The 288,358-nt window shown below is 40.8% G+C and overlaps 10 protein-coding genes, 1 long non-coding RNA gene and 2 other non-coding genes across 22 annotated transcripts; 7 read left to right on the plus strand and 6 right to left on the minus strand.

Moving 5' to 3' along the window:
- The first annotated feature begins 6,123 nt into the window (after nucleotides 1-6,123).
- On the plus strand, nucleotides 6,124-26,563 carry adgrg4a (adhesion G protein-coupled receptor G4a). Of its 2 annotated transcripts, XM_072663622.1 has the most exons (27): nucleotides 6,124-6,213; nucleotides 6,686-6,803; nucleotides 7,035-7,658; nucleotides 8,810-8,907; nucleotides 9,006-9,064; nucleotides 9,233-9,287; nucleotides 9,392-9,423; nucleotides 9,547-9,698; nucleotides 11,777-11,815; nucleotides 11,916-12,001; nucleotides 12,112-12,179; nucleotides 13,069-13,092; nucleotides 13,205-13,353; nucleotides 14,031-14,157; nucleotides 14,756-14,865; nucleotides 17,908-18,112; nucleotides 18,328-18,493; nucleotides 19,371-19,523; nucleotides 19,632-19,751; nucleotides 20,025-20,070; nucleotides 20,163-20,266; nucleotides 21,410-21,531; nucleotides 22,110-22,378; nucleotides 23,933-24,029; nucleotides 24,131-24,411; nucleotides 25,380-25,481; nucleotides 25,641-26,563. In XM_072663622.1, exons 2-27 carry the CDS (start codon nucleotides 6,731-6,733, stop codon nucleotides 25,790-25,792), a joined length of 3,513 nt encoding a protein of 1,170 aa, XP_072519723.1. In that variant the 5' UTR covers nucleotides 6,124-6,213; nucleotides 6,686-6,730; the 3' UTR covers nucleotides 25,793-26,563. The 2 variants fall into 2 exon arrangements, with proteins under 2 accessions (XP_072519723.1, XP_072519724.1); XM_072663623.1 differs by lacking the exons at nucleotides 6,124-6,213; nucleotides 6,686-6,803; nucleotides 7,035-7,658; nucleotides 8,810-8,907; nucleotides 9,392-9,423 and having other exon boundaries at nucleotides 9,007-9,064.
- A 2,954-nt stretch (nucleotides 26,564-29,517) lies between these two features.
- Nucleotides 29,518-32,022, plus strand: LOC140540525 (uncharacterized). Its single transcript, XM_072662851.1, has 3 exons — nucleotides 29,518-29,707; nucleotides 29,865-30,263; nucleotides 31,982-32,022. The coding sequence occupies exons 1-3, from the start codon at nucleotides 29,518-29,520 to the stop codon at nucleotides 32,020-32,022; spliced, it is 630 nt and encodes a 209-aa protein (XP_072518952.1).
- Nucleotides 32,023-43,187: 11,165 nt separating this feature from the next.
- On the plus strand, nucleotides 43,188-55,951 carry tmtops3a (teleost multiple tissue opsin 3a). The gene is made up of 4 exons (XM_072663146.1): nucleotides 43,188-43,653; nucleotides 48,750-49,078; nucleotides 52,685-52,918; nucleotides 54,949-55,951. The coding sequence occupies exons 1-4, from the start codon at nucleotides 43,203-43,205 to the stop codon at nucleotides 55,162-55,164; spliced, it is 1,230 nt and encodes a 409-aa protein (XP_072519247.1). The 5' UTR covers nucleotides 43,188-43,202; the 3' UTR covers nucleotides 55,165-55,951.
- Nucleotides 55,952-60,398: 4,447 nt separating this feature from the next.
- On the plus strand, nucleotides 60,399-63,914 carry cd40lg (CD40 ligand). The gene is made up of 4 exons (XM_072663697.1): nucleotides 60,399-60,660; nucleotides 62,025-62,160; nucleotides 62,289-62,369; nucleotides 62,759-63,914. Exons 1-4 carry the CDS (start codon nucleotides 60,484-60,486, stop codon nucleotides 63,139-63,141), a joined length of 777 nt encoding a protein of 258 aa, XP_072519798.1. The 5' UTR covers nucleotides 60,399-60,483; the 3' UTR covers nucleotides 63,142-63,914.
- A 5,966-nt stretch (nucleotides 63,915-69,880) lies between these two features.
- On the minus strand, nucleotides 69,881-110,068 carry arhgef6 (Rac/Cdc42 guanine nucleotide exchange factor (GEF) 6). Of its 3 annotated transcripts, XM_072662935.1 has the most exons (22): nucleotides 109,694-110,068; nucleotides 108,299-108,382; nucleotides 102,521-102,605; nucleotides 92,745-92,857; nucleotides 90,736-90,940; nucleotides 90,565-90,635; nucleotides 90,352-90,446; nucleotides 90,160-90,255; nucleotides 89,123-89,245; nucleotides 85,468-85,606; nucleotides 85,330-85,389; nucleotides 82,646-82,792; nucleotides 80,349-80,435; nucleotides 77,887-77,968; nucleotides 77,260-77,369; nucleotides 75,511-75,693; nucleotides 74,892-74,912; nucleotides 72,991-73,084; nucleotides 72,686-72,772; nucleotides 72,459-72,558; nucleotides 70,968-71,022; nucleotides 69,881-70,877 (listed from the first exon to the last, which is right to left on the minus strand). In XM_072662935.1, the coding sequence occupies exons 1-22, from the start codon at nucleotides 109,856-109,858 to the stop codon at nucleotides 70,755-70,757; spliced, it is 2,325 nt and encodes a 774-aa protein (XP_072519036.1). In that variant the 5' UTR covers nucleotides 109,859-110,068; the 3' UTR covers nucleotides 69,881-70,754. The 3 variants fall into 3 exon arrangements, with proteins under 3 accessions (XP_072519036.1, XP_072519037.1, XP_072519038.1); XM_072662936.1 differs by lacking the exon at nucleotides 74,892-74,912; XM_072662937.1 differs by lacking the exons at nucleotides 102,521-102,605; nucleotides 108,299-108,382; nucleotides 109,694-110,068 and adding an exon at nucleotides 93,789-93,870.
- A 210-nt stretch (nucleotides 110,069-110,278) lies between these two features.
- On the minus strand, nucleotides 110,279-116,720 carry rbmx (RNA binding motif protein X-linked). Of its 3 annotated transcripts, none has more exons than XM_072663863.1 (10): nucleotides 116,657-116,720; nucleotides 114,742-114,861; nucleotides 114,385-114,491; nucleotides 114,027-114,189; nucleotides 113,778-113,894; nucleotides 113,588-113,699; nucleotides 113,374-113,505; nucleotides 112,815-112,906; nucleotides 110,529-112,262; nucleotides 110,279-110,423 (listed from the first exon to the last, which is right to left on the minus strand). In XM_072663863.1, exons 2-9 carry the CDS (start codon nucleotides 114,848-114,850, stop codon nucleotides 111,946-111,948), a joined length of 1,149 nt encoding a protein of 382 aa, XP_072519964.1. In that variant the 5' UTR covers nucleotides 114,851-114,861; nucleotides 116,657-116,720; the 3' UTR covers nucleotides 110,279-110,423; nucleotides 110,529-111,945. The 3 variants fall into 3 exon arrangements, with proteins under 3 accessions (XP_072519964.1, XP_072519965.1, XP_072519963.1); XM_072663864.1 differs by having other exon boundaries at nucleotides 110,529-110,626; nucleotides 113,778-113,921; XM_072663862.1 differs by having other exon boundaries at nucleotides 113,778-113,921.
- Nucleotides 114,276-114,349, minus strand: LOC140541618 (small nucleolar RNA SNORD61). Its single transcript, XR_011977945.1, has one exon. It is a non-coding gene; the product is annotated as a small nucleolar RNA SNORD61 (small nucleolar RNA).
- On the minus strand, nucleotides 114,589-114,662 carry LOC140541619 (small nucleolar RNA SNORD61). Its single transcript, XR_011977946.1, has one exon. It is a non-coding gene; the product is annotated as a small nucleolar RNA SNORD61 (small nucleolar RNA).
- Nucleotides 116,721-119,531: 2,811 nt separating the features above from the next.
- On the plus strand, nucleotides 119,532-134,447 carry tm9sf5 (transmembrane 9 superfamily protein member 5). 2 transcript variants are annotated; one of them, XM_072663858.1, is made up of 18 exons: nucleotides 119,532-119,844; nucleotides 120,313-120,380; nucleotides 121,073-121,166; nucleotides 122,759-122,886; nucleotides 122,989-123,118; nucleotides 123,305-123,432; nucleotides 123,643-123,754; nucleotides 123,839-123,918; nucleotides 124,660-124,765; nucleotides 125,258-125,299; nucleotides 126,185-126,317; nucleotides 126,469-126,588; nucleotides 127,506-127,563; nucleotides 127,657-127,816; nucleotides 128,304-128,455; nucleotides 128,595-128,706; nucleotides 129,077-129,248; nucleotides 133,556-134,447. In XM_072663858.1, exons 1-18 carry the CDS (start codon nucleotides 119,713-119,715, stop codon nucleotides 133,621-133,623), a joined length of 1,995 nt encoding a protein of 664 aa, XP_072519959.1. In that variant the 5' UTR covers nucleotides 119,532-119,712; the 3' UTR covers nucleotides 133,624-134,447. The 2 variants fall into 2 exon arrangements, with proteins under 2 accessions (XP_072519959.1, XP_072519958.1); XM_072663857.1 differs by lacking the exon at nucleotides 125,258-125,299.
- A 6,382-nt stretch (nucleotides 134,448-140,829) lies between these two features.
- On the minus strand, nucleotides 140,830-146,581 carry gpr101 (G protein-coupled receptor 101). 3 transcript variants are annotated; one of them, XM_072663861.1, is made up of 3 exons: nucleotides 146,185-146,581; nucleotides 143,496-144,284; nucleotides 140,830-143,318 (listed from the first exon to the last, which is right to left on the minus strand). In XM_072663861.1, the coding sequence occupies exons 2-3, from the start codon at nucleotides 144,189-144,191 to the stop codon at nucleotides 142,722-142,724; spliced, it is 1,293 nt and encodes a 430-aa protein (XP_072519962.1). In that variant the 5' UTR covers nucleotides 144,192-144,284; nucleotides 146,185-146,581; the 3' UTR covers nucleotides 140,830-142,721. The 3 variants fall into 3 exon arrangements, with proteins under 3 accessions (XP_072519962.1, XP_072519961.1, XP_072519960.1); XM_072663860.1 differs by lacking the exon at nucleotides 146,185-146,581 and adding an exon at nucleotides 145,902-146,146; XM_072663859.1 differs by lacking the exon at nucleotides 146,185-146,581 and adding an exon at nucleotides 145,821-145,896.
- Nucleotides 146,582-178,439: 31,858 nt separating this feature from the next.
- On the plus strand, nucleotides 178,440-249,023 carry LOC140540677 (uncharacterized). 2 transcript variants are annotated; one of them, XR_011977888.1, is made up of 5 exons: nucleotides 178,440-178,692; nucleotides 186,066-186,124; nucleotides 194,969-195,046; nucleotides 231,966-232,013; nucleotides 248,463-249,023. It is a non-coding gene; the product is annotated as an uncharacterized lncRNA (long non-coding RNA). The 2 variants fall into 2 exon arrangements; XR_011977889.1 differs by lacking the exon at nucleotides 231,966-232,013.
- Nucleotides 239,261-244,527, minus strand: zic3 (zic family member 3 heterotaxy 1 (odd-paired homolog, Drosophila)). Its single transcript, XM_072663072.1, has 3 exons — nucleotides 243,104-244,527; nucleotides 242,076-242,239; nucleotides 239,261-241,721 (listed from the first exon to the last, which is right to left on the minus strand). Exons 1-3 carry the CDS (start codon nucleotides 244,137-244,139, stop codon nucleotides 241,536-241,538), a joined length of 1,386 nt encoding a protein of 461 aa, XP_072519173.1. The 5' UTR covers nucleotides 244,140-244,527; the 3' UTR covers nucleotides 239,261-241,535.
- Nucleotides 249,024-250,820: 1,797 nt separating the features above from the next.
- zic6 (zic family member 6) lies at nucleotides 250,821-254,485 on the plus strand. The gene is made up of 2 exons (XM_072663506.1): nucleotides 250,821-252,058; nucleotides 253,865-254,485. Exons 1-2 carry the CDS (start codon nucleotides 251,086-251,088, stop codon nucleotides 254,461-254,463), a joined length of 1,572 nt encoding a protein of 523 aa, XP_072519607.1. The 5' UTR covers nucleotides 250,821-251,085; the 3' UTR covers nucleotides 254,464-254,485.
- The last annotated feature ends 33,873 nt before the right edge of the window (nucleotides 254,486-288,358 follow it).

The following is a 288,358-nucleotide window of genomic DNA, read 5'->3' on the forward strand; positions in this document are numbered from 1 at the left end:
TTTCTCTATCTGTACTTTAAAACTATATGTCCAGATGTTTGTGGACACCCCTTCTATTGAATGCATTCAGCTACTTTAAGGTGCACCCATTGCTGACACAGATGTGCACAGAAAGCACACACATACATAGCTAGTCTAGTGGAGTACTATTACCAATAGAATAGGACTCTCTGAAGCAGATAAACATGAACCTACTGCCACCATGCCTAATGTTGGGGACGAGGTAGCAGTCGTGATCGTCCAACGTCCTGACCTCACTAACGCTCTGAAGGCGATCAGATCTTCACAGCAATGCTTCAAAGTCTTGTAAAGTCTTCCCTGCACAGTAGAGACTTCAGCATTACTTCAACATAAGCAGCAAATGAGCAGGTGTCCCAATACTTTTGTCTATATAGCTAATTAGCTAGCTATCCAGCCATCAATCAATTCAACCAGGTAGATGTAGATGTCAGATAGATGTAAAGAACTGCCAGATTCAAATTATATTGTAAAAAAATGGAGATATAAGGTTTTTGCATGACAGCAATAACATATGTATCTCATGCTTATATGATTGGCAAATCATTTCTTTAGCCACTGTGTGGAGTTTTTCCCTTCCACCAGCCTACCTTTACTAAAGGACTGGTGTTGGATGGGAACTGTAACCACAGGCCTTTCTCCTGGAGAGCTGGTTAAGCTGAATCATTCACTCACATAATCAAATCACATGGTACTCTTTATGTATATTTCTTCTTAAAAATAATAACCTTTATAAGAATGGTAATAATGATTTCCTCAGGTACCTTTTTGCGCAGTGTTTTAATTTGTGTGTCCAAGCATTATGCATTATGGACACATGATCTGATGCACTGTAATACAGTCCCTCTGCAGGGCACACAAGGGCATTATCTATTTCATCTACTCAGTGTGAAACCCTGCTCCAGCCTTTCGCTGGTATGTCCTGTATACCGTTTTCAGCTGCCTCTGGCCAGAGAACAGCTTCTGACTAGCGCTCTTATTTTGTGTCTTTTTTAGAGCCGTGTGTCTGTGGCTAATAAATTCTTGCACCATGTCCTTTCCAGTCACTTCCCCTGTGTCTGCTTTTGATAGATAAGTACATTAGTGGTGAAAGTTGAGGCAAACAGAAGAAGGCATGCCTGTAATAGAGCTAAAAGATTCAATGAAAAGAGATCACAACACAAAGTCTAGAGTATCAGATACCAGCAGGGCTCTCTTCCCCTAACCCTGCTGTTTATACACCCTGCAGCGGAGTCAGGTCACCTGTAATTACAGCCGGACATCTGACGAATAGCGTAGGAGGCGTAGAAGAAGGAGCAGGCACACTCTCTTTATATAAATTTAGATAGTAAATCTGGTAAATCTGGTAGTGCACAAGTGTACCCCTGTTTATTGTAATAAATACTAATACTAGAACTGGACATTATGACGATATTTTATCATATTGTGATAAATATTGTTATTGTGCTAACAATATGCTTTTTGAAGCATATTAAAGATACTGTTAGTGCGTAATAAATACTGGTCAGCTGCAGGTTTCATTACTAACAGTGTAGTTTATACATAGTAGTTTATAACAATCTGTCGCTACTGATGTATTTACTCTGTGATTACATTTATTGTGATAAATATTGCGTATCGTGCAAAAAAGTCTTTAAATATCATGATATAGTATTTTTTATCATATCGCCCAGCCCTAATGAATACCTTTAAAATGTGTAGTAGGTCCTTTTCTGGTCCTTCTGACTGCCTGAACCCACTGTGTCATATTTTATATGTTTTCTTTAAATGATCTAAAGAAGCTGATTCCCACATGTTCTTCATTGTTGTCTACAGACCTCCTATAGCGGTTGGATGTTTCCTCTCCACACATTTCCCAACATCACAAGTTCTCAGTGGTGTTTAAATCTGCTGATTGGGTTGACCATGACTTCAGCTGCCTCTTTCCTCAGCCCACTCTGTCACTTGATGAGTGGTGTGGCCTCCTGAAGGAAAAAGACGGAGATCCCTTGGAACGCACCCAAAAGCTGATAAACATCAGTGTATGACACTGTATATGCATTATACCAGAATGTGTGAGTTAAAGGAGATTTCCACTGAATTGGCAGTATTATTAGTATATAAAGCAATTCAGAATGGTTCTACTGTGCAATATGTATTTCAAGAGCAATTTACAGTCAGGATGGAAACCAGACATCTGAAGAATTTACGCCTCTTAAACCTTCTTGACTAATAACAGTGGAACTTCTTATTACTATAAATCACACTTTTTAAAAGATTCTATAAAGAACCACATTAGCCATCTCTAAAGAGCCATTCGACCAGGCAGAAGCTTTTAAACATTAAACAGTTCTTTTATTTAGGGGCTATTAACACCATGCCAAATTTATCTCTCCACCCTGAACGTATTATTAAAAATGCAGGGTCTCAGGAATCAGCTTTCTTTAAAAGGGTGGTTCTTCAGGGGTTCTGTAGTATATGCAATGGTTCTGTGTAGAATAATAATGAAAACTTAAACTCTTTACACTTATAGATGCTATTACACCATTATTATTACATATACAAATCCAAAGACACATGTAGGTGTACTGGTGGAGTTTGGATAGTATACAAAATTTCCATATTTGTGTTGTTCTCATTGTGGTTCCTAATACTTGCAAACAGCATTATGTGAAAATCTGCTATTTCTACAGTTGGGAAGTGGACCTCTCCCTTCTAGCCACTGTACTGTTGAAATACATATAGCATGGGTGGCAAAGCCAGCACTAAATCAGAAAAAAGAAAGCAGAAATGGTCCTGGAGATGTCTTCAGGCAAGGAATGAGAACACAGGACTGAATGCATGAAAGAAATGCATAAATGTGACGGAAAATTAGTATTAATGTAATAGTATAGTATAAAAGGAGGCAAGGAAAGAGGAACACAAACACTGCCAGCACCTTATGCTTGTTTCTTCCTGTATCTGAAGCGTCTCTTTGTGTAGTTCAGATTTGCTCATGCCTCATGGCCTCATGTGGCCTCTCTCATGTGCCTTTCTGATCTGAAGAGCCACTCTGTGTGTGTCCGCTCCAGCTGAGGTAGAGCTAACCTTGAGCTGATGAGCCTGATTAATCAGAGCGCTGCCTCTGATTAGCCTCACCAGAAAAGCAGAGACTGTACCACTGCAGGGAAATGCCCAGTGCATAGGCCTCAACGTAGTTCCTCTTACAGTGAATGCTTGTTGGGTAAAAAAGGTTAACTGTTCTTTTTGAGTGTAGATCTAATCTCTCCATCTTCCACTCGTTTACCCTTTTATGAGGTTACCTTATCATATAGGTTCACTATATAGATGTACAATTACGGAGCCCATCTGTTCTGACGCACAGTGGTGGTGGTGTGGTAGGGGTCATACATGATTTTATTGGTTAGGTGCTATTTTTCCCCACCTGTTTCATGATGAGTCAAAAAGTAGAAGATGTTTAATAAGGAATATTAAGGGAAACCACCATTGTCATTTAAATGAAATGCTAGAATGGATTTATTTTTAAAGTTAACTTTGAAAAAGTCTTGTTGCTGGCTAGAAAGTGGTACATCATTCAGAAATATCCAACTATGGTTGGATTTTTGAAAACATTGATTATCAGAATCACAGATATCAGAAATACTTTATTGATCCCAGGAGGAATTGTAGTTGTTACAGGTGCAACCATTTATAAAATGAAATATAAAACAAAAAGAGAAAAAAATTAAATATGTGCATGTATATAAATGATAAAGTATGTGTATATAATAAAGTGTCAAAGTGCCAGTAATTGTGATAATAAATATGGAACATATTGTATACAGCAGTTCAAATGATTTAATCTCTTAGTTATTGCACCTATGAACAGTATAATTTGAGTTACAACTAGAGAATGGCTGACACAAACTCTAACTGCACACCAAAAAGGTGACTTTACAGGTAGGTGTTTCTAATAAAGCGGCCTGTGTGAGCATTAATGTGTTTACATATTTTGGAGAGCATATGGTGCAGTTTGCACTCCTGCTGAAGACAAATTGTGCCATCTATTGGTAGATCAGTGGGAAACTGTGTGTATTACTGTATGTGAGGAGTACAGTAGTTTTCCAGTACTCTTCTAGCACTGCATGTGACAGATTACGATTAGCCTACTTGTAGAGACAGCCCTGTGCAGTATCATGACCATGTGTGAAAAAATCATGACCCCTTTGCACCCTTTTGTGCATTTCCGTACAGCTTACCAATACTCTACAGGTAAACTCCTCTATAAAAGCACACCGGGAACTGGAAGTCTGGCAGGTATCTTCAACGAAGGCCTATTACTCCTGCATCATGATGCTCAAACACAAGGGCACGGCTTGGTCAGGGCTGCAGGGAAATCTAATTAGGTTTGTTTGAGAAAAGCCCCGTCTCTCTCTTGCTCAGATCTGAACCCTTTGGCAGGAACTTTACTCATACTGTTTACAGAACATCTAAGGAAACATCCGGCTGTGCAGCCGTATACACAAATCCTGCAGCAATGCTTATTCTAGGGAGGTAGTAAAACTGCTATCTAACTGCTAACAACCCTCTTCCCCCACTTCAGAGCTGGATCTTACACTTTCGCAGCAATTACTTTTTTAATAGACGTTTATTAGTGTGTGATAAACCATTCAGCCATAATACAATGGGCTTACACTGTGCTACTGAGTCACGAGTCTTTCTAAAAATACCAAAGGCAGACTTTTCATTTGTTCAGGTGGGCAAATTATTGAGTGTGTTTATTTCTTTGTAGGTTTCTACCTAGTCTTTATTGCATACTGTCTCTAGCCTGGACCACCATACAACAGTGTATTTTTGAGTATGTACAGTCAAGGCCGAAAGTGTTGGCACCCCTGAAATCTTTCTGAAAAGTATTTCTCAGAGAACGTTGCAATTACACGTTTTCTGTAAATGATAAAAGTCCAAAAATGGGCTGGACAAAATTATTGGCACACTTAACCCTTAACTTAACAATATTTGGTTGCACACCCACTGGAAAATAAAACAGAAATCAATCGCTTCCTATAACCCTCAACAAGCTTTTTACACCTCTCAACTGGAATATGGACCTCTCTTCTTTTGCAAACTGCTCCAGGTCTCTTATTTGAAGGGTGTCTTCTCCCAACAGCAATTTAAGATCTCTCCAGGTGTTTAATGGGATTTAGATCCAGACTCATTGCTGGCTACTTCATGACTCTCCAGCGCTTTGTTTCCATCCATTTCTGGGTGCTTTATGTTTGTTTGTTTCTGCTTTCTGAAACTGGGCCCTACATTGCGACCCAAAATTCTTTGGAAATCTTCAGATTTTATGATTCCTTGCAACATAACAACCCCAAAACATCTTTGAACCTCCACCATATCTGACTGTAGGTGCTGTGTTCTTTCCTTTGTAGGCCTCATTCTGTTTTCGGTATACAGTAGAATGATGTGCTTTACCAAAACGTTCTATCTTGGTCTCATCTGTCCACAAGACGTTTTCCTAGGATTCTGGTTTACTTATGTACATTCCTTAAGGATTTTGGCTTACTTATGTACATTTTAGAACTACGGGGTGCTCCTAAATGGTAAATAGAGCAGGTAAAACTGACAGTGAGTGTAGAAACAAAAAGGTGGTTTTAATAAACAGTCTGTGTATATTTTATTCAAATGTTTTTACTATGTTCAAGACTAAATAACACTTTTTCACTGTACTGCATGTGCACTACAATGTTTTACAACTGTAGCTTTTTCAGTCACTTATCTATTATCCCAACCTTTGTTCAGACAAGGTGCGTCTTGCCACACATGAGTTGTTGTAGATGACAACCCACAGTATACATGGCTGATTTCTCAACTATTCAAATTCTAATTGTAAATATTAAGAATGTGGCCTACAATCATAATGACTCAATGATAAACATCTTATTTAATCCTTTTTTTTTATATTTAACATTTATTACAGAAATCCAGAAATCACTCAATTGATACTGGTTATTAAGTTTATTGCTTTTGCTGTTTAATGAATAGCTAGAACAAAGTGGGAGTGCCTTTTAGCTGCTGTGAGTAAAGGTCCAGCACTTACACTGACTTACACTGCCCTGACTTATGGCTTTGACCACATGGATTTTTAGGCTGAGCTGGATGGATGTTGTTGGATTTCGCTTGCTGATTCTGTTCACATAAAGTCACTGTACCAATACCCAGGGATGGCAGAACTCTGTAAGTAACATCAGTATCCTAGAACTGTGATAATTCTCATCAAGAAAATGACATGTAGTGTAAAGAACGATGGTGGTCTTAGTGTCATATTATTATTATACATATCTAATTTTTGATCAGAATATGTTAATGCCATTTTTAATAGAAATTACATTAATTAATCACCATCACTGAACAGCTGTGTATGTTATTAGAATAAAATTAAGGAAACACTAAAATAATAATAATTAACCATAAATAACAGCATATATACATTTTGAAATTATGCATAAATGTGTTATACTTTACTACAAAGTTATAAGCAATTTAAGCAATTTTTTGATGTAGCAAAGTGTAGATATATTTGGGAATTAAATGGCTAATTTATTTTATTTTTCAATGTTTAAAGTTTTTACAGTGTCTTTGATGGTTGGTGATTCCGTGTAGTTGACAATTTAACGTACATTGTACATGCATTGGTTTTCTTTCACAGTGTAGTGAAAAATATCCAGTCTGATTCTAATTAAAGACTATAGCAATGGGCAAAGTTCGGAAAGGTCTGTCAGTCTTTGTGCAAGTATGGATATTTGGGAGCTGTCTCTTGTGTTTGGGTAAGTTAATTCATGTACACCTAGAGTTCCTGTACTAGCAGTATTTATTTTTGTCATTCCTTCAGTAAATTGTGAGATGATTGCTGCGTTTATATACAATAAAATAATAACAAATATTTCAGTACTGTTTTTCAACTGTTTTGAACTTTTTCCATATTCAAATATCATGCTATCTAGGATAATAATGCAATTCAATGAGCTTCCTCTTATCTTTTCTATTACATCCTGCAGCTTCCACCAATCCAAGCCTCTGGGGGCAGAAGGTGGCCTTCGTGGGCCATTCGTGTTACTGGCAGCTCAGCAAAACTCGTACTGTGCCATCTTTAGAAGAACTAAGCGTGTGTGTTGACGTCTGGCGACAGATTGTCACCTCCTGGACTGCTTTTGTATACAAGAAGCCTAGAGAGCTCAGCATTGAGCTGGGCTTGGCCGGAAAGGGGGGCAACTTGAAGGCCTGGCTTTTTGGACATGAATGGACCGTTGCATATGACCTGCCCCTTCAACAGTGGCACACTGTTTGCCTGACATGGTCAAACCGCTCCAGACAGTTCCAGCTGATTGTCAATGGGACTGCGAGCCTAAGAGCTAATGTGAACGACTCAGCACCCAGTAGCCTGGCCCCAAATGGCACACTCACTTTGGGGGTGTCCCACAGTTTGGTCGGTGGAATTGTGGACATCGAAACAGGGACAAACTTCATAGGAGAAATGACATTGTTCCGCATGTGGCAACATGAACTGAGCCCCGAGCAGCTCGTACACTTGAAGTGTGTGAGTGGAAACGTTGTGACCTGGAGTATGAATGACTGGGAGTTCCTAGGCTGCCCTCCCATAACTGACCACAAGCTTAAGTGTGGTGAGACAAGGCTTTACATCTGTTGAAAGGAAATGTTCCTCAATGATAGGAAAATGCTTGAATAGTGAAGAGTTTCTGACCTGCAGATTTGATCTGCAATTCTATAATATGTTATAAACAACAGATAGGTAACCCACTCCACACCAGACCCTGACTTTGAGGTTCCAAACTCTGCTCACTTGTGTGTGTATGTGTTGTTGTGTCCAAATCCTTTACTCATCCGTTCATATCTGCTTTAAATGATTCTGCCTGATATGTAACTTATGGCCCTAGTGAATACGCTGGTAGAACTAAGAACTGTTGTTAGGTGAGATTGTTTCAGTAAAGTATTTGGACACTGCAGGTCACCAATGGTTTGCTTCAAGAGCCTGACCTAAACACCTACATCTTGCTGAGCTTCATTATTAAGCCATATTTCTATACAAACAGAGCCATGAATACAAAAAACCCCAAAAAATTGGCCTGAAAATGCCTTTATTCACATATTTATTCACCAAAATACGATGTCAGTTTAACATTTATTTTTAAACACTGTCTGTCACTGCCCAGCAGAGCCACTGCTACATTCAGTTCACACAGGCTACACTGGATACAAGGCAGCAAATCTAAAATAATTAATAAATAAAAAAATAAATAATCTTACAGAGATACTTGGGCAGCTCTGGTCAAATGATACATTTTGTTAATGAAGTGTAAACAAACTAAATATAAAAACTTTCTGGACATTTCAGAGCAAAATATGTTCTGAATATAACATGTTGGGGAAACTGCATAACATATTGAATGTGCCCTATTTAATGTTTTTAATTTTAATGATCCATATGTTGCAATACATAAACAGACATATACATAGACAGATATAGGCATTGTGTTATATCCCTATTAAATTCACTGCAAAAGCAGAATACAGGACAGTAACGACCCACATTTTGAACATGCAGCAAAAGCAAAGTGAACCACACTTTATGCTGCATTATGCCACTATTTTTAAACCTATAAATAAATAAAATAAAATGATATATATTTTCTTAAATAGCCAATTATCATTATTAGCATTGAGACTGATGTCAGTTTGGTTTGCATTTTTTCTTCACTATTGCTCTGTTATGACACCTCTGTTAGACTGACTGATCATCTGCATCTCATTTCAGAATGGTCAAAGTATAAAATAAATATGAAGCTGTCTATCACACAAAAGATCAGTGGTGACCAGAATGGGGATGAGTCCAAGGCGATTGTGTTAAAATGGGTGAGAGAAATGAGATCACATTTTTTTCCTTCTCATAACAGCATATCCAACGTAATGGATTTTGTAAACGTTGGCATCTTCCTTTCCTTTCGTTTCAGCTGGAGAGCATTTTACCTCAGGACGTATTTGTGAAGTCTGTGTTCCTGTCACGTCTAAGGTAATTTCAGTTCTACCATCACATCTAAAATGTTCTTATGCGTATTCTTTACATCTAAACAACCTTGTTGTTAATATTTAAAGAATATTTAAAGATCATTAACTGATCACTGGCGATTTGATTGTGATATTTTTGACATCTTTGCTCCTTATTTGTGATTACAACTAGCCAGACGTACAACACAGACTGTATCCTGTGTGAGGCTAACGATGCAGAAGTTATGGTATGATGACACGAATTAATAGATATATCATTTCACATTGAGTGCAAACTGGGATCTTGCCCAAATGTGAGCTATGCTAACCCAACATTGTGCTATTTTTGTAGGAGACCAGAAATGTATCATCCAAAAAAGAATGGTAAAAAAAAAGGTTGATGAGCTACATGCTCTACATACACTGTAAAAGTATGGCACAATGACTGGCTAAATCAGTCACCTGCTATTGGTCCTCTTTCAGATTTCCTTCCTTTATTTTTTTTAGGTTTAGCTGCCAGGTGTACCTGATGGTGAGCCCTCAGGCTGCTGTAGATGAGACTCAGAAGAAGCTGTGGACACTGTTAATACTCACCTACAACTACAGTGACCTCACCATCCTACAGACAGATCCAGCTTCCCTCGACATCCTTCCAGTGGGTAGGTGTGTGTTTGTGTGTGTCTAGAGAGGTAGCGTGAGAAAGAAATCAAGACCACCGGCTCAAACTGGTGTGATGGGATGTCTATGCTGCCTGGATCTCCTACCCTCTTTAAGAATGGGGTTCTACAATGGCCCTACTAAAAGGCCCTACTAAAAACAATGGTTTTATGACAACTCAAAGAACCCTTTGGATGCTTAAATGGTTTCCAGCACTCTCCATAACTTTAATGTTGAGGCTGCTGCAGACTGAACAGGCACATATATACAGCTCCGGAACAAATCGAGACCACCCTACATTATAATACATTTATGGGTAATGTGTTTAGGGAAATTAACATTTACACTGTATTTCATAAACTATGGACATTTCCCCTACATTTCAAATAAAAAATGCTGTTTAGCTGTTTAGTGTCTATTTGCACAAAAACAACTGCTCAAATAATGCAAAGGAATTATTGTAATAATTATAATGCAAAGAAGTTATTATTCAAATGTAAACAACACTGTACTAATATTTCACATTTGAGAGCATTCAGAAATCACTATGGTGAAATAACCTTGACTGCCAATTACAGCTTTCCTGTCTTGGCAGACTCTCCACTAGCCTTTCACATTGCTGTTGGGTGACTTTATGCCATTTAACACAGGCAAATTTGCTGTGTAGTGTCTTGGACTAGGAAGTGAGTGATTGGCTTTTTGAATAATTGCTAAGTAACTCGATTGCGATGCTTCAGTGGCAATGATTACTGTATTGGGAACGAGCTTGCTAAATAATATTAAACACACACATCTTTTCTGCTTTCAGTTTAACTGTTAAAACACATACGTGGGTTTTTACAGGGCATGCTTTTGGTTAATGAACCAGAGAGATGCCTCTCTTTTAGTTGTTCCTCAAAGCAGGACAAAAGGTGATGCTGCTTTCAGCAATTACGCTCCAAGCCACTGGAACAGCCTTCCAGTAGAGCTGGAAGCTCTAAAGCTGATATTTTTACCAGTCCGGCTTTTGTTTTGACTTTGTTGTCAGTAATTTTTACTGATTATTTTATTCTATTTTTGTTTTCATTACTGATCAGTTTTACTTTTCATTGTGTTGTATTTGAGTTGTACTTTTTTTTTTTTTTACATTATTTAATGGATTATTTTATTATCCATTGTAGTCTTCTTGGTTGGAAATTCCTGTTTTGAAACCTACTTTAAGGCTTTATCAGTTGTTTCTAAAGCATTCTGAATTTAGGTCTGATTTAGTGGAAAAGTGCTGTATGAATAAAGGTAGACTGATCGAGCGATCAAACTCATTAGACTACGATAGAGGAAAGTTCTCACCATTTCTGCTGGGTGGTGTGACCAACCGCCATAGGCAAATTCTCAGCATTTTGCGTACCTTAAGTGTTCAGATGTTTCTGAGTTGTAAAATGGTTCTCCCATATATCACATTGTATCAGAAAGAAACCTCAGTTCCAGAAAACACCTGTTTTTTATTTTTAAAGTAACATGGGAACATTCTTAAGTAACGTGAACTTGAGCAGGTGGAAACTTACTGCTCAGTGTTGCAGTGTGACATGTCTCCATCAGGGGGCTTTTGTGTGCGTAGTTTAAAAACGAGTAAACAGGGGGGGTAGAGAGAAGATTAGACACTTACCTTGTTCAGAAGATGAGTGCCAACACACCAGTTGGAAGGTGAGTTTAGTGCTTGGAGTCATTTGGCCAGTTTGTACTGAACACTCCTCACCGTATTAGTACTTCATATCAGTAACTCCTGGTAAGCGTTCATGAATTAAAACCCCATTGCTGCCTTCATTTTCCATCATTCTCCATCATTTAAAATTGTACAGACGGTAAGCAAATTTACCATCCAAATTTCCATTATTTTATTGCCTGTTATAGACAATGTAAATGTATATATACAAATCAAATGAATATTATCATGATAATTATTATTATTATTATTAATAATAATAATAATAATAATAATAATAAACACAAATTTCATGAACAAGAAATGAAATGAAAATGGCACTTGCCGTTTTCTGCTCAGATTTTTCACAACATAAACCTTATGTCCTACTTCTTGTTGCAGCAATAATTCCTGAAAACCTTCTGAACTCTACAACCTCAGGCTAGTGTGAACCTTTTTCATTCCTCCATTTCTAGAGGAAAAGTTTCACGTGTGAAATCACTGCAGGGCAGCTGCTTAACTGTGCTTTTTTCCCCTTCAGATTTTGAAGACACCTTTTATAGAGTTTATATGAACCTCACAATGAACGGCTCTGCGGACAATGCAGCACAGACTCTGCAGCACTGGGTGACTGGACGTTCACATACACTCACACACACACACACGCACTTGAAGAACACGCTGCGGCGGGTCTCAGGATGACTCTTCTCACTGTACTTCTTGCTCTTGTCCTGTAGCTTCAGCAGACATTAGGTGGAAATCACAGGATGATTGTTCTGAATTTTGAGCTTACAACACCTGCAAGGTAAGTGCCCTCTAAACTGTGAAGACTTGCATTTCAAAGTGTCTGCATTAAAATAACTAAACATAACTGTTGATGTAAACAAAGTCAATAAGAGGGTTTTGGTGGGAAACACTCTGTTCTAGCTAAACTTACTGACTCACATTTTTTCACCTGTGGCTTTTATTTACTGTACAAAACTATCAGTGGATCTAGGGGTGGGCAACATGGCACAGATATTGTATCATGATACGTAAATATGGTCTCACAAAGACATTTTGATGATACACAATATATATCACAATATTCAAACACAGACAAAATACACTAGTGATGCCAGATTTTGAAAAACAAAATCTTAATACAGTGCTTTTTTCATCATTTTCTGCACATTTAACCATGACTATTCTATTTGTAATGAAACTGTAATAAACAGTTGTTCAGTATTTGCTTAGTACTCAAGGTTCACAACATGCTCAGAAAAGCAGGTAGTTTATCAAAATAAAGACAGTTACAATACTAAAATATTGCTCATATCTTCTTCCACTGATGCATATTGTGATAAAAACTGTGTCTTAATATCTTTCCATATCCTTACATATTATTTGACAATTTTGCCCCATTTTATTAATAATAATAAAATAGCTGTAAATGTAAAAAAATGTTGCCACTTTGAATGAATTTGTTTACTTCTTATAGTACAAAAGTACAAATACATTACAAAATATAAATGAAATTTATATTTTATACTGCATTTTAAAAGGTAAATTCAGTGCAGGTTTATTTAAGTTACATAGCTATTCTAGTCTCTGACAGAAATTGATTTGGAGCGACATTATTCATGAGCACTGTCACTACACCAGATTGGTTTACGGTCTTCTCTGTTTTGGTTTCCTTGGGGACATAATGACAGACGCAGACCTTTGCCAGACTCCAGGTACGTTATTTTAAGATTGTGAAGGCTGAGCTACATTATTGTGTGGATAATCCAGGCTATTTTACCAGTGAAGTGAAAGCTGAGAGATGTTCCTGTGTGTTATATGTGGCAGGTTTGGCTGCACCTTCCATGTCCAGGCCTTGGCTCCAGTGAATGTCACTGAAACAGGGAGGCTCATTTTTGAGCTCTTAACCAAAGGACTTTCCAATGGTTCCATCACAATTACTGTCGCACATGATCAAATCAACATCGTTCACATAGGTATGAATCATATACTCTATCTAAAAATAATACCTGAATTTACACACACCTTTTATGTCATTCGTTACACTTACCGTTCATCAGTGGTCTCTTTGTGAGCTCCACGTACATGGAACTTCTTTATACAATTACAGACTGTAGCCTCTGTCTGTTGTAATGAAGTCACCCTGTAATCTATTGACCATTGGCCAGTTTTAGACCACAGGATGACTGTGCTCATTATGCCACCCAAAAATATCCAGCAGTTCGGCAGTCAGAAAAACCACTGATAAAGTATGGGATGGCCAGAATTAGAATATGAATATAAAGCAACAGATGGACCAAAGTCTCTATACATGTTGACAAATATGTGTCATGCATTTGTCTTTATTTCCAATATAGGGCAGAGTATGGCCCAATATAACATAAGGTAAAATGGTACAGATTATTTATACAAGATGCAAGGGTGTTGTAGAGGGGATGGATATGGGTGTGTAGAAGAGATGCTTAATACTTCTTTCTCAGAAAAACAGAGAACTTAGGTTGTGCTCTATTCTTCTTCTACTTTCAATTCTAATTCGTGATGAAGATGTAGTTCCCCTCTCTACAGCAGTGTATCGAGAGCTAACAGTAAGTTATTTGATGTTGTAAAAGCCAGCTGTTCATGCAGATTTTAAACATGCTGTTTATTTGTACAGAGCCTGGGCACTGTCCGGAGGATACCACTCAAAGTGTTTATGGCCTGTACATATGGCCTTCCATACCAGCCCAAGACACAAATGAGATGAAATGTGAGAAAGGCCACAACTCTGCTAAAAGACACTGGTAAGTAGTTCACACACACTTTTTATTATGCACTTGGTGGTGCAGAAATATTCTGTGGGTCCACAGAGACACTGAAACTGAGAGTGACAGGTCTTTGGTTAGCAGTCCCCTTTTCCATGCACCACTGCATCACATAGAAAACACTCCATATGCACAGTTTTCAGCTTGCTGGATCAATTGATAAGTCTTTTCATATGATTATGGCAAGCAATATCCCCAACTGAACATAAGCCTTGGAAAGAATGCCTCAATTCAGCCTGGTATCTCTGATATTAATCATCAGACAGCTGATAACAATGCAAATTTAATAACTCAGATAGAGGCAATTTATTTTATGGCGCTTCAGCGTTTGTACATCGTAGGGCAATGACTCTTTTCTAACGTAAGCTGCAGCTTTGGGTGTGTTTGCTCTCGGTATACTGTAAATGCTGAGAAGGATTTCTTTTTTTGGCTCTATTTTATCTTTTTCATAAGCAAACGCAGGTTGACAGATGGAATTAAATTAGAAATATATTTGGGAAGCTTGTTATTATGAGTGTGCTATTATACCATTAATATGTTGATAATAAAATCATTTGAACCCTTTTTGTTCATTTAGTAAATTGGACAGTAATACTGATGGAGTGATCTGGGATCCCCCAGATATGTCCAGGTGTGAGAAGGTCATGACTGACATTGATGATCTGGAAGACATCACAGTTACTCCAAGTAAGTTCTGTAAATCAGTTGTTTATGTGGCGACCTCCATAATCACTGTGTTCAACATATAGTGTGTCACTTCCGGTGGACAAATTTGAAGCAATAGTGAGTTAATTATGCAGATACATTTACTGGATTGTTTAGAAATTGTTGGAAAGCCTTTCTAGATGGTCCTACATGAAACCTCAATATAGCATTTATAGGGATCAATATAGCAGCAGAAGGGTTCCAAGGTATCATTAAGAGTCAGATACCACTTTGCCTTACTATATAATGTACTATATTACTGCCCTTTTGTTTAGAATGTAGAAAGTTATTTTGTGAAACTATATGTCATTTTTTGTAAATTACATTAAAATTGTAATGATTCCTCATAACCAAAGAAAAAAAATTTGTTCAATTGTTAAAGCAACATTATGTAGTATTTTTCATATGAGTCATATTAGTGTAAGATCTGATAATATTAATCCACTGCCATCGTCCACATGCTACTTTTACTTTAGATGCCGGTTCTGTATCTCTCAGGGTGTTGACAAATTCTGTGTAGCGTGTGTACTTTTAGGGGTGTCTCAAAGTGTAAATTATACTTCTTGACTGGCAGGGAAGTTTTTTCGCATAATGCTGCTTTAATTTAAATTATATTACCCAAAAAGGTAAAGTTAAAACATCACTAAAACAAGCATTACACTATAATAACACTATTTAAGCAATAACACTATTTAATGATTTCATGAACATATTACACAGTTTTGAACTCAAAACCCAAAGATACCTAGTAAACCTGAAGAAAAAGACAATTTTTAAATCTAAATCATCAGTGTTGCAAAGGCTCAGGGTGTTAATAAGATACTGTTACCAAGTGCCCAAACCTTCTCACAGGCCACACTGGTCATTTTAATATTGTGATTTATGTTTGATTAGCTACAGAGACTGTGTTTACTATTTCTCAATATAAACAATATTAATACAACATATTCATTATTAGGGGTGTAATTTTATATGTACTCACACATGTATATATGAACGTCACACTACAAGGTACATGGTGGGGTGCACACACTTGCACAGAGAACTGTACTGAACTGTAGTGGTTTAGGAGTATTGCTATAATTACTGTAGTCTTGTTTGCCCCTCTACCCCGGTCCACCCACACAGCTCAGTCCTCTTCTCCCTCCTTCTCGCTGCCATGTGTAGAGAGAGACTTACACGCTCTGCCTTTACTCTCTTTCTTCTCTAGCTTCTGTTTTAAACTAAAACAACTGAAATTAAACAGGTATTTCAGTGACATTCTGACATTTTAATATTTTATTTTAGCTCATGAAATCAAGATGAATGACAGTGACAAAGACGATGTGTCTTTTCTGTTGGTGTTGCATGCTAACATTTACACTTTACTGCTTAATTAACACACTACAGCCTGTATTAACTACGGCGGGGGCATTATACTGCATTAGATGGAATAAAAAAGGAGCCTGGGTTGGTATTATGCTTTGTTTTCCCACTGTACCGAACTCATACTGAACTGTGTGATCTAAACAGCGGTGTGAACCAAACTGTGACTTTGTGTACCATTACACCACAATTCATTATAAATAGACCCTTCTAGAACAATGTAAAGATATTTTGCAACTATAATTTATTTTGGAAACTTTGTACATGTACTTTGTACATACAGATTTAGATTAGACTAGATTTACCTTTGTCATTATTGAGAAAGTACAGGTACAAGCCAGTGAAATACATGTCACCTTAAAGGACTAAATGAAGCGATAATGACTCTCATCAGCTGTCATATTGTTAGAACTACACTCATCGTAGTGAAACAGTATCAGACGCAGATTAGTCATTATGCAGCTATTATTCCAATTAATATCAGCAGCTGATGCACATTCTGACCTTTAAAGGGATGCTATTTATGTGATATTCTTTCCAAGTATGGAATTACAATAAACAAGAGTATTAAGGCTTCAGACTTCGATTGAACAAACCCCAAATCAACCAAACTCTTCTTTCTTATCCCCTCCACCCTTCCCCTAACAATGGTACCTCCTAAACTCACCACAATGTTTTCACGTACAAAACATAAAGCTGCAATAATTACTAGAAATAGGTTATCAACACATATGTCATATGTCATAAACACATACACAAATCCTCCAATCACTGAATATAGGTGAGATCGTGGGGTGACTGCCAGTGTAGAGCTGACATTTTCTTTGCTGCAGTTAGACCAACAAACAGGATGTGATTTTGCTGGTTCGATAGTGGCAAGGATGAGTCATCATTTCAAAGCAGCAGCAGATATGGTATGTCCGTATTAGGCAGTCAGCATTCAGCAGAGTGTATTGGGTCATTTGCTGAAAAATCTTTAATAAATGACTGCAGAATTAATTTTTCTATTTAAATTTAGACAAATATAAATAAACTCCTTCTCAAGAAACGTCAATATTTGTATTTTCAAAGAATGTATCATTTTCATTTGATTCATTTTGGACCAAATCATTGAACCACAGAACCACTTTTGGCAAGGCCAGCATTTCTCATCCCTGGTCCTGGAGGCAGGATCAGGGATGAGAAACGCTGGCCTTGCCAAAAGTGGTTCTGTGGCCAGAACATCTGACCATCGATGACAGACAAGAGGCTAGGTAAATCAGACTGTGCAAAGCAACACATGAGCTATATAAGTGTACATCAGCAATGTAAACTTGAGTGGTTGATATGATGTTCAATGATTTGGTCCAAACAGAATCAAATGAAAATGATACATTTTTGAAAATACAAATACTATAGTTTCTTGAGAAACACTGTGTTAGACATTGTTTGGGTGGTGGGCCACCCTCAATCTAATAGTAAAAAAAACAGCTAATAAAGTGGCATTAACAGTTTGTGCACGCCTGGTCAAATTAATATTAGGTTGGGATCCTGCCTAACAGTCTGAAAAGTGAAATACGAAATAACTGATCCCACATACACACTACCATGTCCTTGTCATATCAGCATCACAAACAGCAGAAGAGCTCTGACAATGCCTCTGTGCTTTCTCTTTCTCAGACAATTCTGCAGATGTTGTGGACATGATTGAGAACCTGCTACGTAATGAGACAGACCTGAGTTCGTCCCAGCTGAACACTGTGCTGCAGAAACTGTCTGAGGTCACTGACGTGGGCATCATGACCACTCAGCTGGCTGACAGCATCATTAGTGTGGTTTCGAGTGTCTTTGATTCCACATCCTCTCTCGCCCAAGCCACCAACCAGTGAGTAGAGCTGCAGCTAGAGGTATTCTGTGTAATGAACCAGTAAACCTGAATGACAGTATCAACAGTTTCTTAGCAGTGAGTTTAAAAGGCAACTATAAAGCGAGTTACTAACTAGTGCATGGTATATCATAAAGCATCAAAAATGTGCAGCACCCTTACATTGCTTGTGACCCTGTTGTCTTTTCTCTACACTCTCCTTTTGTATGTTTCAGAATTCTCTCTATCACAGACCAGGTGGGAAACAGGATGGACTTTTCAGGATTTTGTCATAGCACCACAGTGCCATCACTGGCACTGCAGCTAATCAATCTGGAGCCTGAGGAGTTCCAGGGCCTTACGTTTGGAGTGTCTTCTTTCCAGACAGGCCTAACTCCTGAGGTGAGACACCCTCAAATCACCACTGATCAAACACTGTAGATTACCAAGAACATTATATATTAGTGGTGGAAAAGAATGCTAAATGCAGAGTGTCCAGGATGCTGAAAGCAGAGCGTCCCAAATGCTGAATGCAGAGTGTCCCGGATGCTGAATGCGGAGCATCCCGGATGCTGAAAGCAGAGAGTCCCAAATGCTGAATGCAGAATGTCCCGGATGCTGAAAGCAGAGCCTCCTGGATGCTGAAAGCAGAGCATCCAGGATGCTGAAAGCAGAGCGTCCAGGATGCTGAAAGCAGAGCGTCCAGAATGCTGAAAGCAGAGTGTCCCAAATGCTAAATGCAGAGTGTCCCGGATGCTAAAAGCAGAGCCTCCTGGATGCTGAAAGCAGAGCGTCCCAAATGCTGAATGCAGAGTGTTAAAATGCCCAGTATTTGAAATGTGGAGCTGAAATCTTAAGAAGAAATTGCAGACGTGCACAGACAGTATGCCATACACTGATGTTTAGCAGCTGTTTTTGATGTGTTTGTGCTGTCTGTTCACTTAAAGAAGGAAACTAATTATTCAAAACAAATTACAGACATTCCAACAAGATAATGCCGCACAATGTCGCACAGTTCATTAAGTTTATGTTGGTCTCTGGACAGCAGTGAAGGATCATTTGAAGATCCCAGAAGATCTCAATGTTTGGCATGATGCGTGATTGACTGTAATACCCATTATTTGTTGTGGATTTCCTGCTTTAAGTAAACAACCAGTATTGCATGCATCTAAAAGTCCAGTTTATCCCCTTCCCATTCACTCTACACTGCATAAACGGACAGCTCAGAATAGAGTACTCTCACACTGTTAAATGAAGGCCAATCTTCTCTCTATTACAGATATTTCTTGACCAGACCTTTGAGGAGTCATCTCCCAGTGGCTCTGTGGCATCTATATCCTTGCCCATCATTCTGGAGAGCTTCTTCCCTCCAAACAGTATAAACAGAAGTCGCGTGCAGTTTCATTTCTACGGCACAGAAAGGCTCTTCGAGGTACTGTAACCGCCTTCCACCTCCATAGTCCTTGTTTGGTCTTGAAATGTGTTATGTATGAAACACTGTGCTAATTTTAACAATCAGCCTTGAATATTCTATTTCTAGGACCCTAACAGCAGCCTGACACTGAATTCCTATGTGGTGTCTGCCAGCGTAACCAATGCTACTGTGAATGAATTGAATGATCCAGTGGTTGTCACTCTCCTCCATCTTCAGCCCAAGGAGGTGTGTAACAGCATGGATCTTCTCATTTACACCCAAACAAGCTAATAAACTAAGAAACATCAACTAGTATTAGGGGGAAATGTCCTAAGAAATGCGGCCACCAGGTGGCAGTGACCTTGTTGGATGAGCAGCAAGGAGTCTCTGCCTCTAGGGCTCATAAAAAGTGATTTCTGTCAGCCAAATGCTGTCTTACATCAATGCAACTGTTTGATCAGTTGGTTCATCATCATAGCCATATAAGAAGAATGATTTACTGCGTGTTCTCTCCTGCAGGACTACAGCAAAGTCCAATGTGTTTACTGGGACTTCGAGAAGAACAGTAAGATTAATTTGACTGTGTTCTATAAAAGGGTGACATCTGTGAGCGCAGTGTATTTCACTGTCAATGTTTATGCTTTGTCTGTGTGACAGGTGGAAAAGGTGGATGGGATGATAACGGATGCCAAATTAAACACACTAATGCCACTCATACGACCTGCCTTTGCTCTCACCTTACACATTTTGGAGTGCTGCTGGTGAGCAAACAATATGAATACTCTAATACAGGGGTTTTCAAATGCTTTGCCACTATGAACCTCATCCTGTGGGGGAAAATATTCCATGGCCCTAAACAGGATTGTTTCATGAGTACAGTAACTGTTCAGATGTTCACAAAGCACATTATGGCCAGTATGTACCATCATACGTATTTGATAGAAGCACTAGCTCCTGTCCAGTGATATGTGTCTTTTGGCTTTTGGTGGTCCACTGAGTTTTTATTGTATTTTCTGAAGATTAACTTAACTTTATACCAAGATATAACTTGGTTTATTCAGGGTGCTTTGTGAACAAATGTAGCTGGGCTAGCTTTATGGCCTTGTTTGCCAGATTGCCACATTGTATTCTGCTCTACTATCACTGTTCTCACGGTTCTCACTAAAACAAGACTACATTATCGGCACTGAACTCTAAATGTACTTGATTTGAGTTATACGTGTTGTGACATTTGGGCATATTTCATAAAAGGTTTATTTTGGCATGTGTCAAAGTTTATATCGACTTAGAAAAAATAAATAAAATCGCGGATCCCCTGGCTATATGTCATAGGCCTTGCATATACTGTCATTGTCATATTAAATCCATCAATTAATATCTTTAAGAAGCAGCATTGTTATATTGTGGGAATATTTAAAGGATAAGAATGGACTAGAAGTGGCAAAATACTGATACTTAAATGATTAATATTGGACAACACATATCCAGTATTTTTCCCACTACTAAGCTTTAAAATGATTCTCATTTGTTTATTTGCAGTACTTCTCTACTGGGACAAGTAGACAAGCTAAGGGGTTTTGCAATAGGTCAGCAATGGGTGCATCTTAAACCAGCTGAATACATTTTGTGGAAGGGATGTCCACAAACATTTGGACATGTAGCATATTTCAGACTAGATTTGAACTCTTCACTGTCTGACCCAGCATTGGTACAGAAAGTCCACTGATGCTGAAGTACTAGCAAGGACCAATAGGATTTTTATGGCACTGAGGTTGAGAACATTTGTCCTTGTACTGTAACGTTACCATTTAATGACACAGTGTTTACTTATGTGACAATATATTGAATATCACAGCAAATAGTATTTGATACTGTTTACATAATCCCTGAATCCTGTCTTTTAGGATATCTCCAAAACTCCAATAAACCCTAAAGATGACATGATCCTAACAGTCATCACATACCTGGGCTGTGGGGTGTCCTCTGTCTTTTTAGGCATCACCTTGCTAACATACCTGGCTTTTGGGTGAGTTCACACTGCTGGTATATTGAGGGTACTTTGTAACTTTGTACTTTGAAACATTAAAATCTATTTTGCTTTACTGTCACTGTTCCCACTAAAACCAGACTACATAGTCGTTACTAAACTAAATTTACTTGATTTTACTGATACATGTTGTGACGTTTGGGCATATTTCACATTAGGTTTCTTTAGGCTCATGTCAAAGTGTATATCAGCTCCAAGAAAAATAATAAGATGGCAAATACTCTGGCTGTTATGTAATAGGCCTTTTGTATAATGTCATTGTCATATTAAAATCTTGCTAACATACCTGGCTTTTAGGTGAGTTTACACTGCACCACATTATCACTGCACATTGACAGAGACTAAATAATGTATAATGAATCACTATATTTTGCTGCTTACCATATCACAAAATTGGCATTGGTGAAACTGCCATAAGGCTGAGATGCATATTTGCCATTAGTAAAAAAAAACAATTTAGTCCAATTTAGTCTCAATACTAGTATTTTCCAAATTTCCAGTACAGTTTGTTGCACCCTCCATAATCCAATGCGATCTGTCCTGTTCTCCTGTTACAGAAAGCTGCGTCGTGATTACCCATCTAAAATCCTCATTAATCTATCAGGGGCTTTGCTGGGTTTGAACATGTGCTTCCTGGTAAACTCTTGGCTTGCTGGATTCAACAATTATGGCCTATGTATTGCTACAGCCACCATTCTCCACTACTTCTTATTGGCCACGTTCACCTGGATGGGACTAGAGGCGATAAACATGTACCTGGCCTTTGTCAAAGTCTTTAATGTCTACGTGCCTTCATACATCCTCAAATTCTGCATTCTTGGATGGGGTGAGATATAGATTATGTGTATAGCACATTATTGATGAGCATTCAGTTATTAACCTTCAGGGGTATTATGCAAGAACTACTCCGAATAACTAAAGAAATAAATTATATAGCTATGGGCCACATTAGGGCAGTTCATGGGCTAAAGCAGTCCCATGTGCAATATACCATTTGGTGCTTATCCTGCTCTAAAATGTCATCTAATCAATAATTAAAAATCCAATAATTAACTTAAAAGTAGTAAACATGAGCTGGGCAATTTCTTCTTCCTTTCTAATATTAGTTATTATATTTAGTTATAATAATACCAATATTAATCCAGTCAGGCAAGGTTTACACCAGTATCTTGTGTGTATTCTAAGAACAGTGTGTACATTTCAATTCATGTTGACCTATTTTAGCCTATTTTAACCTGTTGAGAACTGAGAGCAGGGTCTTCTGAGTTTGCTGGCCGGTTAAAGTGTTTTATGAACCAGTCACACATATTTTAAAAACTCACACATAGATTTAAATAAGTCCCACAGATTTGAAACTATTGACCCTACAGGTGACATTTAGAAATGTGAGGGTTTCAGTGTTGTGTATTCCTGGACATTTTTGTTCAAAGGGCCTAAAATGCTGAGAAATACAAAATAGGATGCAGGAAGACTAGAGCTAAAAATGTAAAAAGAATCGTCAGAAAAAAAGAAGCATCAATTTATTAGAGCCATACATGCTTTACATTTTTTCAACCAAACCAGAAGATACAGACATACATATTTGTGGTTTTATGCCATGCTGAAAACGTAGTAACACTCCAGTATTTCCAGACACACTGTAGGTCAACATTCCAGTAGGTCTGCATGTGTAAATATATAGTTTACATCCTTAGTTTATATCAATGAACTAGCATCAGTAGTCAGTCATATCAGTGGTATCAGTATATTTTCTTAAGGTTAGACAAGGCAGGGTACACCAGCATAAAAACAGTGCTACTGGGATCCGAGCAATCAACACCATTAACAGAAACTAGAAATTAAGGACATAAACCATAACATAAATAAATCATTTAAAGCAGCAATTTAAGAGTGTGAGGAATTAAAGAAATTGGTTCTGCTCATGTGTACTGCATACCCCTGGTGCTGACGAAGTGAGTAAGTGGATGCAGTTGAAAACCTAAATCAAATGTTTTTTAAATATTAAAACCTCTAAATGGTTTAGAATTAGTCTTTATATATATATATATATATATATAAACATCCAAAGAAAACAAAGCCAAACCAAAATGAAAGCTACTTATACAAAACACAAGGCTAAAGCACTTGGGAAAGGAGGTATGACAAACTATTCAGGGGTAAAACAAATGCTAATGATAACGTGGAACGGGGAGGAGATGAGGGAGTAGACGAGTAAGGGTGGAGCCAGAAACAGGAAACTATGATGTCACTTTAAATTAGGGGCTGTGACATTTGAATTTTGTTATTTAATAAATAACATACAGAGTAATTTGTAGTAAAATGTTAGTGAAGGTCATTGCTGTGTGTTGCTAATCTCTGACTTCTCTGACATTCTTTCCAGGTTTACCTCTGATAATTGTTAGCATAGTGCTTGCTGCAGATAAAGACTGCTATGGCAGTGCGATGTCCATTACACCTGTTGAGAGTTCTGCACCCTTGTAAGTGTCAGTTTCACACGCATGCATCCTTATGCTGAAACACTTGTATCAGAGTTGGATCACTAAACCAGAGCCGCCTTCTCTTCCTGTGCTTTCTGCAGTTGCTGGGTGCAGAATGACGTAGCGTTCTTTGTGACCGTGCTGGGGTTTGTGGTGCTGATCCTGCTCTGCAACATCAGCGTGTTCATCATGGTTCTGGCTCAGATCCGTGGGTTGCAGCTTAACAAAGGAGTAGGCAGGAATGGCAGAGCACTACATGACCTGCGCGTGGTGGCCAGCCTCACTTTCCTGCTGGGCCTCACCTGGATTTTGGTCTTCTTTGCCTGGGGTCCGGTCCGAGTGCCGCTCCTCTACTTATTCGCTGTCCTCAACAGTCTGCAGGGTAAGAGAACTGGAGGGCTGGTTAAGCTAAAACCATCCTCGGATGGTCCTGAAGTATCTAGACACCACTTCCTCCAATGTTTCTTATGGGTATTGGGAGGTTGTCTGCTCTTTTCTGCACGGATAGTCTCTGGTCTTTTTGGAAAGCTTTCAAGTAGATGTTGGAATGTTGTTGCTGGGATTGGATCCATGCAGCCATGAGAACATTACTGAGGTCAGGAACTAATGCTGGCATATAAGATCTGAACTGGGAATGACTACCCAACTCACCATCCCAATGGTGTTTACTGCAATGATCCTTTTACACCTCAGAAGAGCATAGAGTCAAACTTAAAAATCCCTAACTGACCAGCTCAGATCTTTCACAAATCACATATTATTTAAAAAAGGAATGTATCTTTCTACATTTCTAGACTATAAAGATTACCTTCATTTTGTCTTGGCAAATGGTGTAATGTCTTGCACTACTGCTGCTGGATGCATGAAATATTCAAATATTCAAGGTGTTTAACTAACAGATGCCAGAATATTAGCACCACTGACAGCAAGTAAACACCCAGAGCTAGATCCAGGTTAGAGCATCTCCAAAACATGAGGCCTTTTGGGATGTATTCCCGGTATGCAATGGTCAGTATCTACCAAAAGTGGTCCAGCTGGTCCAATCAAAAGTGGACAACCGGTATACTGGCAACAGAGTCGTGGGCAGCTAATGCTCATTGATGTGATCCACGGATTTAAAGGATCTGCTGCTAACGTCTTGGTTTCACCGGACGCCTTCAGAGATCTTACAAAGGCCATGCCTTAAATGGTCAGATCTGTTGTGGCAACACAAGGGGGAGCAACTCAGTGTTAGGGAGGTGGAGTTAATATTGTTGCTCAGTGAGAGAACCTTCAATACAGTGATGTATGTGTATGTAGTTTATGACTTATGCATAATTTATTATGACTAACTGAACGTTTGTGTTTCAGGATTCTTCATCTTTGTGTTTCACTGCCTGATGAAGGAGAATGTGCGCAAGCAGTGGAGACTTCACCTCTGCTGTGGAAAACTCAAATCCACTAGATACTCAGGTCGGGGTTTAAGCTCAAGAGCCCTTTGATATGATCCTTTTCGACAAGCGTGTGTCAAATTACATAAGCTCAATTACACTGCACAGACAAATATCATAACCATTTACCATGAGAATGGGATGAATTAATGAAAATTGCTGTGTGACTTTTGACACTCAGATTGGAGCAGATCAGCGACGGCGGGGGGCAGAGATAGAAGTGGGAAACTGGTTCTCACACCGTCAGAAACCACGAGTGAACGGAAGATCTCAGACTCCTCCAGGACTGGAGAAGACAAAACACAGGACAGAGGAGACAGTGGCACCAGCTGACCGGCCTAGTGCTCTTCAAAACTTTGAGGAACTCCATATAAAGGAATGTTTCCTCAAAATTATAAAAAAAATCTTTTACAAAAAAACAAAAACAAAACAAGAAACATATGAACAAAATTCAAACATCAGGTTACGAGTATTGCTTGTATTTGTTCACTGTACAGTGAAAGTGTTGACTCGATGTGGTTTAAGACAAGTGTGTAAAGATTTAGGCATGCAGTTTTTATAAACATGATCCTGGATAATGTACATCTGATTTTTTCACTGAAATACTGCTTTCATTTGTTTACAGTGAAGCAGTCTACTCACCTAAAACAAGAGAAATGAGCTGAAAATTTTGATTATCGTGGCCTTTCTTTACCATCGATTTGTCTTTACTGTAACCCTAAACCTGTACTTACAGAGAGCACTGTGCGTCATGTAGCATTTGGAGACAACTCCAGCAGCTTGTGAAGGGCCTTCCATATATTGAGGAGTGAAGTGAAGAAATCCTGTCAGTTTGTACATGAAGAACTCTCACGGCTGTTAACTTGTTACTTGTTCTTACAAATTCCAGTGATCAGAGTGAGATAACACATGATCACACATGTGTATACAATAAAGAATTTCGTTTTCAGTAGATAAACACTAAATGCTGTGTGCGTATGACTGGCTGAAACGCCTGAAATCTGATTTTGCATTGACCTAAAATTGACCTTAAGTGACCCTCAATGTGATGCTGAAATGTCAGGGAAACATCCATGTACAGCACATAGAGTGGCATCCAACGATCTGAGACCATTTAAAAAATCTTTTTCATTTTAACTCTGAAATAAATAACAGTTTTTGAGAAAAAGTACACTTTCTGTGTGTGTGACATGGATCATGTTCAGGCCTTTTGTACAAAAATCTGATCGCTTCTGTTAAAGCAACATAATGTATTATGTGCTTCATATGGTTTATTGAGCCATTTTTGGTTCTATAAAGAACCAATATGTGTGAGAAATTGCAATGCAAAAAAAACAACAACATTTACATTAAATGAAGGTTCTTTAAAGGTTCTTTAAAAGATGATTTAGACCTTTTTCTTTATGGGACCAGAAGTGGTTCTTCTACCTCTGACTAAAAGAACCACTTGAATCAGCTTTATTATTAAGAGTGCAGGGACAATAGTGTCTCTGTCATCGCCACTCTGGGCCCAGAACGTCTACTGCTGCATTATGATAGTTAACTTGTATAATTTGTATTTCGCTGCTGTCCAATGAAAACCATGTATCTCTATTTTTGTCCGTTTTTAGTTTTCTTCATCAGTCAAACCCTGTAGCTGCTCTGTAAACTGCGTAAATAACTCCGGATGAACAGACCAATAGAAATGCTCTAAAACTGCCTGTAGAAACTCTTCTATACCAATTGACATCTGACATAATGCTGCCTTAAAGCTTGTGGATTTCTCATCAGAAATCTCATCAGAGACTTTTACACAAATCTTTGGAGTCTTTGCAGCTGATGTTCATGTTGTTATTAAAGCAAAAGGGGAACGCCACCAAATACTGATACATTCTAAAAGTCTCAAACATTTTAAGGATCAAATGTTTTATGTTGATAATTTAATTATTAATATTTTAATGGAACACTTGTTTTTTTGAACCCACAGTACACATATAGCACACACATATATACAGTGTGACTGTGCATTGCAGGAAAATATCAAATTGTGATCATATAATACAATCGTAGTGTTAAAGAAAAACTAACTACTGTGAAAATCTTTAGTAATTTAGTACATTCTTTAGTTTACACTATACAGATATTTCTCTCTACAGAAATGTTGGAATTGACTATGTACAATGAAACCGCCAGTTAAGTGCTTCTTTAGTAGACAGGAAAAGAGTGAATATTAAAATGAGCTCAACTGTCATGTAATGAATATGTAATAATTATAGATATTAAAATTACCCTCATTTTAAATAGTAGGTCACTTAAAAGCAATGACAACAGCAATAAGAAATCCTACATGATCAGGACAGTGGCAGTCATGCAGAACTTGCAATGATTTCCCAAGAAGAAAAAAGAAGAACAAGCTTGCATCTGTCATGGTGGCAGAAGTGTGGACAGACTAGTTGAGGCACATTCTGTTCATTCTGGTTCAGAGAGAACACGCCCGGCTCATCAGAGTGAAGGCACAGGTTCCTCACCAGCACACACTCCACATCCACAGCTACCAGGATCTCGCCAAGCTTTTCAGGTGCCCAGCAAAAAAGTTCCTGCAGCCTGACTGAGAGACCCAGCTGCAGAGTTTGAACAGGCCGATCGTCATTTAGGGTTTGCGCACGTGAAACACCTTCTTCAGGTAAGAAGAACACACTGCTGGATTTGCTCTGCTGGGGTGAGATCACACAGTGCAAACACAATCAGTGCACCTGTGCTAGTTTAGAAACGTCGGATGTTGAAGGTTGTGTTGTAGGTGAACATCAGCTTCTATTACAAGCAACAAAGTAAAGACTACAGACCTATATATACATGTGTCCACAGTCAACAAAGTGAAGTATGTTAATTGTGTTTCTTTGGGTTTTTTTGCGATAAACATGCTTCTACATTTGAATATATCCATTGTAAATCTTAAAATTAAATGTTTATTATTACCAAATAATAAATGTTTTTTTTTCTCTCTGTAACAACAGTAAACTGTAATAAAAAATGGTTATTGATTGATTGTGTCATTTATATTTGGAGGGTGTAGTTTACATTCTCTTCATTTTGAAGAATGTCTCTTCTTCTATGCACTCTTACAAAAATGCTGTAATAGTCAATCATATAATCACAATCATGTAATAATCAAAAATCTAAATCAAAAATCACCTTTAAGTTCAACATTTTAATTGTTTAAATTTTACATAAAAATTGAGCTTACATTTCTTTTTCTTTATAAGGATTAGATAGTTGTACTAGACCCATTACACAAATGTTCTTTTCAGAGCCTGTTTAAAAACATTTTACCTACAGAATAACAGAAATCCAAATAGCGGCTATATATACTGTGTGTGTGTGTGTATATATATATATAGTATTTTTTTTTAAACATTTTTTACAAGGAGAATTACACTGATTTTTCTTTTTTTATGTATAACCAAATGATTAAGATATAAACAAAGCTGTTCAGTGTTGTTTGGGTTGAAATGATCCATTCTAGAGAAACTTGCCAAGTCACAGTTGTTCACACTAGTGAACTTAATGCTTTAAAAGCTACATCACATAAAAGCATTACATTAAATGGTTCCAAATATGTTGCCTAAAGCCTGACACACTGATTTACAATAGTTTTCCAAAGAATTTTCAAAATCCATTCATGGTGGAGATGCAAAATAGTCCCGAGAGGGGGCTGAACACTATTTTACCATTACCAACTTTACATATAAAAAAAAATAAAAATGACAAATACACCAACTTTCCTCTGTGTTGTGACACTGCGACCCCTGCTGAATGAACCATTTCACACCAGATTATTCAGAGAGATGCTGTTTTCAGCTTAGCCACAAAATGTTTATGAAATTTGACAAAACAAAATGTGGATTTCCTCTTGAAGTGTGGCAGCACGTGAGACTAGCTTATTTAATTGCAACCTAAAGCTCTACTTAACTGATTAGATTCTAGAAAGTAAGGTGATAACTTGAATAGCACTGAAAAGACCAAAAGGGATTATAAATGTTCACTGATTAAATTTTTTTTGTTGTTGCACAGTCTCAGAAATGGAGCAGGAAGGAGAAAGCCCGGTGGCTGGGAAGGCTGAACAGCAGTCCGGCAGTCTCTTGTACACCTACTTCCAGGGAGACATTAACAGCATGGTGGATGCACATTTCTCCAGAGCCTTGAGCAAAGTTACTAAACCGAAAGGGGATATAAGTAAAAGCAAGAGAATCCGCAAGTCAGCCAAAACCGGTAACTTCCCTCTAAATATCCTAACAAAACAATACAAGCGTCAGTGTTTATGGACGGCATCACCGTAACTCTAGAGAATGGGCTATAGTAAATGTGATCTGAAGTTCAGAATGATTAAATGCAAGTTGTGAAGAAACTCTCCTCCACTGTGTTGCAGAGCAGCCAGCCTCCAGCAACTGGGACGTGCAGTCACCTCCACACTTCGGACACGCGTACGCTCCAGGACGGATCCAGTTTGGCAGACGTGAGAAGCCACAGATGAACCCTCATCTGCCACCAATCCCTCCCGCAGAGAGCTCCACCATATGGCCTGGTGGTCCCCGGCAGGGTGCAAGCTTGGTGCTGCCTCCCATGGTGTACCCCTCTGCTGCGTCTGCCAAGGGGTTGGTGGTGCCTGATCAACAGTACAGTAATTCCCTAATAAGCCTGCTCCACAGCGACCGCCCTGATCTGGGCACCGTCATGGTATCGTCCCCCAAACAGGAGTTCATTCCAGGCTGGACGAGGCATCCAGGATTTGGAGATCAGATGACGCCCCATCACAGCCTTGACTCCGGTACAGGAATTCATATTTCATACATAGCTTCTCGGGTCTTGTGCTGTCCACTGTAAAATGTACTGCACTGGAGTGCGTTCAGCTATCATAGAGCTTCACTAACACTTTTATAGCACTTAACACCTTAAATAACTCAAAAACAAAAATGCTCTTTGGGGCAGTGCCATCAAAGAACCACTCTGGGTTCCCTTTCACTTCAAATTTTCAAACAGCTGGCAACTGAAAGAAAACCAAGAGTTTTAGGAAGTATAACGGCCTACACTTCTTTTTGCTCACTTTCATTAACATATAACTTGCACATCATGGTCAGTATATATGGCCGTGGGAAACATCCAGGACTTTTTAGGCCAATAAAAAATATATAAATAGTTTTTTTAATAGAATATTTGAGCTTGTTGTCTCTGAAACTGGTTGAATACAGTAACTTATGTTATCTAGTTTGGGCTAAAAACTTAACAGTTAACATCTTTGAAGGTCCAACAGAAAAAAATCCAACCAGTTTTAAACAGGGAGATACAGCCAACGAGTTCTCCTGTGCTTAGAAGTTTGAGTGCTAGACTAAAAGGCCTTACATCTTACAAAACACATCACTCTAGGCCTTGTAGGAGTCTTAGACATGTCACTGACTGTGAATACAACCGGTAGTCTAACCAGATTTCACATTTATCATAGTCAACTGATATTCTAATTAGGCCTTGATCATTATTTATCCAGAAGCTGATAATGTCTAATCTGCAGTTTTCTTGGAGTGGGTTAGATTCATATATTTTATCAGGCTGTCAGTTAAGCTTTGTTCATTTACATGCAGTTTAGCTTTAAGTACCACAGTGATTGAAACTTTAATCTGCATATTCTTGCACAGTCATCACATTATCACATTGTCATCTGCGGCTGCACACACACAGGATTAAAATAGAGCAGCTACTAAAATGGTGTTCATTAACACATAGTAGAGTAACTGTATGTAAAATAGTTATTATCAATGAAATACAGACCTAAAATGACTTAGGATTTATTTATTTACTTTTTGTGTGTTTGAACAACTTCATGTTCATGTGTGACCAAACACCAGCATGATGCATGTCAAACCAGCATGACTGGGCAAGTAATCTGAACCTATATGTAAATGTTATTTTTACTTCAGGGAGAAAATGACTGAAGCAGCAAAAACCTAAGTAAGGGTTCAAAAGTGATCGGTCAAAAAACGACTTGAACTTTGTAGTACATGTGGCATCAGCATAGGAAGTGAAGTGAAGGCACTGTTCTTTTCTCTTTTTTTAAGGTTTTTGTTGTAATAGTTCAATTTAATAATGCTGAATATCCTTAAGGGAAATACAAAACCAATACAAATCCATTAAAACTGCACTTATGTAGACCTACATCCAAATAAGTGACCAGATACTACCCACATTTAAGTTTAGTCTCCAAAACACATGCTCAAATTTCCATTTTATACACCCTTAAACAAAAGGGATCTTTAAAGGTTCTTTATAAAAGCATTAACACTTAAAATAAACATTTAAATACATTGTTTAATTCATTTTTTCCTGTGATGGAAAACCTGTTGTACGTGGTTTGTTAGAGGTAGATGGTTCTACATAGTACCACACTTTTGCTTTTGTTATAGAACCTTTTTTAAAGATTATACTCTTGAATTTATAGGCTTAAATTCTGTCACAAGCTCATTTCTCACAGCATTTGTCTGGTCTCTCTTGCAGGAATGCAAATGATAGACAAGAAGGATTTGTACTGGTATTAACGGAGGTCTCAGAGCGTGCTGTTGAAAAGACACTGCCTCCCACGAACAAGGAAATGCCACCTCTCTTTTAGCTTTTTACCCATTTAATGAGCTCAGAGGCTTGAACTGAGAGCTCCTACGCTGGTTGAGAAAGGTACATGTCTAGACTAACCTGTTCAGGAACTGGCTCTTCATGTAGTGCTACAGTACCGAAAGTAGTAAAGGACACCCCTCAGGCAACGTGGGGGAAACTGCAGGACTGTGTGTGGCTCCTCGGGCATGAATGAAGGCAGAACATTTCAAAAGACTTTTTCAAAACAACAGCAAGCAGCCCTGAAGGTGCAACACAGTTCATGGAACCAATCTTGAAGATGTTATGAGCCGTTTGGTTAGTATATAAAGCTCCAGTCACACTGCAAAAAAAATTATATCCTAAATGAAAGCAGCTTAAACTAATACAACTGAAGTTCTAACTTTTCCAACCAATTCCCAATTATTTCCCTTTTTTCAAATTTATTTTAAGCAATTTTATCATGAGAAATGATCATTGGCAGATTAATTTTGGTTTAAAAAATATGTGTTTAAAAAGTGAAATTATATGCAAGTGCAATAAAACTGTCTCACTTTAAATGACTAAAAATAGGTTGAATCATTCCGTAAAAACAGTCCTAAATTATATATTGAGGTATATTATTATACCTACATTAAAGATGCTTTCCTTTGCCAATATACCTATTTTTCCATTGTTTTCTATTATTTAGCAATAAATTGCATATAGTAACTATTATATTCAACATAGTATCTACATTCAACAATTAGCATCAATTTCATAGGCCCCACAATAGAACCCTGTGGGACTCCACAAGAAATGATAAACTAAAGGGTTATTAAATGATTCATAACAGTTTCTGCATTATGGTTAATAGCTGAATAATAAACCAAGCGGTTAAGGAACTTGCTATTCTACAATGACTAACTTATGACAGTATAACCACACCCACTCAAAAAAAAAACTACAAAATCGATGATTACATTTATTAGGATTTAATATGATTGGTGTATTTAATACATCAATAATTTAACAGGTGCCTGTTTGATGCTACTATATTTTTTGCAGTTCCCTTTTTTGCAAAAGTGTAAATCTTATGGGTGTTGTGAAAATGAAAGTAAGGCTCACAAACCTTTCGTACGCACGTAAAATTCTAAGACTGGATTGTATATTCTGCCAAAAGAGCATTAGAGCACATGTTAAGCACTACACTATGCTTGCTGTATAATGTATAAAATGATGCGGAAGATAATATGGTTATGGGGTAAAAATTAGAAGTGTATAGTTTCTGTCTGTAGAAATTATGTGTATGAGAAATGTCTGCATTGTTCTCTTATACCTACCTTTAATCCAAAATACTACCTTTGATGCTGTGTAATAATATGTAATAATATGTTGTTTTGTAGTATGCTGTATATGATGTAAACTGATATTAATGATTCTATCTTAATGTAAGACATACTCAGTAACACTGTAGAGGCTTTGCAGAGACTTACTTTGTCTTATTTTGTCTTTAACTAGTTACCTGAACTTTTCAGCTAATTATTGTAATTTGTTTTTTCAACTAATTTATTCATTTTTCTACTAATTTTAATATTCTAATTTTAAACCCAACCTCAATTCAATATGTAATAACCCAGACCCTATCAATTACCTCAACCCAAAACTTAAACTTCACCATAATCCTATCTCTGGCCTCAACTTCAGTTTAAAACCTAAACCTCACCTTAAACCTGACCCTAACCTTAACCAAGGCCAAGACCCCAATCCAATACCTAACCCCACCCTAAACTTAATTTAACTGCAACCCAACATCTTAACGTCACCATAACCCTAACCTTGAGCCAACACCTAAAAATCACCCTAATCCTAACCCTGACCATAACTCCAACCCAATACTTAACCTCAACCCAACACCAAAACTTTATCCTAACACCAACCCTTAAATCAACACAACACCTAAACCTCACCCTTACCCTACCACTGACCTTAACCTCAATCCAACACCTAAAAATCACCCTAATCCCAAACCCTGACCATAACTCCAACCCAATACTTAACCTCAACCCAACACCAAAACCTTATCCTAACACCAACCCTTAAATCAACACAACACCTAAACCTTACCCTTACCCTACCACTGACCCTAACCTCAATCCAACACCTAAAAATCACCCTAATCCCAAACCCTGACCACAACTCCAACCCAATACTTAACCTCAACCCAACACCAAAACCTTATCCTAACACCAACCCTTAAATCAACACAACACCTAAACCTTACCCTTACCCTACCACTGACCCTAACCTCAATCCAACACCTAAAAATCACCCTAATCCCAAACCCTGACCACAACTCCAACCCAATACTTAACCTCAACCCAACACCAAAACCTTATCCTAACACCAACTCTTAAATCTACCCAACACCTAAACCTTACCCTTACCCTACCACTGACCCTAACCTCAATCCAACACCTAAAAATCACCCTAATCCCAAACCCTGACCATAACTCCAACCCAATACTTAACCTCAACCCAACACCAAAACCTTATCCTAACACCAACTCTCAAATCTACCCAACACTTAAACCTCACCCTTACCCTAACACTAACCCTAATCTCAACCCAACACCTAAACCTCACCCTAATCTTAACTATGACGTCAACCAGAAACCTGAATCCTAAACTAGATCTTACCAGACCCCAATGCTGTTGAGCATCTGTAGATCGTCTTTAGAGTACTATACAAAAAAAAACAAAAACATCCTAAGCCTCTCAGGTAGAGTTCTGTGTAGTGTGTGAATGGCACGTGAAGTTGTTACAACATTGCCATCTAGTGACTGAAAGGCAGTGTGCATTCACTGTAATGTCAGTAAACTAAACTAAAAAAGCTGTAAAATCAAAGTGAGAAATCTTTTTTTGACACAGCAAGATAAACAAATGACCACAGAAAGAAATTTCAACAATAAACTCTGATACTCCCTCTGTTTCTCAATTAGGAACACCTAGGTCACAAACTGCATAAAGCTTGAGCAGAACGAGAGGTTAAAAGAAGTAGAATGAATGACAGTGAGATTTATAAAAGGTCACAGTGCTTTCAGATAGAGGTGCCTCTTTGTAAGGTTTGGTAAGAAGTTGGATGGTTGGATATGAATTCTGCATTAGAGCTGACGTCTTACTTCAAGCTAATTGTTATCTCTGCCATGCCATTTTCCACACCCCAGCATGAATCCAATTCAGAGCCACAGATGGAGGGACAGTCGCAGCCATACGTCTATGGATTATTGACATCCCTTGTGCTAATTTTAGCATTTCTCCCATCTGGTGTCATTCTATTCAAGCTCCTTTCCAAATAACAAAAAAAAAATTGATCCCCATGCTTACAACAAATGCACACACATGATTTCATATGCCCGTCTGCTCAGCATTTGTCATTGTTGTCAGTCTAATGAAAAAAAAAAAAACTGGGGTAATAATTTGCATAGAAATGTCTGTATTAGTTGCACATGCAGTGACTCACTGCTAAAAATAAAGTTGGACAACTAAATTGGATTGGTGTTGATTTCGGCTTTTTATTTTAAGGTAACAGGAACCGTTTAGTGGTCAGAGTTTAGAACCTCAGATCAGAAATTCAGATCAGCTAGTGCAATAAGCCAATAACCCCTCAAACAGCTTATTGCCCGCTGGTAGGATGAAAGTGTTATTTCTAACTTCTATTACCAGAGAATAGCCCCACCGGTTTGTACAGAAGTCCCTGTAGTTACTGAGTAATACACCTTAGTCTGTAATAAACCTTTCTGCCTTAAGGGGTTAATAAAGGTTCATCCCTTTATCGCAAAAAACACACCAGCAAGGAAGCCACATTTACTGATCCTCTGCTATACATTACAACAGAATAGTTCAAGGCTTATAATGCAGTGGTCAGTGCCCACGTGCCCACCTTTAATATGACGATACGGCCTGAACTGGACACTTTGAACACAAAATACAAATAAAATATATTCTGATTTCACCTCCAGTATGAGAAAATAGTTAAACCCAAACCCAGGAAAGCTTCTTTGCAGAGAAATGATGAAAAACAAGGCCTCAGCCGAGATCAACACATCCTGTAGGAATGCTGGGAAACACGGCTAATGTGGCTACACTGGTTTGAACTTAATTAAATCTAGTTCAACTAACTGAATTTAACGTGTAGTTCACAGAGCTTAGGAATATGAGCTTTTTGAAAAGACGTTGCATTGAGAAATGTAGAACAGTAAGTACATTTCTTATACACAATCATAATTTGATATATATATATATATATATATATATATATATATATATATATATATAATTATTTACTTATTTTACCATATATTTTCAAGTGTTTTTGACCACTGTTTACTTTGGCCTAGTAACATTTTTTTGAGTGTGGTTTATTAGTAATATTAGGTCACATGCTTGTAAATTCAGGCTAACAAGATATCAATGGTGTCAGTTTCACTCTCATCAGACCTTACAGATTATGAATGAAGGGGATCTCTTGTGATGGATTGTCTTATAGTTATATTAAGCTATGAGCTCACCGAAATAACTTAGTGGTGGGGCAAGAAGTCTTATAGAATATGCAGTACAACCAGTGTATCATGTGTGCTTAATATGTGTATACATTTCTAAATGGTTGTTTAATATTTGTTTATTTATTTGCAGAGTAACTAAACATTACCCAAGACAAGTAAACAGGATAAGGGTGAAGTTGAGAAGGACGAGAGAGAAATAGAGAACAAAAAACAAACAAACAAACACAAATTGTATAATTATTTACACAGTATTTGCTTTTATTAGCATATAACAACACAATATCAAAATGTGAAACATATTTAATATTTTTTCTTTTTGATGTTTTGGGGGTTTTTTTGCTGTGAAAATGTACATATGAACACGAAAACAGACACAGACATGCAGACACAAGCATACCTACACAGATAGCCCCATACACAGCACCGATGGGCAAGAAGACACCGGAGACAATGAGCCTGTACAGGTTCTTCAATCTTTTTAAAGGTTTGTCATAAGAGGTCCCTTGTAAACTGAAACTTAAACGAGCTCGATAAACTTTTTTGTTGACTCCTTCCCTGCCCCAGCGCAGCAGGTCGAACCCTCAAACTTCGATTCAGCACAGTCAGATATACAATTAATTTGATTACCTCAGAAAATATTTTAATGTATTAAAAAAGATACTAAACTGCTTCTGTAATCGAACTGGCTGTGGGATGCTGTTGTAAAAAAAAATACTTAAATACACACACATGACCACACAGATCTGTATTAAACCTAAATCTGTATTAAAGCGGTTATATGCAAAAACTGACATTCCTCTTACAGTTGGGGAGTGCAATTCACCTTTACACCACTGTCATCAAGACAAGTCGCATGTTGAACTCCCTCTTATGGCACATTTGGTGCATTTGAGAGACAAGTTGAGAGATACAGAACCAGCATCTGAAGTGAAAGAATTATGTGGACTGAAGCGGTAGAGTAATATTACATGATTTTACATGAATATGCAGCTCTGAATAAGCAGTTTTGAGACACTATTCTCTCTACTAAGAGTCTGTTTGCCATTATAATGATTTTGAGAGTGTATACTTATGCTACATTATGTTGCTTTAATGTCAAAATGTTGTAGTTTATGAGTAATAATTTAATTTTGATCATAAAAATGATATTCATTATTATTATAACTATATTATAACAGACCCATTCCCCCCAGAATTGGCAGACCCAGTCTTTAAGGTGCTGACCAAAACTAAGACCTGGGTGTGGTTTGAGCAGTCTGAAACAGCTTATATGTACAGAAAAGGTTGGGTGACTAGGCCCTGTTTATAAGCCCTGTAGTTCCAGTGTGCAACTACATGAGCAACATTTGGACACTAAACCATTCTTGGCTGATCAAATACATTAGGGGCAAGTGTAAAACTGTGTGAATTAGATTTATTTTGTGTAATTGTTTAAATTAAACCATTCCTGTGACTGTAACTCATTAGTAGAGTCTGAGGCCAGAAAGATGACACAGGTTTTGCTCTTGCTGTATGTGAAAGCAGACAGAAAGTGTATCATGACTCCTCTGGCATTTAAGTGGCCTAATAGATTCAACACCATCTGCTGCGCTCTCCCTCGCCCTGTCCAACTGAGCTTCCAGGCCCTCTTTATCCATAATACATCTCATTCAGGAACTGTCCTCAGAGCAGCCTCCAAGAACGCAGACCACAAAACTCAATTAGTCTCCTAGCCTATAGGAATGCCGTTCTTAAATGAGAAACGCTTCGTTTTTGTGACATTATGAAAGAATATTTCATAATAACCTTTAATGCCTGATGTCAGCCTGATGTCAGACAGAAAACTGTCCAATCAGTATTTTGATTCTCATTGTCTCTTTGGAAGATACAGCCAAGCAAGCTCTCCCATTGCCTAGACCTTCAGGAGTTGTACTACAGGCCATCCCTTATAATAACTGGCAGCATAATTAGAGAATGGTGGAGCAGCGGAATCAACTAATTTAGCTTATCAAATGTGCAAAAGATCAATCTTGGCCATTTCAGCTGGGGATTAGGACATTTCTCAAGCAGAAACCAATGCAAATTCAGTCACAGAACTGTCTCAAATCACTAATCCGGTAAATTAGTTTACTGCCATGCACAAACAAATATTTTTGCGCTTGGTCACTGTTTATATTTCCATGGTGGGTAAAATGTATTTAATGTGCCGTATTTGTGACTATTGAAGTAAGCTAGTAAAGTAAGCAGAGCACTGTCAAAACACAAAAGTTGTTAGTTCAGGGCTTAGTCAGCCTGTCTATTGTTTCACTATCACACTTTGGTCAAACTTTTTATGTAATTCTTCATCAGCAAGCCATGAATTCCATGTTGTAAGCATGTCTTTGTCTGAAGAAGACAACACAGACTTGAGCGAAATCTTCACACCCATTGTTACTGCCTGTAAGTAGCAGAATTTAGTCACTGGTTAGAAATGGAGAACGGCAGCGGCAACTCTGAGCTGAGGGGGAAAACCTAGAGCTTTTATCTTTTCTGATCTTAAACTTTCACTTTAAGATGAAGTAAGACATGGCGTTTCACTTCTTACTTCAGTGTTGCCATAGTGGAAACCTCTGGAGTCAACCTAAAATAAAACATCCTCCTACACCTAGACTTAACAAGCAACGGTGCTTATCCCCTGAAAGGTAGTCATTTCTGGTAAGAGAACATTTAGGCCTGTCTGAATGCTTCATTTGACAGATACTGTAACATGTTTTTAAGTGCAACCATGATCACACTGGTTCCACAATGCCTGAATACTGATTGTAGCTACAGAAAAAAACAATGGCAATCTATACAGCAGTTTAAAATTAGGCTTTTAGAAAATAAAACCTTTTAAATACATGTACATACATTTCCCAACAATCAAAAACAAACAAACACACATATTATTTTATTATATATGGTTCCCAATGATTTTAAAATGGATTACATATGTTTAAAAAATGTTTAGGAACTTTAAAACTGGAAAGTCATCATTAAATAATACCCATTAAATAAATTAAATGAAACAAATAAAAGAATGCACTGTCACTGGGTTTTAATATTTGGCTTATATGGTCACATGTTACTTGCTTGATTTAACAAGTTCCAATGAGGGGGACAAATAAAACAAATTATGTCAGCATACAGCATCGCAAATTACTTTGAAGGGTTTAAGTGGTTAGATGTTGTGGGTGTGGGTCCTGACAGATAGATAACAGTAATTGAACCCTCAGTGACTCAAGCATCAATTTTGCGAGGATGTCAATAAACACACTTTTGCTGAAATTTGTTGTTGTGATTTTTATTATTATTATTATTTCATGAATATGTATGCTGATACCATTACAATCAAGGACACCCAAACTAAAGATAAACTACAAATTAGGATTATCGTTTTGTGATGCAATGGTAAGGAAGGTAGGAAACAGTAAATCTGAGTAAACTGTCTCATTTCGGTTTGGCCTACACAGTCTACGCATCCTTCAAAGGATGTAGATGAATTGGGACACACCTAGCAAGTTCTTGGTAATTACTTGATGAGCTGAATCAGGTGTGCTGGGGTTGGAACTGGAGTAGGACCCATTGAGTGTAATGGAGTAAACAGGGCATAGCACAGAGCAAGGGTGTCAACAGGAGAGCACTGCTGTTTGACTTTGGGATACTATGAGGAATATTTCATTTGCTCACCACAAATGATGCTAGGATGTTTGATTTGGTCCACCAGTCATCCTAATTCCAGCCCCTCACCCAATGACAAAATACACACATCTTATACTACATATAAAATTGCACATAAAAGCTTCCTATAATTATGTTATAGTTATGTATAATTAGGTTTTTTTGTACATAATGGAGTTTTATGAAGGGCAGACTGGAAAACACAATCTGAAACCTACATACTTTCTTTAGCTGTAAACTGTTTTGTCTTTTTGGCCCTGGGCCCACCACAAACATTGCCTTTTGGCCCCCCAAAACAACAAGTTTGGGTATCACTGGTTTCGAGAGTTTTGGATTGTTGGATATGTAGGCCTAAATAGAGCATCATGCAAGTTTATAACACATGGTCTTTGAGGGATGAAAGAGATAATAGATAATGTTTAGGTTTATTTTGGTGCAACACAAAGTAATAAAAGAATTAGGGAGAAGGAAATTAGATTCATTTAGCCACACTGCGAGGACAGAGGTAAAAATGGACAAGCAGAATTTGGCTGCAGCTATGTATGAAGTTGCCTAGAAGCCAAATTTTAAGTAATATATTTTCTGTTCACAGGGAGTATTAACAACCCTTTAATAGACAGGTCATTAATAAATACCTAACCAGGTTCACAGGAATCAATTCATCTGCATGGCTGCACAGTTTAGTGTCTTACCAGCTGTAATAGCATGCTTGATTAAACTCATAATGATCAACTTCATCAAATTAATCAGGTAATGGCAGGGGAAACAGAAACTATGTAAGTACCCCTGCACAAAATAACAAAATAATTACAAGTTCATATTACTATTGGAGCTGCTTATTAGGAACTTGACTTCTGATTCATTTTATTATTCATGTAACTATAAGAGCTAACATATAGGTAATCAGATATCCACAGACAAGGAAAAAATACTACGGCCGTTCACCTCACATCAGCTTAAATAGTTAACATCTACCTAACTTCAGTAGAGTAGTTAATATTCACCTCACATCTGCTAAAGAAGTTAACATCTACCTAACTTTAGTAAGAGAAGTTAACATTTACCTAACTTCACCTAATGTAGTTAACATCTTCCTAACTTCAGTGGAGTAGTTAACATCCATCTCACATTCACTAGAGAGGTTAACGTCTATCTAACTTTAGCAAGAGAAGTTAACATCTACCTAACATAATCTAGAGAAGTTAACATCTATCTAACTTTAGCAAGAGAGGTAAACATCTACCTATCTTCAGCAAGAGAAGTTAACATCTACATAACTTCAGCTATAATCCTTAACATCTACCTAACATTAGGTAAAGTATTCGTACATATCAGCAATAATGGAAAAGGCTTTGATCTGTATTTGTTCTATATATAATATCAGATTGTGTTCCTAAGTAAATTACCAAGTAAATCCAGCACAGTATACTGCATATTCTTGTCTGTGTGCTGCTACTGCAGCATGTTACACCACCAGTAGTTGGAAATCAGTAAATCACAGTACCTTGTCACTCACTAAATAGAGAGTTGAGGAAAACTATGGATGAACAAAGGATACAAAGCCTACAGCCCAATCAGAGGCCTAAGCTATTCTTAGAATGCCATCAGTGTCTAGAGTTTGACGAATGACAGCTCAGTGTGTCCCCCAGACCCCTAATGATGCTCTCAAAAGATAGCTGCACAGCTACTGAGAGGAGATGTGGCAGTGGCCTTTGTTCTATAAATCTATATCACAGTCAGTACATCATCAAATACGTTTTATTTCCTTAAAACGCTCTGTTTTGTTTTTCTGATCTCTTGTCAATTAACGCACCTTAGGAACATTTACTTCTAACTGAAATGAATGTGCACTAACCGCAGGGGGCTGACATGTAGGGGAGAGTCAGAGCCCATCTATTGATGCCTGTATCATTTGCTGATTCTTAATGACAGCCTTGATCATACCGCAGCAAAAGTGCAGAACGCTCAGCTCTATATGAATGAAATACTGTGTAATGTGCTCTACCTGTCAAACGTTTGAGAACCCCCCCATCTTTTTCAGTAGTCTGCTGGTAGTGTTGCATGGCCCAGAGAGGCCTGCTTTTCTTATTCTGCCATCTCAGCATCACGTCCTGTCAAAGCTGCAGCTCCAAGTCAAGCCATGTGAGTTTGCGTATCACAAACTCAGAAACATGTCTACTGATGGTGTTGTGGATTTGGGTCAGCCAGACCTCGTCCGGTCGGTTTTCTCCAGTTTCCAACAGTTGTTTGAGGGTGTGGGACACTGTACTTATAAAATCTCTAAAGGAAAGTGGTAGTTGTAATGGTCCATATGTCTTCCTTTCTTAACTGCCTTTTTTCTAGTCATTATAACAGCTATCCAGACGTGGGATGCTGTCTATATACTGTAGTGCATTTAGTATTTCACTATTAATTTCGAAAATACCTATAGCTAGTCTGTATAGGCAGTAGAGAGAGCAGTAACACAGTCTGTTCCATCACTGCTTTTATAAAGACAATGGGTTTCTAGTCAGCAAAAGTTTGGACATCTGAAAAGCATGAATTTGCATACAACTGCATTATCACTCGGTCTTTTTTTTTTTTTACTGTAGTATTATTTCAGTATTGAGCACAGAGTGTCTAAATCTAGAATTGAACTAGCTGTGTTCTGATGACTCCTGGTCACCTAAATCCACACTTCCACTCCAAGCACAGTAAGTAGGCTCACCTTGAAGGGCAAGGGATGGGTTGGAAGGGGGCGTGTGTCTTTGCCATGGAGGCTCACTAATTCCACTAATAAAAACCCTGCTGTCGGGGGGGGGGTTAAATCGAAAGACCCTGTCTGTGTCTCTGTTCCTGATCCACACAGATTAAAAAAAGCAAGACGTAAAAAGGTGTGTGTGTGTGTGTGCCAACGGGGAGAGCAGCATATGAGTCCTAACGGTCCTCCTCAGCAGGGAAATCCAGTGTGTGCCCCACACACTCACACTCCTGACTGCGTCGGTGTGGCTATGGTCGCCCACAGTTGGAGCGGGAACAGCAGCAGCTCAGCGTTCCCTCACGGCGCGAACGGCAGTGTCGGAGACCCCCTGGCGCCCCCGGGCTCCTCCGGCCTGAGCAGGACGGGTCACACGGTGGTGGCGGTGTGCCTCGGCTTCATCCTCTTCTTCGGATGCTTCAACAACCTGCTGGTGCTGCTGGTGTTCGCCAGGTTCCGCTCGCTGTGGACGCCCATCAACGTGGTGCTGCTCAACATCAGCGCGAGCGACATGCTGGTGTGTGTGTTCGGGACTCCCTTCAGCTTCGCCTCCAGTCTGTACGGGAGGTGGCTGCTGGGACAGCACGGCTGCGAGTGGTACGGCTTCGCCAACTCGCTGTTCGGTAAGCCGGGTTTTGTACTGTAAGCTGCCCTTACAGCGCGCTACGTGTGCTGCTACTGCTACTGCCGTTAGCCGAGCCGGAGCTAAGCCTGAGAGAAAAAACACAACTTAATTGAAAAAGTTTCTGCACGTGTTTATCTCACGATTAAAACATCTTCTCTGACTTAGAAAAAGCGAATTATTTAAAAATAATAAATGTAGAAATGAATTCGTTAGTTTAAACCGGTTTGTCGTGTTGAAATGCGTCCAAATGAGTAAAACTGAGTCAGCTAGCTGTATTAAAGTGGGTTGCCAGGTTTGCGTAGAAGTGTTTTAATAGGTCAGTACGAGCTTGTTGGTTAAACTCAAGCATTTTTCCCACTGGCTCTGGACATATCTGGCAACCCTACATTTCCATATAGTTGTACTTGTTTTACTCACCATCTTGGAGCATCTTATCTTATTGTGTGCGAATTTTCATGGACTAGGTGATAGTGAGGGGTGTTACCTCAGATTTTCTTTCTGATACATTGCTAATTTATACCATGGTAATTTTAAAACCATTTTAAAAAAGCATTTTGAGCATAAAAAAGAGAAGAAAAAGAAAAAAAATAAACACATACAAAATTTTAATATTAATAAAATACATTAATAAAATGCGTCGCTGCTGTTCATCTCCATCTTTGTCTGTTTTTAATTTTCTCCATCATTTGAACCCCATAGCTGCTCTGTACCCTGTGTAAATAATTCCAGATGAATGGACCAATAGAAATGCTCTAAATGACCTGGATTAAGCTCTTATTTTCCTTGACTTCCATTCAGAGTTAAGGACATTTTTACCTCCTCCTGTACCAAAGTCACCATACTGGAGAGACATTTTTCATTGGTTTTTCATTGGACAGTGATATACACATTAGCATGCACTATCCATACTATAGCACTGATCAAATATACAAGCTATTAAAATAAGTTTTGAATATACAGATGTTATACATTACTACATACCTGTAGACACTTATATTGGAGTGGGAGAGTTTTTGGTGTGCAGTGTGACTGAGCTGCAAGCGAGTGTATGTGGGTGAAGGTGTGTGTGCTTTGTCCATAGAGTTCAATAGTAGTGCTGATTGAGGCTTGATGTCCTGGAGGAAGAAAATGTCTCCGAATGGAAGAGGCGCTGCTGTGCCTTTGTGGCCACCTGTGTGGTGTGTTCTTCTGTGATGTGAACTAAAAGAAACTTGAGGCTGCTGAGTCTTAAAGTAGTTCCCACCCTACACATTTATTTACTGATAGGGTTTCGATTTTTACAATGAACACACTCAAATACTCAGTACTGCTGTAACAGGTTTTCTTGCGGTATGGCTCCATTGAAGATGGAAGGTGGCTGGGTCTTACAGCATGACAATGATCCCAAACACACCGGGCAATGAAGGAGTGGTTGGGCTGTGTTGCCCAACGACTGCCCCAAAACATCACTGCTCTAGAGGAGATCTGCATGGATGAATTGGCCAAAATACCAGCTATAGTGTGTGCAAACCTGGTGAAGACTTACAGGAAACATTTGACCTCTGTCATTGCCAACAAAGGTTATGTTACAAAGTATTGAGTTGAACTTTTATTATTATTATGTTGCCTCAACATGGTGTTTTGTGTCTGTCTGTGAGGAAACTCCACAGTAAGTTACAATGCGGCCTAAATGAATCATTCTTTAAATCCATCGACAGATTTAAAAAAGGAAGTCCATCTCACATTTACAGTCAGTTCTTTACAGACGGCTGGCACTCTTTGTCATAAGAGCGCACACACCAGACAGTTAGACAAAGACAGGGCATTATTGGTATCCTCAGTATAACAACAAATCTCAGGAGAATCAGTGCAATCCTGTTGTCTTGAGACACTAAGCAAAGGTGGAGTTGAATATGTTGCACCTCTCAGGTTTGTGGTTGGGGGGGCAGTATGTGCTAAGGAAAACACAGACATCATTTACTGTATACACTAAAGAGGGTGCTGAAGGTAGGCGTAATTGAACGACTCAATCCTATGAACTGACAGCTAACCTAAATTTGTGAAGTGAGTGCTTTGAGGTTCTCGATTTAAGGGAATTTGGCAGCTTATCCTTAAGTATGCATTTTATTACTTTTTCTCATAGCTTTCTCATTGGCTGCAGCCTGAATCACTAAGCGTCTTATACTAGAGGAACCTTTATTGTATCAGAGGGCGGAAAATATGTCTAAAAACTAAAGCTGAAGTGTCACACAGCTGAAAGAATTCTGCATGGAGGAGTGGGAAAAAACTTTCTCCCTGTTGATGTCAGAGACTGGTAGATCATTATAGGAAATGTCTAACTGAATTTATGTCAGCCAAGGGAGAAATACCAGCTGTTAGGGAATAGGGTGCCCTAATTACTTATTCCAAATGATTCTAAACACATTGTGTGTTTAGTTATATTATGTTTAAATATATGAAACATTATATCATTTCATGAGGTGTCCAAACCTTTTCACAGACTGTATGTATATTTATAAATATATAGATTTATACCATATAAATATGTATTTATATAATTAAACTCATGACTGGCACCCTGTTCAGGGGGATATTCTTGCCTTGCGCTCACTGATTCCAGGTAGACTTTGGACCTATCCTGACCAGGAAGAAGCAGATAAAGAGGAGTGGATAATTAAACTGATTAACATAGTCAACATAATTTTTATCAGGATATAAAAGCTTGATGTTGCTGAACACTAGGGATTCTAGTGAAGTACTTTAGGTATGGTTTGGTCACTGTTTACAAAAAGTTTACCTACATTATCCAAATTAACCCCAAGCTGTTTGTAGACCTCATTTAAGAAATGTCCTTCAAGTCCCCATTAAGTTCTGACATTTGATTATATAATTAATTTAGGGCTCCATAATTGCTCTGGTGGGACCGCCCTGTCTCTCTACTTTCTCGCCTTGACTCGATTTTTACAGGAAATGCAGGAGTACACACTACACACTAGTCTCTTTCAGTCCAACCCAGACTGCTGAAATGTCGCAAAGGTCTCGATAGGGTTCGGGCCAAGCCAAACGCATTACAGTAATGAAATGTTATTAGGCCTCAGTATGTCTCTTAAGGCTGTGCAGTTCCATTGAAGCCTATAGATGTTTGGAGTTTGACTGAAAAGAAGAAAACTTTTGCGAAGGTCACGATGTACCATGTCTATACCACAAATCTGTTCTCATGGTTCTAATGTGTTTCTAAAGGTTGCTAGCTCCACATACACTACCGCTCAAAAGTTTAGGATCACTTGCAAATTTCCCTCTTTTACATTTTCATGCAATTCAAAAACAATATTGTCCATTTCACAATTAATTTAAGCGTATCAGATGTTTTTTAAAGAATAAAAAGTTTGTATTAAAGCCTATTTTTGTATAGAGGCTTATTTTGCATACAGTCCTATTGTCAGCAATTCTCACAAACTGGAACCAATGGAACCCGTCAAACACCAGTGTCAGAATCAATGCTCAAGAGGCGACTTCGGGATTGCTGGACTTCATGGCAGAATTGCCAAGAAAGAGCCATACCTTACACTGGCCAATAAAAAGAAAAGACTGCGATGGGCCAAAGGGAAAAGACATTGGACAGATGAGTCCAAGTGTGAAGTCTTTGGATCAAACAGAAGAACATTTGTGAGGCGCTGGACTAATGAAAAGATGCATGACCAATGCTTAATGCCATCTGTCAAGCATGGTGGCAGCATGGTGGTCTGGGGGTGCTTTGGAGGTGGTAAAACAGGAGATTTATACAGAGTTGAAGGGATCTTAAAGAAAGAAGGCTACCCCAAGATTTTGCAACGCCATGCCATACCCTGTGGACAGCGCTTGATTGGGGCCAGTTATATCCTACAACAGGATAATGACCCCAAACACACCTCCAAATTGTGTCGGCAATATTTAAGAAATAAGGAGTCAGACGGAATTCTGCAAAATTTGAAGTACACAGTCATCTTTGTCATTAAAATCAATATTTCTTACTCTGACAATGTCTACATGTCCTGGTTATTTGCTTTATTTCATAATATTAAGTGTGTTTCCATTGAAAACAAGAAAATTTCACTGTGATCCCAAACTTTTGAGCGGTAGTGTAGCATTTGATCATTGTGTAATTAGCAGTTTTGTAAGTACACTGTACAGTGACAAATACGTGCACCTTTACTTTTTACAAGTATCCCTTTGTTTCAGCCTTCCCTTGTCTGGTCTTGTGCATGTTCACATATATTTGTTTTCGTGGCGATTTGCGGTATGCTGGCTCGGCCTGTTTGTTCAGTTTCTGTTTGCTTTATTTGTTAGTCCTAGTACTCGGTATGTTTGTTTGGTCTGTTGGTTCTGTTTCTGTCCGTTTCCTTTGTTAGTTTCAGTATTTTGGTTTATTCCCCAGTTTGTATGTCTTTGGGTTCTGTTTGATTTAGTTACATTTTTATTAAATTCCTGCACTAATGGCCGCCTCCGCCTCCAAGCTCCACACACCGTAACAGTCAGAATTTGTAAAGATCTTTGATGACAGTTCTTAATTACAGTTGGTTACTTTTCTCAGTCTTGCTCATCAATGCCTAAGAAAAATTATTACATTATTACAAAAGTGAACATTTGTGCAGAGGCCACACTGATGATTCAGATTTTTTTTAAGATAATGGTTTATGTGTTAGGATTTTAATAAAATACTGAAATACTAAAAAAATTAAATATGTAAAATATTAAAATACTGATTTTGAAATGCTAAATAAAATGTTGAAAAACTGAATATATTGAAATACTAAACGAAGTACTGAAATATGGATTCCAAAATTTTGTAATACTAAATAAAAATGTTAAAATACTGAATATATTGATGTACTAAACAAAATACTAAAATATGGATTAAAAAATTTCAAAATGCTAAAATACAAAAAATATTTTCAATGAAAAAGGCTAAAGGTTATACGATATGTGTATGAGCATCTAAGCAAATACTGTATTTTTGGCTTGGTATTAGCTCTGGCTTGGTATGGCCCCGATAGAGTGACGGCCATATTTACACAATATTTAGCTTTTTTGCATTTTTTGTTTATTTAATTTGAACTACTTTCCTCTGCTCCTCAGGGATTGTATCCCTAGTCTCGCTTTCTGTCCTGTCATACGAACGCTATGTGGCCGTGCTGCAAGCCACCCAGCCCGACACCTCGAATTTTCGCAAAGCTTGGTGCAGTGTGGCAGGTTCCTGGCTCTACTCGCTAGTGTGGACACTGCCTCCATTCTTAGGCTGGAGCAGCTATGGACCTGAAGGTCCAGGGACCACCTGCTCCGTGCAGTGGCACCAGAGGTCCACCAGCAACGTCTCATACGTGGTGTGCCTGTTCATCTTCTGCCTCCTCCTGCCGCTGCTCCTCATGGTGTACTGCTATGGCAAGATCCTGCTCATCATTAAAGGGGTAAGTGAAAGTGGGGAAGGGTTCATAGCTCAGGTTTGATATGTAGTGATTTTTGATTGCAGTGCTTGTTAACACACAGTAAAAGGTTATTCAGAGTTGCCTGAAGTGTACAGGCAAGAAAAGTGCACGAGACAAAATATTGTAAATACTCCAACATTCAGTAAAAAAAGTTGATACCAAACAAAAGAAATCAGTTGTGTCTCAGTGTAGAAACTGATCACTGAAAATAAAGTGAAATATGAAGATCCGCTCAGCCAGCAGGTACTGTTGTTAGGAAATGAACAATTTGTAGATTTTGTAGGAATACCACATACAAACCTACATTTTGCTAAAACTATTTAACAAAAAAGGCAATATCAACTGTTAAAGGCACAATACAAATGAATTAAAATGAAAATATGACAATATTTGTTTTTAATTGTTAAAATTGATCACAATTGTTATTTTTGTAAAAGATTAGCCCCTAATAGTACAAACCACTTTAACCCCTTAAAATACCTCTGGTCCGCCAGGTGGCCGGAAGTGTGATTACAAACTTCTGTCATTAGAGAATGGTAGGTACTGTAGTTACTTAATAATGGAGTAATTACAGAAGTGTGTAAAAAAAAAGCTTTATGCGTTAAGGGGTTAAAACTACCTGTTGAGTTGGTGTGAAATACCCCAGTACTGTTTACTTCTAAAATGAAACTTCTAAAAAGCCTGATGTTTTATTTCAGGTGTATCATTTGGATAAGAGTAGATTATTGCCTGAAGATGTGCAGTGACTGTGATGACTATGAAAGAATATTGATCTGATATGTGAAAAAAGATCAACAGCAACAGCCTTTACTTTAAACACTAAGCCATGAGACATCATATGTATAGGCATGTATGCAATGGAGTTCCACTGTACCAGCTTTATTCAGAGATGGAGCCTCTCTCTAGTGAGAGACTTTCTCTTCTAGCATACATGCCTCTTTGACTTAAGGTGCGTTCTATTCTCTCTCTCTCTCCCCATTTGTGTCACTTTTCCCTGTGTGCAAGTGAGTGGTCCTAACCCAGAGAACCTGCACCCAGGTGTTCCAGTAGAGTGCCAATTAGTATTCTATCTATGTGTTTTCCTAGCTATAAAAAGAGCACTGCAGGTCCTATTTAAAATATATGGACTAGTTGACTGCTGATTCCCCACCTATAGGACTTAGGAAGAAAGCACTGAGAGGATAGTGGGTGTTCAAGGTCCACCAACCCTCGGAGTTCTGTGAATCATCTCTGCCTTAGGGGCCTTACATAAACAAAAAACTTAACTGAAGAAATATGTAATTAGGCTCCCAGATCGATGGCGAGCCGGCGAGGCTCACGGCTCTGGGGTTATTCTATGAATGAATCACCCAGTGGTGGTATTTTTAGAAAGTGAGGACTGACCTGTTACTATGGGTAACGAGGCATTATATAACATATTTATGTCCCCCCGGATTCGCTGTGCGTGGCCACCAGAGCCGCGCTGTGTTCCCGATTAATGCGGAGAGCCTCATCCATTGTCAGTACTAGTGGGTCGCTGACCTCGGCCCTGGGGCTTTTCTTGGAAACACAGAACACAGGCTACCGCTGCAAGCTGCAGGGTGATTTACAGGGGGACAGAACTGAGCCAGTCAGTGCGGTGACACATCTGAGAAAGTAATTACTTTCATAAAGGCAAGGAAACCAGTGTTTTTTTTTGCTTTGCTTCATTTCGCTGTCATTTAGAAACCTGGTTAAACTTGGTTGAGTAGCAGAAGGAAAAGTTATGAGAAAAGATCGGACTCACATAGATAAAGAAACAGCAGACAGAAAGCATGCCTGTGAGAAAGCCCAGCACGTTCCTGTGAAAGGGTCCCTGCTTTTCAAGCGCTGCAATCAAGTGGTTCCAAGGTGTCAAAATCTTAAAAGCCTCCTTTTGGCCAGAGGTTTCTCTATAGGCACAGTCATTACATGGATCAGAGAGCCCTCATTCAGCGTGATTTCAGGCATCAAGACATGCGATAATGGAGCATGTAAGAAGGGGAGAGTGATGACTGAACCAGGACCAGCTCTCATTACAGCTGATTGGAAGCTCACAGTCTGTGGCACACTGGCTAAAATAGAAATCGGGAAGTGTGTGACCTAAAGTCAGGAAGTGCAAGAACGGCTCAACATCAGGAAATAAATACAAGGGGAGGGCAGTCACAACACTGACATGTGCTGTAAAAACCACTGGCTTTCTAATTCCACCTTCACACCTGCTGACCTGTCAAGCAAAAGGTGTAATCTGCCTGCTCCAGAGGGAGATGGCAGATTTAGTGTGACATCAGATCTGTGGACAGAAATGCTAAAGGCTTTGCCAGTAACTAAGTCTTCCTTCCTCGGCCTTCCTCTGCCTTCCTCAGCACTGTATAGGTTAGAAATCTGCAAGACTGGAGAACCCTTTTTTAAAACGTCTTTTATTAGTGTGAAGAACTAAGCGATTAGGTGACCTGACTTCCTAAATGGTTTAAAGATGAAAAGAAACATATTTTTGATATTTCTAAGGAAGATATGATGAAGATTACAGTAAACCAAAATAAAAAGAGAAAAGAGCTTGAGGCAAATGTTTTGGCACCCTGCATGATCAGAACTTGATAATAAGACCCTCTTTGTCAACTCTCACAGCTTGTAAACACATTTTATGGAGTCTTTTGGTTCTTGTTTGGTGGATGTTTGCCCATTCTTCCTTGCGAAAACCTTCTAGTTCTGTGTAATTCCTGTGCCGCCTTTTTTACAAACGATGTGCAATGTGGATCGATCCACCCCTATTTTTTCTAACCTTACCTTTTTCCCTTTGCAGCCACAAATTTATTTTCTTTTTATTACATACATCACAAATTTCTATTTTAACTTAATCGGTCCAAAGTGTCCAAAATGAAGGTCTTTTGCAATGTTTGAGCAGTTCTAGAAACTTTTTTGGTCTTTCAGACCTAAACATGACCTTCCCTGTTCCTGTTAACGGCCATTTCTTAATGACATTACAAACGGAGGAAACCGCAACTCGAAAACACTCTTTTTCTTATAAGATTTCTTATAGTCTCCTTCTGCTTAGTGGACATTCAATATTTTAATTTCTTAAAGTGCTACACAGCTGCTTGGAGAAGCCCATGGCTGCTGATTGTTGAGACATGTGGCTGTTGATTGTTTTAAGGAATTGTGTTAAGAGTATTTATGAAGTTTGAAAAACAAGTCATATCCCTAGAACAAGCTAATAAAGGTCTGGTACTTTGGTATAAGTTACCAAGGAGTGTTCAAACTTTTGCATGGTACTCTTTTCCTTTCGTCCACTATTCTTGCTTAAATTGTTGTAATATATTATAATAATATAATAATATTTTTTGGGCCAAAATAACATGTTCATCTTACAGTAAAAATAAAAACCTTTGTGTATTGTTGTTTTGTCCGTTGTAATGTTGTAATGTTCCACTACTGTATTATTTTATTTGCCTCTTCATTCAAATAAATCTGAATAGTGTCAAAATAATCAAACTTATTTCAACTGGACTGGAAAAACTGGAGTCTTTTTTTAAGAAATCATAATTGAATCAAGCCATTATGACCTATAAATGTATTCCTGTTCCTGCACAGGTGACTAAGATCAATTTGTTGTCAGCGCAAAGACGGGAAAACCACATTCTGCTGATGGTCCTCACAATGGTGTCCTGCTACCTGCTGTGCTGGATGCCCTATGGCGTGGTTTCCCTGATGGCCACCTTCGGCAGACAGGGACTGGTCACGCCTGTAGCCAGTGTGGTGCCCTCTGTGTTGGCCAAGAGCAGCACAGTGATCAACCCTGTCATATACGTGCTCTTCAACAACCAGGCAAGTGGTGAATGAATTTCACCTGCATTGGTGGCCAATCTGGTCCTGGAGATCTTTCACACTGTAGCATTCAGATCATACACTCCTGGCTCTTATTTTTAAATACCTCTAAAGACCTTCATTACCAGAGTTAGGGGTATATGTGTATATACACAAGTATATTTAAATGTTTAGTTCCTAGAACTGTGCATTCAGGCCAAGGAACAACACATTATGTAGAGCATCCAAAACTCAGCAAGCATTATCATCTTATTTCAGATCTATCAACACAACACAACTCTAACAAACCTGTACATCAGGGTGATCAAACAACTACTTACATCTTGCATGCAGACTGAATCTAGCCCATGGATCCAGCCTAATCTAATTCAAACATCACCCCCTTGTCTTTTAGATGCAGGTAAACATTACATTACATCTCTTGAGAGAATTTGTCCATTTTAGCTCATTTTTCCAACCCCTTTGTTTTTCATGCCCGAGCAGAACACTGCACTGGCACTCCCCTATTCCAGGACGACAGCTGTAGGGTGCATAGGTCCAAATCCCAAGTGCCTCATGATGGAACACTGGGACACTTCGGCCAGCCACATCTCTTCTCAATTGTCAGTCTGAAACAGTGGGTGAAATGCTGAAATAGGTGCTCACATAAAGTCTACCTGAAATGTGCACCCAGTCAGTGGAAGAGTGGGCTAAAAAGCACAGGATCTCAAGATCTCTCATAATTAGCTGATGGGATTGATGCTGTTTTTTTTAAATAGGGGGTCGCATAACTAATTATTAGCCAACCAATGATGCTTGTGACCAATCTTATCTTACTACGCAGAACTCTAAGAAGCTATTCTGAAACTAAAGTATGGTTATCTTTATCAGGTATTTAATATTAATATATTACTATATCACAATATTATGACCATTCCTGGTTTGGACTAAATTTGGCCCATTATACCAGCTCCACTGACCATATAGCAGCACTTTGTAGCTTTCTATAATTAGAGGCTGTGGTCCTTATGTTTCTCTGCATACTTTGTTAGCCACCTTTCACCCTGTTTCTAAATGCTCAGACCCCCACAAGACAACCACAGAGTAGGTCATACATTATTTGGGTGGTGGGTCATTCTCAGCCCTGTAGTGTCACAGACATGGTGGAGGCGTGTTAGTGTGTGTTAGTGTGCTGGTACGAGTGGATCAGACACAGCAGTGCTGCTGGAGTTTTTAAACATCGTCTCCACTCATTGTCCACTCTACTAGACACGCCTACCTAGTCGATCCACCTTGTAGATGTAAAGTCAGAGACAGAAGCTTGTCTGTTTCTGCATAGTTTATGTTGGTCATCCTCTAATCTTTCATCTGTGGTCACAAAACACTGTCAACAGGATGCTGTTGGCTGGATATTTCTGATTGGTGGATTCTTAATTTATTTTTCTAAGATTAGATAAGACTAATGTGTACCAGGACAACTTTCCCACTGCCATCACAGGCCTGAATTGGTGACACCAAACCGGATGGGCTCATGTTACTTGCCCTAAATGCTGATCCTTTCCTAAGCCAATGCTCCTGTTTCCAAATTGTCAGATAAGTAGCATGTTCTGGGATGACACTTTGCCCACCAACGTTGATTTATTTTCAGTGATTATTTGCTTGAATAATGCTTGTTCACAAACTGTGTTTACCCACATGATCACTAGGTGATGAAACCCTTGAAATTGTTTTCTATTAATAGTCCAAGACGACAGCCATTGAGAAAATGTTAGTATTGGCATGCGTAGCACCAACAATGATGGCCCATTTCAATACACTGAGAATACTAAATCTGCTAAAAATGCTGGCCAGCGTTTCAGCACACTGCATACACATGACATCTGACTTGTTGAAATGTACAATTTATCTAATGTCTGACAGTGCAGGCATTGCCATGACATTTACTCTACTAAAAAAGTCTTCCTGGGCGATGAGAGTTAATAGATTAGCATATACGTACCACTTGCTATTTTAATCATTAACCAACCAATGTGTGTGTGTGTGTATGTCAGTTCTACAGGTGCTTTATAGCCTTTGTGAGATGTGGAGCAGAGCCATCTATCCAAACCCTAAACCCCCAGCACATCAGCAAGGAGGAAGTGCCCATATCCAGCCTGTGCAGGCCCTGTGCTGGGTCTGCATGGCCACTCAGCCTCAGGGGCCACAGTAAGCTGTCTCCAGAGAGAGAGTGTCGCACTCTGTCCCTCGTGGTTCACTACACACCCTGATGTACAGAATGACACTGTACTCATCTCAAATAATCCGGTACTCCTCATACACCCCCCTACAATGGGACATCCATCCATGACGGGCAAAGAGTGTTGACCTCGTATGACCTCGCTCACTAACCAGAGGCAGAATGGTAGAATTATGTCAGGTCTTGAAGGATGATGGGCAGATCACATGATCTCTGTTTTGTTTAGTTTTTTCTTTCTCAGTGAAGCAGTTCACAAAAAAAGTGCTGTGTTTTGATCAATGGAGAGAATTAGGAACACGAGTAGCATGGTGTCCTATTGATGACTCACAAGATGTTCAGTTTAATTATGGCATCCACCCACTCAAGAAAGTGCAGAACGCAGCAACATCATTATGTAAAACTTCATAATGAGCTTCCACATGGATGCGTCTATGAAGCTTGGACTCAGTAGCTACACAGAACAGCTTATTAGGCGAGATAACTTTACTAGTTGGCCATTAAAGTGGTTCTTTTCTCTACTTCACTGCTCATGAGTGCAATATGCTGTGGAGCTAGAGTTCAGCACACTGAATACAGTAGAATACCATACACAGTCTAAATCGCTGCAAATGCTGTTTTTTTTCTTATATATTTTTTATTATAAAGTATTAAGAACAAATATGGATCAAAGTGGGGGAGGTGTGCTTAAAAATATTGCTTGTAATATATATAGTACTGTACAGATATACCATACACAGTCTAAATCGCTGCAAATGCTGTTTTTTTTCTTATATATTTTTTATTATAAAGTATTAAGAACAAATATGGATCAAAGTGGGGGAGGGGGGTGCTTAAAAATATTGCTTGTAATATATATAGTACTGTACAGATATTTTAGGCACCTGTGCATATCATTAAAAACCATTTATCTCATCAATAAAAGTGTTTTGCTTGCTAAAACATCAGATCACATTAGAACAGAGACAAGCAAACAAAAGTACAGTAAAATGGAACAAGAATTTATCATTTTGAGAAAAGTGGTTAAGAACTGGTCTGTAGAACAAAGCTTGGTTCCAGGTTTCTCCTGGACGACTCCGGCCAGCACAACGTGGATTTGCTTAACCAGATCACCTGATTTAACATCATTAAGCTCTGAATTTGCCAAACCAGGTGTTGGATGGTAACCACAAATAATACAAGACTCCAAAGAGGAGAGCTATAGAAATGTTTTAATGAACACATGACAAATATAAACCACAACGTTCTCATTTTTATTGTTCTTATATTCTGGTTTCACTGAGCTTTTAAACACTTGCTGTGCAGATGAGGAGCTTTTTAATCCCAATTGTCACAGGTGCCTAAAACCTTTGCAATTTGTATTCACCTTATTTTTTATCAAACAATTTGGGGGCATATATGTTTATTTTGTATAGAACGCCTGGTGTGAAAGTGGATCCTAAACATAAACCACCACCTTCTAAATGGACCAGAACATCCTTACCCAGAGAAACAGCCCAGAAGCTCGTGTCGGGGGCTAGTGAGGCTCTTACGTTAGCTCTTAGGCTAATGTTTTACCTGACAGCGTCACAGGCACCCAATGTGTCCACTTTACTGGACCCCCGGTAAATGGTAAAAGCAGACATATGGATGTTTGGGTGGATGTTTTGCATTTTCTCCAGGTACTCCTTCCACCTCCCACACGATAGGTGAACTGGCTATGTTAAATTGCCCCTAGATATGAGTGTGTGAGTTTGTGAAATGGACTGGCACCCTGTCCATGGAGTATCTCTGTCTTCTGCCTTTTGATTCTGGGTAGGCTGAGGAACCACTCTGACCTGGATGAAGATGGATGGATAATGCCATTATGCTGCTTTTACCTAAAGTATACACAGCTCACCTCTGCCGTCCTGTACAGAGGACTGATATTTTCTGCTTTACTTATAATTACTGAAAGCCATGCCAGCAATGTTTTGTGTGGGTCAGCCATTACTGAGAGTGTAGAGCAAACCAGAGGTAGAGTGCAGTGATTCTCTCCACCAGTAGTAGGAGCTACTGCATACATCAGCGAGAGCTATTCAGTTACTGTAGCTCTTCTGATGCCAGTCTCTGCATACAGGCTCAGACTTACAGCATCTGGCCAGGAGAAATGCAGGAAATTGCTAAATGTCTAGGGTTCACCTCACATCGCTGTTCAAAAGTTTGGAGTCACTGAAGATGAAGACGTGTAAAATGGTACCCAGGTGAATGACAAGTGATTCCCAATGCTAAATGGTTAGTGTGCATTTACAATAGAAAAAGGCGTCCGAGTGTGAGGTATTAACCCATAGCTTCTGTTCATAGCCAGAGGATCAAATTGATTGTATACAACTTGGAGGGCTGTCTTTTCGTGCCTTGTCAATTTACAGTGTTGAGTGCTATCGGCTGATGTGTTGTAAAAGTTATAGAAATGTACATAACTGTGTTGTATATATGTAAATAAGATGCAATTATACATCAGCACTATCATGCAAAAACCTCATATCTCTAAAATGTCAGCTTTACAGGAAGCAAAAAAACAAACAAAACATATAAGTAAAAAAATAAACTTTCTTTTTTCAGGGGTGTGGAGTGTGGGGTGGTGGGTGTCATAAGGCCAGCAGAAATGGTCAGAAAGTACTTTGATTCATGCTTAATAATAATTTGTGTTTTCCTGTATAGTTAACATTTCAGAGATACTATAATCCTACCATGATCATATAATAATCCTCATCTAGAGGACTGTAGCTCTAACAGAAGAAATAAAGGGGCTTATTTTGTCACAGATTTGTATACATTCAAAATGAATAAAAAATGTCAGTTATTATTATGTATTATATGTAATATGTATAATATTATATTATTATATTATTATATTTTGGAATGATGGTAATTGCAGTATCTACAGGTTTTTGAGGTTTGATGAAGTCTACGTACTGTTCTTTCCCATATTGCGTATGTATACATAGACCACTCTCCACCTTTTTAAAAAGAGGTCTTTTTGATATTCACCCAGAAAACATTCTGTATTGTTGATATAAATGGTCTCTGGTATCACACAAAGAACATCCTTATAGTCTGAGTAGCTTTAACTGAGGAATGTGATGTCAGTGCTATGTTTAGAGCACTTCTAATTACATAGACTTTACTCTTGGGGTGCACACACATACACGTACACACACACGTTGCACTGACATTTGTTATGTCTTTTCTCTTAGTAAAGGCCACAAGGAGATTTGCTGACTCATTCTCCCAGCTCTCTATTTCCAAGACACCTGTCAACTTCATTAAAGTCACAGAGTTCTGGCTGTGGAATACGTTTTGCATTCTGATTGGAAACTATTGCTTTCAAGTTTCTTCTCCCATTCACAAGTGTCTTTCTCACTACTTCAGCCCTCACGTCATGATGCTTCAAGAAAGCCTAACCTAGTTAGCGGGGGTGGAACTGAGGATAGCATCTGTAATTCTCGCAAAAGCAGATGTACTGTTTACAGTAGCGGAATGAAGCTGGCACTGACTAATGCGCAGTTTCTGACCACTGCCCTGGCTGAATTGGCAATTAGGTGAGTACTGTGAGGTGTCATTTACAGAAAGTGGGGTCAAAAAGTCATTCAGAAACTCATTGGAGTGACAACAAGCCTTGGTATGTCACCATTCTCTGCAGCTGCAGTAAGAGACAGTACAGATACAGACGTTACACATGAGCCTGAGCCTAAGGTTAGCATGCCCAAATACCAAGTGTAGGCTGGAGAGTGGTATTAAGCTACTCAGCATTGAGCTGCGGGGAAGTGAAACTGCAATTCTTACCATCTAATATCTTGAGTTACCTTGAGGGATGAGTTAGAGTGGCGTTTGTGATCTAGAACTAATCCAACATTGTTATCTGACCTCACTAATGCAATCAAATCCACACCACCCCGGCATTTAGTGTAAAACCTTTCCAGAAAACTAGGCTTGACTTGCACCCCACACAGCCATTAACATGTGTGACTTACTGTAGTTCCAACACAGGATTCAGACCAATATTGAGAGAGAGAGAGAGAGAGAGATCAGTGTATCAAAGACCACCACAGAGTGGTTAAAATGAGGTTACAGATTGGTACTCTGTCACCATGTCTCATCTCTTTGTTGGGTTTGGAGCCTTCATAATTAGGCCAGACAACAAGGAAGGGCAGGCTTTCATGTGTTTCTGTCATGTTTTGGTTTTCAGGGAACACGTTTGACTGACAGGGTGAGATTGCAAGTGATTTAGACTCATTTATCAGCAACATGAACCATGTTTCTAAATCAATGTGTGAGTATGGAGGATTTGGTAAAGGCCCTTTACATCAAGTGAAGGTTCTTCACACTCCCAACATCTCCTTTACAAACATGGTTCTTTACGGAAAGCAAAAGTGCACCTTCTCTATTTGTAGAACCTTCATTTTTACGACAATACATGTAGTCAAACTGCACATTCATTCATTTACCGACAGTAGGAGAGGGAACTGGATGAGTGGCGCTACTCAGACTATAGTACAACATGTTTCTCGATTTGCATTTCGCCTCAGAGAGGACACACACACATGCTTGTATGGAAACGTGTGGATGTCCATGTGTCAATATGATATATTTTATTGGTGTAAAGAAGCCTTGAACAGAAAACAAGCTTTAGCTGAGCCCAGTTTCTGGATATGTGCTGAATTGAACAGGTAAAAAAAGATTTATAGATACCAAATTTCAAGGCCTAATTTTCCATAAGGTGTTAAATCAATCAAATGTGCATTAAGCAGTGTTGAGAAGTATAGGGAAGGTGTAACTTATGTTCACCTGGAAAAAATCACCAGCTCATCCTCATCCGAGAGCTACACAGATAAAAAAAAAAAACAGAGATAGAATGACCCAATGATGATGACGCCGTGGTCTTTGTATAGCAATAGGTGATTCTTAATGCAGCTCTGCATGCATCATTCTAGCCCACATGCCTTTTTTAAAATCGGCACATCCGCAGTATGTGTGGCTAGGCTTTTTGTGGCTTGCTGTCCAGCATGAAAGCTCACAAAAATACAAAAAGTGTACTGTGTTTTTTCTTAAGACTTTTCTTAGACTGTTTTGGGTCAGTCTATACATCAGATTTCCAATACAGAGCTTTCAAGGTTCGGGTAAGAGTTTGCAAATGGAATGATGCCCCAAAATCATTCCACAAACCAAGCTTTTAGATAACGACAGAAAGGGAAGACTTGTGTCATACATACAAGCTTCCAGGAAGTCGCTCTCAAACGAACACTCTTGCTGCTGGAGGCAACTCTTCAGACCTGTATGGGTGGAGGTGTTGTTCACGTCTCTGCTCATTCTGCCGCCGACTCTGTCCATCATCATGATAAACACCTTTCACAGCAGCTCCTATCCTCCGCCGGTGCCTCCACGGCAGGGACACAGAGGGCCCATGATACCGGGCAACACCCCACTAGTCAAGTTCTTGTCTGTGATGATGCTTCTGCTAATGATACTGACCTTCGGAGGGTTCTTCTACCTGTTCCACGTACTCAACGGGGTAAGAACTCGTAACTTGGCGGTTACATTGAAGGAAAAAAGAAGAAGCAGAATATCATAATGGTAGATAATAATATAAGGCTTTCGCAAAAGAAACCTACTAATATTTAGCTGTTTTCAGAAATTGCAAACAAGCTCACGTTCAAGGCACTTTTGGGAGCCTTATGACTCATTTGATATTATTTTTTAAACATGGGCACATTACATTTTATGGTAATTAGAAATTAGAGACTGTATCTCAAATGAAAGATGGAAATTACATTACTTAGCTCGGATTTTTGATATCCTTTGATTTCCTTGCAGAGGAAGAGCCTAAAAATGTATACATATGAAAATTATGAGGAGTAAATTTTACTACAAAGTTTACATTATTTTTTAATAAACTTAATTTTCTCAGTCAAAGTTTTCAGGCAACTTAATTAAAAAACAATTACTAACAAATATGACTTTTGCTCTCGAACTTCAGAGATTATTAACTGCCTTAAATAAGAATGAAAAATTAACTAAACTTGAAAATAAGGAAAATAATTTACCTAGAAAATTTCATTAATTAAACATAAAGCAATGGTGCATAATATACCCTCCATTAGACCAAATACATCATAAAGCATCTTACTACGAATTTTTAAAACATGCTAGACTCATCGTGGCAAAGAGGAAATGTAACCGAAACTGTATTTTCCTGTCATACAATAGAGTATTGTGCATTATCCATCATACAAACTGCTGTAGATCGTCAACATAACTATATACTGAAGAAGCTGGACATCACTGTAACAGAAGTAAAATTCAGTTTAGGAAAAGAACAGAAAAAAGGTTTATTGGCTGCTCTCTGGCCTGTGCGGTTTTAATGAGCTAGTAAGCGAGCGCAACATCAAAGGATCAAAACCCCAGACGAGGAGCTATTCATTGAGTAGCAGGAACGGAGCCTTTTTCAGAAGTGCAACGTCTTAAACTATTTCCAAGAATAAACCATTGCCAGTGCAGTAGCGAATACTCCTGTTTAACTGACAGTTGATGTACTGAGCTTTCACTGAGGATATTAATGGAAAGTCATCTCCATATTCCACTAATTTGGACTTTAATGGTTCTTATAAATAGTTCCTTAAATAACTTTATAAACAGGTTTATTTAGATATTTCTAATTCCACCAACATCAATTTTGTATCCATATAGATTAAAGGGGAAGACTCTAGGTAGTAAAAAGGTTGAAAAACCTAAAGACCCATCCTCACTGATTCCAACCAGCTAAAGATTCTTAATGAATTTGCTTTGTAGCATTGTCGCATGAGCGCTGTCAGTCTGAAAACAGAGAAGCAAGTTGACACTTTGTTCACAAGAGCGTTTTCCTGTGTTAATTAACAGATGCAGTACAGATACAGTGACACAAACCTCCTACTACAGCTGCAGCAGTGTAAGCCAGACAGCCTCACACCTGAACAAAGAGAGTACTGCAAGAAACTGATGGACTCCAACAATGGCTTAGGAAAAGATGGAAGAGGTAGGTGTTTGTAGTGTTTGTGTACGTGTGGAGCTTTGGATGTCTAGTTTGCCCAAGGTCTGAAATCACCCCGGCCATTAGGTGAGTCTGAACTGACCACTACCTTGTTCTTTGTTCCTGTCTTTCAGTGGCCTTCTTATCTGGAAGAGGACTCTCCACCTCACCAGTAGCACAGCTGTTTCTTAAACGGGAAACTCCAAACCTAAAAGGTAAGACCAAGCACTCTCCCATTTATCATTAATCTTAAAATAAAGTAAATACAGTTGCAAAAAAAAAAAAAGTCATGCTGAAGAACAGTGGTTCTCAAAGTGGTCCTCAGAGACCACCAGGGGTTCTTGTTTTTGCTCCAACCCAACTTCAACATTTTAAAATACAGCAAAAATCAAGGCCATCAGAGGGTTCTGAGGACCATTTTGGTAATCACTGCCCTAGAAGAACCACTTTTCAGCCACAAAAGAACATTTCAATGGATAACATTTGTAAACTAGTTGCTCCAGAGTGGAGAACATTGGCAAAGCTTAAATAACTCCCTAGGACTGTATATTAATGTATAGGAACATTAAACCACGTATCAATGCTGTGACCACTTTCTCCACAGGGAAAGACCAGCTGAACACCCTCTACTGGGACCAAGAGCACTCTCTGATGAAGGAGATATACCTTAACAGCAATGGGGTCGTAACCATTGATCAGCCTGGATACTATTTCCTCTACTCCCAAGTCTCTTTTTCCAAAGGACACCCAAAGATCCCCCTTACGCAAGTCTTATGGACCCGGAAATCACAAGAAGACAATTGGGAAAAACTGCTTATATCCTATTGCAGTTTGTCTCAGATCAATTCTGTGCCTACTATATGCACTGCCTCACAGGCTGGCATGTTCGAACTTCAGAAGAGTCAGCAGCTCCGTGTCAATGTAACTAGCAGGGACTTGGTGAATGCAGAGTCCAGCACTTTTGGATTGTTTAAACTACAGGACTAAGCTCTCTCGAGTAGACTTAACTACTGTCCATAAATGGATCGGTTTCACAGGGTATACATGGATAACCGCCCGCTGATGCAGTGATCTAAATCTTTGAGAAGAAGGATGGAACTTCCCCAACAATAAATACAAGAATAAAAAAAAAGCTTCCTCCGACACTCCTTTGACACAGCTCGGCCCAGCCTCAAAGAAAAAAAGAGATGCCCTTAACTGTTGGATTTTACAGGGAAAACGGAGAAATGATGGCAGTCAGGAACTTTTTTCTTCCATGTGAGAAATGAGTCAACGGTTCTAAACATGAGAATTAGCACAAATGTAACCACGCTTGGAGGTTCTCCATGTATATTATTGTTCTTTATAATTTATTAATGTTTGACTGTTATATACTGTAATACAGTAGTGTCTATATTTATTAAGGGAAAGTCTTGCCCGAGTGATGTAGGCTAGACTAGTCTCTAGACTCTAGACTAGTCCTTTCTGTGTCAGTTCAAACCATAAGGATTAAGCTGTTCTTGAAAAGGGAAGTGACACTACATTTGATGGAAGCCTGGTTTCCACTGAACAATTCAAGACTATGTTTACACTTGCCAGACAACATAGTTTCACCAGACAAAAACAACTGCTTTCACCAGGTTGTGTCACGAGTAAACCTTCATAAGAATTAGACAATAGGAATAGGAAATATGATGCAGGAATCTAATGAAGATCTTTCCTTTGGAATTTCCCTCTCTCTGTAAATCTGTATTTATATTATTTGTATTAAAAGAAATGTCACTGTGCAACTCTATTTAGTCATTCTCTATGTACCTCGACTCTGCGTGTTCTATTATTAGCAACCTGTGGGAAATCTGAGGAGGCATGCATTTCATTAATCTACAAACTGAACAGTTTCCTGTCCTGGCTCAACAAATCATAACTCTGAACATGTACAGTCAGAATCTCACAAGCTGTTAGTTATGACAAACCCTTTTTTTTTTCATATATCTGTGAAACCACAGAAATTTTATGCTCCTCCTCCTCCCCCCCGCTGTTTCCAGCAAGATTGCACGCTGCACTAGCTCTGAAACAGAACCGACACTTCTAGTGGGTGATGATCATGACCTTATCCTTTTATAACACTTCTGCTGCCTCTTCCATTTTAAGATTGAAAATGGTGGGTGATGAACTGGATGAACTGAATTTTATATATGCATGTGTAAACATATGTATTTCAGCCAGTTCATATGAATAGCAACAACAACAAAAAAGTCTCTCATTTTGGTCGTTATCCTTTATATATTATATAAAAGTTTCAGCAAATCCCAATTTACACAAAGCAGTGGACTAAGCTTTCAAAAGATCAGATTTTTGAACAAGCTTTCATACCAATTATCAACAAATCAGGCCTGGGGTATATCCTTCCCTGTAATTTACTGTCACCTGAATCAAATTTTTAAGCTCAAACTTTGTACCAACAGTCAGCAACCATGGGCTCATCTAAATGACTGCAAACAGATTTGTAGAAGTTTATTTTTTTTATTGACCTCATCTGGACCTCCACAGTGGAAGACTTATTTAATAAAAAAATAAAAAAACTCGGAGAAAACTGCTCACATGCTGGTAAGACCAAGTCAAAACCCCATATGACTGCCAAGAACCTGTATGAAAGTTTCGCTGAGAGGGTGGAAACAAGTGCTGTGGACAGATGAAGTCATGGCTAACGATCCACCTCATAGCTCAAAACCATCATGGACTAGCTGATGAGACACAAACTGAAGCCTTCGACATTATACCAAATCCTGACTCTGTAAGGTGCTCTGGAGCAGCCACGCATACGTCTAAAGTCCCTATGCTCAATTAGCATCCAGTAGCTCCGCAGCAGGAACGGACTTCTCTGGAGCACTAGAGCTCCAGCCAATACCCCTGGGTTAAGATTGATCTACAACTAATCATTCATTATCAGTACCTGACCTGACCTGATGCATTTACCATGTTCCAAAACCTGGTAATAGAAAGGCCTGATAGGAGTAGAGGCTGTGACTGCAGCAAAGGGAAGACAAACTCCCCTATTCTTTATAACATTTGATTTTAAAGCCACTTTAGAGGAGCAGGTGTCTATGAACTTTTGGACATATAGGGTATATAGGTTTGGATACCTATATGACTTTGCATTAAGGAAAAGTTAAACATGACATTTTGCTGAACAGATTTCTATTTATTTGCTGAATTTAACAAGCAATATGAGCAAGATGCAATTCGACTAAACTCTAGCAAACGAGTCCATCAAATAACGTAACTGTTAACATTTTAAGAGCCAAAATACTATTAACAGCAAACATCCTCCAAAAACCCCTCTAGTTCAACATGTGTATTAGACTGGACGGATATACTGAAGCACCATCCACCCACTGCTCAACTTACTACACTACACTACCCACAACACTACTTTATGCATCCAAATTTCCAATTAGCACCGTTAACCTACCACTACATGCCCATTGTACTACACTCTATCCCCCACCACCATGGAAAGTGTGAGTGAGCGCTCATGAGCATGCACACACAGGGACACGCTTGTCGGCACAGCTCTTACAGGAAGCTTTCGAGCAGTCACACTCATTCCATTCTGTGACTCGTTCATTGTTCATTTCGCCTTAGCCTTTCTCCCCAATACAGAAAAAAAATCCCTCCTGTATGAACTGATTAAGCCGAGTTGACAGCAGCAGCCATTTAATGCTCTGTTTACGTAATCCGCGTGATCGAATGGTACTTCCACGCATGTTTTTTCTTCTCGTTTCTCAAGGATCAGCAGTAGAGCTCACAGTACAAGCAGTACAGTCAAAAAATGAACAAAGCAGACATGCTATTTATATGATTTTATTAAAACAAGAACCTTTTTGTAATGAAGGCAAAACAAGAACAGAAGCTGTAGCTAAAAAAAGAAAAAACTATATATATATAATAATATGAGACAAATATAATTGCATAGAACATCTCTGAGAAAACAACAAACAAACAAACAAAAAAAAAAAAAACCCAACAATAATAAATGTGGTCTGCAGACACGGGCACTTAAAGATATACAACATACTAGAACATTCATACTCACATAAGCAAAACCTCCTGCAAGTGCTACAGATGTTGGACAGCCCTATAGACCCCAGTCACAGTCATGACACCGCTGGCAATGTGCAATATTCCAAGTACAAACGAACGGCATGTTATCATGTGACGTTCCAAACAAAAACAAAACCGCCATCAGAAATATATGTGCTCAGATTCTCTAATATCAGTTAGAGCATAAACAGATCTTACACGCGATATCGTAAAAGCAGCCCGGGGTGGAACTAACCACAGGTTTACAAAGATGAATAATTGTGATAGCAACAATGGAAATTTTAAATAATAGTTGCAAATATCCAAAACACACACACACGCACACGCACACGCACACACCCAAACACACAGATGACGACGCACAGGTTTTAAGTTAATTGCTGAAAATACATGAACTCTTAAAACAATAATGATTTCAGATCACAGCACTGCAGTAAGAGCATAGGTTGCACACCTGGGAGCGCATCCTATTCCTCAGTGCACAGCAATGTTAACAGTAAACCAGTCTTCTATTGCATTGAATACTAGTCGGTTTCACAGGGCTTGAATTTCCGAAGCTCAGCTGAAGCATCTCTTCCCTTTTTAGGATTTTGCTTTTGGTAGTCGCCTCAAAAAAAAACTTTATGATAAAAATTAAAACTACAAAAAAAAAAAAAATCTACTGGTCTGATGATGTTTAGGCATAAAGGATAAAATCACCCCTTTAACCCCTCCCCTCAACCCGAGTGAAATAACTAACTTACGTCACATGATGCAGCCAGTGCTGGGAGGGTAAAGGCTGGCATGCGTTTCCTCCAATACAAACTGCTGCTAAGCTCAACACGAGAAGCCATCCCACCAATCCAGAGAGAGCGAGCCAGCTGTTGTGTGGGGCTGCATCCAGAAATCCCAACAGGATAGAAATAGGCTGGACCCGTTGCAGCAGCCGCAGCTGGCTACCAGAAGCAATAGGGAAGTGCTTTCAAGTGACTATTGTGATCAGCAGAGTTGACCGATTTTCAACATCAAATCTGATGATGCTGAAGTGGATCAGCTGTCCCGTGTCCGCAAGGACTGCTCGTTCTCTTCATTCCTCCTGCTCCTCTGCTCCTGTCCACTGTGGTAGGAAAGGAGCAGAAGGACGTGAGACAAGAGAAAGGACACAAGCAGTGGCAAATGTTTCTGGACTCCCAGGCATGGATGGCTGTGAAATCACCGGGGACTGAACCTGCAGTCTCCAGGCGATAAGGCCAGCTCATAGACGGCAGCTCCAGCAGCACCCATCTACCTTATGCTTAAACAGCATCAGTGATATAAATATCTAACAGAGTCCACGATTTCTCTCTTTTTGCATTATACCGACAGGAGTGTATTAAGGACTGTACACTGCAATTATTAATCTTCATGCCTGACTGGGTTATAAGGAAATGATCAGGCAATAGTTAAAAGCATACATGCATGCCAGTGACAGTGTACCGGTGGACAAGTTCGACACACATTACACAAATTATTACTAAGAGGAATCGTACTCTTTGAAAAGCTTCACTTCACTTCAAGCTTGTCACTTTCTGGGACAAACTCGTGTACCCATTAGAATGGTCAGCGCTTTGTCCTGCAGGACTTTGGTTTTCAAATTTACCTCCATCTGCTGCATCTGTTGCATGGACAGAAGTTCTGTACTTAGTAACTTTAGACGCTAAAATCTCTGCAAAAGAAAGTGAGAAACCAGCAATTTCCCCACTGGCTTCAATAATAATTTTTTAATTTTAGGGATTTTGAGTTGTGAAATTGAATGCTGAAATCCTAATTTAACTGTAATAAAAAAGGGGCATAATAAAGTGGGGCGACATTTTTGAGTTTAAAAAACATTAGGCCACTTTGGGAATCAAAACTGTGATTCAGCTTACTATAATAAAAGTGCGGCGTTAACTTAAAGCAACACCATGGGCCCCGTTTTAGCTATCTTTCTAGACAAGCCATCAACCACGCAGCTCGACTTGGGGCATGTCAGTGCGTCTTTGAAAGTCATTTATGCAGGAATATATTGTCAATATAAAACTTGGCATAGCTGCCAACTGGCATGCGCTGTGGCTTACGTTACAAGCGGGGGTGTATGTTCCGGTCATGACAATTCACCGCCAAGATAGCAATGAACGTCTGACTGTTGACGTCTGCCTAGGGTGTTTTCAGTTAGTGGCGCACCTATGTTACCAAGATAGCAATATGCTAAAAATGTACTTAAACACCTCATTTCAAGACCACCATGCCCACCAGTGTAGATATATTTGCTATTTAAAGGACGCAGGCGGAAGGCATGAAAATAGACTGTCGGCGAGGTGTAAGATAGCAATGAGCATTGTGACGCGTCTTCTGCAGGGTGTAACACAGGGACCTATGAATTGCTGGCATTTATTGCTCCGGGGTGTAATTTGTGCTTTAAGGGACCACTAAAGCGCAGTTTTCTGAAGGAAGAAAGCGTTACAGTACAGTTGCTGAAAGCAAAAGAAGCATGTGGACGAACGCAGCAGAGTAATATTGGCCAATTTTACTCAGTTCTCGCAAGCGCTATACTAGGAGTCTTACGTCACATGATGCAATCAGTGCTGGGAGGGTAAAGGCTGGCACGTGCTTCCTCCTGGACAGCTCCACACGCTTGGAGGAGAACACTAATTTGCAATTCTGGTTCATCGGCTAACACAGAGAGAGAGGGAGCGTCATCTTGCTACATACTGTTACATACTGCAGTTAGCAGCATGTTGAGTCCAGAGTAGCAAATCTAGTGATGCTATTCTCCCTCTTAAAAGTCTTAAGTGGAGCATCAGCATGATTTTGAAGCGGATATTTTAAGGTAAAATTGCTTCATAGTGTTCTTTTAAACAGTGATGGGCTACTGCAGGTTTAGAAAACACATAATTCATACATAAACCTAATAAAAACTCCACCTTAAAACAAGCACACATAGGCATTTCATTTTATCAGAGGATTATTTGATTAAGTCTTAGATTGTTTGCAGCACCCCCACCTCCAGGTTATGCACTGTCCATGCTAATCGACTACATGCTACAGATGTGGCAGAAAGAGTTAAGTCTGAAAACCTCCAGAGTGTTCCTTTAAGGAAGGCGGCTTGCTCACTATTACAGGCAAAAATCTGCCTCTAAAACCACTGTGTGAGGCAGAAGTCCTCGTAGGACCCAAGTACCAAATATACGTTCTCAAAATAGGACTGACTGGATGAAAAATAAATACTTTCTTTTTTTTTTTTAAACCTCAGAATAAGGAGGCGATAATTAACTGCTGTATATTATCTCAATATGAAAGCTTATATGGCTATCCTTGGACATATTAGCTATAATTTACTGTATATAAGTATATATGATATACGTACATTATATGCTGTATATTAATAGTATTTCAACCTTGCTATGATATTTCTATGACTACTGCATCCCTGACAGCTTTGCATTAGCCTGACCACAACTATCAGAGACAAGATTATCTATTAAGAACAACTGTATACAAACACTGTACAGTAGATTGGAGACTGAAACAGACACAGTTTAAAGGAATATTTCTTAATGGCCTACAGAATACATAAGCTACACACTGCTATTGTTTGCAGTACAGCTTTGAGCTAAGGAAAGAAAGAAAGTAAAAAATATATATATGGGTTAATTTCAAGATGGCATCCAGGGCATCTCATGTCTTTAATGTGCAACAGAAATCATCCTATGTAGTCCATATTACTGAGCATAAAGGCTTCTTCAGTCAAATGGATTCCTCTCCTTTACTTTTTTATGAACATACAGTAACAGAAATACAAGGCATAGGAAGAAGTCCTTATGGATTGAAAGTGTCGGTCAGGGACCCATATAAGGTAATTTCACGTATAAAGATACATGGCCATACTCTGAACTCGCAAAACACATGATTATCTGGTTCACAGCTGCTGAACGGGTTTTCTCTGGCTCGGTGAACGTCCTCCATTGCATTTTTCAATCCCAAAGCAAGGCAAAAACAGTCTCTGAAGGTAAATAAAAAAGGCAAGGGCAAATCTGATCATCTTCTGTCCCAGTCATTCTGAATATTGGGCTGCTGTTGTGTAAAAAGTCCCAAGAACAGCAAACAGTCCAGGACAGTCATGTGAGGTTCCTAAACACCATCATATTTTTTTTTTTTTTAGAGGAGCAATTGTCAATTTGTCACAACCATGTCTGAGCCACGTTCTTTGCAGCCTTGCATCACTGCACACATCACAGGAACTGAACGCACAATGCACGACCCTCTTCAACAAGGTAGAGAAACCTAGTACTGAATGCAGACAGAGCCAGCGATAGCGAGTAATCCTCAAAGAAACTTTTTTTGTTTCGTTTTTTTTCTCTTAAAAACACTTTACAAGACAGGATGACTTTCTCAATGCAACGCTCAGCGCACGCACAGCTGACAAACACGCAAATCTAGCAACCCACCCACCTACCCACGCTACCACGCTCACACATACGCACACGCTCGCGGAAGGGGAGAACGCTCAGAAATGGTACTTAATGGCCTCCGTCTTCCCACGTGCAGTCATTCTTCTGTTTAGCCAGCTTCCTGACCATGCGCTCGAGCTCTTTGCGGGATTTCTGCTCCTCCTCCAGACACTGCTTCATCCACTTATTCTCCTGTGGCCAAAAACACACACTGTCAGGGCCCACACAGGGTCATGTTCAGTGTCAATGAAAACACAGTTCAGGGGCAGCTCAGCATTTTACCTTCTTTAACTCATGGACCTCATCTTTCAGCGCGTAAACTGCATCAACAAGGCTTCTGGAGAAGACAGAAATCAAAGTCATTGAGTTAAAAGTTATACTTGTGAGCAAACGCTTACAAAAGACTGAAAGCAGCTGCTCATCCAATAGGGGACAACGGGTGATAGGAAGACAACCAAATATTAAAATGTAATATAAAAGGTTCAAGTACAACATGCTTTTGCAAATCTTCTATATCTTCTATAATTGCAAGTAATATTTGAATTTTCACAGAAACCAGATACAAATAATTTTCCAGATCTTGGTTTCAGGACATTGGTTTTAGGGTTTGACCTCAAAAGTGTCAGAATAAGAGCTAATATTATTTTATTGACCCTCTAGGTCCCAGGGCTTCAAATATGGACCCTGAATCCAGTTTCCAGTCCAGGATTTGGTAATCCTTGGTAGAGGATTACAAAACTAAAAGGACAGCCACCACACTGTGGATAACATATTCCTACAATAAGCTTCCCCAGGAAAACAATATGAGCAGTCCATACCCTTCAAACAAAACCAAAATTATTCTCCCGAGATTCATCAGCAGCTATAGCTCAGTTTTACTGTATTGATATTTGCTCTTCCATTTTGTGGTCAAACATAAATTCTAAAAAACACAACAGTCTCTATTATTTCATGTTTCTAATCATGTTTACTTTGATGCAGATATTTTTACACACATAAGCTAGGAAGCTCGATTGGCTCATACAAAATAATTATTCGGAATGAACTAGGTTTGTGTCACTTTACCAAACTTATTGGCATCTGTGGCAACTTACTGGCCCTGCTCAGTCGGTTTCAGTTCGTTTAATGGGGCAAGATTTACTGTTGGAATCATTTGGCTAAACTGTTCATAGCATGAAGGTGCAGGAATCACTGTTCACACTTGCATTTGAAGCACAGATGTTTAGTTTATTGCGTTTTGAGTGTTCTTTTGCTTTTGTACAACAGTTCGAAATGTTTTATCTTAATGTTAGCATTTCCTTCTGCCAAATTATAGTTCCTTAACAAGCAGCTTGTTGCAACGTCACAATAACAAACTATGTAACACTCACTGCACAGCCTGCAGTTCCTTCTCCAGCTCCTAAACAGAGCCAACAAATTAAACCACACAGTTCTTTTTTGGTCCGTTTGTTGTTTTTTTTTTTTTTTTGCTTTTTCTTGTCTTTTTGTTTTGTTTCGTGATTGTTTTCTATAGCTTGTTTTCTAGGTTTTTATGTTACTTCTTGGTTCCTAACATGAGGTATAGTAAAAGCGTTCAGTGGAGTGATGCAGTGTTTGTAACACACACCAAATAGTTTCAAGTTTCAATTCTTCTGCTAATAATAATAATAAATATTTTACACAGGCCTTTATCATTAGTGACAACTATGAATTAAATTATGAATTGGGTTTCACGCAAATAAAGCAACGGTTCTTTTGGAATGGCAAATTATTTTATTCAACACTGGAACTTACTTCTCCTCAATGATGGTCTGACCGTTGCTTTTCATCTCTTCCACGATAATCTTCTCCTCTTCTGGTAACAGGACCTGAGGGACACCCTCCTTCCGGACAGCTGCGTGGGCATGAACACACTGTGTCAGAGCGATACCACATGCCCCATTTCCTTAAATGTGCCAATGCAAAAAAGGAGGTATTTTGATCTCTCACCCAGTGTCTGTGCTGGATGAGCAAGAACATACCTGTCGTGGTCTGGTGCAGGCTGGCTCCAGTGCAGTAGGCCTCGATCACCTTCAGAATTTGGGCGTCTTCTTCCAGTGCTGCGGTACCTATCAATTTACCAAACCACAACCAAGATCTGAGACTCGAGCCTCTAAAGCGGCAGTGGAAACTAATGTACTAATAAAGGACACATAAATCATGTGATACAAATATGCACATTTTTCCACCCTCATCAACACCGCAAAACAGGACGCTTTGCTTCCATTATTTGTTTCAATTCTAAATGAACAAAAATATTATTCACCCAGCAGTCAACTGAACCTACTTTTCCTCAGCAGAAATTCATCATCTGAGGGTTTTCTCTCTGTCTTTCTCTTCGGCAGAAACTTTTTGATGGGTTTAGGGCTTTTGCTGGTATCCTAGAGAAACAAGTTGATGATGATGACCATGAAGACGTGAAAGAATCAACAAGACAGTGAAAACACAACACACTGCAACTGGAACTGTATCCACAAATATTTTTCCAGGGTAGCTTTAAAATATAAATAAATAATAATAACAACAACAATACAGGTTACTATGTATTAGGGCCTGACTGAAAATGTGTCCAATACAAATCTATCCAGTCTATTAAATTCGTCCATGGTTCTCGTCAAAAATGTGGACTGACAAGATCTGACAATATTAATGGCGAAATGATGTATCGGTCAGGCTCTAATATACAGCATCAAAATCCTCTTTAGTAACAATAAATTCCCTTTGCCTAATTTATTTTTACTTGACTTTTAACTTTAACAATTCAGCTGGTCAACATGAACGTAAGTTGAGGTGGAGGACATGAAGGCTAGACCAACAATTTACAAACTTTGCAAAGGTCACGAACATCAAGCAGTGATGATTATGTAAGTTGCACATCAAGCAGGGACAGTTAGTTTTCAACAAATGGGACGGAAACCAATAGAACTGACAGATTCAGCACAAATCTGCTTTATAACTACTGCCCAAATATTGCACCAATCAGCATTTTCTCTTTATTTAACATCAAAAGCCTGGAATAAAGCTACTAAAGCTAAAGCAAGCATATAGTGAGGGTTCCTGTGCATGAAACATGTGAGACACTTAGCACAAAGTACTAGGAAGGTATATCAACAGCATTCTGCACACACATTTGTGTTTCTTTTTGGGGAACACGTATCACCAAGGAGATCCATTTAATTAAACGTTGCATCCCGTCACTTTTATTAATGTTTGTTTTTTGGGAGTGTTAAATGGAAATGGAAATATCTCTGGAGAAAAGCAGGTTTTTACAGGTTGAACCCTTCAAGGCAAAGGCTGGATGCGAAGGAACACATTCCACAGTAAAGAGCGGTTAAGAGAGAGCGCAGTCTACGATATGCTGCACAGAACAGCGATCAGTGAAAGGATGAGGGAGGACATAACACAAACCAATAAACAGGAAATGAATGGCTTACAGTCGCTTAAAGAAAGAGAAAGAGAGAGAGAGAGAGAGAGAGAGAGAGAGAGAGAGAGAGACAGACAAAAGAGAGGATGATATAAAATAATATTGTAATATATGCAAGAGAGGGATATATAGAGAAAGAATTTAAAAGACAAGTGAGAGCGAAAGAAAGACACAGCAATAGAAAGAGTGAGAGCGAGAGAAAGAAAAAGAGAAAAGTGGATGATAGAAAGAAAGATAGAGAGACAGAGCAATAGGAAGAAGGGGGAGCGAGAGCAACAGGAAGAGGAGGGAGGGAGAAAGGAAGGACAAAGCAAGAGGGTGAGAAAGCATGAGAGAAGAGCAAAAAAAAAAGGCCAGGGGAGGGGGGGGCAAAATATATGAGATGAGATATATAGCGCAACAGGTAAAGTGAGAGACAAACAGGCCAACAGGTTGGACGAGAGATGGAGAGAAAGCAATAGTAAGAGTTTGAAAGCGTGTGTAAGAGAGACAGAGAAAGAGGGAGTGTGTGAGAGAGCGAAAAAGAGAGTGAGATCGAGAGAGAGAGAGAGAGAGAGAGAGAGAGAGAGAGAGAGAGAGAGAGATTGAACGCATGAGAGAGCGCGAGAGAAAGCACGCGAGAGAGAGACAGAGAGAGAGAGACAGAGAGAGAGGGAGGGAGGGGAAACACCACAGCTAGCCAAGCACACAACACACACACACACACACACACACACACACACACACACACACACACACACACACACTCGCTGGTCTACTCTTACCTTCATGATATATGACATCCTCTAAAGAAGCAGGGAATGGAGAGAGAAAGGGGATGAGAAAATGCATGAGAAAAATGAAGGAGTCTGACAGGAACATGATGGAGAGAACAGTGAGAGGTGAAGATTCTCAGCATGCCCTTGTCCTGTCAGACATACAGGAGCATACGGAGGCATGTCTCAAAGTCAGAAAGCCAAAAACAAGGCTAGTGTTCAGAACTGGTCAAGTACTGGAGAAGGCCTCTGGAAACCGCATGGTGGGCATGTGACGTGTTACACGCTCAAACTGTCCTTACATTTCAAAACAAACATCAGCTTCCAAGGCGGGTGAAATACCGCCTCATCAGCTCTTTTTTTTGGTGCAGCAGACCACTATTGAAACTTGCGGTGAAAAGTATGGTAGTGGTTGCTTGGCAGGAGACTACACACAGAGACAGATATTACAGTAAAAGACTCCCTGACACTCAGATCAGTAACTGATGGGGTGGTGGGGTTTAGACACTTCCAAGGACCACCAAGATTACTCACAAAGGTGCATTACGCTCCCACTCAACCACTACGCTTCTGACTCACTGTTTTCCAAGCGCTGTTGGGGGGCGTCTTCTTAAGACAGTGCTCTTACCTCTTTGTAGCCCAGAGCGGCAGAAGGCTTGAGCGGGGGAGCTGGTCTCAGGCAGCTCAGGGACCACGGCTTGGTTATTTTGGGGGGCTCCAGAGGACCTCGGCTGCCCATGGCTGAGCCAAATGCCAAGTGGCTCTGATGGGACGGGGTGCCGATCACACTCAAAGGCTTGCCTTCGACATTCTTCGGGAGTAAGAATAAGACAACATTGTTTCATTAGCAATTTCAGATTTCAGTTTTTCGTGGTATTTTAAAATGTCACAGCACTGTTTTGCTGGTGCCTTTTTATCCAAACTGTTTAGAAACCTTAATTTCATTTATTTATTTATTTAATATAAAAAGGAAAAAGGAAGGGTAAGACTGAACCAGGCTTAAAAACAGCATGTTAGCAGCTGTGAGTGTGGCAAAGGAAAGCTACAATAAAAGTCATCATTTGGGGAAAAAAAAACAAGGATGTCCTTATATTGAGAACCAGAGCATTAGACAAAAATGAAGCCACCCTAGACCAGAGTTTAGAGCTAGCAAGACGATCCCAAAACATACAGCTGCTGCAAAAATAGCAACAACAAACAACAAACTTGCTTAACTTACAATGGACGTCAATGTAAAAATGTTCAAAGCATTTCTATTGGTCCATTTACTATGAACTTCTGAAACAGTGTAAAGAACCTGATTTAAAATATGTCAAAAAGTGTGTGTGGGGGGGGATTCAGATTTAGGGAATTATAACTGTAATACACTCAATGTAAAAATACAATGTGCTACCCCCCCCACCCCATGTGCAATTAAGAGTCATTTGCAATTACCTGTAAATATTATTGTTATTGCTTTTTACTTCTGTTATTTATTTTATGTATATATTGGAGTGTCTTGCTATCCCTTTTTTGCTGTGACACTGAGAATTTCCCCACTGTGGGACTGAGAAAGGATCATCTTATCTTCTCTTAACAGCGGCAGCAAAACTGTATTCCCCACTGTTATGGTTAAACGTTGGTGATTAATCTGCGGTTCATGTGTCCCAAACATGAACCGCGAGTTACACCGTACGTTAAACCACTAATATCTTGTTTTGTACTGAAGAAGCAGTGTCATTCATCACTGCAAGTCATTCCTGAAGCGTTATGAATGATGTGGCTCTGTGAAGCAAACTATTCCAGTGGCAGAAAGCTGATCGAAAAATGACTGCATTAAATACTGACTTTGCATCAAAGACCATAAAATACACATACATGTTATTACAGTGTTGTGTCATTTTTATAGAGGGTCATAGGGTATATGATATTCACTTTGTAAAATGCCCTAGATAATATACATAACTCTTTACAGTGGCATGGCATAGCACCACCTTTAAACTGTGATTTCACTGGCTGACCGTAGTGCGAAATCTGGAGGTGGCCAGGTGTGTTTTTGTCTCAGCTCAGCATGATTTTTCTCAAGCCAGAGGCAGGGCTGGCCCTTTTCCGGTAGGACTAGTTAGTAATAACTTTAACTGGCTTACTTTTATTGTGATGCTGTGCTTTTTCTACACTATACACTAGATACTGTGTCAACCACTGTTACTGTACATTGAACATCATTTCAGGTCTGTAAAAGACATTTGAATGTGCTTACCCTCAACTATATCAGTGTCTATGATGAAGGCTACCTGCTGATCTAAAACATGACAGTAACAACATCAATCTGGCTTAAAGCAGGATACAGACGTCTGTGCGGATCCTGACTTCAGACTGACTCTGTATAAACAGTTACCTTAATGTTGGTTCCAACTGGACTTCCACTTTTGGCATGCAAATGCTCCAGCCATTCCTGCAGATCCTGGGAATTACTGCAGAAGACTGTGATGCGGTCGATCATGCCCCCTATGAAACAGTCAGAGCACAGCTAGTTATGCTGCTCTACCACCATTTTCTACATGTTCAAAATGGCAGAATCTCAAATATTACTGCATCTTTTAATACTGTGTAAAATGTATTCAGAACTGCAACAATGTATAATATCCTGAATTAAGTGTTTTTACCTAATATATGCCAGTATATTAGTCTGGCTTCAAAAAATATATTCTGATATTAACTATTAATAGAACAGTTTACAGATTGCATTGCTAAACTATATAGAATTCTTACAATTAAGGATTATTGACCAACTCTAATTTCAGTTTTGCAAAAGAAGAAGCAGGCAAGGTAACTCTGGACAGCAGACCTTAAATGTCTGAATGTCAGAATATATTTCAGAGAACAAAAAATGAAAAATGCATTTCTCCGACTCCAGACACTGTTCTCAGACACACCAGAGAGAAAAGAAATATTTGAAGGGTGGCCCTTTTCATCCAACAAACATAAGCGGCACAGAAGCACACTTCTATAGACTGAAACAAACCTGCAATCTCAAAAGCATAATGACCCAACTCTGCGTCCTCCATCTGCTTGGTCACTGTGGTCCCTGAGAGCGGGAGCCGACCCTGAGAAAAGAACACAGGTGATGATCCTTTAGAAGGACCTTCAAACATCAAAAACTGCTAATTCCCATGTCCACTTGAGATTAGGAGATGATTTTAATAATGGAATTATTCAGTGCAGGATGGTTAGCATAGTGGATAACATCACTGCCATGCATACAATGTCAACTTTTTGCACCCCTGTCCAGCCAGGAACATCAATAAAAGTCCCTGGACAAGACTTAAAATTTTTGTAGTAGTGCATGTAGCATTCATTTTGTAAACAATTGTGTGATTAACATCTATTTTAATGGACTGGGGGCTAAACTGTCAGATATACTTCCAGATACAGATATAGGTCCTCTCTTTTCCCCCCTTCTTTTTTTGCTGTGCAGTACTTCAATCTTCAAGGTGCTATAACTGGCCATTTCTTTTTACAACCTGTAGCAATGAGTTGTGTTTTTTCCCCAGAGCATTTAATCTCTGCAGTGTGAAACTGTTATATAGTAGAAAATGAGAATTTATAAAACATCTGCAGTACCAGTGTTTGTACATGGGCAAGCAGAATATGTGCATAAGATTACTGCACTTCCTTTCGTTATCTGTTGTTTATGGGGAGTGGCATGCACCAGAAGTGAATTCAAAAATCCCCCCTCCTGCAATATTTTTTCACTTATAAGCTGCAACCACCTGAAAATAAAACTATCACAAATGATTATGCTTTACTGATGGCAGTGCTGTGGTTTTAACAGTGGTTTTAACAGTTGACAGTAACAAGACTGAGAAAACAAAGCTGCAAGCTGCGAGCTATTAGAGAAATATTTTAAATGCATAGGGTATTTACTACCCTATGTAGTAATCAATGTTAATGTACATACCACTAAAATGATTTACTGCAGATTTTTAAACTTATGAACATGTTAAAATAATATAAAATAATAATTCAATATTTAAAAACAATAATTAAGGAAGCCATCACCAGCTGGTGGTCAAAAACTCTGGAGTGACTGTAAAACACCTGCAGCAAAATGTGGTGGCAGCAGGCACTAAGATTTCAGTTTGAAAAGAACACCCTGCCTACAGTGAAGAATAGCTGCGGCTGTGTGATGCTATGAGGCTTATTTGCTTCCTGTGGCCCTGGAAATCTGCAGATTGTGCAGTGTAATATGGATTCAGTCAAGTATCAGGAAATCCTAGGAGAAAACGTCATGCCTTCTGTGAGGAAGCCGAAGCTTGGACGCCACTGGGCCTTGCAACAGGACAATTATCCCAAGCATACCTCAAAGTCCATTAAAGCTCGATTTCAAAAGAAGTCCCGGAAGATTTTGGAGTGGTCACCACAGATGCCTGACTTGAACCTCATAGAAAATCTGGTGGGATTTGAAGAAGGTGGTTGCAGCAGCAAACCTAAGAATATTAGTGAACTGGAGGCCACTGCTCATGAGAAACAGGCTAGGAACGCTAGCGTCTAGGTATGCATCACTTTTGCAGCAGCTCGTTACAACAAAATGGTGCTCCACTAAGTACTAAAGATGCTTGTCACTAGTTGTGTTGAGATACTTAAATTGGTCTTGTCTGTTTGGTTTACTGCGAACAGCTGAAAGTTTTTTTTAATACATTTTGCTATTAAACCTAATTTGAAATGAGGGTTGAATAATTTCGATGGCAACTGTACATTATTGCTGGCCTGCAAAAACCTTGTATTTCCAAAACAGCACCTGTTATGCCAAAATTATGCCAAAAAGTTAAAAAAAATGTAAAAATTTAAATAAGTTTTTATGTGGCAGCAGTAATATACACCTCAGCCATTATCGTTCAACAGTGGTACACGTCAAGGTATAGGGTCTGGGATATACTAAACAGTAAGCAAACAGATGGTTCTCATAGCTGTCAGAATGTGGTAGAAAGGTAGGAGGTGTGAAGACCTGAGTGGCTTAAAAAAACCCAAAATGGTCAAATGTGTATGGCCAGATGACAGGGTCGGGGAAACTCCGAAACAGCAATTCTTGTGGCTCCATCTAGCCACTTAGAGGTGCCAGACATCACAAGGTACCTTCTGAGGTCTTGTAGCATTGCCTTGGCTACTGTTTTGGCTCATTGGTGTATAAATGACAGAGTGCTTCAAACAGTTCTTTAAGTGATGCCATAAAAGAACCACTGTTGGATGAATAAAAAAAGAAGCATGAGTGACAGATGTGTGAGCGTAAAGTAACTTAAGCCTAAAGTAGCGTAAGATTTAACAAAAAACATCGCATTATGTAAAAACCTGACCAATTTAAAGGTTCCTCACCCTCACACATCTCTACTACACCACGGTTCTTCTATGGGATTGTTAAAAAAAAAAACATTTGAAGCACCTTTATTTTTCAGAGTGTATTTTTCAGAGGGTCTACCATGGACTTACCTGGTAGATAAAGCCACTCATTCGTGGGCTGGCGGATAACATGACTAGCACATTGGGAAACAGCATGAAGTACCGCTCCTCTTTGTCCTGTCACACAGATTTGCACACATAACCAAGACATCCAAAGTTCAAACATAGTCGTTCAAAATGTGCATGAACAATACGACAGAGAAGTGAACACATTCCTCGCCATAGCACAGATGCAGACACGTACACTGTTCAAAACATCATAACACAGGCAAACACAGAAATGCCCACACGCACACGTTCTCGAGCTTGTACATGGTTGTAAAATGGTAGCTGCCATCAGCTGCTAGTGATCAACGAATATCGTACCTGGCGTTTAGTAAACCAAGACATATTTCAGCTACGCAAAGAGAAAAAGAGAGAGGGAATATAGATTTGAAATGTGTTGCAAGACCACTTAAAGCAAACACTGCATTTTTTTTTCTGCCGTCATTTCAGCTAGCCCCTGCATGATGCAATCTCTGTTCCTATTGAGGGCGGTTGGAGTTTCCATTCACTGTTTACAGGGTATTGGGTTTCACGCTAATAACTTATTCAGTGACCACAGTAGAAAATAAATGCAGAGGCTCAAATTGGATCAGAGCACTCAGAGCTTTTCCATTACATGTGGGATGAAAATCACAGATGAGTGGCCCATCTTATGCATACCAAAGACATGAGACTCTTTGGTCCGCTACTGCAACCGAAATGAAGCTGTGTTCTCATGAATGCTAAACACACCTCTTCATCAACATCACCATCAGAAATATTTGTGTTTTGTTTTTCCCACCATTACTGGTGCATTTTCAGAAAGTGCGGCATGCACAATTTACATCCAGAAACACATTTACCTTTGCTGTATTATGAAAACAGATACGGTAGACAGTAAACAAAATGTATAGAAGAATAAAGTATACAAGGTATACATGAAAAAGTAAGCAACCTCTTAAGACCTTGGAGGTACTTTCAATTTCTGCATTGATGATGTTTGTTTATTTTGAGTAAACATCCACAGTCCAGGCTAGAAAAGGTAAGTGAAGCCTTGTATTGAAAAGCTGTTGGTCCGATTTTAGCAGCGATCACCTCCCGTAGCTACAAATAAGCAAAATTGTTTTATTGTATTAGTATTTCTAAGTCTTGTGTGCACAGCCCTCTTCAGGTCCGCATGTTGTGTTTGTGCTGAAAAACAATATTTTTGTCTGATCTGTCCATAGAACATTTTCCCAAAGCACTGTAGAACCTTCAGGCGGTCTTAGACAGACTTAGGATGGGCCACAATTATGGTCCTTACATTATCCATTGTTGTTTAAATGTTCTTTTCTGAACACAGGTCTTTGCAGTCTGTAGAGTCTTCTGCAGGTCTTTAGCAGTTATCCTTTTCCAGCTTAACATGCATATATGTAACACATCCTCTGAAAATTGCATTGAGGCATGGTTTACCATAACCTATTTTTCTTGAGAAGAACAGATTCGTCAATAACCTGGCTTTGTGTGCCTTTAATTACGAAGAAAGAAACCTGAGAAACCCATGTCGTAAACTAAAAAACCTTAGAGCCAAATAGCTCTTAGAGAAGTCATTGATCTAGAGGTTCACTTACTTTTTTTAGCCTGCACTGTAGATGTTCATTCAATGTGCACAATGAAAGACATAAACAGTATACTAGTTTGGGTGTTCTTAGTTTAGTTACATTGCGTTTATCATTTTGCAACTAAACTGGCTTAAATAAATGTATTTATGTTCATTCCCATCATTGTAATTGAGCACTGATGCTTGCACGAATTATTATTAAAGCTTTGTGTGTGATGTTAAGTTATGCATTTTAAGGACAATGCACTTCTGTATCGAGAGAGACTCCCTTAAGTATTAACATTGATCTCCACAGGCTCATGAAACTAGCTCCACTGTTAATTACAGATGTGGCAGTGTGTTTATAGACAATGTCTTCATGCAATGACTCAAATCATAACACAATCATTATCTAATCTGTCCATATCATCACACATGCCGAAAAATCAAATTACATTTTAGTTTAGATACGTTTCATTTTGCATAGTTTATCCTGGTCATTTGATCTTTAGTTAAAACTAAAAGTAAAATTAGAAGGCAAACATCTATCCTAATATTTCTGGAGGGTTACAGAAGCTTTACGTTTGACTATGCCAGCGTAACCACAAAGCTTAAATGTGCAAACTTTGGCAGGAACAAAAAGCATCAGCGCAACCGCATAGCTGAGAAATGTGTGTCTAGGGTGCTGCCCTAATTGGCCCTGCTTGCCCTTCCTTTTCCTCACCTCATTCGGGGTGCTTTGCACATGGACCTGAGACATGTAGGCCACCTGCCCTAGAGACTTGATGCTGTCTCCCTCCCAGCCCCGCACTGGCTCAGACAGGATCTGCAGCTCCAAGTTTTTACGTTTCCGCAGCTCCTGAGACTGCGTCTGAAAAAAAGGCAAAAATACTAACTGTTTTTATCATGTACTTATTGTTGGGAGGAAGGATACACCATGATGCCTCATGATCTAAAAGAAAAAAAAATAAATAAATAAATACATAAATATATTTTAAAAAAAGATATAATAATGTCAGAGACCCAAGAAGACAACACCGCAAGAAGATCGTCTCCTCACCCTGTGAACACTTAGGTGCCGTAGGCCTTCTAAAGGTTTGCAGGAGGATATGGCTGACCGTTCTCTGCCCAGACAATCCGGAACAGACTGCACGCAGCCAATCTCCGTTCTCAGGCCAGGAGGCCTGCCCATATCTCCACAGTCTGGGACAGAATATCCTTCATGACTATGCTCGCCCCCACAGAGCGGGGTTTATCAGAGACTACCTCCGGAATTTGGGAGTGGAGAGGACAGAATGGCCTGCCAGCAGTCCTGACCTCAACCTCATCGAACACTTGTGGGATCAGCTTGGGAGTGCTGTTCATGCCAGAGTGACCAACACAACCACGTTGGAATGCCTTCCCACAGCAGTGTGTGACCAGGCTGGTGACCAGCATGAGGAGGAGGTGCCAGGCTGTTGTGGCTGTGTATGGTTCTTCCACACTATACTGAGCCCCCTGTTTGTTAAATGAATAACTTGTTAAATATGTCTTGTTTATTCATATTTAAGTTATCCAGTCCACCAAACACCAAACGCGGCAATGGCAGAATAAGCTGTCTGGCATTGGCAGAGAGGATTTGGTGTATTTTTCAAGTGGCGCAACCCACATACTCAGCTCTGCTGCTCATCCCACAAATGCATGTTACTTACAAATGTGGCACCATTTAACAGGGAAATTAACAGGCTTATTAACCAGAGGATGTGCACAGCCAAGGTTCAGCTCCCAACCCCCTGATTTATACACTTTTTTGTGCTAAGTTTATATGCATATATAATTCTATATATTCTATATAATTATTTCAGTTTTTTTTTTTAGACCATTTCCTAAAGAACTGTAATTTGCGCTGAATCACTACGAGATTTACACCTATACTGCAGGGCGAACATGTGTTGGACTATGACCCTGTTTGTAAGCCCACATGTCAGTTCTCCACTGTCATAGCTACATTATTCTCAACATTAACCTCAGTGAACACATGAACTCCGGTCTTACGGTTTTTACAGTCTTTAATAGGTCTTAGCTGTTAGCCTTTTCCAGCTTAATATGCGTTTATAACGCAACCTTTGAGGTTTTCTAAAAGTTGCATCAAGGCATGGTTCACACTAAGTACTTTTTCTTGAGAAGAACAAATGTGTCGATAACCTGATTTTGTGTGCCTTTATTTCAGAAGAAAAGAACCTGTGAAACTCGCACTTTAGTTCTTCGCTCTCATAACTACATTATTCTCAGAATTAAGGTGTTTTTAATAGAGCCTAAAACAGAACTCTGTAGAACTCCACAAGACGGTTGTGCTAGAGCAGGCGGTTACCAAATAATTCCCAAGAGTTTCTGCATAAAGATCGAATACTGCGAAAATAAAACAATGGATTAATAGACATAATTTTGAAAGAGAGTATGAGTATGAAAGTATGAGACAAGTCAAAGACGCCATATGCTAGGAACCATTATTATATCACCAACCATGACGTAACGCTTGTGGAAGAGATCCTCTTAGTGGGCTGTGGTCTGGAATAAGCTGAAATGTCAGTTTTTACTCTGCTCGCGGTTAGCACTGTTAAGGTTAAAACAGGCACATTTTTTTTTACATACAAGATGTAGCTTTCGCATGCAGTTTTTCTTTGTCATGGGGGGTAGACAGAGTCTAAAGGCAGCACCTACAGAGGTAAACTACTGAGAATCGAAGGGAAATTCCCTGAAAAGGCAAAGAAATGTAACAATGAAACCAAGGTGTTCCACAGAAAGCTCAAAGTAAAGACTCTGGGAACGACAAAGTGCTGAGGCTAGCTACACCTTAGGGAGGATTCTCTTAGCAGCAGTAGGAATGACTCACGATGTGTCTTTTCTTTCCTTTTTGAAATGTCTAAAATCTTATAGGAAAAGTCTAAAACTGTGAAGACCCAGTTAGTGAACACCCACATCTGGAACAGATGCACCTACTGAAGATGCGGTAATAATCTATAAAAGAACTGTGGTCTCAAAATTACCATTAGCATAATGGCATTAGCATACCATGCACAGCAGCCTGTGAGCTAAGACGATCTTGTTTAGCTTATCTTTTTCACAGTCTGCAGGAGGAAATGCATCGACATCTACACGTGGCCACGGTCTCTATGCTAGTAGATAAGAAAACCAGAATAAAACGAAAGAAACTCCAGTCCTGAAACTAACACACAGAACAAATGTGAGAACAATGCAGCTGATCTTGCAACTGAAAGTAACACTCACAAAACACATGGAGAAAGATACAGTTGCTGTGTTAAACTTATTTATGAGCACTGTGATAACCTGTCCGTGAGAGGTCTCAGTAAACGAGAGGAAGAAAAAAAAAAAAAAAAAGAAAAAAAAAAAAAAAAAAAAGTTACATACCACAAGACTTTTAAAAGCAATAGTCGCTTTCAGAATGTCGCTGTAATCTGGATGTGCTTCCTGCAAGAAAAAATAAACAATTGTTTAGGAGAGTTGCACCTGCCAATACTTTTAAAATGACTGACGGCAAGCTCTTACTTCCACGTGTCTCTCCAGCTCCTGCAGCAGGGTGGGATACTTCTCCAGCCTCATGAAGGGCTTGCTCAGGCTGGTGGTCAAAGTCAGGATGCCTGGAGCGCTGGCCCCCTGGCTCTCCATGAACTTATCCAACTCCTCACTATCCAACAAACATGCAAACAAAGCCCTTAAGAGTTTTTTCAAGTGAGTTGGAAATAGATAAGTTTAGGATATCACATGGTATCATAAAACGGAGTAAAACAGAACCCAAAATGTTAGCTACATTATATGGCTAAAAGTATGTGGACACGCTTCACAATTATTGAGTTTGGGTGATTTAGGCACACCCATTGCCAAGACTATGTAAAAAACAGTACAGGCTGCCCTAGTCAACCGTAAGTGCTATGATTGTGAAATGGAAGCATCAAGGATCTACAAAAAAAGTGCAGTCATTTCCAGGGTTCTGAAGTGACCATGGAAGCAATATTACCCCACGAGAACTGTGGGCCATGGCCATGTAGCTGTACATTAGATCAAGATAACTATTCATAAAGTAAAGTGTTGATTAGAGTGGTCTAAAGCACACCACAAATGGACTCTGAAGGGTTACCTGGAGTGATTAACCATGCTTTACTATAAATCAAGCTTTGGCAAATACCTGGGATGGGACTCCATAGTGAATGCCCATAGTTTTGGACTGGGATGTTCAACAAGCTCACCCCCACTGCGAATTAATAACATTTTCTAACTTTGGAGGACTTTGACGTATGCTTGGGATCAATGTGCTATTGGAAGGTCCAATGACAATCAAGCTTCAGCTTCCTCACAGAAGGCACAATTTCTCCCAGAATTTCCTGATACTTGAATGAATCCATCTTGCACTCCACACACTGATGGTTTCCAGTTCCAGAGGACGCAAAGCACCAAAAAACTCTTTTTAGCATGTGCTTTATTCATCCTCATTCATACATTCTGCTGATCCATTAACCCCAAATAGGTTCCAGGTTGGTTTAATTGCTTCATAATTGTTTTTGGGATTCTGTTCTGCAACAAATAAAACTGACATAAAGTAACTTTTCAAGCCTGTGGATCAGCAGAATGTATGGATGACGATGAATTTTGCATATAAAAAGAGCACCCTGTCTAGAATCAAGCATGGTCTCTGTGATGCTTTGTGGCCCATTTGCTTCCTCTGGAACTGGAAACTAGCAGTATGTGCAGGGCAAAAGGGATTCAATCAAGTATCAAGAAATCCTAAGAGAAAACATCATGCCTTCTGTGAGGAAGATGAAGCTTGGGCTTTATTGGACAATTATCCCAAGCATACCTCAAAGTGCACCAGGCTTGATTTCACAAGAAGTCCTGGAAGATTCAAAAGTGGTCATCACAGTTGCCTGACTTAAACCCCACAGACAATCTTTGGTGGGATTTGAGGAAGGTGGTCGCAGCAGCAAATCCAAGAATATTAGTGTACTGGAGGCCACTGCTCATGAGGAATGGGCTAAGATTCTTTATGGCCATTGTATGTGGAATAAACATAAGCTTAGAAGTTTTTATAAAGGAACATGTCTTAATCTAAAATCTCACTCCAAAGACAAGAATAGCTAAAGAAGTCAAAAAATGCAGAGTTATATATATATATATATATATATATATATATATATATATATATATATATATATATATATATATATCTCAGTTCAAACTAACACTACACTAAAACATTCATCCCTTCAAGCCAATACAGCCGAATTTTAATATTGCACAGTCAAAATCAGTTCAATGCGAGCTCCTCAGAACAGCATCTATTTCTAGCATTGAATTCTGACACATACCGTGTTGACATGACCTTTAAAAATAGCTAACCAAATCAGTAGCTGCTGAACAATCGCAATAGTCTTGGTTAAGGTGAAAGACGCTGCTTACAGATAAACCCAACCAAAGTACAATGATTCATCTTTAACACATGCTTTCACTACATGCTGTGGAAAACGCTGCAAAAGGTTGCAGGGTGAGGTGCAACTTGAGCACACAAATATAAAATCCGCCTTCTGCCTCCATCAGCAGAACCGCATCTATAGATATCCTGTTGGGTTAGGGCTGGCTTCCTGTGTGTATGAGGCTTTGCTTTGACAAGTTTGCTGTGGAGTGTTACTCGTTTTAAGTGGAAGAGGAAAGTCAAAGGAACACTGCTTTAAGACCGACATGCGAAGGCCTACAGGAAGTGGGTCACAGTCACCATGCTGCCACACGTGTTCAAAGAATACCGGTTAAATTCATTGCTGCGTTTTACAAGGGGCGCCACAGAAGGCAAATCTGGTGGCAGTTGAGGGAGGTGAACACTGCAGCACACGCTCAGCACACTCCAGTTTACCCTTCAACTCGAGACGCTGCAAGACAATGAAAGCAGAGTGGCACCACCTGGTGGTGGACTCTTGCCAGCCCACCTCGGGCAAGGCAGAGAACAGGCAATTTAGTAACAGTTGAGAGTCGATTTTCACTCTGTAATTTTAAATTTTTTCAATATTTGACAGAAACAGATCGATTTTCAACAGCATACTCTTATAAAATAGATACTTTAATGGGTTCATTGAGAGATGCCAGAAGTACCGTTTTTGGTTCCTTAAAGAACAATGTCTGTTACAGAGATGGTCTTTATGCCATGTTATTGTATGGCAGCGCTTAAAGAACCATTTGAAGCACCATGCATTTTTGTGTCAAAATCACAAATGTAATTTAAACCAAAAATAATTTAAATTCATGGAAAAAATATTTTAAATTGTTCATCATGACACATTTATTGTTTATTGTCTTGTTTATTGCTTTTTTTAAGGGGTTTTGCACTGGAATTATGAAGCTAATGTAGCAAACAAGCAATGGAAGCCCCCTGATACCATGACCAAATCACACACACTTGCTTCAAAGTGCGGCAAGGTTTTAAGTAACCTCAAAAAGACTTGCCTAGGTCATTTCTGGCACTATATGACACATTTGAATCTGTGAAATACAGACAACTGAACTATGTCACACACTCAAAAACATCAGCAACAGCCATCTTGATATCTGTAAGTTACACAAAAGCACATAAAGCAAGTGTGACTGAGAATATTTATGTAAATGTAGTTTGAAAAGAAGACTATAAGCTTTAGCCTCTCATGGCTGGTTGTTTACATTAGCTGTGTAGTCCCCTACAGAGAAGCATTGCCAATAGAATAGGTAGGACTCAGATAAACATGAACCAATTGGGACCTAATGTCAGGCGTGGGCTTGATGCGTATAAAGCCCCCCAGCATTGAGCTGTGCAGCAGTGGAACTGTGTTCTTCATTTAATACATCTGGGATGAACTGGGAAACTGGGGATGAGACGGGGTTGTGATCATATAACATCCTGACCTCGCTAATGCTCATATCACTGAATGCAATCAAATCCTCACAGAACTGCTTCATAATCTAGTTAAAAGCCTTCCCTGGATAGTGAAGACCGGTACTCAAACAGTATCCGGGAAAAACTCTCTTTAAATTCACTTGATTTCTGAAAAAACAATGAATGTGCACGTGTCCCAATACTTCTGTCCATATAGTTTAGTTCTACTGCAAAACAAAACCGAAAAATGTGTGAACAGTAACTTGACATTTGCTAAATGTCTCAGCAGCAGTTCAGTGCGAGAACTCGAACCTGTGATCAGTGAGCACACCCACTGCAGAGGGGTGGCTGGAGCAGTAGGACAGGTACAGTGTTCTGATCTGGCACATCAGGTTCAAGTAACAGCCGCCCAGACGCTGCTGACCCTCCGGCATCCTGAGAGACAGAAAGAGAGACATGGGTCCTTACTACTTCTGCACACTGGTGATGACCCCAGCAGACCCCTGACCTGCACAGTTTAGAGTTTCTCTGCTCCAACACACTTCATTTAGCTCCTAGCTGTGGAGTTGGGACATGTGTGCTATAGCAGGGAAACACTGATCTGGCAAATGTAGAGCTATTCCAGGACAGTCACTGGCAAATGTTGCTCAAGACAGCATTTTTTTTTAAAGCGCCCTTAATTCACTTAATTTCCAGTCAAAACAGACTAGAAGTACAAGTTAATTATTTGTTAAGTGGAAAAAATGAGATTATTTATCATTATAAGACAAGATAATCCTTTATTAGTCCCACAGTGGGGAAATTCTCAAATTTTGTTTTAAAACATATTCCAAGCTGTTGATGTCTGGACTCCAGGGTGGTTCTGGTGAACACCAGAAGCTTCTACAGTACAAAATTTTATTTTTTTTATTTTTTTTTTTTAATTTCCTTTTCTCAGTAAGAGCTTCTCATTCTGCTCCACAATCAGTATTAAGTAGTCTGAGTCACAGCGGAAGGATTATCAGAAACACCAGTGGATCTATTCAGCTTCTAAGTGACAGGGGAGGTTAAGTTTTTAGATTTTTTAGATCTATCAAAAATGGAAATTTCCTGATTCCTCTATAACATCAGTTTTGGAAACTCTTGTTTTTATCACTTATTTTCCTTTAACTTTCTGCTTATTTATCCACAGTCCTCCAAAACTTACTAACTTGTACTTAATGGCCATTTTGACTGGACTTCACATTCCTCATAATGCCAAATAAGCAACACTTATTTTTTCATGTGTCAGCTAAGACCTTCCTCAGAGTTTTTAATTCTGCTAGTACATTTTTATCGTGCTCCCATAACACAGAAAATCACACACTCACTTGGCGCATTCCTCCAAAGCCACACAGAGTCCCTGCTGGAAAGTGAGTATTTCCTCCAAGTTCCCACAAAGGCTACTGCTGTCTGCACTGGAGAGCCTGCACATTCAGAGCATTCAGCGTTCACTAAGGCCAAAAACCTTCAAACAGCAAATAAAAGTTCATCTCTTGACGATTAAAGGATCTCCTGCTTACTTGTCGCTAGCCTGTAGAGGGCGCAGGTAGCAGGTGAGCACAGTCTGCAGCTCCTTCACAAACTCACGCTCATGCTCCAGGATGTCCTGCACCACCTGCACTCAAACCATACACAAACCATAACAACGTCATAAGCAGAGGGTCTCCACCAGCTATACACGGCAAACCCCCGTACATGACCTGAGGGGTCTCCACTGAGCTGAGAGAACTCACCACACTGTAGTAGTTTTTGGTCAGCTGAGGAACGTCAAACCCTTTCACAGCTTTCGGAGAAATCGGTTTGTCTGAAGAGCAAGACATGCAGTCCCTCAATTTATATGTCAGTTATTTTAAGCAATACAATGAAATATGGCTGGAGCACTTGCTGTCGGACTGCCTACTCACCACATGGCTTGACCTCCCGGACATAGTTGCTGGGGAACCAGCCAGTCTTGCCGTTGAGGGTACCCTCCCACCAGCCGCCATCCTCCTGGCGCGTCACGTGGATGAGCTCGCCCTTGTTGAAGGACAGCTCGTCCTCATTGTTCTGCTTGAAGTTGAACCTGGCCTTCACTACCAGCTGGCTTCCACCTCCATTCTCCGACATCTCCTGCAGCCAAAAGCACACAGATGAAGACCCATGCATTAACAGCAGGGGTTACAGGTGAGAACAGGAACATGATGCAAGTGAACTGAGATGATGTACTCTACTGTACTCTAGTGCAGCTTGTTAAATTTGTGTGGTGGAAGAGGAGATATTCATTTAATCGGTCATTCTTTGACATCAAAAGAGACTAAGTGCATTACACAGAAGTGGGAAATGTGGCGATATTGCACCCTTATTAAGAGAAACAATGTTTTCTGAGTGTATTGTGAACGTCATTGGTACTTAAGAAACACTAAACAGACAAAAGTTTCATTACAAAGGCCTTAATTAGTCCTGTATAATTGGATGTAGTGACTGTCGCAAGCAAAAGTAAGTGAATCCTGGATTTCTGAATCGCTTACTATGAAACAACACAACCTAAAGAAACTTACACACAAACAATTGTACTGTTTACATCTTTTACTGAGCACATGTTGAGTAAATATAAAAAGTGCAGGCTAGAAAAAGTAAGTGAAACCCTGAAATAATAAGCTGTAGATCCCACTTTAGCAAAGATCGGACAGGAATTTTGGACCTCCCTGCAAAAGTATTCCAGTTCATCAGTATTTTATGAGATGCCTTCTTTAGGCCCTCTTCAGGTCATGCCACAGCATCTTGAAAAGGTCAGGATCCTGACTTGGTCATTCTAATACACTAATGTCTCTTTTCACAAACCTCTTCACCCTTCAGTTGATTTACTTGTGTGCTCACAGCCATTGACTTGTTGAATCATCCAACGTCTTTTCAACTTGAGGACATGGACTGCTGCCCTTACATTCTCCTGTAAAATGTTGCAATAGGTCTTTGAATTCATTGTGCCCTTGATGATCGCAAGGCGTCCAGGCTCCGAGACAGCAGAGCAGATCTGAACTATGATGCATCCTCCACCATGCTTTACAGTTAAGGTTTAGGAGGAGGTTTTGGTGGATTGTGTTCTTCTTCCTCGAAACAGGGCTGTGCATTTCTGCTTTTGTCTCATCTGTCCATAGTAATTATTTACAGAAGCACTGTGGAACTCCCTGGTATGCAAGTGGTCTTGGGCAAATTGGAGAATTTTCTTCCTTCGTTGTGTCCTTCCCCGGACATCATTCTTGTTCATTGGACACATGAACAAAGCGTCTTCTGTAGGCCTTTTGTTGTTACCCTTGGGTTCTTTTTCACCGGCCTGTTGTGCTATTGAAGTGATTTTAACATGCCCACTCCATTTGTATACCATTTGTCTAACAGTAGATTTATGTACACCCAAGTCTTTAGGAATACCTTAGTAGGAATACCTTTTGTATACCTTTCCCAGCTTCAAGCATCTCTAGAACACATTTTTTTTTATTGAGTTATGCTTCACAGTAACTAATCTTTCTAGAGAAGCACAGACGTGAACAGATTTGTCAGTAACAAGATCCACACTTGCAAGGTCCACCTTAACTGAAGGCCTTTCACCAATTAGCTCTTGGAGAGGTCATCAACACAGAGGTTTACTCACTAGCCTGCAATGTGGCTTACTTACTTCTTCTAGCCTGCAATGTAGTTTACTTACTTCTTCTAGCCTGCACTGTGGACATTTATTTAACATGCTCAATAAAAGACAAACAGTATAAATGTCTGTGTTTTTAGTTTAGTTTAGTTTTAGTTTAGATTGTTATTGTCTTTAACTGTGACGTAGATAACGATACACAGACACTTCACAAACACTGTAATTTTAATGGAAGAATTGTGATTGTGTTAATGTGATTGTCTTTCACGGCTATCTTACACTGCTACAAGATCTTACCACTCCTTTTGATTGTCGCCGCAAGGACTTATTAGACTTCAAGGTGGATGATGAGGAGATTGATAGGTTAGGAGCAGAGGAGCTGGATGGTGGACATGACCTCTCACTACGATCTAGAGAGAACAGACAAAAAGAAAGAGGTCAGTTAAGTAGATTGTTTATTTACAGTCATGAATGAATATCTTTATTTACAGTCAAATATTTCAACAAGCAGCGTCATTTTTTGTTGCTGTTAAGCAGCAAAGGAAAACAAATCACAAAACAAAGAGAAATACTATCGGCCATTGTCGCATTGTCTGCTGTTGATGGTGCTTTGTTCCAATTTCCCTTTTACTGAAAGCATTTCCGCATGATGCATCAAAACCCTTGGGACATGTAGCACAGATGCTATGGTCACCCCAGATTGCCTATGCTCACTCCAAGCACTCCTACAGCTTTTTCCATTTCCCTTATTAGACACTCTCTCCCACACAGACACCCTGTCAAAAGTTTGGAGACACTTTCCCAATGTTAATTTGAAGCAGTTTAGCTCTAGCTTAGCCACAAATCACAAAAACGATGGACAAACAAGTGGCAAAGCACCACCTTGAGAATCACACACTACATACCCTTCGTACCTTTAAGGTGTTTAACCCACTGAATCCTTTTTTATTACTCCGTTATTAATCCTAACGCAGAAACTACTGTGAATAACTGTACTTTAGCGTATATTGTGCCATCCCCCAGGGTTACATTTTAAGGTCTATGGTAATTACAACAATAATTAAGTTATAAGAGTGAAGTGTGAGCAGACATACAGGTTCTGTATGGACTTTGGGACAAAGGGTTTTCAATAAGTGCTCTGTGGGAAAAAAAGAATTAGCAAACATGCTGTTGTATGCTAACAAAACTTGCTGTTGAAAAGAGCAGGCAAGGTGTCCATCAAAGTACACATGTCCTTCTGCATTCTACAACAGAGCCACCAATAACTTCACCCTCTTTAACGCGGCTTGCACTAATTATCATCCAAGAGACCGCAATCAACGGCAACATATGTTCACTTACTAGCGTCACTTACGAGTTCCCCTCGCATTTCTGGAGACCTGGAAAAGCCACAGTGTGGATTGCATGAAGAGCGCTGTCCAGGATGCTAAAGTGCATTTCCCAGAGAGACCATGAAACGGTGTTCTCTCTGTCCGTCCTCCTCTCTATGCGTCGTGGTGCAGAAACAGGTTAGCCGATTTGTGCTCTGAACAGAACTCGGCTCTGCAGGGGTTGTAGAGGCTCCAGACCATTTCTCTGCCTCACGCAGTGTTGCCGTCAGCCTGCTCCAGCAACATAGTTATCGCATAGGCTTCACGCCAGGCCTCTTTCCCACCATACACACCCCCTTCCAAATCTGAATACTCCAAATAATAAGTCACGAGAAGTCATGGTAAAATCACTGTAGCACACAGCCTGTATGATTGTGTGTGTAGTAGATTGTGGATTGTTAATAGCAGAGTCAACTCAGAGACCACCCTTCAGTTTTTTTGTGTAGAATGTCCAGCATCAGGAAGAAGCCTTAACAACTAAATATATGTAGTGTGTCACCCTTTACTACTGATTTAATTCGTTTCAGTAGACCCTCTAAAAAATCTGCAGGGACATTTGCAAGGTCCATACCTTGAACGTTTAGTCTTGAAGTATCCAAGTATTCCTACAAACATTCAGTGATGCTGAGGTCTGGATTTTGACCTGGTCAGTCCACTATTCTGAGAACACAGCGACTACAGCAGTGTTCTCACATCCTTAACAGGCATGTAACGGTCTGTGTATCATACCACGCCGTCATGGAATGGATGCGACAGTTTGTTGAATGCAGTCATATGGATGATACACGTTGTGCGGCAAGCTATGGATGATACACGTTGTGCGGTAAGCTATGGATGAAGCACCCACGCAATGGGTGAAGATTAATGAATGCCATACAGATCCAAATTTCTCAAGTGCGAGTTTCACCAGGAAACCCCAAGCTGTGACCCCTTAACAAGTCAAGTTTTGATGTGCTCAAACGGTATTGTGGGAACGATAGTGGATTACAGAGTATCGCTATGGTAACAACAGATTTACTGTTGCTCCTCCACCCCTTCTTCTCTCTTCTTCAGCCATATGTAGATGGAATGGCTTACATACCTTTTTTTCTTTTGGGAGGCTTAGTTGCTTTTTTCCTTCTGTGCCAAACACATACAAAACCGTCAGGTCCAAACCATGGTCACTATGGACTGAAAGGAGCCCGCTACAAAACTGACACCTTCAAGCTTGACTGTTGAAAGTTTTCAGCTGACCACATGGACAGGGAATAGGCTTCTGGAGGACAGTTGTATGGTCAGATGAGACAAAGAGGAAATTGTTTGGAGAAGTAAAATGTGAGGCATTCAACACAAAGAACACTGGCACTGAACTGTTAAGCACGGAGGTGGTAGCATAATGTTCTGGGGCTGTTTTGCTGGAAGCGGATGGAATAATACAGGAGGACTACTACAGACTCTATTAAAGCTGTGTGTAGTGGACTCTGGACTCTTTCCTTTGACCTCTTGAGTCCAGAATCACAGACTGCCATGATTTGGAGACTTGCTGCTATGTCAATCATGTATTTGCATTACAAATAATGATTAACTTTGACTGACTACTTTAGAATTTCCTTACTTGATGCAAGACATAAGATAATTACTAAACTATATCTGATCAGATTTTACCTTCCAATATGAAACATTTTATGGCAGGCTCTGTAGATCTGAACTTAAGACCAAAAATGGCTGAAATACAGAAAGGATGTTTCTATAATTTGTCCTGTGACACACACACACACACACACACACCTTAGGAAGACCACTTCTGTTAATCTCGGTAAGCTGTGATGTGGAGAATGCTATCCATATCCACAGCTTCATATATACCATTAACAAACATTAAAGTACAGCAATGTGGATGGTCAACGTAATCGCACTGAGACACACACACACACACACACAGACACACAGACACACACACACACACACACACACACACACACACACACACACACACACACACACACACACACGCGCGCAGAGGAAAATCAAGGGTCCTGAAACTCGTTACTTGTGAAAAGAGCTAAAAGCCAGAGGGAAAATGTGTGTAACATGCTGAGAAGGACACACACTCTGCCCAGCGCAGCGGGAAATGTAGAGGGGAAGGGCACAGTAAAGTGTTCCCCTGCCAATCACAGCACAGCAAGTTGTGAAGGAAAGCTTCGACCCTCATGAAATCCACATGCTCTTCAATAAACAACTGTCTGCTGGCTGCAGCAGAAAAGAGCAGCTGCGAAACTGTCCCTCTCTCTCGCTCTCTCTCACACACACACACACACACGCTTAAGCGTAACTAAGATATAACTAGAATGGAGCACCGCTAAAAGCTTCAGTATTGTAAACTTACAGTCATGTTAAAAAAATGAACATAACCTTCACCTTTCTGACCATATTTAATAGCGCTGGGTGATACATGACCTCAAATAATGATTACTTCAACATTTTACCACAATTATGATTAATGAATGATTATAGAAACCACTTGAATTGTTCGATGTTTGAGGTCTCCTCCATGTAGCTTTCATGCCGCAGACTGGGAGGGACGGAGTCACTCGACTACACATGGATGTATGTTTGTAAGGGGGATAGTAGATGAACACATGCAGTGGAGAAAGTACTCACATAAAAAAATCTTACATTTTTAACAAAAATAAATAAATAATTAAAAAAAAAAAAAAACATGGGCAAAATTACATGGATTAGAGGATCTAATGCCACTTTTGATTGATTTTTGAATAACTGACCAGCCATAACATGTAAACATTAAATGTTCATTTTAACAATATTTAGAGATTGAGGTAATATTTTGTAAAATGTATTTAATAGAAATGCAGCTGCAGACACACACACACACACACACACACACACACACACACACACACACACACACACACACACACACACACACACACACACAGAGAGAGGTGGGCAGCCAACTTCGGTTCCGGGGAGCAGAAAGGGGGTAAAGGCAGCTTGCCGAGCCCAGGTATCGAACCCATAACCCGGTCATCAATAGCCTGGAGCTCTAACTGCTGAGCCACTCTAAATTTTGGAGGAGGCTTATTTAAACCTGAGACATTTCGTCTGATTGTTAAAGTCACTGGTATCATAATGGCCAGATCCAATTAGTTCTTCAGAAAGAAAGAAAGGTTGCAGACTTGATGATTCTGGTACTTAGGAAGATCTCAGAATAATTAGAAAACAGCCGTTACACAGTCCAGAAAATAATTTACAAGTGAAATAAATGCCACCATGGTCAGGCCAGGCCATCCAAGCAAGTACAGCCAAAGAGCAGATTGCAAAATGAGTTAATAAAAAAAAAAATAAATAAAACAATTCTAAAATGTTATCACAGGACCTCAATGCTTATAAAATGCTTGGATGTTTTCCCCTTTTATTGCTTTTATAATGAAACCATGGCCAAAATAGTTTTTTCACAAGAATATCTTTAATGTCAGAGAAAACAGACTTATACAAAATAATGGACCTTTTAAAGTGACTGACCTAATTCAACAGGAGTGCAGGTAGTTGGTGCAAGCAGTCTCACAGTGAAATGGTGATCACCAGAGAGCAGTGAATGTGTCTTTGTACAATCAAATGTGTGATTGTAGTATAAAAATGCCTGTCTGGAAGGTCCAGTCACTGGTTCATCAGTATTCCTGGCTACAGACAGCCACTCCAAGCAAGTCAGAGAAAAGGTTATTCTGTAAGTAAGGGGGTGAATACCAAAGTAGTAAAATCTAGCTTTCAGAAATGGAAGGAATGTGGCACATGTGTAAATCTGCTGTTCTCACAAATTAAGTGATCATGCAAGAAGCATACTAGTGGGGAAGGCCACCAGGACACCTATGTAATACTGCTTGGATTTTCATGGGAGGTCTGCAAGGAAGACACCCTTGGTGACAACGACGGTGACGACGATGACAACATCAACAACAGAGCTAAACTCCCGATTCATCTATCAATAGCACATTATCCCAGAAGTCCTAGTCTTTTTATAGGTGTTCTCTGACAAACTTTAACCTGCCCCCCCTCTTTGCCCCACAATTTTAGTCCTCCCAATCCCATTCCCTTCCCCAGTTATCCCTACACACGATGCCACAAGTGCTGGGAGGGTGACGGTTAGCTTGGGCTTCTGAACTGCAATTACAGCGTTATTGGACAGCCGACAGCCCTTGGAGAACACTAGCTGCCAGTTATGTCAGCTAACAGACTTGTGAGCATCATGCCGAGTGATGGTGGAAGGGAAGAGCCATCCTAACAATTCAGAGAGAGAGCGAGAGCGAGAGGCCTATTTTGCTTTTTGAGACTCCCAGTCATGGAAGGTTGTGGCATCACTGGGGATCGAAACTGCAATCCATGGCTTCACTACACAGCAGCCACTAGATCCACTGCTTTCTTGCGTTTGACGTTTGAAGTTCTGTTACTTTTACACAGCCTGTTTGTCAGCCTTATATAATAAAACAGTGAGTTTGGAAAGATACACATGGATAAACACACATAATACAATTTTACTGTTTGGTAATCAACATAGGTCTGTAAAACAGCCCATAATCATTTATAGAAATTGATCATAATTTGCCTCAAAGCAAGGTTACACATTAACAACAGAGGCTTTGCTTAAGACAAGAGCATCAAAGGTAAGGAATAATCTTGCCAAACTGACAGTTCTATCATAACACACAATAACAACAAAAACAACAACAGCAACCACCACCACCTTCTAATAGAGGAACAGTGTTTGCCGTGTTAAAGTTAGCTTGGAGCCGGTTAGCTTCGTCAGGACCAGGACAACAGTCAACTAAACCAATCACTCCGTATCTGCCAGGGTTCTGCAGAAACTTTCAACAACAATAAACGCACAAACAAACGTGTGACAGCACAGCTTAAGAGAGAAAGAATGGAGAGTTTAGGAATAGCCAAGTCAAAGGTCGTATCTAAATCCAGCTGGAATCCGGGGGGGTGAAGCAGGAATGGGCCTACATTCCACTCGTCATTGTAAGAGATGGACACACAGTTACAAGACCCACTTACATGAAGTTATTTCTGGCGGATGCCATAAGAGCCAAAAACACACACTTTTTTACCTCAACACTGAATTCAAGTCAAACCGCAAGCTTTAGGTATTAGTTTTGACACCAACATAAACACGAGTCAGACCTAAACGAGGGTCAAATATGTGATTGTAATTTGACAGTCATGTGGCAATAGAAAAACACAGGACAGTAGAACGAAAAGATGAAATTAACACACAGTGAGAACCATAACTCATGCAGTTTGACTGCTACTCTACAGTCTTTCACAGAAATCTCATATAAAAGGCTCTCTGTTACCAGACTGGATGCACAGAAAAGGGAAAGACAATGCGTTCTGGACCGTGACAGGGAAAATCCCTCATAATTCAGGGGTAAGGGCTTCTAGTGGGCCTTGGCCAGCACGGCAGTATTTCTCAAGGCCCACGCCCTGTGGCAGCAGGTCGCACCCTAACCACTGAATAAACTTCTCAAAAACTGTGAATCCTGCAGGCTCGGTTTCAGTGTAAACTGGATGATCATTGACGTCTGAACGAACTCAATTTAGCAGGACAAAAGAGATTTGTGACAGAACACTTATTCTCAGCTCTGAATGAGCACTGCCTGTCAGACATCTATTGTTAGCCGGTTCGTGTCAAATGCAAGACAACACAGATTTAGTGAATAAACATGGTGCAGCACTAGAGATGGAATAATCGTATTTGGAATTATGGTATTATGTAATATGCCGTATCAGCAGAAATTGCTGGATCGGATATTAGAGAGTTGTTTAAAACTTTAATCTGATACTTCCTGTATTTACATATTTAATGTGCCCCAGAAGAGCACAATGCAATGTTGGGCTACTGTGCCCAACAGTTTTATTTATTTGACTGCTTTTAATAAGTAGGGTTGCACCGATACCCATACTGGCACTTGCACACAGTATCTGCACCAATACCATTAAGCTTACTGATGTTTTTTTCTTTTTCTCTCTTTTTTTTATACATTTTTGTTTGCATACTTTGTTATAAAACAAAAGTTTTAAACAACCAGCAAAAGTCATAAGTTATTACCTTTATTTACTTCTGCATTAGCACTTTTTGTTTCCATGTGGTGTTTTTTTTTTTTTGGTTCTAAAACCAAAAGCCACACATTGAAGTTTAGTACCTTTACACAGAGCAAGTGTAGTTGAATGTGAAGTTGCTGCAGAAACACTTTTTGCTTCCAAACTGGGATTTTTCTCACTGCTCTGACATATACATTTCAACACCAAGCTGTTCAAGATTTGTGGTCATGTTAATTTTTCAAATATGCAGTTACTCAACTAGCAAATGCTGTTCTTTCAAGCTTATAATAATTTAATTTGAGATAAGATATAAAATAGTCTATCGACTATTTAAGGAAGGGAAAAAGTGGCCTCAGTGCACCCCTAGCAATCAGTGTACCACCATGTCTCTGTAATGCTAATCGATGTAGGCTTAGGCTCAGTTTCTACATTTTCTAAATGGTACATCAGTATTTGTAGATAGCTACATGAAAAATCTTAAGATTTCTGCATCAACCCACAGTTACATTTGTGCATCCCTAGTACTTTTTTTTTACTGAATGGGAACGATGTCTACACTGGCATCAGAAATGGAAAATGAATGTGTGCCATTTTTATACTGCAAAGCAAAAATCTAAATGAACCACACTTTTAACATTACAGGAGCCAAAACAGAAGCTTAACTTGGACTGAAACCAAAGAAGGTCCACTTTCGGTTTGCTTTAAAGAACCCTTTTTAAAAAATGAGACAAGGAAGTATAAAGGTTTCAACAGTTTATCGAAACACAGAATGTATTGATTGTGCACAATACTGCAATTAATGCGATTCTAAAGCCAAAAACACTCCTCGACGCAAGTACACAAACGTATACACAAATGCCAAGGCTTTACCAATGCTCAACAAACTCAATGTGCATTCTTATGTTACTGCGGTGGTTAAAACACTAAGTACTCAGGAGGGCAATAGAGGGCAAACCATAATCAAAACAGGTGCGCCATTACAGTTCACTGTTAAAAGAAAAACAAAACAAAAACATGCCAGTGGTACAAATTGGCTAACACTGTAGTGCATCTTCCTGCGACACTCAGAATGCAGCTTGAATGCATTTTTGAGAACCAGTCTGCGTAGTTTGAAGTGACTGCGTATGTTTCGGGCCTAAAATGCATGTGCGATCATGCCAGTCCAGCAGGGGGTGCCAAGATCTCAAACATGCCTCAAGAAGCAAGCATAATGCCCACAATAGACCTAAATACAGTGCTGATGCTGAAGATGAAGCACATTCTCCAACAAGAAAGATTTTGCGGTGTTCAAAAAGCTTATTTTCTTAAACTGATCTCTCAGGCAGCTGAAAACAATATGCCATAGGGTGTAGTACTCCACCATAGACAGCAGCAACACTGCTCTCTCTCAATCACCCACACACTGCTGAACAGGCAGAGAAGTAGACATTTTGTATGTTTTCCAAAACTCCACTTCTCTTACAGTTCGAGTACACTACGTTATTTGAAGGGGTCATGAATGAGTCAGCAACAACTTTGCACAAGTTAACTGTGTGATTTCAGTGTTTTCGTGTCGAAAAGTGCTTGAAAATCTCCACCTTGGAAAGACTTTTTTTAAAGACCTTCCCTTTTAGTCATCCAAAATGCTGTTTTCGTGTGGGCGAAAGGCTTAAATACAGACGAAAAGCTCTGCTTTCAAAATGTTCTGGAACCTGTGCACGAGGCACTTAGTCACTGCCAATTCTCACTTACTAGCTAGGTCTACCCCATCACACAATGCTACCAGCATGGGGAGGGTGAAGTCTAGCACATGTGGGCTTCCTCTGAGATATCTCAAGCGCCATCTTTTCAGACGGTCGCTAATGCCACTGCATTGGACAGCTGAATGAGCGAGGAGGACGAGGCTAACGGCCAGCAAGCATTACGTCAACAAACAGTCCCCTGTGTTACACAACTAAAAAAAAAAAAAAAAAAAAGGGGGGGGGGGCTATACAGAACCATGACAACTCAAAGAACCATCTGAATGCTCCAATGGCTCTTGAGCTGATACAATGTTGTTGTTTTAATATACAAGACTTTTTGTGTGTTTATAGAAAACTTTTCAAAAGCTCAGAGAGCCCAATTTTTGATAGGCCATGTACCTCATAATCGATGCAGTCTTGTCAACATGCAAGTCTGTGTGCAGCAAACCATATGGGAACACTCAGTTGAAAAGATGTAGCTTATTGTCCAGACTAACTGAAGGCTTAATCTGTTTGCAGACGTTGCCAAACGTTAGCGAACAGAGGCACCCTTTGTAGTTCATGAGAAACCACTGGTATTCAATTTTCTAAAAATGATCCTGAACACGAGGCTCTCACACATGGCCGAGCCATCAGAGCCACAATGCCAAAACGGTCTGCGGGGCTTCATCACCCTGCACACTCACAACTAACAGCAAAATCATCAACTGCACAAAAATGCATTAAGAGAGCTGCCGCGGGGACCCAGATCAGACTATAAACACAAGAGGATGAGGCAGGTGGTAAAAGAGGAAAAAGCAGGCGGATATAAACAGTCAAGTGCCTGTAACTAGAACATCGGGACTGGGTTTGAGACTTGGCGAGATCACACTGAAAGAATTACCTTGAGTGGCGATGTTTACAGCCGACAATGTAGAGAGAACCTTGCTGAAATTCTCCCCAGAGTATAAGCCCTCCGGTTCAAAGCCCTGGGAAAAAACAGAGAGACAAAAATCAGGAGGATGAGCAATTCAGGCAGGAGAAACACAAAAATAAGACAAGAGAAACAGACTGAAAATCACTGCTGACAGATAAAATGAAGAGAACTTTGTTGGAAGGCAAAAAGGTTTGGATATCAACAGCGGCATGCAAATTCTGGGCACTCATGGTCAAAATACCTGTTACTGTGAATAGCTGAGTAACAAGTGACCTGATTTCCAAAAGTTAAAGATGACACATTATTATAGTAGTGTTCTCTATCTTTTTACAGTTTTAAGAAACATAAAAAGCAAAAGTTTGGGTACCCTGCATGGTCAGTACTTAGCAACACCCCCTGACGGCAAGTATCACAGTTTGTAAAAGCTTTCTGAAGCCAGTTAACTGTCCGCACATTCATCCTTTGAACAGGGCTTCAAGTTCTGTGAGATTTGTGGGCCGTCTTGCTCTTTCGAGGTCTCCAGGAACGATTTTCTGGTTTTCCAGACCTCAACTTGACCTCCACTATGCCTGCTAACTGCCATTTCTTCCTTACATTACAAACTGAGGACACAACTATCTGAGTATGCTTTGCTATCTTCTTACAGCCTCTTCTTCATTTTCAGATGAAGCCCATGATGATGGCTGAGTGTTGACAAGGTTTGAGGAGTGTTTGTAAAGCTTGTAAGTTTACTTGCTAAGTTTAAGATGCCACACTACTGTCTCCCAAGTGGCGCAACCATCTAAGCATTGGACCTACTGCTGAGAAATCTCTGGTAATGCCTCAGAGGCCTCACTCTCTCTGGGTGGTTGGGAGGGTAGTTAGTGTTCTGCTGAACTCGCTCAGCTGTCGAATGAACTTTGCATCAGCTGCACTTAAAAGATGTAGCTGGCTGGCTTCATGCTTCTCAGAAAAAGCACACGCTAGCTTTCACACTCTCTGTGCTGGCAGCTTCATGTAATGGGGGGGGGGTTCTGGCTAGTGGGTGGAAATTAGCAGTGACTCATTTGGTGAGAAAACCTGGGGGGAGGGGGGTGGTTACGCTAATGAGGAGAAATAATGTAAACTACTTATTTGAAACCTAACTAGTTCTCAATTACATGTCAAAAAAGTATATAAAATGACCTCAAATTTATAATGCAGTTGTTCACTACAGTTTCTCATTCGGCTGAATAGGAGTTTTTGTCAGTGTTCTGTAAAGCTTACTTTGCGACAGTTGTTGCAAAAGAACACATTTGTGGGCAGAGCACGGATAGGTCAATTACTGGCTGTTGCCCATCTGTTGCTGCACAACTTGTCAGCCACCCTCCAGCCTGTCCATCAGCAAAAAGGGGCTGATTGCGTACAGCAATGGTTGGCCTATATTCATGGTGCAGGCCCCATACCCCTGTGGTAAGCAATCCTAAAAAACATGGCCATTGACTGTGCCTAACAAACTGGTAACGGAGTACAATGCCATCAGACAGATAAGAGAGACTGTATTGACTGTTTACTCCCTGTTGGTCATTCATTCCCCAGGCCCCACTGGGCACAAACCGCTATCTCCTTTCCGTCGATGGGTAAGGTTTCACATTTTAAATAAAACATCTTAAATATAGGGTTTAAGTAGCACAGGAAGAAGCATCTGTCTGTCTGTGTCTCATACTTTACTTGTATTTTTCCTATTTGCATAAAGCTTCACAACACAAGCTGCTGTGCCAACCAAATACAAGTGCATAACACAGGCAGAGTTGATTTACAGGAGATTAGATATATATTTCACACCTCTTAATCTACGCATCTTGATTTAGCGTTCCTCTCTTCATACAACTTAACAGCCACAATCTAACCACCACAACCAGCAAGATTGGAGGATTGGTTTTAAATGCGCTAAATCAAAAGTTTTGGGAAATCTCATGGATTAGGTGGAGTTAGGATATGCTTCAAGTTGTAAGTATCTCGGCTCTAGCTAAGCTTCAAAATCCATGTTAAGCTTAGTATAAAAACAAAGACATCATCTTCCACATACTGCGATTACGCTCTTACAGTTAATCCAACATTAATCTGCTAGGAAGATCATTGTTTTGGCCAGTTTCCTCCCTTTCCTGGACTTCCCTGACACTATCTACATAAACACTCTGGTTTTACAGTCTTCAGAATTGCAATAAAACTGAGCTTCAAGGTTTGTAATGGGCTTCTAGACCCCTAGTCTACCCATGGTATGTTTTAAACTGAAAGCAATTACTGATAAACCAGTAAGCAATTGCTAATATAACCTCTAGGGAGTCTACCTTTATTTTGAATTTATTTGATTCAATTTAAGAGGATGGGCTTGAATAATCTGGCTGCTAAATCACCAAATGATCTTGGATGTCCTGTAAAGATGAGTGGATGACCAATATTGGTAAATAAGGAGACTGAAATGATGCACCCTAGGATGATACTCACTGAATTATACAGAAACGTGAAAACAAAAGTAAACCATCTGTTAATTATTTGGTTTTACAAATAAAAAAAAAACAAATGATGTCCTTAACAGGTCTTAAAATGAGGCAAGTAGAACCTCAGATGAACAACACACAACAGATTATTCTTTGTCATTAAAAGAAAATGTGAAAATTCGATAGCTTGTAGAACCACTTTGAAATAACTTAAGTATGTATTTCTGCATGACCGAAATGCTCACATTGTTCTGGAGAGGTTTGGCCCACTCTTCTTTACAACGTTGCTTCAGTTCATTGAGGTTTGTGGGCATCCGTTTATGCACAGCCCTCTTAAGGTCCTGCCACAGAATTTCAATTGAGTCAAGTCTGCGCTTTAACTGGGTCACTGAAACACCTTTATTCTTTTCTTTTTCAGCTGTTGTAGCCATTCTGATGGTGCGCTGGGGATCATCGTCCTGTTGCATAACCCAATTTGGGCCAAGCTTTAGCTGTTGGATAGATGGGCTCACGTTTGACTCTGAAATACTTTGGTACACATGGTCAACAACCCTCCCCCTTGCCACCATTGTGCTTGACTGTTGGTGTGAGGAGTTTGTGCTGATATGCTTTATTTGGTTTTTCTCAAACATGACGCTGTGCAATATTGCCAAATTGGTCTTCAGATTGGTCTTGTAAATCCAAAGCACATCATTTCAGAACTTTTTTTTCTCAGAAGGAAGAGGCTTTCTTCTCCTCCTTCCAAACAAGCCATACGTGAACATTTAACTGAGGCCCGTAAAGTCTGAGATGTAGCTCTTGGTTGTTTTTTTTGCAGTTTCTCTGAGCATTGCACTGTCTGACCTTGACCTTCTCCAATACCATTGCTGATGTCTTTCCTCTTTGCAATTTTGTTAACACATACATGAAATCTCCAGACCAGCAAACTGCCAAAACTTCTGCTTGTATAGAGGTGGTCACACTGGCTGATGATCAATTAATCAAGGGCATTTGATTAGCAGCACCTGGCTGCTACTTGACCTCTTCATTCCTAAGGAAGCAGTAAGGGTGTACTTCATTTTCCACACACTGCACTTCTGCATTTTGGCCTAGTTTGTGTTAAATAAATAACGACACAGTGGAATCTGTTGTGTGACGATGTTCGTCTGATGTCATATTTACCATATTTTAAGACCGGAAAGACCAGATGTTTATTATGTCCTGATATGTAAAACCATAGAATTTAAAGAGGATGTTCTTTGTTTATCACAGGACTTTTATACGTTTATAGTGTGAAGGTTCATTGGAAAAGTTACTGAAATACTAAAACTGAACTTTTTGACATCATTCAAAAAAATCACAGAGCTTTCAGATATTGGAAATGATAGAAAAAGTAATAGAATACACAAATAGAATCAGAGATGGTCAGTAATTTATTACTGATGTGCATGTGATTTCAGTAATGCTATCCAGATTTATTAAATACAACCATTTCATTATTTTATGTAATGCTTCTCATTAGGTGCTTTTCACTCATCTGTGGTTGCGCACTGCTTATCCTTTATATCTCTGCCTATTCAGATCGGTTTCAGTGCATACAGATCCCCATGAAGATTAAATAATAGCTTAAAGATATTCAAAGCCCTTTTGCAAAGTGCAAAGCAAAATAACTTTTGGGGCTGCAGCTACTTTGCTTCCCCATTCGAGCGCTTCTCCAAAAGCAGAAGTGAAAGTTGTGAGTGCGGCTTGTTTGTCCAGTCACATGATTCCAATCGTCCATGTAAACTTTTGGGCCTGAGCAGCGGGTGATGGATTTCTTTGAGAGTTTGGGCAGGGCCTGGCTGGCCGCGAGCCGTCATATGGTCCACGTTAAAAGACACGGCCCATCTACTTGCAGCTGCATTACAGCATTGCCACTAATTATGGGGGCAGCATTGGAATCAACGGAAAATGGAAAAGGATATACCCCCTGAAAAGGCAAACGTTTAATCTTAACCACTTCACTGCATGCTGGCTTTATCCAGTTGCCTCTTAGGCTTAGTGATTCTGGAACCATTCGCAAAAAATATGCTATTTTGAGACTAAACTGATTGTTACGAGTAGCCTTCATTGTGGTCGATCACTGAAACGGCAACGAAAATAGTGGGCTGAGCTCAATCTGGAGCTCGCCACTCTTTCTCTACATCTGTTTCGGAACAGTACAAGATCAGCTGGTTTTCACACAGGACATAACTGATTGTATAGATGCGATTTGGGGGAATTTCCCTTTCAAATCCATCTGTAAAGAGAAGTTGAAAACAATGTTACCAATAAAGCAGCACAGACACATCTATAACAAACTTTCCTGAAAACTCGGCATGCCACTGCTGGTCTCAGCCTTGATTTCCAGGTGATAGCGTTGCCTGGACATGTTGCACCACTAAACTACCAGCAGGCCATTTTCCATGTTCGGGAGGAGACAGCATGCCACAAAATAATGCGATCTGTGTCTAGCCAATCACACAAACAACATAGCCAGAGAAAGTGTACTGCGGTCAAGCTTTTCCATGTGTTTATCACACAGATTCACTTCACTGTGAAACTGTGGCCTACTGAATACAGGACTGGGAAATGCTGCTGGCTGAAAAATGTAGGTTTGGAAATCCAGTAAATACAGTAATATCTTTACTGTTTCCTAAGATTAGAAAACAGACAGACACCCTAAACACTCAAGCTGACATAAAATTAGATACACACATGCACTTAGCCTTGGTAAACAACCTTCCGGTATAGTATGGAATGGTCTGAGTGAGTGATGTGACCAGTGTTATTGCGGTACTGTGCATATTGTATTAAAGACCCATGAAGAGCTACAAAAACATAGCTCGTCCTGGATAGATTGACAGATTTTACATTTATAACCATTGCCTCTTTTCCACATCGAACCCCAGAAAAACAAACTAGTGTGATGCCATATTTTAACCATACTAAAAGCACAGTAGTATAGTCAAACCTGGATAAACTCAGTAAACTCAGCAGATTAAGGCAAAGCAACTAAGAATACCAACCCTGAGCCTTGCTGATTCAGAGATCCTCTAACTCACTACAGTTAAGGCTAGTTAAAGCCTTTACCTCCAAAGTTACTAAACTTACTAACACAGCATATCCATACTTTATTAACAGGACAGGTTTCAACACAGCCCTGAAGTCCACCCCCCCCCCTCCTCTCCTCTCCCCTCCCCTCCCCTCCCAGCCAAGATATGCAGCTAACGTAGCACTACGTACAGCACGTATGGACCACTATCATGGTCGTAACCTACAAACTTACCTCAACCTTTAAAGAGTGGCATCCTTTCAGAAACTCCCGAATGTTTGATAGGCAGTCCGCTTCGCATTTAGGATCCGGGCAGTACTGTGAACAGCCAGAGATGCAAAAATGTCAATAAAACATTTTTTTTTAGCTCCAGTGTTGTTGATGAGCTCAGGCTACTGCTGCTGCTGCTGCTGCTCGCGTTAACGTAGATAACTACTGAGCGCTCGGAATAGCAAGAGATCCCTCCGGGTGAGGGTTGTGTGTTTATCGCTCCTACGGGCCGTCCCTGCTCAACTGCTGCAGCCCGGCAGGACGAGGAAAAGGCGTTTGTTTGGACCTCAGTTGATGAAGTAACTGAGGATTCTCCTCGCTCGTCTCAAAAAGCACATCTCTCATTGCCCTGTCGAACCAGGAAAAGAGGTTTTGTGGAGGAAGTGACGATGTCCTCGAGCTCGGGCTCGGGCTCGGGCTTAGACCTCCCGAGCATGGACACATGAAACCAGGGCTGTGTGTGTGTGTGTGTGTGTTTGTCTGTCTGTCGGGGGGAGGGTGGAAGGAAAGGTCCTGTCAAAACGTGTTAAAGCGAACTACACACTCCTACCCTGTGCTCCCTAAGCTGTGTGAGTGTTCGCCGTCCAGCCGGCGTTAACCAGCGAGCTCAACTTCCAGTCTGCACTTCAGCGGGGTGCTAAACCTGGTAAACACCAGAGGACCCGACATGTGCGGTTGTGCAGGGTAGAGACTGCAACTGACAAATCTGCCGAAACTGCTGACAGATGAAAATATAGCTAGGTAGCCAGCGCAGATGTGTCTTATAATCAGGACTGGCACCAGTTTAAGACCTAGGGATAATATATTATTATAATAATAGTAATAATAATAATAATAATAATAATGAGAAGCGTTTGTAGTGGTTGTCTGAAGTTGGCTTCTTTTTCTCGGCGTCTTCCGTTCCACCTTAAATGGCGCGCCAGTTCCTCAGGCGCCTGAATGTGGCTGCTGCACCATTTAAGGTGGAAAGGACCACGAGCTCGCACCAGAAGCTAGCTAACTTCTGCATGTTTGAAAACCACCAGAGAATGCGGAACACTTTCCTCATGAGACAGACAGGAAGTCCGAGTTTACATTGCGATTAAATTGTGCCTTTTGGACTTTAAAAAGATGGCACTCACCGGCCAAGTCAAACTGCAGCCTGCATTTGACTTCATCTTTAATTAATTTCTTGCAAAACATCAGAAGCTAATTGTGGCTAATCGTCCCGCTCGTCTTACAGGCATCGCTCTCCCGCTTTTGCCTAGCTAGTTAGCTGCCAAGCGTCCGTGTGTGTGTGCCTGCAATCAAAAGCAGCCATCTGCCCCCTTTTTGACCATCGGTTCGGACAGATCGAGTTTCTCTGGCGGACGGCCTTACCTTCTGAATGGATCCCGGTACCAGTCGCTCCATAAGCTTACACAAAACGACCCCATCTCGCAGAGAGGCTTTCAGAAACCCCTCGGGATCCGCGATGTTCTTCTTTGGAGAATTAAGAACTCCTAAAGATATGAGCCACGTTACGGTCTGCTCCTCCGGGTTCATGGCTCAGGCTCACCGGGCCTTGCCGAGTTTGCAGCGCCGCTGGTGCAGCGAGGAGGACGGGACATATGCTACCCACATCCGTAGCACTTCTGCTTTACGGAACAGCGTCTAACAGCCAGCAAGCGAGCGAGCGAGCGAGCCCCGTCCCTGCAGGGAAGTCCTCCAGGATGAGGATGTTGTACCATCTAACGGACTTTATCTGATTCCACTCATTTTATTTCCACAGACTTCGGGTTATAGCGCTCTGCACTTCATGCACACGTGTAATAAGAGCATGCTGAGTTTCCTCCACACAGCCTAGAGCTTCCTTTACATTTGAGACCACTGGTGAGCAACAGATTTCACATTAGCTAATAAAAAATTCATCATCTGCAGTCAATGTGGGGGGTGAGGGGATAAATAACGCCACAAGAGATTAAACCATTTGAAATATTTATTTCAAGCCACTTCACAACCAAAAAAAAAAAACCCAAACAAAATAAACACCACCCCCAACATGTAGGTTCAGCTTCTTCTGATCAGCCTGGCCAGCTCCTGAGCACTTCGTCTGGTTTTGGCCAAAGATCTGAGAAAAAAAAATTATATATATAAATTAATAATAATATAAAAGGGAATTGAGAAATTAGACAGCACACCATGTGGTATCTGAGTGTTGTGGAGCTGTATATACCTGCTGCACGCAGAATGCATTTCCCATGGCCAAAAGTACATCTGGCCATTAGCACTAAAGCAGTTATGGTCCCCATCATTGACATGCTTATGCTCATCCTGCAACAAGAAACAAATCCAATTAATGTTCTGCTGCAGCTTAAAAAAGGGGTAAAATATAAAATAGAATAAAATACAAAAGGGAAAAAAATAAATAAATAAAAATCCAAAGGTCCAATTTTTGATCGGGCTTCCAGTTTACTTTCCAGGCTCATTCCAAGTGGTCTCCTTTTGTTAGAATGGGCATGCTTGTGAGCGGCTCTGACTTTTGTATCTAGGGCAAACTTTCTACAAGTTCAATATAGGTCCACTGACAGAATGGTCTGGGTATCATTTTTACCTAGAGGGGGGCCTTATACAGAACTGAGGAAATATAGTCCTTTGGTAGGAGGCATCATTTTAATATCCTTAAAAACCACACACAAAAAAATGGGTCACTTGCAATGTGGTGCTGGAGAAGTGGCAAAAAAAAAATCCATCAGATTACTTTCCTTTTGAGAATTTTTGGCTGCCATTTGGTCCTGAAACTATTGGCCTTTAAACTCAATGATCCATTGGCTTTCTAAGGGATCATAGACTCCTTTGGTTGCAGTTTTTTTGGTCAAGTTGCTGAAGTATGAAATAACTGTACGGTGTTAGATTGCAGGACAGCATTTGTAAGGCCAGTGGAGGCAAGAAGGACGTTTAACTAACCTGTAGTTGAGGCTGAAACCCACACCATCGAGTTAACTTCACTTAGACCAGAGACAAAAGGGTTTGCTTTGCTTACCAGCTGTTGACACGTTTAATCTTGTGTTGAATTGTTTCTTGCATTTTGCTTGTCTTTGGATTGGTCGTTGCAAGCCGTCAAAGTTTACACTTTACGATGAGGGATCCGTTTGCACTGAGAAAAACTATACTGATAAAGAGTTGGGTAAAGTGACATTTTCTTGTTCTCAACAGACTGAACAATGTCAACAAGAATAGTGTCCACAATCTACACTGGATTCATTTTGGTTTGCCCTCACCATGAAGGACTGAGGGTCTGAAGCTGACATTCATGGTTTCCATGGTCCTCTTTGAACAGCAGTTCAGCGCAAGCTCTGATTAAAAATTTTATTGGTAAATGAAACCATACTTTTGGGCATTGCAGGTTTAACATCACTAGGGTACAAAAACTAACACTCATCACTTAAATTGGCAACAGTACCATTAAATGGGAGACGGGCAGGGGAACAAAAAGATAAAGAAACTGTAACACTTAAAAAGAGAGAAAAGAAAAAAAACTTTACAAGTCTGGGTACAGCTTGAAGTCCATTTAGGTTTAAAAACTCCAGTTTCTCTGCACATGTAGAACGCCCCACAATGAAAGCTGACCCTTTTGCCACATTGAGTCCATTTCAGTATCGACTGCGGCCCATTCCTCTATCTGCCCGACTGCTTCCGCGGCCACCACCCCGTGGCGCACCACGGCTTGAGCTGCTGTATTCTCGAGGAGGGTAGCCTCTCTCTAGTGGTGGGGCTGGGCCCCGCTCTTGCCTGCCCAGTCGCTCACCACGGCTAGCGGAGTATGGGTCACTCCGACTGCTGGGATAACTGTCGCGACTGCCATATCCATCCCGGGAACTGCTGCCATAGTCGTCATAGCGACTGCTTCCGCCACTCCCACTGTAGGATGGAGGGGGACCCCTTGAGGGTGGGGCACTGCGCGAATTACCTGCAGGGTCAATGGGTCATGTAATTGGCAAAATTCACATACATAATTCTGTGCAAGTTACTGCGTTGGTCAAGTGCCCCATTTTCCTATAAATATTTCTCACTGCCGCTGCAAACGTCTACAGTTCAGGGTTGTTAGCGTTCAAAAACGTGCACCGAATTAGTCCAGAATGAATTTGGATTCTCTGGGGTATGACGAACTGCTTTATTCAAAGCATTAACTGTACTTAGGGATGACAGTAGTGCAACAAGAGCAACTGTGTATTCCTTAAGAATTGAGCTCCAGAGGACAGATTGTAGATTGGGCACTTGGTTTCTCTTGATTGATATTGAGAGGGCTATTGAAAAGACCCAAAAGAGGGAGGAAAAGCTTGCCAGGGATTCCTTGTTGAGCGCGATTTTGACATTGTGGAACATCTGAGTTGAACAGAAGCTTTGACGTTTCCATTGACTTATTCGGCTCGACATGAGAAGGCCTTGTTCCAGGAGCACAAAAATGAAGTTTAAGGTGATTCCCCTAAACCCTTTTCTAAAAACTATAAAGCAGTCTTACCGTAACCATCATAGGGGTCTCTATAGGAGCCTGAACTTGGTCGCTCCATATAGCCCCTTGCTTCTCGACCGCCACCATATCCATCACGATCACTAGGAATAGAAGCAGAAGAGTTTATTTAATGCAATTGCTCAATAAACCATTACATTGTCTAGTCTGAAAAGTTGGAAACAGGAGACAAACATCTAAGCATTTAGTGCATTACAAATGACTAGGCAGAAGACCGGTGCATAAAATGGTTATAAATTTACTGCCCACGGGCAAAAACATTGTTATGGTCATTTACTAGACGTCTTTGGCCAAAGAAACCCACTTAAACTCCTTCGGAAGATGTGTACATGTAACACAAAGCAACAGTACCCAATGGGATTGCCCAGTCACTGGTCAATATTGGATAGTAAATTAAACAGCTGCAGATGTACATTATGTACATTACTTATGGCTCCCATTACCATAATTAAAGAGATTCAGTCTCACCAAAATGCAGAATTGCCAAACCTCTCTGAATGACTTATATTAATAGCGGAGCACCACTTTAACATATCCACATCCAACATACCTGTAACCTCTGGACGAACCATAGTCATCTCTGGAGCTGGACTGGGATGGATAGTCGCGATATGAATAATCGCGTGGTGAAGGAGCATAGTCCCTACTGTCTCGTGAGCTCATGTAGTCTCGGCTAGAGTAGCTGTGGAGCATTAAACAGTCAGGTACTCTAGGAAACACAGGCCATTTAAACCAACTCATCACAACTGTAACATACGCCTTACCTGTCTTTAGAACTGTAATGATCATCTCGCGGTGATGAATAATCATCCCTCCTTGACATAAGAGATTCTCTGCGTGGAGGACCATAAGGATCTCGATCTCGAGACATTGGGGCTGAAAAACACGAGAAATTGTTAATGTCAAAGTTACTCATTATTATAAAATGCCAAGTAAACAAGAACGGCCACTTACATCTGCCCATTGGCCCAGACGGTGCTGATCTTTTTGGTGGAGGCCCTCCGTTACGAATTGGAGGTCCCCTTTTCAAAGGTGGCGGTCCTCTGGATGATATCCCCTTAAAGAAAGGTTCTACAATCTCTACGTTATCACGGTAGTCTAGTGACAGAACGACATTAGTTCATTAATTCAAAGTAGGCTCAGAGCTTCTTAGACCTACTAGACAACTGACAAGTCATGCAACTCCTATTGATTGTTAAATACCTCTGCTTGGTGGTCCCCGCATTCCACTAGGAGCACCTCTGGATCCCCGTGGGCCTCTGGGCGGGCCACGACTACGTGGATGCATTGATGGTGGGCCACGACTACGTGATTCAAACTGAGGCTTTGTGGCCTGCTCTACTTTGATGGGCTTACCATCTAGGGCCTTGAAAAGTAGAAAAACATAAGGTCTCAAAAAATAAAATAAAAGAATCCCCCCCCCACAGGTACAGAAGTAGACAACAGACAAGTAAGCTCAGAACTTCTTAGAGGACAATTGTGGATAATCATGTCAATGAAGATCAATGCCACAGAGTCATCACAGCTTACTACTAATGAATTAGAGGATATAGACGTATACCTTGCCATTCAACTCCCGCGCAGCATCTTTTGCATCACCAGGATTCTCATAAGTCACAAAAGCAAACCCTCTGGACTTATTAGTCTCACGATCTTTCATTAACAAAACTTAAAAGGGGAAAAAAAAAAGAGAAAAGGGAAAACAGGCAGGTGTTAGAGCAACCATTTTCATTTCTAGTATCGGTGGCAACACCTGCATATGTGCAAGCTCAGAACTTCTCAGAGGTATTTAATTGATTTTTCATTTGTGTTTATCAATTACAGAAACTTCTTCACAGCTCGCAAGACTTCTATTCATACGGTATAACAGATGGATGTACTGGCTCAAGAGATATTTGTATGCACTCTACAAACTTACCTTCTGATATGCGGCCGAATTTGCTAAAATAGCTTTCTAGAGCTTTCTCTGTAGTTTCAGTGTTTAGGCCACCGATGAAGAGCTTCCCCGGTCGGTCTGCCTCGGCCATCTTTGTGATATCTGCACACAAAACAACCATTGTATAACTTCAGCCAATATGGATAATCCACTGCATCATCAGTATCAGCAGATCTTTTCAATGAGGTAAACCCTGAGATTAATGGGTCCCAATCACATCCCTACACATTGAAACTGGCAGAGCTTCCCCAAATCCAGCCATAATTGGTCAGCGATGGAGTTTAGCGATAACTTGCTGTAACACACCGGGGGCAGTTAAAACACTTTGTAAGATAATGACAGTTGAAGCAAACACGAGCAGGAAAGACTGAATTTTAAGAATCCCAAATTAAGACTGGCTACTGGAGCATACTAGAGGGCAAGAAGGTGATTTCATCACATTGTGATGCACAATATGCTTTTCTAAGCATATTTATATGACATCTTTAATAAACATTGATCAACTGCGATTTCATTTTTAATAGTGCAATTTATTTCAATGAAGGCCATCAGATGTTTGGGGGGGGGGGGTAATCATTATGGTAGAGTTTTTGAAGAATGTCACTACTGATGCATTTAGCCCATAATCACATGTATTGTGTGAAAAAATATTGTGTGATCTAGTATTTTTACCACATTCCCCAGCCCTATTGCCTACACATGCATAAAGTGGATAATGCAGACAAGCATCTGCAACAGGACAACTCCAGGATTCACATAACTGTAGGAGTGACAGCTGGACCATATCAGCGGTATGAACGCTGATGCTGGGGGAACCCTGATCAGACCCATATGGATCCATGACCAACTCAAGCCTCGCCTCTCACTGAAAACACAGATATCCAAACCCAGCCTCTTATTTAGGACACGAGACTAACTAAGTTGAATGAAATGTGAAGTGATACATGGGGAAACTAAAGACTAGAGAAATGGAGGGTCAGCAAGAAGACGGATAAGAGAAATCGTGACCAACACGAAAACGGAGGACATTCCCAAAACACCCCCCTCCATGTGGCCGACAGGAGAGGAGACCGCGTTGACTTCTGGAGGTGGCGGTAGTAGTTATTATTATATATTATATTATTATTAATAATAATAATAATAATAATAATAATAACAATAATAATAAATAACCAGTGTTTTTACGTGTGTTTAATTCGTGTATATCCTGAGACACTGCGGCTCTATCTGGCTAGTCGGCTAGCTGGCTCGCTAGCACTGGCTACGTTAGCCAGCGTTAGGGGGATCAGCGCTCCAACGGCTGCTGCTTTTAACGCGCAAAATACAACACGACCCTAAACTACACAGCCTTATTCAGCAAATCCGACCAAAAACAGAAGCCTAAAACGCAGCGTAAAATATCTCCGGTCGGTTGTCTAGTTAATGTGAGTCACAAAATGGCGGACCGGGCTCATGGGTTGAGAGCCGTCCCAGAGACCGCGGTCTCGCCTGGGCTCAACACCTGGCGTGTGCTAGCTAGCGCTGGCTAACCCGCACGCCGCCACAATCCAAATACGCTAGCTAGCTAACGTCGCTGCCGTTGTAGGTTGATGTGACGTTCAATATGAAGTTAGTCTCATGAAGGTGAAGCGTTGGCACTTTATGGCGTGAACCAATGTATTGTATCTCAGCTCCGTGTCCTGGTTAAATTAACCGGCTACTCTGAGCGCGCACCGCCGACCCGGTTAGCTAGCTAGCTTGTGCTAGTCAGTTTACTGAGCTGAGCTGTTTATTAGGGAAACACCTGGAGTTCGCCACCGGCTGCAAAGCTACACTTCCCGAGGGTTTCATAAATCTAAAAATATAATTAATAAGAGCAACGACCTGCTGTTTTTAGATCACATTTTACACCACTTACCTGAATACGTCGGTCGAGCAACAGGATGACCAGAAGCACCCACCCTCGTTTTTATCAGTGGAGTGATCCGCCCAGGAAGTCGTAACGACCATCGATCCACTGGGGAAGCAGAAGCTCGGTCCCTTCTCTTGGCCACTTCCACGCAGGGAAGACCATGATGTGAAGAGTTCAAGACTATGTTTTTGAAGTTAATTTACAACATCTGCTTATTTAAACTCGTGGTTTTAAATCGCCAGTGATCTTAAATGTGTCTCAGAATCCACAAGGTAAAGAAAGTATGCTGTGGATCATTAAACAGTGTCGTACTCAAGAGACAAACCTCTTCACCTCAACGTGAACTTTACCAAGTGGACTAACCAGGGGAAGTGAGCGTGGTCTGAATTGGTGTGACCAACGGCTGTCGCTAAACCACACACTGTTTAGTTTATCGGTTTAAAGTCTTGAATTTTGTGGTTAAACTGAAGGAAAAATAAATGTTAGATGTGTCCAGAATGAGTCAAAAACGACTGAGAAATGTGTAGATTATCATTTATTATCTTATAATAACATGAATGTTCAGATAATAACACCATAATATGAAGCATATTATAAAGTACTGTTGTTCCCAAAATATAAATGGATTAAAACAGAAAATAATTTAGTTTTTTATTATGTATTTTTGCTTGTTTTGTCTTCTCTGTTCTGCTAATAAAAACAAATCTTAGGCTTATTCCCACAGTTTCACAGTATAGATCCAGTGTGTCCAATATTGGCACTAATGTTAAAATCTTCAATATCAGCCAATACCGATCTAATATTACTGCTTTTAAAATTTAGCTTTAAAATAAGTGATTTTAAATTGAAGCACTTCACTTTAGATTATAGACCGAACTTCTCAAACACTATTACCCACAGGAAGAAATGGGCAGCTAACCCTCACACCACAGTGTGCTGTTTTTCAGGCTGGATTTGTTACAGAACTGAAGCTAAATCATGTGCTTCTGCTGTCCGATTCATTAGTTGATTGATTCATCAGTTGTAATCAAAGTGATTCACATGGACAGTGTTGTGTCTGAACTAAATCAAAAGGGTACATGTGAAAGTTAGGCCTGAATCAAACCTCACCAACTAAAAAGTACAATATTTACATATTTACAAGATCTGTAAGACTTCTTTAGTAAATGCAAGGAATTTGTATAGTATCGGAACAACTCTGAGAACCACCTGAATGCTTAATTGGTTCATTGCCTGGTTGCTGGGTCTTTCGATTGGTCATAAACCTTTAGTAAATAGTTCTACAGTGTATAACACCTCAGTGACAAGCAAGAGACACAGTTATGCTTTGAGTGTATAATCTTTTCTCTGGTTGTTTTATGGATGGGAAAGTTGGACATAAAAGTCTAAACAGTATAAATATATTGTTGCTGATTTTTATGGCCAAACTTTGTTCTTTTTTACAGTGACAAGATATGTCTGTATAAAGTTGACCTGGAATGTGATCAAAACTAAACCTAGATAAAGAAAATCCCATTAAAGAAACAACACAAAAATAGTTTTTAAAATGATTTTTCTTACATTTATTTACTGAACAAAATTATGCAGCATAAAAGTTTTTGTCTGAAAAAGCATATGAATCTCTAGGCATACAAGTTCATTTAAAATGGGTTATTGGCTGGAAAACAGGCATTTGAGGCCCTCCAACGTTTCAAGAACATACTCTTAAGTCTTTACTAGACGGGTTTGTGTTGCCAAATCTTGAACAAAGCAAATTCCCAGAGAGATATTGAAGCTCAGTAGGCTGGAAAAGGTTGCAAAACCATTTACTGTCATGCATATGGAATTTTCTGCACGACTGCTACTCTTCCAATCAATGGATTTGATCGACGGAGGGCACAATTCCATGAACCTGTTTGGTGTGGACCAGATTCAGACTCATGTGGACCAATGTGGCAAATGTATGTGGAATTTGGCCTCTGCCTTGAACCCATCCATGTAGTCAACACACACACACACATACACACACACACACACACACACACACACACTAGTGATCAAACACACACACACAGTGACAGTAAGCACACATGCTCAGAGTGGTGGGCAGCCTGGGGAGCAGAGAGGGTAAAGGGCCTTGCTCAAGGGCCCATCGGTGGCAGCTTGTCGAGCCCCGGGTATCGAACCCACAAACCCTGTCACTCTGTAACAGGCCTCCCATAAATATGGGGAAAAACTAGTAGGGGGCAGTGGTGGCTCAGCGGTTAGAGCACCGGGATATCGATAACAGGGTTGTGGGTTCGATTCCCGGGCTCGGCAAGCTGCCACTGTTGGGCCCTTGAGCAAGGCCCTTTACCCTCTCTGCTCCCCAGGCGCTGGAGTTGGCTGCCCACCGCTCTGGGTGTGTGTGTGTACTCACTGCCCCTAACACATGTGTGTGTGTGAGTGTGTGTTCACTACCAGATGGGTTAAATGCGGAGGACACATTTCGCTGTACAGTGCACACTGTACAGTGACGAATATGTGTACCTTTAATGTCTGCACCGCACTGTTGTGTGAGTTTGGGTATGGTCTAATATATATGTATATATTTAGTGATACATTATGATATAACTACCTACATAAAAAACCTGAAACGCTTTATTTTATTCTGTTCATATTACATTTGTTTTTGGATGGACAACGTGTTTACATTACAATTTCTTCAAAAAAAAAATCCATCTCAATGAGATTACTATGCATTATTTTTCAAATATGCTTTATTTTTTATTTACATGAGAAATAAATATTATAATATATAATATATACTAAAAATATTAGTATCGGTATCGTTGTATTACTTTTGGTATTTCTTCATATCGGATCGAACAGTGAAGACTGGTCTCGCCCATCCCGCCAGAGAGCCGGAACTCAGCGGAAGAAGGAGCGGAGCTGGGGGACAGGCTCTGAGAGGCAGTTGGAAACTCAGCACCGTGCCTCGCTGTTTAATAGAGTCACCACAGAGCAGCTCGGTTTGACTTAGCTAGCTACAGAAGAAGAGTGTCTGCTAAGCGAAGCTAAAGTTGAACAAACCCGTCAGTAAAATGAAGCCTCTGAGCTTATGGGTTGCTTTAACGTGCAGTTTGCTTGCATTGATCCCAGTCTCCGGATTCTACCTTCCGGGTTTAGCTCCTGTTAGTTTTTGCGAAGAGGACAAGAAAACCGACGACTGTCAGGTAAAGGTTTTCCCTTTTCCTATCCCCACTTTTATTCTTGTGTCGTTTCCAGTGTGTTGAACACTGTTCATTTCGCCAGCATCGCCAGCATCCTGCTGTAGCTAGCACTAGCTATAAGTTACAGCTAGCTAGCACTCTGTGGTTAGCTGGGTTAGCTTGCTGGCCTGCTTGTGGTGTATCAGTGTACATTACCTAGCCAACACTGTGATGTTTAGAGCAGACAAGATCCCATCACACAGATAACAGATATGAACACCTAAAGTCGTGTACGAAAAGCAAACCCATCATGTTTTAGCTGGGTAGCTAGCTAGATAACTAGTCAGCTAGCTAGCTAAGTTAGCTGCTTGCTATACCTGAACTGCCTGACTGACACTTGGGTTGAGATGAAGAGGCAGGTCTCTCTCACTTTTTTAGAGATTTGTAAGAGTGACAGTCATTGTGATCACCAGTGCTTTCTTTCTTCTACAGGACGAGATTCAGCTGTTTGTCAATAGACTGGACTCTGTGGAATCTGTCCTGCCATATGAATATGATGTGTAAGTCTGCCTGAGCCTTTTTGAATGAGTTGCATTGATCACTGTAATGTTGGCCCGAGAGTCTGTTCGTGTATGGGAACTAAGCTAAGCTGTCAGGTTTTTAAGATGCTGTGTGAAAAGCAGAGGAAATGGGCAAGCGAAAGAATCTGAGCAGTTTTGACAAGCTTTGGCTAAGCTGTAATGGCTAGGTAACTTGACCTGTGGCCAAGTGTCATTGATTCATTTGGAGAGGGAATGGTTTGAGGAACATGACGGAGAGTTCAAGGTATTGGCCTTCAAATTCCTCAGATCTCAATCTGATCAGTCATCTGTGGGACGAGTTGAACAAACAGGTCTGATCCATGGAGGTTTTGGCGGTTTGAGGGACAGCTACACAATGTTAGTGAGGTGGTTTTAATGTTATGGCTGATCTGCATGCATGCATGCATACATGTAGTCAGACTGTTTTTTTAATGTGGCACAGTCAGAACAAGTATTTGCATAGTTCAGTCAGATTTGTACATATTTTTTGTTGCACTTCAACAAAAACCTTTAATGAAAGAAATAAAGAGAGGTTACAAAATGGTCATACCAAAACCATGCCTGACACAACCTTCATAAGTGGATGAAGAAAATGTAAGATATGGGCCTATTAGGATTCAGCACCTTCCCTCGCTGCTGTAACTGATAAGTGAATAAATTTGCTATTCCAGGTTCGATTTTTGCAAAGACGCAGAGGAGAAGAGGCCCTCAGAAAACCTTGGCCAGGTGTTATTCGGAGAGAGAATTGAGACATCACCTTACAAGGTAGGATGATGTTTTGCTCTTGGAAGCCAGTCTCTGGCCCAAGCACTGTAAGCTAATTGGCGACATGGTCAAGATGAGGTTGCCGTTAACTGTCCATAGACTGCAGTTGGGCAGGAATGCTCTAAGCTCTGCTCCCATTCCACTGGCTAGACTGGCTGAACTGAGATATCCTGCGTTGTAAAGTACCCACCAGGGATGATTGATCCTGTCCACAAAAAAGCATATAAAAGCGAGGACACACCTAACTTCAGTGTTACCTGTTTAATCATTTTTTAAACAGTTGTTCAGTACCTTTGCTGATAAGACTGGGTACTCCTGACCTTTGCAAGGAGAGCTGTAGGGATTAATATCCTACACAGTTTCCTTTTAAAAAAATGTGATTAGCTTTACCTGTTCTAGTTGCAGATGGTAGTGAACACACACACTAGTGAACTAGGGCCAGTGAGTACACACACACACACACCCAGAGCGGTGGATAGCCAACTCCAGCGCCCAGGGAGCAGAGAGGGTAAAGGGTCTTGCTCAAGGGCCCAATAGTGGCAGCTTGCCGAGCCCGGCGCTCTAACCGCTGAGCCACCACTGCCCCCATAGGCATTGGTTCCATAAAGAACCATTCTTTGTAATAGAGGTCCTGTCCTATTGCATCCGGATACTTTAATTTTTGCTTTTTGGCCTCCCGTCCACATCAAAAGGTCCTTTTTGGTCACTAAAAATGGAGCTTTCCAAGGTGGGAATTTTTGAAAACTCTGTGTACAGTGTTGTTGTGTGGATGAGGGAAATTATACCTTTATAAAAGTATGATGATACTTTATAAAAGTGCTGATGATGTAAACTACAGATATATGATGCTCTATTTAGGAATCTGTGATTTTGTCAATTGTGTAGTACACTACATAGGGACTAGTGTGTAATTTAGAATTAAACCCAATTTTCTTTCTTATTTGTGGTTTTGATGTCTCTCTTTATGAGGGTACTATCGCCCCACACAGAGCTAACGTGCTCATGCAAGCTTTTTTTTCTCTCTGTCTGAACGAAAAGTTCTTCAAAAATGGAGGAAGGGAGATTTCTGTTTTTTAAAATGTCCGGATGCGTTTGGACTGGGCTAAAAATGTGAAGCTTTTTAGACCTTTTAAAAGATTCTTTTAAAAAGTGCAGCATCATGCAGCCACTGTATGAGCTGTTGTTACTGCACATAAGCCTGATATGCGGCTGTGGTATCAAATTGCCGGTGACCTTTTTAAGCTGGTTGCAGGTTTGTATGACTCTTAGGGTGTCTTGTATAACTGCAGAGCTGAGATGCGACAGTCTCGTGGTCTTGGCTGTTTGTTTTGTTTGTGTCTAGTCTGTTTTGCCTTCAGCTGTATGGCTTACATGTATTTCAGCATCTCACTATCATAGACACAAATTAGAGAGGCACAATGATATCCAAATCATTTGTTTAGGGGATGCTGAAATAAAATGCAAATAAAATATTAGCATTTTATTTATTTAACCATAACATTTGCAGTATTTGCATCGGCCCAGAATTCCCATATCGGTGCATCTCTTTCACAAATTGTCAGTATTTTGTTGTAATAATGCTTCTCTTTCAGTTCAAATTTAGGCAAAATCAGCCTTGCCAAAAGGTGTGCACCAAATCATACGACATGTCTAAGCAGGAAGATAAAGCCAATTTGGACTTTCTCAAAAGAGGCATGCAGCTGAATTACCAGCATCACTGGTGAGTGGATCTATTTCCCCCCCTTACAAGAAAGATATTTGCTTAAATTTGCTTTAATCCTGAGGCAGAAAGGTTTGCTGAGCGAAAGGTCCCTATTTGCAGGATTGTTGACAACATGCCTGTAACGTGGTGCTATGATGTGGAGGATGGTCAGAAATACTGCAACCCTGGCTTTCCAATCGGTTGCCTAGTAACCTCCGAAGGACGGCCTAAAGATGCCTGCGTCATTAATGTGAGTATGCCTTCCTGTTACTCTTTAACTGCTCTTTGTGGCACCTAAAGAAATGAAAGGGCAAGAAAAGGTCTGGTGGTAGCAATCAGTATAAGATGACATTCAGACTAAGCCTATTCAGAGCTCCTGTTGTATAAGATGACAGCTAAATCTGTGTGTTAATGGTGTGGTCTACTTCTCTCGAAGTCTGAGTTCAACAAGAAAAACACTTTCTACCTCTTCAACCATGTGGACATCATCATAACCTACCACAGTGCAGAAAAGGAGAGTTGGAATGGTGCTCGGCTGGTGGCCGCGAGACTGGAGCCCAAGAGGTTAGCCCTAGTTCTTTTAAAAAGAAAATCTGCCTTGGATGACACTAATAAAGTTCACCTGCTGGGAAGAATGCCTTTTTTCCCCCTTAAAGATTAAACCATTCCTAGTTCTGAGATGTTTAGTAAATCTGTGTTTAGCCAGTTAGATATTTATCAGATAAGAATCAGTTATCAATATTAAAGATTTATGGTGTAATGTGTGTCTTTTAGTATTAAACACAGTGAGGAGAATAGCCAGCCATGTGAAGGACCACCCATGGAGGTACCAGGGCAATTTGGCAGTAATCTGAACGTGACCTATTCTTATTCAGTCAAGTTTGAAGTGAGTAGAATTTTAAAAAATATTGGTTTGTTCAGATTTTGAACTCTTATTGGGAATTCAACGGATTGATTTTCTTCTCTTCAGTCCACAGATCTGATCAAGTGGGCTTCAAGATGGGATTACATCTTGGTTTCCATGCCTCATACAAACATCCAGTGGTTTAGGTGAGGAGGGTTGTACTTTCTCTTTCTCTCAGATTAGTTTAGATGTGTATATTACATGTACAGAGAACTCTAAGACTAAGTAAAGTGGCTCAAATCCAATGTGGTGTTTTTTTTTGTTGTTGTTTTTATAAAGGCTGTTCAGAATCGTTTTAATGTGTAAAAACATCTATCTAAACAGATCATGCTCCTACACTAATGCTCATACACAAAAAAATAATGCTTCATGGGACGTTTCGGTTGCATTTTTTTCATCATCACAGAAGCTAGCAAGGGATTTCAGCGGCTGACAGCTGGGCTCATCACCGAGAATGCCTTCAAGCTCGCTGTAAAAACTTAAAATGTTTAAAAAAATTTTATTGTCTTTTGACGCTGTAGCCACTGTAGCCGCATTCAGCAATTTCTTTAGAAATTTCTACAAACACAGAGCGTCGTGATATTGGTCTCTGTCCAGCCAAAATTCAGATAAGGCACATATCACCCCAAATATTTTTAAGGTCTGATACCTCGCTGTCTCGCCTCTTGCTAGCTGTTGCATTGCTACGTCCATGTATCAGATTTTAGTACCACATTTAAACCTGGCCTAGTTTGGAATTGAAAACATCAGATTCAGTATGATTTTGTCGTTCACTGAAAAACACATTAAAAAAAGAGCGGATTTGGGCCACTTTGACCTGCTCTGTGAGTGTAGCCTGTGGTGTTTACATGAGTATAAATTGTCTTTGTTTGTCATGTTTTTTGAAGCATTATGAACTCTCTGGTCATCGTGCTCTTCCTCTCTGGGATGGTGGCCATGATCATGCTGAGAACATTGCACAGGGACATCGCAAGGTACAACCAAGTGGACCAGGTACAGCCTGCTTTATTGACTTCTGAAAATGTTACCAGTTTAACCAGTTGTATTCAGATGTGCCGTAAGCAGTGGGGATGTGTTATGTAGCTTATTTATCTTCAAACATGGCCATTAGACATTAGAATCTCTTAGGATTACTGTAAGAAACCATTTAGTGCTCCTCAATCAAGTGTTTGTGGAAGAACTCTAAAACGTGCAGTGCCATGGCCTTCTGGGAACGACGTGTAATGAATGGAAATCCAGTTAGTGGTAAAAAGATTACTGAAGTTATATAGGATCTTACTCTGAAGGTTGCGGGTTTACATTTTGAATGTCTCCCACTGGGGGGGGAAAAAAACAACATGTGGTATAATGCATTTCCATTTCATTTACACTTATGATTGGTTGTCATGGACGAGTCAAAGAGAGGCCTTTTTTGTCTTCTGTGCTGTCACTATTTTTATTGTGTATTAAATGATCCAAATGAAGTCTCATTTGTGCCATTCACAGGCAGACTTGGTTAAGATCCATCGACAGACATGCATTACATATGTAAGCCAGATCCAAGGCTCTGTTTACAGATCTTTTCAGGGGTGATTTTGGTGACTGTTACATACCTTGTTTCTGGGAGTTTTCTCTGTGCTCTAAAACATGGTGTATTGATCATGCTCACAATAGTCATGGTGCAAATGAGAAAAATGCAGCAAAAAAGTTCTCCTGATTGTTCTCTACACCATATTTTATCCCATTTCAGAGGTGTTTCACCTTGCTTTTTCTCAGACAACTCTTGAAGTACCTGAACAGTCTTCTTTCATATACGTGGGAAACTAAAGGAATAGTTCAGGAAAAAGATGCTAATAGTGTTAACGCTGAATGAAAGCTAGTAGGCACAAATGACTGTTTTGCTAATTAGTGGCAACTATCTTTCTAATATCCCTGCTAAAAAAAAAATCCAGCTCAGCACCAGCATTTGCTGGTAGCTTGTCTTTGTTGGTCAAAATGAAAAGCTGGCCATCCAGGCTTGCTTGCATCTATGCTTGTAAGCCAGCTGGCATAGTTTATGTTGCATTTGATTTTGGTCATATTTGGTCATGCTGGGCAACCGGCTTGGTCTTGCTGGTAGTCATGTTCATGCCAGTCAGCCAGCATGGTCAAGCTTAGTCATTCTAGTTGTCTAGCTTGGTCAGATTGATCATGCTTGTAGACCAGCTAAGCCATTAAGCTCAAACAAAAACATACCCTATGGGGGTCAAGAGCTTTGAACTGGCTATGCTGTTTATTTTTTTTTAAAGCAGGGACGCCCCCTTTACTAATAAGGAATACTTACGCTCAAATTATGGTCCGTAATGGTCGAAATGTTCTTTGAAAGAGATACAAAAAACAATAACTCCTAGTCTTGTAGTAGTGATTGGATGTGTGTTGTGATGTGATCTGCAGGAGGATGCCCAAGAGGAGTCTGGGTGGAAGCAGGTTCATGGGGATGTCTTCAGACCACCTCAGAAGGGCATGCTGCTGTCTGTATTTCTTGGGCAGGGCACACAGATCTTCATCATGACCTTCATCACACTGTGTAAGAAGAACATTAAGTTGTGCAGTGCAGACTTTTTTGGCCTGCGTTAAAGATTAATGTCTTGCTTCTGTGATCAATGCAAAGTCTTTCTGAGCTTAAACTGACGCTTCTAGTTCGGTTCCAGTAAATACTGTTAAACCTTTCTTTTCAGTCTTGGCTTGCCTTGGATTCCTCTCTCCGGCGAACAGAGGAGCCCTTATGACCTGTGCAGTGGTGCTGTGGGTCCTGCTAGGCACGCCTGCTGGCTATGTTTCAGCCAGACTCTATAAGAGTAAGGACATTGTGCATTAAAGAGCTCATATTTTATAAACAACATTTTTACCAACCTTTCTTTATCCTGACTATTTCTGTCACTGCACCTTTACTACTTTAATGATTAATGAGCTTTTTTCTGATTGGCTGCCCTGTGTTGTGCATTTAGACCTGAAGCATTCCTCAGAACTGGAATATGAATGACGGGGCTAAACTGCAGTAGAATGAATTGGCGGGTATATGTCAATGAGTTGGTTCTCGTGTCTCAAAACAGCTTAATTTCCATATATGAACTGTATGGCCTGGGAAGTGAACAGTAGGAACTTTTAACAATATTTACACACGGCATTACTGCAAGCTCCTTTAATTCTGTAAAGTGAGGGACATTCAGTTTTCCACGACTGGAGCCCTTTAAAACGAATGAGACGTTCTAATGCTAATGTTGCTAATAAGGAATGAAGGCAGCAGACCTGTTTAGTTGGTCTTTGCTAACTGGTCCAGACCAGATTTAATGTAGTCTATTACATTAAACTATTACTATTACTTTCACAGGTTTCATTACCTATTTTCTACTTCATTTTCTTAAATCAAATTTCACACATTTAATTACTAAGAAAGCAAAAATATCAAGAATATGCAAAACATAAACGGATAAGTACTTTATTCTAAAGGGGCACTAGCAGTGGTGGCTCAGCAGTTAGAGCACTGGGCTATTGATGACAGTTGTTGGTTCGATACCCAGGCTTGGCAAGCTGCCACTATTGGCACGCTTGAACAAGGCCCTTTACTGCTCCCTGTCAATAGGTGTGTTTGATCACTAATGTGTATGTGTGTGTTCACTGCACTGAGGGTTTAAAGGCGGAGGCCACATTCCTTCTGTGTCCAACACAAATGGTGAATATGGTTGTCTTGTAATATCTCTCTGCCTCTCCACAGGTTTCGGTGGTGAAAAATGGAAGACCAATGTTTTTCTGACTGCACTTCTGTGTCCTGGGTATGTTACCTTTATTTTTGAGTAACAATCAATAAAGGCCTCTAAGCATTTCCCTGTTTTATCTGCAATATCCCTGTGTTCTTACCTTGGCAGGATTGTGTTTGCGGATTTCTTCTTAATGAATCTGATCCTGTGGGTGGAAGGCTCATCTGCAGCCATCCCATTTGGAACGCTGGTGGCCGTTCTGGGCATGTGGTTTGGCATCTCTGTCCCACTTACATTCCTGGGCGCATACTTTGGCTTCAAGAAACACGTGAGTTAAATATTTATCTTTATTGATCTGCCTTTGTCAGGCTTTTCAAACTGAACAGTGCTATTTTAGAAGCTGTGAATGCCTTTAATAGGGAATGTATAGTCATTTGAATAGTTAGAAGAGTATAAAATCATAAATGCTGTGAGTAGATTGTTGACATTTTTCTGGTTGCCAGCAGTGCTCAGAAATGTCTCGCTTTAATTAGTAGGGATGCACTAATATGCACATTGGGAGCTGGTGCCCATATCCAGAATTTTTCATGTTCATTTCTGCTGATGGTAATTTCAAAACAAATATGTAAAATGTTTCAAGCATTACACTTTAATGTAGTAGCCTAGCTTAATGAATATAATAATAACAAATAAAATAATGAATTTAATAGTTATTAAATGCTTTTTTTTCCGACCAGTTTCGGTCAGATCAATATGTCTGATTATGACATAAACCAACACATGATATCCATCCTGTTTGTGGGTGTTTTTTGCAGGCGATCGAACATCCAGTGCGAACAAATCAGATCCCCCGGCAGATCCCTGAGCAGTCCTTCTTCACCAAACCCCTACCGGGCATCATCATGGGCGGCATCCTGCCCTTCGGTTGCATCTTCATCCAGCTCTTTTTCATCCTCAACAGCATCTGGTGGGTTTTCCACACTAAAGCGCTTCAAATACCGTGACAATAATGCAGTTAACATTACAAAACAGAAACATGTACCTTTTTTTTAAGATTTAACTCTGGAGTCTGACAAAACTTTGCTGGGTTTCTTGTCTACATGCAGGTCTCATCAGATGTATTATATGTTCGGCTTCCTGTTCTTGGTGTTCATCATCCTCCTCATCACTTGTTCTGAGGCTACTGTACTGCTCTGCTACTTTCATTTGTGTGCTGAGGTGAGACTAGCTAGGCCCCATCACAATACTATTAAAGAGTACATGTAAATGTATTCTTTGCTAAGTTCTGTGAAATGAATGTGTAAGGTTGTTTACATGAAGGCTTTCTGAGTTAGTTATGGCTTAAGAAGTGATATCCATTTAAGCATTAATTTGCTATAGAAATGTTTAACCATAAGCTCATATGTAAATAAAAAGATCAGCAAATTTAGTGTTTTCACACAGGAAACCCTAGAGCAAGTTCTTCTGTAAGCTATCTTTTTATCTTTATTGGCTAGTGGTATTACACTAGTCTTGCATGTACTTTGAGCAGAATTATGACCTGTAGAGCTTTTTCCTTAACGAATGCTCTCTGCCTCTCGCATTGCAGGACTATCACTGGTGGTGGCGATCGTTCCTTACCAGTGGATTCACTGCAGTTTATCTGTTCGTCTACGCTATACATTATTTTTTCTCCAAACTCCAAATCCAAGGGGCTGCCAGCACTATCCTTTACTTTGGCTACACCATGATTATGGTTCTTATATTCTTCCTCTTCACGGGTGAGTGGAAAAATAACATAAATAATTTCTGATGTTTTCATGGAATATTCCCATCCCCACAGCTTAAAAAGCATGAGCTTAAGATGCTTTTATATCATATGTACAATTTGCCATGAAGCTACAAGACTTATGGTTTAATGTTCCAACAAACAACAACAAGCAGCTCTTTGATCACTGGCATCCATCACAGAGTCAGCCCAGAAATTGCCATTGATTTTAGGAACAGGTGTATCGCGGTGACGCCGCATTGTAGGAAGAATGTGTCAAGAGCAGGGTGTGTTTGGTTCGCTCTGTTTGCTCTGTCTCTGAAGGTGTCAGAGGTTGAAAGTCATTAAGCCAAATAGTGGTGTGCAATAGGAACTGTTTGAAAATGTGCAGGATTTGTATCCTGTTCTAGTGATGATTTTCCTGTAAGCATGACTTGTGTTTGCTTAGTGTCACACTTGCACACATTTTTCAACACCTCCCTCCCTCAGAATTATAGTTTACCAGCAGATAAATAGTTTTTTTATTTAACCTGACATGAATGAGAGGCCGGGAAGAGAAGAAAACTATACAGTCTGTATATAAATGACATTGTAGTGTTGTTCAGTGCTTCTCCCCTGCTGGCCGTCTTGCACTTCGGTAGACATGTATGGGTCAAGAGTAAATGAGGACACTTATAAATATTCCGTCCCATCCTTTAGTATTATTGTGAGAAATTGCGCCCCACATGCTGGTCTTAATCAAATCTTCCCCAGTTTGCCTCCTTCATCTGCTGAGCTGGAGGAGGTCAGAGCGGAGCAGCTGCAAGCCAGCAGAGGCCCACAGAAAAGACACGCATAGAGCATCTACACATGCTGCCTTACAAACACATACAATATATGTCCAATTAAATAAAAAAAGAGATTTTTCTTAATATTTTAGTATTTAAAATAAAACATGCAGGTTGTACATCGGGGTGTAATTGTGCAACAAAATATACCTCTGTGTTAGGCCTCGTGGCCTAGTGGTTTGTTTGAACTGAAAAAGCTTACAAAATCTCCTAGCCCATGTACTTGCTTGAGGCTGACCTTAACTTGCTCCACATCTCAAAACAACATGCTTCTCGTTCTTTTTAGTGGTGAATTAGAAATATGCCCCGGTCTCCGGCAAGTTCAGATATGCTGCTGTTAAAAGCAATTGCAATCTTCAGCCACTTAGCTTACTTTGATACAAAATCTCAGCCTCCTCAGATTCTGGCTCGAAACAGTAATGGTCTTCTACGTTGCCGATAGTTTGGGTAAGATAATAGAGGCTCATGCTCAGAGAGCATTCAGTGAAGCGATTGCCTATTACAGAGCACTCCTGCTTGTAATCACGGATGATTACAGCACATCGTATGTCTTTTGCTATTACGGCCGAGGTTGTGCCGCGGCCATTTACACAACAAATATCAGCCTCCCTGTTTGTTTGTTGCCATGGATTCTAATAGATGCTTCAGAAGCCCTGGCTGCTGCTACCTCAAATAGGAAGACTGGAAGCTAGAACAGGAGCTTGTTTATGAAACACCTATATGTATGGATGTTAGTATGTATGCATGATTTATTTATTTATTTATTTAATTAATTAAAATAAATATAGGTAGAGGTGGTCAGGAGTTGACATGGTAAAGGCACGCTCTAGTTCTTCCTGGTAGAAAACACCCACACAAGTTGAACGAGAACCGAAATGCTGAAGTTCATCCTAACCTGACGACTTCTGTCGTAGCCTCGTTTTGTCTCCTCCATCTGTTTGCGTGTCTCTAGCCTTTCTCCCCCTATTTTCCCTTTGTAGCTTTTGAGGAAATGCAGAACAGCCGTAGTAGCATAACAATGACACCAAGCTAATCAGGGTTTTATTTACTTTATTTATTTATATATTTATGTGTGCCTGATTAATGAAGTAGCGCACCACTGTGTGGATCCGCGAAGCAGGGGTTCGGTAAAGACTTCGCAGTCGAGCTACCGAATGTCTTCAGCATGGAAGTGCGTTTCAAAATAGGTTATTACCCAGAGCTGAAGATTGAGCTGTGTATTGTCTCTTTACTTACAGCTTGTCTGTGGATTTCCCCACCACCCTGACTGTGACCACATTTCCATCCAGTGCTGTATTACAGTGCTCAGATAGATCCGCACAGTTGGATCATCCTTATTCATAACGCACTGCTCTGTTTCAAGAGCTGTATATTGGATCCTGGCAATGCAATGACCAGAAATATGGTGCATGGGGACAGAGACAGTTCCGAGGGGGGGGGCAGCACTTGCAGTTCACCCATTTTGCATGTCAAGTGCACCCGTGCTTCAACGCTGCCGCACTGGTTAAATCAGTCAGCTCTATTGTAATTAGGGCTGGTCTGAATGTAATTTCTGCCATCAGCATCTGTTTAAGAAGCTGAAAATTGTAATCAGCAGTAATATCAGTGGTCATATGGAAGCGGAAATGCAGTAGTTTTTAATCTTAAATCTTACTGTGGTAGGAAGTTAATATGCAGTTGCATTAATTATTATTAATATTCTCATTATAATATTACACATTCAGGGTAAAAATTGTACATACAGCACACCTGATATTAAGTTAAAGGTTTGCTAGTAAGTTGCACCTTGACCAGAGGCTTTTGATAGCCATTAACAAGCTCCTGGAACAGTTCTGGTTGGATATTTGACCACAATCATTCATAGACTTAAGTTACATTTGTTTCAGTTTCCTGGCACAGACCTGACTTTTCCATGTACACAATACAGACAAAAGTATAGGGACACCTGCTCATTCATTGTTCTGAAATCCTGCTTTTGTCAGAATAGCTATGTCTACTGTCCAGTTGAAGGCTTTCTACTAGATTTTGGAGCAGCACTGTACGGATTTGATTGTGTTCAGCTACAAGAGCATTAGTAAGGTCAGGATGTTGAATAATCACCAACCCACCTCATCCCCAGCTCCCCAACTCATCCCAAAAGTACTGGACGGAGCACTGGCCATCATAGAACAGAGAACACAGTTCCACTGCTCCACAGCTCAATGCTGGGGGGCTTTATACCCCTCTAGCCCACACCTGGCATTAGACATAGTAGCAATAGGTTCATTGTTATCTGCTCCAGAGTCCTAATCTATTGGCAGTACTTCTACAGGGACTAGACAAGCTGTGCGTGTGCATTTGCACGCTTCAAAGTAAAGCACATTTTTGCATTCTCCTGTAAAGTCACCATTTTGGCGATGCATGTTTTTCATTGGACAGCGATGGCGCATACTTTTTGTTGTTGATTTTATTTATTATACTTTGCGTGTGTGCGAATATGTCGAGTCCTTACGACAACGTCATCAAAATGCCTGTTACTAAGGAAAGATGGTAGATAGCTGAGTGTGTTGAAGGTGGCGCATTGTTGTTTTGCACGTGTGGTTCAGCATTGTGGTTTATTAAGACTAATGTGAGATACAGGCCACATTTAAGAAGGCAGCGTCAATGATCAAACAAAAGAATTGGATTTGCGCAGTAAATCTGCTTTGGGCCTCTTTACACATCTTAAACCCGAACAGCAGAAAGTCTTAAATAATAATGTAAAGACTCAAGAGACGAGGGCTGTTGGAGGTTTTGCTCTCCTCATGCTAAAGGTTATGTGAAGATGGCTTTTGTATGCTTTTATTTCATGTCCAAGTTAACCAGTTCAGCTTCTGTTGCTCTAATAAAGGCTGCCAGCTTAGGAATCGATGTGAAAAGCACAGCATAATGGAACCATAGAAATACATGTAAATGGAAGATTATCTATCTATCTTATATTATTGTATTCCAGTCTATTATTATGAAACAAGCCATTTTTGTGTATTGTTGGCAGGCTTTTCACAAATGCAGGAAGGGTCTTGTCATTACCAATTAATTACATTAATTAAAATTTATATCAGAAGCAGTATGATAGGCTACATATGCCTTGTATATTAATGGCATGGTGGTACATAAGCCATATTGCTACACCTTGAAGCAGTAAGGAAATAGATGAGTGTTACAAGCTTGCAGACGTTAAACGCACATCTCTCCATTAGTCTGTGCTCAGGTGCAGGGCCGGCTCATCAAAAATTTAGGCTAAGGCTTGATGAAAGACGAGACAAACCTGCTGTCTTAAAGTACAGTTTCTTAAGAGCAGTTCTCTTGACCTACCGCCTCTTATGCTCTGAGCTCTTCAGTTGTTTATGGGAGTGTTTTTATAAGAGCACTTGGAATTTAATCCTGTGTAACAAGCATGATCCTTGTGAATAAATTCTGTAGTGCCTGTTTCCTCCTCATTTGTTTCTCTCTCTCTCTCTTTCTTTCTCCACAGGCACCATTGGCTTCTTTGCTTGTTTCTGGTTTGTACATAAAATCTACAGCGTGGTGAAGGTGGATTAAGACGGTAAACTTGGCTTGTCTCTCTGCCCACGGTGAAGAAGCCGGTCTGCGTTCTCTCCGTTCTGCTTTTGATGGACAGCGTTTAGGAGACAGACATGTGAGATGAAAATCGTCCTTCTTCGCTTAGAAACTGTCGGATTTCTATCACAGTTCTGTGCTTACACTGTCTGTAATTTGAATTGTTTAGTTTGCACAATAACACGGGTTTGGTTTCTCCAAAGATGCGGGGCTGGGGTTAAGGTGTAGGGTTGGACTTCTCAGTTTTAACATTAACAAGTTGTCAAAGATTGCCGATTCCCATTAAACGAAAGTCAGTGGGACCAGTGCTGCTGTTCCTGAAGCCACGATTCAAATGTCCAGTCCCAACCGAGGGCGCTTTATATACTTTGAAACGCTGTGAACATGTTTGTGTTAATCATTCTAAATGTCATGCCGGCCAGTCGCAAAAGGATGACTGAGCATGCTCAAACATTTGCATGTGAAAAGGTGAAAATGTGAAATGGTGAGAGACAGTTGTGGACCCCATAAGAAGGAAAAGAGGCCACGGAACGAGAACAGAAAGATTGGAAACGAGCAGATCACAATCAAAAGAACATCTGTAAGCCCCTAAGGAGTTGGGGTTTTGCCCTTCCCCCCTGCACCTTAAGCCTAAATGCATGATGGTAACAAGGCTGAAGGACTTCCTAATTTCACACATATAATGTATAAAAAAATTATGCTTTTATAGAGGGATCCAAGTGTGTTTATTCCGTTTATAATTTTTTTAAAATCAGTTCTGCTGTATGTTTATTTTTTGAATGTTAAAACATGAAGTCTGATGAAAATGCTTTTCTCTGTTGAGTTTTATTTTTGTTATTTCATTTTGTAAAATAGTGATGGCACTAAAAGTTAAGAGGTATGACCTTGCTGTGAAAGGATATAGATAATGAATTGGAGATGGAAAATGCTATCTGTTCCATGCCTGTTTTAAAATAAAGCAGGTCATTCCACCTGTTTTACCTTTAATAGTTGTCTCACGTTGAATTTGACCCGTAACAAAAAGTGCTTTATTATTATTATTATTATTATTACTATTAAGCACAAAATGTTCTTGTAATTATAAGTTAATCATTAGGCTAAATCAGTAACATTCCAGGACTGGATTCTTAGAGGTCTTAGGACTCCACAACTAGAACCATCATAGCCTTTAATCTCCCAAGCCTTGTTCATATGTACATAATATACAGTGGCATGGAAAAGTTTTTGACACCCCTGGTCAAAATTCCTGGTAATGTAAATGGTTAAGTTAGTGAAATGATCTCTAAAAATAAAGTTGTAGATGAAACGTTCTTTTTTTAACATTTTAATAAAGGATAGCACATTACTTTTTGTTGTGTATAATTTCAGAATAAGTTTTGGCACCCCAAGAGATTTGAGCGTTCAGGTTTTTGGAACTTAATGAGCTTGTTCAGGCTATGACTTGTTCACAATCAGCGTTCGGAAAGACCAGACGATGTACATGTCGATGCTTTATGAAATAATTGAGGAGCAGGAGAAAGCTAAAAAGATGTTTGTGTAGGTTTATAATGTAAATAAGAAATGGCAGTTACCAGGAACGGTGGAGGTCTGGGAGATAAAGAAAACTTTCATCTGAAACTGCTTAGGATTGTTAGAAACTGCAGAAAGTGTGACTGCAGAAGGCCTTCAGGAATATTTAGAAGAGTGGTAGTGCACTGTTCTACTTTGCAGCAACACATGCACAAATATTACCTTCGTTAAAGTAGAACTTTCTGGCTGCAGTGAAACAAGGTGCTGTATGTTTGGAGGAAAATGGTGCAGGATTTTAAGCAACGGGTTGATCGATAAAACACTACCTTTAGGAGAGAGAGAGAGAGAGAGAGAGATACAAGATACAAGATACAAGATGAAGGTTTTGTCATGGCCCTTGTCAGTCCCAGACCTACACATCCTCAAACGTCTGTGGATAGACCTCAAAAGATTAGTGCAGCAAGACAGCCTAGGAATCTCTAGGCACTAGAAGCCTATTGCAAGAAGGAATGAGCTAAAACCCCTCAAATAAGAGTAGAAAGACACTTATCTGGCTACAGAAGGCATTTGCAAAGCTGTGAGATTTGCCAAAGGGGGTGTTGCTAAGTACTGACCAAGCAGGGCGTCCAGACATTTCTTATAATTATTATTTTTAACTGTTAAAGATTTACATAAAAAGGAATCTTGTTTAAAATTATTTTTAAAAAGCTTTTCGACATTGGGACATTTTTCCTTGTTTAAAGTTTAAATCCTCTATTCAAATGAGATTTAGTTTTACATGGGGAGGTGGGGTGATGTAGTTGTTACCAGAGTTTCTCATTGAGCTGACACATCAATAAAGATCCCAGTGCATTTTATGCATTTCTGTAAAAGGAGCCATAGAGAAAAAACTAAATCTTAGGTTATATCATAACCTAAGATATAAGAACCTATATATGGTAGTGGTTGGTGTTGCGCAACAGATAACACCACTACCTGCCAGTGAGCTACCACACCACGTGGGAGACTGGGGTTCGATTCCTGGTCTGGGTGACTATGATGCGCTACACCAATAAGAGTCCTTGGGCAAGACTCCTAACACTACGTTGGCCCACCTCTCTAATACGAGTAACGATGTAAGTTGCTCTGGATAACAGCGTCAGCTAAATGCCATAAATGTAAATATCAATTCCGTGCGACTCGACATGTGGCACAGTATGTGGAAAAGGACTTTTCTGGGGGTTTTTTTCTCAAGTATGGAGAGATGAGTCATCTTTGAAGTCTGCAGCAGGTGTCTGTGTTGTATGACGTACAGCACTCAAATACAGAAGACAAGCCAAAGGACTCCTCAGAGACGTAGTGCTTCTGTGCAGCGTAGTCCGTAATCTAAACATGTAGCTGCTAAATTTCAAACTAGAATTCTCATCATTACTATAAGTGGGTTGTCTAATTCATCAGTGGTCGCAGGACAGCAGTCTCAGTCATTTATGTTGAGTCTTAATACATCACTTCACCTCCCCATGTGAGGCTAACCCCTTCTGAATAGAGCTTAACTCTTTACAGTAACAGGGATTTTTGACCGGGGTGCCCAAACCTTTGCATGCCATGTCAAATGAATGAGTGACGCTGCCACAATGATGGCAATGATGTCCAATGCTTCGGGTTCTCACTGGCTGCTCTTTGGATGTATAGGGATTGGAAATCTGTCTCACACAAAGTTTTTGAGAATCCAACCCCAGTTTAAATCAGAGGTAATGCAGACATTTTGCAGATTTTGTTTCAAGAACTTTAATTCAGAAGCCCACAGCTTATGCTGAGCTTCGTTAAACCATAGGAGGTGTACATAAAGATTATTGTACCATGAAAGAAAAATAAAGCACAATACAAATCATTACAGTGTCTACCTCTCGGTACTGTTTAAAAAATGGTCCAGTGCTAAACATTTTTGAGTCCAACTACAAATTACTTACAAGAGTCGTCATTGTTTCTGTGTTGAATGTCTGATTGTCTACGGATTGTAGATGGAGAAGTGTTGAGTGTGGATGCTGGCCATGACATTCTTGACACTTGCGTGAAGATGATGACCACGCAATCACGAATGTTGAACAGCGCAAATAGTCTCTAAAAACTCCAACCATCAAGACAGAATATTTGAACAATAAAAGATCTATTTTTAAGAACTTAAACTCTACCATTTACAAATCATTCTTGTAAATGTTTTTGCTCTAAAACATTCAAGGACTCCATTTACACCTGGTCCTTTCAACCATCTTGAGTATCAGGATTATCTCTGGATAAGGCTAAACCACACACACACAACGGGTACAAATCCGATCACTCAAACCACATTCTGGCCACGGGAGGTGGTCTGAAACTTCAGGAGGTGGTCTGAGACTCACTCCAACCCTCATTAGACAACCAAAACCCCTCCCAGTACAACCAAAACAGCAAAAATAAAAGCAGTGCAATGAGCAAAGTTACATATTCCAGCCCACACAGTGATCAGATTTCAGTCTGATTAACCAGAGACGCATTTGAACAACCAGTGTACATTCATGTGGCTAAAATCTCATCAGAATCCAATCCAGATACTAGTCGCGTGAAGTGACCAGGTGTAAACGGGGTCAAAAGGTCCAGAAAAACTGTTTCTCAGACTTTCTAAAGCATTTAAGTAACAGTTCAGCCAAAAAGCTAATGTTGCTAACAATAACAGCTTCCTACCAGCTTCCTGTTAGCGTAATGCCAACAGGAATCTGTTGCTATAACAACGGCTTCCAGTTAGCATTATGTACATCACCTCATGTTCACTCATGGCTATTAACTTCCTTTCACTGTTAGCGCACAAGCACATTAAGAAGGCCTGATTTTTTTTTTCTCAATGCAGACAAAAACCCCCCGACTTGGGGTGAGCTCGAAACAGGTGCCTTGAATGAGGAGAGCATGTGGTTCACACTGCTAGCCTCAAGTGTCTGTTAACTTCCAGACCCTAAACATATTATTAACTAGTCATTGTTACATTGTCTAACCTGATGTAAACTGCAGTCTGGTCCAAACAGCCTAATCAGCCTCCATCTGTTTTACCACGATGAGGTGGAAACGGCACATTCAGAGACTGCAGGGTTAACAGTCTGATCATGCATTCAGGACAAAGCAGGCACACTCGTGACTGTGTTGTAAGGGTGGGCAATATGACAATTTTATATCAATATCGTGATGAAATACACTTTAAATCCAACTATTTGTGGACACCCCTTCTAATGAATGCATTCAGCTACTTTAGGTTGCACCCATTGCTGACACAGATATGCAGATGCACACACACACACACAGCAGAAAATCATGAACCCATTGGAACCATGCCCTAAGCCAGGTGTAGCCTATAGGGGTGTAAAGCTCCCTAGCATTCAGCTGTAGAGCTGTGGGCTCTGGAACAATGGTGCTCCATCCAATACTTTTGAGATGATTTGGGGAGTTGGGGATGAGGTGGGTTGGTTATCAGCCAACATCCTGACCTCACTAATGCTCTTGTCGCTAAATGCAATCAAATTCTCACAGCAGAGCTCCAAAATCTAGAAGAAACATTCCCTTTCCTCCAGCAAAAGCAGGAAAACACTTTTTTTAATAGCCTTGATTTGGGTGAAAACAATGACTGAGGAAGTGTCCCAATACTTTCGTCCATATAGTGTAAATCATAATATGCTATGCTTTGCAACTGCTTTGCATTTCATTAGAGAGCATAATTGGTCCTGTTTCAGCCCTGTTTCAGCCCAAAATCCAGCAGGAATGCACAACTACATTCCTCTGGATGTTAGAGCTCCAGGACTGTACAGCGCCACTGCCTATGCAGGGTTTTGTTTCAATTCTTCAAATGTCAGAAACCGTATTGTGATGTGTGTATATCTAGTATATCATTAAACTGTATTTATGTGTTATGATATTCTATTATATTTTGCCAATTTGCCCACCCCTGCTCTGCTGCATTGTGAAGAACAAGTCCTATGGCAACACGGATGTTCTCAAACACAAATAACCACATATGAGACATTTACATACCTAATATACACACTAACAAGTTTTTGAAAGATTCCGCATGTGAGATTGCCTCCAGTGTCTTTGCTCAGTGTGCACAATGAAGATTGCTTTGGGCTTGCTGGTTGCCCCGCGAGTAGAGCTGCACAACCTTATTTGTTAATTGTTAACGCTGTACCTGCCTCAACGACTGCACATTCTGATTAGAAGGCATCCTAGTTGCACCACTGGTAACTTTACAGTAAACTACTGGAGCTACGTTTATCTTTTTTTGGTCCATATGAAATAACATTCATTGCTTCTTTGCTTTACTTTCCAAACTATTGTAGAAACACTAAAGATAGAACCCTAAAGATAACATATTACTGTGAATAACATCACGGCTGTGACTTGGTCGGAGGCACTAATTAATTTGACCATAAAAGTTTTATGTGGTCCAATAAGTGTGAATAATTTTAGCTCAACAAATCCAGGCCAACCTTCACCAATGTTACCTTTACCACTATATATTTAGTCTAATGTAAGGCATATTAAAATGCAGCTCAATAAGATAACTGATTATTCTGTGTTGTGGTTTTCTGTATAAATGCAATCTTGCCAAAGTGAATGCTTTTAGATGTTTAAACAAAATGTAGAAATAAAATAAATAACTTGCTGTATGATATTGAGCAGTGACAACTGCTATCAGTATTTCCTGTTATTTTATATCAGCCTTTCATTGTTGTTGTGGTGCTGAACTGCCTTAACACAGCTTTGTTTTGGAGTCACTGTCTTGTCGCATAACCCATTTACAGGTCAGCTACAGCGCAATTAGATGAAAAGCCAGTCTGCTTAAGAAAGCTCTGATACAGAACAGAATTCCTGATTCCTTCAACAACAGACACAAAAGCAGCAAAACATCCTTCGTCGCACTACCACCTCCATGTTTGAAAGTTAGTATGATATCCCTATTATGACATGCAGTGTTAGCTTCAAGCCAGAACAGTACACTATCTCAAAAGGCTTATGGAATATTCCTGGTGGTACTTTTTGTTTGTTTGTTTATTTATTTATTAATTACAAATCAGAAGTCAGAAGAGTCAGAAGAGCATTAGTGGTTTTTCTTTGTGGTTAGCAGTGTTTTCTGCCTTGCTACTCTCCAATGACAACCATCTTTTCCCAGACCCTCTTTGCTTATCACCCCATTTTTACTTGGGTGATTTATATGCATGTTGCATGAGACTTTGCTTCTTAATTAAATGGAATAATGCATTAGAGATCTAAGAGCATTCACTGTGACAAATATGTAACACAGAAATCAGGTAGGAAATCAGCTTCTTCTCAGCACTGTAGAAGAAAGGTAGCTCTTGCTGCTGCTGTGTCGGGAGGGGGGTCATCCCTTTGAACATTCCATCAGCGGGCCTACTGACTAAACCATGTCCCGGGCAGTGTTGAGGGACAACAGATAAACACTAAATGTCTTAAAGGAGGCACTCAAAAATGAACCTGGCTGCTTACGAACCAGCAAACTTTCTCAGCATCCAAGAGGTAAGAGAATACACACTCACACACAGTCTGTACTGCACCCTGAGATCCTTGGCACACTGGCTGCTTTTTCAAAGGAACACTGGTGGCCTCCACATCTGTGGCTTTCTGAAACCAGTCCTCAGGGACCCCCCACCCACCCCCCACTGTCCACATTTTTACTGTATGCTTACGTGTTGCGAGCTGAGTTGGAACAATTCAAATCTGGACCATCTAAGAGGGACCCTGAGGACCAGTTTCAGAGGCACTGCTCTACATAAATTATCCAGGTGGTGGATTAAAACTATAACTATCTTCTCAAAGTTTCTGCCTGGAGACCACTGGCAATTTTGATTCCAGAAAAATCCAGCTGCTTTTGCCACTCGCAGAAAATGTATTAACCATTTTATTATGCCTGTGTCTGTTTGCGCAAGTGTGTGTGTTCACCCAATTAAATCTGCCTCTTCCTACTGGCCGGGGATTTGATCTAATTTCCTGTTTTCCAAAAATGGTGAGATGATAAAAGCAGGAACTTCTTTAGTACTGTGACCTTAAATACTTCAGTGCTTTTGGGAAACGGATGCTGGATATATTTGCCTTCTGCACAAAGCATACTGATATGTACTGCATGTTTAAAAAAACAAAACCCCTCCTATATCATAGAAACTTAAACATGTGGATCCAACGGCTCACTTTCCAAAGGTGTCCGATTTGGTAGAGTTTACAAGCGTTCTACAGTGTTTCACAAAATGACCAACATGTAATTCCTTATAATCTACATCTCAAAATCAGGAAACGATAAACTACATTCCACAAACCTACCACTTCATAAGAAAACTCACTTCCACACATCAGTTAAATGCACTTCTTCATCTGCATCAAGAGCTAGTGGGCAAGGGTCAGAGAGGAACCTTCATGTATTTCATTTCCAGTCAAAAGGACCATTAAAGCCATTAAGAACACATGGCCTATTTAACCTGCCTTGACAGCTAATTGCTCTGTATTAAGTGTGTCCATCCTTCCCCTTTATTACAGCTTCCACTCATTGGAAGACGCGCTTTCATTTTTTTTTTCAGGAGAGTTTTCCACCCTTCCAAAGTTGTAGAAACTAGAGATGCTGGAGCATTTCTGCTTCTTGCAATCTAAGTAATCCACAAATCACATTAATGATCTGGGTCTGGGCTCTGGACTGCCCAGTCTATTGTCCTCTTCTTGGCCAGTTCATTGTTGTTCATCTTCATCAGTGCCTTTCTCAGTACGAGCTTCCTGAACAGCTCCACAACCTTTCAGATCCACAGTGTTGGAGTCATCTTCTCACACTGGGAGGATGGCCAGAAATCCTGTCATCTTGAGCTTATTTTTTAACAGTGCCATTTATCTGATAGGGACAATGGTTGGTGGTCTAACAGGTCTTAGGAGGCCCATTTTCTCTGTAAATACATTTTCTGGACTCCAGTTTTGGAAACCCTTCATTAGACCTTTCTTTCCTTCTGTATGTAAGAGGATTGTCTTATATCTAATATAAAATATTTGCTGAAATATGGAGAACTTACATACTGAATGGATGTTTGGACTGGAAATGGAACAAACGAAGGGTGGCTTCTGACTTTTGCACACATCAGCTTTTATCACGGACGTCATCCTTCAGTATTGGTTCTGTACACTTTGGCACATCGTAATTATTGTGCCACCATCCGCTGAAACAGTTTAAGAAGATTAAGACAATCGTAATACTTCTGGAGTTCCATCGCTGTCATAAGAAAGTGTAACTTATTTTTTGTTTCCCGTTTTTTTTTTTGTTGTTGTCAGCTGCCCTTTACATTGTGCGGACTTTTCTTGATAAGCGAACCAACAGAAAAGATCTAAAATGTTTGTTTTCCTGTGAAATAAATACTACCAGTTTCATAACTACACATTTTCCCATTTTCCTTTCCCCTTACAGCGACGCAATGCTCTACTTTGTGTTTTTGTCCTTTTCAGCTCCACTTTGGAACCAGTATTAAATTCTGGGAGCCAAGTGTGCACCCAACGGCCTTGTAAATGTAAACAACACACTCCTTCTACTTGTTGCTGTGCACAGTCAGCTCCCTCTCAGAGCTCAGGCTGATGGAGGTGGTTTCCTTGTGGCTCTCCCTGGACCTCCTTTCTGTCGGCGAGGACGAGACAGTCCCTTCTTCCCAAGTACGCAGGGGGCAGACTCGGGCTGAATGGCTCGGGCCAGACGGGTGCATGTGCGGGCCGTGCATCGAACGCCCATCCGTCACCGTGAAGCAGCTTTCGGCTGTCGAGCCCCGGCCAGGTCTCCTCTGGGCGCACAGTGGGCCACAGAGCAGCGCCAGGAACTCCTTGCGGACGCTGCGGTGCATGTAGCCGTAGATGTACGGGTGCAGGCAGCACTGCAAGAAGAAGAGGACGAGGGCCAGCGAGGCCAGCCAGGGTGGTATAGAGGCACCCGAGCGCATAGACACTGTGCTCAGGACGCTGTAGGGGCCCATGCCCAAGATGTACGATGCCATGACTACGAACACCACTCGCGCCGCCTTGCAGTGGTACTGGAAGCGTCTGTGACGGGTTCTGGATGGATATGTGGCAGAGAAAGGACCTTCAGATGCGGGCTGTTGCTGTTGTTGCTGCCTCTGGGGGCTGGAGCAGGACACCTGAAAAGCAGAAGTATGTAGAGGGGCAAAATATACAAGTACAGGCTTTTTTGGAGGGTCATGGTCTTGAAGAGCTAGTGACATGGAAATAAATGCACAGTACAAGAGTACTCTAGAACTGGACTTAGGAAACACTGCCATATTAAACTGCAGTGGAGCTACATTAGTCCTACTTACCTCTGCCTGGGAGTCTGGAGGCTGATTGCTCTGGATTGGATGCACCAGAGCATTTTGTCGTCTGGCTGCTCTGAACACCATCCAGTAGCAGCCCAGCATGATAACCACGGGCAGCCAGAAAGAAAGCATGGCCACTAAAGCTGAGTAAGAGTAGCTGGAGGACCACACCACGGTGCAGGTGTTGTGGTGGCGGTCGAAATCGATGGTTCCCCAGCCATAGAGAGGCGGAGTGCTCTGCAGTAGGCCCAGCAGCCAGGTGAGGGCGATGAGGTTAGTGCCCAGGTGGGGCGTCATGCGTGTGGGATAGGACAGCGGGTGAATGATGGCCAGATAGCGGTCCACCGACACCACAATGATGGTGTTGACCCCTGCGAATGCGAAGAGGTGCATGAGGACCACCAGGGCCTGGCACAAGCGGGCGTCCAGCGGCCACACTCCAGGCGCGGCGGCAGCGATGACGAAGGGCATGACCAGCACAGTCTGTAGCAGGTCAGCCAGCAGCAGGTTGAGCACGAAGCGATTGGCCACATGCAGCAGCTGAGGCTTGCGCTGGAACACCAGCAGTACCACCACATTGCCGAAGAGGGAGGTGCACACGATGGCGGAGATGAGGGCCATCTTCATGGCACTGTTTACCAGTGAGGGTGGCTGGAGGGTGCCAGGATCCCAGGGCACGGTGCTGGAGTTATAGTCCATGATGCTGATGAGCTGGGTGATGGTGCATGTGGAGCTAGCCCAGTTACACCATCTCAGGGTTCGTCTGTGTTGTTCCTCTGATGTCGTTTTAACCTTTGAAGAAGGAAATGACAGAGGATGTAAATCAGAGGCAACTGCAGCTTTTTTTAACATTAAAAGTGCCAAAAAAGGGTTTTGTGGACCGCCTTAATGTGAATGTCACCTCCCACAGACTGTTCCACCTTTCTTTCTTTAGGTGACAATGTTGTGTACAATGTTGAAGAATTCATACACTGTGAGAGTAGCTTGGACACTAGGCCTCATCTTGCGCTGGGAGGAATGTGATCAGACGAAGGATGAAGGATGAAGGCCTCACGGCAACACCAAGCAGGTTAAAGAGGTTGGTGTAGAATAGTGGGCAACAAACACCACATGCCCTTTCCTGTGACAGACAAGCCCACAATGCTACACCAATAAGAGTCCTTAGGCAAGATTCTTAACATGTAAGCCGCTCTGGATAAGAGCATCAGCCTCAACACCTGTATATGTAAAACTGTCTGTAAATCTACTGCAGTATAACACCCTATTTCTTTATGCTGATTGCTGTGAGGAATGATGCATTATGGGAAATACAGCTCATTGGTGTAAGTACTTTAGGGTAACTGCCTTGTTGCCTTCAAATGTAGTCCGGAAGATGTGTCTGAGCAGGACAATCACTAAGCACTGACCCTGCAGGACCAAATTTGAAGAGACCCTGGTGTAATGTTCGCTTGGTATACAGTTTACCATTGTTTTCATTCATGACGTGATACAATGCTCTGCTTTTCATAGCATAGTCATTTCGCTGAAATCTGTACAGCAATGTAAAGGTTATTACAGTAGACTAATATGCTATGGGATTTTAAAATTTCTATGAAAAACATTTCAATTGCAGTGGTGGTGTATATAAAGCAGCTGTGCAGCAATTAGGCTATAGCATTAGTCTTGTACATAAACAGCGTAATACTGGAGAAACTGCTGCCAATTAGTAGCTGGAATGTTTAATTATGCAACCGTTTAGAACTGTACATACATTCATTTACATTTACTGCATTTAGCTGGCGCTCTTATCCAGAGCGACTTACAAGGTTACTCGTATTAGAGAGGTGGGTCACTGTAGTATTAGGAGTCTTGCCCAAGGACTCTTATTGGTGTAGCACAGCATTGTCACCTAGACCAGGAATCGAACCCCTGGTCTTCCACATGGTGTGGAAGCTCACTGGCAGGTAGTGGTGTTACCTGTTGCGCCACACCAAACACCGCATACAAATCTAGAACCAATTAGAACCCCTTGTGTATGTTCATGATCAGAATTGGTTTGATGATAGACCTGGATTGCAATTTTTGATTTACAAAAAATAGACATGTGGATTTATAATTCTATACTGACAAAACAACAACAACAACAAGAACAACAACAACAACAATACTACTATTACCACTAATAATAATAATAGTCATCATCATCATCATCATCATCATAAACAAGAGCCTAATATAGTGCAAATATTTGCTCCATACAGCTGCTCTGTCCAACACCTCAACAGGCCCTCGTCTCCAAGCATCAGCTTTCCACTCTGTAATCCCTTCACTTCTCCCGTTCTCCCTCACCATGACTCCCATCCCGGGCTGAGGCTCATGGATGCAGACGGCGGCTGCAAACCCTAAGATCCGAGCCAGCATCACAGCTACCTGTTCCATGTCTCCCTTCGCATCCAGCCATCGCATCCCACAACACCCACGACTGCCCGAGCCGAAAAGCCATCCCTGGCGAATCTGTCAGCCCCTGTATATTCAGCACAAACAGCTGGAGCGCACAGCTGTCAGCATTCCATTGTTCCTCCAACGCGGACTGGATCCACTGGACCCGACCGAGCTGTCGCTCCTCGCCTATCAGACCGCTCGCACAGACGCTCGCACAGACGCTCACACAGACGCTCACACAGACGCTCACACAGACGTTCACACGCTTTACCTCTCGACGGCCATCAGAAGCGAGGCAGTGTCGGCGCGGGTCTGTGGGTTTTCTGCTGCGCCCCCCGCACTGGGAGCTGTGTGCTGGTCGCCGCTGACGGCGCTCTGCTCTGATCTGCCGCTGTACTCAGCGCGCCGCTAATCAATGGCAGGAGCGTCCGCCTCTCCTCGTCTCTCCTCGCCTCTCTTCGCCTCTTACCCCCAGCGCCGGTGCGAGCTCTCTCCGCCTCGCTCCTCGTGTGACGGACACATCCACCGAGGGGGGGAAAAACTGCGGCTGTGAACACTGTGGTGGTCGGCACGGTGGCATTAATCAGAGCCCCTCAGAGTCTCTGCTCTGCCTGTGTCTGCTCTTCATCCTCAGGCTCGTTGGCGGGGCTCAGTGGGAACAGCCTCACCCCATGTTGGCACTGACATGATAATGCGATGCTCTGTTACGTATGGCTCTTTCTAAATTTAGGCTGGGGTGAAAAAATAGAAGCTGTTAAACCCCAGAAATAGGTTACAAAAAAAAAAAAAATTGGAAAAAAAAGATAAAAGTCATTTCGGGGTCAAACAAATTTTAATTGGCCCATATCATGGTCAGCAGAAATACCATATGGTAAAATAAACCCCAAAAAACAACAAAAAAACAGTGGGGTGGACATTAACATACCATGTTGAGTTCATCATGTGATGTGATCAACCATAAACACATTTGCATTTCATGACCAGGCCTCAAACTGAGGAAGGATGAAAAGGGGTGCAATGTCCCTGCTAAAAATGGGACCCCACAAATCGATATACCCTCCTGAAAAACAGTCCACCCTCCTTTCAATGCCCTTTCGATTAATGGCACTGTCAATTGCTCTATAATTAAAACGTTGGTTGTCTATACAATTAGTGAGAGAACCACTGTATCTCTATTTTGACATTTTCACCTTTGTCATAAGATTAAATTATTACATTGTGTCCAAATTATGGTTGAATCAACCAATAAAAATGCTCCAAAATGACCTGGATTATCATTAAAAGGTAGGATCTTTCTGTAAAAATGAGCATTTCAGAGAAACAAGTTTTTTGCATGGCAGCAACGATACTTAGTTCTAAATGAACACTTCACATCACAAAGCCTTAAGATTAGGTATGTCCCAATTAAGTTATTTGGCTGATCCAAATCTCTTAATACTGAGTATCAGCCAATACCGATCCGATCTGATCTTTGTGTTTGTATAAATAATACAGCCACACAGTTAAGATCAGATGAGCTGCTGATTGAAACGGAAGAAAAAATCCCTTTAGCAACAGTCACTATAATGAGACATTTTGGACTGATTGATTTTTCCTACAATAACTGTTTTATAGCGTGTTTAAAATCTTCTAATCCAGTCTGACTCTCCTCCCTGACCAATCAGCGCCCAGCTCCTTTACAACACTGCAGTCTAATCACTTCCTGTGTGTGTGCAGTGATACATACCCTGGACTGATATCTGTTGTTGTTGGTCTACTGGTGTGTAATAACTGCTTTATAGTAGATTAATGCTCTGCGATTTGGGTTTCTGTAAAGTGTGTGTGTGTGTTAGCATTAGCGTTAGCCTTCACTCGGTCCTGAACATGCTCTTCAGTGCTGGTCAGATTAAAAAACGAAGAAAGGCGTGTGGTTCTCCCGCTGGTAAAACAGAACGTTTCACATAGATAATTTTATAAAGGTTCAGATATTGTGGTCTGTATTCCTGTTCCACTGTAAAGTAGCTCCACACTGCAGACTCTCAACTCTTCTGTTTATCTTCTGAGAACGTACACACTCAGTGCTGCTGGAGTTCTGTCGAGCTGTGCCACCATAGTGTATATTTATAGGTAAAGCTGCCTTAATAAACCAGATATTTGGACAGCGTAATATCAGGGTAAATATAAAGTTGTTGAGGTGATAAGAAAATCGTTTTTGTATATATTTTAGCGCTGTATATACTAAAATGTTTGTATATATATATTTTTTAATTGCAGTTTACTCTTTTGGAAATATTAACAGTAGGCTCAGATTGTACAAAGCACACATAAAAAAGAGAATTATCATGAAATACACATGGAAACATTCACTTGTGGGTCTGTGCATGCACAGATCCGTTAGGACCTATAGGTAGCACAACTCAACAGCACCCCGGCTGGGATTAATGCCCATTAATGGCGCTTTGCAGACACCAGATTACGCATTAGCATTGAAATCCTTTCAAATCCGATCCATTAAAAGCTTTTTTTTTTTTTACAGCTCTCTGTTCTTCATCTTACGGACTAAATTCTCCATATCTTTTGCTATTTTAACCTTGTTTTGATGAAAAGCAGGTGGTTTAATTACAGCATTTCTTGAGGTGGAACATCAGAGCGATGCCATACCATGTGTTCAAACCAGAAGCAGGGCTGGTTTGGACAGCTCCACTGATTAGAATGGAAGAGGTTTGGGACATGGTGTAAGAAAATAGATTGAACTCACTCGATAAACTTGATCCTAGTTTATGACCGCCCCACGATTTAGCCAGCAGCAGTTTAGCCCACATATTCCATGTTTAAATGATAAAGAGTGTTGTTACTGCAGACAGACTGTGGAAATGTTATCAGACATGAAAATGTGGGAGAAATGAAAGCGAAGGCATCACTGTAAGCTTCTAAATGATTGGGAAATAGCTAACCCAGAAAGAGTGAAAATAAAATGCAGAAAATTGTCCTCGTGAATTGTCCCTCCTCATATGGCCTGTTTGTGTATTTCCATGAAATCTGCATTGCATAAAAATGTACCGTCAGTCATATTTCTGCTGGACTGTAAGCTTAGAGAATTCTACCTACTTCCCTTCTTCTTTATGCTGGCAGAAACTTTAAAGTAATCCAGTAAAGATTTGTGTAGTCTTCAGTGTCTCCTCCTCAGGCTCTTTCTTGGCCAAGCAGTCTGAGGAGCTGTCGCTACTGTCCAGGGACACTACGTGGCCAAGTAATATCAATTACTGTTCCCTTAACTTCCAGCGAAAACAAAATCCAGGGCTGGAGACTGGATTCAGGGTCCATATTTGAGGTACCAGATTTTGGAGCATTGCTGTGAGGGTATGATTGCAAGTCAGTGACAGGAGCATTAGTGAGGTCAGGATGTTGGATGATCACCCCCTAACCTCATCTCCTGAACTCATCTCAAGAGTATTGGATGGAGCTCAATCATTCCAGATAACACAGCTCCACTACTCCACAGCTCAATGCTGGGGGGCTTTCTACCCCTCTAGCCCACGTCTGGCTTTAGGCATGGTGCCAACAGGTTCATGTTTATCTGATCCAGAGAGTCCTATTCTATTGGCACTACATGGACTAGACAAGCTGTGTGTGTGAATCTGCACATTTATTTCACCAATGGTTGCAACCTAAATTAGAAGGGGTGTCCACAAACATGGACAATTTGGACATGCAGTGTTTTTTTGATTTAGAATGAATAAAAATGAATTGATTTTGAAGATTTAGCCTAAGGACCCTGTTTTTACAGCATAAAGGTGTTAAGTTTACTACGTTTAAAAGTATTTGGACAGTATATTTGGACAGTGGCATATTTTTATACTTTTGTCTCTGTGCAACACCCCAGTGGATCAACATAAAAGCAAACAAGATAGGACCAAAGGCTCAACAGTAATTGGACAATTGACTGTTAAGCAGTTGTATGGCCAAGATGGGCCTGTTCTCTCAATATTTCATAACAAATTAAGGACAAAGAAGGTCTGGAATTGATGGTGTATTTGCATTTGATCGCAAGAATTTGTTAAACATTTTGATGATTGATGATGAAATTTGAGATCTGAAGATGGTAAACAACACCACATAAACCTGAAGGACAGCTGAAGATAAACTAAATGAGATTGTAGATTTCTTTCCTTGGTGAAAAAAAAACATCACATCAGCTGTCAAGAATAGTCAAGTCAAGAATACTCTCAATGAGTAATTTTCAAAGTTTACTATCAAGAGAAGCCTTCATGAATAAAAAGTTATGCTACATGTCCAAATACTTTTGGACTCTTTATCTAATGAATGCATTCAGTTACTTTATGTTGCACCCACTGCTGACAGATGTGAAATACACACACACAGCTTGTCTAGTCCCTGTAGAGAAGTATTCCAAAAAAAAAATAGGACTGCCTGAAGCACACACATATGAACCCATTGACACCATGCCTAATGCTGAGCGTGGGCTAGAGGGCTACATATCTTGTCATATCTTGTCACTTAATGCAATCAAATCCTCAGTGCAATTCTCCAAAATCTAGCAGAAAGCTTTCCTAGGACAGTATTGACAGTTATTCCAGCAAAAGCTCTTTTTTAAAAATACCCTTGATTTTGGAGGAACCAATGAATGAGTAGGTGTCCAAATACATTTGTCCATTTAGTGTACTGCAGCACACCTAATATTTGGTTTCCTCTGTCAGAAATTGTGTTGGGTATTTGGCCACTCAGTTAGTTAATTAGTTAGCTGAACATGTTAAATGATTTATTGATGTTTTGTGCCCATAAACATCATAAATGTACGTAAAGAAAATACAAGAACAAAAACGTACAATCAGTCAAAATTAGGACCCCATTGAAACAAATGTATGTAAAATAATAAGGAGCCATGTGGAATGATGATGATTGATATTATATGACTATGACTGTATAGAGTTTAGCAGTAATCACATATCACAAAAAGGTCAAAAAACAAATTTAGAATCGATTACATGCGATTTTTACTCTCATAATAGCACATTGATGCATGTGCATCTTTTGGTAAGTCGAATGCATATTTCAGCAATTAATAATCCATTCACTTGTAATGCAATTGCAAATTCTTTTTGGCTAAATGTAAATGAGGTGAGGATTTTGCATTTTTTTTGTTTTAGATTGTCAGAGTTCCTATCGCTTTCCCCTTCAGCTGTTGGCATGTTTCTGTAAGTCGCTCTGGATGAGAATGGCTGCCAAAATAATACATGTAAATGTGCGTGTACAGTATGTGTGTGTGTGGGTGGGTAGGTGTGGGCGTAGGTATAAATAAGTCAAAGGGCTGGCACACTGTATTTAATCTGTCCCACACATTCACAGCACCAGAAACACTGCAGGAGAATTCCAGTAACAGTTCACTGATCACAATGCTTATTTGATAGATAGGTAAATGATGTGTGCATGCAACTATAACCCATAAAAATGGATAGATAGATATATATATATACAGATATACAGACAGACAGATAAATAGATAATTAGATATATATACAGACAGACTATATATAGATGTATATGTATAGGTATATATATATATATATATATATATATATATATATATATATATATAGATAGATAGATAGATAGATAGATAGATAAACAGACAGTCAGACAGACTGTGAAGGCGGCGGGGAGGAGGAAGGGTGAAGGGCCTTGCTGAAGGGCCAAACAGTGGTAGAATCGAGAGCCTCATAGCAATGTAAATGTGTACCTGACTATTGCAACAGTTCCTGTTGGAAGAACGCATCATACTTTCAAGATCTCCAAAATGTCAACTTTACTTCCTAACTCAGTAAATGTAAAAATATTTAATTCCAGGTCATTTTGGAGTATTACTATTGGTCCATTTATAATGAAATTCATTAGAATGTTTCAAAGATTCACGTCTTTCCAACTTCGAAAGGAGCATTTTAGGGACTGATCAGTGATGCAGCCGATAAAATGCAAACAGAACGAATCTATCACAAACTCCCCCTCCTGATCCTGTGTGGTATTGCACAGGACTACACCATTCCCTGCTGTTTTCAACTCCTTACTTCTCTCGACTCTTTCTGTCACCTGACATTCATCAGAAGATCCACCTGCCCATAATTCTGAGCCTTTTCTACATTCCATTGAAGGTCCTTTGGTCTATATTCAGATTCAGGTTCACCATATGTGCTCTGTCTTACCTACACGCATTCACGATAAATTAGCAGAATACATTGGGAAATTGACAGATTACAAACAGTATATATTTACAATTCAATCACTTTCCAGTGTGAGAGAAACATGGGGATGCAAGCAGCATAGCATAGACTGTAGACATAAGACTGTAGAACACGGTAGCTAATTTTCCTGCAAAAAGTCTTTCCAGATTATATTATTGTAGCTGTGTGCTATCTGGGCCCTCGACACTACGGTGTGCACTTGGCTAGCTAGTTAAAGAGAGCTAAAGTAACCAGGTTAGCTTTTAGCCTAGCATCCACTTAAGAATGGCAAAATAAGAATGCAACTAAATGCCTTCCTATCCTGCAACGTTAAAAATGAAGACAAAAGACTTCCATTTAAGCTCGCCCTGATGATAGATCTAACGTTACCTAGTCAATGCTTGCTAACTTCTCCACTCATCACTCACTAATAGTGAACTGAGAAGGGATTCCAATTTGCTTAATGAAGCCAAATGAAAACTGACCATCCCATAATCAGTCTAAATGCCACATTCTTATTATTTCACATAATTATTTAATATATATCGTGTATTATTTCATAACACACATCTTCTTAAGCATTTAACCACATTTCTGAGAAGTCCTCTGCTGTTACAAGACAAGACAACCATATTCACCACTAGTGTTGAACACAGATGGAATCTGGCCTCCGCCTTTAACCCGTCCGTACAGTGAACACACACATACACATTAGTGATTGAACACACACAGTGACAGTGAGCACCCATTGCTGCAGTGCCCGCAGAGCAGAGAGGGTAAGGGCCTTGCTCAACAGTGGCAGCTTCTAGGCCCGGGTTACATGGATGACTAGAAAAATGAGCAATTTTTGTGATTTGACAGCTGGTATACTGGTCAACCAGCACCAGACCAGTTTAGACCAGTATGGATGTAATGTCCCAGTTCTTCAGTGGGAAAATAACCTGTTTATTCAAATCCACAAATGAATGAATAAGACCAATAGCAAGTTTCTACTTGTATTTCTACCCAGTGACAAGAAACGGTGATGGTGGACACACACACACACACACACACACACACACACACACACGATATAGTAGGTGCATTTAGCAGAGCTCTGCTCCCTCCCCTGCTTTTCTCTCTCTTTCTCTCTCTCTCTCTTTGAAATGGGACCAGTATTGAACTGCTGATTTTCCCCATGAAATACTGAAGGATGACATCTAGTGGCTGATGTTAGAGACGTTACTCAAAAGCTGCACAACGTTTGCCAGTCTGAACAAGCTGTTTATGAGCTAGATCTTCTCAAACTCAAAATGAAATCTGTCGAACCTGCAGGGAAATGTTTGCACACACGTGTTGCTCCTGCACCCATTGAGACGTGCTAATCAGACCAATAGTCAAAAGGCCAGTATACTGTTAATGGAGCGTTACATTGCTCAACTATTCTGCCTAATATTTTGTTTTCTATGTTATGAAATGTGAGATGTCCAGCTAGTATACATAGCATACACATCTTTCTGAATCCTAAATGACTTTATGAAACACATATTAACACATATTAATTGTTTGGGAGCAGGAACCAATATTTTAGGATCTACGTTATGCGCTGTGCAGAGAGTAGGTAGTCATTTGAGATTCAGCTTGGGGGGAAAAGGGACATACAATCCTCTATTAATCAAAACGTTGATTATTTATCTGTCCCAAGACACCTCGGACGGATTAAATACATACAACGCACCGGACTGATGAAAGAAGAAGTATTTGAACAGAAAGAAAGGGCTCCTGATCTAAAGCATACCACTTAATCTGTCAAACATGGTGGAGGCAGTGTTACGACATGAGTCACTGGTGGTCTGATTGCTGGAAGAAGTAGCAGAGTAAATTCTGAAGGATGTAGAGCTATGCTTTCTGCTCAGATTCAGTTAAAATGCAAAAAAAAAACCTATAGGATGGTGCTTCAGTACCCCACCCAGAACTATTTTGTTAAAAACGTCCCTGAAAAAACGGCAATACTGTTCATTGAAATGTCCATATATGAACAGCCTTTCCACCACTTAAAAAAGATGTCTTTTCTTCTTTTACTCAGCCAAAATGAAGTGTAGTTTCAATGAACAGCATTGGCATATTTTAGTGCTCTTTTTAACAACATAGTGCTGGATGGGACAGATGGATAAAACCCAAATTACACTGCAAAAGCAACTTAAGAGCCCCTTAAGGTAAAAAAGAAATGGAATGTTCTTAAACGTACGGGTCAGTCATTTACTGAAAAACTCAAGGCAGACCCACAAACAAGCACCATCTCAAAAGACAAGCTCAGATTTGAAGATAGGTTCCATAGGTTCCAGACTTCAGGCAGTTGCTCCCTGTAAAATATGTGCATCCACGTATCAGAAATGCAGTATTTATAACTTTGCTAGTTTTTGCTGTTTATTTTTGAGCCTGTAAAATTTGAGGATTGTGTCACTGTCAAAATACTTACACTTGTACACAATATGTCCACATGTTTGTGGACTCCCCTGCTATTTAAAACATTCAGCTACTTTCGGTGGCACCCATTGCTGACACAGGTGTGAAAATTCACACACACAGCTTGTCTGCAGAGAAATATCACCAATAGAAAAGGACTCTCTGGAGCAGATAATCAAGCTATTGGCACCATGCCACTAATACCAGACGTGGGCTAGAGTGGTATAAAGCCCCCCCAACATTGAGCTGTGGAGCAGTGGAACTGTGTTCTCTGGAATGATGGATGGTTCTCCCCCCCAATGCTTTTGGGATGAGTTGTGGAGTTGGGGATCTGGTGGGGTGGTTATCATCCAACATACTGACTTCACTAACGCTCTTATTACTGAATGCAATCAACTTCTTGCAGCAATGCTCCAAGATATAGTCGAAAGCCTTCCCTGTAGGAACAGTTCCTCCAACAAAAGCAGCATAATTGAACTTTTTAATGCCCTTGATGCTGAAAGAAGCAGTGAATGAGCAGGTGTCCCAATACTTTTGTCCATATAGTGTATGTATATGAATGACCAAACCGCAGAAGTGGCACAAGATTTGTTAGACTTCTAAAGCTTCCGGAGCAAAGCAGGGCTTTTCGGCTTTCAGGAGGGCTGCTGGGCTGTTTTGCTTTTACAGTCTTGTTGGGATGCAAGGCATCATGTAGTCTAAATTACAGGACATTTTAAAGCTTAAAATCTGGCCACTCCTGCTGTGAAGCTAAACCCGGCTCTTTGTTGGACGATTCTACAGGAATACGGTCCGGAGCATCTCTCTTAATTAACACACAAGAAAGACTCCTTATGTCCAGGTCCTCATCATAACCTCTGAGGAATCGAACTGAAGACAAAGGAATCTTGAAGAAAAGATGAAACTGAAGAAAAGATCTCACATGTGTTCTCCCCCTCATACATCCCCCTCAATCGAGACATATGCGACATATTGGTGAACACTCAGTGCTGCAGTCCTGGCAAAGTGCTACATTAAGGGGGTGCCAATAATTCTGATACACAGATTGTTCAGATTTATTTTCAGAGTCTGAATAATGTATTAGCCAAGTGTGTTAAGCACACAGACACACACACACACACACAATGATTACAATTACAAAAACAAAATCAATTAATAAAGTACTAATATTTTATTTGAACATATCATAAAAAAAGAATTCTTTTCCTTTCAGAATAAGAGAGTTTAATGTAACTTTAAGTTCTCTTAATGTTTTGAATTGAAATTGAAAATGAACCATATTATTTATTTATTTATTCATATAACTTTTTTTTTGCTTTTAGTTTACCATTTTTCTGGTGCAAAAGACACTCCACATTTAACACTGGACATTTATATACCTATCTAGGTTACAGCTGCATAGCCTTACTTGTTCATAGTACAATTAGAAGAATTGTAGAAGACGTGATTGTACTTTGGCACAGTACACTGCAAAACTGAGAACATTAAATTTGTTTATCTGTTAGATTTTAAAACCAGATCTTAGGAGTCGACATCCAGTGCCAGTGTAGGATATTTAAATGAATTGAAAATGAAATGAATGCATCCCTGTCGCACCCACACATACTTTTTTAATTAAATACTGTTGGAATCTTGGTCAAGCCCATTTAAACGAAGATACATTTTATTACCATTAGTTTTCACAATTTCCCACTTAAGTTCCCTTGATGCAGTTGATCAGCCATAAGACATGTTTGGTGTCCAAACTGTATTTCCTTACTTTAAACGGAAGTAATGAGACTAACATTGCTAACAACCACTGGAAGACAATAGTCACCACATGTCCAAATACTTCTCCAATCAAGCCAATCAAGTCACAATACATTTAAAGTCACAAACTTCAAAGGTTCTCTAAAGGTTTAGTAAAGACAGTAAACAATCAAAACATTTGTTTAAAAGGTTCCAGGCTGCTACGAGTCCAATTTAAGCATACATGACCCTGAACCACACTGACAACTTTGTTAAACCTTGGATGTGGTTTGAGTGGGTGAGCATGTATTTATGGAAAAGCTTGAGTGCTAAGCTAAAGAAGACAAATCTGGCAACTAAATGGTTTTCTTACCAAACCATTCCTCCAGTTTCCACCAGTTATAGAGGCAGTATACAGTAAAAGTAGCTGGGAAAGGTTCTTTGGGCAATACCATGGAACAAGGGTGGAAAGTTTATGTGTGTGTGTGTTTGGGGGGGGGGGGGGGGGGGGGGAGGGGTGTGTCAGAGTTTGCTGATTTCCCTGCGATTAACAAGTGAGTTGAATCAGGTGTGGTGGAGTATGGAGGAATCTGTCTCTCCAGGACTGGAATAGCCCACCCCATTTTTTGGTTTCCAGCGGAAATGGGTAAAGAACCTCTACATTGACCTCTTTAAAGCTTTAAACGGCTCTTTACACACACACACACACACACACACCTCTTTAGAAAAATGGTTCTTCTATTATGGAAAACACTGTTCTGTTGCACCACCATGCTAAAGTTAGCTCTATTTCACAAATAATACTAACAATAATAATAATTATTAACTAAAAAACACTTAAAAATAGTGTGACATTTCACACAAGTACAAAATGAATGGTGCACTAGGACTTCTCATTAGATAAAATAGGACTATTTGCCAACATTTTGCAAAAGTTCATGAACAGTCGCTCTAAAAGAGTGTGTCAGTGGGCGGATTGAATTGTTTCCAACACTATTAGCTCTAACGGAGGTCACTAATAACTCTGGGTGGATTCGGTAACCCACCAATTAAAACATGTCGTCTCTGAACATGATGCAAATATACACCAAACATTCCCTCTCTCTCTCTCTCTCTCACATTCTCTCTCTCTCTTTCTCGCGCACTCTATTTTTTTCCCCCTCTCTACATAGATGCTTTTGAGGATCGAGAGGGCACTGACACAAAAAAGAACTCCGGCCCCTCCGCAGACAGATAAACACCCAGTCTAAAAAGCGACTCCACTACTACCTAGCAGAGTACAAGCATTAAAAAGGATCCCATTCACACACAATGCTGTTTGTTTCCAATGCTGAAACAGTTTAGAAGTAATTACTTGTGTTTTCCTTGGAGCTTCCCATTCAGGCTAGTGGACCGCCACCACAACGGGGCGAAGTGCTCAATTGATGACAGTCCTCTTTGGGCCAAAGGAAGACGTTAAAAGTGCTTGTATAGAGCTCTTTCAGGAGATTAACTTGCTATGAGGGCTACCTGCCATGGACCGTATTCATGGGGACAGCACAAAGCCTTTTTTTCAGCCAAGGCCACAGCTGCGTGAAAGCCACGGCTGAATGGGGTAATGGTCACAAAAGACAACAAACCTCAAGTGTAGAAAAATAAAGTGTCTTCTCAGACGTTAGCTTCCCATTCACGTAAAGATGATTCCCTCTATTTAGCACCGAGGAGCTGCAGCACGGCCACCAAAGCGCCTCGGTCTAATTAATTTCAGAGTGGCTGTGTTGTGGTGCGGCCTGCAAAGAGAAGGCGGCATAAAAGAGCAAAGTAGACTTTAATTAAAACCTTTCTGTTGGAAAGTAAGACGTGTTAAGGAGAAAAGTCCAACCCGCTGTAGTCTGAGTACAGATGACGCAGAGAAGGCAGAGCTTGAGTATGTCAGTGGACGTTCGGGCACCCCTGGTCAAATGACGTTTTGACTTTAATACACTTCTTAATGCACATTTACTCTCTTACCCTTGTTTCTTTACTGAATTAAAATAATAAAATAGTATAGAAAACATGGCATGTACAAATCTCATCAGTCTCATCAATCTCTCAGTTTTATTGTATTCCAATGAGTAAAAACAAAATAGCACACTTTGCTTCCTGTAGACAATATTTAACTTATTTGCAATTGGAAAATCAACAAAAAATGATTTTACTAGGGGTGTCTGAATGTTTGCAAAGCATTGCATAGAACCATTGCATAGAACTGTAATGATTTTTCACCAGATTTCACCAGAATCAATGATGTGATATTAATAATGCACTCTGAGTAAAATAAATGACATTGGGCAGATATGATCTGCCTCTGGTAGATTTGTCATGAAAATGAGAAGAGGGTGAATTTTCCTTTTGCATCAAGCAGCAAAAAAAGAAAAAAACAAAGCAAAGTAACATTTCATTTAAGTTGCCTTACATGACACTGCACATACATGACTATTGCGCAAGCCCACATTGCGGTGGTGCAGATGTATTGTGCGGCCCTAGTTGGGAGTGTAATATCAACGTTATATTATGCCTTATTTCAGCCTTAACAGAAAAATACAAATGCAAATTGGACCTCACGTTATTCTTTTCAAAACCTTTTTATATCCAAAACCATTGCAATGATCCCTCACTGTATCTGCTCACTCCTGCCACTTGATTTGATCAGTTCCACTTAGGGTTCACCTAATTTACTGTAATAAAGAATTTCTGATAAGCCTTTATAATAAGCGACCACAGTACAGAACAACTAAGGCATAATGTTTATTAAAAGTTTATTAACAGTTAATAGCTGTATAATTTCCCCAATTATTATTTAATTACCATATCTAATCACTATATATTCAGCAGCATACTAAAAATAAATGATTATTTTCTAGAATCTAGAAACAGCCGTTAGATGTATGTTGTTAGCTATTGTTTAGTATTTTTTTACTCATAGCTCATAACTCATAGCTAATGAATTATACAACTTATTATAGTACGTGTTTACATACTGGCAAACAAACTGTTGACATGATTATGAACACTACTTCATAACTGCCTCCACTGATTTATGAGTATTAGAGAACTGTGTAATAATTAATTCAAGGTTTTAGATCATTAAAAATATTAATTAGAAGTCATTGGTTTTGGGAAAAATGGTTATTACTTGAAATAGATTTCTTACGTAACAATCACATCACTATTAAAAATTAATAAATGCTCAAGTTGCTAAATTTGGGGCCTGTTGTAATAAAGGGTTACTGTATTGATTAGATAAAGTAGGCATTGGAAGGTAGGCTTTGGAAATGGTAAAACTAACACACACAGAATCACAATGTACAATTTATTTGTTTATTAGTTATGATTTATTGGTAGCTTTTGTAAACAAATAAACACACATTGCCCAGATAAATAGCTTGACATTTTTCCTCAGCTATCTTTTGCAGAATGTATGTATAACATATGACCCATGGCAGTAATGGCAGTATTCCCCATGCATGTAGAATTAAGCAAGGTACGCCTGAAATGCAAGCTAAAGGAAAGCAGTCATGCACTTTGCTGGTGTGTGGTTAGGAGCAGTGATCATGATGCTGTAGTTGCAAGCAATGCAGATATCAGAACATCAAAGAGGTGATCAGGAGGATTAGAGCTGGCTGGCCTCCACCCCCTTGCACATAAAGACTGTGGGCCGCTTTGTGCAGAGACGCACAACTCCATCAAAGCCCCGTCTGCCGTGTCCATCTTTGCCTCCTGCGGGGCCTCTATGACCGCTCTGACCACAAAGAAAACACAGCCAACCACACACACACACAGGCTCACATATGCGTACACACACACAGACACACACACACTGAAAATCTAAATCACAACCAATTTCTGACCATGGTGAGAAAAGGGTGTGGGTGTGTGAGAGGCAAGAGGAAAAGAAAGCACATGTATAAGAGAGAGAGAGAGAGAGAGAGAGAGAGAGAGAGAGAGAGAGAGAGAGAAAGGCCAAACGAAGGGAGGGAGCAGCACATGAAGCGGGAGGGAGAAAGAAACAAAAAATAAAATAAAGAGAGAAGGAAAGAAAGAACGGGAGAAGGCCGCCGGCATACATGTGAAATTGCTCACGCCATTATCTCAGGGTTATAACTGAGAAAAGCAATGCGACTGAATGCGTTTTCTTTCATACACATGCAATGCTGCACCACATAGAGAGACACAGCGGAGGGAGGGCCTAGGCGCTTTGCTTGTGCTTACTGAGTGGAAAGGCTCTGACAGGTGTGCCATTGTGTGTGTGAGGGTAGTGTGTGAAGGAAGAGTGGTCCAGGGGAGTTTTGTGTCTGCTGGTAATGTGTTTATCAGCCATGATTTTTTTTTTTTTTTTGTGTGTGTGTGTGTGTGTGTAAAGGGACCATTTGAACAGTTGCCTCTCCTTCTGTGTACTTCCGCCATGCCCTCATCACCTTCCTGAGAAGAGAAAGCTCCTCTCTCACAGTTGGCTGAACCGCCCTTAATGAGCCCGAGAGCCAGCACCAGTCTCCATTCTGCCGCCCAGACAGGTCAGAGACGGAACACAGAAACACTGGCGAGAGAAAAGGAGCAAAAAAGCTGTGTAAGAAATGAAGCAAGCAAGGTTATTAGTGGCCACAGTGGAGGGGGACTGATCTACACCTGGCCACTGACTCTGCCAGACCAGGGGTCATTTCTCCAAACTGGTAAGAATGCCTCAAATGTCCTCTTGGCTATCAATGAATTTGTGTGACTTTTGACTAGTTTATGTGGTGAAAAACATCCATAGCAAGTGTGTGACGTTGGTCCCACGGATGCGGCCTTGAGGCCCAAACTGAATTTGTGTGAACCAATCCCAATCCAAAGTTAAGGGCAGTTTGCAGCAGTTAATAGTGTCTGTTGATCCTGATGATGTTGAAACAGTTCTGGTCAGTTTAAGGGCACTTTATTAGCAGTGCTGCCCAAGTCTGTAAGACTGATGACGAACTGCCTTGCTTCGTTTGACCACCAGATGCCAGTGTGCGCCTGGCTACGGAGCCTGAGGCCCCTTGGGGAGCTTTAACGCGTGTGCGCGCGCACACACACGTGGTGTGACAGCTTCCCCAGGAAGCTAGGGTGACATTTGCTTCACTTAATGACACAAGCTAATTAATCATTAGCGATCCCAGAGGTATTTCTGTTAGAGAGGCTTTGTCGTGCCGGCTCTCAGCAGGAGGCTGCAGCCCCAACATGTTATGTATGCATATGTTTCATGGCCTTGTTCCATGCTAAAATGTCCCCTTCAATGAAGCAGGAGAAACTGGTTCAGAGAAATTTCCTTAACCTTGTGGGGGCTCACAGAAGACTACAAGCAGACCTACAGGGTTAAACGCAGCTCTTAATATGGCGCGAGAAGAGTGGTTTGCCAGTTTCCAGTTATGAAAGTCTGATCACGCCAGTTACTGAGATTTCGACTATATCACAGACTTTGAGAGCTTTACGGTGTTTAGGAAGGATCTCAGGTTTCATTTTATACCTGCTAGATCTACACTGTGTGTGTATGTCTAGCAGTAGCAATATAGCATTCGCCGCTGGAGACTTTTTGGTGGTTTGTGGGGGTTTCTTGCACATGCCTGAGGTGAGGCATGGAGGTGTCACTGTGGTAGGGTTTGTATGTGTATTTGAAGGGAAAAAGCCTGGTGGCAGGGCCACTGGGTTGCGCCTAATTGTCTCTCATGGGGTGAAATCTTTAGCTCAGCTTTGAACATCCCTAAAAAAAAGCCGGAAACCTGAATAAGCTGCCGTGGCATTGAGGAGAGCTGAGGAGACCCCTATTGGGGTGTGGCGGCCCTCTGGTATCATTATGGGCCCCCATCTGCGCGTCCGGGTGGCCTGACAGGAACAGGTCACTAACCCAACATGGTTTTCAAGCTATATTTTGAGATATATCGCCTGAATGATTGCCAGTCTTCCATATGGAACGTGAGGGGGGCCACTAGGGTGGACGCGCAGTAGGGGTTCATTTTCTGGGCATACTGTAGGTTTTCTCTGCCCTCCATAACCCCCTGGCTGTTGGCCGAACCTGTCCGTCTCCCCCGACAGAGGGAATGGTTTCTCCAAGATGCCTATTCGGCAAAAGCGACCGAGGTGCTCATTAATAAATTCATTTTTTTAGCCACATCAGCAAACCCTCCTACTGATCTGGGCATGCCATGTCCAGCTGTTCCTGGCTGGGGAAGCTTTCCAACGTGAGAATTAATCATTCGCATTTTCTAAGCTACACCCCTGGCCTCTGGACTGCGTTCCGTATCTCTGTTTCTTCTTCTCAGGCGCTGCACCGTCCTTGACGCCCTTGGACCAAGGAAAAGTCTCTGACTTTTTGCTTCACGTCAAGGATTGACTCGCTGAGTCTCTTTGTCACTGTCTCTGTGTGGGTCCGCCATTTTGTGCATGCGCGGGTCAGGGCCGGAAGCAGCTCCACACCTATTGAATTTGATGCCGGCTCCACTGCGCCTGTGCCGCAAGAGGATGAATTATTCCGTTTCATGGCCGCCTTGTCATTGATATGCAAAGCAGAGTCAGGCCTGCCCCAGTCTGCCAGGTGCCATTTAATATCGCTTGGATGTACAAGGGATCCTTCATTTCCACTTTAATCAGGCTAAGATTTCACTCCATCACAGAGATAGAGTAATTGTTCCATTCATGAACAAGCCTGTAAGGGCACATTTAGCCAAATCACTTCAGCTACGGAGGGCTAACCTCTGCACTTGTGACGATTCCCTGTAAAAGAGCCTGGTTGTGTTTTTGCCCCAGAGCTCTCATTACTCAACCAAATGAAGGACCCCACCGTCTACATAATGCTAGCATTTATTACAAAAGCCACTACTGGCAATTCTCAGCCAACAAAACTTAAGCAAAAGTGTTCCGTACAGCGCTTGCAAGAGTAGCACAGCTCCTTGTCACTGGAAGTGGGGGGTTCAGGAGCTCTAGGTGTAAACGAAGCAGTGTGGCTCAGGAGTTTCCTCTTCAGAGTTTGAGTGCGAACCTAGTGCTCCCCAGTGTTGATCAGAACTGGTGCCAACTGCCCTCGGTGTCTGCAGGCCCACCCGTGGCGAGGCGGAAGGATCCATTCCAAGACATGCCAACATGGGAGAGCGCAGAACTTTTGCCGCCAACAGCACAGGAACACCTAGGTCCTTGGAGAGCTCCATCTGGGAGCTTTTGGAACCCCCTTCAGTCTCCTCGCCCAATTGCTGGTCACCTCCAATTATCCGTCAGTCGGTCACACAAAGGCACAGGGCTTGTTCGGTACCTGCCCCCTTCTCGACTGTTTGCGCCCAGAAACATATTCAGACATGTGCGCCACATGTGCTTCCATCTCAGCAGGAAGCCACTGTGCGACACATCAAGACGGGTGAGGCTTATCTCTAATAGTGTGGCCTATACGTCGCCGCACAATAACCGGAGAAGCTAAAGAGCGAAGAGGCGCCCTATCAGTGACAAATAAACATCATAGCCTGTCAAAAGTTCAATTTGAACTTGAAAGAGGCGAAACACCAAGGCAGATCATGCTGATTGTCGAAAAGTGGGAATCGGTTTTGAAATCACCTGCCACTCGGTGCAGCTTCGCCCTTTATGAATTCCGGCGGAGGCCTCCATTCACTCAGCGTATATCAAGCTCAATGCGTGAAATTGCCTTTTGGAGTCAGCAAGTGGGAGGATTTGTAACGGTGCCCCGAAGGATAGCTTATTTACGCCCTTGTTTATGGTTAATCAAAGTACGGCCAACTTTCTCTCTCTTTGGCATGGGAGCCTTTTAGCGGCGGCCTCTTTCATGGTGTCGTGGGGCGGGGCTATGTGTTGCGTGTGATTCGCTATCTTTGAGAACCCTGCAATTACATCTGGCACGACTCTCCATGAAGTAACGCTTCATAAGCCTTTGTGTAGCTGAGCTTTGAAGCACTCCGGCCCAGTGCAAGTTGCCTTTTTGTCGCTCCCCGTCCCCCCTCCCTTTACCCACAACCCCCTCCTTCTCCATCGGAGACAGAAGACCCAATGCGATGTGTCGTGTCCCCCCCCTTCCACACACACATACACAAAGACTCAGTGCATTGGACACACCTTGGCCGGCACAAAGGATGAAAAGCGAGGGAAGGCTCGGACAGGCAGGACGCCGCTGCCAGGCCCGATAAAGATGCTTCAAAAAGTTGAGTTGTGAGGAGCTGCAACCCTCCTCTCCTCTGTTTTCTTTCTATTTTTCCATCCATTTTTATTATTTCCGTCTTTCTTCCTTTCTTTCTTTCTTTTTATCTTTCTTTCCCTGGAGTGACACCAAAACACCAAAGCATGGCAATATTTCGCAGTGCTACTCTGTGTTTATGCGAGTGTGTGCCTTGGCAAAAAAAGGGCATGCCCGCCATGATGGTAGAGCTTAATGGACTCTTCGTGGCATCCAGTCATGGCTTTCTTTCCAATAGCTTGGCCTCATAGAGTCTGCCAATCCTTTGCAGCAGCTCTCTTCACTACATCGATCTGTGTGGTAGAGAGCAAGCCCCAGTTTTACAGTACCTTCCCAGCCGATCAATCAGGTCTGCCCCATCATTCCCACACTCAGTGGGTTTCATACAGAGACAGGGTGACATTGCGTGCTATCACAGACTCTATCTAATGTGTGTGTGAGTGAGTGAATGAGTGTGTGTGTGTGTGTTTGTATGTGTTTGTGTGTGCATGTTTGGTGTGTGTACACATCAGGACAGTGTATTTCATGGCTACATACCATGAAGACACTATTGTCTGGAAACCACCTTTAGTGTATTTTGCCATGGATTCCAAAAATATGTAGAAATCCATGTAGTTCATGAAACACATTATACTCTAATTTGCATATACCGACCAGACAGTTAATTATTATGAAGAAAAATGGTAATAGCATACCTGTCATTTAGTATATTAGCATAAGTTCCACTGAGGCTACTTTTATTCACTTTTTTACTTCAACTGGGTAAAGCCCCCCAAAATGCAGATGGATAAAAAAGTGGCTTTCTGCCATTCTCTCTCGCTCTCTCCCTCCCTCTCTCTCTTTCTCTCTCTCCTGCTGAAACAGATGGCGATTTATGCTGAGCACAATCAGGACTATTCAGCGTGGGGCTGGCAGGCCCTCCCCACAGGAGCAGGGCCCAATCACAGCCTTAATGAACACATTGGGAGCTGTCAGATCCAAATGAGTCCCAGTAGGAGCCTGCCCACAGGTACCCCCTGCCCAATGGCACCGCTTCCTGTAAACACACACACTCGCGAGTGCACTCACACCCTGTCAAAGGCTTTTCCACTACACCACCTAATTCAATCAAGATTTCTATCTCAATCCGTCAGCGTTCCCTCAATAGAAAGTGTAACAACAAGCCTATAAGTTACCCGTTGTAAGACACAGATTGACAGGCATGGGCAGGTTTGCGTATGTGACTAAGACCGTGTGTGTGCTTAATATAAGCACAGGCTTCATGTGGCGATGTCCGCTGTGTGTACGTGATTGCGATCTCTGATGGTGCTGAGTATATAAATCTCATATTTGTTCTGGGTTCTGAAGCCTGATTCTCTCCTGGTGTTTGACCCGGAGTAAAGCAGCTGCCCTTTGTTTGAACGCTCTGTGTCATTTCTTACTACAGTGTCTAGTGTCTAATATATCTGGCCTTAGACTTGCTGACCTTGCAGCAAGTCTTACCACTGTGTGGTAAGGTGTTCATTCATGCATTCAATGAATGACAGAATCCTGCTTGGATATTTGATAATTGGCCATTTTTCTTAGCAAAAATGGTAGAGGTCAGTTACATTTGTTGGGTTCCTGGCATGAATATGAATTTTGATTGGGTTGAGGTCAGGCTGTCCCGAAAACTTGGAATCTCAAGCTTGTTTGCCTGCTTTATCTATTCCACAACCACATTTGATGTGTTTTGGGGTCACTCTTCTCTTGGAACACCCGGTTGTGCCCAAGTCGCAACTGTCTGGCTGATTATTTGAGGTTATGCTGAGGTAGCACTGGCAGCAAAATAGCCCCAGAGCATGATGCTACCACCACCATGCTTAACAGCTGGCACAATGTCTCACCTTTATTTCTCTAAATACCTCTGGTCATTGTAGCCAAACAATTAAATTTTTGTCTCATCTGAATGTAAAACTGAGCTCCAGAGAAATCTTTCTTTGTCCATGTGATTAGATGCACAGTTGAGTCGACCTTGAGTCTTTCCTGGACTGCAGCCATTCACAGTGATGCTGGAGTTGCATAGTTTCCAGTTCATGGCAGGCCTGTGCCTTGGTGGTTTTTGAGTTGTGTCTGACCATCCGAACCAATTTCCTCTTATCTGACAGTTTGGGTTCTAAACCTTGACCAAATGGTTACACCGCCCAAGTACCTTTACTTTTGTACAATTGTTTAAATTGTTTGATGATCCTGGTATTTACAGTTGTTCAGAAAAGGCTTCAAAAGTCATTCCTGACGTAAATCTATGATCATCCTTCTAGACTTTTCACATTGTATGGTGGTGTGGTGAATTCAATGAGTGGTGAGCACAGAGAAGCTACCCACTGTAGTCTGTCATGATGACTAATAGCACGTTAAGAGGGCGGCCTTGGCCTTGGCAAGTTAAGATACATTTTAGAGCCTTTTTTTATTGATGGCACCACTAAATTAATGATTATTGTAGAAGAAAACAAAATAAGCAAATAAAAAACCTGAACATCCTAAGTTCTTGCAGAAACCACTAAATGGGAGAAACACATGTTTAAAAAAATAAAATCTCACCAAAAATTCTGTTTCCCAAATTTCAGTTTCCAACTTGTCAGAATGATTGTGTGGTGATGTCTGCCTGCAAGCAACCTGCTAATAGTCAAGAACATCTTGCACATATCACACAACAAAATTCTTTAATAGTTTCCCTGAATCTTCATTGGGCTGCTCAATATATTGCTTTTGCATCAACATTGCAATGTTATAATGCAAAGTAGTCATATCACAGGACGTGTAATGTCACATAAGGCAATTGTGATGAAACACCTCATGCTATGACTTGTTTGATAGAAAAATTAGCACAGTTCTCATTTTCCATGACATCTGCCCAAATTATTGTACTCCAGTCTTGGAGTACACAGAGTGCCTTGTTAATATCATGATATGTTAGATCACTTTTGGACTCCTGAAGAAATCTGGTGAAAATTCCTGTATTATTTAATATCATAATACATAAAATAACAAAATATGGCATGCCATTTTTAAAAATATGATGCAGCCCTAGTAGGCACTGTCCACCCAGAGTTTTTTGATAGAGAAGAAATTAGAAATTAATGCTAAACATTATGCCTCTACTGTCAATTTTTAAGCACATTGTTTTTTTCCAACAGAAGCTTGTTTATTATTATAGCTATTATAGCTATATTATTATATTACATAATTATACTGCAGCAATATAGTCAAATATTAAGTACTTAATTTGGTCCACTTCGTTGATTGCATTGATGTGTGTATCCAACTGCTAATGAAAAAAACAATACAATATAATTACTCGTTATTATCGTGATCAATTACGTAGGCCTAACAATATGCTATGTTGTGGGTGTTGTTCCAGAATGCTGACCAGTTGTTTTTCTCATTACAAAGAGGGTCTAATTAGTTCCATTTACTTAAATTCAGAGCAGTGCAGTGTGTAAAATGATAAATAGATTAAAGAGATTAAAGAGATGAATGATTTGTCCTCATATGTACTGGTAGTATTCTTTATTTCTTTATTTCTTTATTTTATGTGTCACCCCTCATTCTTTTTGTGCATTTTAACTCATTAGTTGTTTGAAAAAAAAAAGAAATGTGATATATTGTGAATCTTGAACATTACAGTAACACCTTTCTTAACATTGACATAACCATGCTATAAATATACTGTAGCATATGTCATAACAGATCATGTCTATTAATGTAACTGTGTCATATTACCTTTACTGGTATCTGTCATGACGGACACCTGATGCTGTTGTATTAAATAACATAATCGGTCATGAAAACTCATGAAAGCATGAGACATCTGCCATAGCATGTTTATGTCAGCGGTGAGGTCAGTGTTTTGTAGCAAAGGTGTAGGGTTCACACAAAGTGCTTCTTGAAGTACTGTGATATTATTTTTATTCCATATCATCCACCCCTGCAATTTAATGTACTGTTACAATCCTAAATTTCATGATTTTTTATATTAGTGCATAACCGTATTACATTAATATACATAATATACAGTCCCATCGCAGCCATCATTTAGAAGTACATGTCCTCTTACAACAGCGGTAATGCAGTTCTCTCTGTACTGTATTCAGATTCATGTACCGAGCCTCCAGCTCCGACACACTTCTCCCATCTGTCAGTCTGTCTGTCTGTCTGTGTGTCGAATGCTCATTCAACTGCCCAATCAATTGCGCGGCACAAACAAAGCCCAACATGTAGCAGCTCCCTCTGAACATCCTTGGCCACAAAGGTAGAAACCCCGTCACCCTTGCCTGGCCGGCAGCTCTCCCCCCTGCCTCTGCCTTGGCTCCAACCCTTCGTCAGCGGGCCTGACAGGAGCACGGCCCCTCGCGCCGCCCCGAAATCTGCACCTCAAGAGCTGGTGGCCAAAGTCCAGGGCCCTTCTGTCGCATGTCAAAAACCCACCCAGGCCAGCGGCCTCTGAGGAAGTGCAAATATCCTCTAATGGCCTGGATGCAGATGGATGCGTCCATGACAATAGCCCCCGTGCCGGCGCTTTTTTGTCAGCGGCCAGCAGAAAAGGCCATCACAATTACTCAGCAGAATTATGCATGCAGGCAGGAGCCATTCTCATGCTAAAGGACCTCCTGATAATGGATGTGTTGCCCATTCCAGAGAAGTGGAGGCCTTTACTTTGGCTTTGTTTTTCTTCCTAACATGTCCTTAAAGGACAGACTTGGAAGGCCATAAGGTCTACTCTGAGACAATGGAGATGTGGGACATAATTAGATAGAGGGGACATCCTTCAGGACCATTTTTGCCCATTACATTAACATTAACATAGGTCATAAATCTCCCCAGAGCCTGTGGTAGAACCTTGTTTGATGAAGTGTGCCACAAGCCCTTGCACCTTTGCTCTCCTTGCTTGAGATTGACAGCATGCCGATGGAGAGCCTGACGGGTCAGGCAGGCTGGTAACTGCCTGTGTGTGGTATCTGGAGCGCTTGCTGGTTGTCCTTTTGAAGTAAGATGAACGTGAAGGGTTCAGATGCAACCAAAGATTTGCGGCTTACTGGTCAGACAGCAGCACAAATAGGTTTCTCCTGGATTCTCAGTGGGGTTTGGGCGCTCACTTCTTCGGCCAGCCTGGTCTTCATAGCGTTTTGCTGAGAGTGGTCAGAGCGAGCCGTGTGTTTGCCCAGTAATCTAAAACCAGGAAGCCTTTGAAACCTAATGAAAGTCTCTGGAGGAAGATGTTGGAGTTCTGCATCATTAGGACACTCAAAGCCTTCTGTTCGGACACCCTGGGGCAGGCCACTGACATGGCTCTTTGGTCACTCTACAGCTGCAGTTCTGTTTTGCCCATTGCAAACACTTACACTGTCCATCAAAAGTTTGGGTACTTGGATAAAAAAAAGAAAAAAGAAAAGGCGATGATGCTTGGAACTAGGGCCACTGTGTGTCCACAGTGCAAATACAGCAATTTTTTTCACTATCCAAATGATATATGAACCTACACATGCTACACATGAGTTTTTATGTAACATTGATAATGGTACAAATAAAAGTGTTAAATAATGTCTAATGTTTCTTTAGTATACTATTTGTGCAATCATTTTCTGTTGTGTAGCCACCACAGTGAACAATTCTGTTGACAGTGTAGTTCTGTACAATATTTGCAACAGAAGAACTTTAAGTATGTATTATTAGCAATATTAGGGTTGCTGTGTTTATATTTCTCAGAGTGTAGTTATAAAGGCACTCTGAGAAATAGTAAACTAGAAGTTGTAGGCATTTGTTTTGTGAGAATTTGTATTTTTACTACCCCCTACAGCTGGGAAGTGTAGTTCACTCATGGCCAGTTCTACACATGCATTTGTTGACAAGCTAAGAGATACAGAACAGGCAGCAGAGGTGAAAAACCCATCTGGACTAATGAAGTAGAATCATATTACAGGATTTTACAAGTCAGTGTATTTTAAGTAAAGATGTTATTTTAAGGTGAAATTGCTACATAATGACCTGGGTTACACCTGGTCACTTCAAGTGACTAGTATCTAGATCGCATCCTGTTGAGATTTTAGTCGCATGCATTTACACTGGGGACTCAAATGCATCTCCATTTAGTCAGACTGAAATCCAATTGCTGTGTGGGGCGGAATATGCAAATTCACTGATTATGAGGCAACCAGTTCTTTATTTTTAAAAGACATGTCTTCTTCCATTATTATCTTCATCACAAACACACCACGTGCCCAGCAAGGTACTGCATGAGGTGGTGTTTTGGTTGCAGTGGGAAGCGTTATGGTTGTTGAATGTGTCTCGGAGGCTCAAATGTGTCTCAGTCTACTTCCTGAAGTGGTTTGAGTGATCGGATTTGTGGCTGTTTTGGCCAAAAGTGTTATTACAAACTTATATTAGCAAATATTAGCGCCACCAGTTTGTACAGAAGTGCCTGTAGTAACTGAATAATACATCTTAGTGTGTAATAAGCCTTGGGGTGTTGGGGTTAAGAGCATCATTGGTGCCTTTACACTTTTACACACAATTTTTAAGAGGTTTGGCTTCATCCAGATATAATCCTGATACTCAAGACGAACTGAGTGACCAGGTGTAAATGGGGCCAATGTTGTTTTAATTGAAAAGCAACAACAAAAGTCAAATATTCCTTTGAAAATCTCATAAGGAGGCGTTCCATCCCCAGTTTTGAAGGGTAATGTAGACTAAACAGTGTCTGCAAAATCAGTCAATCCTTTTTTTTAATGTTTTGATGAGGTACATATTAATTGCTACATGATTTGCTGCATTTGCAGAGGTGTAAAATCTTTATAATAATCCACTCTGCTGTTACACTAGGCACAATCACAGTACTGTCCAGTACAAAGTGAACTATCTGCATGTTTTTAGGTTGAGTGGCCTGCTCTGATTCTGATTAGAGCTGCTGTTGTATAAAGCAGCTGTGGCAGAAAAAGCAGGAAGGAAAGATCCCAAAGTGCGGCAGCAGCACTTTTGGATGGGCTCTTAGCATTTACGAGTTAACAAGATGGCTCTTACCACGGTGGCCACACACGTAATTAGGATGCTGTTGTATTTGCCATAAAAATGTGAAGGGCGGGATGTTGTGGAGGCAATTTTGACTTTGAACAGTGGAAAATCCAATCTGTCAAAACCTCAATGTGTTATTTTGACATAATTCCAAAGTTTATGGATTTTTCCTGTGTGTGGGGAAATTGGGTATAAAAGGTTTAAGTGCTGTATGTTGTAGGGGGAACAAAGGTTGCAATGTTTGCCCAATGCAGATTTCCCTCCTGGGAGGTCTGGCCTTAGGTGATAATACACGTGAACCACATTGTTAAACCACTGTAAATTAGAACCTGACTATCCTCCTTCCTGAATAAGTACTTTTTTTATTCCTGCAACATGGCTGAACATACGGTACATAGGCCATAGAAATCCTCCCACTCATCCTCTAAATAAAGAGATTGCCTGATCTGTCCAGGAGGACAACATATTTGCAAATGTCAGAAGTGTAAATATACATGTAAGGCTACTTCAGGGACTGGCACTGAAATGCTTTGATCGCATTTCAGTAGACTTGCTGCTTCGATCCAGCATCAGTATGATGATACACACATAAATAAAAATTCAAACCAAGCATACTTTTTTTTTTGGAGTTCACATACCGTACTCTCAGCACTCTGAGAGAGACCTCAATCTCTTTGTTTCAAATCAATTCTTCGGGGTGGGACATCCGTGTGTGCTCTATTTAATCATTTAAGAATCAATTTTTTTTTTAGCTGCAGTGCCGCCATTCTACAGCTTTCCATGCTTATCTCTGGTCGGCCCCAGTGATGTGGAAGAGAGATTTGAGCTAACAAACAACTGCAGACCCACAGGTATCTATGGAGATGAGGGACAACTCCGGAAAAGCTCTGCTGGTCTCTCCAGGTGTCCCCTCATCTTCTCATATCTATGCAAATACAGAGGTCAGCGGGTTGGGCGCTCGTCCAAGCCTCACCTTATCTTATCCTCTTATCATGCTCGGTGTTTGAGCATGGTTGGCAGCTGATGCCAGTCTCCATGATCTTTTCCCACCTCCTCTCCGTCTCCTGCTGTTAATTCTTGCTGTCTTTCTCCTTCTTGTTCTATCTAGAACAGAAAATGGGTTCTTCGGCCTACTGTACAATCATAACAAAACATCAAAACAACCATGCTATCTTTTTTGTGTGATATAAAAGGCTCTACAACAGAAAATGTATGTTTTAAGAAACATTAAACTGGGCAAAGAACCGTCAATGTGTCCAAATGGTTCTTTGAGTTGTCTTAATAGAACCGCTGGACCATCGTTTAAAAGGAACCCTTTTCTGGGTAAATGGGGGAATGCTCTCAGAGAGCCTCAGGTTTTGCAAATTACCTACATCTACACTTAAAAAAAAGGTGCTACAACAGGTTCTTTGAGCAATGCCATAGAAGACCCACTTTTGGTTCCATATAGAACCTTTTTTAATAGATATGACCTTTACATTTATAAACAGATTTTTTGGGGGTTTTAAGGGTTCTTTATGTTTTTTTTATGTTTTTTATGCAACCAAAAGTGGTTCTTCCATAGCATCACTCAAAGAACCATTTGTAGCACCTTTAGTGTGAGTTTTACCTGATAGTAAACATTTGTAGATAAGCCAGGGACCATCAAAATGAAGTGCCACCAAAATATCATGCAAGCTTTACTTTGTAAAGGGTTTGATCGAGAAAGAACAAAAACTCAAGAATCACAAGCTTTCAAATCAGCCTTGAAGGACTTTTCAAATGCTCTGAAAGCCAGATAATGTCAAGTGCCCCCCCACCCCCCAAAAGTTGCCATGCCCTAGCCCAGACCAAGCCTGTAGTCCAGACAGTAAATCCGGAGTTGACTTAGCCAGCCCCCGACTTACCCCCTTAGCCTCTTTGTCTCCATTGAGCCCTACTATCCCAGCGTGATTATTTCTTATCATGTATTTATTTGTTTAATCCACCCCCCCAAACACCCCCTCCCCTCCCCTCCCCTCCCAGCAGTACTCGGCTGCCTGGTGCCTGGATCTTGCACTAGGCACGGTTGTCTGGCAGAGAACGAAGAAGAACACCCTCCCAGATGCACCCCCGCAGCAGTCCCCATTGCTGATACCTCAGCAGTGCCACACAATGGGCGGATATACCCTCCTCGGCCTGGGAATTCCGTCCAGGGGCAAACAGCCCTCCCTCATTCCTTGTCTCTCGCATGCCGCCATTGCTAGCCTAGTCGTGTGTGTGCACTATAAATAATGGATGCATTAGCATGCATGAATCTCTTTTTTTGGAGGGAGGGGGGGTATGTGGGTAGAGGGGGTTGGTGGGTGGGGTTTAGATGCCTTAATTCATTATTAATCCCCTTCACAGGCAAAGAGGGGTTTGTCTGCTGCCTGGGCCTATAGTCCTCAGCTAAACCCTGCTTTAGGGGCTCTGCCTCAGACTGCAGACTGTACCCCTCCTAACCCATCACCCCGTCCAGTCCATCCACTTTGTCCATCCTTAAAACAACTCATTATGCCCCTCCCAATCTTTAGTCAGCCTCCAAACCCTCTCAGTGCTCCACTGCTATTTTGTGATCTAGCGCCCCAAACATCTGGAAGTAGGGGATAATCTGCGGATTGAGAAGGGGGAATGAAGGGAATCTCTGGGGCTCTGGTGCAAAGACCATGGCTTGACCTTTGGGATGCACTCTTAAAATAAGAACCTAAAAGGTTCTTGGCTGGACAGAGAGTTCTAGGAAAAACATTTAAAGGGTGTGTATCGTAGAAACCCCATTGTTTACTGATTTTTATAATAAAAGATGTTGATGTAATATATAAACATTAAAAAATTAAAGCCCATAAAGAGAAGCAAAGGACTTTTGTCTTAACAAAAAATATTGTAAGATGATTTCACAGCATTTCAATTGGTCAGATCATCATGAAATGTTTACATTTAGTGTTTTTATGACATCACAAAACCAACACACTCACCTATAGTGGGTTATTGAGGAACCTTTGAAGGTTCTTTAGTTTGAAACTGTGAAGGTTTAATGAGGTTTGATGTTCCTCAAAACATTTAAACTGAAGAACCCCTAAAAGGTCCTAAAGGATACTTTTAACAGTGTTCAAACTGTTCAATGTTGTGATTTTTATTATGGCGGTAGATGAAGAATGGCAAACAAGATATTCCACAGCATTCAGTGATAAACACCATCACCTCGCACACAACCAGGCACTACTCCAGTAATGCCATATGCATGCCGCCATTGATTGCTTAACATTTTGAGGCACGGAGCAATGTTTCCTGTTTAACAGCAACTTAGAAACACAGCAGAAGGGATTTAGAGAGGTGGGAAAACAGTCAAATGTGAAGCTGACCTTGACCTGTAAACAACCATCCATTCTGTAGAGGACATTATTATTTTGAGGATGCTGTTCACAGCCTTTAGTTCTGGGTTGGACTTTTTTTGTGGACGGGGTTAGAGGGTTCGTGGACCCGTTCCTGATGACGAGAGCACGAAGTCCCCCATAGTGGGAGGGTTCACCGAGAGATATGTGGCTGTGTGCTATTTTTAGAGCCAAGATTACAACACAGCTACATTCTGCATCATGGTATTGTGATGCTGAAATAAGGACAGGGGATGCGCAGTAGCCTGCAGCGCGGCTTCAAACATAAAAGGGCAAGTGCATTGTGCTTTCACCATGCGCTTAATGCTTCAATAGGATTAAGACGTTCTGTCTGGCTCTCCAGAGAAGTGTAGATGCATACATTCATTCTCATGACCAGATACGTGAATGTATGGATGGTCTGCATGGATCACTGTAGAATGCGCTGTCAACGACAACGAGCTTCGGCATTTTCCTTTCAAAAGCAGTCGAACCCTTTGTCAAGGCTTCTGTCTTGCCCTTAAGTGGGCCTTTGACGGTGTTTATTGGTGTGGGTATTTACAGTAAGCATTCAAAGTCAGTGTGCACCATCTGTCTTCCTCTCCTGCCACTAGGGTGCACTGCATGCTACGAGCCCCCCAGATTTGCCCAGTCAATCACAATCACAAGCCCCCAAAAAGGAAAGCTACACTCTTCCCCAGCCCCTCCCCCTCCCCGTTCCCCAATCTACAGTCTGAAGAATAGGATGTGCTCCGCTCCACACATACATGTGTATATGTATGCATGTACACATACACAACCACACTCTATCATCGGGATATCATGCTGATTTTGTCTCATAAAATGAATGGCATAATCGTATTTCTGAGTAACACCATGATACTCATAAATATAACTGACCCAGATAACAATGTCAAAAACATACAAGATATGTAGCGCAGTGTGATCCATGACTTCATTCTTGCATGTATTTTTGTCTGTTTTGTCCCCACCCTCCCTCTCTCTCTCTCTCTTTCTCTCGTTCTCTTGCTCTCTTTATCTGAATGTTTGCCATATGTGCTTTGGGAAAGAAGCACCATACTGGAGAGGCAGACTCCAAAGTAAAGCATGCTTTCTTGAAAAGCCTAGCCGCATATCTTTTGTGCTGGGGATTCTCTTTCAACTGTTATTTTTTTCTTTTTGCCTAATGTGACACTCTCTCGCATGTTCCAGGGCCTTTTGATCTTCTGCTATTTTCTGTGGGTTAGCGTGGCCGTGGCATCACGAGATTGCTCGATGGATTATCACAGTTCATCTCAATGATGAGATAAAATACATTTTGTTATTACAGAGGGGGAAAAAAAAACAGTACTCCCAGCATAAACTGTGACTAAAAAGGTCATAAAAATACAAAAGATAGGCTCCGCTTTTGATAAACCCCTTTTATGTCCAGATGTAATAACCACATTTATATAGCAGTGTGGTATATTTAACATTTGAATGCCATGGCAACATAAAAAATACTCCACGCAAACTGTAATCCCAAAAAATGGGCCTTGTGTGGATCACCGCTGCCATTTTATTGTTCCTTACGAAGAGGAACAAAATCCTCCATATAATACGCTCAGCGTGTGTCGTGTATCTTCCCGAAAGAGTCAGGTTGTTCTGAGCTGTTCTGAGCCAGGCTGTTTTCTTTCGCTGACACAGTGAAGAGCCTGTGGAATGTTCTGGAACCCCATGTTTGGGTCTGGGGGTCTCCACTGCGGGTACTGGGAGGGGCGCAGCTAGCAGGCACCACACTGTGCCGCTGAACTCTGCTCAACCCCTGGAATACCTCGGCCGGGGCAGGAAATTGAAATATTGTGCTGTATTGGCAGGCCGATGGCCATCTATCATGGGCCGGCCGGCGCAGGGGGAGCCACTCGGCAGATCAGAGATGGACCACTGGGGCCACAGGTTCAAAGGTAAAGGAGACAGACGAGAAAGAGACAGGGCTCAGAAAGGGGATACTGTGCCTCGTAGGGGTCCAATCCCTAACCAACTCCTCTAAAGCCCCTCCAACCACTCTGCATCAATAAAAAGACAGAAGCCAGGCAGGGCTGGGGTGAACTGCAGATAACATTCACTTCCTTTAGTCTGGAATCACAGTGAAGGGGAATTTCACCAGTTTTTCCACCAAATTCCATCATTTCAGGATTAAACAGTTAAAGTGTAGAGAGTCATTCAGAGTGGGGATTGGTGGGAAATGCTCTGAGAAACCTACAGAGTCAGATGAGCGTAACGCCTGCATGAGTTACTTCAAACAAAGTTGCTGAAAGTTACATGTTGTTGGAAAATGGTTTAGAGATAATGTTCATAGCGCAATATATATATATATATATATATATATATATATATATATATATATATATATATATATATACACACATACATACATCTTGTCGCTGACATAAAAAAACCCTTGTATCTCTTTACAGAAGAAAAAATGCAATTGAAGTCCATGTAAAAAAAACATTTTGGAGTATTTCTATTGGTCCATTCATCAAAAAAGTTTGACACAATGTACAGAACAACTGCCAGATTCATATTCATATTCATATTATACCAAAAACTGTAAAATGTCAATCGAAAAGGTATATAAATATCTACATATTTATTCCTATGTACTGTTAGTGTAGTAATTTATCTCGGACCTTCATGCACACATTTGCACATATTAGTATTTGTATATTTTTGTATTTATTATCTTTGTACTTATTGTCTATGCACCCGCTCTTGTGTTGTGTCTATTGACCTCTAATGCACTGCATGTCCAACCTATTCTGCACTGGAGACTCAGCCTCTCAGTGCTTGGTTGTTCTGTACAGGCCTGTATCAGTGTAATAACAATAAAGCTAAACTGAACTGACGTTTGATGACGTCATATATTAACTAACAAATATATAGTATAAAACATAAAAAAATAATATCTGGATATTCTTTCACTTTTAGCCAATTCCATGGCAGGTATGAGTGAGAGTGACCGGCACCGTTTCTCCAACAGCTGCAGTGCCATACAGATGTTTTCACGCACGCGACTGAGAAACAGCAGCAGTGCAGTGATCTCATCACTGTATACGCTCAGACAGCGCCGTGTAATTACACTGACTTACACCTGAACGAAACTGCCCTGACTGACTGTCAGACACTTTATATTTAGAGGGATGAACAGACGCGGGAAACAAACAGTGGGCGTAAAAAGACAAGCCAGGCTTTAACTGGATGGAGGTCTCTGAATGAGTGAACCTGGACATGCACTAAACGCCGTCGCTCTACTGTAGGAAAAGTTGCCCTGCTCTTAAGCCCTGAGCGCGGAGACGAACATGTTAACCTAAAGAGCTCCGGCTCGAACCGCTGCTCCAACCTAAACATGCTGAACTCAACTCCGTCAGCGTCACGAAAACGGGAGCGGATCAGATGATGATTATGTAAAAGTGAAAAAGCGCCTGAATGACACCGGATGGACGAAGCAGGATGTTGTATATCACTTTAATTTTCTGTCTCGTATTCCTCCAGGGCACCCAGGACGACACGGACTTCTGCTCGCCTCTGTTGGACACTTCCAAGCTTCGCTTCTGACCTTGTGAACCTCCCTGAGGTAAAAAATAAATAAATAAAATAAATAATAATAATAAGAACGAAGACCGCTTGGACGTCGTTGGTGTGGTACTCTCACAGGAAATGACATCAACGGGTCAAAACTGAAATATGTCGCCGGACGGACCGGGGGGATGAGGCGGCCCTGTCCGTGAGGACGGCGAGGGGATGCTTTACCTCAGGTTAGCCGCTTAGCATTGTTGAATGTTGTGGCGCAGCGGCTGATGAGGGGATGGAGCAGCAGGGGGGGACTCGGTGGGGGGAGTCGCTCGCGCTGACACGGCGCTTTTCCATCCAGCTACACCATAAGTTTCTCTCTCTCTCTCTCTCTCTCTCTCTGTCTCTCTGTCTGTCTCTCTCTCTCTCTCTCTCTCTCACTCGTCCCCTCTCTGACGCCGGTACACGCAGCAATGTCGGCTCGACCAGCAGCGAGCTCGCGCTCTATTTTTTTTTCCACCCGCGGTTGTTTCTGCTGTGGCGGACGACAGAGAGGGGGGCTTGTAGTACAGTAGTGCGAACGCGGTGAGGTCTGGACCTCAGCCGGCTGCCTGGGAACCACATGGGGGGTAAAAAGAGAAACAGGCGTCAGTAAAGACTGAAGCGCTGACGGTGTTTGTTTGTTTGTTTGTTTATTTGTGGCGCTGTCCTGCTTTGTGGGCAGGACTGCGTCGTGGTAACGGTCCTGTTGTTTCGCGTCTCTCTCTCTCTCTCTCTCTCTCTCTCGAGGAAGACCGGCGCCAGACAGACAGCGCGGGAATTCTCCCTGTTTACCTGCAGCGCGGTCGCCGGTGGGCGCGTTCCAATCCGAGCCCAGGCTGCTTGCGCCTGTTCGCCGAGTGTGCGTGTCTTTTTAAAAGCCTGCATGTGCCGGTCACGTGTTGTTTGTTGTTGCTCGTCCAGTAGGATCGCGTGGAGGTTACACAGGGGCGTGTTACACAGATCGCCTGCGAATCTCCTGAATTGTGTGCTGGGGTGCTTAATGGTGGCAGTGTGGCGCGTAGGTTACGAGCACGCACAGGGATTAGTGGAGATATCAGTGTGGGACACATTGCGTGTTTGATAACGCAGCCCTCCCCCCCCACCTCTCTCTTCTTCATTCATAGAGAAAAATGCTTTGATAGTAATCTGACATTAGTAATTGTGTACATATTCTTTTTCATTGCATTATTTTGTGCATTCATTCATTCATTCGTTTTTTTATCTACAGGCCTGTGTATTAACTTTTAAGTTTTTCCAGGCCAGTTCCAGCTTCAGCGGCTGAGAGTTTCTATTTAAAGGCAATGTCCTGCCGGGACTCTGGTGCACGGCTCTGAGCTGCTGGGTAAAATCTCCTGCCTGTGTTGCCTGCCTGTCTGGAGTGATAACTCTATTATTCATGCTTGCGTGTAGACAGCGCCGTTAATCTCTCGCCACACTGTAGTGCTTCCATCAGCTGCTCGTAAGCGGCCCACGTGTGTGTGAGGTATGCATGTGTGTGTGCCTGTGCCTTTGAGTGAGTGTGTGTGTGTGTGTGTGTGTGTGTGTGTGTGTAGAATACCCAGGTCAGAGCAGGCACTCACCAGGAATGGTGGTACTGTCGTGCATGCAGCATACTGCAGCCAGACCCTTTGGGGCCAGCGGTAATTAGCTGGGCGGGGGCATTGAGCATGGCCATATATTCACCATGCTGAAAGGGTAGTGGGCAGGGGGTCTATTGACGGGTGACAGGTGCAGCGGCGGAAGGCGTCCGGGAGCTGAGGCAATCGAAACCAGAGCTGCGGCTCAGTGCCACTGTGTCCGGCCCCTGGGTCACTGCAGGGGCCCCTAACTGGGGGTCAAAGTGGAAAGCAAGTTCAAGACCCGTTTCCCACCCAGCTTCGCTCACAGTCGGCAGTGGTTTGGGGCAAACGGTTGTTGCGGTCTCAATTGTTGTCCTGTTTTTGGAGCTGTCGCTTCGTTTGGAATGGCCCCTTTCTGGAATGCAGTGACAAATCAATAACACAATAGCAACTCCACTGTGGCGAACAGATACACTTATTCTGAAGACTGAGTTAGGGCAGAACTGGAAGGCTGGCGTGGAGCGTGTGTGGTTTGTGATGACCTTTTTTTTCTTTGCCTGTGCTTTTGTGTTTAAACAGGCTAATCCTGGTTCCAGCCATTACAGAACCCGCTGTCTTGTTGAGTAAGAGTCAGACAGGAGGCTTGCTTTTATTTAGCATTCCTCTGAGGTTTATGGCCAGGTGTTTAAAATTAAGAGCAGCATATTTATTGGAAACTTCTGAAGGCTAAAAAAACCTTTTCTTTGGTTACTCTCTCCATTTAATAAACACACAACCCAAGCACACACACATCCCCATACTGTAACGTACAGCTGAACTGTAAGGGACAACTGGACAAGTGCATAAAAAAAAAAATCAACGGCCTCCTTTGCCGCTCCCACACTTTTGCAATTACCTCAGGTCAGTGTGTGCAGTAGGTAAAGGGCAGGAGAGCATTACTGACCTGTAATTATCGGGGCTTAGCTGGGCCAGTAGCGGTTTGTACAAATAAAGGTACACCAGAGCCCCAGTGTACCTTCAGGTTCTGATTGCAGGCCGCTGGGCTGGAGATGTCAAGAGGGAGGGTGATGTGAAATCCCAGCTAAAGCCCAGAGCCCCTAAGAGCCATGAAGCTCCTGTAATGAGCAAAGTGATGGAGTTTGGGTGTGCTGAACACGCAACCTCTGAGTGTGTGTGCGCGTGTGAGCGACAACGCGAGAGCAAGAGCAAGAGAGAGAGCAAGCAGGCGAGTTTGAATGTGATTGAGAGAGCTTCTCCATGACTGTTGTCCTCCCTAATCCTGGATTTAGAGAAGGGGAGGGCTCGCAAAACTTAACAAGGTGAAATCAGTAGTGAAGTTAAGGTACAGAAGCAGGAACGGACGGGCTCAGCAAGAATTAGGCAGCCCGCAAGGCCCAGTAATGCTCTTAACCATCTCCGTTTTTTCTTATATCAGCCTGCATAGATTCACTAACGATCATAGTCAGTGTGGCTAATAAGTCAGCAATGCATCTACCCTGGAAAAGCTGAATAATGCTAGTTATTAATGGAGGCGGTCCCTGAATGATTCCCGGGCCAGCGTGGCTGTTAAACGCATTCCAGGTTTTGTGGAGGCCATTATTCCTGCTTCTTAATCACCACCTTGGCTTTTATAACCCCCGAAGCCTCAGTGTGTGGCTCGCGGAAACCACATGTGGGCATAGGCCGGGAAATGTCGAGCAGACAAGGGGAAGAAAAAAAAAAAGAGCTTTTCGCCTTTAAAAGTAATGGCCTTAACCAAGCGCTTAAGGCAGTCTGCTCCTAACCGAACTTTGCTGTGCTTGTACAGTCGTTTATGAGTTATTAGATATGATGAAGGCACGCTGTGGAAACTGTGGTGAGCTGTTTAAAGAAATATATTTTTTAATGAGTGCTGTTTCCCAGCATGGACTCAGCAAGGCTGGGGCAGGACAATACATTTCAGTGCTATTGTGTGGTCAGATGTTGCTTCTGCCCTTCACTGGCATCTGGATCTTTTCTTTTTTACCTTAAATTCATATTGAAAATGCTCAAATTCACCCCCTCACCATCAATGTAGTCAAACATGTTTGGTGTTTAAAGCTGCTTTCTTTAGTTCTGTGCTGTAGTTAAGGGCCTAAAATAGCCAACAGGCAGTGTTTGCTTATAGCCACTAATAAGCATTGTGCTAATTGTATGCCTAATTTCTGACACACTTGCCTCAACCTGCACTGATTTGGTAAGTAATCTCGGCCTCTGATGGTATGACTAACTGTTATCTGTCAACATGGACAATAAAATAGCATAGCTATTTTCTAGTTAAGTACAGCCTTGAAGCTCCAAAACATTTCTCATCCAGGGTTTTCACAATACCAAAAGTTTGATTTTGGCACAGATATCAGGTGTACACACAATGCATAACAGACTTAAAGACGGTAGGTTATTGTATCCTTATGGCTTATTTTCCAAGAAAAGACCTCATCACCAAAATTCTCCTTTGATCATCACCAGTTTACAGCGACTGCTGTCACCATTGCAACATTTACACAGGCTTCACATGCCCGGGTTGGCGCCATCAGTAGTGTCCTGGTTTTAAACCCACTTTGCAATAAAAAGCACAGAATGGCATTTTTTTTAACATTAACCACAGCATCACTCTTCTGCACTGGTTCTGCAGACTGTGGGCAATGGGCTACTACTTACTTAGCTATAGTGAGCTAGGTAAGCACTAAAGTTGACCGTGGTGAAGAAAATCAAAGTTTAATACTCTGGAAAAAGACACTGAGAAGATCTCAATCTTTAACCATTCACCCAGGACATAAATGCCCAGTGCTGTAATAAACTCTAGTAGGACTCTTGTTAATTAGTCCTTGGCCACTGTGTTGTGCTGTCAACTGTAACTGGGAAGGTAAATGAGGTGGGCTGGTTGGTTTCTTGATGATTTATCTGATACACAGTGCTTCCTGGCTGAGCCCATCAGCCTGTAACCCGGGCCCAGTAAAATCAGATCAAAGGCTTATATATATATATATATATATATATATATATATATATATATATATATAGAGAGAGAGAGAGAGAGAGACTTTGATTTTTTTTCTTAAGGAAAATAAGAAAAATGTACTCAAATCCCATACTAAACAAATGTACTGTTTAGTAGCTTTATTCACAAATTTCTAAATACATAAATACATAAGAATTCTAATTGTGTAATTTGATCAGGGGTGCCCAAACTTTTGCATAAGACTATATGGGGTGTACTATAACCCTTTGTTTTGATTGGCTGCCCTGTAATGGGCCTTTTTTCAGCACTAAACCATTTGCCAATGGGTTGGGTTTTAGTGACCTAATAGTAGCAATTCATTCAAAATGGGCTGTTTTTGTAGCTTGATTTCCATTAATCCTTGCTGTTGTAGGGCTGAGCGATATGGTAAAAATATTATATCACAATATTTAAAGACATTACTATTGAGATACTCTCCTATACTGAGTACAGTGACTTCATCCAGACTAATTACACTGTTTATAATGAAGTGTGCAGTTGAACAGTGTCCTTTAAGCACTGACTATATCCTCAATATGCTTAGAAAAGCATACTATGTATTTTCATATTGCCCACCCCTATGCTGTTGTACAAAAACCTCAGAAGGTATGGTCTTTCAGTTTACAAAGTTCTTTACTATGGTCCAATCAGCGCTCCTTGCAAATGTAAGCTGAACCAAATTGTTGTTGTGCTTGTAGTTTGGCTTTCACACCCCTGATAACGACAGCAGAGCAGTGCACCTCCTGTTAGCTGTGGATGAATGAGAGCAGTCTCATCCCTGGCATGGTTCATCCATCAGCCTACACCGAGGACCGCTAGGAGTTCACTGGGTGGGGGGTACCGATGATGATGGAGAGGAATAATTAAGCTGCCGTGATGTTTTTGTTTTAGAGCGGGCCTCGTTTGAAGTTTTCAATAAATCTTATTAGCATGGAGCATGTTCGGAGGAGGCTGGCCGGAGGTGTGAAGTGGCTGTGCTGTTTACACTGGGCCTAACAGCTGCACACTTGAGAGAGCAAAAACAACCACCCCTATTTCGGTGCGACTGGCGACACGCACTGTCAGTTAATGCCGTAATTCACGTGTGGCAGCCATGCAGTTTGTGAGTGAGTGTGTGAGTGTGGTTGGACGTGAGGGGGGTGGGTATGGGGGGGTCTTTTTCTCCTCCTGTTTACCCACTGGCTGATGGCCCCCTGCAGAGAGCAACAGCAATTATCACCTTGGAGGAATGTGGGACCCTCGTGTTAAATTCCCTTTGACCTCCCTGGAGGAGGAGGTCAGGAGGTGGCGCTCCCCCTGGGGGGCAGCATGCAGTTAGGGGGTTTTGGTTGGGAAGGGAGGGGGGTGCCATGGATGGGTGCTTTTGGGGCTCTCTTCTTGTGTGTATGGAAATCTGCCCCTGGTTTAGATATACAGGGTGGGAAAACTGGACCTCCTGTTCAGATGATGTACAGACTGTAAAGGCAAACGTCACTACTTGGATACAGGCAAGAGAAGTGCCTCTTGTAGGAGAGTGCTGTCCAGTGTCAGGGCACGGGCTCATATAAATGCTTAGTATATATTGGGGTGCGTTCAGGTTTGTTAGGGTGCAGGCCCTGAATGATAAAACCCTTATTTTGCTTACTTAGCAAAACACTTCAAAGCATTAACAATTCATTTTCTTACAGTGTCCCAATAGACCTGAATCAAAGTTACATATACAGTAATGTTCAAAAGGTTTGGTACCCCAATCAAATCACACATCCTTCACTGGGGGGGAGCACACTTTTTGCATTGTAACAAAGTAATGTAACATTGTAGCAAAGCTTGAAATATTGCTAAACATGGTTTGTGTAGCTCAGATTTCAACAGAATAACACACCTTCAAGAACCGACTGGTCACTTGCTGCCTAATATATCCTATCCCTTGACAGATGCCACTGTAGATGAAGGTAGTAAATTCTTTTCACCTGCCAGCAGTGTTAGCCTTTATATGTCAAATAATTTCAAATATTAATATATGTATTGTTTTCTAATTCCCAAGCAGTAACGTATTGGGGAGAATAAATAATAAAACAGATAAAAGGTGTCCTGTACAAAGGTTCTGTTGAGTAAAGTCAGCAAACAAATACTTCTAAAGTTTCACACATGACCACATATAACTGCTAGGAATGTAACAAGAGAATGCATTGTATGTAATCATATTGCAGTAATTATCATCAACGTAACTCAGACTCAATCAGATATTTGTCCTTTAAATGCATGTAAACAAACACACATGCATTTAATGTTGTCAACTTTCTGTAGCAAATTGTTGTTTATAACAGTTTAAGGACTTCAGCACTCTTTTGAAGGCCCTAACCTAGTTTTAATGCTGTTTGTTTGTCTCACGCTGTGTTTAGTGCACATGTGTAAATCAAACTGCACCATAAAGAATGGTTGGCACAGGGGTTGGTTTCTGATTGGCTTATTTCAAAACAGGGCGTGGCCAAATGCTTTATAATTGGGTAATGGAAAGATACATGTTTGAAATATGCCTTTGTTTTAATGGTTTTAAGTTCTAGTGCTTAAATTCACCTTCCTGTGAACATAACCATGGGTTTATCAAGTGTTGTCTTGATATAGGTGATATGGTATGTTTGTTTCAGTCTGACTATTTATTGCTTATTAAAATGTCATCATACGTTCAGTATTTTCTCAGGTGGCATCCATCCAAACATGAAAAAGCTTTAATGTGATGAAAATAATGCTTATTGACCATATTGTGCAAGATCTCACTCAAGTGCTGGAAATGCAACCGTAAATGATGAAAGTGAGGAAAGGATGTTTCAAGTTACTTTTTTTCCCCCTGCAACTGGCGGTGGCATGGGATTTAGCTTTGATAGATTTTACATTCAGAGGTACTCATGAATGATGGTCTGAAGGGAGTAGCTTGCTCATAAGGTTGCAGGAGGCTGATCATATACTATTATTGTCAGATGTTGAAAGCTGATGGTCTTTTATGTTTTTCTCTCGACAGTGCCTCACTGAACTTGCCCACACAAGACACATATCAAGTCTGGTGAAGCTCCAGGAGAGGTAGGAGCCTGTATTGATTCCTGCTATTGATGGAATCTGTACCCTGTTTTTTATGACTCGGAGTCAGTCAACAGTTTCTGTTGTTGTTGTTGTTTTTTCCACAAAGGGAATTCGTAAATCTGCACTGTGATTCAGATTAGTACTGTGCTTTCACTGTTTCACAGTTCTTTGGCTATGAGTCCAGTCCTGTCAGTCATTGCTTTCTGCCAATGCACTCGCAAGCCTTCAAGGGTTAACGTCGGAAACTTGGCCAGACTCCGTGACCCTCCGGTCCAGCAGTTGGGTTCTGTCTTTAGCAGTTTTCGTGAAGTGCATTAATTAGTGCTGCTGTGAGCGCAGCCATCCTTAAAAACGAGGCCCTTACGCATTGTGACAAAGCAGAGTATCCCTACAGTTTCATCAGATCACCTCGCCACTTCCAATTAGTGCCAGTCCAAGGCCACCTTCTTCTGGACATGAGGGCCCCCAGAACGACACGGCCAGTCCCTGACCCCGTCCCGCAGGGACCTTTGCTCCATGATTTATTTAATGACATCAGGCCTACACCCAGCCAGCCATGCCTACTACAGCTCCACACACACACTCACGCATGCCCAAACTGTCCTACTGAAACTGCCCCCCTCCTGCCCAAACAAAGGCCTTAGCAGCCCACTATGGAACCCTCCAGAGTTCTGCTACTCAGCCCCTCTACCCAAAGGGACTGAACTTCTGTGTTGCCATAGAAACCTCCAACCCACCCCCACCCTTCTCCAGAGCTCCCGCCTATTTCCCAGCCTCTCTACTTCCCATCAGACTTTAATGACTTTGGGCAGATAAAGTTTTACTACTTGTATTCATTTTTAGACAAATAGTACCTGAGTGCAGTTGAGCAAAGAGAGAAGAAGGTATGTGATTGGTTGAAGACATGGAAAATGCTCCAATCATAATCTGACATTTATTTCAAAATTTGAATATGCTAAAGCTCGAAAAATCTAGACCATGACCTTAGATGAACTGAGCACGATAGACAAGTAAGCAGTGATGCAAGTGAACATTTTATTTCTGCCACCTCAGTTCTTCTCATTTTCTCTGTGATCTGGCCAGCATGAGACAACAATGTTAGGAGTTTGAAAAGAGCACAAGGCGGTGTTATGAATAACAAGCTTTATTCATGAACATTGACTGCAATGTTTGTTTACAGTCAATTTATAAAGTTAGGTCATTCAGATTTCAGGCATCATTTTAAATAAATAGCAGTTTAGTGGAGAAGCAAATTGATAAAACTTTACAGTTCCTTTAAAAAGCATATATTAGTCTGGATAACAAATGACACTTAAATAGATATTTCCAGCCCAGGCAGTATCTCCTATTTCATATCAGTACTGCTCTTAAAATGAAAATTCTAATATAGGCTTTTTGTTGTGCATCTTGAGCATATCTGCCTTAGAATGCTCTTTGGTCCTGATTTTCTCAGCTCTCCCTCACATTCACAGACTGATCAGTTGTACTTAAATTTTTTTATCCAGAAAAGATTAAACTAAAAGGCGAACCTAAATGTAAGAACCAATTGTAGGCCAAGGTTAAGCCAATCATATCCACATTTTCTTTCCCATTTTTGTCACTGGATATTGTTTATGTAAAACCAATTTCACTTGAAATTATGTCATAAAATATGCCATTTGTGCCATTTACAGATCACTTTTAAACAGTTAAAGACATTTACATATTCCTCTGTATGTAGAATGTGCAAATGATAAAATGTAGGAATATGCAAATGTGCTGAAGGGTATTGAGATGTCCAGAGCAAGTATGCCAGTGTGCCGACAGAAAGCCCACTTTGCAAATATGCAAAACATACAAACAGCAGGACAAGACAGTTAATGAAAATATAACACATTATATAGCAGTGCTGTTGGAATATTCGTAAATGCATGAACAGTGCTGTGCACTGTTTCATAATACTGTACAAATATGCACAAATATGCAACAGTAATAATCCAGTGGCAAAAATAACCAAGTAACCTAATTTATTTTTTCTTTTGGAATAGACAAAATGCACCAGTGGTATCACTTTTAAAAAAATAACATCCAATACAGTGACTAAATGAAACAGGATTTGTATATTTAATAGATACATGACTAATTGCATTAAACATCACTGATTAAGCTGCTTGTAATGAAACATGGTAAGTATTCTTTATGCACTGATGAAATTCACAAAAAACATGTTGTATCAGTTGTCACAGTTACCATGTATGTCATCATATCCCCAGCCCACAGTGTCATTGTACAGCAAAGACAGAATGAAGCACAGCTTGTAGAAAACTTACATGCCCTGTTTTATATGGATGAGGAAAGAACATTTCTTCAGTCAACCAGGCTTTAGGATGGAAGGCACTCATTTTTGCATGCTGTTCAGAATTATTGACAATTACATAATGTTAAAAATACTGAGACATTCTTCACCCCAGATGCAGTCAATCAGTATGCTTCCTTAGTTTAAAACAGGGATGCAAAGCTAACGTTGTTGACAAATATTGGACTTAGACTTTTCTGTAAATACAAATAAAAAGCCCAAAAAGGTGTCTCAGATTTGTTTTGCAAAGACAAATTGATGTGTTTTGGAACATGGTATGACTTACTTTAGTCTATAAAAACATAAATAAAACATTCTGAGTAATTGGATTAACTACTTTTACTTCAGCCCAGTATGTGGCATCGTTTTCAGTCCAGTTTAAAAGTGAAATAGTACTACAGCATTTAGTTAAGAGGTTCTGTATGCGATTCCGGAGAACGAGATTCTAGTGATATTTGAATTAAACAGCAAAACAAACACACTTCTCCTGTTAGTGCTCCTTATGAAGCACCACCCCCCAAATTCAAGGTAACTCAAACTAAAAGACTCAACACAGCATTCAAAACGCAACAGAGTGAAAACTAGCAAGAGATATTTCCAGCCAGTCAGTGTTCCAGATCTATCCAGCAGAAGTAGCGCAACTTCTTTGTCCCTTTTCATGCCTTTCAACGCTCTGAGGTCTCTCCAGCATCCAAACGTCTCACGTGTCCTCGCCCTCACCTGATCTATGAACTGTTTGTTCAGCTTTCGTTCATCAGATCGTTTTCTTTCTTGGCTGTTTCTCAGCCATCTCTTTTTCACAAAGCGTGTAAATCAACACATAGCAAGTGCCAGATACGCAGTCTCCCTTGCCCCTCCTCTTCCCACGTCCTGCACACAAGCATGCACGTCCCCTGTTGCCAGTTGGCTGGAATTGTGTTGCATGGCTCGACCTGTGTTTTTTTCCCCATGTACAGAGCCAGTGTATGAACACCAGACTTCTTACCAGCGTACATATAGACTGGAGAGCTAGCAAACCGTGAGGAAACATTCGCAAAGTTTATAAAAATTGGATTGAACTCTTATACAGAACCTTTAAATGATGCTTTACTAAATCATTTTGCTGTTTATGTAGGTTTTGGTAGACAGAAAGCATCAAGAAACCATTTCTTTATGTAAAAAAAAAAAGATTTGGTGTCAGATTCGATGATGACTAAAGGTTAAGTTTGGTTTACCAACCTACTGTAACAGTCTGTGAATTGTTAAACGACACACACTACACCAGAAATCTATAGCTGCGTTGGGGAGTGATCACAGGAGCATCTCTATAAGTGTATGATGAGTCCATTTACACTTCTGAAGTGTCTTACTGCGGTTTTCTTTTATACAGAAGCGTTGCAAAATGTCCTCGGCTCAGTCTTGATGATGGATGCTTTTCAATCTTAAACGTTTGAACTCTAAAATATATGATTTGTGAAATTGCACATTTCTGACGGCGGAGTGATGGAAATGAAAAGGAATGGGATAGTGCAGTGGCTAGACATCAAACCGATATGAAAGATTCAAACCTCTTTCCTACTGACTGGATTTTCATTATTGATGTCCGTTTCACTTATATCACACACTCCTCATCTGCGGCCACTTTTACAAGTGTTCATGTGGAAAATAATACGCGGGGAAAATTCAAACAGAGCTGGATCCAGTGGCATACTTCTCCATGCAATCACTAGCTCAGGAGTATCTGTGTGTCTGTGTGTCTGTGTGTCTGTGTGTGTGTGTGTGTGTGTGTGTGTGTGTGTGTTTGTGTGTATGTGTGCATGTCTGCTGCAACCAAGACTCATCCACACACACACACACACACACACACACACATTTACGCATGACCTCACATACTCCTGGCACACTGTGGTGCCCGAGCCCTACATGCACAGGCACAAGCTCACGCACACTCTTACACACTTAGGCTGCAGGGAAAATACACATAGAGAGAGAGAGAGAGTAAGTGAGTGGGTGAGTGAGTGAGAGAGACAGAGAGTGGACATTTCTGAATGAACTGTAGTAGGTGGATGTGTAGTATTTCTGCAGACAGTGAAACAGGCTGGCTAATGGAGCAAACCAACCCTTCCATTTCCTTTCCTTTTGCTTTCAGCACTCTGTGGCCTGTCTACCACGCCTCTGCTCTAGCGCCCCAGCACAAAAGGAACACTGCACACTCTCAGTCTTTGTTTTTTTTTTTACTTAAAGGAATCTTCCAGCAAATTTAGACACATTGAGGCACTCCCCAAATTCTGGAGAAACCTAACCAAAGGCCTGGGTCGTCTTTGTCCACAGCCATCCCAAACTCGCACTATTCAGACTACTGTGAGGCGTATGGAGGGATGAAGCATGGATACAATGGTGAGATGTGGGCTAGGGATTGTTTTGAGATGTGCAATGAAATTCCACATGGTTGCTCTAAGTTAACCCCTTAACACCCCAAGCTTATTACACACTAAGACGTATTACTCAGTAACTACAGGGACTAGGTGGGGCTATTCTTTGGTAATAGAAGTTTGTAATGCTAGACAGGTTAAAATGTATTCACAATGTAGGCCTAAAGTAAATTTGGAGATTAATTTATTGATGATCATTGACTTCATTGATAATTGATTTGTCCTTTAGATCCATATATGCTGCTTCTGCAAAACTAGGGTTCAGACTAGGGTCCTAGACTAGGAACTGAACCCAAATCTGGCAGTGAGTTACCAGATTTGGGTTCAGTTCCTAGTCTAGGACCCTAGTCTGAACCCTAGTCTAATTGGGTAACTATTCTATACACCAATAAGTGTCTTTGGGTCAAACTCCAAAAGTTACATTGGTCCATATATGACTAACCTTGTAAATCACTCATAAGAATCAGATAAATGCCCTAAATGTCAGTGTAATGTATTTTCAATGTATTTATTTTTGTCCGTTTTTCTCAAAACAGATAGGGCTGCCAAGGTAAATGTATCAATCTTGTAACTTCAACTTGGATCTTATATGGACGAATGAATTCAGTTTCTGCACAGGAACAGAAAATATACATAGTTTATGATGCATGGGCACTATGTTATCTAAAGGCTTTCAACACAAGTGGAGTATAGAGGCGGACTTAATTGTGTTTCTATCATTTCTCTTTTCAACCTATAGGTAGCAGGGCTGATGATCCCAAAAAATTCTGGACAGGGTTGGGAAGGCAAACTGTTTGCTTTTTGTAGAAACCCGTTTTGCTTGGGCATTACATGGTTTTAATTCTCCAGAAATAAAGTGAAACAAAACCCATGTTCATACTGACTGCTCACGTTGATCACTTTAGCCTATTTCACACTCAGAACTCAAGACATTACCGTGTTACTGTCACCGGAAATGTGCAGTCACTCAATTACGCAGTTCTTAAGCGGTGTTCTACTGAACATGTTCAGAGCTTTCATGTAAGTCCTGGAATCAGTATTATAATACTGTATGGACCCGGTATTGTGTTGACTTTTGTTCACGCATGAGCTGTCTCAGTAATTTCCCAAGTTTTGTACTAAAGCTTGTGCAGTGAACTGTTTAATCAAATTTACTATAATTTCAACTCTGGCTTATATACATACTCAAGTTCTAAAAAAGGTGAAGTGAAGTAAAAATGCATGAGTGATCTGAGAGGCCTTCACTCAGATGTTTTAGTACTTTTAGTACTTTGACTTTATTCTACCTTTTACCTTGACCATAGCCACAAATCCCTGTATATAGTACATGATCATGCTTCCTCCCATGCAACTTAAAGCGCAGCTATCAGCTAACCATTACCTTTTCCCTTCTTACCCTGATTGTACTGTAGATATGATGATTAGCCAAGACATGTTTAGTCTCTAAAGTTTAGTTTTAGTTTTGGAGCACTGGAGCTATGTATGGGCTAATGTACATATGGGCTAATGTAGCTAAGGATTCATGAAAGCTTATAGCAATTCAGAACTATACACTATCATCACACGTCTCAAAATTAACTAATTGCAGATAGTCTGCTGTTTATTTTTTTTTCGTTTCTGACTCTGAATTAAATATTACTATAATAAAAACGTGGCCTTCAGGCTAAAAGACCAGCATGACCAGCAATCTCAAAGCCTGTTATCCATACGTTCATTTTTATAGTTGTATGTAGCAGTCATACATTCTCAATGCACATTTAATCTTTGTCTATTAAAAAAATATAAAGAGATTGAATTAAAGCTTCCATTGCTTGGTAGCTACATTAGCTGATTCCCAATTTTATTGTGAGATCTGATGAGTTGTCCTCACTTTCCAGCGTTAACTCCGATGCACCCAAACCTGCCAGATGGTGGAACATCACCCCTAGAGATGTGAAAGGAATCCCAGCATCAGCTCTATTAAGAAAAAGCAAAACAAACACATGCAGAGGAAGAGAAAGACAAAGACTATGGGGAGGAGGAGGTTCTTAGGGGTACTCCAGCCTCTTTTCCTACAACAGTTAGGGGCTTGGCTTTGTGGGTGCTTTGGGTGGGCCGGTTGAGTAATTATTAAGGGTGCACGTGTAGGAGTGGGTGCACACTACAGACCAAATGATTAAAGCAACTAATAAGAGCACTGTATAACTAAGTGTTTTTAATTTGCTTTGCTCCCGATGTTTTATGACAGACCTAATCAGATCTTCCTGATTTTCAAGTCCCGAAACCTTGATTAGATGAAAGCAAGAAGCAACTGAATGCTGTTTGATTGCAGGTATTTGGCAACTTGTGGTTGTAATCGTGTTACAGAGGTTGGTAAATATATTCCTTCCTTTTTTCTGATCCATCAGGAATACCAATGCCGATTGAGTCCTAGCTCTACGGTTTTATAAATAATACAGGCACATAATTGAAGTAAGACTTGCTGCCAGTTAGTAAAAAATAGAACCTAAAATAGAGCCCTGTGGGACGCCACAAAATATGCTAAACTGTTACCACAGAATTCTTGTAGTTTCTGTGTTAGTAGCAGAATTTACAACAGAATACTAAACCTATGGTTCAACAGGCGCATAGTAAAGTTAGTGACTACTCAAAACCGGGTCAGTGTGAGAAACAGAGACATTGACAGCTTTTCCAACTCTACGAGCGGATCACTGCAAATCCACAGAGTATTTGTTGTGTTGGGTTATGACAGATAACCCTACCTAATTTTTTTTCTTCAAACACTGCTTGCTTCCGTACTTTTCTCCTGTAATGTATGTTGGTCTAGCACTCACTTCCTGCAATCCAACTGTGCTCCGTCAGCAAGCAGCCTCTGTGCAAGCAGGAACCCACTGCAAACCAAATCCAAAAACCCCTCCCAATCCAAGCTCTTCCTCTCCTCAGTCCTCCCCTCACCCTTCCCTCAAATCCGTTTCTTCCTCAGCATCTTCCCCCAGGAGAATGGGAGCGGGCCGAGGAGGCGGTGAAGCCCCAGCTTTGGCGCGTTTGATGGGGCCCTGCCGGACAAAGCCCTCTTTGCTGCTCGTCCATGTGGAAAATGGTGGCGATAGAGGAGGGAGGACAATTAGTGGGATCTGCTAATCACGCGGGCAACACTCATTTAATTGACATGTGAAATTTTGTTTAATCTAACATGTCGATAGGCAATATGACAATGGGCCGGCAATCAGAAAAGCACTGGCCTTGAAGCCAAGGACTTGACAGCTGATTATTGAAGGACAGCCATTGTGAGCTTGTGCATGTGTGTGTGTGTGTTTTTGTGGCGCTAGAAAGAGCGGGGGCAGACGTGGAAGGATTAAATGCCATTATGCCCACGATGCTTTCGGACAAATAGCTATGCACGCTCTGTCCTGGCTGTTTTGACGTTTGTTGTTTGTCTTTTTTGGTGGCAGAAAGTATTTATTATTTCATTAGCATGACGCTGATGACATAGAAGGCTTAATGGGGTGTTTGCTGTGGTGGTGGGGGGATGCGCTGTGCTCTGGATAATAAACACTAAATATATAAGAGCTGAGGCAAAATGAGTTATCTCTTTGACATTCGCGGGAATCAATATGCCATTTAAGGTCACTGAAAAGGCTGTGACACCCCTCATTGTTGAGGTTGGCTTGTGTGCTGAAGTGCAGCCAATTTTTACGTACAGTTTGTTCCCATCACAGATGTCGTTCAGAAGTATGAAAAGCCCTAACAAAAGAGATGCCACCGAAGATTTGTACACATCAAATCTCTTCTCAGGGTTAAGCAACAGGGTTTTGCAGAAGTAAAAAAAAAAAAAAAAAGCACCCCATTGTACACAATCGTTTATTTTCCCTCTCGTACAGCTTCTCCGTAAAGCTCCCTGGGAAAGTTTGCTCCACCTTTACTTTTAATTAGAAATATGTCTTGCTCACATGTCAGAATACACAGCCTGCTTCTCAAGTGTTATGTAATCGTCATCATCATCATCATCACTGTAAAATAAATAAATAAAGATCTACCTGCTGGATGTGTGAATGTGATGTAGGCAGTCAGGCATGGATGTTCAGGGCTAAAGGGTTTTTACACCTCTGTTTCCTGCAGCGGGCACCTGCTGTCTGTGGAAGAGTTGGACGCTCAGCCGGAGCTGCCAATGCAGTCAGGATTATGACTGGACAGAAGGTAGGCCCAATCACTCAATTTGCTCGCTCCTCAGTGAATACAAAGGGCTTGACCGATATATCGGTTAGATGATAATATTGACTGATACCGAGTGTTGCCAGTAATGCACCAATATTTTGTGGCGAGTTTTATATCGCAAGAAACTGATGCCTCTGACTTGAGGAAGGCACCTGATTGCTTGCTGTCACATGAAAACCTTGTATCTCCGTTTTTGGTGAGTTTTTTTTTTATATATCTGGCATATTATGTCAGATTTCGTGATGGACAAATGACTTCCTTTTTACACTGACTTCTGACTTAAAAACAAAGATGCCTTTTTCCTTCTCCTGTGAAGTTGACATTTTGAAGATACAAGGTTTTTGTATGATGTTATAGACAGAGTATTTAGGATAAGAAGTCTCTGCTGTTTATTTTACTTTCAACAAGAAAAGTCACTGTTGAGAACAGACAGTCATCAGTGCACAGGCGGAGGCTGAGAATCGTAGCAGTCGCAGGCGGTTTTTGATGTTTAATTGTTGATCTTGCTCAACAGAATTTTTCATGCTTTTTAAAATGTATCACAAATCTCTTGATGATTTGGCCCTAGACTATGTAGGACAAAATCAGCTCAGCTCGGAGTTCAATTTAATTTGTGACTGTTGAATTACATCAGCTTGTACTATTTTTGCTTTTTAAAATGAATAATTGGTAATAATCAGTTGGTAATAATCATGACTTTTCATTTTGACCAATCCCTAAACTCTAAGCAAAGAGCTGTATATATAACTAAAATGGTTCTGGTCAGTAACATTATACAAGCTTTACTGAGGAACCCTTAGTAATCTTTTTTTTTTTTACAAAGGCATAAACTAGATAGAGTCCATTTACACCGGATTTGCATGGGGTCTTTGGGTAATCTAACATTTCACAGGATTTTATTTTTGAATCTGCCATATCTGTGTTTTCAGCCTGCTCCCCTCCTCTGAGAAAACTACAGACAAAACTACCCACTGTTTTTCACTGAACTCAGCAGTGCTCTAAACATTTCAGTCCCATCCAGCAGCCAAATGTTTTTAGTTTTTAGCTGCTATTGCACCATGTTTTAGCATAAGCGCTTTTTACCGCTATTGCACATCAGCACAGTGTAATTCATCCACTGCATTTATACACACGCTCACGCTAGTGATTAGGTGACAGCTGGCAGCCACCTTAGCACCCAGGAAGCAATTAAGAGTAAGGTGCCTCGCGCAATGGCACCTCAGCTGTGGATGACGGTTCTGGAGATCAAACCCGTGACCTTTAGGTCAAAAACCTACTTCCCTAATCTTAAGGCTGTGACTGCCACCTCTAGCCACTAGACAGTGAACACTTTCGGAATTTTTCCGTAAAAGAAAAGTTACATCTTATTGTTGTTGAAATAAGAGCCGAGAAGTTAATGATGCAAACGTTAAGGTAGTAGTGCTACGATCATTTTTTTGCCCTCTGTTTTAGCTGTTTTAGCACTTAGGGTCTTGGGGACCTGCCGATCACTGCTGTTCTTAGTCGAATCTTAGCACTGAAGGTTTACAGACACCCCAGGATGAACGAACTCAATCCGAACAGGGCTACAGATGAACTTACTGCAGTTGGGGCCACTGTATGTGTTTGTGTTCTTGTTTCAGATAGGAGTAACACACACACAATCAAACCTTCACCCTCCTACAATTGCATTCTTTTATTGCCACTGACCTTTGTGTTGTGATGTAGCATTACGAGGGATTGCAGTGAATCCCCCCCCCCCCTTCCTTTTTAAGCAAACGTTCTGCTTCAGTGGGTCAGTTTTGTGGCTATGGAGAATGGTGGGGTGGAGGGGGTTACAGACGTTGCCTTCCTTTTATACGCATGAATGGAATACCCACACAGTTTTCACATCATAATCACCATATTGTGGAATTGCTCTCTGAATGAACCTTACTCTGCTCCTCTGAATACTGGAGTTTATTCGGAAGTGGGAGCCAAGCGTTGCTGCTGCTGTAGATGGAGCTCGAATGCTCTGTGCTGTAGATGCCTGGTGCAATCTGTGCTATTGTATTTGTTTCCGAGATTTCCGCTCTACTGTGCCAGACAGTTTGGCCCCTTGCCAAAACTCACAGCTGGATTGGCCCATGCTTTTAATGTGTGAGCTGGGGGGTGGGGTGGGGGTTGTCTGGGATTTGAGATTGGGATGCACTGGTGAGGCCGATGGTGCCATGGGTAGGACATGGCGAGATATTTTGGTGGGGGCAGGGGGTCAGCAGTAGATAAGTCTGACAGGTTTTTGGGTTTAAGTGTGTGCGTGTGTGTGCGTTTTGAGCCTTGCGCATGTGTGTCTGTATGTGTGTCTGTGAAGCTCAGCTGTGTGAGACATCTTAATTCCTCCACAAGCCCCACTAGTGAACAAAACGGCATGGCTATGATTTCCCCACGCAATCCCGGAATGCATTTACCTTGCTCAGACAGCGGATTAAATATTGATGGCATATTTGATTTTCCTGCCGATTGATTCTGAGTGGCTCCCTACACCAGTTGTAGCTCCTTCTCAAATAGAATTGCAGCTACAGGGCAAATCAGCCATATATAGCTGTGCTAAAGGCACGCAAAGGCTTTTTAAAGAACAATAGTTTTTGCATTTTGTATATTTTCAACCCCTTCAGCAGCTTCACCCATAGAGCATCTTCATTAGACACTCAGCCCCCTGTGATAGCTGTGATGGTTCATTTGGTACACCGTTTATAGTTCCACCTATGGTCTGCGTTTCTTACATACCGTAATACTGTTATGCAACAGTACAGTAAGCTAGCACACAGACCGTGTCCCAGTTCTCACCCTAAGCCCCTCCTAAAAGTGTACTTTTGTGAAGTCGGTGGGTAAAAGGGGTGTGAGCCTTGAAGGCGTCTGAGAGTTTAGAACTGGGACACACGTCGCCTCACGTCCCTTCACCTGTATGCGACACTGCTGCTTAAACGCCATATACTGTTGTTGCCACAACACTGGATTTAACAGTTGCTGCTAATTTCACTGAGCTGCTGCTAAAATGGATACGTGGTCGGCAGCAGGGAATCATTTTAAGAATAGTCAAACGTTAATATTTCTACCACAAAGCTTTTCTTCAACCTTGATAAAGAAAAAGATTTGGATGCATGGATTTAACTCACACTTGTTTTTCTCCTCTTATCGATTGGTTTATGTGAGGGACGTCATAGCATCGCAGTGGAAGATGGATAATTGTCTTCACAAAAGGGTAATCTGATGCAGATGTATGAGAGGGACGCATCAAGTGCACAAAGGTTTATGGTTTATGAAATTAGACACCCTATAGCCTAGCCATACAGCCTGACCAACAAAACGGCTCTGTGAGACATTCTGAACACTTCGGTCTCTGCACACCTGGACTGGGTCTGAACACACTACAATAATGATAGAAACATAAGGCCTTTTCAGTGTTTCTAAATGTTCTAAATGTAAAAAACTGTATTTTAAAGAGCAAGTTTACCTTTTTACTGTTCAGTTCTGTTTTTCCATTTTGCACAGTATAGATCGTCGCTGTCCATAGAAAAACATGTATCTCCAAAACGATGACCTTCCAGGAAAAGGCAAAAATGGTCTTAGCTCTGAATGGAAGTCAATGTAAAATAACAATTTACTCCAAGTAAGTTAAAGCATTTCTATCAGTCTCTTCATCCAGAATTTTTCACACAGTGTGAAAAGCAGCTACAGGGTTCTAACCATGGAGAAAACTAAAAATAAACAAAATGGAAATACATTTTTTTGGACATCAGCGAAATATTTGATGCATGCTTCAGTTGTGAAATGTGTGTATCTGTAGTAAAATAAGCCAATGTTGACCTACAAAGACAGGGTTGATTTGAATAGGTTTGTATATAAAAATAAAAGTTATAGAATTTTTGCCCATACCTCTATTACTAGGAGACCAAGGGGAATACTATTTTTAATACTGCAGGTGTTGCATACTACAGTGCATGCATACTGATTCCTTTATTGTGTCATTTTGGACTCAAAGCTATCATTTTACTATTATTATTTTATACATGTTGAAATTAGTTGTCATTGGTTATGTGTACTTTTGACAGTTGTCACAAACACAAAGTCTTAGTCGTGTAAATATACCAGGTATGTTTGAGCCTGATAATAGGCTCAAAAGAAAAATAATGTCTCTTGTTTAACCCCTTAAAAAGCCTATGGACCGCCGATGGGCCGAAAGTATTTTTAAAAACTTCTATTACCAAAGAATAGCCCCACCAGTTTGTTCAGAAGTCCCCGTAGTTACTATGTAGTAAAATGTTTAATTGTGTATTCTCTCCAGTTCTGTGTTTTACACTGCTACATAACATACCTTGCAGGATTGCTGCCAGGCTGGCTATATGTGGTAACTGCTTATTTGCTTGCTTGCTGTTATTCCTTTAATTCAAAGTAATGATCCCACATGACCGATGTGTGCAGCATACCACTATTCATATGTTTTATTTTCCACAACAACAGTCCATGACAATAGCACTATAGAAATCACTGAAAATGCTTAAATTGCAAATTAGAATAATTAGAAGAGCAGCGCAGAGAGATCAAATTATTAATGGAATAGTAGATATAACATCAGAAATAGCTACGTTTTAAGATTGGGCACAACATGTTGTAATATACATGACATGACATTTAACAAAGGTGCTGTAGTAACCGTTCCCCAATTGCAGTAAACCTCAAATCATTTCATGCAGCCTATAGCAGACCTATAACACAGATGTTGAGCTGTACTGGGAAACACTCCTTAGTACTGCAGGCTGATCTTATGCCTACAAAAAAAATCTATACTGTATGAAGTGTATTTTACAAAGGCAGCGGCAGGTTTCACAAATCAGACAAAACTGCTTCAGCTCTTGGAACAGTCAGACTAGGCCAAGTGGCTGTAGAGACTGTAACACAGTAAAGCTTGTGTGCAGTTGCAATTCTGTGCTTGATTCCTAAAATAATTACACAGAAAAAATATAAATACAAATATTTACAAATAGAATATGATTACTAGTAGTTTTAGTGGTTCCTCATAGTTTCTTATTACACACTACAGTGTATTATTCAGTAACTACTGTACAAACTGATGGTGCTATTCTTATTGGGTAATAGAAGTTTGTAATAACACTTTAAGCGAGCCATAATGTTGTTTACACCTGGTCATTCCACACAACCTAAGTATCAGGATTATATCTGGATAAGGCCAAGCCACATAAGAATGTGAGTGTAAACGTACCCGAACATCATTTAAAATATGTAACGAATCCGATCACTCAAACCACTTTAGGAGGTGGTCTGAGACACATTTGAGCCACGTTATAGCAACACTTGTCGCGCCAAGACACATTCGACAACCAAACCCCACCCCCCCCAGTATAACTGAAACACCTCCCTATGAATTGCGTTGCTGGCCACGCGATCTGTGTCTGTGAGGAAGACAATCATAGAAGACGACGGCATGTAAAACAGCAAATTCCAAGACAAAAGTCACCTTTAGCACAGCACAGGAACAGGCTGAATGGATAAACAACTAGTCGCGGTAAACAGGGTCATTACCATACGATTCCAATAAAATAGCTGACATTAGTCCACACACTTCTTACTTACCTCATTGCAATGGATACCACCTTACCCTAAAAAGTAAATGCCCTGAATACTGACATTTGTGTGTTGTAAAAGCAAGCTAAAAGTGGACAGAGCTTAAGAAAGGAAGATGTGATGTGCCGCGTGATATAACGTAAAGGGAACCAGCTAAGAGAGCACCTAGATGAAGTGAAGGGGGCAAAAGCTTGAGCAGCTACATGATGAGGGGAAGCTGAGGAAGCAATGTATTAAATAAGTCATTACTGTAGTTTTTCACCGACCAGATAACTAGTAAAGCTTTCATTACAGAGCATGTTTTTTTTTTATGTGGAAACTATAGCTAGCTGGCTAATGTTGGGCTACATATGCTCAACTTCTAAACAGCTTCAAAGGCACGTGACGGAAAGCCAAAGAATGAATACTTGCACGGTAACATCAAATTAAAATTGCTGCAATTCACGATAATATCAGTCATTGTCCCAAGTCTAGCAGACATAGGAGCAAACACCGTGATCGCACGTGCATTGGAAATTCATATAAAAGGTGAAGCAAAGGAAAAGCAATCCCCCCTTCCTGGAAGCTGGTTTACCCTGGTTATTTCCCACATGGCTATACGAATAATAGGATTTTGATTCCCGCACAGTGTGTTCCAGTATTGTTGGAAAATTGTTTTGCAGCACTTGCTTCTCTTTACGTTTTTAAAATCAGAATTGAATTGGGACCATTCCTAGGTTTCTCGTGTGGTATCAATTTCCCCACCCCATTTTATTTATTTGCTGCATTAAGTCGCACATTCTGCTCCAGCTGATAGCAGGTGGAACTGGCTTTGCGTACACTGCACTTTATTGGAACTGAGAACAGGAAACAGTCTCACAGAGCAGGTCTACATCAATCTCCCATCAATCCAGCGTTATTTTGACAATAGCGATGCAGGGGCTCTTTATGTAGAAGCTCTTGCGGCTCGGAGCAGCGGGAGGCTAAGGCTAGGCCGGCCTGCTGAGGATGAGCGCTGGGGAAAGGTTGGTTTTACCACACTCTATGCTCACTGCATCCCTCCCTTGACACCCACCACTACCCCCCTCCGCTGGAGGGGCTGCTCTGCCACTTTGCCCTGACAACTGACTGCTTGAACGAGCGCACCAAAATAGGTGCCTTGCTGGTCTCCATGACAGGCCGCGCATAATCAACGGCGGAGGTGTGTAATTACGGCTGTCAGGCCCATCCGCTGTAATTGATGCGAGTTGCGAGCGGACTTGGCCAGGGCAGCGCCGGATTGCGCACATGGCAGCGACCGCTGCTGTGCCACCACACTGGAAAAGGCTGGGAGGAGGGGTGAAAAAAAAAAACATTACCTGTCTGGAAGCTTGCTAGTAGTGCCATGTTAAGCTCTGCCACCTGCCTCAGTGACACCAGCTCACTATACTATACTTAAAGAGTGTTTTTTTTTTTTTCCTGCTTTGCTTTTTTCCCTCTATCCCCCTGTGTGCGCGTCAGCACGACGGATGGCGCTCTCGGTTTGTCTCCGGGCTCGGGACTTCTCGGGCTCGGTTTGATGCTGCCTGGGCGAATTCGCAGATGGCGAAGGGGGGTAAGCGGGCGTGATGAAAAACACTGTCAAAGCCGTAGCCGCTTAAGTGTCTCCAAGGCGAGGTGGTCTGCCTGTGGGGCATCTGCGTTTGGCTTATCGCTGCTGGCTTTTTTTTTTTTTTTTTCTATTTTCACGCTCTTCAGTTCCTGGCTTCCTGGAGGAGACGTGGTGAGGGCTGCGGAGAGAAATGTTCACTTAACTCCAGGGGTGTCACTTAACGCAGCGCTTTTATGCTAGTGCATACAGGAGGGAAAGGGGCAAGTGAAGGGGCAAACGCTTGGCATTTGAGAGCACACTCTGAGGCTTTCAGCAAATGGCTGAGGGCATGCGCTGTGTGCCGTGACCTCGGTGTGCTGTAGTCAGTTGTCCTTTAGGGAGCGTATATAAAGACCATATGAGCAGCAAAGCTAGGGCCTCAGGTGTTCGGCCTCCCCTCAGCTGCTCGGCCATTGATCTGAAGGCGATTCAGCTTCTTCTGAATTCTAGTGAGGATTATGGTGGAATAGAACCTCGAGATGTGCGGTTGGTGTAGCATAGTAGTAACAACATTGCCCTCCACATGCAAGGCTAGGGTTCAGTTGCTCCGCCGAATAAGCTCAACACATGACAGCTTCACATTTACAGTATTTGGCTAATACTATTGGCTAATCCTCTTTGGCTGATGCAAGGAGACTTACATTTGAATTATGTTGCTCAGCAAGGCTAATGTAGCATTAAGAGTCTTGCCCAGGTACTCTTATTGGTGTAGCACGGTGTGCTTGCCTGGCTGGGGAGCTGAATCCGAGGGAACTGGCCTACAGGAAGGGCGATGATATTACCCACTATGCTACACGAACTACTGACATGGTTCAAATGTCAGGTGGATAAGAGTAGTCAACCAATTCATATATTTAATGTCAAATGTGAAAGATGTAAACAGACATGTGATGATATTGGATTCATGTTGGATATTGACAAATAATGATAAAAAATGGGGAAACAACCAGACAGCTGAATGCTGGCTTAGTGAATATAAGTGTATGATGTTTTTTGTGCATGTTCTCAACACTAGCTAAGTGTCCAGGCATTTTTAATGGATCGAGTGTCAGCTTTTAAGGTTGCAACCCGGTTCTGGACCACTTCAGATCCACACAGCACATCTAAACTGCAGACGATCTACCCTAGGCAGCATTCATTATTTTGATGAGCAAAAAAAAGGAGCTTTATTTGAACTGATGAGTGTCGTGACGTTACCAGTTAGCAGCCTAAACAAAAGCTAAAGTTGGCTCTGAATCTAACTCTCAATTCCACCTTAAATAGTGCTGCTCTTACAGTGTGTACATTTCAACTGCATTATTTAAGGTGGAATGGAAAGTTCAGGGAAGAGTTACATTTACATTTAATGCATTTAGCAGACACTCTTATCCAGAGCGACTTAGAAAAGTGCTTCACAGTTTACTCAGAAAAATACCCTTAGCTAGTTTGTAAAGACTAGGATCCAAAGAGACCTCTTACGCCTACATACTACTAAACACAAAAGTCAACATGGAGACCATAATACTTGACACTACACTTTTTCAGTCAGCGTTTTCAGTCAGCGTTTGAAGACAGCGAGCGACTCTGCCGTACGGACACCCAGAGGAAGTTCCATTCCAACACTTCCAAGCCTGGATGCTTGTCTTCCGTGGACCTTGAGGGATGGCGGGTCAAGCTAAACCATACTTGAAGCTCGAAGGGCTCTTGGTACTAACCGGCTTTTGACCGTTGCCATCAAGTATGGAAGGGCTGGTCCATTCTTGGCTTCGTAGGCCAACGTCACGGTCTGATGAATCTGATGCAGGCAGCTACAGGAAACTTAGCTTAGAGACACGCTGTAAACGTGACGCAGCAACAACAAACTGCTTACTGAGCAGCGGATAAGGAGTTTATTAGTCAATATGTCAGACGAGGAGGACCTTTCTTTGGTTCTAAACCAGCTCTGAATGGTGCATTCGTAACGAGGGGTGAGGCTAATGGTAATGCACACACTAAGTGATCTGACTGCAGAGTTGTAAAGGAGCTGGGAGCTAAATGGTCAGGTAGGTCAGCCAGACTGTAATTGTAAGATATTAAACACCATAGAGTTTAAATCTGTCATTCAAAAAGTTGCTCCTAACAAAGTAAATAATTTTGGAATGTCTGATAATAGAAGTTATTTACTACAAATAGGGATTTTACTATGGTTTATACTATAGGTGTTTACTATGGTGTATTGTGGGGCTGTACTACTTATAAAAACACAAAGATCGGATTGGTGACAAATAGAAATATAGTAATACTTTGATATAGTGGTCAGCTATGTTGCACTTCCGATAATCAGTGATGCACGATGGTTGGATTCATATGGGTATTGGTGGGTAATTGCTTAAAAATATATATTGTTGTCATGCAAAAACCTACAAAATCTTTATTTTGCCCGTTTCCCTATTTTTGAAATTCAGAAATGGATCAAATGCTCTTAAATTACTTGAATTTTTTTTTTTTTTACAACGTGTTCCACTGATCCAAATGATCCTATTTGCAAACCCTGTTGCATCCGTACATTTAGCAATCAGCCATTGTTACCAGCTTCTGCTGAAACTGGTCATTTGCTGCGACATCAGGGCTCCCATTTGCTAACATGTTTCACATTTACATTTTTGTCTTAGAACCAAAAATGGCATTTTTTAACTTGCGATGGGGACAGTGCTTCGTCTGTCAAAAACGCTGACTGCCCTTGTCCAAGCTGCAAAGCCTTTTGACAGACAGGCTAGTTAAGACAGAGGCCTGTTTCAGAGGTTCCGCGCCGTATGTTGTGCACAGTTATATCATATAGCGCCTGACACCTATATGCACATGTGTATATGTCTAATGACAGTGTTGCATTGCACTGAGTTGCATGTGCCATGCTCCACTCTCAATGCCCTGTGTTGCTGCTATTGGTATTCACAGCAATCTCTCTCTCTCTCTCTCTCTCTCTGTGCTGCTCAAATCTCCCCCAGTAGCATATCCCAGTAATAACCATAGGGAAAGGTAGTAATCCTTGTGGTGACTTGATTGGTGAAGAGGAAGTGAGATTGATGGCTGAGCCTCTTCACCCCATCAGTCTTCATCCCCCCCACCCACCCTCACCCCCATATGCTCAGCCTTACCGAAACAGACTGGGGAGAATTTCATCAGACATTTAAATCGTCAGCAATTTGCCCCAGTGTTGAGGGAAGGGTGCTCTGCAGGGGTTTGTGCAGTGATTTGATGGCAATTGCCTCCCCTCCCCAAAAATAGTTGCTTAAAAAATCATTAATTTTGTTTGTAATGAAGGATTGAAACTAATTTCAGTTAATTTATTTATTTATTTTTATGTTTTTTATTTTTACAGTGTAACACTACTCAGACATGTGCAAAGGTTTCCCTGGTCAAATGACAAAAATAAGTAAACCACTTCTCTACAGACAACACACACTTTAATACTTAAATAGTACTTTGATACTAAATACTAAATACACCTTCAATACTTTAGTACTAATTACTAAATGCACATTCAGTAGTTTTGTACTAATTACTAAATACACATTTATTACTAATGGCTAAATAAACATTTTGATACTTCAGTACTAATTACTAAATATACATTTTGTAATTTTGATACTTATTACTAAATACATATTTAATACTTTATTACTAGTGACTAAATACACATTCAATACTTTAGTACTAATTACTAAATAAACATTTTGATACTTCAGTACTAATTACTAAATACACCTTTTGGTACTTCAGTACTAGTTACTAAATATATATATTACGATTTTGATACTTATTACTAAATACATATTTAATATTTTATTACTAATTACTAAATGCACATTCCGTGCTTTATTACCAATGGCTTTAATGATTTGATGCTTATTACTAAATATATATTTGATTACTTCAGTACTAGTTGCTAAACACATGTAAATACTATAACATTAGTAATTACTAATTGCCCGTTTAAATAACTTAATACTAATTACTGCATATTTGCTTTATTCAACAGATTGTTAAACATTATGGATATGACACATTTTATCATGTTTTTACTGTTAGAGTCAGCATAGAAAAGTGTCCTTTAAAATGTGCAAAATTATTACTGTAATTATTTCCTGTATTATATCATATAATTGTTTGCTTATTTTGGAAGTTTTTTTTTTAACTTACTGTTACTTACAATCAACAAAACATGTCTTCTGAACAGGCTTCAAGCCATTGCATATGACTGCTTCTGCAAGAGCATTACTTTCATCAGTACCTTGTATTGTTCTCCTATGCACATTACATTTTAATAAGAAAATGAAGTGACGTGATGAAGTGAAGATTCTTATTTGATTTAAAAAATCAGCAAACGCTTGTTGTGCCTCCAGCCAAATCTTTTTTTTTTTTTTTAAATCTTAAATAGCAAAAGACTTGCTGTCTTTGGCTTCCAGACTGACTGATGTGTCTGAGCTGTTTTTGTCTCTCGACACCTTTCTTGACAGGAAGTAATGGCCCTCAATTGGATTAGTGCTAATGAAATATATACACACACACACGCACACACAGACAGGTAGAATCAACAGTGAGAGGTGTCACTTTGCACGTGTCTGGGGCCCACGAGCCATTACCTCGCAGAGTCTGCTGCTTACGTTCCCAGGGCCTTGTGGTGCCAGCAGCTCTGCAGCAACACAAGGTGAAGTGTGAAAGTTTGGAGAACGCAAAGGCCAATCATTGCACAATTATATTAGCCAAAAGGGAGCCATTAGCGAAGTGCTAACTGCTGCTGACGACGGATGCGCCTGCCGCGGGAGGAGACGAGGCGAGCGAGGAGGTTGAAAGTGCCTGAATGGCTCTCCAAGGCCCTATGATTTGGGCCGCTCTTTTGCTGTTCATTAGCAGCATCCTTTAATGTGCCACAATGACATAATCGCGCCTAGATGTTATTAAACATGTCAAAACAGCATTTGAGAAATCGCCCTGGCTCATTGGGTGAGGGCGAAAAGCCCAGAGAGTAGTCAGGGTCTAATGCGTTTCTCAGCGTCAATGGGTTTAGAGATAGCGGGTCATTTTATGAGGATCTTTACAGGGATGCGTGGAGTTTATCTTCATAAATAGCTGAACAGATGCTTGGAAAGAGCAGCTGTGGAAGTTTGCATTATGCGAATGGCTGGGCCAGCTGTTGCACTGTGCTTACAGTGGTGGCACGTTTGTAAGTTGGGGCTGTTAGACTTAATCTGTTATAGAGGGGATTGGGGCAAAGGGGCTGATTCTGTCTGGGTGAGCATTATGACGTATATGTGTGTGTGTGTGGGCGCTTGTTAATGTGTGTTAATGTGTGTGCCTGCCTCAGTGTTAAAGAGCCCATGTAAAAGAAAACAAATTTCCTTCTTTTTTTCCCCTTTTCAAATAATGAGTATTTGGGGATGCTATCGTAAATCGTGTTTTGTGTATCGTGGCAGTTTGTGTCTGTTAACGATGCACAAAAGCACAGTTTTTAACTTAGTTTTCTTTCTGTATGTTTTCTTGTGTATTCCATCATGTCCATCTCAGTCTGGCTTCAGAACATCCTGTAGCAGCTCAGAGTAGTATTGTAGGTGGACTTGATAAACAGCATTCGCCATCGTCCCTCACAAAACACGAACGGGCTTGAAAATGCCATTGAGTTCATTTAAGTATTTGAAGTTGTTCTTGGTATCTGACTTTCGTTGGGGTGAAAAATGCTTAGATGTGGTTCTATTTACAGCCCTGTTATTTTGCCTCAGAATAAAACATGCTGATTGTCCTTCTATGGTGGGCTGTTAATAATTTTGTTAATAATAATATACTACAACACCAGTACAGACTGCACTTCAGTAGACTACAATACAGTAAGCTTTAAGTGTTATAATTTTAACAAGAAGTGATTTGTTAAACCCACAGCAAAAATAGCAAACCATGCCAAGAACTACCAAACCATAAGCAAGAAAACAGCTAGCTTAGAGATTTCTAAGTGGCAGTCTGTAGCTTCTCAGTACTCGCAGTGCAAGTTTATATATCTTTTTGAAGAGCTAATCCTGCAGCTCCCAACCAGAAGAAAACAAAACAATATAACTGCAAATTGCTGATGGATACAAACCTGGTTTGTGGACATTGTTTCAAATTTCATGCTAACCGTTCACTGTCCAGTCCATAAAGTCCATGTTTCCGCCTTAAATTCCTTGTTTTTGTGATGTCACGAAATCTAGCACATTTGCACAACGTCACTGCTGGAATATAGCCTAATTTATTTAGAACGGTAACTTTAGAGATGAACTTTTAAGTTAATTTGACATTAATTATGGGTGACGTTCATTTTGGTAACTAATTTTGGACTGTTTGTTGGCCAGTTTTACCACAACGCAAAGGTAACTGGAGTTTTCGAACCAAAAAAAATCCTCAGTCCATAGCAGTTTAGCCCCGCCCATCAAAACACTGTTGAGGTTATAAGAAGGGCTTTTTCTGGAGCTTTTTTCCAATAAGGAACAATCCAGACACTAATTGTAAAGAATAAAGAGGGTTTTAAAGTTATACCGTTTTCATGTAAAATGAATTTCGTCTGGTTTTGGAACATAAACCAACACAAACATCATAAATAAACAGGAAAAATGTAGGATATCGGCCCAGAAAACAGAGGTTTTCAGTTCCTTCCCTTTAATAAGTATAAAGCCTGAATTGCCTTCCTTAGCAACAGGCAATGTACTCCCAGCTATGACATTTCGTGGAGTTGTTATTTTGTGTCTTTTTTTCCCGTTTATTTATTTTTTTATTTTTTTACATATTCGTCATTTGCACAAGCGTGTAGCTGAAGTGCGGGGAGCAATCCTTTCTGACAGCAGGTTATCTTGATCATCGGGGTATGTGTGTAAGTGCGTGTGCATGGGTGTGCTTGTGTGTGTGTGCTGCAACAGAGAGACTTCAGCTTCAGATTGAGCCCCTCAGCTCCCTCCATCAGGGTGTGATTCACCTAAAATGCGTCATGTGATCTCCGACTACAATCGCTCTCCAAGCTGAGCTCCGCCGCTGCTCCATTCCCCCTGGACGCGAGTGCGCGAGCGAAACACTTCAGACCGAAAAAGAGAGAGAAGAGGAGAGACGGAGAGAGACAGAGAGATGGGGGGTGGTGTAATACAGTAGTAAAATGGGCCCTAGTGCGCGTGCATGCACATGTGTACGTGTCTGGGTGTTTGTTTACGTTTGTTTGTTTGTCTTTTTTGCCTGCTTGTACATGCATTATGATTCCCTATGTATGCCTGGGTGAAAGTGTTAGATGTATATGTGTATATGTACATTATGCATGCGAGCTCTTCCCTCGGCAAACAGCTTTATTTTCTCCTCTCAGCGTGTGTTCCGCACTCTCTCCGAGATCAGACTTTTGCCATGTGGCAGACACCAGTTACTCCTCGGCTCCTCTTGGCCGGCACATTGGCTGCAGATCGCAGCAGTGGACTGGCCTGTGGTCAATGGGCTTCTATGAGAGAGCCAGGCCAGGCTGGGCAGACGGGCAGAAAGACAGGCGGGGAGAGAAAGAGAGAGAAACAGAAAGAGAGAGGGACAGGGAGAGGATGAGAGCACCGTGGCCGGATTACTTTGGACAAGCTGCTGGCAGGGTGGCTGATCTTTGGCCTCCTCCACGCCCAGGCTTTTGTCCTCCCCAGCTAATTGACCGATCCGACTGACCCCATAGTAACGTGCCACTGTTAGGAAGGTCAAGGCCCCGGTGACATGTGACATGGGCCCTATGACCTGAGGTTGGCAGATGTGACGGGTGGTGGGGAAGAGTGCGCCAGCACAATGACTCCATGATTACTCGATTATACCGGTAGCTGGATTTCAATAAATTATTGATCTGAATATTCCTTCTGAATATTTGTTCACAGTAACACACACATACACAGTAATCTCTCCGATACTGTGTACCAAGACTAAATAGGAGGGGTCGACTATACTACACTACACTACTTTAAGTTATTTATATATACTTTGCTTAAAAGTAAAAGTAATATACTTTGATAAATATTTAATATTTAGATTGCACAAAGTGCATTTCAGTGACATCTGCAAAAGAGAATCTGCAGACAGGGCTTCTTTGTTTATATATCTTATCTTATTCATAATGTAAACAACATCTGTATGGCCTTCTAGTGAAGTAAGTAATATTACATTGCATGAGAAAGTGAACCTAGGCTACTTTGACAGTATTAGTCAGGTTATTGTTTTAATCATTTATGTTGTTGAGTTATTAAATGGCTATTTCTTTATGCACTCACTATAAAGGAATGGCCTAATTTATTATTAATGAGTTTTTTTAACACGTTTTTGGACCTTTGTTTTGTTTTGAGGTTCTTTGAACGACCCACCAACACACCTTGGGTACGTCCCTGTTTGAGCAGAGCAAAGTAAAGCAGCTTTTTTGATTTACCTGATTTACTTTACTTTACTTTATTACTCGAGGAGAGCAGTAAAATTTAAAAAGACGACACACTCACATATGAAATCACACTGTGTTGTTTATTTGTTTACTAGCTTAAATTATTATTTTTTTACTAACCAGATAAATTGCTTTACCTTTGTGCATTTGCACAGTACTCTATGTAGTATACTGTAGACTTATATCAGTAATTTTTTTAAAAATGGTAAATTCTTGCTACATTTTTGGCCATTTTAGAGTTTTGCGGTAAGAATCGTTATCCTTTTTTGGGATTCAGTATTTTTTATTAATGTTATTGATTGATATATTTTTTTTAATTAAATATGCTATATACTTTTTAGAAAGTGTCCTAAAATACATAACAAAGTACATTGCAAAATTAATCTGATCAATTTAACTGGATATAGGACAGCAAGTGTTATACTAATGCATGTGGTCTCAGCGTTAAAATATTGTTATGCCATGTATCATGGAACTGCTACCACTGACTGTGATACTCGCTTATTTATACGTGCAGCAGACCCTGTCTCATGGCATCTGAGAAGTCCCAGGCTGAAGTCAATACGAACCAGGGGTGGTCATAATATTCTGACATGACTGCGGTAGTAGCTAAAGGGTGGTCGCATCTCGGAAACTAATAACTTTCACTGAACTGCTGTAGAGAAGGTGTACAGATTGTGGACTTCTCACACATCCAGTGCTTCCCAATGGCATATCAGTTGTGCCCAAGGGGCCAGTAATGCCAGAGGGGAACACACACAGACAATGTGGGACAGAGCACTGTGGACCAGTTAACATCTATAATGAACATATTTCGTCACTTAATACAGCCCATGCCACGATGTCTCACTAGGGTGGTTATTCCCACGGCCATAATATTCTGATGTGACTGTATATATAGTTTTTGTCATTCAAAAACATCTCTACACCAGATTCAGCACCACCCCAAGATTTTTATTTATGCTTATGCTTCAAATTACACTCATTCTCATTAGGCGACAGGTGTGTTTGTGCACTGGATAGCTCTAATCAGCGGTGTGGTTGATAGTTGCAAATGGTTGATAACTGAATGGTGTGAATAAGGTTCTGTGCGGGAGAGATTTTCTGGAATGGCACATTGAAGGAACAGACTGATTATGATGTTCCCTTTGTTTTTTCATGTGCGTCTCTCGTGCAAAACGTGTCAGCTTTCTTTTTAATGATTGCCAGCCCAAAATATCTCTCTTTATTCAAGCAAGACATTCATGCCATGTTGCCTAGTGACATGATGACACCCGATCAGGAAGTCAAGTGTCAGCTCGCTGTAAAATTCACAGCTAATGTTTCAGTTGACTGCCACTGCATCAGCGGCCGATATGTTTGACTGGGATGTATTTCTATATTTATTAAACATATTTTCATTAAATCTCATTTTCAACCGGGGTCAAGTAGGAGATCCATTAAAGCCTGATCTGCACAAGCATATTTACAGAGGATTTTACATAAGCATGCATACAGTAGCTTGTCTAGCAGAACCATAAATCCCTCCTATACTGTGCACAACTGTGTATTCATGGATTGGATAAGGGTACACATGGTTGCCTAATGTTAGTCTAACATGGCTGTTCCATTCTCTACCTGACCTAGAATGTCATACAGTTCAGTCTTTGACAAGGCGTTTTCCTCTTTCTGGTGAATCAAGCACGTCGTCCTGTTGAACTGTTCCCAGCATTTGGCATATTGACTTCAGGCTCTGCTGTAGCCAACGTGCTCGAGAAATCCAGGGCTGTTTGTACTTCTGCCATAATAGATATGTTGTAGGATGCGTTCTGCATGTTTACTGGAGCATGTTGAAGTTTCATGTGTTTGTGTATGCATTACCTTCATTTATGAGAATTATCTGAAAGCATGTTATTGAGAAAAATGACTCTATGATGGACATATTAGCGTCTTTCCTCCCCGAACGCCCTTTTTGCTTGGTTATTTGGAGAGTGAACACACTGAAGACTCTTGTTAAAGAAGCCTATGTTTATAAATGTGCTCTACAATTTCATCTATGCTCTTAAACATGAATGTGCTTTTTTCCACTTTTTTCTTTCCAACATGGATATTGTTATTGAACTATTGGGTATCAACTGATACCAGTACTGATTGATAGGGCTGGGTGATATGACCTCAAATCAGTATCACAGTTAACCAGTTAACCTTTTACCTTGATTACGATTAATGAACGATTAATATAAGCTGCTCGAGTGGCTCAGTGTTTGAGTTGTCCTCCATGTACTCCAGGGCAGAGTCACGTGACCACACATGCAGTAGTATGTTTTTAAGGAGACAGTACATGAACACACACACACAGTGGGGAAAGTACTAACAGTATTGAAAATGTATTTACATAAATTAAAAAAATCGGAATAATTGACATTGGCAAGATTATGTCGATTAAAGGTTCTGACTGTTGGTTTTAATTAATTTTGGAATAATTTTCGACTAATTGATCAGGTATTTCATTGTAAAAAAATGACTAAGCTGTTTTTAATTAAAGCTCTTCACTTAAGAATAGAATCAAAAAGTCGGACACCAGAAAAGTGCATTTGCTGAGGAAAATGCGGAATGGTTAAGCAGCTTAAGTGGTTCATGCAGTTGCTAGGTTGTTGCTACGTGGTCACTAGGGTCACTAAGGTCTGTTCTTGGTAAGTAGTTGCTACAGTGTCCCATGTGGTTGCTAGGTTGGTGCTGTGCAGTTGTTACAATAACAACTGTACAGCATACCTAGCTGTATGCAATTGTAATGCCATTTTTAAGTGGTTGCTAAGGTGTCCCAGGTGGTTGCCAGTTTGCTGCAAGAATGGATTTTAAGGTTGTTGCTATGGTGTTGGTAGGTGACTGCTCTGGAGCTACTATCTGGTTGCTATGTGGTTGCTATGGTCTGCCAGGTGACTGCTAGGGTGTTGGCAAGTAATGCCGTTTTACAGATATGCCTTCTCTTTTTTGTGTTAGAGCAAATGAACAGAATGGATCAGACTCACGGATCAGATCAGATGGAACAGACTCGATCACATGCAGCGCTGGAGTGACATAATTGCATTGACGGAAGTGTAGCTCTCCTGTGTGGACAGGGAGTAATTTAACCATTCAACTAAACGGCCAATTACAACACGCATACACACACGTAGCTCAAAAAAACACTCTACGCTACCAACCTGTAAAAATGGGATGGATATTCTCACTCCCAGAGATACGTGTGGTGTGTTACATGTGTGCAGCAGTAATGGCTACTGTCAGAACAAGCCTGGATCACCATCAGGAGCTCTTGAGGAAATCAATTTTGTAGACTGCATAAAAACATGTAGCTTCGGCCTTGTTAGTGTTTAGAAGGTGAGCTTGCAGTCATGAGATTCTATAAGTAGCTGAAAATTTGGACATTGCATGAAAACCTTTTTTATATATATAAATATATGGAAACATATGATCATATTTGATCTTTGTTTGAAGTAAATAAATAAAACTGATGAAATATCATTTGTAAAATGATTATCATTAATATGAATGTATTTTTGTCCTGGGAAGAAATAGGTAGGACACCCCCACATTTATTAGTACTTCAAATACCTAAACTTAATTGCAGAGGATTTTGGAGGAGCCTGTTTTTTATTTAAACCTCAGACATTTAGTCTTGTTTGCTCTTGATTGAAAAAGTGAGTGGTATCCCCTTCGAGCTGGGCAGTATGACAGTCTTTTATCATATTGTGACACACAGTATGCTTTTCTAAGCATATCGAGGACATTGTCAGTTCCTAATAAACACTGATCAGCTGCAGGTTTCATTACTAACAATGTGATTAGATTCATTTAATAAGATGAACAGCAGCAGATGTTGAATAAAAATCACTGTACTCAGCACAGGAGAGTATCTGAATAAGCCGTTTTGCTGTTGCTACTGATGTCTGTAATCACATGTATCCTGATAAATATTGTGTATCGTGAAAAATGTCTTTCAAATATTGTGATGCAGTATTTTCACTATATCGCCCAGCCGTAGTATCACTATAGTGACATTCAGTAAGCTCTCTGAGGCCTGGAAAGAAGGTTGCAGATGCAGATGAGTCTGGGAAAGGGATTTAAAAAGATTTGAGAACAGTTAGAAATGAAACAGTTAGCTGTTCACTACATCATTTTTATTAATATAAAACATTGGCAACATGGTCAGGTCTCCAACAATCCTAAAATGTCATCATGGGACCTACAGGCATCTCCTGCCATAGTTAATGTCACAGTACATGCAGCTGCCATCAGAAAAAGACTGCTGGGGTTTTATTTTCATGGAAGGTGTCTGTTTAAATATGTTCATGAAAAACTGGTTTAATGGAGTGTCCTGAATTTTTTCGCACACCTGTATTAGGAATTTACTGTTTTTATTTTGTGATGGTTGGCACTTTGGGGCTGTCTTGCTATTTCCCTTATGGAGAGGCTAGTTAGGCTACTTGCTGCACATCCAGTTAAAGTATCGCTTCTCGCTTTTCTAAACTGCTCCACATCTTTCAACTCAAGAATGGACATCATTTAGGAGCCTTTATTTTTTTTAAAGTGTCCAAATAAAGTCTGTTAGTTCAGACGGCTGACCCTTGTTGCTCTTCAAGGCGGCGTCCAAGAAGCGCCAGGAACTAGTTTGGGAGTATCTGTGAAAAGGCTCCTTCTTAATCCGTTTTATTTGCTCTGCTACCTCCAAACCATTTGTCCACACACACCCCGCTGGCCTGTTCCTCCTGCTCCTTCTAGGGATTTAGTGTGGAGGTGCAAGAGCCCACAGACAGTTAAAAAAAAAAAAAAAGCCATCTGGCTGGAGGGAGGGCGGGATTGAAGAGGATTGGGGGGTGGGTCGGAGGGGTTGGTGAGTGCGGAGGGAGTCGTGCTGGGCAATCAAAATGACAGACAGCAGTGAAAAGTGTTTTGTGGGCTCCCACATATATGTGAAGTAGCCCAACTCGTGAGCTTTCACAGCTCCCTCCGGTCAGCAGGTAAACACAGACTCAGCCGCACTGTGCTTTCCTTGGGCCGGCTCGTTCACTGTTCTGTGTTTGCTGTAGGTGTGCATCTCAACCTGCTTATTTTTTTGTGTTGTGCTGTGATTTGGAGGTTAAAGAAACATCTCACAGAAGCGACAGTTGTCATGCCCCTTTATGTGGTGCTAATCGCAGACGGTCATTTTCAGCATCCAAAGCTAGTAAACAAAATCACTCTCCATCGAAAACATCGCAACCCTCTGTCTTACCAAATATTATAATCCCTCGTTCGTATGCGTCCATTTTACCCACCCCATCCCCCAGCAGCGCCCCCTTTTTCCCCCTCTTCAAAAAAAAAAAAAATGTGTGGAGGCTTCATTTTTCACCCTCCCCGAGCAGCTCTGTTGTCAGCGAGGAGCCCTTAGGAAGTCTTTATTTCTGCCAGGCAGGGCCTCTCGCGTTCCTCCAGCCTTCTCCGGCCGTTCTCATGGCTGTCCCCCCACCTGCTGGGACCCTGATCCCAGGCCGAGCTGCGCTTCAGCGGGGGACAATTACTACCCCACTCTGCCTTTGATCATCTGACCACATGGAAGCACAACAGCTGACCACATGTTTCACTAGACAAGAAGACCAAGGCAAAGGGAAGAAGAAAAAGAGGAGAAAGAGAAGAAGAAGGGCGCAAAAGAAAAATAGCCCTCGCCTCCTATTCTCTCTCTCACACACACACACACACACACACACACACACACACACACACACACACTCTCTCTCTCTCTCTCTCTCTCTCTCTCTCTCTCTCTCTCTCTCTCTCTGTCGGCCTAGTGAAAGGGCCTGTTCCAGGAGTCTTATTTGTATTTGCCTCGTATAATGCTGGCGATTGTCGGTGCATCGTAAACAGTTGTGCGTTTTTTCTTTAATAGCTACGATTATGTGCTCGGGACTGAGAAAAAGGGCTTGTTATGGGCATGGGCTGACCTCAAATAAAGTTCCATTTTGAATTGGCTTGCTTGGTTTAGGGAGAGCGGCTTGGAGAGTGAGAGAAAGTAATTTGAGGCCGGGCTAATAAAAGTGAGCGCTAATTCTACTGTCATTGTCGGCCAAATTGTCCCATGGCCAGCTGGGCCTCTGTGCAAGGAGCTGCTCTGGTCAGCACTCTGAGTCAAAGTCAGAACTACGGCTGAGCTCTTGGTCAGGCTCAGGCCCTGAACCCTCAATCACAGTGAGAATATGCTAAGACCTTTGGCACATTATGTTCCCCGTATATTTGAACCACTGTGATGTGTGTAGTAGCCGAAACGAGACTGTTTGTGAGAGGTTGTTGATGCACGGACCTAGAGTACTGTGCAGAGATCTGCAGAGGCACTGTAGCACACTATTTAAAAGCAGTTTCCCCTGCAATGCATGTGTTTCTGGTTGTTAAAAGTCCAGATCACAGTAAAAAGTAACACGAATGTCTCCTTTTGACTCCAATAAGGAGAGCTGTGGAAAGATTTTAATGAAAACATATGCTGTTTTTTACATTAATGCTATTTGTATTTATTCTAATATTGGTGTTTTATCACGCTCATAAACACTTACTGCCCAGACAAGGATATCTTTAGTGCTTAAAGCTTTTGCACAGGACTGTAGGTAATGAAATGTGACAAAATGTGATCACTGTTTATCTATTATTATTCATTTTTGTGTACTGTCAGTACAGCGTTGTTACAGGGGATGAATGATGAATATGTCTAAAAAGTAGAAGAAAACAACCAGAATGTGCATTTTCACAATACCAGACAAGTGCATTCCACAGTAATATAGTACTACTGTGATACAGAAATTAGTTGCATTACATTATCAATAAAGACGGATGTGCGATAATAATCATTTCAGTATCTGTAGACAGCTGTTTATTTCGTATTTATTTCGGAGGACTGTGTAGACTTTATTATTTATTTACAGAAATAACTGAATGTATGTCCATTTGTATGTCCAATGACTGTAGGAACTGTCCTTGGTTGACATGTGCATAGGTTTAAGTAGGCGGGTCTGCATAGATAAATAAACATGTTGAAACGAACAAGCGGACAGAAACCACATAAAGGGAGGAGAAAGAAGAGAACTACAATAAAAGAAAAAACAACTTTTTATATATATGAATTTATATATTGAGTGTGTGTTTGTGGTAGTGTGATGCAGAGTGAAGGGTTTCTAGTATGTGGTTTGGCTCTGGGGGGGTTAGAACTTGTTTTTTTGAGACTCTGGTACTTATTGTTGGAGTAACTGTATGTGGGGGCTCCAACAAAGGGTTTGATGAAGACTTTTGGTGAAGACCGAAATTTGGTGGTGAGTATTGTGACCTGCCTAAGAGCTCTTATAGCTTCTTTTTTTCATGCTTCTGAATTTACAACTCTCTGCTAGCATGTGTTTGATTTCTCTGTCATGCCAATCCATGTCGATTGAGTTCCAATATCTATAAATCTATAATTGTTTACAGCTTGGTCGCAGGTTTTTCCACAAAGACATGTTAAATATTGTATCACCCCACAATTTCCATATCCCTGCATCCCTATCAGTAGTAATGCCAACACCTTAGACAGTTCCTTGTAGACATTTAGTGCTCTGAGCAGGGGTTTTCCTCTTTAATAGGCCAGCCTTGTTAATTTCATTTCTTAGAAGCAACAACAACAATGTTAATGAAGCAATTAAAGCTTCGAACTTGACTTTTTAACAAGTTCCTGTGGTTAGATTTTTGCATGATTGCAATGTCTACGATTTTGCTTGCTCTCAGCTTGTTTAACAGGGAGCACGCAGTGTTTTACACAGTTTACACAGTTTAATGACACAGAGTCATTGTTGTGATATGCACAGTATCGCAGTATTTGTGTGTGTGTGTGTGTGTGTGTTTGCAAGGGTAGAAAATACAGTGCAGTACAATTTTCTGAGTTTGTTGCTAGTGCTTCTACACTCTCAGTAAAAAGGTACCAAACTGTTACTTGAGTGGTGGTCTCAGAGGGACGTCTACACTACTTGTAGTTAGGAACCATGATTGAACTCCATTGCAGTTGTTTTTGTTGTTTTTAAGTCGCAGCCTCTCCATTCACTGCCTTTTTATGTTACTTTTCTAATAAAAATAAACAATAACCACAAACAACACGGACACTTCTTCTGGGAAAGTGAATATAGTGCACCTTAAAGGTATACAATACCTTATAGACCATGTTGTACCTTTGAGGATACATTTACATTACAGTAAGGTTGTAAAACACGTTCCTGTACAGTACCTTTTTTCTGAAAGCGAAGAACAAAGACCCAATATACATTCTTATAAATAAAGGTGCTACAAAGGGTTCTTCAAATAATGCCAGAGAAGAACCATCATTGGTTTCATAAAGAACCATTTTGTAAAAGAGAGGTATGTATGAGGAAACCTTTAGGCCTTTAAGGCGTTCTGAAGTCAGTGTAAAGGTTCTTCATACCCACAGCTTCTTCACAAAAATGATTTGTTGTGGAACCAAACATGGTTCTCCTATAGCTGATAGACATCAGTGCCAAGCAGTGTCTAAAAACTGCACAACTGCAAAGTCAGTCAAAGCAGCTCATTGGATGCCAACCTTTTATCTCATTTAATTAATGCATTTATTGTCCAATATTAATTTTTTTCTCGCTTTTCATAACCATTTAAAATATCTTCCTAAAATATCTTTGTAAATTGGAATATGTATTTAAACAGAATATCGGAACACACATCGCCTACTTACACATCTTACCGTCGCCCATGTGCGTGTGCGTTGATGCACTGTGTGTACTTTGGCTTTTCCGTTTTCCTTGCACGAGTCCAGCAAGGCGGACCTCAGAGGTGGTGTGCTCTGCTGGCCGGGGTGAGCCGAGAGGCCTGGGGGAGCTGTTTGTTTTGGCCTGTTTGCTGGGGATGGCCTCCTTGAGTGTTCCTATTGTGCAGAAGATCACTTTACCACATTAAGGGCGCATGAAAAGAAGCTCTTCACCAGCACTTGGGCCCAGGCTGGAATAACAGGCAGTGTTTTGACTGGCTGCCACCATCCATTCTGACCGCTCTGCCGCCCTGCAGACGGCCTCTACCTCAAAGGAGCCCCGAGAGGGCACGCGCAGACGGGACAAGCGCCGATCCCTAGCAGGAAGAGGGACACAGTGATAGAAGGCTGTCACTGAGAGGTTCATTTCTAGATTCTGTGTGTGTAAATGTCTGTGTGTGTGTGTGTGTGTGTGTGTGTGTGTAAAGGAAAAACATGATGCAGTTACCACAAGACAAGTATTTACACAATTTACCCCTCTCTTGAAAATAATTAATTCAGGGGAATTTTTTATTTCATGTTAATTTATTTTCCAAGAACACACCTTCAGCACAAATTAGATTTCAGTGTGATATCATGGTTCTACCTCCGTTAAATGTGTTTTCTCAGTTTGCAGTTGCGTTCGGTGTGATTAAAGCTATTTTGTTTAATTGATGAGTCGAGACTAGCTAACGTGGAGCAGGTGTATTTTCAATGAAATGTGATTATTCAAATCTGCCCCCCCAGTTCTCATTTAAAACACTGTTAAATAGTCTTATTTCAAACAAGAGACAACAGCCTCAATGCAAAACCCAACAGATTACATTAAATGTGAACGATATTGTTTCATAAACAGCATATAATGAGTTTTACATTATATGCCGCTGCATATTTTGATTGTCCTATTACAATGATAATACAATACTGTTCTAATTAAAACCAGCCAGGCTGCCATAAATGTTCGCACAGACCAACTTTTCTTACCCTCTTTCTTTCCTCACACAAGTCCCGTTATTTCTGTTACTGGCCCTTTGTGCATTTTACCCCAGTTCATAATCATTTTATCCGGCCGTTAAAAATAATTAACAAGTCATGCTCTTTTGTCATCCGCCAGTATGAGTCTTCTGTCTAGCAATGAAAGGCTTTTCCATAAGCATGCTCACATAACAGTGTCAAAATCTATTTTAAAGTGCAGTAATTCAGTGGTTTACAAGACTCCATAAAACCCCAACATGCCCCAGTAATGAGAAGCATGAGTGGGAAACCTGGAGAGCTCCTCCCGGCCCCTGCGTGAGGAAGGCGACCAAATGCAGGACACTCTGCGCGGAACAAAGGCGACCGGTGGAGGCCGGGCCTTTTCATTGGCCCATGCGTAATGCAGAGAAGAACACGGACAGGGTGAATGAAGGAGGCTTGCAGCATGAGCCTTTCCTCGGCTGGCGTACATTTGCTGGAGATGAATGAAGGGGAGGCTTCTTCCTCCTTTTTTCACGCAGTGATAACCACACGAGTTGATGCCAGAGGTCAGACAGAGCCCATAACTCTTGCCTTTCACGTTCAGAACACTGGAACGTGCAATCATAAAGTGAGCAAGCGGACTTTCATCGTTTCCCACCAACCTTTTCCTTCAAGCCTCGAGGCTCGCTCGCTGTGCAGTGCTGTGTCTGATCACTTCGGTTTATGAGACGCAGAGGAACTCGGAGGGAAAGCAACAGTTAAAATGTGGCGGTGGGCCTTGCAGTAGTAGCGCTGCCTCCTCGCCAAGTTCACACTTGCTGGAGAACTTGTAACTCCACATGCGGTCGGGGCAGGGATTAAATATAACCCTGTCATTCTGCGTAAGGCTCAGGCTGTGCACACCAAATCAGCGGAAAAGCGAGCCAAGGTGCGAATGGTTTGGCCAATATTTTATGAATCTGTTTATGTTTCGAGACGAGTCCATGCAGTTTAAACATGACCAGCTTTATGAATGTAGATGCTCAGCATGATTGTGCTCTCAGGAGGAACTGCAGTGCTAAATGCAGCGATTGGGAAGTGGTTGTGCCTTGATTGCTGTGTTTTTGCCCTTTTTTCTAGGGATTCTCTGTATCCTAGCATAAAAAAAGGTAAATCTATTGATTTCCATATTGTTGCTGTCACACCAAAAACCTCATTTTTTTCACTTTTTGACATAGTTTTCATTTGGCATTTGTTCTTTACATCATGTCTCAATTCCGTGATGAATGAGCCAATAGAAATGCTTCAAAATGACTTCCATTAAAGAATTTTATTTTTATTTTCCGTCCCCTGTAAAGTTGGAGATACCTGTTTATATATGAGTTTTACTTAGACTTACCCTTCAGCTTACATTTTCCCCTGATAGCAATATAATTATCATAGAAGAAGTATAATGCTTGCTTGACAGCAAGCACCGCGGTTAACATGCAGGGATGATCTTCCTGAAGTTGATGAATTGACACACTTCTTCTAGACAGGATCGTCTATTTACTCTCGGCTGGAGCACCAGGTTTTACCAAACTGAAAAATCTGTGTTCTAAATTTCAAGAGTTTGTATGGGTGTCGTTAATTGGTTAGTTTGTTCATTGGGTTATTTTTATGAATCCTAAAGTATTTTTGTTGTATCTTTTTTTACTAACTTAAAATTACAGTGGTTGTACAAAGTAAATAAATAAATTAAATAACAGCAATAGAAGGAAAACCTGTATGTAATATGATCATTGTCACAATATTTGCGATACGTTGATCACAATTCTCGATTATATCAATTAGTGGACCAAGACTAATGTACAATGATTTTGTAACTCAGAGTTTTATTACTGTGTTAACAGAAAATTGCTTAAATAGGATTGATATTTGAAGAACCAAGTGTTGGTTGGTGTAGTGTAGTGAGTAACAACACTGCCTTTTCCATGGCAGACCAGGGCTTGATTCCTTAGCTGGGTAATCAGACTACACCAAGACTTACCTTTATCTGTAACAGCATTCAAATGTAAGTTGCTCTGGATAACAGCATCAGGCAGATATCTTTTATATTCTATAATTTATTATTACTGAGCTTTAAAATGGTGCTATAAACAGAGCTATAAGCATACAGAAAAAAATTCTGATGCACCCATGTGCCTAATTTTGGTTGATGTTATTAAAGGCTGCAATATATTCTCTTGGGGCACTTCAATGTGTTGGGTGGAAGCCACTATTGAAACGATTTACTGAATTTGCTGAATATTGTAGCCTATACAAAAACCAGTACAACAGTGATTGGTAAAGAACTTTAGAGGGAAGGTATTGGTGGGAATGCTCCGATACTGTAATTGTGGTTTGACACCCAATATATTTTTCCATTTATTAAATGAGCTTAATCAAATCATGATATTTACACTGTATTTATTGGAATCATGAGGCTTGCATTTGAATCCTGGATGATTCAGTCCCAATTTCTACGTTTCACAAGTGTATTGTATCATTGTCTGTCAGTGTCAGCAGATATGAACATGAAAAATATCTGACATCTGCATCGGCCCACCATTTCCATATTGACACGTCCCTTTGTTTTTTGTTCACAGACCTTTTCCATCTATTCTAATAAGTGTGCAGTGAGCAGTAGGGGCCGGCGTTTGATTTATTCTATGTATAAATGCCAGGATTTTAACTCTCTCAGCCAAGTACAACCAAAGGTCTGTAATCCATCATATATCACTTGTTGAAATCGCTTTCAAATCGCTATTTCAGGGAACATCTGAAGTTATTACTAGAGGTCGTAAATGTTTTTTCTGTAAGAAAATCTTTGCCGACAGCAGTACGATTTTGGCAGAGGCTTCCTTAACTGCTAACTGCCAATCCGTGAGGCCAGAATCAGTATAACAGCTAGAAACAGCTAGTATAAAGTCCAAAAGCAGTTCTAAAATTACTTGCTGATGGAATTATCCCTGTTTTTAAATACTTGTATATTTATAAAATTGTGCTATATACTTGTACAACACAGTGGAACATTATTATGCCTTATTTAACCCAAGGTGTTACTAAATATAGTGGCAATAGTGCTCCTGTAGTAGATCACATTTCATTCAGTGTATATCTGACCAAAGAGAAGTGGCAGAACGGTGTACCATTTTTTTTTTTAGCTCTACTGGAACATTTGTATGTCCAGTTAATGGCTGCCACAGGCTATGAATAATTTACTTACTGTACATGGGGAAGCAGTGATGACACAGCTGTCACCTGCCTCCTTCTCCAAGTCCCGGCGGGCCTGAATAAGGTGCATGTCATATTATATTAACAGAAATGAATTGAGCCTTCTAATTCCTCTTATTAGGCTTAATCAAATCACATTATTGGCAGTGCTTTCCACATCGGAATCATGAGGCTTGCGTCAAGTCATTTCTTGGGTATTTCTGTACTGTAAAAGTATCATGATCTTTGCAAATTACTGAGCTTTTTTAAAATGGTGCTATAAACAGGGCTGTAAGCATACAGAAAAAAGATACGATGCACCCATGTGCCTAATTTTGGGTGCTGTTATTAAAAGCTGCAGTCATTTTTCAGGGGGTCTTTAAAGTTGGGTGAAAGTCACTTTCGGAATGATTTACTGAATTTGCCGAATTTCGTAGTCTTCGTAGAACTTTAATGGTAGGTTCAGATATTGGGTAATTGTGGTTCGACATCCAATATTTTTTTTTCATTCATAAAATGAGCTTAATCAAATCATATTTGTTTATATATATATATATATATATATATATATATATATATATATATATATATATATATATATATATATATATGTTTATCATGAGGCTTGCGTTTAGGTTATGTCTTGATGGCTATTTTCTGAGACAAGAAGTGTAAGAATACAAAATTATTCACATTCTATATCAAAAATGGATTCAATATTTCTATATTTAATGTATTTAAGTGTCAAAATGATTACACATCGCATATGAATATGGCTCCGAGAAGTACAAATTCTAAAACTGAAGACTGAAAAAGTGTTAGGAGCTTGTGCAAATCACATAGCTTGTAAATGGTTCATTAAATTGTTATAAACAATACTAAAAAATGCACACACATGCCAGATTTTGGTTGGTAATGGTTAAATGATTAACAGCTGGGTAAACTCCTTTTTTGCACCTTGTAGTGTGTTGTCCGCAGAGGTTTTAATGGCCGTATCTGCTTATTTCATCTTTTTTTATTATTATTCTTTGTACTGTATATGGGTGCCAAACCCCTGGGTGCTCCTGGTGTGGTAAGGGCAGGAGCGAAGGCTCTGCCTAATCACAGTAATTTTCCATCCACTGTTACAGTCAGGGGGATACAACAACTTGCCATGACATTAAAATAAATAAATAATTGATTAAATAAGCGAGTCCACAACAGTTTCCTTTTGTTCTGTCAATCCACCGGCACTCACAAATCATCATGTGAGTGGCCAGATGGAAAGAAAGAAAAAAAGCCCCCCCTCCCAAAAAAAAAAAATTAAAAGCATAAATGGAGGGATGCTTTTTACTCATCAGCCTTTGATTACTTTTAATTGGGCCGCAATTTTCTGCCACAAGAGCAGGAGTGGATGCAGTATGGGAGATGACAGGTCTAATGGCTGTCTGCAAGAAAAAAAAAGTGCCAAGGAGAGATGGAGAGTTATACACGGCCATCAGCAAGACTGAGACGGGCATAATAGCGTACGTCCTGAGGGGGTGGGCCTAAATGTTTTGGCCTCTCTGGGCTTATCCATGCTGTCTACATAAATCATTAACTTGTTAGTCTAGAATGTACAGCTCTGTGCATATGGACGCTGGATACACCCAAAGTTTGGTGCTTCTCTTTTTTTCCTCTCCTTTTCGGAAGCGACACCTTTCAGTCAGCCAGGAGTGCAGGAGGAATAAATGAGGGGCTTTACACAGACTTTTGGATTTAGATATTCATTCGTAGGGGTGAAACGACAGTTTGATTTCCAGAGGGACTCTAGCTGTTGCTTAGTGCAACTGAAACGCAGTACAGTGAAAAGTGAAGTCACACTGGTTGCAGCTGCTGCAAATGTATGTTATTAAAGGCCGCAGTCATTTTCCTGGGGCTCACGAATGCTGGGCGGGAGTCACTTTTGGAACCATTTACTAGTCATGTGCAGAATTTTGCAGTCTGTGCAAAAACCAGTACAACAGTCAGAGACTGGTAAAGAACTTTAAAAGGAGATTGTTGGTGGGGAAACATTGATATCCAACATAATAATCTACCAATGCTGATACATACACCTCTATGAAATTTAGTAGGGGCCAAATCTGCCTGGATCACTTTAAAAATATATAATCTAAGCATGTTTCTGAGGTGTTTTGCAGACACTGATATGAGTCCAGTATCGTCATGAATCCCTAAAATATTGATTGACTTGCAAGAGACATTAGTAGGGGTAGTACTGGTGGAAGAATTGTGGACTGATGCTGATATCAAGAATATTTTTTCATGCACATGTCTCCCAATGCTGATACAGAAACATTTATAAAATAAAGATCATGTAAATCTAAATATTCCTGGAATTACATTATGAAGAAATTGAACGTGTTTTGGAGTAGTAGTCCAGCATCATAGAATCATCAAAAATCAGTTTTAATATAGTAGTGCTTCCCAATTGATTGCATTGTTAAAATGTGCATAATGTTAGTAAACTTATTTACTGACTACTTCAGTCCACTGGTCATCAATGTGAAACCACAAACTATGGTAAATAATCTTAAGATGAGGTTATTGGTAGGGGTGCACCGACAAGGAAATTCTGGACTAAAGCTGCCGGTAGTGATTTATAAACATTTATAAAATGTAGAAATTTGAAGTAGAATTGAAGTAGAATTACTCAGAAATATAACTAATAATTAACTACTTAACACAGAAAGGCTTATTACACACTAAGGTGTATTACTCAGTACAGGGACGTCTGTACAAACTGGTGGGGATATTCTCTGGTAACTAAGGTTTGTAATGGCCCTTTTGGTGTTTTAGGTGTTTTACTGTTCCTTTTTTGTAAAGAATTACAAATATAGTAGCTTAAAATGCAGATATGTTAGCACGGGACTCCATAATACAGTATATTGCTACTGTCATGCACAAACCTTTTATCTCCAAAATGTCAGTTTTACAGGAGAAGGAAAAAAGAACGTCCAATGCAAACATCTAGGAGCGTTTCTATTAGTCTAAGCTTTGTGAAATTAAATTGTAACAGGTTTGAATTATGTCAAAAAGTGAGAAAAGGAAATAGAAGTGATATAAGATTTTCGTAGGACAACAATATGCAAAACAATCAAAACTAAACAGTTGTACAATGCAGATACTTAAATGATCCTGATATTTGATACTGTCATAAATGCTGATTGATCATATAAGAAATGTGCATTGCTTCAGTTAATGTCAGATGGCTAATCATATGTCTGTGCAAAACCATTAACCAATAAAGAACTTTAGTGACCTTGTCATTCAATTTTCTGTTAAAGTTTCTTAAATCTATTGTATGTTATTATTGCACATCATACAGAATCAGATACAGAGCCGTCCTTCTCCAGCCCAGGGTGTCTGGGTTTGAATGATTGAACACAAAAAAGAAAGAAGTTGCATATTTAATTCTTGGTGAAAAGTAAAAGTGTTGTGTATGACCTTCTGGGACATTATTGCCTAATATATAGCACATAAAAGGACCCCCCCCCCAAAAAAAAAAAAAAAACCTTTTCCAAAAGGAAGTAATGAGGCTCTTCCCTGGTGAGACTTTGGACTGTGTGTGAGTAAAGGGGGGGGGGGGGGGGGGTGTTGTGGTTTTTTTTTTTTTAATCAGTGGTCTGCTGGAAGCACAGTGGTGGATGGGGCTAGCACACACCCCTTTCCTTCAGCCGGATCTCACAATGAACACACTGATTTTTCTGATAGGGTCCCTCTCTTGGGGGGAGCCAGCTGGAATTAGAAGTGGATTAATAATTTTAAACAAGGTTAAACCTTCTTAATCTACACGTGCTGTCTGTCTGTCTGCATGCCCTGTGTGCTTAGACAGTACCCCGTCTGCTGGGAGCACTGCCACCGCCATGGAACAAAACAACACAGAAAAAGTCAAATATGCAGTGTCTTATTTGCTGTGCCGAACACTTAGTATGATATTGAGAAGGAAGGTCACTGACCTGGTCCTTGCATGCATTTTGACACCAGTTTCTGCAAGCGAGATCATCATTGATGTCGGTGTCTGCAAACTCAGAGAATGTCAGAGACTTTAATAATTGGTTCCTCAGTGTTCTGACACTGGGAGGCAGCAATTTGGGAACCGTAGGCCAATGCAGATTCAGGTATTTTTAAAGTGCATAACTGCTAACACTGATAAATAAACTGTGTAAACATAAAACTGTAAAAACAAATGAGACTAAAATCATCTTTAGTAATGATACAAAGGACTGTCGCATTTTGCCACCACCATTTTTTGCCTTTTTTTACAACTTGGTGGCTGTCCTTATAACCTTATGGCAGACTTTTATGATGAATGGACCAATACTAATGGTCCAGAATGCCATTTTGGAGATACAAGATGTTTGCGTGACAGCAGTGATATGTTTGTAGAAGGTTACAAATGCAGTAAAATAAACGAAAGCTCCTTCCAGAGTTTAACAAGTAAGTAAATTATCGACTTCCGGTCTCGTCAAAGGAAAAGTTCATTCTTTCACAGCAGATCTCGTGACTTAAGCAACCTGCAGCCACTATTGATCCGTTCCACCATCACCTTGGGGGTGCTGCTGCTGGGGGGAGAGGCCTGCAGGGGGATGGGACGGGCTGTGTGGAAAAGCGGGGATACTCACAGTTATTAATTCAAATTGTTCCTTCCTCTGCTGACACGACAGGGTGCTTGCTTGTACGTGGCGGGGGGACTTCCAAAGACCCAAATTACAAGCCTTGTGTATCTCCCCTTCCCAGCCATAGCCATTTGATTTCCGCCTTCCTTCTTTAACCGTGGGCCCTTTTCCTTTTAATAAGCATCCGTCCATTACGCGGGACCTCGCTGAAAGAAAAGAGGCCAAACGGAGGCAATGAATGGGAATTTGAAACAAGAATGCTAAAACGAAACAATGAATTAGAAAGAATAGTGAGCCCAGAATAAATCTATATATTTTTTCTTTTAATTTAGCCATTATAAAAATGTTCTGTGAATGTAGCAGGAACATTAGCCCCCTTCTGAGCTATTATGCTGCCTGTCTGGTGTTGCAATTTCACACTTCACTGAGTCCGACAACCAGTCTACTTGAGTCTGCCTGCCCCAGATTTCACCTTATTTAGGTAATGTAACAAAATCACTTAGGAGACAGGCTAAATTAAACAGAATACTCCACACACACACACACACACACACACACACAAACACACACCTACCTCATTTGGGAGCATTTGGGAGGAATCAGCGCATTTGTTTTAGTAGGTAGGAGGACTTCAGATACACATCAGTGTACAGTGTAATAGTCATTATTGGAGCAGATGTTATTTCTTTGACATTGTAATTCATGAGAAGTCACCCATTCACAATCAAGGCTTGCTTTGCTAATGTGTAAGTGATGCCAGGCAATGCTTTTATATGCAGTCTGTTGTTTTGGTAATACTGTTTGATCTAGTCATAAAGTTGCAGTGCTTTTTTGGTCACTGACCAAAAGAAAGAGTCTTCTGAGCATCATCTGGGCCCTGACATATAATATCACTTCTGCATGTGAAGTTCTTTTAACCCATTCCTAATGCTTGAACGAGTGAATACCAAATGACGAGCTGTGAGGCAGGCCGATGAGCTGGTATATTATTAATGCCTGGCGAGAATAACAACAAATACAATGCTTTCATACAGTACACATTTGCAGTTCGGATGCAGGGTCATTTCGCTTTGTCGATTTGAGAGCCATCTTCTAGACTGGAGTGTGTTTTCCCATCTGAAGGCTGACTATAAACTGACTATAATGCATGGAAAAGCTAGCATGTTAGCATGTTCATAAAATAAAAAGCATGCAGCAAATGAAAAAAAATCTATATAAATATTTAAAACATATAATAAATAATCATATCTGTCTAAATATTTGTATTTGTATTTAAATGTTATTTATGTTTATTAGTAGTAGTATTTATGTCATTGTTATTATTTATTCAATATTATTATTATTAAGTTTGTTGTTTAGATCGTTTAGATCTAAATATATATATATATATATATATATATATATATATATATATAGATAGATAGATAGATAGATAGATATCAAAGGAAAATCTATATACATTTGTACACCTGCAGTTGTCTTACAGAATATATTAGTATATTTTTCAAAATTAAGCATCATATTTGCTTGATAAATTCAAATCAATAGTTGTTATTTATGTAAGATGTCTTCTCACATTGATCTCAGGACGGTTGTGAAGCAAACACGAGCGCAGCAAGATATAGACTCTGGAAATACCTCATCTTTTCTGTCCAGGAGAAGACAAAGTGAATAATCCTTTATTTTTTTCTGGAATGCCCATCCAAAGGAAGAGATGAAACAGAGGAAAAGCAATTACTGTGGAGATTGGCCCTCAGGCATTGAAAGGCTATCAGCATGTGGGTTGGGACTGACTCAGGAACACCTATGGACCTTGTATTATCCTGGCATGAGGTCGCTTTGGCAATAGTCTGACAATTTCCACTAGAAATCTGGCCTGCCCTCCCCCCACGATGGTCAGTCTGCCTGTGCCTGCTTCCATGCCATCTCCTACCCTGCTAAGAGCCACCTATGTTTGACGTGACAGTGTGCTGACCTTTTGTTAATTTAACAAAGGAGCAGATAGTGAATAATTACTGTACTTACTTGAAGCTCATGGACCAATAAAGAAGTGGTCAGTTCAAGCATCACATAGTGAAGCACAGAGATTTCATTTCTTTTTCTTAAACATGAAAAGGAATCTTTTGGAGCAATAGAAGAACCACTTTTGGTTCCCCGAAGAATCTTTTGAAGCAAAGTTCCTTTAAGGAACAACTTTCGTGTGTGATGTGCGAGTGTGAAAGACTTTTTTTTACACATGTCTTACATGTACTGTACTATATAATTGAATTACACATGTTGTTTCACTATTAATACTCAATACTTGTAATATTAATAATAGTAAAAAAGTGAAAAATCAAATCAACACCCTGCTTGCGTCTTTGTGCCATGAATGCTTTTTAAATAAGTGTTTTGGGCCAAAGTTCTATACACCACGTCACCTCTACATCAGTTAGACATAGACTTAGGCATAGACTTTCAGCTTTAATTCAGGGGGTGTAACAAACACTACACTGCCCACATGTTTTTACATAAACCTACATTTTCAGAGGCTCAAAACTATTATAATGAACTAACGTATAAATTGATTTGAGGTACATTTGAAGTCACTGTTTATCTGTACTGTAATGTTTCCATCCCATCCATACAAACTTTGTCTAGATTAGAATTCTGTGATCATTTCTTTAAGTGGTCTCTTCAGGCCTGTTTTAGGTGTGTTTTGCTTTTCAGCCTAATGGTGGCCTCTTTCACTTTCACATCAACACCTCTTTGTACTGCATATTGAGAGGTCCAGTGAGTAGCTACCCAAGGCAAATTCAGAACTAGACTTTTAGAGTCAAACCCATTTTCATCTTCTTAGTTGTTAACAAATTTATAAAGAATCATATCTGAGTGATTTTTAAGCTGTAAATCCAGGCAGTAATAAAATAAATACAACAAATTGGGGCGAAACATAGAAACAAATGGGTTTGCTTCTAAGTAGCTCAAAAAAAAAAACAAAAAAAAAACAGAAAACCCTTCTTACTTTCTACTTTTTTTTTTACCATAATATATAAATATATACATATATAGTTATATTATACGCTGTTTTAACAAGCCAATACACACTGCCTAGATAGATATTTTCCCTTTTATCTTTTTTTATGTGAAAAGGAAAGAGCTGAAAAGATTGGAAAAGTTGATTTGCAGAAGGATTTGCTTGTAGTGGTGTGAATGTTGTGGCAGCTGCTTCTAGGACAGAGTGAAAACTCTCACTTGGTTAACTGCATCCATTTGTAGCGTAGTTGGATTCTCTACTAGGTATGGCAACCTCTACAACATTAAACCAACAGCACCTGCTTTTTCTGTCCCTGACCCTCCACCCCTGCTGCTTATGTACAGGTGTTGTATTGATGGCTCAGTTTGGACTAGGTCTTCACTCCCTGGAGTGATATCAGTGACCCTGTCTGATGACATGTCACTGTCCCATAATGGACTCCTTATTGACCTGCTCTACCAACCACTGACCCTTTGGCCTGGATTATCCCTTCATGTCCAGCTCAGGACTTTCCCTCTCTGACATTATCTTGTGGTGTTGTGACCCTTTGAGGTTGCGCTACTTCAAAACCACTTTGTGGGCCTTGAAGGGGGGGGAGGTGGGGCTTGACACGGAGTCTTGTTTTTGTTCTTGTGCAGTGTTTGTCTAAGCGAGGGACTTTCTTTTCTTTCAGAGTCTTAGTGAGATGCTGTAAACGAAGTGTGTTTCTTCTAAGAATCTTGTAAGTACTTAATCTCATACCAGTCATTATAGTAGGCCTGCAGCAAAGAGCCAAGTAGAATCATTATGCAGATTTCTTCAGTGTTTTTTGCCTCCAAATTTATGTAAATTAAATGAAGTATGAAGATTTTGTGATATAAATGGCCTTGTGGTCACTGTTTCTGATTTTCTCTCTTTCACTTGGCTGGGAGGAAATCAATTGCAGACTGGTAAATGACTGTGGCGTCAGTGAAAATTATGCATACATGTTTTTTTGTTTTTTTATACCCCTGATAATATCTGATCAGTGTCATAGAAATCCTAATTATAACACCCTTAACTTGATTTGATGGAATATGAGCTGCCTGAGCCCAAACGATTCTGTTCTGAGAAGGAAAATATTTCATGTGGTCGAGATTATTTTTGTTATCTGGATCATAGTGTGTATAATAAAGGGTTCCACCTCAGTTCATACAGTGTATGAGGCACTTTGGTAATGAGAAGGGATATTCTTACCGAAGCCAGACATGACTACAGCCCTTTGGATTTCTAAACAGAAAGCAGTTAACTGTGTGATAATAAACATGACATGAATTGGAAACATAAATGAAAATCACATTGCTTAAACATCTCCCTATACTGAGGGGAAAGGTTTGTCCGTTTACCCAGAGATATAGGGTTAGGTTAGGTTAGATAGTACTTTGCATAGACCTATAACACAGTACGGTTATAAATATTTGGACAGTGACCATTTATGTACACCACCCCAGTAGATGTAAAATTAAGCAATTAAGATTGATGCATTAAGATGTAATTTGAAGTCATTGAGGACATTCAGCTTCACTTCAAAAGGTTTAACCAAACTTTTGCCTTGAGTGTTTTGGAATTACCGATGATTTTACATATTCTGTACATTTTCACAAAATGAACTGACAAACTAACATAATTATAAATAAAAGAGTATTTAATACTTTGATGCAACTTCCTGAATTCTGAAACCCATGGACATCACCATATGCAGAGTTTTGTGAGGGCTTACTGCAGCTGTCTTCAGTTGCTGCTTGTTTGTGGGTTTTTTCTGCCTTCAGTTTTGTCCTCAGTAAGGAAAAAGAATGCTCAACTGTGTTGAGGTCAGGAGCCTGACTTTGCCATTTTATTTTTTTGGCTTAAGAAGCTATTGGATTGCTTATGTTTTGTGCCATTATCATTCTGTAATGTCAGTCGGCATTTATTTGGAGAATTCGACTGAATCTAAGGGAAAGTATAGTTCATGTCATTATTAAACACAGAAACCCAGACATACATTACAGTGCTTCCATCATGTTTGACAGGTGAGGTGGTATTCGCCTGATCATGAACCTTTCCTTTCTTTTTTCTCCGTACTCAGTTTAACCTTGTGTCCAAAGAATCTTGTTCCAGCTTTTTGTTTCTGTTCTGTATGTGGTTTACATCTTGAAGGAAACCATCTGTATTTACTTTCATGAAGGCCATGTTTGTAGACTTTTAAAGTGACACACCTATTATAGAGACACACCTATTATATTATCTAGAGTATTCTTGACTAGACATAAATCTAGTAGACTTGAGTCTTCTGTGGTCTTCCAGGACATGTGTGTTGCAAAACTCACCTGCACATTCCTTCTTTTTATAAACGTTCCAAATTCTTCATTTGGCCACTACTACAGTTTATGCTTTTTCTCCAAAAGGTTTGTTTTGCTGAGCCTAATTCTGACCTCTTTGCACCGCATAATGGCAGTTCTCGGGAACAGCTACCAAATGCAAATTAAACATTAAGAATGAACTCCAAATATTTCTACAAAGGTTCTCTTGCAAAATAGAGGAACTGCTTATCAATAATTGTTCAGTTACTTCGGGGTTCGTAAAAGTGTATGTATTCTATCATATGTATGTATTCTTATTACAGTAAATTTGAACGATACACTTCAATCACATTTTGATTGCTTCATGTACAAAGGCAAAATGACAAACATTGTGTCACAGTGTCCAGATAATTAGGTGCCTTACTTTATGCAGCAAAGTTTATAGCAGATCATATTAGATTATTACTATTTTTTTTTTTTTGGTCCCAATAAATGTAGTTTGATGACCAGTGATTCTGATGAAGTTGTGATTTAAAAGAGTCAGTTATTTCAGTAACTCAGCTTACTTACACATATCAGTCTCCACACACACACAAAGTAACTTACCTGAAGATCTGGAGGACACTGAACATGGGACTGAAGTCCCTTTATATTAAAATATCCATTTCAACTTTGTCCCTTTGACTGTGTAGTGCAGTAAATATAACAATGGCTATAACCTCTTCCAAAGTCTACTGTACTAGTCAGCCTTCATATGAGACATGTTAAAACTATAACCAGTGCAATTACACATAGGAATATAGCTGTTTCTACAGAAGCAAAGGGGAACAGACTTGCCACTAATGAAGTTGTGATTGTGTGCTGTGGCTGAAGACGGTTTCCAAAAAAGGACTGCACTTACTGGCCAATGCAGCCTGTTTAGTAAACAAAATAATGTTCAGTGTACGCCAATCTCTGTGTACATACATTTTAAATAGAAAACCTAAAATCTAAATCTAGTGTAAAACTACCCCTCAGAAGTTGATCAGATAGACCCAATTACATAAGAAAATTAATCAATCATAATTATTAAATCAAGTAAAAAATAATTCTGAAATGTTTCTATTGTGTCATTCTGTAGCCTGTCTAGCGTAGCTATATATATATATATATATATATATATATATAGTAGTTATTAGTAGTCGATATTGTGAGCTAGTTTGAAGAACAATGCTTGGTTCCAGATTTTTCCTGGATGTCCCCAGCCAGCCCATGACTTTGTTCACTTCCATCACCAACTCACCTGATTTAACATCATTAAGCACTGATTTGCCAAAGCAGGTGTTGGATAATACTAGACGCCCATAAGGAGATGTTTTAGAAATTTTTTAAGTTTTAATAAACACAGAGATGTAAAAACACTACTTTGTCTATTAATGTTCTTTGTGTTTGTTCTAATATTAGTGTTGTACTGTGTAAATAAACACATACTGCCCAGATAAAGAGCTTTTCATTCAGAGATTTCCACAGATGGCTAAAATAAAGTTGAGTGTTGCATTTGCATTTATAGTTTACTGTTCAGTAAACTCTTTACAACGCTTTACAAACACAGTGGCTAATAAAATACCACATATTTTCTATCCATTTCTGATCATCTCAATTGCATTTCTTGACTCATCGCTCCTTCACGTGTAGCCCTTGTATAAAGATCTGAACAGATGGACTCCAGTGTTATTTTAGTCTCAAGGCAAATGGCAAACACTTTGTAAGGCTTCTTCTGCCTTTCAGCTTTTATGTGTGGGCCAGTCTCTATTTTAATCAGTACTTTTTAATTAGTTAATCATTAGTTTTTTATAAACATGATTTCTAAATATTTTAATACAATTTCATATATCCAGTTCTTGTCCATATGGACTGGTTAGGAGCTAGCCCATGCACCCAGTAATAAAATGAGTTTTGTCGTCTCTCTCTGTGTGTGTGTGTGTGTGTGTGTGTGTGTGTGTGTGTGCGTGCGCGTGTTTGTCGTATCTGTAGAAGAACATTAACAAGGCTTTGCATTCCGTCTGCACTTATTGTGTGTTTTCTCTTTTTGTAAAAGCAGATCTGTCCCTTTTGACCGCTTTCCAGGAGTAGCATTGTTTCGGCGGCATATGTAACCTCTCTGCACTCCAAACACAGCCTATTCACGTGCAAACCGTCTTTGAAGAAAACACAGGCTAACATCAGGATTTAGACATCAGTGATGTTCACGTTTGAAGACATTAAAGCGGGACGTTTGTTTAATGCTGGCAGCTTTAATAACCTAATTCTCAAAACTCATTCCGGTCGTTTTTAAAAACTGAGCAGTAAAAAAAAAACAGTGAAATGAAGACGTCGGGTTCAGCGTTTTTCTTTTCTGCAAGGAACCTGTCTGCATTTACACACCTTTCATTTGAGTTTGGAGTGAACGTGTAAAAAAACAGCCACGCCATTGCAGAACATCTGCTTTGCTAGAAGAAAAAAATCACCTTGTCAATTCACCCTGGAGACCCATTAACGTCCACACACAGTGAATAGATTTGTCAAGGGTGGGAAAAAAAAAAAAAGCCTCCCAGATGTTCTAGCGTCAAAGTTGACTGTCGTTGGACTTGGACTTGATAAATTTGTGTTTTTCGATTCCTAGATAATGATGCAGTTGTTAAAGCATTAGGTTCTCCATTCTCGCTTTGTCATGAACTTGCTGGGAGGGAGGGAGGGAGGGAGGGAGGTGAGGTGAGAGTCAGGACGGGCGTAAGCGAATATCTGCCTGAACCAAGAACCCAAACGAATAACGAGTGCATGTCTAAATTACAGCAAACCACAAACTAGATTTGGAAAATAAGATATAATAATAATAATAATAATAAAACTTCCCACTTGTGATTCTTTTTTTTTCCTGCAGAAAAAAACAATGAGCTAAAAATGAGCTGATTTATTTAGGCAACGACTCTGCGATGTGTTCCACTTGTAATTCCAAATAAAATGTAAATAGTCTTAAACGTTCAATTTACGAATCCCCTACGTGTTGCCTAAATAACAATACTATTGTGAGTGGTGTTTAACATGACAATGGTCCTGCATCGCGCCCTAAAGCAGAGCTTGAAAGGATACATCCTGGATTACGTCCGTCAATGAGCACTTTTGCATATTCAGCACTTTTCCTGCAGGTGAATAAAGCATCATTAAAAGACAAGAACGGTGATCTTCACTGTTTAGTTGAACTGAATGAATACTGAAATATTCATCCCTATACCTAAAGGACAGCATTTTACTTGAACTTAAAAATAAAACATGCGTATAAGCCTAAACTAGCATGCTGGAATGAAACTGAATTGAATTAAATCGAATTAGATGGAAATATAGGCTATTTATGGCTATTATTTACCTAGGCTTAGGCCTTAATGTGTTGTCATAACTCTCCACAAATGAATGGCAGTTTTATCATTTATTTTCTAAGCACAATATAACTTTGGAACTGGATGAAGTTATTAACCTAGTTACAGGTTTAAGCCACTGTTATAAATAAGCTACCTCCACCGCTGAGTTTTTGAATATAGCCTAGTAAAGGAAGCTTGCAGCAGCATATGTCGGTATCAGTGCTGCAGCCAACTCCTAAGTGCACGAGACACCCTCATCTCAGCATCACATGACTGACATCATTGTGTGTTGATATAATAGAGCCCAGGAGCTTGTGTATGTGTATGTGTGTGTGTGTGTTGTGGGGGGGGGGGGGGGGGGCGCCCACGCGTGCGTGAATGTGTGGAGGAGCTTCAAATATTTAAAAGGGGGAAAAGGAGCTAGCTGGAGCAGTGGAAGAATGTAGGTTAGTGTATCGCAGACGGAACGGGGGGGGGGAGGCTCGCCTCTGTTAACGTGGCTCGGACGCTCCACGCCCCGCGCGAGGTGGCTAATTTAGCCACTGACTTTATTAAGATGGTCAATGGCGTTGCGTGACAAAACAGCGTTTGGGCCGCGCTTGTGTCTGTTTATCCTCTTAGACTGCGCTTCCCTGCTTAGACAGCAAAGCTGGGAGATTGTGTGGGGCATGGGGAAGGCTGTGGCTGGTAAACAGTCGGCCAGAACACAGCCTACACTCCCTCCTAAAAAAAAATCACATCAGAGACTCGCGATAAATTTCAGAAACACGTATTCTATTTTTTTTTTGACCATAATAACGTTCCGCATAATGCCTGTGTGTGTTACTTAAATCCTGCAAACAAGCTATAAAGTCATTCAGAAGAGAAAAGAAAAACTTTTAAATGATTAACTATCATTATTGTAGTTATTGTGCGTTTTAGCCAGCCATCAAAAGAGACTCACTCCTACATCTCCTCAGTGTAGCAATTGCTACGCTAGTAAGCCTACACAACTCCTCGAGGCCACGTGATCTAATCCTTTTGAGAATCCCACAGAAAGCAGCCTTTCATGCCTTTTCTTTAGGCGGTATGATCCGAAGACCGGCCCTTTTTTCATGTCGCCGTCGATATAATTTCATTCACACGCCAGTTTTCTTTCTTTCTTTCTTTCTTTCTTTTAAAAAAAAAAAAAATATTAAACATGAGATGAATCCGCGCGAGGGATGTGAGCGCGCGCTTCCGTTGGTCAAGTTCACGCGCTAGTCCGCTTTGGCGAGACTGACAGACCGGAGAGCCTGCGCCATGTTGTGACGTCACCGCCTGTGTCAGGACTCCTTTTGGAGATCGACTGAGGACAGAAAAAATGAGGAGAAAGAAAAGACTGCGCCTGCGCAGACACAGAGAGAGAGAGAGAGAGAGAGAGAGAGAGAGAGAGAGAGAGAGAGAGAGAGAGAGAGATGTGGTTTAAATGAATTCTTAAAACTGTTTATATTCGAAGATGGGGGTGGGGTCTGTGGAGATGGCGCCTAAATACTGCACAGCATAACTACTCCAAAACCAAGTCGAAATTCCGGGCTAATTTTAGTCTACATATGTTTAAACGTGAACTAGTAAATCAATGCTAACAACTGTTAAAAATTAATTTAATTTAATTATTTATTTTATTTTATCTGAATTGTGAAATAAAAAAATACTTTTCTTTTGATTTATTTTCTTGTCCTCCCTCACTACTTGTTTTCTGAACTTATATGTTTTTACGGAGCTCGGCTGGACTGGACTAATGTGGTCTAATAACAGTGCTGGTGCTGTACACTTTCTTAAAAAAAAAAAAAACACAATAGAAACAGCTGTTTTAGTTTAAACTGGTTCAGTTATCTAGATTTTAAAATTGTGTTGCTTGAGTCAGCATTTTTCGTGCTCAGACAAGCTCCTTTAATCCATGTCGATAAACAAGGCACCCAGAAGACCACTACTAAAGTTGCCTTCTCCTTCTCTCTGCTGTGCTGTTGGGTTAGCCTGTCTGCACGCACAGGCTAGTGGCGGTGAACATGCTAACTTGCTAAAATCTCAGTTAGCCTGTGAATTCCACACCTCTCAGTTACTCCTGAGGTAAAAGTGGAAGCCCTGCTCCACGCGATTCACACACACTACAACTTATTCCGCCCCTTTAAGAGACAAGATGCTAAAATGGCGTCTTACTCACTGTCAAGTTCAAGTTGTGTAAGTGAGTCGTAGCAGAGGCTACGGTGAGATGCACTGCCACGGTCAGAGGAGGACAATTCATGGGGGGAAAAAAAAAGAGATAGATTCGGGTCTCCGTTGGTCACATTTCGTAACTTTTTTTTAATTTCAGTCAAAACTTAAGTTCACATTTCATCATAGTTTGTTAAAACAAACAAACCAACAAACAATAGGCCTACTTTGAAAAATGACATGGTTGCTCTGCTTTGCTAAAATGTCGAATAGGCCCGTTCAGACGAAGCAGTCCTTCATCCCCAATGTGGCACAGTGACACAGTTCATCAGTGAAACCTCTGCTTTTCAGGAATAACTTGCTGCGTGACCCATTTTTCTCCCAGAAAGTGTTACAACATCACATTCAAGCTGCTCTTACACATCAGATTTCCATCTGAGTCCACGGCTTATGATACATCGAGGGTGGCTGAAATAAACGTTTCTTTGATTTAAATTAAGGTATAGAAAATAGCTTATAAAACATATATTCGTTAAATTATTTAAATAAAAGTATTTAATATATCACTGTTGCTTGCGAGGTACTGTATTTTTTTTTACATTATTTTTTTTTCTCCAAAAGTAGTGCTGGTGGTCTGAAATCGTAAGCACAATAAATCTGTGAATGCATAATACTCCATTCTTAAAAATAGGTTACAATGCAATGCTGTAACTCTTTGTGCCACTTAACAAAAAATCCCTCCACCTCACGGAACATATTTCTGTTACTCTCAAGACTGGAATTCCGTCCACACACATAATTCATCTTCAAATGTCGTTCACATAAAAAACAAAAACAAGCAGATGCGTCATCAGACTCTTCTATATGTAACACCACAGTACCCATGACGAATAACACTCTTATATTCACATAAGAACTACATTTAAAACAATGCAAACTGACAGACAAAAAAAGTTTTATTTGAGATTACTGTGTTGTGACAGCTCATTTTTCTGGGTTGGAAAACATTGAAAACACACACTTGCATCCACAAAGACAGTACTGGAACCATCAAAAATGGAGTGCCATACTGACTCGGTGTCTTCTAAACACTGTCACACGAGTTAAAAGTTCATGGATGAAAGCTGTATGCTCTTGCATAACACACGTTTGAATCTGAGTCGAGTCAGATGCTGGCTAATGGGCCTCTCGAATTGTGTACCTAAATAGCTGCTTAGAAATGTAGTTCTACCCTCTGCTAAGAGTAAAGAAAAAACAACAGAAAAAAAAATATACACAAAAGAAGATTATTTTGGATCAAAATCAGGAATACGTCGAAAGCACCGCTTCATATAGCTAATTTCTCTGTGTTTGCTGCGTGGATCAATGCCCTCAAAGAGCTTAAAGACCTCAAATAACCTCTACAATACTCTAACCTTTAGAAACAAATGTCAATCCATAATAATTCATAGGTGATATTTATGTGATCCAGATAAGACACATTTATTGGTTAAAAAAGAGAGATACAATCGCGTCAAGGAAGCTTTTAGAGTTGATGACCTTCTTTCCATGTTAAGCTGGTTATTCTGACTCAAAACTGTACAATCTTGTTAGAAAACATTTTTGTTCCATAAATATCATTTAAGATTCGGCTCTCTGTCCGATAATTAAATTACAAATCGATAAATATGGCATCATGGATATGTATTTACATCGTTATTAACAAAAGGCAACGTTATATTCAAAGGTAACAATCGTAACCTACTACCACATTTCTCCATCTCAAAAATAACGGACGTGGACAACAGATTTGACTCCATCAAACAAGGAAAAGTACATTCACGAGTAGGCTATATACTTATTTATGATTTATTATTTTTTCTGTCGTTGTTGTTCAAGTTCAAGACAAAGAAAGACTTTGGCACGTTTCTTAAGACTGTTCGAAGTTTTAACAATCAATCCAGAGATGACGTGGGCGCCACCCATATAAAAACACCGTGAAATATTATTCCTTTTTTCCCTTTATTTTTTTTTTAAATAAACTTTTGAGAAAATACATAAAATGAAAAATAAAATAATCATCTGAAATCTGAAAAGTAAAACGGAAAACCATTTCATTTATTTCTTAGAAAGTGTATTTGTTATTATTAATGTTTTTGTTTTTTTTCCCTTTCCTCGCGCTCGGAATAAAAGTCAAATTTAGGAATCCTGAGAATGGACGAGGCCTGTTGGCGAACTCTCATCTCTCTTCACGTTCTTCCAATGCCATTTTGTTCACCGTATTGTGAATGCTGCTTGCTGTTGTTGTTGTTGCTGCTGCTGCTGTTGCTCTTGTTGTTGTTGTTGTTGTTGCTCTTGTTTATTTTTTTTAAGGTTTCTTGAACCTTTTGGTCCGCAATGACAGTTCTGCTCCTAGCTTCAAACGTACCATTCGTTGAAGTTGGGCGCCAGTCCTTCGCTGTGTGCTGCTGCTGCACTCTGCACGGCTGACGGGGGTGTTTTGGTGGGGTCCTCCGTGCTGGCCGACACCAGGACCGGCGGCGTGGAGGACTCGTAGCCCGAGCTGGCGGCTGGAGACGACTCTGAGCCTTGGGACTCGTGTACCTGTTTGTTGACAAAAAAAGTTGGGAACAGGTTAAGAATGATGGCAGTCACACGAGCTCTCTTACACGCCATTTTAGATACACACCAGTTATGGGTGTGACATGCCAATTATACAAAAATAGGCCTACAGCTAACCTATATCTGTTCAACCTACAGATACAGAATGACTTCTATGAATTGGAAAGCTATCTTTGCTGCTATCAGCTCATTTTCCTCCATAATGTGAAAATGTGAGAACCTCCTCTTCAGTAGCTACCCTGTCTTGATAGTGTTCTTATGAGATGTTGTTTGGGGAGTTCTCATGGTACTGGAGTTTGTAAATAGGTGTGTAGCAGTGGTGCCAGGTGTAATTACCTTCATGTGTTTCCTGAGAGAGCTTGGGTGCGTGTAGGACTTGTCGCACACTTTGCAGATGTATGGCTTGTCGGACGTGTGCACGTGCATGTGCTTTTTCCTGTCGCTGCTGTTTGCAAAGCGCCGGTCGCAGCCGTCGAATTCGCACTTAAACGGCTTCTCTCCTAAAAACAGGGAGAACCAAAGACGAGGGAAGCGTTTAGAAGACTGCATCTATCAACAGGCTGCCGGTGGGACTGCATCCCGTTATGTAACCAGCAATTTGTTTCAACAGGCTGCTACTACACAGCGAAACTTTCCTTGCACGTTAGCAAGCAAAGCTTGAGTGTTTTTGTTTATTTCTTTTAAAACGTCATAAGCCCTCATAAGCTTCATTAACTTTGCAGTGCGCAACACGTACACGCTTCATCTTCACTTACTGCGAAAGCAAACAGCTAAGCAAGCCGCCACAGCAACCTAATTGCCAAACTGTAGCCATTCCCAACAGCTTGCTTTACATTGCGTGTGATTCTCAGAAGTAACGGGTCATCGATTTCCACACAGATCCATCAAGGGGCCATCAGACTAAAATGTAATTTGCCCACTTCACACTTCCACACAAACATTTAGCATTTTTGTCATGGATTCACGCAGCAAACCAAGCAACGGCACAGTCTGTTAACAACTTTAAGACCCAGACGTTAAGAGGGAAAATAAGCTTTGCAAATGGAGCGAAGAGACAGCCTTTAAAAACAGACAAGATTTTAAAATAAAACCGTGCTACACCAACTTCTCTGAAACGGTAAAATAACCCCCACCTAGGCATTTCATTTCCACACAACTTAACCATGTAACCACATTTGCAGCCACCTCTTAAACATTTAATCAGAGCTTCTGCTGAGCTTCTCAAGACGAAAACATGCGGCCTCGAAGGCCCGACTGTTTAGCTTAGTCTGCCACTTAATTCACACCCTCGTGTATTTCCAAACGCAACGGCAAAAATACACACCAAGCAGGATGATCGAGCAGCAGGACGAAAGTAAACCTACCTGTATGAGTTCTCTTGTGGATTTTCAGATTCTCCGACCTCGCGAATATTTTTCCGCAGCCCGGGAACGGACAAGGGAAGGGTTTCTCTCCAGTGTGCACTCGGATGTGGTTGACGAGTTTGTATTTGGCCTTAAAGGATTTCCCCTCTCGCGGGCAGTCCTCCCAGTAGCAGATGTGGTTGCTCTGCTCGGGGCCGCCGACGTGCTCCATGGACACGTGCGTGACCATTTCGTGCATGGTGCTGAAAGTCCTGTCGCACGTTTTCTTGGGCCTGTTCAGCTGATTCTCGTCTATCCACTTGCAGGAGAGCTCTTGCTTTATGGGCTGCCTCATGTAGCGGAAGAAGGCGCCCGGGCCGTGGTGCGCGGGCACGTTCATGCCCACGTTCACGTTGATGGCATGGTTGTAGTTGTGCAGCGGCGCCGCGCCGTACGGGTCGGCGCGAGGGCTCGCAACGGGCCGGTACGGGTCGGCTCGCCCGAAAAGGTCCCCCGGGCGCAAACCCAAGTGCATCTGTCCGTTCACGACGTGTCCGCCGGGCGACGCGTGGCCCACACTCTGCTCGTGGAGCCCCGGGAAGAGCAGATGGTTGTCCGAGATGCCGGGCGGCGCGTGCAGGCTGCCGGCCGACGCGGCGAAGATCCCGTGCTGCGCGCTCGTAGCAGCTGCCGCCGCCGCCGCCGACTCGCCGATGCCGGCGCCTCGGTTTCTGAAGAACAAGTCCCGTGTGGAGTTGAAGGCGGCGGCGCCGCCGTACGAGCCCACCTGACTGCCGGGGTGGTGGTGGTGATGATGGTGGTGGCCGAGCGCGGCCGCGTAGCCGCTGGCCTGCGGCGTGAACGCGGACGTCTGGCTCGAGGCGATGTCGTGGGCCACGGGGCTGATTTTAAACGCCGCTGAGTGAGCCGAAGAGTCACCGAAGGGGCCCAGCCCCAGGCCGGGGTCGCGGTTGCCCAGCTCATGGTGCCGCGGCGCGCCGAAGCCCCCGACTCCTAACGACGGGAACTGCGGACCGCTATCGAGGAGCATCGTCATTCGGGCTCGAGCGACAAAAGCAGAGGAAGGAGAAAGAGGAGAAGGAGGAGGAGGAGGAGGAAAGCGATTGGAAACCCCAGGTTAGCGGAGTGAAGTTCAACAAACGCGAGCGAGGAAAATGAAAAACAAAACAAAAACAAATAAACAACAACGGGATTCAGTCTGAACGCGGAGCGTAGAGCTCCGAATCTGAACCGAAAAGAAAAAGGGCGAAAAAAAGTTTCGAGCGAAGAGGAGTAGTCCCGGGCTCAGCGAGCGGGGGAGAGTAAACTCCCGTTAGTGGGATCCGTGAGAACGAGGATCAAACTTCCCCCCCTCTCCGCGCGAATGATGTCCTTGGACTGATAAAGTCAATCACTCACTCCTTGCACATAAATGAGCTCGGGAGGCAGGTCCGCACCGACCAATGGAGGCTCTGCGCCCTCCGCGTCACGTGACGCCGGCGCGAGGAGGTAATTGGCTGGGTGGCGGCTGATTGGCAGCGTTCGCGATTGAAAATGGCAGTTCGCCTCAGCGGGTCACTTTGATTGGTCAGCGCTGGTATTATTGTGCAGGTGAGGCGGCCGGGACGCGTTTTGGGAGCCTTGTGGATGTGCCGCGCTCAGCACGCCAGCTGCTGCCCAAAAAAGTTACAGAAACACATTTCACACACTGATCGCCGAGTCCTGCGCTCTGTTTCCCCCACTTTCGATCCCAGGATTCATCGTTAAAAAAAATAAAATAAAATAAATAAATATAAACAAACACAACTTTTACTTGACCTGCATCTCTTATAACTTTCGATAAGAAGCGACGTGCCTTTTAAAAACCTAGACCAGATCGACCCCCTCGGTGTTTAGCATCAACAGGCGAATACAGCCTAACTGTGGCTTGTTCGGCTGCCAAACACGTTAACTAAATAGAATAAAGAATTATTATTAATTTCACAGAATTGTGGTTTTGTTAAAAAAAAAAAACCCACAGCAAAACGTCGTTTACCCAAAACGTCGAATCTACTTGGGATAAATGCCGTACATGTATTCGCTTTAGACAATCCTACAGGTTTCTAAAATACAGCGAGTCCAGGTTTATCTCTCTATCTCTCACATAAAACCCGTCCTCGTGTGAAATATGTGCCTTAAACGATTTGTTTCTGGCACCGTTCCGTCTGGGTCCTGTCTCTAGCCGTTTGGGAAAGGGGGCGGTTTGTAAAGCGTTACAGGGTGTAGGACGCAGGAATAAAGGACAGAAAGAAAAATGGCAGTAATTGTAATATCGTCGGGGCTCTCTTTTTTCCTCGCTTTTGCCAGAAGCCCGTGCTATTGAGCGCGTTACTCGGGCTTGCCGCTGACTCGCTGCAGGACACAGAAAATCTGATCAAGTTCAGAGACGCGATGCGCTTCAAGCAGCGCTTTAGAGCGCCGAGGCTTTCACACGCTCTCCCCCTCACTTCAGCGCTTCACCAACCTGATTCGAGCAAAAAAATCACCCTCAAATCACTTCTCACTCCGCCGAAGCTCTCCGTCCGTCCGCACGCACCACACACTGTAGCACAAAAGGGGTCTGAAGGTGAGTGTTTCTGCTCTAGTTTTGTGCTGATGTTTTTTGAGTGTTTAGGAAGTGTAGTTAACCTGAAGATGTGTGTGTGTGTGTGGTTTTTGGAGAAGGAGTGCAGAGGTGGACAACAGTCCTCCACATATTATGAAACAGTCCTTTTAAATATAACTGGAAAAAAGGAGGAACATGGTCTATAGGAGTATAATACCGAGGTTGTTGTGAGAGGTGGTGGATTAGGGTTTATATGGAGTAGAAGGTTAGGTAGATGGAAGGTAAGGGCTGCTGGGTTTGATAAAATTCACACCAAGAAAAAAAGTGTAAGACTTAAAGGGGCACGGTAGCATTACAGACATACACTTCTTGAGCTCAGTTCCATCTATCTCCCCCAAACCCCTCCTCTCTCTCACACTCTCTCACTCTCTCCTGTCTCCCCTCTTCTCCATTCTCTCTCTCTCTCTCGTTCTTACACACACTCTCTCTATATCACACTCACACACACACTCTCTTACACACACACACACAGACAAACACACACACTTCTGGTGACATTTCTGAAGTTTTACAAGTGACAGAGAGTAACTTTTCAGTCTCAACGTATTATGAAATAGTCTTCGAAAATACAACAGAACCCAAAGGTTCCTCTGGAAAAGAGGAACCGAAGCACCTTGGAGAGTTGGTGGAATAGGGCTATAATATATATATGTGTGTGTGTGTGTGTGTGTGTGTGTGTGTCCATATTTAGAATTTAGACTAGGCTTCTGCCACTATTCCAGTAGTCTTCCATTGATGAGGTTAATGAAATGAAATGAAGTTTTTGTTAAAGATCCACTTTTAATTTACTGTAAGGAAGAAAATCTAAATAAGGCTTTTGCCCAGCTTACTTTCTTAATACTCGTCTAGACCAGTTGAAATTACACAGCCCATTTTATATCTCTGTAAAAAGACAAATATTCAAGCAGTCATTCAACCGCTCATAGATAATCAACTAGAGCAGTAATAACAGTAGTACGTAAACAGTTACATGTAGTTATAACAATGTAATAAATAACAAAAACAATGCACATTATTGATAAAATAATAACAATAAGCATAATAATAATTGTTATTATTCGTTTTCTGTTATAAATCTATATGCAGTGAGTAACATTCTGCATCGCCCTGACCATACTTTGTTTACCACCATTCTTATGGGCATATTTGTGGGCATGCGCATAAGAGGGCAGGTTATTAAAAATGCTTCTACAAGCTAGCTCAGCTGTGTCCACCGAAGTAATTATGTTAAATTCAAGTTTGTATTTCACTTTTTCCTGTCATTAACTAATGAATTGCTGCTATTCGGGGACATTCTGGACTCTTGCTTTCAGGTGGTCCAACCTGAGTGTGTGTTTATTAATAAATAGCATGTGCCTTATTATTCAGGGTCAGCACTACTAACAGGCTATTCATTCCCTCTCAGTTAACTGAACTACATCTGCATGAGTTTAGCCCAGACCTGCCGGCCTTGTTCAGCTAGTGTGCCCGCCTTGATTTTATTAGAGCTACTTGGGGAAAGCAGTGCCGGCCATTCGTCCTTCAGTGAAACTTTTCCCTCAGCGTTAACACAGACACAAACTTAGAGGAGCAGGTCAAATGATTAGGTAGGAAGAATTTAAAGAATGGAAGACTGCATGCTGTATTTAAACCAGAGTCTCCCCTTTTAAATATCATTGGTTTGAAGCAAGAATTTTACACTCGGAAATGACTTTTTATTTTGTTCCCACATTTCTAAATCTATACACTACTCCTATACAGACTTCTTACTGAGAGCAGATCAGAGAGAAAACGAGAGATGGAGTCTGCTATTATGAAAGCCTATATCTGTAAATCAATGTAATTTTTAAAGTTGTCCTACACACGCGGGTAATTTACTGTAAGAGATTTATTTTTTACAAATAAAAAAAGGAAAATTATATATGTTTTGTTTCGTTTTGCACATTTAAGTATTAAAGGTAAATAAAATAATTCATTCGTAGAGCAAAATTGTGGCCCTCATATTTCGGCACACACCTGTAACTTCTGCATACACAATAAGGCATCCATTGCATCTAATTTAAAAGCATAGCTGATCAGCCTAATCAGTGGAAGACACTCACAACATCACCGGAGAAGGTTTTGTTACTTTATTTAAGCATGTGTTTGACCTTAGTTTGAAATCTTGGAAACATTATATTTGAGCGAGTTCAGAAATTCAGTTCAGAAATTTTAATTTGTGGCTGCATAATGTTTGTAAAAGCATCCTTTTGTCCTCATAAAAGTATTTTGTTGATTTTAATGCCTGAAGTAGTTTTGTCTGAAAGCAAATTCTTATTTCTTTTGTGAAAAGAAAGAACTCCACTCTGACATAGTGTATATTTTTGTTATGTTGGCAGTGGCCTTCATGCCGTTCTTCTTAGTCATAGAAATGTCAAAAGCTCTGTGTACCCTGTAACTGTATTGACTCTTTCTCTGTCTCTCCTTCTGTTTTATTTACACAGGTATACACATGTAATAGAAGTAAAACACAAACATACAAATAGGCCTACTACACAGTATATATATATATATATATATATATATATATATATATATATATATATATATATATATATATGTGTGTGTGTGTGTGTGTGTGTGTGTGTATTCAACCAACATATCTGGATTTTTTTCAGCGGAATATTCATGCATCTGTCCAAACCCTGGTGTGAAGTCTGATATAATATTATAGATGCACCACATTTTCAGCATAAATGTGCTTTTCTTTTTTTCTAGTATCGAAGAACTGAAGAAGATGAAAAAACACAATGGAGAAGTAACCAGACTCTCTTGAGTGTTACATTCAGAAAGAATCATTTGCAGTTGACTCAGCAGTGTTTTGCTGTACAGTGTTTGGATGCAGTGATGGGGCAACACTCTCACAGCCAGTTCTCTCAGAATTTGTTGATTGCAGCCATATTGCATGTGGCTGATGTTGGATTACCCCTAGGTCTAGCATTTGTTGTACTACTGTCATGACTCAATACATGTGAAATGTAAGGTCCATATATATTTTTTCAACATTGCTGCCTTGACTTTTACAAGCCACGAAAATGTCTGAACTCTGTCTCTTTCATTCCCTGTGTGTGAAAATAAAATACATTTTGACGCCCTTGTGACGTAAGTAATAATTAACAGTTATTCTCCAAATAACCTAAAGAAACTATTTTTATTGTAACGGAGCAACACAATTTTACTACACAGATATTTTGCTGATTAATACTTAAGTGTCATTTGTGTCATGCAATAACATGTCTTAAAAATAAATCACACAAATAAATTGTTGCAGCCAAAGAATTTTTTTGTTGTGGTTTTGTGTGCACCAAGATCCAGACGAGAACTCTTCCTGAAAATAATGGCGTTTAACGGTGGATTTAATTTAGAGTTTTTATATAAGCTATATTACATATAAACTATTTGTAAGATAAAAGGAAATTGAGTATCTGACATGAAATAACGCTGAATACGTTATCATGTACAGTATGGATTTTTGTTAAACGAAACGTTACATCTGAAATCTGAGTGTGAAAGTTGCATATAAACATTCCGCTACGCACTATTTTACTTTTCACTGTTGCTAAGTAGAAGCTCAAAAACGTCCAGTTTCAGTCATAAATATCAACGTCTTACTAATTGCTTAGCAATTGCTCTACTTGTCGGGGAATAAACTGCTTCATTCCACAGTCGGTAAATCTCCCTGTCCTGAGATGAACTGTGTTTGATTATGGCCCATTATGGACGGAAATCATTTTTCTCTGTATTTACACAAATACGCGAGTGCAGAGGGAGGGGTGATGATGCTAGTTGTGCAAAGACCTCTGAATAGACATACACTGTGTGGTTAGGCCTAATATAGTAATATAACGCAGCTGGTAATATTGTTCGTTTTTGTTAGAAATTGAGGCATAAAATCGGGAAACAGTTAAACAGCTGAAGATGCAAGTAATGCGTTTAAATTGAGAAACAATAAAGCCTATTCACACCGGTATCATTCTCAACTGTATATATACAGTATTAGACACGTGAACCAAATAAATTCTGTTTTTTTTAAAACGTATATTCAAAAAAAAACAAAAAAAAAAAAACGATTATAGATCTAGACTAAAAAATACAACTGTCCTTAAATGTATTAGAAGGAATTTTATTGATACGAAATATATTACTAAAGTTTGAATTTTACTTCGAACTTAGCTGTTACGTATAAAAACTGAAAATTAGGCCACACTGGCTTATGCAAAATCCAATTTTTTTTTTCTGTGGCGTGAAACTAACCCACCTTAAAGCGAAAATATAATTAATTAGGATGATGTTTTGCCCATATTTCTCAGTGGGTCTTCAGAGTGCCAATTCGCTTTTTTGTAACGTCCCACTTGTGTTGCATTTGAAAAATGGCCAAGCTTGCATGTCCAAACGGACTCCATTAGAGTCTTGGTAGTGGCTACCCTATGGCTAAGAAGCACTTGGAAGTAAAATGACAGTGTCATTGTACTGTCGGTTGTGTTGAAATCGTGCCAAGCGTAGTTTGCCTTTGTCAAAAAATGTCTGTTGAAGAAACGAAATGATTATTTTAGGTGTGATGCCAAACCACGCATAGCGGAATGGAAATAAGATCATTTTTTGTCTTTTTTCCCCCTGAACTCTTGAGACTTGGATGCACATATGAGGATATATCTGAGCAGTCTGGATGTACAAAGTGAATAAACACTGCCCATTTTGATTTCGTCTGCTTGTGCCGATTTGGCAGCCCGTTTACTGGATCTCCTCGTTTCTTTTCGGACTGTTTAGCACGAAAAACCTTCCTGCATTCTCCTCCTTCCACGAGGCAAGCGTGGAGTAGATGCTCTACCATGAGATATTTTGCAAGTTGTAATCTGACGCCTTGAAGTCAAAGAGGCGGCGATATTTGGCAGCGCATAAGCGGCACATATCAAAGCATTTTCACTGCGAGATTTGAAAACGGAGTCGTGTGGTGAACGCCTGCGTGTCCCTTTTAAAACAAACCCAGTCGCTGTCAATCACCGGGCATTCCAACCAATCCCCAAGCGCCCTTTTTTTAAACCCAGGTTTGCCTGCTGTGCTTTTATATTGCAGCCTGGCCTGGTTCGGAGCATTTTTACTACCACGGTTATTGCCACAAATCAAGAGGGCAAAGTGAACGGCATGGGACTCGCACCGGCTTTAACGAACTCGGGTCCGATTCGTGCGTCCGCGAGGTTCACGGCCGAGCGCTGCACGTGCAGATGATACACGGGCTGGGCAGGGGCCAATGGGGGACACGATCTTGTAGGGGAAAAAAACTCGAGCGTGAAAAGGTTCGGTTGATTTTGCAGACCCACAGCCAAACTTACCACCAATAACAATGACAAGCCTGTCGAGGTTTAGTGGCTGCCCTCTTTCTTGCGTCAACCCTGGGGAGAGCAATACTGAACCCAGTGTGGTGCTGCCACCTTTGGCAGGGGAGCACATGGGGCACCCCACTGGCACTTCCTTAAAACTCTGCCCCTCGCACAATCTGCGAGACTACCCCGAGACGAGGGCCACTGCATATGTTGACCACTCGGTCCCCCACTTTCCAGACCCTGGATACACGAGCCACCGCTTAGAAGCCAGTCCTAGGGGCATTATCATTGGGACAAATCTGTCAGGAGCGGGCATGCCACCCGTGGCCGAGCAACTGGCGCCGAGAGCCAACCAACATGGCGCTATTGGAAGGTACCGTGACCTCCACGGCTACAGGGATGGCAGGAGCCACGCGTTCTTCACCACGTACCAGGAGCAGGCCCATGGCTCCGTCACCGCCGCCGACGCCGCCCGAGACCTTAGCAGCCAAGTCATGTTGGGTCTACCAGGAGAGATTCTCTCGAGGGCGCATCCGTACGGCCAGGCGCACGGCGGCGGCCCTCGGGCCAACGGCCAGCAGCTGGTCACCCAGTTCTTGGGGCTCTACAAGCCGCTGAACATGGCCATGCAGCGGGGCGGGGGCGACCCGTTCCTCAGGTGCACCAGGCAGAACCTCGCGCACGAGCTGGTGTGCAAGTGGCGGGACGGCCATGAAGGCGCTGGCAAGCCGCCATGTGCCAGGACCTTTGGGACCATGTACGAACTTGTCACGCATGTGACGATCGAGCACGTCGGGGGACCCGAGCACTCCGAGTATGTGTGCCATTGGGAGAACTGTCCACGAGACAGAAAGCCGTTCAAAGCTAAGTACAAGCTGGTCAACCACGTCAGAGTGCACACGGGGGAAAAGCCCTTCCCTTGCCCGTTCCATGGATGTGAGAAAGTTTTCGCCCGGTCCGAAAACCTCAAGATTCACAAGAGAACACACACAGGTTGGTCTGATAATATTATTATTATTATTAATAGTAATAATAATAATAGTAATAATAATAGTAATAATAATAATAATGTGCATTAAATGGCGTAACCAAGTATTTTAGCGAGCTTGTGTATTGCATATTAGGGGTGTGTTATAAAATGACTCAATTTCGTCGTTGTTTTTTTTATTGCTAAAAAAGTTATTTTAGCGGCATGTTCACACTTGAACTTCAAATGCACCAGATTCGATAGGTTCTGTCATTTTAGGAGAAACTGTTAGTTCTGTAAGTTGTGGAACTGCTGATAAATATTTATTATTGCAACGTACAGAAGCAGTTGATCTTCTTTCAGATCGCTCTTTGATTGCTTCACTCATGCCAGCAAAAATGTACTCAGCACTTTTTTCCGCCCAGCTGTGTGTCCTCCATTACCACAGACTAGCCCTAAGCTCAAATCAGAAGGGGTTTTGGTGTTATAAATCATTGTTGTTATGGAATAGGCACCGGCGTGTGTTGTGTCATCTGGCAGCTCAGGCTAGCGGCTCTCGGTTTTGATAAATACAGTGGATCATTTGCGGTGGGGGAGAGGAGGGAAGTTCTCAGGGGCAGTTGTTTGGGTGCCTCTCATTCATGCAGCGAAATAAATAAATAAAGCGCGGGACACCGGAGAGCTGTGACGTAGCGTTGACGCTGCAGCAGGAACCGCTGCGCGCTCCCGCGGGCTGCGCGCTCCCGACTCAGCGAGCACTCGGGCCTCGGGTAGCGCTGACGTCATGTCGTTCCTAAAAATAATAACCTTTTGCTGAATAATAATTGAGCCCACTCTTCATTCGCTGTGATCTTTAGAGTGATTTATAGAGTACATACGAAAATAACAAAGACATGAAGTCTACAAAGACATCGTCGTCCCTGCACAGAACTGGAGGAGTGCCATTTAGTAGACTGCTGTGTTTCTTTCGGAAACCGTGAAACAGCTTGAGACACTTTGAGACACTTTCAAACGCTTGAAAGACAACGCAAACCATCTCAAACTGCAGGTTTATTATTCATCTTAAAACGTATTATTCAAGAAGTGCTGTAAATTATTCAGCAAAAAAAACGTCTCAATGGCTCAACAGTTGAACCTAAAAAAAAATACTTCATATAATAAATAACAAGCAAATGAACGTATTTTTGTTGATTCAGGTGATGTTTCTATTTAAATCGAGTAAAAGCAGTTCAGTTGCTTGCACATAGTGTTTAGCCTGTGATTTTTACAGCATAACTGTAAAATATGTATAATTAAAATCATTGTGAAGAACTGAATGTTCTTATATTTGAATAAAGGGATGTAATTGGAGATGTAAATAATAATTAACATCCTGTAACTCATGGTGTTAATGATTAGTGCAGTTTTAGGATAGTATATTAATCTGTCAGTTGAGAAGAGAGATCAGTCTACTGACCGAGACTGTGTGTATGGTTACACAAATATAGCCGACTGGAATCTTAAAATACTTTGGGCCAAAGTACAAAAGGGCCGTGGAAGTTCTTTATTTCTGTTCTGAAAGTTGTGAGAAAGTGGTCTGACTGGCCTGCTTGCTCTATAGACCCTGACAGAGGCACCTACACACTGCGCGTTCTCCTGACTTTTTGAATGCTGCATGTGCGCCAGGCTTCCAATTGGGTTTTGTCCTCAATAGCTACCATCAGCCCTGTCCGGTTTGGTCCGTTTTGTAAGGGCGCAGTGGGTTTAAGAGCTGCTGAGTGGAGAGCTTATAACCCAGGCTCCATCACCCGTAACCCGCAGGTCATTTTGTCTCCTCCTCTGCCCCCGTTTAGGTGAGAAACCGTTTAAATGCGAGTTTGAGGGCTGCACTCGGAGGTTCGCGAACAGCAGTGACCGGAAGAAGCACTCGCACGTGCACTCCAGCGATAAGCCCTACACGTGCAAGGTCAGAGGCTGCGAGAAATGTTACACGCACCCCAGCTCCCTGCGAAAACACATGAAACTACATTGCAAGGCCTACGTTGGCAAAATGGGCGAGGACGGGGAGCACCTCGGCCGGGCCGGCTCTCCCGAAGTGACCGAACAGCAGGACGCGTCCTCCTTGCCGCCGGCCCTTCCTCAAGAGCCCCCGTCCCCCGAGGCCCTGAGCGAGCCTGCCCTGAGGTCCCGCTTCCATCACACGTTTGACAACAGCTTGGACTACACGGCGCATAGGCCGCAGTCCCTTCTGGACCCTTTGCTGATTCACCGGGGCAATTACAGAACCGAGACTGGCCAGTACCCGTGTAGCCAAGCAAGCCCCACCCTCGCCCCTAGCCACAGGACCTTCTCGTCACACTCACCTTTCCAAAAGAGTCTCGTGAACGGTTGGTACACGTGCCATGGTGGTGTGGAGACTTTCTCGTCCAAGCAGTGTAATAATGATGTATGATGTGCGCTCGGGCAACGGGAAAGGAAACGGGGGAAAATGGGTGGGGGTGGAGGGGGGGAGGGGGTGTCGTTACGGCCATGGCCAGGTCATTTAGACATGAATTCAACATGTACGACAGCATTTCAGCTTTAGTAATAAGCTGGATAGATGTGACCTTTGGTGTCAAAGTGTCCTATATGTCAGCTGGCGAAATAGCATATAGTGCAATTTGATTGCTGTGAGCTTTATTCGTTGTACATGACCGTTATCAGTGTGTTGTTGAGCTTGAACTGTGTTGGTGATGTTGAAACTGAAGCTAGAATACTTATTTCACCCTTCGCTGGACCTCAGATGTTGTTAGAAATAGTCTATACACCCTATCCTGTCTCTCCTGTTCATAATATATGATATTTTAAATGACCAAGGAATTCAGAATTATATATAAACTTGTCAAGTTTGCGTCTTTTTGTTTGTATAGGATGATTTTAAACGAACGTAAACCACACTGGGAGGCATGAGGCGTTTTAAGGAGACGCATAATAATGTGTTGCAATGGCTGTGGCTTATGGCTAATATGCTGCAAATGCTATTCAGGCCTACTCAACATCTGTTACCAACGATGTCCTTTATGTATTTTTTATTTGTGCATTAAAGCCTGAATCCACAGTGTTTATATCTCTGCTAAAGGTCATTGACTATAGTTCATCCCACATAAAAACTAAAACATTTATTGTTTTTTTTTTTTTTTGTTATTAACCACCACTGGGTCAGATGATGAGACTTGGTCTTCATGATTGGAGAACCTTTTGGTTTTTAGGTCATGTTCATAGTTCATAAAGACCACTGCACCAAAAAGCCATTGCTCCCCTTTCATATGTGTCTACACTATTTCCTATATATATATATATATATATATATATATATATATATATATATATACATATATATATTCGTTCTGTTCGGTGGATAACGTTTACAATCCCTTATCCAGTCTCTCATAAGAATTAAAATGTTTAATTAAAATTCCACTGTATATATACTGTACCATTAATTATGCATTCAAGATTTCATTAAAGTGTCTCTATTCTCTTTGATCAGGCAGAGTGTGATTAAACTCAATGCATTCTTAAAGGGAGCGTGCTGTAGTGGTGTCTGAGTCGAGACTTGCGCGACTTCACTACCCTGTGTTTGTGTTGTTTCTGCCTTGCAACATGGTTTATGGTCACATTCCTTGAAATTCAATTAGCTTGACGCGTATCCCAGGTATAGTGACCGCCGTGGTCAGTGAACATTTTGGGGTCTTTTGGCCTATGCTTGTGCCCAACAATGAAAGATGGTTTGAATTTGTTCAAAAAATGTTATTGCAGGGAGAAATCGGAACTAATTACCCACATTTAAACATGTGAGAATTTATGCAATTACTGAGTATAGTGTGAACTGTTGTAGAATTGCTTAATATAAACTTTATGTCGAAAAGAATAGAGAGATAGAGGTAAACTTCTTTCCTCATTGTGACAGGAAAAAAGTTTAGTCCTACAGAAGTTTGGCTTGAGCTCCAATGCTCACCTGGTGCTGCTGCTGCGTTCCCCGCAGTTTCCCACCCACTTTTAGCGAACATTTTAGTTTGCGCCGCTAAATGGTCCGCGAACAGTTACGTTGTGTGTGTATGTGTGTGTATGTATATATATATATATATATATATATATATATATATATATATATATAATTTTTTATTTATTTATTTACATATACTATTATTATATACACTCATTTAAATGTAATAATACACTAATATTAGAATACATACAAATGAATACAACAGTTCGTAGTTTTACGTATGTCACTGTATTCATTAGCACATTTGCGAACCTCTCCTCATGGGAGTCTAGTAGCATTTATAGTTATCATCCAACACCTGCTTTGACAAATCGGGGCTTTAATATGTTAAACCAGGTGAGCTGGTGATGGACGCGCTGTCTGAGGGCGTCCGGAAAACATCTGGAATCATGGAATCAAGATTTGTTACTCCGACTAGCTCATAAGATATCTGAATGGAAAATGATTGGTATTTTTTATTGGTATTTTTGTGATGTCCTGTTTTTACAAGGAAAATAATTGAACTGCTAAGATTTAATGTTTTAATTCAAACAACGTGCTTAGGTGCCTAAAAACTAGATATATACGAATCAACGCCTGCCTGCCTGCCCATGTAGGACTGATGCCCACGCTAATGACCCATAACCAGTTCATGCTTGGTGTGAGCGCCTTTAATAGACTACGCGAAACCCATTAAATACCCAAGTAATTAACTAACTCATTAAACTAAACGACATTTTCACAACTGTATGCTTTTAACTGGCAGCTGAAGCGATTCAGCTCTTCTACATTTCAGTCACGTGTCTCTGGTTTATGGACGAGTTTGGTAGCAGCAGTGTTTGCCCGTCAACTTTGCGCGTGCAGATGAAGAATGAGTTTGGAAACTTCTGACATATGTCTTCTTGACGGATCCATTTGTTGTGGAAGTGGCCCAGTATGACTACACTGTGGGAGGGGAGTAGCTGGAAGGTTGCTTTGTCTTCTTTTGACTTCTTTGTTGACTGCATTCCTCACTGGACGTGAATCAGTTTTAGGATAAGTGGATATTGCTTCTCGTTTTCTGGCAACAGAAAGGTTTAGTCCATATCGCATTGCTCTGTGTGATTTGAAAACCCTGCTAGGCTAATGTGCAGGCCTTCTTTTACATTACAAATGCTAATTTCTGCCTGGGATGGCTATTACAATAATGCTACTCATTCATAGTTTACGAGCACAATTCCCATTGTCGAGGATAGTGCCTTGGGCAGCCAATTTTTGTAGTGTATTCAAAAAAGAGAAAGTGCTAAAAAATCAGTGACCGTAGAATTTAGCACACTAACTAGGCCACTTTTTCTTGACTATTTGAATGTGAGGCACGCAACATCACAAGTGTCACAACTGGTTTTTTTTTCTTCTTTTTTTTCCTTTCTTTTTTTTTCAAGGGAAAAAAGGTTACGCGGCCCTTTGACCACAAGAGACTTCCATCAAAATATATACCGACCTTATTTTGAGTTGATTCATGCATTTATTTATGTCTCGAGACCTAGATATGATAGATTAATAAATGCCCCTTTTGTGGATATTAACCTTATCTCGGATAATAAACATGAGGCCCTTCGGAATTAGGACGGAATTTTAGGAAATGCTGATATATTCAAGTAACTTGGTAAGAAATGAGGGTACTCTTAGATGTAGAGAAACTTTGGAACATGGCCTGCTTTCAAACGACAGGACTTTAAGTAACATCTTGCGTGTTGCACTTAGTGGTACTCCTTAGAGCATCAAATACTGGCCTACCTGTGGGAATAGATGTCACTTTCCTGAATGGCAGACATGAATGATAGACAATCCTCAGTCAAGTGGGGGCAGATTATACTGAAGGATGTTTAGTGTGTCTGGGCATCAGTTGTCTAATTTGACACATTTAATACAATAGTTGCTTCAGTTATGAAAATAAGGGCCTTATACATTGTTAGGAGACCTGCATGTGACTATCAGCAATTACCACTGCTGTGCGTTTGAAGCGCAAAAGAGTCACTTCTCTTTCCCTTCACAAAATATACAATTTATCCAGTACAAATTACCAACATTGCGGCATAGAGCATAAGCTGTGTAGTCACCTGTTGGAAAACTGAATGTTTGCGTGTTTGACACATTAAGCAAATACTGATCATGAGTGCATTCCACCCTGAAATTTCTCAAGGTTTCCTTTCCGAAATGAATCTTTCATTTAGCCAACCCATCTTTCTTTCACTGAACCGATATAGTCAGGCTGAGAGTGGAAAAGAAAAGAAAAAAAAAGAAAAAGCATTAAAAGGTTTAAACCATCTGTTTCAACTTCTGCCTGTCAGTCAAACGTAACAGGCACCTCCCTTGTGCAGCAGTTGCTGTTACTTTGCCTGAGACCAAAAGTGTTGTTAGAGGACATGGAGTACATTGCACACTGCAGGCTTTGCATTTTGGTGGCTCTCCTCCGCACAATAATTAGCAGCTCCTGTTAGCATGATGGTTGATATTAAATGACCTTAGACAACACTGACACGATCTGACTCCCTGCTGGTATTGAAGGGGCCCTCAGCCAGCCATTATAAGCCTCACTAAGGTCCAGTAAGGTGTGCGATGTGTGCTGAATAGAAATGGAAAAACTGAAATTTCCCTTGATGAGCTCTGGAAGGATAGCAGGATACACTGTTTTTCAGATGCAGTGAAAAAATGGAGGAGGTGCTGTATCGTTTTCATTTCATGCTATGTGTCTGTGCAATGCATATATTCACCTTTATTGTTTATTGAGTCTAGGTTTTGCCTCTATTGTACATTTCTTTGCAACAATTACTTTTTTTTCCTGAGCTGAATTTAGAACATAGGCTTCTGGTCATTCCATCATTTAAAGTAATTAAAACACAACATTGTAGGTTTTGAAAACTTCTCCAGGACAATGACCTTCTTCACGCAGGCCTTGCAAACCTGCTCCGTTTTTCAAGCTGCAATGAATCCCACTCTTCAGTATAGACTTTATTCTCACTTACTGTTTGTTTTTGCCCTCAAACATGCTTCATCTACTCCCTGAAGTCTTTTGAGGACATTGATACTGCTGCATACATAATTGGCCTGGATAAATGTTTTTACTTGAAGGGGAATAATTAGCTAGTCTCCATTAGATTTGTTATCTAGGCGGAGTGGCCATGTATACATTGAGTGTGCCCACCCAGAAACAGGATTTGTCCCCCGCCCCACGCAGGCACCCTTTAATACGCACAGTTTATCAATAGTGAAAGCACTGGCTTTGTATCAAGCATTTGTGGTGTTCCATAAATAACTGGCTAACCACACCCTGGGCCCATTTCATCTTAATGTCATTGTGGATGAACATAGGATGGTGGAACCTCTCTCCACCCAGCACACTGCTCTACATTTACCCAAGCAGCGCTTTCTGCCTAGCAACACCAGGCTACGACGTAGGTTTGGTTGCAGGTTTTCGGAATGGATAAGCGTGCTCTGCTGCCTCCTCTGCCTCAACCTCTATATATACCCATTCGTTCCCTCCATGCTAGCTTTATGAATCCTCCCCGGGTCATTGTTGTGGGACGGGGTTTGGTGATTCAGCCACTTTGGCCATGATATGTCCTTACTGCCAACGCAGGTCTCATGTGCAAGTGATGCTACGACATCTCCGCACCCTCTTCTTTTGCACTGCTCCCAAAATCAAGCGTCCCGCAGAAGCCCTGCGAGGTTGCGTCAGCCTGGTAAAGGGGCGGTGGCTGTGAAGGCCGATGGGGTGCAATTTTAATTGGATTCCTGCCTTTTTCCAGTGTCCCCAGGTCAAGCCAGTGGTGCTGGTGCTCCCTGGCTGGAGCTTCTTTTCATCCACGGCTGCCCACCCCCTCCTTCCCAGCAGAAACCCACCAGTCCCTTCTCTCTCATCTGCTGCTCCGCTCGGCGCTCCTGGCCACCCTCTACTCCCATCCCTCCCTTCACATTGGCCCCTTAATCTGCGTGCCTCTTCAGTGTGGTCCTGTGGCAGGTGGGAGTTCTGAGCTTTCTGAAGCTCCGCTTCCCAAAAGCTCACATCCTTCGATCCTGTTTTTTTTTTTTTTTTTTCCTCACTCCGGATCATTTGCAGCCTCTCTTTCCTGTGTACACACAAACAGATGCAAAAACAAGGGCAAGTACACATGCAAGTTGCATGTGCAAGCACACAAGCACACACAGTCCCAACTCTAGACCTTTGCCTCCCTTTGTGTAGACGCAGCTCAGCCCTTTCCTCGGTGCAGTTTTCATTTATCTGTTTCCAAACAAGCCCATGTACGAGGCTTTGGCACTCACACGCTCCTGATGCTAACCGTGTGTAATGAGAGTGATGCTAGCGATGCAGGCAAATTGATTTTAGAGGTGAGACTGTAATGAGCCTATCAAAGAGATGAATTGTGGGAGAGCGGCGAGAAATGCGACTCAACGAAAGAGTTGTCTCATTGGATGTCATGTTTCCTGCAAATCTCAGCGAGCTAATTTGTCTCATATGTGCCTCCGGTTTTATCAGAGTGAGGGGGGGGGGGGGGGGATGGCAAAAAAAAATAAAAGACCAAAAAAAAGGACCATGCCTCAGCATGACAATTAACACAGATTTGAAAAGTGCATTAGCTGGGCGCGGATTCGTATTTAAGTCACTGTGAATTTTCGGACTGAATCAGTAACGTCTGTATATTTGTGGTGTCTCTTTGCTGGCAAAATGGCAAATGAGAGCTGTTTAGTGCCCCAGAGCCCAGTGCTGGCGACTGAGTCGGCTGATCCGTTGGATTTCTCTCTCATCTTCATCCACAGAGCAGTTTTCTTGTGTCACTAGTGGTGCCAGTCCCCTGTGTAGCTCAGCTGGTACCAGATTATTAAATAGTAGCCTATTCATTTGCTGGACATTCAGCTCTGCTGTCAAACCCTAAGCTCCCTCCAATGTGGAGTTTTTTTTGCATTTCTGCCTCTGTTTTTCGGTATGGGGTAGAGCTCGATTCAACACAGCTTTGGTTTGCAAGCAGCAGCCCAGCATACCCATTCCAGTATCTGACGCATTTTTGTTGTTTGATGCATTTTGGGTTCTTCTCTTCGCCCCCGTGGACATTTCTAAAAAGATATCTTCTTTTTTTTTTTGCTCTCCTTCTTTTTTTCATTCATTATGCATGCCTTACATAAGAGATATGTGACAGTTTCTGATGGTGGCCTCTCAGGGCAGTAAGGAAGACATTAAAGGGTCCTTCTCAATAAGTTGGTTCATGCTCCTGCGCTGCTGTTGACACAGGTTTATCTTCTGGCAGGATCCAACAACAGGTTGTGTGGGAGCTTTTGGAGGTCCACGTTAGATGCAGAGACCCAGGGAACAAAGTCTGTCCTTTTTCTCTCCGTCATGGGCTGAGTCCTTGTGCCTTAGATGCGCCCCCCTGTTTTAGGGGTGTGTGTGTGTGGGGGGGGGGGGGGTAACTTTGAGTATGCCCCTGACTCCGAAAGGCTGTGCCATGCTTTCAGAAGGGTGACCACTGCCATCAGCCCTTTCCTCTGATCTTCCCTCCAGATCCTTTTCATTAGAGATCAGCTCTGTGTCCTCCACTTTTTGGCAAGGACACACTGGCAGATCTCATGTATGTTAGGGGCCAGCTGAACATGCTAAAAAAAAGAAAAGAAAAAAAAGGGGATGGGGTGGGGGGAGGGCACACTGGAGCCAAATGATCTGCTCTCGAGTGTCACAGCCTCAGCAAAGAGGCTCATCATGATGTTTCTTTATCTAAATTGCATGTCATTATTTAACGCCGCTAGTCAATGATTTACGTGATACAGAATGCGTCTTGAATACTTGCAGAAAAAGTGTTAAAGTGTCTTTGATCAAGGCGCCCGAAGAGCAGCATCCTTTCCATTTGACAAACAGGCTAGCAAGAACCCTCAAGTGCCTATTGTCTTTTTCCTCCCTCAACACCATCACTTTTCATTAGCAACAATGCGGGCTGTCGCGAGATATCACATTTGAATTTTTTATGAAATGCCCTGCCTTCTGAGATTGTGCTTTAAACCAGGGACCACATTGATCATGATCCAGGGTATTTCAAAGTAGTGTGTAATCGCGGGTGTTTAATTTTATCTGTAGCAGGATGCGTCGCGAGGGGGCTGTGTAATCAAGCTTGTGAACTCGACATCTAAAGCAAGGATGGCGTTTCTGATCACGTCCCCTATTGAAGTCCATCCATCCTCTGAGCACGCCACCGTCAACACACTCAAACTAGCACTCTCCACTACACAGCCACTGAATTAATGTATACTTGACACAGCCTCTTGCACTATTTGTGTGTGCATCTGTTTGTGAGTGTGTGTGTGTGTGGTGTGAATGTGTGGGTGTGCCTGTGGGCCAGTGGTTCTGGAAACAGTACGTGAGCATTGCAGTAGTGATCTTGCTGTTAACCTCTCAGCATTACACTAGCACCTTGAGGCCAAACAGTGTGGTGATGGATGGTAGTGTGGATATAGCGGGCTGAAGGTTTAAAGCAGAACCTGAGGATTTCTCCCCAGGGCCTTTCAATTACAGTCTGAGCAAGCTCACTCTCAGCGATGATATGTAGCTTAAAGGCCATGACATTAATGGTAGGGACAAATCGGATTTGGTTTGGTGCTGACCATCCACTCTAAGGAACACAGCTAGATTGAGGATTGAAGCGGTGGGGCCAAGACTCCTTTTTTCTTCCTCTTTCAGTCCCTCTTCTGCTACTCCACGTCTAAATACACGCTTAATAATATCTTTAAAAAAGAAACACACGTGACGTCATCATGGGAAACATGAGGTTTCGCATCGTTTGTTTCGTAATTCTTGGTTACCTTTCCCCGTGTCTTAATGACAGCATCAATCACGCCAGGTAAGGATTACACCAAGCTCTTGAGATCCTGCCCATTTAAACCCACTTTTCTGGGGCACAAGTTGAGTTGAGTGTTGCTATTTCAGCATTTCACCTGCTGTTCCAGATTAAGAACTGGGTGGTGATTTTGCTGGTCAATTAAGGTGTTCTATTATGGAGTACTTTGGGTTTGGACCTATGCACCCTACAGTCATCCTCCTGGAAAATGGGAATGACCGTGTTGTCTTCTGCCTTGACAAGCACAAAATAGGGAGGCCAACAATGGGTAGAATCTTAAGATCTGACAGGGCTGTTATGAAGGCAGGAGGAACCACAACCAACTAGAGAAGAACAAGAGAAGAAATGATGCATGTGGACAAAGCTTATGATATCCACCGGGTCCACTCCAGTCTTTCCAGTGTTTCCAGCCTATACTTAATTTCAGGCAAGCACAGGAGAGGAAGGTAAATCAGTGGACGTTGCCTTCATCCTTCCACCATCAGACAAGATAAAGTCCCTACTCCTTTCCTAAACATCTTGCATAATTCTTTGTCAAATGGGGTCTTTTCTCACATAGTGAGTCTCTCCAAATGACTTTCATTTTGCGTGACTTTCTCAGCTTCTTTTAGTGCACACCAGGTGTGCTTCGTGCCCACCCTGTGAAAACAGTCTGCAGTGACATCTCTGCATATATAGAGGTCATTACAGTCGCAGCCAACAACTTTGAAACAGGCTGCGAAAGACACAAAGTCATAATCATTGGGCTCAGTGGAAAGAAAGCCCTGTTTTAGATGTATTGATTAAGCGGCGCTGCAGAAATCCATGCACATGAAAGAACAGAATGTATTTTCTGGAAATTCCTTTAGCCCATTATTAGAGGGGAATAGAGCTGTAGTAATTAGTGCCTCCATCCCTGGCTCAGCCCATCTATCTCCTGCATTACCATAAACCTGCATTACCGCGGTCGAGAATGTGACACATGATATTTTCGCCATTACGTAAGTGACAGAATTATGCAATTGCGACGTTTCACTGAGAGGGGCTCAAATTTTTCAATCTGCCAAAGGAGGAGCAAGAAAAAAAAGAGAGAAAGTCGTGTCTCATGAAAATTTATGCCATGAAGTATTGCAGCTAAAATCCCCTTTGACTTGACAGATATCAGGTCACCGCAGTCTCTCGACGAGATTGGTGGAGGAGCTTTCTCGAGGGAGGAGCCCAGATAAAATGAAGGAGGGCTTAGGTGAACATGCATTCTTGCAAGCATGTCAGTGCAGTTTTTTTCCTTTTTTCTAGGGGGCATGGGAATCTACCCACTGCATATTCAAATCAGCTGTTCGGCTGTGAATTTCTGCTACCACTGTGATTTCCCGGCTAATTAGAGCTCTTTGGAAACGTAAAAAAATTGTGGTGACCAAGGTTTAAAAAAAGGTATTTTTTTATGTGCTTTAACTATAACCCTCATGCGGTACTGGTGTATTGCATGTATATGTTTCAAATGAGCGCGTATTATGCTTTTACCCTTTTGTGTCCGGGTGGTCTTTCCACAATAAAATAACCAATCATTTTGGGAACAAAGCTTTTTGATCAACTTTTGTGATAAATTAATTGCTGCTTTTTACAATGCCTTTGAACATTTTTTAAGTCACTGGCACTTTTGTTTACAAAGCCTAATAAGACAAGTAAGGGTTGGGTATAATTAGGCCTGCTCCTGCATGGACATATTTCCTTTCAATCAGTTAAAACCAACTATGTTAATTAATCTTCAGTGCCGTTATTCTCCCCAAATAATTTCCTTAATAGCAACTGGATTCCTTAGATCTTTAGTCAGCACTGCATATTTTACGTTGTTTTCTTTTTTATTCCATTTTTGTTCCCTCTCTCTCTCTCTCTCTCTTTCACACACACATTTTTTTCTCAGATTTCCCATTGACCTATATATTGGATCTGAGCTCTGAGACACAACGCTGTATTTCAACGCTTGCCTGAGGAATACAGTAGGAGGCTCTATTATTAGTTGCAGTTGAGGTATACTCCCCTTTTAGCACCGGCTAAAGTGGGCTGTGTATTCCCGTATTCCCCAAATGTAAACACTGGCATCTCATTTAGGCCTGAGTGTGCCTTTTCTCTTTTTTTTTTTTCTTCTGATTACCTCATGGAACTGGGTTATTTCATCACTGCTAGGCCAGTGTTGGGCAAGTGCTGACTGTGCCTGCCTCCTCAGCAGCAGCTGAAGCCGAGCCGGTGCAGACGGCCCACTAGCTGCCAGTGTGCAGTCACACTTCTGGCTTTGTCTTTTTAAGGTCTTTTACATGCATCAATATTTCATTGATTGCAGCCGCCATTTGTGATTTCACGTTTCCCTTTGCTCATCTGCACATGGCCTGCCTCCAGCAGAGGGAGAAGTGGTAGCTTTTAGCTGCGCTTTCAACATCTTTGCTTCCTTTTACACATCATTTAGTCCCCAGAGCTACTCAAGAGGGGGCCCATACCTTGTGAGGCTGATCTGAATCGTAGCCCAAATAGCAACCTTCAGGTGAGAATTAATAAGAAATGTTCAGGCTTCTTTATGTGTGTGTGTGTGTGTGTGTGCACCGATTAAAGGGCAATGACACGTGATGAGCTATCAAAATAAGAAATAAACTTCTTGGATTAAATTTCAGCCTTTAATTGGATAGATGAAAGAAGCAATTAGTTGCACTTCAGTCAAGAATGTTTCCACTTCCACTAGTCAAGCCTTCCTCCTATAATAGGGAGAGAAGAAAATAGTGTGCTTTTAAAATGCTTTGATTTTCCTTCTTTGCATTGGGCTGAAGTATAATTGTATTTACTTCGATGCACATCACCATCTTTTGATCTTGGCTTTCTTGTTGCACACTTCCAAGCAAATGTTGACGGAAATAACCATAGTTCATTTTTAGATTCAAAAGAAACAGGCAAGAAACTGTATGTCTTAGGGTTCATGTGTCGATGGAAACAGTTGCACATCACTAATCAGGCTTGCGTGAAGAGATTACTTGGATTGCAAGGTTGAATTGCATGTTAATTTGTACTGGAAGCAAATTTACATGGCATGATGGAATGACTGCACTGATATATCTTGTACAACTGTGTCAGGCAGGTCAGTAGCCTGTTTTACATGCAACTGTATAGCATTCATCAGTGTTATGAATGGCCTCCATATTGGTGCACTATAGTGCTTGATCAGATTTTAAGAGTAAAATGGACCAATGATGCTCCTGTTTTGCTCAAAACATTAGAATATGAAGTTATACAGTACATTTAGATACTGTCAAACAGCAGTGCATATCAGATAAATAATATCTTGGATTTCGAAAATGGGATATCTCTCTCTCTCGTCCTCTCTCGAACCCTGTAGCTGCTCTGTACACTGTGTAAATAATTCTGAATTAATGGACCAATGGAAATGCTCTACATTACTTGGAATAAACTCTTGGAAAAACTTATTTTACATCTTGCATTTAAAGTTAAGCTCATTTTTGTCTTCTTCTGTAAGTCATAATTTTGATTTTGAATTTTGAAGAAGTTTTTCACTAAACACATATAATTATATATATATATATATATATATATAGATGAATTAGGAATCCAGCTAGATGAACATAGGTTCTAGACCTGCTCTTAACGCACAGCAAATATGATCTTGGTCTCTCAATGCAGCGTAAACACTTTGTAGGAGTTCAGAAATGTTCCAATCAGTGTAAAATCGTGCCAGATGTCCCAGATTTCCGTATGTTTATATGCATGACCCTCTGTTCACTAAAAAGAGCAACAAATCTAAGTTAATTGACAGCTTTGCCAAGTGTCTTTATATGTCTTCGGTTGTAAACGGTGTTTAAGGAGTTGTTGCGCTCCTGTGGCTGAACAGTCAGACCTGGTTCTTGCTGAGCAAAGTGCAAATTAATATGGGTCAGTGGGAAATGAGCAGTGTCACCGTGTTTTATTTGGCTTTAAGTAAGGTGGGACAGTTTGGGAGAGGATTCACTGAGGACACGATCCTGTAATCAGCTTTTAGCTGACGGATGTTATCATGACGTTCTAAAATCTGATCCTGCCATTTTGCCGTTTTGGCTGTGGCTGAGGTTGCCTAGTGGAGACCCGTACAGACTGAATGGCACCAATAAACTGCCTGTAGCTCACCTCTACACCCTTATAAAAAGAGGGGCTTTATGAGTTCTCTAGTGAAGACTGGGGTACTATGTGTACTACAAAGAACAGTTTGAATACTGAAATGGTTCTTTGCCTGATTAAAGGGTCTCGATGAAGGAAAACCTTTTATGGTTGTTTCTGTATTGGTCCAGTATTTCTATTCTTATGAAAAAGTACCAAGTATGTTCAGTGCTTTTAAAGAACTATTTTTAGTGTGTTATAACTATGATTAATATTAGACATTGGCCAACGTGTCTTAAAATAAAGAAGAAATAGGATTATAAAAGGAAATAAACAGTTTTAAACAACACAAATATGAAATAACCTATTGACTGGTGCAGCTATCCACATTTAGTTTAGTCCACATGGTTAGTTCCCAAATATGACAATAAGTGTCCACACTTCATTCAGCCTTCATTCCAAACTTCACTCACATGAAGACGTGAGTTGTAACTAGTTGCAGTTAGAGTTGGAGGTGATTTAAAAAAATATATATATAAATAAATAAAAATAAATTAAAAAAAAGATTGATTGGACAGTCAAAATGTATAAACTGCCAATTTGGGAAGACAGAAATCTATGTAATCTATAGTACCTCATAATATTATATATATATATATATATATATATATATATATATATATATATATATATATATATATATTCATTTTTACTAATTCCTTTCTTGGATTTTATTATGTACGCTTTGTGATTGGCCACAAGTCCGATTTTGCAGCTTTAGTATTTCATTTTAGTACAGCAAGGGTCTATTAATCGGTTTATGTGCTGATACATGCTTGATGTTGTAAGACGTTTGCAGCTCTACATGTTACTCAGTACTGAAGCAGTTGCTCCTTTTGTTATTTGACTCGAGTTTGTTTTGATAAGGCTATTTTTTTTAATTAGCTCGAGACATTATTTTACTTAAGTCACTACACTTTTACTTGAATAGGGGGTTTACGCCTACTCTACTCACCTCTGGTTCCACAGGCGTTCTCTTCAGGCTTCTCTACATGTTTATGAGCTGCCAGACCATTGTGGCCACTCCTCTATTTATTTAATACAATTGCAGTGTGAAGGGAAGGCCAAAAATAAACAGAGTGACTAAACGTACGACTCCTCTTTTTTGGGGGCTGAAAACTGTGTGTAGGGACACAAAAGAGGGACGTTTCTCTCCGGCGGAAAGTAAATTCTTTTGAAGTGGAACTAATCATCTGAGGGATGGTTCCCGTTGTCCCAACAACGCAGCTGAATCGGAATGAGCCTCTCTTTTTGGGGAATATATGTTTTCTTTCTCTCCTTCAGAACTGATGATGATAGTCGGTTTCACGCCCTGTCCACCCACGCCGCAGGCCGAAAGCCCTCTTTTTTTTCTGAAGGGTTAAGTGTTTGGTTGGAGACGCCGTCCACACGGCGGGTGACTCGGGCTTGGTGACGTCAGCGCCGCCCCTGTGTCCACACTGCTTTACGCTTCTTAAGGCCGCTCTAAAGGGAGAAAGCAAGCCGTCTCTCTCCAAAGCTTTTGCTCACCGAGCGGGAGTGAGACAGCAGGGCTGAAATGTGAAGCCCCTGAGAGCAGCAGATAGAGGGGGGGGGAGAGAGGCCGGTCTGTCCTGACAGGAGTCTGGAGAGCTTTGGTCTTCGGAGGTGGCGCACCAGACCCAAAAGAAGTGCAGGATTATTTATTTGGTAAATTTATTCAGTTAAGATAGTCAACATCCAGACTAAATTATAGAACGACCATCGACTTGCGTAAAATTTTAAAATATTATAAAATGGTAAAACAAATGAAAAACCTCAGAATCTAGTTAATCCCAAAAGGTCTAGACCTAAAAAAATGTAAAATGGAGTTAATACTTAAGTGTGAAGACTCAAAAACAATGGTAACAGTAGTACTGGCTCTATCAACACCGTCTTTACACATAGCAGTAGGGAGCCTCTTTTTTCCCCCAATTAAAGATCAATATTACCATAAAACTAAGTGTGTATAAACTTTAAACAAGCTCTATGAAATCAGAAGCCAGCACCCACCATATCCCTTCTTTCTCTCTAAAATGAAAGTTCATAAACGCACTCATTTTTTTTTGGATGTCTGGTCTGCGCGTAAAGTGTGTAACTCTGTCCTCCGTGACCTTTCAGTCAAGAATCCCATCTCTTAATTGCCATTACTAAATCTTCCTCTTCTCAACTACCTTTCCCCTTGCAACATTATAAACGCCTGAACCTTCATGGAACTGAGAAGAAGCGAAGCATTTTATAGTCACCACGGGGTAGCCTGTAGAGTTCAGAAAGCAGTCACAGGCGGGAGAAAGTACACCATTACTGCTGTGGGCAAAAGAAAGAGAGAAAAAAAAGAAGTTTTACTGGGACATAGCAGGCCTGAATGTTATTTTAAGCCTGGAGCTCTATAGGCCAGACTTTAGAGTTTACATTAAAGTTGCAGGGAGTTTGTTTTTACAACATGGTGCTATATAGGCCTACAGTGCCAGGACAAATACTTTAAAATAGGAAGCGTGAGCTACACTATTACATAATTTCACCTTCAAGTAGGGATTGTAGCCTAGTTTTATTTTTAATTCTGGCTTTTTTTCAATGTTTTTTTTTTTTTGGAAGTGTTATTTCTCTCCAGAATGCAGAATATGAAGCGTTGCTAGATTTAGTTCCTTAAATTGAAACAGTCAAATTTTCTAATAAAGATAAATCCTCTATACAGCAATACAGCAACTGTATAGAAACAGACTACAACTAAATATGTACGTACACACCTCTCTTTTCCTCATGTTTATATAGAGTAACAGTACAGAAGAACACAGACAGTATTTATCTCTAACTGTCTGCTTCTATACAGTTGCTGTATTGCTCAGTATTGCCGTGCCCCCTGGGTTTGTCTGTGATTGGTATGAGGTTTGTGCTCTGTGAACTGCCTTATTGAAAGTGTGGGCAGATGATGTCACTCTTGGGAGGATCTATCAGCACCGTGAGCATGTGTGTGTAGCAGAAACACACACACACACACACACACACACACACACACACACACACACGTGTCGGGTGAAAAGAGCTTGTGATGCTGTAGAAATTGAGTAAACGAGCAGAGCATGGCCTCTGCTTCCCTATGCTCACCGGAAACTTACTGCCCACTGCTTACAGGCTGGACAATACAAAGACTGGAAACTGCACATCAGGCCCATGGGCGCTTCAACACCGCAGTTTCAATACAAATGACAGTGAGTCAGGCACAGGGAAGCGGAGACCTGAAATAACTGCCTAGATAAGGCCTCCAATTAAAAATAGACAGTAATCTCATGCATGCAGTCCATTAGTGAATTAATAAATAAACAAATAAAGAACTGGTGAATGAGAACTACAGCTAGTCAACCAGCTAGGTCAGTGTATATACAGAATCTTAGATAGCCAGGGAAAAAAACAGATGGCTAAATATACTAGCTTTGCAAGATATCTATTGAGAACATATGCAATTCAAAACATGATTAAATTCATTTAAGAACTGATGGATGAGCAACATAGTGTATCGTCACTGTCACGCTAAAACCTTGTATCTCTTTTTTTTCATGCGAATCTGGCAGTTTTTCTTTATATTGTGTGGAAATCCCTTTACCACTAGAAATATATATATATATATATATATATATATATATATATATATTTTTTTTTTTTTTTTTTTTTTTTTTTTAACTTTTTTTAAAGACGACATTTTGGAGATACAAGATTTTTGTGTGACAGTGATGTTACATATTTCACAGCAGATAGATGGATGCATACAGACATACAGTCTTATGCAAAAGTTTGTGCACCCCTGACAAATGACATGTTTTTCAATGAAAATGACGTACATCGCCTATAGAGACACACTTCTGCACAGTCTATCGTTACTGTTCGGAAGCTTCATTTTACATATAGCAATTTAAAACATTTTAATAAAATAAATAAATAAATGTCTCAAAATACCAGATTAAACTCATTAATTTATTAAATTCGTTTTAAAAATGTAATCTTTTTTTTATTATTTTTTTTAGAGCATCAGTTGAACTACACAGGCTAGTTTAGATGCTTAATGCGTAATTCACTTAATGAATGACAGAGAGACAGACAGACTGCTAAATAGTCGGATAGTAGACTGTAGACTAAACCGTTATTGGCTTAACTTCCGTCACGGATGACAGTGTAAAGTATCGCTGAGTCCAGCCGTACTGCTTGTCTCTCTCTCTCTCTCTCTCTCTCTCTCTCTCTCTCTCAATCAGTCGCGTGATGTTTGCCTGGCCGGCACGGAAATCTCTTGGCGTGTAAGTATTTTTGTCATCTTTGCACGCCATGCGGTGGCCAGTCGGCAGACGGAGAGAGAGAGGTAGAGAGATAGAGGGAGAGAAAGACAGAGAGAGAGAGGGAAAGAGAAAGGGAGGGAGAGAGAGAGAGAGAGAGAGAGAGAGAGAGAGGCACCCGCTCAGTGCCAGTTGGCTCTGCCTCCTCAAAACAAGAGGCAGACGCTGCACGGTTCTAATCTTAATCGCTCCAGACACGAAGGTCACTCTCGGCTGGACTCTCGGTGTTTATTTGTTCCATTGAGGAAAAGTAACGATATTCCCTCCACCTTACTGTATCAGCCGAGCTCATTTAGTCCGCAACAGTGACGCTCAGTCGCTTTCCTCCGTAAGGCAGGGCCGGGCCCTTCCACCCGGCTCTACAGTAATTGAGGCGCTATTAGTATGTTGTTGTAAGCTAACCTCCACTCGCTGTCGCCCCTTTGACTGCGGCCTCCCCCGGCAGCCAATGAGAAGGCGGCGTGACTCCACGGTAGCCACGCGATTGGTGCTCCTTGCTAGACGTCACTCAAGGACGAGGCGCCGCTACAGGCTGCGAGAGAAAGTCCGTAAGGTCACGTATTCAGGTTAAGTGGTTGAAAACCACGTTAAGTAATTGCGAGGCCTTTTTTCCCTCCTTCTTCTTAGTCTAATTATTCTTCAGGAGCCATTCTGGTCTCCTTAAATGTGTCTGAGCCAGGCACCGCACAATGCACTGGAGTCGAGCGTGTGGAGCCTCGCTCGCCCCAAAGCATGCTTTTCAGCAATGTGTGAAAAAAGATGCACACATATAGTCGGCGATAGCAGCCCAGCAGTCCACACTGGCCTTTATCTGACGTGACACACAGCCTTAAATGAGCAGTCTTGATAATACCCAGGGCCCATTACCAGCAGCTCTTGCTCAGCACATTCTGACATTTATTGGAGTGTTAGACTAATAATGGCTAATGAGCTCCCAATGACCCCACACTCAGAGCTCACTATTGAATTGTTGCTTAAGTGAAGGAAATATACATGATCAAATGATTCATCCCTCTCTCGCTCTCTCTCTATCTCTATCTCTATCTCTCTCCCTCTCCCTCTCCCTGCCTGTCTCTCTCAGCATTCAAAGAAAATAGGCCCCTCTCTAATCAGTTGTGGTAGTTTATAATCTACCTTTGCTTGCTATGAGAGAGAAAAAAATGGAAAAATCAATAAATCCTCATTCCAATCCATGACCAGCATCAGGATATAGAAAGATCATTATCCTTTGTGCTTCCTCAGTGAATCCTCAGTAAATTGCGAGGCTAGGCCTCAAACATGGCAGTCTTCAAAATTTATATTTGAAATGTTTTTGATCTTGTAGCTTACTGAAAACACTTTCTGCCGGCCGTAAGTCTCCTAGCAACAGCAAACAAAGGCAGGGAACATTTCAAGTTTCCCGCGGTGCGGCCAGTCCATCGGCGCCTTTGATCTTGACTGGGAAAATAGCTGAGTGGGCACTACTGACATTTTCCTTTCATTCAGTCTCCTCTTAGCCCCCCCCACACACCCTCACCCTCCCTTTCCCCCAAAAGGTCCCCAAAACACCCCAATCTTCATCTGGTCCAAAAAAACAAAACAAAAACCTGTTAATCACCCATGGCCAAAGGCTTCATTAAGTGAGTCATTACAGTGCTTTTTTTATTCTCATATTATGGTCTAGAATGCAGGGATGTTTAAATCTGTGGTATCGCTTTACAGATCCTGGCAGGCCCGTATGATTTTATGATACATTGCTTTAGATTTTAGTGTCAGTGCTGGTTTTACAATAAATCATTCGCATGTGCTCGCTATGGATTGCTCTCCGTAGGACCATTTCTTCTTCTTCTTCTTCTTCTTTTTTTTCCCCCCACGCCACCCTAGCATGTTAAGCTTTGTGTTTTTCGTTAGAGCCAGAACTACTTATCTCCTAAGAAACTTGGGACGCCCGCAGCTTCCTAGACAAATAGTGGAGCTGCAGTGGATTTTCAGGGTCATGGGGCACCCACAGAGCCGTCCTATTTGGAATTTCTGCATAAAGTGAAATGTGCACTGAAAACATTTTTTTGAAGTTAATGCTTGGAGAGGGGAAAAAAGGAAAAAAAAAATAAGGCTTTACTAGCAGTAGTCCTGTGCTGAGCTATATAAATAGCCCACGCACACACACAAGAGGGGATACCAAGAACAATATCTGTGGGCTATGAAGGGGTATCCCGATCTGGAGATGAATTTACATGCAAAACAATCGTAATAGCTTCCCTGCATAGGAAATGATTTAAGTGAAGCTTTTTGCTCATTGTTTCCATGCAGTTCTGTGTAAACAATATTTCTGTCTACAGCATTGTCCTGCTAACATGCTAACACTGGCATCTGCAAAGAGCCATTGTTCAGCACAGAGAATTAGCTTCTGCTAATGCTGCTATTTTAGATCAGTGCTTCTTTGTTCCGTTGTTTTTGTTCTTGACTGAATTCATGCAAAAATATCACTCTTTATAATTACCGACCTCTGTTTATATGACTGAATACATACAGCCTCAGCCAGTAAGCCTCACATGGTATATCATCACTGTCATGCAAAACATTGTATCTCAATTTTTGCAATTTTTCACATTTGGATATAATGTGATTCTGGCAGTTGTTCGTTACATCGTGTCAAAATTCCATGATAAATGGACCAATAGAAATGCTTCAGAATGACTTGGAATAAAATCTTTTTGCACTGTTGACTTTCATTAAAAGGTAAGATACAAGAAGTCACAAAATCGATTTCATGCCAAATCTTAAACCATTTAATGCTTTATAGTGAACTAGTCTCACGCACACAGTGACCATAGCGGAAGGGCTGATGTTGTTCCACTCTCAGCAATATCCTTGAAAGCCATTTCTCTTCTCAATGCTGCTATAACGTTTCATAGCACTGAATGCATTTGATACCAGTTGATTACTAATTGTTTTCCATCTGCTACTCGCTCTCCATATTGTCTCTTAGCGCAGGGTCAGAATTCCGAACATGCATTCATGATTCAATCCCTCCGCATATAGAGTGACTGTATGTGACATTTCTAAAAACAATTATGCTACAGAAGGCGTGGGGGTGGGGTGGCATTCGTCAATTCTCTCTTTTGGGTTCAAAGTGGGCTTTATTATGCTCATCTTTGTGTCTGTGCCACACATTTTATTTATAAAACTGTGAAATCTGTTCAGGGACCCCAACATTTCTTGAACCACCAAGGGTGTCATTCACCAGCGGAAGCAAAGTGAGACAAAATTCCCACCCCCAATCCGTCTGTAAACATCTTGTTTCCAAGCCACAAGGTGATCGTCATGCTATTGTCAGTCTGCCGCCACGTCCTGTCTGAAAAATGCCCTTTCTTTTGTGGGGCTTGTAGGCCAGGCCGGAATGCACAGCGGCCCCCTGCTCCAGCTCCTTGCCACTGCCTTTCGGCAGCCTCGGTTGCTTATCGTGGAAAAATTCTGCCCACAATTCTGGAGCTAACTAAGCCTGATTATCCTCAGTGATTAAGACATCCTCTGTCAGAGCTGCCTACAGTTCAGCTAAGACTCGGAGTCGATCTGCTAGTGCTGAAGCTTAGTTATTGGTTCTCAATATAGTTTGGTTAGAACTGTAGGGAAAAGTAGGGATTTTTTTAAAAGAAACCCAAAACGATCTTTAAGGCAGATTTTTCTTTACGTTTGTTAGCTATTAGCATAGCATATTCACTTTAAAGGCAATTCCTTTCAGATGTATGAGAGTCCACCAGAAATTAGCCATTATATGAGTATTATATGAACAATGTCTGGTTCTGTTATGTACTGACAGATGAGGTGGGAAGTACGTAGGGTAGAGGTAGAGAACGGGGAACAAACTAATGCAAATTCAATTGTAACAGATTTTTTATTGTTGTTAAAAAGATTCAAGTTGAACATGATAATCTTGTTTTAATATTCATATAACAATTTCTTCTGTGAATTTTAATCTGACAGATGTTTCTTAAGGTTTACCCTGAAGTTTATTTAGTATAAAACTCATGTTTTTTTTCAATGTTATTTGAGCATATTCATTTTGATAGAGATATTTTAATGTGTTTAGGTAGAAAAGCTAATTTGTTACCTCTTGTTACCTGTTACAGGTAACCCCACTTGTGGGGAAAGTTGAAACACTTGCACTTGCTTTTCTAACTGCTGAAATGCTTTCTTTTTTAGTTAACAGGAGATGCTAAAAACAAAGTTTAAAATTTTCATTTGTGGCAGAAAAAAATGGTTCATACATCAAATATTTTTATGTTACTTACTTTTAAGTAAAATCCTAATGCATTTGTAGTTTCCTTTTTTTTCAAATGAAACATCTACAACTTACATTTGAGAGACAATAGATTAACTTTTTTTACTTGTTACATTTTAGTTGTTTAATTATCCTCTTACTTTGTGGTTGGACACACTTATTTGAACCCATATTATTTTATTTTAAACCAAAATTATCAGGTCCTGATACATTTTCTAAGAAGTCACTCAGTAGTTGAGGTGCTACTTTGCTTCTTTTTCTGTTATTCAGAAAGACCTAAAATAAAACTAGTAAAACTAAAATATTAATGAGTTAACGGAGAATGAGTTTAGTCTTCTCTTCACACCTCTATTGACAATGTAAAGAAAACAAATAAAGCTCAATCAATGGGCAGATTACAAAATACAAATTGGTTTGAACGAACACTAGACCTGTAGGTTTAAACTATGTCTCTTCAGCACCAAATTGCCAATATTCATTATCAGTATCAGGGCGATAGCATCAGACAATTCTGGAACAGATAAAAAAATGATGTGAAAGTCTGTAACACATCTAGATTCAAGTATCACAGAATTACTTGCAGCACAAGATAATGTTAAGCAAAGTAATGTAGGTCGCTTGATTACAGCAGTAGCCACATGTCCCCAGTAAAATAGCAATGTGCGGCGAGCTAAGTCTTTTTTGTTTAAAACAGTCTAATTTGTGCACTGTAAGCAGTAAGTTCTGTTTGTTTATCTATACTTTTTGTAGTATAACATTTGTGTAAGTTGTGTTATTTTCAGTTATGTTTGTGTTAGATTTGAGCATGGTACTTTTAGCATTATAATTTTTTAAAGAAAAGAAAATATCACTCTCATCAGACAATTCTGAAGGTTTCAGTATCGCTATTAGAAAAAATAAGGTAGTAGGGCAAAACAAGATTATTCATCTTTTTACATAGTCAACCTATAAATCTCTGATACACATGACAATGTACACTTTGCTTTCAGCACCAACCGTTTGTGAACAATTCATATGTGAGAAATGGACTTCTCTCATTGTTTTCACAGGGAGGCTTCATCACAACACTGTGTTACAACTAACCCTGCCATGTGGAGGGTGTATACATTCAAGCTAAAAGGTTCTGTATAGTACTAATAACAGTTTATTTCACTTGTAACGACAGTGTGACCCTTTTCTGTGCCATATAGCTCCAAAAGGCTCTATCTAGAACCAGTCTTCAAAAGACTTTTCACCAGTCTAAAGAACCATTTAACCAGGGAGGCCCTCTCTATTTGAGCATTCAAATGTTTCTTTGAGTTGTCATGATTGTAGATGTAGGATCATTGATTTTACTAATGAACTCGTGATGAACCATTTTTCTGGTGTAGGTGTGCACTCCAGAAGAATGTGAATGACCAAAAGCTACTGTACATTCTAAGCAAAATGGGCTCTTTATAGTAGGGCTGGACAATATATCGGTTGAGCATCGTCATTGCAACGTGTGCATGCGGAACAGTCACATCGCAGAATGTGCAGTGTTACATAAGGCAAATTAAATCATACAGATTATGCAATAGCTTGCATTGTTCTCATTTCCCATGACAGATCTATTAAAGGTAGGTTATATCTGTCCAGTATCATTCATTTTACTCTAATCTTTGATAAACAGCAGGTGTCATTAATATAAATTAATGTTGGATCATTGGCGACTAGAGAAATCTGGTGAAAATTCCTACATTTCTTTTTAAAATATCACAATATATATATATTTCAAAACAAAAAACATTGCAATGTTAGTTTTTATCCAATATCGTGCTGCCTTACTGTAATGTTTTCATCAAGTTTTCTTGATATGTATCATTATTTGAGTACCAATGAAACAATGTATTAAAGTCTCTTTAAAGAAGCATATAGAACAGTTTGTTCTTATAAAAGGACCATTTAGCCCATCGACATTCAGACTTTCCCATGATTGTGTTAAAAACCACTGGCTATACTAAAGAAGCCTCTTTTGAAAATCATTAGAAAGGGAGTAGAGGAACGTTTGAAGAACCATATAAAAGACTATCCATCATACACCCTTTAAAGGGTCATTGAGGGGTCTTTAGCAAATGCAGTGGTTCTATAAAAAATGGTGGTTTGAAGTCAGTGGTTGCACATATGCACATATGATACATTAACACAATTGCTATTTTCAGCATACAAAGAAAACCTCTTGTAGATTGTTCTTTAAAGAGCCTCTTACAGTGAGTTCAGTACAGCACCAAAAAGGTCCTTTAAGCATTTAGACTGTTCTTTGAATTGTAGAACCCTAGAAGAACCCTGGTTTATAGGGGTCTAGTTTGAGAGTGAAAGGAGTGTCCAGGTCACCACATCATTATTCCGAAATCAAAGTCCTCCCATTAAAGCAGGTTTGCATGTAGAAAGTTAATCACTCTCTCCGGCAAACAATCGCTGGATCCGAAAAACATATCCAGGTGCTGTTTGTGTGGCGGTGTTTCCCCCCATCAGTAAGCACCAAATATCCTCACTCACCGCCGCTTTGAAGAGCTTGTGAGGTCAGGTTGTAAATTATGGTCTGTGCCCACACTGCGTTTGCTCTCTCCATTCGCGCAAATCCATTCGCCACACAATGCATTTCAAATCAAAGCCACGTCACCATAACACGCCTTAGGAGACATTAAGCCATAGTATGTTACTTTCATGTGTGATAGCATGACTCCTGTGGGCTTTGAAGTGCTCACTTTTTTAATGCTTTATTAATAATAACACTCGGCGGCTTCCTCTGACTCTGCGGATGCTACTCCACTCCCCACCACCATCACTCTCTCTCTCTCTCTCTCTCTCCCTTGGTCTCTAAAGCAGGTCTTCAGGGGTCTGTTTGTGGGCTTGTGATTAGAGAGCATATAGACACCTAGATGATGCCAGAGTGAGACCTGGTGCAGGGGAAGAGGGCTGAAGAACTACAAATACCACAGTCCACAGCTGAGGAGGCTTATGCTATAAGGCATATCCTGTGTCTGTGTTTTTTTCCCTCAAATCTGTCTTGCCTCCACCTTCTGGCACCAGCACCAGGGGGAGCGGCAGGATTATGCACCCTGCTCATTGTGTATGAGTGTGTGTGTGTACTGTATGCCAGTGTGCTTGTTTTTATACAGTTTTGGGACTATAAATGTCCTGATTTTTTATCGACAAACTTTTCTTTTAGGCTACTGAGGTAATCGTTACGGTTAGGTTTGGGCTGAGGGACGGGTACATGTTACATGTTATGTCAAATTAAGATGGATTTTTTAATTATAGAGTTATTGAAAGTACTTTTCACTCCCACATCCATTTTGTGAATCTTTTTCCTGATTATTTCATTCTGTTTTTTTTATCTTAAAAGCCTTATCATTTTACTTTGGACCAAAATTACCCCAGAGAAAGAAGTTGGATTAAGTTACTTTGTACTTAAATAGTTTTTGAGCAAATACATTTGTACGTTTACCCAAGCTGACTTTCAGACAGATATTTATACCTTTATGTGGGTCATTAATTTAACAAATTTATAATACTTTTTCTTGAGGATACACTTGGTCTACACAAATCTCTAAATAACAGAGTAAACAACTTTTGAGCCTCAAATCAGGCCCCAATGTTTCTGGGTTAGATTTAGGCTTAGGAAATTTTTGGCCATAATTTAAAATATCCAGGATTAATCTACATTTTGTACAGATTTCATGATGAAGGGGTCAGTAAAATGGTTTTGTGATGAAAAAATGGCATAAATCTCTTTATATTAATGCATTTAGGAGATCAGCAATGACAGTATACAGTATACTGCAAAAGTTGTAGGTGGTCATAAAAAATGTAACTGCTGAAAAACCCAAGCATAATAGCCAGGATATATTCAGTAAAGTGATTGATTTGTTGTTTAGAAGAACACAATTAGAACAATCAGAGATATTAAACAGCTCTACATATAATTTTCTCAGATACCTTTGTGCACAGGACTGTATATACAGTAAATATGGGCCATTTGTAGGAACCTATATCCTGACATCTGAAAACATTTTGGGTTTTTTTTCAAATGCAAATATTTTGTGAAAAAAGAAAGAGCAGAGAAGATACAGAGGAAAAAGTTTACTTTGAAATGATTCCCTGACAACATTTAAAACTTGCATTTTTGTTTGTTTCAACAAGTCAGTTAACATCGTTACATAAAGGGCACTGGATGACATTTAAGACATTTATTACAGTAGCTTTTCTACTAAGTTCTAAGTTTCTCCTCTGGCCTGTCTCTTGTCAAGATCACAAAAACGCTATAAAAATAGAATAAACAGACTGTTCGCTTTGCCTGTGAGCGCTCTACAGCATCACTCTTTTTATGTGTATGTAACAATGTTTAAACGGTAAGTATATATAGCATGTATTTATGACTATATGACCCCCTTTTCTTTCTATTCTATATGGGCACTGTATGTTGGCACTGAATATATATATATATATATATATATATATATATATATATATATATATATATATATATATATATATATATTCTTGTTTTATTACATGTGGTCATAGGGTGGACACAGATTAGCCACAACATTAAAACCAACTGCTAATATTATGTAGGTCCCCCCCGTACCGCCAAAACAGCTCTAATCCATAGAGCCATGAACTCTGAAGGTGTCCTGTGGTACCTGGCACCAAGACGTTGGCAGCAGAAGTTCTTTAAGTTGCAAGGTGGAACCTTTATGGATTGCATCAAGTGAGCTTTGCTGTTGTTGATGGACTGTTTTTCCGTCCTTGGAGCACTTTTGCTAGTTACTGATCATTACATACACCCAAGGAACACCCCCAAGACCTGCCTGATGTTTTGGAGATGTTCTAAGCCAGTCTTCTAGCCATAGCACACTCTTGTGCTTGCCCATTTTTCCTGCTTATAACACATCAATTTCAAGAACCGACTTCACTTGCTGCCTATTATATATCCCACCCCTTGACAGGTGCCATTCACTTCATCTGTCAGTGGTTTTAATGTTATAGCTGATCTGTGTACATGCCTCCTAAAGGGAACTTTGACTTTTAGACTTGTATGCCATATGCAATACTATTACAATATGATGCATTAACCCAATAGAAATGTGTTATTCTCTATATAATGCAGGACTAATGGGCCAAATCTTTGGTCATCATTATTACACTATGTGTCATTGCTGCATTGGGTTCAGTTCTACAGAAGATTAAAAGAATCAGCGCGGGTCACAGGCACGCCCCGGCCCACCCCGGACCGCCGCCACCCCTCTGTCTGCTGCTTCGGCAGGGATGAGTGGGGCCCGGAAAAGCGCGAGGTCCGTCCTGGCCCTGGTGCGGTCAGCCCACATAGAGAGAGGGCCAGAGGTCAAGCAGAAGATTAAAAGAATCAGTGAAGTTTTACTCTTGGATAAATTTAACCCTGAGCTAAAGCAATATTCAGTAATATTTCAGTTAAATATGAGTATAAGTATTTAATATCAAATAAAGTATTTTGCTTGGTTTGTCAATTTCTAATAGTATTGTACATTCTTACCATGTTAATGCTGATACGCCATAACAGTCACGGTCTTTATAAGGATGTAATATTCCATTTATCCTTGTTTTATCAAGATGTCTGTGTTTTTATAGTGTGTTTTATAATACAAACATCTGTTGAAGGGCTCTTTAGGGACCCGAAAACAATTCTTCTCCCTTTTTGGCACTTTTATTTTTGTGAGCACACCAAATCCAGGCGCTCGATGGCAATGAGTCGCATAAGCAGCATCACTGGCGGCAGTAGGGGTTAGCTCTGCTGCCCTGTTGGCCCACCAGTCCGTGTCTGCCTGCCACGATCTGAGCGCTCCAGCCTGGCTTCTGCGGACTGGCCTGGCTGCCCGGAGAGGTCAGGCGTCCTCCGGCCCGTTCCCCAGCCCGCGCTTCATCCCGGGCCACACCGGGGGCACCTGGCTTCCCTCCCTGCCGTGGCAGGCCAGATCAATAGCAGGAGGCGTCCAAGCAGAATGACCAAGGGTCGCCATCAAAGGCCCCCTGCCTGCCGCCCAGCCACCTGGTGCTCAGCGCGGGTCACAGGCACGCCCCGGCCCACCCCGGACCGCCGCCACCCCTCTGTCTGCCGCTTCGGCAGGGATGAGTGGGGCCCGGAAAAGCGCGAGGTCCGTCCTGGCCCTGGTGCGGTCAGCCCACATAGAGAGAGGGCCAGAGGTCAAGCCCATCCATGCGCTCGGCCTCATCTGATGAGGGGATCTTGCCTGGTTTTAATGAAGCGACACCGATCCTGCATGCTTAGACACGGGTGAGCAGGCAATTATTTACTATGCTTATTCTATGTGTCGTCTTCAATATAATAACACGAATTTCTTTTACAGGCGCCACGGGATGCAGAGGGACCTTTTCAAGGCGGCATCTCATTTACTCCACGTTTGCTTTGTTTCAGGGCGGATTGAGAATATATACATATTTCCGTATGTGTTTTATACTGATGGCTGGTTTGTGTCTACATGAAGTCTAGTTCTTTGGGGTGTATTTATGCCTGCAATGCGAAATAAAATCTTTCTCTGCAAGAGGGAAAATAAGCAGCCGAAACTCAAACATTTTCCAGCCATTTCATCTTTGTTTCATTTTTTTTTATTAAATGGGCAATTATTGCAGAATAGCTAAATTAGCCATACAACATATCTCATATTAATACAGCAGTCCTGTTCTCCCAAATGTTGGTCATATGGTGAAAGGATAGGCAATTATTTTCATGCAGCTGTCAATACACTTAGCAGGCTAATGCAGTCTAATTAAACGTCATTTCTTGGGCCACTAATCAAAATGAACAACTCCAAGGGATTTCTCGTGTCTCTATGAAACTCTTCAACTGCCCAAGCCCCCCAGTCTACGGCTTGATCCCTCTATGTCCCTTAGTCCTGTGAAGAGGGATGAAAGGGGGATGCAACGGGAGAGTGAAAAAAAGAGAGAGATGGAGGGAAAAAAAGGCAAGTTTGGCAAGTGGAGGAGCGAAGGGGGAGACAGATGGCATGAAGTCTGCGGCTCTCTGGCGCTGGGCTCATGGCGCTAAAATCCTCCCTCTCACACATTCCAACAAATCCAACCAGGAGGCTCAGGAGTGTGTTCCACCGCTCTCGCAACGAAGCATCTGACAAAGATAGGGACACTAACACACACTCACCAACCACCCCCCCCCCCCCCCCCCCCCACCCCGTCTCTCTCTCACTCTCTCTGTCTCTCTCTGTGTCTCTCTCTCACACAGCCAGTAACCAATAACCTATCCACAAGTTTACATTTTTATTAGCGTGTATGTGGCCCATAGCCGGCTTTATTGGCTTGTTAAGATAGGAGGCTCGGGGGGTTCAGGATGGAGAGCCGGTGGCCCACCGTAGGTAACATGATGGTGGCAGAAAAAACACACCAAGTGCTACTCAAGTGTAAAATCTCATTGAATAAACACCGGGCCAAAGCATGCAGGCAAAGACTGCACAATCCATTTATATCATAGAAAAAAAACATAAGGTGCTTTGCAGTTAGTCTCACCAGCCTTTACTCATGATAAGGGACTGTAAAAGCCAGGATTGCATTTTACCCTCATTTATTTATTTAACCCTACTGATGTCAGTGTTGCTGTGTATGTGTCTACAGAAGCTGAATGCTTAGGTATATATGTCTGTCTGAGGACTACACTGGAATCATGGTGTCTAAAATGGGTCTTTGGTGCAGCTCCATCAAAAAACATTGACTTCCCTGATTTACCTTTCAGTAAATGGTTCTTTAAAGAAGCCCTTTTTGTTGATGGTATGCAAGCGAGTAGAACGTTTTTAGAGATACAGGGTCTAGAAGTCCTGTACCAAGGCTACCCAAAGTGCGGCCCGCATGCTAGAGTTGGCCTATTAGGATGTTTAATTTGACCCAATAAGAACCTGTCATGCAAAAAAAGATTTTTGACGTTTTTACTTTCGACAAAACTTGAGTCTGGCTGTTGTTCCTTATATTGTGTCACAATTTATTCAAAAATGGACCAATAATAATAATCTTTTGAATAAAATTGTTTTGCATTGACCTCCAATGAAGGTTTGGAAAGTTTTTTCTTCTCCTGTAAAGTTGCCATTTAGGAGATACAAGGTTTTTGTGTGACAGTTACCATATAATATATAATATATATGTGTGATATTTATATAATATATAGTAACAGAATGTGTAGTGTTCTGGGTCTTTTGGCCCTTGGCTTGACAAATATCCCCCCCCCCCAAAAACAAAATGTTGGGCACTAGTTCCATACTAATTAAAAGCATTTCCTAGAACCATAACCCAAGTCAAGAACCATTGTGGAACCTTCATTTTTGAGTGTGAGTGAGTCTGAGACATTCTGTGGGTTGGCATTTCAGTCAGTCCAGTCTCTGTTATTAGTCTCTATGTGCTTTATTTTCTCTTACACACTCTGTGTTGTCATTTAGCCTAAATGTCCTGCTAATAGCTGTCGACATATAAAAGAGCCATGCCTTCCCCCTGTCAACCAGATGTGAGGCACAATTTTTTTTTTTTTTGCAAATGGAGCTCTGGATAGCAGATAAAAATTAATGTGCCTTTGATTGCGCTCTGCAGTAATTTGCCATTGATTCCCGGAAGCGTATTTATCGAAACCACGGGATCAGCCACTGATGACTCTTGTCAGATGTGCCAAATAACGCATGAAATGCTTCAGCAGTGCTGCCTCCGACCTTCGGGGGCTTGGAGCTCCCGTGTGACACACTGGCTGGGTGCTCTTAACACACACACACACACACACACACATGCACGCACTCCGGATGGATAGCTGCGCTCAGCCTTCTGTTTGTGCTGCCATACTAATGAATGACTCAGCTGGGAATATGTAATACTGTTAAAAGGTCACCAGAGGCATGTGTATCACATTACTGTTAATGATAATAAAAAGAACAATCTGTGCAAATCCATCTTTGAAGTCATTTTTTCCCCCCGTCTTCCTCCCACTGCGAGTGATTTTATCTGCCATTAACTCCTCTTGTTTTCTTCGCAGGCTCATGACTTTGGAAAAACATGAACAAGCAATATCTAATCAATCTGAATTTCTGGGCTTTCCTCCCTCGGCTGTCCTGATAAGAAAAGATTCTGTCATGCACCTTCAAAAGCTAAACTGTTGCAGAGATGCAGCTCCACAGCGTTTTTACAAACCTTCAGCCATGCAGCTTCACCAGCACCAGTCAAAAGGTTAGTTCCAATGGGAAACATCAACCTGAGAGCTCAAGCGAAGCATGTTCTCCAAATGTTCTATAGCTAGGAGATCTTGACTGTTAGAGATAGAGCTCATGTATTATTGCTAGACCATCCTATGATCTTAGTGCTCTGGAGCAGGTGGGAAAATCACATCCTTCAGTTTGAGTTCCATGTCCAGTTATTCAGCATAGTTCCTTGAGGAAACATCTTGTTATATTTCTTGTTTACCATAGAAGTCCATTTACACTGCCGAGACTGGCTGTCCTTTCTCGCCCGAGGGCAATTTGAGATCCAGAGAGCCAAAGCCATCGCTGTCTATCAGACAGCGGAGGGGCATATAATGCCGTGCTGCCACACTCTCCATATGGACGGTTGTATTTTGGTGCCCATTACCATCAGACAATGTCTTCCAGTCAACAGGCCATCCAACCGCATGAGCTCAGAGGTTTAGCACCAGCCTGGCTTTTGTAAATGGATTCTGCACAATTACAGCCTTCTACAAGGCCATCAGACAGATTTCTGTCATTGATGCCCTTGTCACGGCACTGGCTTTCGCTTGATGTAGTGAAACCAACACACGTCTTTCAACTGAAGCCCAACTGCACTTTCCCTACTGCTTCTCGCTTGTACGTCTTGTCAGGGAAGGCAATATGACTAATACCTCCAAGCTCTCCTCATCTCTGCTATTGTATGGCGGTCAGGATTCATTTGTAATAGCTGCCTTTTTATTATTGGCTCTGACAGAACAGTAATTGTGTTAAATTGCTTGGCTGAAGGCGTTTGATATCCAGCTGATTCTGGAATGCCATGTTGCATATGTGTCATACATTTAAGCAGCTGCCCAGTGAATGAGGGGTAATTGTGGTGCTACATATTGCAGTTAATGCACATACAGTGTGGGCTGGGGCAGCGCCTGTGCCTCTCAGACTCCTTTACCTCCGCTCATATTCTCTCCTTCCCACCTACACACAGTCACACATGCACACATACATACACACACACACACACACGCATACACAGACACAAGCAGTGATGATTGTCTCTTGCCTCTGTCAGGTTATGGAGTTTTCCCCCCTGCCATAGAGGCTTCATCCTGGGAAATTGAGCAATTTCTGATTGAAAACAGTGCCTGTAATTAGAGCACTCACTATTTGTAACCACTTGGCATTACATTAGCATGCAAAGCTGCCAGCCGTCTAATCTGGGGGAAAACGTTTGTTTCCTTAATTGCCCTCTTAGGACAAAAGTGTGGGAGGGGGAAAGAAAATGCTAACGTGCCTACGTGCTGGAGGAGGAATGAAGCCCGGTGTGAGCAGCAAATGTGGCTCCCTGAACACAGGGGTTAAACCTTTAAACCCCACTAATGGGGCCAGAGACAACACATGCACGCACGCACACACATACACACACACACATGCACAGATTATACACAGAAATTGGAATGGCTGTACAAAGTCCCTGCATGGCTAATAGTAATATTCAATAGTATCCCTCCTGTTCAAGAATCATGATAAAAATGTAAACTGGTCTATAGGTAAGTATGCCTACCAGCAGTACAAGTGGAGCAATTGTACAGGGTTGTGGCGACCAAGCCTTTAGTATCTTAATTGGGCCCTGTGTATTGCAAAATTTAAAGAAAAGGCTCCATAGATCTATAAGGCATCATCTATAGCAGTGACAGACGGTTACACATCCACTTCAGTTCAGAAATCATCTGGTGAGCAAAGCACCTTTAAGAAGGAAGAATGATTTCTGGAACCTGACATTGTTTTATTACTCTTCAATATGTGGAAAATTCCATACAGGGTCATTCAAAAAATCTCTAAATCAAGCAGTTCAGGATTGCAATGGGAATATTACTGTAGTGTGTACATCACTGTAGAGGAGTGCCCTACACTCAACATTCTGGGATCAAATATTACAGTCATAACCACAGGCATCATATTTCTCCCCCCATTGTTTGCCTTCTAAAGGTGCTCTACAATTTACTTTGGTATACTTAAATAAGGGGAGTTTGGTACACGAAAAGGACATACTGTGAACCTCAAACACTGTTGTCTTCTCACTGAAAAGAAAATCCTGCACAACCGAAACATCGTAAAACGAGCTCCACATTCTGAAACCCAGGACTGTTAAGTCACAGTCTTGACACATAATTGCTGCCCAATGAAAAACAAGTATTTCCAAATACTTTACATGAGAAGGCAAAAAGGGTCTTAACTTGGAATGGAAGTCAATATAACACAAGAGATTATTCCAAGGAATATAGAGCATTTCTATTGGTCCATTCATCCACAATTATTCACACAGTGTAGAAAACTAGTGTAGAAAACTAAAAACGGTACATGTTTTTAATTGGACAGCAGCTATATATATATATACCCAGCCCACTATTGAAAGCCTTTTGACACCATGCCTATACTGGACACCAAGAAGATCCAGAAAGGACAGCAACACTATCCGGTAAGACTCTGGATTAATTACAACAATAATTACAATGGTCTTGTTACAGTCTTAAAAACAAAGCTATACTATTGGAAGCTATGTTATACTACATAGCCCTTGTGAGCTTCCACAGTGCCGAATCCAGCCAATAAAAGCAGATGCTTATTATGTTCTTCACAAAATAACAGTGTTATAAAACTACATCTGGGCATTTTTCAGCCTAACAACAGTCATTTATAGTCATGCATTCTCTGTTACAGCTTCAGTTACAGCTCTGCAGCAGATTGCTTCTCACTGCATGCATCCTTCATGAAAATGTACCCTCCTTACTTCTTACTAATGTCAATAAAAAACAACTGCCTGCTCAAACTGAGACATCAGGGCTTGCCCAAATAATGCCTGGTATTACAACATCTGGTGTTATGTTTCATTTTAACTCATTTAATCCCTCCAGTCACAGCTTAGGCTGGATTTTTGCTGTGAGTTTGTGAAGCTATAAAAGAGCTGTTAATGTGTTTCCTACTGAATGGTTGTAAACTGTAAATCAGGGTGAAGGCTGCCATGCTTTCATATGGACATTTTTATGGGAATGGTATAAAAGGTCACATGACCTGAGCCATTTAATTCAACAATGCCTCCCAAAAGATGTCTTCATTAGAGCTCTGTGAATGGAGTCAATAAAGCCTGTTGTAACCTCTTTATTAGATACATAGAATCGATCAACATGATTACTTTAATCATCACAGGAGATGCAAACATGAGAATAGTCACAGTTGAAACTGCTGGCTCACATTTGCTGTTATCAAAGGATTGAATTTATCTAATGTGTTGGATACAGTAAAACATAAGGACCCTGTGATATAAGACAACTTTGACCGAGAATAAAACTTTATTGAGCAAATCATGTTACAAACATTTTTTAATACATATATGTCTATTTTGGCATTATAGAGATGTCCAAGCAGCAATTGCATGAGGTAACATTTTTGGATTAATTGATTGAAATGAAAATATACAAATGCTTTCAGAAA

This window comes from Salminus brasiliensis, chromosome 19 (genome assembly GCF_030463535.1).
Source record: "Salminus brasiliensis chromosome 19, fSalBra1.hap2, whole genome shotgun sequence".
Taxonomy (NCBI): Eukaryota; Metazoa; Chordata; class Actinopteri; order Characiformes; family Bryconidae; genus Salminus; species Salminus brasiliensis.

Excerpts from the sequence above, each read along its gene's own strand:
- adgrg4a (XM_072663622.1), top strand. The coding sequence starts at position 6,731 with ATGGGCAAAGTTCGGAAAGGTCTGTCAGTCTTTGTGCAAGTATGGATA. Across the intron at positions 9,288-9,391 it reads CTAACGATGCAGAAGTTATG|GAGACCAGAAATGTATCATC; the intron begins GTATGATGACAC and ends CTATTTTTGTAG. Across the intron at positions 24,412-25,379 it reads TGTCCTCAACAGTCTGCAGG|GATTCTTCATCTTTGTGTTT; the intron begins GTAAGAGAACTG and ends TTTGTGTTTCAG.
- LOC140540525 (XM_072662851.1), top strand. The coding sequence starts at position 29,518 with ATGGAGCAGGAAGGAGAAAGCCCGGTGGCTGGGAAGGCTGAACAGCAG. Across the intron at positions 29,708-29,864 it reads CCGCAAGTCAGCCAAAACCG|AGCAGCCAGCCTCCAGCAAC; the intron begins GTAACTTCCCTC and ends ACTGTGTTGCAG. Across the intron at positions 30,264-31,981 it reads CCATCACAGCCTTGACTCCG|GAATGCAAATGATAGACAAG; the intron begins GTACAGGAATTC and ends TCTCTCTTGCAG.
- tmtops3a (XM_072663146.1), top strand. The coding sequence starts at position 43,203 with ATGAGTCCTAACGGTCCTCCTCAGCAGGGAAATCCAGTGTGTGCCCCA. Across the intron at positions 49,079-52,684 it reads TCCTGCTCATCATTAAAGGG|GTGACTAAGATCAATTTGTT; the intron begins GTAAGTGAAAGT and ends GTTCCTGCACAG. Across the intron at positions 52,919-54,948 it reads ACGTGCTCTTCAACAACCAG|TTCTACAGGTGCTTTATAGC; the intron begins GCAAGTGGTGAA and ends TGTGTATGTCAG.
- cd40lg (XM_072663697.1), top strand. The coding sequence starts at position 60,484 with ATGATAAACACCTTTCACAGCAGCTCCTATCCTCCGCCGGTGCCTCCA. Across the intron at positions 60,661-62,024 it reads TGTTCCACGTACTCAACGGG|ATGCAGTACAGATACAGTGA; the intron begins GTAAGAACTCGT and ends GTTAATTAACAG. Across the intron at positions 62,370-62,758 it reads GGAAACTCCAAACCTAAAAG|GGAAAGACCAGCTGAACACC; the intron begins GTAAGACCAAGC and ends CTTTCTCCACAG.
- arhgef6 (XM_072662935.1), bottom strand. The coding sequence starts at position 109,858 with ATGAACCCGGAGGAGCAGACCGTAACGTGGCTCATATCTTTAGGAGTT. Across the intron at positions 85,390-85,467 it reads AGCTGGAGAGACACGTGGAA|GAAGCACATCCAGATTACAG; the intron begins GTAAGAGCTTGC and ends TTTTTCTTGCAG. Across the intron at positions 73,085-74,891 it reads GGATGTCATATATCATGAAG|GATACCAGCAAAAGCCCTAA; the intron begins GTAAGAGTAGAC and ends TTGTTTCTCTAG.
- rbmx (XM_072663862.1), bottom strand. The coding sequence starts at position 114,850 with ATGGCCGAGGCAGACCGACCGGGGAAGCTCTTCATCGGTGGCCTAAAC. Across the intron at positions 113,922-114,026 it reads GCGGGGACCACCAAGCAGAG|ACTACCGTGATAACGTAGAG; the intron begins GTATTTAACAAT and ends TTCTGTCACTAG. Across the intron at positions 113,700-113,777 it reads GTCTGGGCCAATGGGCAGAT|CCCCAATGTCTCGAGATCGA; the intron begins GTAAGTGGCCGT and ends CGTGTTTTTCAG.
- tm9sf5 (XM_072663858.1), top strand. The coding sequence starts at position 119,713 with ATGAAGCCTCTGAGCTTATGGGTTGCTTTAACGTGCAGTTTGCTTGCA. Across the intron at positions 123,119-123,304 it reads AAGATGCCTGCGTCATTAAT|TCTGAGTTCAACAAGAAAAA; the intron begins GTGAGTATGCCT and ends CTTCTCTCGAAG. Across the intron at positions 128,456-128,594 it reads TTCATCCTCAACAGCATCTG|GTCTCATCAGATGTATTATA; the intron begins GTGGGTTTTCCA and ends GTCTACATGCAG.
- gpr101 (XM_072663859.1), bottom strand. The coding sequence starts at position 145,892 with ATGCTGGCTCGGATCTTAGGGTTTGCAGCCGCCGTCTGCATCCATGAG. Across the intron at positions 144,285-145,820 it reads AGCCCGGGATGGGAGTCATG|GTTAAAACGACATCAGAGGA; the intron begins GTGAGGGAGAAC and ends CCTTCTTCAAAG. Across the intron at positions 143,319-143,495 it reads CTCCAGACTCCCAGGCAGAG|GTGTCCTGCTCCAGCCCCCA; the intron begins GTAAGTAGGACT and ends TCTGCTTTTCAG.
- zic3 (XM_072663072.1), bottom strand. The coding sequence starts at position 244,139 with ATGACGATGCTCCTCGATAGCGGTCCGCAGTTCCCGTCGTTAGGAGTC. Across the intron at positions 242,240-243,103 it reads CCACAAGAGAACTCATACAG|GAGAGAAGCCGTTTAAGTGC; the intron begins GTAGGTTTACTT and ends CCCTGTTTTTAG. Across the intron at positions 241,722-242,075 it reads CTCTCAGGAAACACATGAAG|GTACACGAGTCCCAAGGCTC; the intron begins GTAATTACACCT and ends GTCAACAAACAG.
- zic6 (XM_072663506.1), top strand. The coding sequence starts at position 251,086 with ATGACAAGCCTGTCGAGGTTTAGTGGCTGCCCTCTTTCTTGCGTCAAC. Across the intron at positions 252,059-253,864 it reads TCACAAGAGAACACACACAG|GTGAGAAACCGTTTAAATGC; the intron begins GTTGGTCTGATA and ends GCCCCCGTTTAG.